Source organism: Engystomops pustulosus, chromosome 11, assembly GCF_040894005.1.
Source record: "Engystomops pustulosus chromosome 11, aEngPut4.maternal, whole genome shotgun sequence".
Classification (NCBI taxonomy): domain Eukaryota; kingdom Metazoa; phylum Chordata; class Amphibia; order Anura; family Leptodactylidae; genus Engystomops; species Engystomops pustulosus.
The window spans coordinates 54,349,024-54,591,051 of NC_092421.1; the positions used below are offsets into that span (position 1 = coordinate 54,349,024).

Consider the following 242,028-nt stretch of genomic DNA (forward strand, 5'->3'; position numbering starts at 1 on the left):
GTGCTGGGCGAATTGCACATACTAAGTGCAGAGCAGAGCAGGCTTGGGCTGGCCCATAGGTGAACAGGTGGATCCACCGGAGGGCCCCTGAGTTAGGTGGACCCCCAGGCCCTGCATTAGTAGTGCTGGACAAGGTACCCTCTCTCTGTAATTTATACATATATTTATCATACAGCATCCCAACTATGTGGGGGGACCAAGGTATCCCTGTCCGACACTAGAGCAGAGGACTCTGCGTAATCATTTGACTCCTTGTGTCATATATCACTCAGGGTCCTGTTCTTGGCACTGTGGTGCATTGGGACATCTGGCCACCGCACGCTATACACTGAACACCCAAGGTACACATAAGTGGGGTCTGACGGCTGACACCCCCAGTCTTTAGAATGGAGGCACATTGAGGCCGTGTTCACACAATGAATTGCGTTTTTTGTAGCGTTTCTGACACATTCCAAAGGCTTCAGCCTTGATCACTTTTGCTAAAACGCAATGTAAACTCAGCGTGCGATCATGGTGAAAGCCTTTGGAATGCGTCAAAAAGCAGCAAAAAACGTGATATAACGCAGCGTGTGAACGCAGCCTCACACTCCCAGCTGCTCAGCTGAGGGGTAAATTGTGGTGGTGGAGCATGTCTCATGCCCCTGTTAAATATTGTGTGTTGGGTATATAGGCCGCTTCTCTGCTTCAGTTTTAGATGTCTTTTATTAGTTTGCGCCGCTGAGGGGGCGGGGCCGGGGTTCGTGGCGCTGACGTATGGCTGTGACGTTACTGTTTGCATAGTATCTGTTTTCTGCGCTTTCGTCCGAGTTAGAACTTTGCCTCCGATCCCTGAGTGGAGGGCGCTACGCATGCGCACTGCGTATCTGGTTTCTGGTCGCTGTCTCTTGACAGGAAAGGAAGGTGAGTACCGGGGAGCGGGTGTCCGTGTACCGGGAGATATGCCTGGGCTGCGGGGAGGCACCGGGAGTCATGCGGGCCGCTCTGGGGTAGTTCAGGAGTAATCACTTTGGGTGACGTGTCTTATACTGAGGCACCATGATACACAGCATATGCCAACTGCAGCCCGAGCTTATACAAAGGATGGAAGACGCATACACAGCCGCCCGCAATGTGAACAGATGTATATAGAGTACAGCAACTCACATTATAAAGGGGGGTGCGCACAAAACTGGGCACCAGTATACAGGGGGGTGCGCACAGAACTGGGCACCAGTATACAGGAGGGTGCACACAGAACTGGGCACCAGTATACAGGAGGGTGCACACAGAACTGGGCACCAGTATACAGGGGGGTGCACACAGAACTGGGCACCAGTATACAGGAGGGTGCACACAGAACTGGGCACCAGTATACAGGGGGGTGCACACAGAACTGGGCACCAGTATACAGGAGGGTGCACACAGAACTGGGCACCAGTATACAGGAGGGTGCACACAGAACTGGGCACCAGTATACAGGAGGGTGCACACAGAACTGGGCACCAGTATACAGGAGGGTGCACACAGAACTGGGCACCAGTATACAGGGGGGTGCGCACAGAACTGGGCACCAGTATACAGGGGGGTGCGCACAGAACTGGGCACCAGTATACAGGGGGGTGCGCACAGAACTGGGCACCAGTATACAGGGGGGTGCGCACAGAACTGGGCACCAGTATACAGGGGGGTGCGCACAGAACTGGGCACCAGTATACAGGGGGGTGCGCACAGAACTGGGCACCAGTATACAGGGGGGTGCGCACAGAACTGGGCACCAGTATACAGGGGGGTGCGCACAGAACTGGGCACCAGTATACAGGGGGGTGCACACAGAACTGGGCACCAGTATACAGGGGGGTGCACACAGAACTGGGCACCAGTATACAGGGGGGTGCACACAGAACTGGGCACCAGTATACAGGGGGGTGCACACAGAACTGGGCACCAGTATACAGGGGGGTGCACACAGAACTGGGCACCAGTATACAGGGGGGTGCACACAGAACTGGGCACCAGTATACAGGGGGGTGCACACAGAACTGGGCACCAGTATACAGGGGGGTGCACACAGAACTGGGCACCAGTATACAGGGGGGTGCACACAGAACTGGGCACCAGTATACAGGGGGGTGCACACAGAACTGGGCACCAGTATACAGGGGGGTGCACACAGAACTGGGCACCAGTATACAGGGGGGTGCACACAGAACTGGGCACCAGTATACAGGGGGGTGCACACAGAACTGGGCATCAGTATACAGGGGGGTGCACACAGAACTGGGCACCAGTATACAGGGGGGTGCACACAGAACTGGGCACCAGTATACAGGGGGGTGCACACAGAACTGGGCACCAGTATACAGGGGGGTGCACACAGAACTGGGCGCCAGTATACAGGGGGGTGCACACAGAACTGGGCGCCAGTATACAGGGGGGTGCACACAGAACTGGGCGCCAGTATACAGGGGGGTGCACACAGAACTGGGCGCCAGTATACAGGGGGGTGCACACAGAATTGGGCACCAGTATACAGGGGGGTGCACACAGAACTGGGCGCCAGTATACAGGGGGGTGCACACAGAACTGGGCGCCAGTATACAGGGGGGTGCACACAGAACTGGGCGCCAGTATACAGGGGGGTGCACACAGAACTGGGCGCCAGTATACAGGGGGGTGCACACAGAACTGGGCGCCAGTATACAGGGGGGTGCACACAGAACTGGGCGCCAGTATACAGGGGGGTGCACACAGAACTGGGCGCCAGTATACAGGGGGGTGCACACAGAACTGGGCGCCAGTATACAGGGGGGTGCACACAGAACTGGGCGCCAGTATACAGGGGGGTGCACACAGAACTGGGCACCAGTATATAGGGGGGTGCACACAGAACTGGGCACCAGTATACAGGAGGGTGCGCACAGAACTGGGCACCAGTATATAGGGGGGTGCACACAGAACTGGGCACCAGTATACAGGGGGGTGCACACAGAACTGGGCACCAGTATACAGGGGGGTGCACACAGAACTGGGCACCAGTATATAGGGGGGTGCACACAGAACTGGGCACCAGTATACAGGAGGGTGCGCACAGAACTGGGCGCCAGTATACAGGGGGGTGCGCACAGAACTGGGCGCCAGTATACAGGGGGGTGCGCACAGAACTGGGCGCCAGTATACAGGGGGGTGCGCACAGAACTGGGCGCCAGTATACAGGGGGGTGCGCACAGAACTGGGCACCAGTATACAGGGGGGTGCGCACAGAACTGGGCACCAGTATACAGGGGGGTGCACACAGAACTGGGCACCAGTATACAGGGGGGTGCACACAGAACTGGGCACCAGTATACAGGGGGGTCCACACAGAACTGGGCACCAGTATACAGGGGGGTCCACACAGGACTGGGCGTCAGTATAAAACTGAATGTACACTGATTACCACTAGTATGTAGATTATTGTACTTGGCACAGGGCGTTGTTTGCAGAAGTTGCTCGGCATCAGTATAATAATAATCTTTATGTAGCGCCATCATATTCCATAGTGATTAGCATAGCTAGATGTACACAGGGCAATAGTATATGAATAAAGGTACATGTTGTGTGTATGCCAGAGTGGTCCTAACTAGAGGTGAGTGGACCCAACATTCAAGTGTCTGACCCAAACATCTTGCTGGATCGGCGGCAGAGCAACCAATCCAGCACTGAGGTCAGGGATTGCCTCCTGGAGTCATCTGGCTGTATGACAACCATGGGTCCATGAGATAGTGACCGGCTCCCTTTGGTCTGCGGATGAGTGATGAGGAATAAGATAAAAGTTTCATATGGAAAATGTTTTTTTTCTCTATATGAATGCAGAATATTTCTTACAATACTTCATGTATGGTGCTAGAATATACATGTACTCGCACCCTGGCAGGGTTATGTCTGCATATTCACATGTGCTAATACATTGTGGTGAGTAAACACTGAACAGTGTCTGTTCACCTCCTTCAGGGCTTTTATGGTGATGTTTACATACAAGAAACAATGTATACATGTAAGTGTGTTCACAAGGTGGAATTTGCTGTGGGGCTTCCTCTATGAAGACCCTGTGAATAGTCCCTTTAAAAGAATTTTGCAGCCCCCTCTACTACTAAATGAGTGCTGCAGGACGACTGACACGCTGCAGATGTAGCTGACTTCTTCCAGCCCTAGTGTGGTGTAAAGAGCTGAGCAATATGGGTGCTGGGTGTCCTACCTGCCACCCATCAACTACTTATGGACTGGTCATTAGTATGGGGGCCCATAAAACCCCTTTAATGGTCACTGACTTTTCTACAAACTTTGCATAAAGCAGGGACAGGGATTGTTATCACCCTACTCCATTAGGCCCTGTCATATGAGTGTGGCAGAGTCTCATCAGGGTTTGGTCAGCGAAAAAAAAGTGACATTCTCTTTCAGAGTTGAGTCAGTTTTCAATCGGTCAGGATTTGTTTAGTGTGTCAGTTTTTAACAATGTTTTCGATCAGTTTTTACAGTTTTTCATGCACCTATAACACGCATGGAAAGAAGACTGATGACTGTGGTCTATCTTTTTAGTGGGGATTGATCAGTGATAAATGCATCGCCCTTGCATGTGTCTCTGAGTGCAATGTGTTTTTTTGATGTGTCACCATAGACTTCTCGTGAAAAAAAAAAAAAAAGGGGCATGTCTGACAACCCACTGTCTCAGATTTATCAAAAGTAGTGCAATCTGTACTAAGTGAGTTTGCCTTTTGTGCAGGGTGCGGCAGATTATTGAATATTGGTCTCCGATTATCTGGCGCTCCCTGCACTTCTCTGGAAGTGTGCACCTTTTTATTTTTGGTGCACCTTTAACAGAACGCTTGCGGCACAATTCTCTTGAGCCCCTCTAATAAATGTGTTGCAAACTCTGACTAAGCAGTAACACACCCCATTAGGGGCACATTTTTTCTGTCCTGTCTGACACAGTGCGGTCCTGACGCACATCTGGCGCAAACTCTTCATAAATACATATGTAATCTCCAAAGACGTTTGGTCAAAGTCCAATACAAGCCTTGTACGTCCGAAACACGTACAGAGCACGTGCGTAAAATGGGCTCTAGTGATTTTGTTAAGTCTGTGAATCTTGAACCGCGCAGGGTCCTGTTTCACAGACCAATCACAGCGCTGGGGATGGGACTCCATGCGTCATATAAGATGCACAAAATATGACCTGCTAGAGGGACTGTGACTTACTGAGTCAGCAAATTATATAGAATTCTATGGTGAGAAGGGGCTGAAGGGAGGGGGGCAGAGGCTGAATGACTGAATTGACTCCCAAGCGCTTTATATACATCCATAAAGGTCAGTACTTCTCTATAATGTCCTACTTGATCCTGCAGATGCTTCTGGGAAAGTTATGGCACAGATTTTCCTCCATGTGAAGTGTATATTGGAGATTTTATAGCAGCTAGTCTTCACTCACTATTACTGGGACAACTTAGAATAAGCTACATTCACATCACATTCTAAGGATGTGTCGAGCCAATTCCTGGTGTAACCGTACAATGGAGGGCTTGGACGCGGATTACTGTATGCACATACAGTGGGATACATCGTCCTATTCCTCCCCCTTTCCCCTGAAAGCGAATCAGGGTGTTTCCACAGTGTTATAACTGGCCTTATATGGACAGAGACATAGCTTGGATCCTCGTAGAGCATACGCTCAGGGGAGGCTGCGGATGGATGCTATAACATTGCATCGCCCAAAGCTATTCTGGCCTCCGTTGAGTGTAAGCGTCGCTTAGCATGAGGGAGCAGGATGGAAAGACACAGCTTGTTACATCTTTCCTTCTTGTGTTTCCTACTATGTGATCTGCCGTATACTGTGCAGATGGAGGCAAAATTGTTGCCTCCGTCTACCAGTATAGTCTATGGATACGTTCAGCGTATACGCTGGAGCTTCCCTGAATGTGTCCTTTATTAAAGGAGACTGTAATGGCCTTGTGAGCCGCTGTTATCCAGTAATAAGTGCTGGCAGTGATAGTGTTACACAGATGTTGATGCATCGTATCCTCATTATGCTGATGGCCGTGTCCCGGAATAATTAGTCATTCCAGCTTGTTACATGCAGAATAATTGCAGATACTTCGGCTTTTTCTCTCTTTGCAGCCATTGTGACCCACTCCGGTTTTTACATAAGGACCATGGAGTTTTACGATGCCGTGGACCACCCGGTAAGGGTAACCAGCGCCATATAGATAATAACAGTGGTTTACATTTATAGTTGAACACAATTTCGGGTTTTGGCTGCCTCCTGTTTCTTATATAGGACAGAAGGTAGGGAGCTCTAGTGTTCCTGCTGTGACCAGCTGATAACTGCGGGAAATTACATTTTACATACATACTTAAGTGTAATTAAACCATGATCGTGTTTAGAAATCTGTCTTTGTCCTTTTAGCTCTTTGGCATTCGGATTTTCTTCTATCGCTACGTGTTCGCCATCAGTAGATGTTGATCGTGCTTGTGTCGCTGTAGTGGTGATTATGGCGGCTGGGGGTTGTAGATCCATAGACACAGATCTTGGTGATCTTAGATTGACTCATGTAGAGGTTGTATATGCCTACTGTATCACTATGACGGCTCATCATCAGGAGATTTTCCATTATGGCAGAAGTAAACACTCCAGTATCCTTTACATAACTCCTACCTACACCCGGAGGAAGAATTTTGTTTTTCTGAAGAATAGGATGACGGTCCATCTAGAAACCACTGACCTCCATGTTTAAAGAGCCTGAGGTGCGGCTGGTATCTGGAAGGTAATATTTACTTGTGTAATGAATGTGACCTTGTGACTGTAAGCCGTTCCTTACCAGCTCCCTGTGTTCAGATGACAAGTCCACTCACGTATGGATTTTATACTGCACAGATAAGATCTGCAGGAGGTGTTGTTATAGCACCCTGGCTGTAAAGCGTCGTTCAGCAGACTTTAATAAGACGGGCTACCTGAATATAAATTGAATCCGTGTATCCATATAAGATATACTTGTGAGAGGGCATAAGGTGGGCTTGTATCCATGTGTTTCGGCCACCATTAGTATCCTTTGAACTCTATAGAAACTATAGGAGCTGCAATCGGGGTTTGACAGATCTCCTGACAGATTGTAAAATGAGAACGCTCCGGTAACAATTTGAGCAGGGAACGTTGTGTAAGACCTGAACCTTAGGCCTATTGCCCATGAGGAGGTTTGATGCAACTAGCATCAACCTAGCATCAAACTCGCACTGTGTGCTTGCTGGAATATCAGAACTCAGAACTGAACTGACATGTTGAGTGTTTGGCCGGACGTTCCAGCCAGCACACATCAAACTCTCTCATGGACAATGGGCCTTAGGCTGCATTCACACGACCGCAAGGGGGGCGTATATACGGCCAACGTATATACGGCCGATATACGTCCCCCATAGACGGCAATGGGCGTGCGGCGGCCTACGGGAGCGTTAAGGTGCCGCACACGTGCGGCACCGTACTGCTCCGTGCCCCGTGAAAAAATAGGACATGTCCTATTTTTTCCGGGCATACGGCGCCGTGCGCCATATATCCCTATGGAGAGGGGCGGGGGTGAGCAGCGCTCTCCCCCTCCTCCTCTCCCCACGCGCTGCGGGTGATGCCACACATGGCGTTTTTGGTCCGTTTTTAAGCATCCGTTTTTGACCATTTTGTCCGTTTTTCTCAATCATCGTAATAGATAAACACATAAGCAGCCAAATGCTTGGTAAACGGACTGAAAACGTCATGTGTGGCATCACCCTCAGTGTAACATTTAACGTAAGAGAAAAAAAGTTACTTAATTATCGATACAGAAGGACCATCATATATCATGCAAGTTTGACAAGATTTAGGCCTTCTTGATGTACTGTAGAATGAGGGAAAGTAGCATCATAGATAACTGTAGATGTTTTCCATGAAAAAAGAAAAAAACAGCTCTCATTTATTAGAGCTTCTTATAAAAGTGATTGCTGTTTGAGCTTCCCCATTCTTCCACACTGCTTTTTTTTTTTTTTTTTTTTTCAGAGGAGTTCTGGTTGGTTAGTAATGGCATCATCTTCATTTAAAAAAAAAAAATCAAGTGTACTTGCCCTGCTAAGGATTATGCCCGAAGGGTTTTAAGAGAGCTAAAGGGGTTGTCCACAAATAATTGCTATTGTTTGTGTAATGAAAAGTTCTAAAATTTTCCAATATACTTTCTGCATCAATACTTCAGTGTTTTCTAGATCTCTGCTTGCTGTCATCTAACAGTTGTTTACTTCCTAAAAGTTCATTCACACATTTGGATGCGTCAAAACAATGCAGTAATGAAGAAAACCGCTTCCAGCCAAACATATTGTAACATTTAAAAACGCATGCGTTCTGACGCTAGAGTTTTGATGTATCCAAAACACCACTTGTGAACGGACCCTGAGGTTACAAAACCTGTCCTTGATCATGTGATGTCACACAGGTGCAAGGCTCATTATATCACAATAAGGCTACATTCAGACACTTGTGCCTTGTGTACCATAGCACGGCGGGCACACATCGACACAGGGGATAGGAGGAGGAGGTGAGCGCTACTCACACCCGCCCCTCTCTATAGGGATATTTGACGCACAGCGGCGTATGCCGAGAAAAGATAGGACATTCTCCCGTACGCCATTGTGCGCCCATTGCCAGCCTATGGGGGGGGGACGTATATACGTCGCCCTAAAAATATGTCATCATACGGTCGTGTGAATGTAGCCTAAGGGTGATGCTACAGGACCCGTTTTCAGTCCATTTTAACGCACGCTTTTTCAGTCCAGATGTGTTTAAAAAATCGGATGCCTTTTAAAAAACTGACGCACCTTTTTAACAGACTAAAACGCATGCGTTAAAACAAACTGAAAACGGGACGTGTGGCATCACCCTGACCAGAGCTGTGTAATATAACAATCCGTGCACCTGTGTGACATCACATGACCAGGGACTTTTTTTTTTTTTATATACAAGAAAGATAGAAGCTTCCTATAGAATGACAGCAAGGAGGGATCTATAAAATATTGAGGAATTGATATAGAAAGTATATTGGAAAATTGTATAACTTTTCATTACATAAACAATAGCATTTATTTGCTGAAAGTGGGAAGCCCCTTTAAGGAACTTTTCCTTTTGCCCCAGCCCCTCTATTTACACTGAGTTTATGGCACCGCCACATTTTGCATGCTACCACACTGGCAGCCCGATCTGCAATATGAGAGGGAACCAAAATGATAATTTCCCTGCTAAAATCCCCAATCTTGAGAACAGCGGTCCCATTCTCACAAATTGATGGAGCAGCAAGTCGATCCTAAAGCTTCAATCAATGCTATGGGAGTCTCAGAAATTGCTGAGCCCAGATATCTCCAGCATTCTCATTCCCTGCCTGTGTGTGCTCCTTGCATTGTGCTATGGTTAGTGAATGGAGCAGCAGGAAGCATACTCGGCCTGCCACTCTATTCCATAATTCATTGGCTCCCCTGTTCTTGTGATCCGACCCCTGTGACCTCCACTGATCATATTGTTAACGTCTATCCTGTATATAATATTTCCTCGCCATTTAGTGAGGAAGATGCAGTTGATACTAAAATAGAGTTTCTATTCTTGGTGGATTAGCTATGTCATATGTCATATTTCACACCTGTATGCGACAATTGGTTAATATTATTCATTGTACAGGACAATGGAACATTCACAGAAAAAAATCTGTAAAAGCTATGAACAAAATTGATCATTGTCTTTCTATAAAGAAAGACATTTAAAGAAATTAAGAACATTATGTATACAGGCGGTCCCCTAGTTACAAACGGACCTCTGGATATTGGTAATTTATTGTATTTTAGCCCTAGGCTACAATAATCAGCTGTAACAGTTATCACAGGTGTCTGTCATGAAGCTTTAGTGTTAATATTGATTCTTATGACAACCCAACATTTTTAAAATCCAATTGTCACAGAGACCAAAAAAGTTCTGGCTGGGATTACAATGATAAAATATACAGTTCCGACTTACATACAAATTCAACTTAAGAACAAACCTACAGACCCTATCTTGTATGTAACCCAGGGACTGTCTGTACTGCAAAATGCAGCATAAAGTTAGGCCCCAGGTACTGACCTTGGCTTAAAAGGATTTGCCCATGAAAGAAAGTTCTCAAATTTTAATCCCCTAGTGATGTTTACACAATAAAGATATTTTTTTAACCCTTTACTTTACAATTTTACTGGTCAGTGTAAGATTCCAGAGTGTGGGCAGGGACTCTCTAAGCAGACACTTTATGATACCTCTGTGCTATGAGATGCTGTGAGCTGACAATGTGCTTAGAATAGCAGGTTTATAGATACTTCGTTTAGGCTCTGAACATTCTACTAGCTCACATAGAAAAGAGAGATGAGACAGATCAGAGATATGAGATGGATATAACACAATGACACTCTCAGCGATAAGACACAGTCAGCTCTGCTATATATCTCCATACCTTTCCCCTGATTAAAGGCCTTATCTGTCTATAGCTTGTAGAGTCAGTCTCTGCACACTGCTACTTGCTGACAGGAAGTGCCTGTGACTGAGCTGGTCTTGTTATGTGGAGGGAGGGGCTGGAAGCAGACAACACTGCAGTGTGCAGACAGGAGAAGATATTCATAAGAAGAATCTGACCATAGTCAGAAGATTTACGGTAGTATCCACGGGCAACCAAAATTGTAAACACCAGCACTGATTGAGAAAGGTTGGAATTCTGTATGTGAAAAGCTGTATTTTTGTTAATGACAGTGTATTTGTTATCCTGAGTATATTTAAGAATCTTGTCTTCATGGAAATACCCCTTTTAATGAGGTGGAATTTGCATGCGTCAGTGGACTTGGTCACTTGCCTGTTTCTATAAATTTCTAAATATCTTCGGGACCATGAAGTTTAGAGTAAAGTTTAATCCCTTTAAAATAAGTTGTATATGACCTGTGTATCTGGAGTGTTTCTTTTTGGCAGGGATGGATCTATTTCACATATCTGAAACTTGTGACCCCAGCTTTCTTTCTTGTTTTGTGATTGGACTTTATCTGCAAACGTCCAAGTCATGGAAGTCCCAGATGGAAAGTCCCAGAGTATCTTAAATCTAAGAGATTATTCCCATGTATGTGGGAGCTAGCAGTTGTCACACGAGATATATTACCACGCCAGGATATAATTGTACCTCGGATATAGAGGAAGGATCGGTGTTGCAGTTTGTGGACCCACTATTGCTCTGTTATCACCCAGGACTTCTCACTGCCCCCATCCTATGTTTGTGTGAGATTTAAGAATCCCCCATTGTTATACGCATGACCTCTGGCAGCTGCAGTGTTGTCTGTGGATGTGCCTGGAATGTGATATGTGACCTTCATGTGTCCCATGATCCCACATTACTTCAGTCACCATTCTACCAATGATTTGGCAATTTCTTAGTAAATTGCCTTTTTATTCACCATGTGCAGACTTGTTCATTAACCTTTAACCCTAACTATTCCTGGTAAACAGGCAAACCTTCTCTCAAAGTAATTGCGCGTGTGAAATCTTAGTTTTAGGGAGGTAACTCGAGATGAAATATGGAGATAACAAAACAAGTATAAGTTATATTCCCAACCGTATTTATAGATACATATGTAATAAAATTCACGAGAACGTTTGTCAATTTCATCTCACTCCCTTCTGGAATAGAGCGGTGATCTGGGTGCTAAAAATTGCTGAGCCAGCAGTCTCGGCTGTATTCGGCTCTCCACTGACCTGAACAAAGCGTGCACATGTTTAATCAAATCAATGTTGTATCCATAAAGGGAGCGAGATGGAGGTTAATAGACTTTTGTGCTTGGAATGGTGCTGGTCACTCCTCTGGCATCAGGTATTTATGACATTTCACATATAAAACAGGCTCTGGTTTTCAATGTTTCTACTGCCATCTGTTCTGGTCCATTGTCAGAGCAGTGGCAGTGGTGATGACTTTCAGACAACTTTCCTGGAGACATCTCTTAACATACCTGAAAGTGGACGGTAAATACATAGCGGCAACTGGAGTAAAACCGTGAGAACCAGATTTGTAAAGCCTAATTTATGGTCAAATTTCTCTATTTGTGTGTGAAGGATCACTTTGAAAACTTAGGCCGCATTCACACAACCTCATGGGGGACGTATGTCATACGTCTCCCATAGATGACAATGGCCGCAAAGAGCGATACTGTGCCATACACGGCTGGCACCATACTGCTCCATACACGGGAAAAACATAGGACATGTCCTATCTTTCCCCATGTGTATGACCCGTACGCTGTGTGTGTGTATGGTCACCCCTCCTCCTCTTCATCGCGCCACAGTGTAAAATGCAATGTACCCTAAGGCCAAATTTACACGACCGTGTGCCCTCTGGGCCGTAGCCAGGTTGGTATATGTTTGTGTAAATTCAGCACTACATCTTTGTTTCCAAAGATTTATTCACATGTGGATACAAAGCAACATTTCAGCTAATGCAATGTACCGGTAGCTCAATGTGTGAGAATGGCACGGCTTGAGAATGTCTGTCTACATTGAGTTAGCTGAAACGTTGCTTTGTATCCACATGTGAATAAATCTTTGAAACTAAGACAGAGTGCTGCTTTTCTCCTTTGGATTTAGTGGACCTTTGGGGTCTTGGGCCAGACTCTTATAAGCTTGCACCCATACTGGATTTAATCCAACCTCTCACAGTGCCACTCTATCTCTTTGTTCTTCGGTTTACACAGTTTTTTCTGTTTGGGATATCTACTGTGTAAGGCAGCATGCACATCATGTTTTATGGATCCTTAGTGTATTCACCAGGTAAGTCCCCCCCCCCCCCCCCCTGTGTATATGCTGACCATATACAGGCAGGTGGATGCATCCTTTTTGGTTCTGACTGTCCAGTATACATGCCATCCAGCAGGAAAGAAAGATGCAGCAAGCTATATCTTTCCTGCTGTATATGCTTAGCGGAGGCAATTCGAGCTTATAATGGGATCAACGCAACATTATTGCATCCATCCTCCGCCTCTGCTGAGTGTACACTCTAGAACAGTCATGGCAAACCTTTTAGACACTGAGTGCCCAAACTACAAACAAAACCCACATATTTTTTGCAACGTGCCAGTGCGACAATTTAAGCAGTAACTTATGACTCCCTGCTCTTTCACAGGTTTAAATTGAATTGGCACCTGAAGACACCAATATAGTAGAAAGAAGGAGAGGAATCTTGGATTATAACTGTAGCTTCTTTCTAGGGTCCTGGGTTGCCTGCGACTGCAAGAGGCCTCGAGTCCTGTCTGCTGATTTCTGCACTGGGGTGATGGCGAGGGTGTCCATAGAGAGGGCTCTGAGTGCCACCTCTGGCACCCGTGCCATAGGTTCGCCACCACTGCTCTAGAAGATCCCCGATGTCACCGGGGGAAACACCCTGAACATTGGTAACAATCACTTGTTGCTGCCAATATTCACTCTTCCTCTCACTTTCAGGGGAGAAGAGGAACAGGACCACATATCCACAGTGAGATACATCCTAGCACTCTGTTGTAAGGACACATTGGTAATCCTCCGGATGTATCCTTACAAAAACATGAGATTGTAGCCTCATGCTGTAGCAGTTTAGCGAGTGAAGCTGCAATGCAGCAAAATCACTTCATAAGAAAACACATCAGAAAACAGGCAATTTTGGGTAATATTTAGTTACTTGTAGAATGGCTGTGGAATTCCCACTGTGGGGTAAATTCTGCAGTGATTCCGCTGCGTGTGCTGTACGTGTTATTCCCTTCTATTGCCTTGCAGATGAGTGGATAGCATGGGGTACAGCACACAGGTTACAGGATCTTCTGGGTGTATTATCCTGTGGCTCTTCTGTATATGTGACTCTCGTACATCCCTGTAGGTCAGTAGAGGTCAACCTTCACTTTTAACCATGTTTTTCCGATGCGCCGGCTGTCAGCTGTTAACGCGGGGAATGTAGCAGCTCTTTGGTTACTGCCTTGTTGAGGATTTAGTTCCAAGGCTTTGTCCTTCCCTCACACGCACTCAAGACCATGTGAGGGCATTATCTTTCCTGTGCAGATAGGGGGCGATGTAAATCTCTACCAAAGATCAATACATATTGTTCATTTATCACCTTCCAGGACTTTGTACCCAGTATCTGAGTGATGTCAAAAGAATTACTAAGCAGGTTCCTATTGTGATAAGTAGGTAAATAGTTCACGTATCTCCTATAGACTATAATGATGTGTAATTACTTCCACTATAAGGTTACGTGGGTGGTATTTGACGTGTTTTCCACTGGAAAAACCAGGTCAAGATTCAAAGCGGATCTTGACAATAATTCCCTATATCCTGAATGGCATCCAGCCTTAATTGACTTTAGATATATAGGACACATCATTTCTTGGCTGCCTGCCCTTCATTTTAATGGCAAAATACTCCCTTTTGAACTTGCCCTAAAAGTAATTTATCTAGTTCAGTAGGAGGAGGGGGGTGTAAACTATTTTCATAGAATTGCACGTTATATTTGGATTTCTTTTTTTTTTCTTCCTAAAGATATTCTTATTAACATGAAGAAAACACTACAGCGCTCCCTTAGAGTCGGCCATGAAGGTAGTGATAAGTTGTATCATTTTTATGTGCAGACACATTACAATGTAATGAAAATAATATAGTTTTCAGTATTTCTGTGTGTTCTGTGACACTGGAGTCCATTGTATTCATGAGCTGTGGCCCAAGAGGAGGTCCTATAGCCTTCTTTATTGGTATTCTTAAAGTAATTTTATATTAACCCTTTCCCCCCTGTAGGTACAAGGTATGTAATGACTGTACTCAGTAATTCCTAGTGGCAGAATAATTAGTAGGCTCTTGGTATTATATTTACCCTGACCTTGCTTTGATCCTGTAATAGATACTTGATAATGAGACTTGGCAGTGGCAAATGTCAAATCATTTCTCCTAATGAATTTCCGAGCAAAGGAAAAAAGCAGCCGCTCCCCCCTACAACGTGACTCATTGTCAGTAAATTGTCTGTTCAACGTAATTCCTCCTGTCAGTCAAGGACACCCTCCTCTTCATGGCGTCTAGAAAGTGGCAGATATCTTACTGGATTGGATGATGTCCGTGCTGCATAGGGGTGGTACAGGATCCTCCCGGTCATTGTTACATTCAGTTTCTATTCTTGTCCGGGTTAAAGAATAGTCCAACCTTCTTTAAAGGTGATGTGATTCATCCAAGTCCACGTGCTGCCTGTAGTTCAATACTTTTTATTACAAGTTTTAACTACTACTGCAGTGCACAATCCATAAGGACGGCTGTATATGACTCAAGCTTTATACTCAGGATCTGTTCATTTTTTGATGACCCATTAAAAAAGGAAATTTTTTTTTGTATCCTGGAAAAGTTGGTTTACAATTTTTTTTTTTTTAATTAATATTATCTACTCTTTACGCACCAGGTCATTGACTCAGCTTCTCAGAGTGTACTAAGTTTTATGGTGGGGAAAGTTTTCTGCCCTGTATCTTGGATGTTTTTTGGAGTGTCAGCTGTGTAGTCAGTCCTCTTCTTGGCGCTTGACAATTTCAGTCAGCTCCATTGAGATGTATGGACCAGAACGATCTATGCGTGGTGTCTCCTCCGTTACTCTCCGGGAGCGATGAGGGGTCCGATTGAGGTAACTGGGACCCCATCGGACTCCTCGTTTTCGGGTGAGCTGGTGCAGGAGCATATTTTGGTTATTTCCATAAACCGCTGTATTGCACTTTTTTTAATCTTTAGATTAACCCCTTCCCGCCCCCCTACATGTGCTGACAGCACATTGTAATGAATGGGTTAACTTGAAGTAGCTTCGTGAGACCCGAAGCTACCATGGCGACAGATCGCCGCTCCCGGATGACGTCACGGGGAGCGACGAGCCGGCGGCGATCAGCGGTAAAACACCCGCGTAAAACACCCATGTACCGGGACCCGACATGTGACGCACTATTACGTCACATGTCGGTAAGGGGTTAAGATCCGGCACTTCCTATTCAGGCGCACGTACAATTGTGCACATGGTGCGCCGAGCGCTTGCCACTGTATTCTGCTTTGAATATAAAGATTAAAAAAGTGTTTAAAAGCAATACAGCAGTTTATGGAAATAACGAAGATATGCTCCAGCTCACCCCGAGCTGGTTCTCGGTATGTGATGCTTAGAAGTACAATTTGAAAGTGGAAAGTTTGCTTTAAGCGGAAGAGATTTTGCATGCAAAAGATGGAGCTACTTGCAGATCTTCCCCACAGTCTTCACTGCTTTCTATGTGCTGGAGGAAATCTCTAATTTAAAGGACCATTCCAGTCAAAGCTAATTCAGTGAATAATACATGGTGCAGGGCCTGTAGGGAGGAGCAGGCTGCGCATCTCAGGGACTGACAAGGGGTCTAACAGAGGTACCTCAAACCCCCCGTTCTTGTGATCTGTGGGGTTCTCTCCAGTAAGACCCCCTCCGATCAGCAAGTTAGGCCCTGTAGTGTCCATGCTAAAGGCTCATGTGTACGCCTGTGCTTATTTTGGGAAACTCAGTAGTTGTATTGGCTGCATGCTTAACTATAACCATCATCTATGCTACTAAAGAAGTTGTCCAATTTTTAAAAAAGCTTTTTCGAAGTTCCAAATGTAATGCCAGACGCGTTTTACGTGTCATCCTCACATTTAGAGAGCAATGCGTTAGCATAGTAGCATATTGAGAAGCTATAGAAGTGATTACAGGACGCTCATCATGATGGACATTTAGAGGAATTTACTTCCAGCCACAGCGGTAAACAGATCTGCGGTCTGTGGATACAGAGTAACACAAAAGCTCTTAAACCTTACACAAATCTCCTGCCACAACCTAAAGTCATTTCCAGAGGCTTAAGCAGAACGCGCTTAGAAGACTGGAGCCAGTCCAGTGTCGATCTGTACTGATGGGAATTTACAGGGAGCTCTATGGAAAAGACTGCATTTCAAGCTTGAGAATTGATCTGCATGGGGATTGTGCTTTTCACTTCATGAGATGTCCCTGTACTGATACATAAACCATAAATAAACCATAGATCTAACATTCTGCTTTAAAGGGAAACTGCCACTAGATTTTACCCTACTAAACTACCAGCCGCTCTCTGGTAGGGTATGAAAAGTCCTTTATAGAAATCCCTCTTTTATGTGAACTTTCGTCTATTTAGATTCCTCCAAAGTCAGACTTGACTGAGAAGCAGAGAAGAGTCATATTTTGACTGAGATGAGTCAAATTTAGAGGTTGCAGGAGGAGAGTCACTTCAGATGTCCCCTTCTTTTATGTCAGCTAGAAATATGCTATATCGGTGTCATATAACAGATAGGATCAGGCTTTTGGTTACAGAACCTGAGGCTTTGAGTTACAGAACCTGATATACAGACCGTTAAAGACATACGGTAGATGGGAACTCGATCTTTATCTGCATCCTGCTTTTCCAACTATGTCTTTTGACTATCTATATTTCAGTTTCCATAGCTCACAGAACTACAAGCCTGATGCCTTCTGAAAGATGAGATTTTCATCTTTAATATGACGACAGGCATAGAACATGTGTCTAGGCATTGTAGAACAGTAGGTATGGTTGTCTGACGTGATTCAGCAGCTTCTAAACTTGACTCATCTCGGGTAAAATATGACTCTTCTCTGCTATTTTAAACTGGACTTTGGGGGATATTCTTTTTTTTTTATATATAGGTAAATGTGTGAGATTTCACATAAAAGAGGGAATTATAGGAAGGACATTTTATAGCTTACTTGAGGGGGCTAATAGTTATTGGTGTAAAAGATGGTGACAATCTTTAATAACTGGTTTTTACTAGTTGCCAGATTTACCTAACAGGTCGGAGCACTTGTGGATTGCAGTAGCTAATCAGGCTCCACCTTTTGTGCACTTAAAGGTTGATTTGTATATCAATAGAAAGATCTAAAGGACATCTACCACCAGGATGAAAGACAGTATGTAAATGAGCCTGAGGGGCTCCAGGCTCCATGGGTGTTACTGGAGCCCCTCAGGCTCATTTGCATACAGTCTTTCATCCTGGTGGTAGATGCCCTTTAAATAATCAGTGGGTTTTCTGAGATCTCTGTATAGCGACATAAGATCTCATGCAGTGCCTTTTTTTGCAATCCCTTTATAGTTTTATTCCAGTAGATAATGTGAACAAACTATAACCAAATAGTTAATCCTAAAAAAAAATGTTCAAGTCTGGAAAGAACGCTGCAAATCATCTGTGTTGGCATAGAGACTAAGAAGTTCAGTAAAAGATTATTGATTTACATCGTGCCTTCTATTGTGTTATGCCCGGGCGTAATTAATTTGGCTGCGGATAAATCTCCATAGTAAATGTCAGCCCTGCTGCTGGGCTGGTTTTCGGATGCAATTTACGTTGTTGAGCAGTTCTTCTTGGTGGCACAATTTGACATAATGTGGTACAATGTGATTGGTGTTACAGTGGACAGTCACCTGTTGATAGGACATGGCATTATGCCCCCCACCCCCTTTCATCCTGCACAAAGAAGCTTAAGGTTAACAGTGCTTTAGTTTCTTCATATGCCTTATTAAAGGGAACCTGTCAGCAACATTTACCCCATTAGGTCGGGTATGAAATGTCCTTTCTAGAATTCCCTCTTTTTTGTGAAATCTCACCCATTTACATATGAAAATCTCTCCCAAAGCAGTTATGCAAATGAGCAGAGAAGATTCCTATTTTGCTACTAAAACACGGTTCCAGCTACTATAGAGCCCAAGATGGCGATGTCTAAAAGGACTCTCCCCCTGCAGCCTCTAAATGTGACTCGTCTCAGGAAATACGGGACTCTTCTCTGCTCATTTTTATATACATTTTTTTAATATAGGTTAACGGGAGAGATTTCACATAAAGAGAATATAATAAAGGACATTTCATACCCTACCTGAGGGCCTTTGTATCTGTTTCAGTAACCCAAGAAAATCACACCGAGGCCTGAGGCTGGGTGGATGAGTTTGTAGAACTCTATTGCAAGCCACAGGTAGATGGAAATTGTTTAGTTTTTGGCCCTGGCCCACAACTGGAAAACCTCTATTACGGTACACCCACGTGGAAGAGTTTGCAAGTAATTTGTTTCAAGTAATTGGTTTTTTCCCGGTTGTTTGCGATCTCTAAGTTTATGTTAGGGCAGAAATATACAGGCAGGACTCATCATTGGCAGTGGATGTGATGTGCAGCTGTCAGGCATGGGGTACAAGGACTCTATGCTAAGTAGTCAGTGGTGGTGGCACTTCCTAATGTAGTCTAATCCCCCAATGATTTATGTAGGATATGTTTGTCTTTAGAGCGGCCTTGAATGTAACTCGGCCTTAGAATGTTCTATGTGTATGAATAACTAGAATGCTCTGAGTGCAGTAAATCACTGCATTATTATCATGGCTGGGTAACCTTCAGCACTTGGTTGCTCCTTATGTTGATCACTACAGTAGATGTTGCATTGAATTTGACTTTATATTACCTATCTATCATGTCCATGCATTTTTTGTTTTCTGAATTGTTTCTTATTCTTTCACTTCTAACTTGAAAAAGTTTGAAATTTTCTCTCTTGTTTTCTAAAAAGTGTATTGAGCTTATTCTATACATAAAAAAGTGTGGTCTAGGGCTTAAACCTAACACTGTTTGCACCTTAGTATGCGCAAAACTGTTAGAAGACTTGCATTAATGTCATTACTATGTCAGGAGAGCTGTCAGATCCTCTTTTAGGTGTCTCTATCTTAAAGGAAATACATCATCTTTTTTGACAATACAAAACTGCAGACAGTGTTTTGTATATTCCCTGGAGATCTGTGTTACCGCACGTTTTTATGTGTAGTAAGTAGCAGCAGATCTGTGGAAAGTAAACTGTTTTTAATCCAGATTTGCAGCTCCTACATGTGTTCTGGGCAGAGCTTTCCGCAGCCCCTCCTCTCTGCACTGCTCTGAGTAACTGCTGTAAGTATCCAAACATCCTGATGCAGTATCCTGATGCAGAAAGCTCTTCAGGCTGAAAGACCTGTCCAGAGCCCTTCAAGAAGCTGCAAGCCTGGATTATAACTTTAGTTATACAAAGGTATGATTAGGCAGCTCACAAGGGACAATGCCTAATGCTGTCTGCAGCTTTTGTATGGTCAATATGCTGGTTGACACCTTGAGCATTCAGGCAATGGAAAGCCACTCAAACAATGGGTGGTTAATTTTTTTTTCCTATGTCAGGGTCCAAGCTATTAACACCACTTCTATTTTTAATGGAATATTGATACGGTTACCAATGCTTCTATTTTAAGTGCCCGCGGGTCTCCCTGCCAGCTTCTAATTTAAACGGCTCATTTGCAGCCCGGGTGCCAGCCGGGCAATGACAGGTGCCCTTTATTTTTCATAAAGAGCCGCAACTCTCCCAACAACAACAACACTGCCAGTCGGACCATCAAGATGATGAGACGCAGCTATTCAGTGAGTGTACAGTAAGCTGTGGATACTCTCTAGTACATCCATTTATTAAGGCTCATAGAAAAACTAGATTGTCAATGAAGGAAGAAGCTTCAGATTACAAAACCTGAGGCTGTTCTCATTGACTCCTTGCCCAGTCTGCTAGGAAATGTCAGTGTTATTTATGTGCCGTTTCCTTCCCTTCTCTCCGGACCTGCGGGTAAACATGGTAACTCGTGTTACTTTTTATTATTGCTATGTTACATTTTTTGAAATGATATAATAATAAATGATTATTTTATTGAATTTGCATGAAGACATTAGTACAAGTGTCACATTGTAGTCAAATATTTGTACAGATTATTGTACAATTCAGTTCTTTACTTGTTTTTTTTGTAAGTTAGTTTTTTATCCTGTGCTGCATATTGGCTAAGACTAGTAATATGCCCACTTTAATTCACGTATGCCTCTTTATCATATAGAGGTTGGCAGCTCTTTGGGCAAGTGAATATTCTTGTATATACCTGTATTTCTGCAGTATGTAACTCTATGGTGTGTAGTTCCTCCGTTATTCTTATTAGAAATCTATAGAAATTGAATTTGAATTAGTATCCATTGTGTCCTAAACAGCCTGACATTGTCCGATTTATTGCTATCCGTATCAGGCAATCAGGTTTGTAACACCTAGTTGACCGTTTACAATACATTTCTAGGAGGATTAACAAAGGAACAAGAGTTTAAAATAAAAAATATATATATATATATATACACTATAGAATTTAGACCTGTAATAACTTCTTGAAGGAGAATCTTTCATCACTTCTGACCTCTTCCCATTAAATAATTCTGAAACCACTTTTCTTAGTCCTCAGCCGTTGTGCTTTACTCTATTAATTAAATTGACAACTTGGAGGGCGGGGGGTAGAGTTTATCAAACTTTTTTTTTTCCTTTCTTTCTTTTTTTTTTTTTTTTTTTTTTACAAAGTTCGCCATGTTTGTTTTTTTTTTTTTTTTAGTGTTTTGCCTGATTTGTCATTAGTTTCCAGGTGTTTGACATATGAAAATAATAATAATAATCTTTATTTATATAGCGCCATGAAATACCACAGTGCTTTACAAATCATAATGTCTCAATTTTGGTGAAAATCTGTTAAAAAGGCGCACAAAAAGTAGCAAAACCGCTCCAGCTCACTAATGGCGTCTTTCACCGCAAACAAGGTCAAGCATCACTTCCAGGGCTATTTTTTCGGTTGTTCAAAAAGTTACTAATAGATTTCTAAAAGCCTATTTTTTGGAGTTGGACTGATGATTCTATGCCTGACTGTATATTCAGAAACCTTCGGCAGTGCTGCTGCTGAATCTCTTGTATGATAACATTTCTTATGTGAATTTCCTTGGCCGGGCTACACATTATGTCAAGGTTTGTGTACTGAGCCTGGACTGTATGTAGCATTGTCATTTTATGTAGGGGTGCAGAATGATTGCTTAGTGTCTCACATCTGACTTGTGTTTTGATTTCTTTGCCCTTGCATTCCAGAGACGGCTTTGTAACATTTTGCAGTAGCTTGAGACATTTCTGCGACATTTGACAAAAAGTCCCCCCAAAAAAGGAATATGATTTACTGTAATACCAAAAGAAAAAAACAACTGATATGGGAAAAATACATATAGAGGTGCAAATAAGCACCAGACAAAAGAAAACTAAGATAAATGTCCCCCTGGGTGTTACAAATCCCTCTTGTCATGAGGCTGTGTCATACAAGAAGTGGAGCGCAGTTTTCTGCATTGGGTCCTCCAGTACCTGTTAGGGGAGAGTGTTATATAGATTTTCACTGCTCTGGGGATATGATATAGGGGTCACTTTTAGCTCAAACTTTCATGTCACCCCCCATTTATATGGGTTTGTTAATTTGCTGTTTTGTTGACCTCAATATACAGTATTAATAGGATGCTATCCCTGTAAATGGTGGGTATTGTATTACACTTACTGGTGCTTATGTCCATGACTGATAGTTTCTATGGTAGCCACATGATAAGGGTCAGTAGTCATGTGTGGCTCCCAAGTCACGTGTTGCAGACCTAGGTTTATAGTGTTATTGAAAGAAGACAGACGTTTCTACATTTCCATAAAGAAGGATTGCAGGATCTGGGGCAATTGTTAAAGTTTGCAAAAGCTCTTGTTTTTCTTGATGTTTAAGGAAGGAAGATGCAAAGAAGCAATAATAATGCTTCTCTGGATCCTCCAGTACTGGTCAGCTGAGAGAGTGTTATAATAAATATATATATATATCCAACCATCGCAGGTCAGGTATGAAATGTCCTTTCTAGAATTCTCTCTTTCATGTTAAAAAAAAGTCTCCAAGTGAAATGACAGGGAAAAGTCATATTTTGCTTGAGATGAGTCAAGTTTACAGGCTTCAGGAGAAGTCTTGCTTCCAGTTTTATGGTACCTAGAAACATGCTTTTGGTGTTGTATTCTCAGCTCATTTGCATATGACTTTGAAGGAGATTTGTATAGGTAAAAGGGTGAGATTTCACATAGGAGAGGGAATTTAGAGAGCACTTACCCCACTTGATGGTGCTGATAGCTTAATGGAGTAAAATCTGGTGACTGAGTCCCTTTTAAGTGTTTATGGCCAAGAATGGGATCTGATGTGTTAAAGTTTTCACTTATTAATCATATTCCATTTCCTTTTTGTCATTAAATAAACCACTTCTCTACAGTAGCAGAGACAGATACAGGCGGACCCCTACTTAAGAACACCTGACTTAGACGACCCCTAGTTACAAACGGACCTCTGGATGTTGGCAATTTACTGTACTTTAGCCTTAGACTACAATGATCAGCTATAACAGCTTTATTGTTAATCCTGGTTGTTATGACAATCCAACATTTTTAAAATCCAATTGTCACAGAGACCAAAAAATGTGTCTGGAGCTACAATTATAAAATATACAGTTCCGACTTACATACAAATTCAATTTAAGCGTAAACCTGCAGAACCTATAGGAGATGCTTTGCAAATTGCAGCATTGACTATAAAATTCCAAGACTTTGCATGAAGGACTTTCTTTATGACTGTAAAAGTGATCTTGGTCCCATCTGTATTTTTGGCCACCTCTTGGACCCGAGCACTCTTGCTCGTGGGAAAACATTCAGTCAAATTGCTAAGTCACCTCTCCAAATATTATTACAACGCATTATTTTATGGTTGTTCTGTGTAATGATGGATGGTTTGACTCAGTACGTCTTTCCTGAGTATAGCAGTGATATGTGCCAAGTAGAATGGCTGCCAATACGTTTGTTGGCTGAAGATATGTTTCTAGATGTGAGTAGAGACGTGTACTTTTACGACTGCTGTAGGACTACATATGTTGGTTGTGCAATACTATTACTTTCTGAGCCTTTTTTATAGGATCGTCACAGGTATGACAGGTTTGCTTCTCCACGAGTAGGGTCTGAGGGGTTAAATATCTAGAGTTCGAGATCTCCATTTGTCCAGATGATGATTATAAATGAAAACCCTGGAAATCAAAATGAGAGAACAATGTATGATCACTTGACTTTTCTAGAAATCTACATTGGTGTACATTTGAAGGATTTTTGTAAGGGGTACGTCATGCCGATAGAACAGTGCTTTACTAAATTACCAAACTATATCAACATGAAACATGTATTGTGCAAAAATGTGACGATCATAATTAGAGAACAGCAATGACGGTAACACAGAGAAAGGTTAAAAGTAAAAGTCGCCAATCAATAGGGAGGCTTTTTTTAACATGGCTTTAGCGGCCACAGGACATCACTGGTCTCTCACGCTGCTTTGGTGAGATTCTGCTCCTCTCTTCTTCCATTTTCTTCCATAGTTCTTTGAATATGGGTTGTGGGTTTTTTGTCCATAACTTTGTCACCAAGGATTTTCCAGAGGTTTAGATTAGGACTCTGGACTGGCCTTTTCATTGTTGCAATGGTTTTCTGTTTCAAGGAGTTGCTTTACCTGTTTTGTTGAATAAAGTTCTGAATTCTCTCTGCCGTATAGCTGCATGAGAGGTCCAAAATTTCTGCAGAAAACATTCCTCAAACCATGGCACTTCCTCCACCAACTTATACTGACTTCTTTACACACTTTGGGTTCAGTCTTTTCCCTAATTGTTAACAAACATAATGTTTCCTATCAGATCTATATAAATTGAACTTGCTTTTATCAGTAAATTGAACTGTAGACCACTTCTCCTCTGTCTACACAATATGCCCCTCGGCAATGGTGAATATAGCCTTTTGACTGGTGCTAATGAGAGGTTTGGTCACTACAGAGGGGACTTTCAGTCCAAATGCTCCTCAACATTGTGACACTGACAAGACAGATTACTACCCTTTGCAGTGCGGAATTGGCGAGCAATTCCAGCTGCATTGGTGAAAAGATTACCCATGGAGATTCTCCGTATTATTCTGTCCTCTTTTGAGGGAGACCAGCCTTCTTGGGAGACTTGAAATGAGTTTGTTATGTTGTAAAGATGCAATATTCTAGAAATCACAGCTTTGGAAAACCAACTTTTCTTGCTATGTCTGAAAAGCTTACACAGCCTTCATCAGGACAACCTACTCCCGGAGGGTTTGAGTCACTTTGGAACGGCACAGCATTTTTGATTAGTTGGACAAAACTGGAACGTTAGGCTTCTAGTTACATAGGGTTTGTGAGATGATAAAGGAAATTAGCAGCAGGTGCCAGATCAACACCAATAACTTGCAGATATCTGACAGTGTTCTCCATCAGTCTCTATCTTGATCAGTGTTCTTTTAAAATTATCTCATTTACATTTTTATTCTGCGCTTTATGACATGTACAATTTATGAAATAAACCTAAAATACTTCTCTTTAACTCATGCTATAATCTTCACATATTTCTACACATTTAGGAAATTGTTTGGTGGTCTCTAATTTTGATCTCCAGTGTAGTTTATCTACCACCAGAACGAAAGACTGTAGCCCATCCGGCTCATTTGCATACAATCTCCATTAACACCTATGGACCCTGGAGCCCCTCAGGTTCATTTGCATACAATCCTTCATCCTGGTGGTAGATGCCCTTTTAAGGTTTTTTTTTTTTTTTGTTTACCAAATATTTATTGTGTTTTCTCATACAGTGCCGTGGATCCGGTTTAAAGATGACCACATCATGGAGCGATCGTTTGCAGAATGCGGCAGATCTTCCTGCCAACATGGACGGTCATGCCTTAAAGAAGTATCGGAGGGAAGCTTATCACAGGTGAATAGGGGGAGCTTTGTGACATTTAATTATTTTTAACATTTTTTTTTTCTTTTTGTTTATCTACCACTATTCAGCCAGAAATATTTATCAGGTAAAGGAAGTTCATAGTCTGTTCTGATGATGCCACTAGATCCAATTCAAAAGAATATGTATTATTCTCATAGCTTTCTAGAAATCTGCTAAAACTCAAAGGAGTTTAAAGGGGTGGGCACAAATTTAATAAAGATTACCAGAGTAAGTACAATCCTCTTAAATGATTGTAGATCACAGGTCACTTGACCCACCCACAGTCACTTTTGGGCCTTCCTATGACATCCCATGTGTTACTGACTTTGTGTCCTGCTGTCTGGGGGTACTCTCATATTTAAATGTATGTCCCCTTCTTGAACACCACTCACATGCCCGTGCCTAGAGGGCATATAGATTTCCTTGGCATGGGCAGAAAGGGAAAGTTTAGCAAAGTAAGTGCAATAAGGATGACATTTTAGGGGATTGTACTTACCTTTTTAAACTTTGTTATTCGTACCCAACCCCTATAAAGCTTAAAGGGGTTTTCCCCTTTAAGCTTTATAGGGAGGCCCTATAGTTAGGCCCTATAAACCGGTTAGGGCCTAACTTGCTGATCGGTGGGGGTCTCAGTGGTGATGTACCCCGGTCAGACCCATCATTACTTCCCGAAATGAGCGTATTTTGCAATCTTCGTTAGCTCCATAGAAATGATCGGGCAGCCCAGCCATGCATGAGCGGCTGCTCTGCTCATCTTGGTGAGCAATAAGGGGTCCTAGGGGGGTACATCGGACCTCCTGTTCACGTGATCTGTGGGGGGTCTAGTCACTCAGACACTCACTGATCAGCAAGTTAGGCTATAGCCTGCGAATAGGGCCTAACTTGTTTTGTGGGGAAAACCCCTTTAAACACAAAACTCTAAAAATATTACATTACTTTACATATATGACTGTCTACATTTTATTCTGTGCTTGTATTATACTTATACTTATGGCTCTGGAAAAGCAGCTATAGTCACTATAGTCACTAAATAGGTGATTTCCAATAACTTATCTAAGGTGCTTCCCACTGGCTTATGGGGATTTACTCCATGGTTATAGACAGGAACTTTCTGTTTTTGTCTTTTATACAGTTTCTCTTTCTCTTGAGCAATCCTGAGATAGCGGAGTGGTGGCTACACAAACTTCAGAATAGATTTCTCCCTGGGCTTGTGTTACCTATCACCCTGGTACAGATGTGGTTTTACACATTTGATGCTTGAATAAACATGTTTTCATGTACATAGTTATACTAAAGTCTGTATTCACCTAAGCTGGAATTTCCCACCTGGATATGGCATAAACAGAAGTTCATATTATTCATTGTAATAATTTTAATACACAAAATCAGTAAAACTGCCTAAAGTTATAACTCTAACAATTCTCCATAAATCCTATTAGAGTGAATAGGATCATGTATGCGGGCTACAATAATCCTGTTTTTGGGGTCGGGGCTCATATACTGTGTATATCTCTTCTCATAAGTGGTTATAGTTGTTTACAGCCATATTGTTTATGGTCTTGAAGATTCTTGCGCCCTTATGTTACTAGGTAAAAAAAAAATCTTGTTTTGCGTTAGGAGTGACATAATCAACAAAACAAACACGTTATGGAAGTGTGAGTAATAGTGACGTATTAATAGTTGGAGACTGAAGTGTTCCACCCTCATATTGGGCATAGTTGTAAAAGTTATTCTGTCAGCCACTGGATTAGGAGCCGTCACAATATGGAAGAAGACAACGAAGGGATTTGTCCATTTTTGATTTGATGTCACCACGTCCTCCTTCTTTGAGTGCCATCGGTCTGGATAAGAAAGGATATCAGTAGATTATCCCTCTGAGAACTTGTGTATCGCCCAATATGGAGCTCTACCAGCCGCCTTCCGTGTATGTGGACTGTAAGGATCATGCGGCTCATAGGTATCATGTCCTATCCTTTTATTTATGTTTATTAATGTCTCTTATAGTATGTGAATTCTGTTTCTACATAGATCAGATGTTTGACTCTGGATCCTATGACATTTCTTAAGAGGAACCTGGTGGGAGGGATGGCTCCAGCGCTCCTTTTGGTCACCTTTTCATGGTTATTGATGCTGTTTCATTTTTGCTTTTCTCTGTCGTTGCTGGAGTTTGTATCTGTCCTTTTCCTATACGTTACGTAGGGAGGTTTGTGGTCTTCGAAGGCTTCATCAGAGCGTTGTGGAATAGGAACCAGTGACTTTCTTCACAGCTTCTTATGACAGATCTCATCCTGAGTATGTGGAAATTTTCTTCACGACAAGTTGTTCCACACAAGCTGCTATTCTAGTTTCTAATAAAAGGCTGAAATGAAATGCTGTTTGGCAAAATTGTTTGATACTTGTCCTAGTTTGGCTCTTACATTTTGCTTGAGGGACTTTGTTGGTCTGAGGCCAAATTTGCAGCTTTGCTCATAGAAATAACCCAGAGTCACTGATGGGTATCCCAGATAATTCATTACTAAAGTGGGCAAAAGAAAAATAGAATTTGTTTTAAAAGGTGGTGTTTTAATGTCGAAAACATCTTTTCGGTTTGAGTAGATTTAATAGATTATGATCCTCTGTTCAAGTATAATTGGAAAGGAGTTCTATGTTCAGGATTGTCATCACTTGGCCGGTGCGAGAAATTTTTCCCCCCCGAAAAATTCAGCTGAGTTGATTGTTGAGATCTTCTTGTGGTTAAGAGATTATTCTAACAACTATGCATTATGGATGACCCCTCTAACTGGTCCTATCCTAATTAAAAGTTAGTATATTGAGCCGCTAACCATGGCGTTTCTTATGTTCTTCCGAAATTCTGAAAGTCGGTCAAGCAGTAACTTGAGAACCTTGTCCTATAATGATGATGTGTCTGAGGACCGCTTGCGTCCTTGCCCTTTCGCAGTATCCAATTGGATGTCAAGTTTGAAATTTCTTTGCGATATTTTTAGCTTACTTGTAAAATCTGAAACCAGTGATTTGTTTTTGTCAGGATTGTTCAAGGATGTCTAATATGGGAAGAAAGAAGGCGTTACATCTATATTGTGGGATACACTTCTTTGGTAAATGAGGAAAGTAGTTAAAGGGAATCTGTCAGCGGTTTTGACTGTAGTTACGTATTCTTCCTTGAGATCTGTGTAGTCATAATTTTGTGTGTGTTAGCGACCGGACTGTGATTAATGCATTTATGATCCAGGATTGTAGCTGGATTCGAAGCTCTTTGAAGAATTGTTGTGTGAGATCGCATCACTGCACTGCTGCAAAGCCCCTCCCCTGAATAACTTCTGTAGGATTCAAACAAAAGTCGCTATATCAGGGGGGGGGCTGTGCAGCAGTGCAGCGAAGAGATCTCACAAAAGACCGATGAACTGAAAGACCCACATACATGCACTAAACTAGACTGACGGGTTCTTTAGTAAGAACCAGTAAAACTGAAATATACAAGGAAACCAATTACCAGGGTGTTTCCATCTTCTAGTAATCATCCCATAAAACTAAATGGCTCGTGTGTATATTACCATGGGCTGGAATGTGGCTGATGATGTCAGCATTTTTGCGATACATGCAGATGCTTACCGTGGGTCATGGAGTTACACGGTAGCATTACTGTAGCTTGAGTAATGGTAAGGAATGTGGTGCTGTCAGATCAGATGGGTCACGATGACAGCTGCAACATAATGGGTACAAATCTGAGTAATATTTGCAAGGCCGGGAGATTTAGAGTAATCCCTGTTTAGGTCGGGTTGAAACGTAAAATACGTTCTCTGGCAACTTGAGCAAATCATGAGATCATGTTTATGGGATTACATTTTGGAAGATCAGTTTGTTCTAAGGGTCAGTCCTACAGGGTTCTAGTTACCTGGGGGAATTTGGACATCTGAGATGTCATTTATGTATAATATTGAGCATTGAGTCTATTTGTGATTAAATGTTCAGCAAAATAATCCTTCCCCCCAGCACTGAGGTCCATGATGTATCATCTGATATGAGTTAGGGGCATAGGTATCCAAAACATGCAAATACAGGCAGTTTTTCTTCATATGAAAACTGATGAGTTGCTAATCTACTTTTTGCAGTAGATTAGAACTAGTTGGTTGCCTAGAAACATTTAAGAAGAAAAATGACAACATACAGATAATTTATTTTTTTCTTTATTGCCGATCCATTGACTTCTATGGAGGTCCGTTGTCCGATGTGAGAAAAAAAAATACATCAATTTTTTTCTCCGTGTCTGCACATCCGTGAAAAATGACTGACATGTGAGCATACCCGTAGAAATCAATGGGGCTGATGGCATAGAGACCTCAAAAACGCCATCTGAATAAACAGTTAAAGAAAAAAAATAATCAAGTATTATTCTATTCTGCTTTACAACACTGCTGGACATCAGAGAGACTATTCCTTGTGACAGGTTTATAATTTAAGACCTTTTTTTCTTTTCTTTTTCAATACCGTCCATCTGGTGTGTTATATTTGGATCAGATACACTTGCAATGTAACATTTCTTCTAAAAGTGCCTTGTCACCCTTATCATCCCCCATTAGCAAATGCTTGCAGTGTTTGGCTTGGATTAAAATGAAGGGCAGTGACGTTCTTGCATCACCCAGCACCTATTTAGAGCGTGTGCCAAGCGTCCTGCTGATATCTATTACAAATCCAATGGCTGCAACTCATGGAAAGATGTGTCCCCCTGGGTCATCTTCTAACTTGATGATAAACGTATCCTGTTCTAGAGATGAATTAAAATAATATTTTCTCTTCTGACTTGGACATTTAATATCATATATATGTTATAAAAATGTTCCCTCCCCTAGCTCAGAGCCATTGCTGTCAGCCGGCTCCCGGCATAGTCTTGTATGGCCGCACTGTATAATGAGAATCACAACAGCTGATACAGCCAGCTCCGGGCAAAGACTTGCATATGCGCGGTCTAGGTTCTCCTTGTGCATCTCCGGATGCGCAAAACTATGCCAAGAGCTGATGGCACCGCCTCTCGGCCTGTGTGAAGATCATTTTCCATAATTGTAATCATATGGTCCCTTAGATATAAGATTGTTGTCCTTTGATCCGCCGGCAGCCATTTTCCTCTATAACTCATCCACGACCACATGGCACGGACGTTGCATAGTCGCGATTATAATGACAAATTCTTGCAGTGTTTTGCCTTTTTTTTAAAGGGGCAGGGGGCTGGCTATGTACAGGGGCAGGGGGCTGGCTATGTACAGGGGCAGGGGGCTGGCTATGTACAGGGGCAGGGGGCTGGCTATGTACAGGGGCAGGGGGCTGGCTATGTACAGGGGCAGGGGGCTGGCTATGTACAGGGGCAGGGGAATGCTGGCTGGCTGCATACTGGGGGCAGTGGCTGGATGGCTTATATACTAGGGGGGAAGGGGGCTGACTAGCTATATACAGGCTGTGGCCAATGCATTTCCCACCCTAGGCTTATACTCGAGTCAATAGGTTTTCCCAGTTTTTGTGCCAAAATTTAGACGCTTTGGCTTATATTCGGGTTTGCTTATACTCGAGTATATACGGTATCTTCTCACCGGTACTTTATTTTTTATTAACATGCAACATGTTTCTCCTTCAATGGACACTGTTGGGGAATGTTGGACTTTGTGTTGGCCGGATGAATTAAATGTAATTGTTAAAAGCCTTCATATTCTTGTGAAATTGGTAATATATCATTAGAAAGGGGCACCACCAAAATGTTGATCTACTTTGAAAGAATGTGGTAGAGGTACATGGGATTGAAATCGGATTGCATTTATTCTGTCCGAGGTCTCCGGAATCTGAAAATGTAATTATGAAGGTTATTAGGAGAGGTAATGAGTTTTAGTTAATCATGAACCCATGGAACATAGTTGTGTCCTCTCTTGTATTCAGAGATGTACTATAATTTGCATTCTTAACACACTGATTAAGGCTGTGTTCACATGTTGCATTGACGTTGTGTTAGCCGATGTTTTATAGGGTTCATTGATTTGTACCTTGAGCAAAGCCTGAAGGGAGGAGCAGGACTCCAGGTTCTAGGAATACAATGAAAAGGAGTCCTGCTCCTCCCTTCAGACCCTGTACCATGTATTATTCAATGAATTAGCTTTGACAGGAGTGTTCCTTTAAAGGACACCACCAGGATGAAGTACTGTATGCAAATGAACCTGAGGGGCTCCAGGCTGCTTTAACACCTATGGAGCCTGGAGCCCCTCAGTCTAATTTGCATACAGTCCTTTATCCTGGTGGTAGATGACCTTTAATGTTGAGCTATCAGTGTGTGTTAATGTTGCGCTACCCTTGTGTTAGATATTCCAGGATCCAACTTTTGCAATAGCTGACGATCCCCTTAAGGGTTGGGTTTGTAACAAGGTCCGTGTCCCGGTCCTGGGGTATCTCTAGGTAAATGTGACCTCTGAAGGTAATAATATCTGCTCAGCCAGTTGCCTCTGCAGGCTTTCTTTAAGGTCATATTGCTGCCCCCAATCTCATGTGTAATTTTCTTTTCTTGTCCTTCAGGGTCTTTGTGAACAGAAGTCTCGCCATGGAAAAGATCAAGTGCTTTGGATTTGATATGGATTATACACTTGCTGGTGAGCATGGAAAGAATTCTCCAACCTTACTTACAAACCTGCTATTTATAACTTTTCTCTTTACTCGCGCAGTGTTGTCACTGTTTCTTAGAACTGCTTTTATAGATAATTATTTAGGTCGGCTAAGCCTGGGAAATCTTGTTCGAGGGAACGTCATATGCTGGAGAAGTGCACATCACAAAACTGAACCCGGGCTTATTATCCTTGATGGTTTACATGAATTCCACTTAGATCTGATTGGATATATGTGGGGGTTTGATAAGATTGTGTACACAGCATTCATCTGTTGTCAGTGGTGGGAGAGGGTGTGTATACGTGTTTCTCCTTCAGTGGACACTGTTGGGGAATGTTGTACTTTGTGTTGGCCAATCTGAAAATATGATTAGGCAAAGTTCTCTAGAATGATCATCTCTGGATCATCCCAGATGAAATTGCACATATATTCCATTACAAATAATAACCCCTGAATCCACACTTCCTTACCCAATAGAGAATATTGTGTTTGTGAGTAAATGGATGTAGCAGGGCTGTGTGTGTGTGTGAGTAAATGGATGTAGCAGGGCTGTGTGTGTGTGAGTAAATGGATGTAGCAGGGCTGTGTGTATGTGAGTAAATGGATGTAGCAGGGCTGTGTGTGTGAGTGAATGGATGTAGCAGGGCTGCGTGTGTGAGTGAATGGATGTAGCAGGGCTGGGTGTGTGAGTGAATGGATGTAGCAGGGCTGGGTGTGTGAGTGAATGGATGTAGCAGGGCTGCGTGTGTGTGTGTGAGTGAATGGATGTAGCAGGGCTGCGTGTGTGAGTGAATGGATGTAGCAGGACTCTGTGCGTGAGTGAATGGATGTAGCAGTGATGTGCTTCTGTGAATTTTTAATTGGTGTCTAAATATATTTTTCCTTTTTATGGTGCGACTTATAGTAGGGTTAGTCTGAAAAATACAGTTTATATCGCATGAGGAATGATGTAAATTAAAAATGTTTAAAAAAATCATGAAATGGTATAGGTAGTAGAGCACTTATAATATTGATTTATTCTATAATGTAAGGATAGGTCATGGACATCAACAGAAACCCTTTAGTTAAGAGATGCCTGGGTAGGCTTTGAATAGGAATATAGGGTAAGTGAAGTCATAATCAGCAAATCCCCCTACAGCTTGTCTATGTTTTCCATAGAGTCACTGAGGACATTCCTCTTCTCGGCAGGCGACAAGCTCCGGATGACTCTATTTTGATACTTGTGGATGAAGTTACTGGGATCCACTTAATCTTGTCCTGGTCCCTGCCTCCCCAGCATTCAGTACATTAGAGGGATAGTACAGTGGTTGCATTTCAGCAGGGGGTATTGAATGGCCGCTTATGGAAACATTAGAGTCTCAAGCCTGAAAACGAGCTGTCAATCAGGTGTGTTTACTAGTAAACAGGGTCGCCCGCACTCGTGACCATCAACAGCTAAGGCGCTGCCATGACCTTTGTTTCTGCAGTGTTTTTAGAGATCCTTCTATTTAATCCCACTGAATAGGGATTTTTGATAACCAGCAGTTTCTTTATCTTTTATTGACGCAGCCAGTGTTATTGGTTTTGGGTTAGCCGGGGGTCACAGCAGCCTTTTGTGAACACTTTTCATCTACTGTTCACGTGTTTTGCAAAAATACGGTACTTTAAATGAAGTTGCTGAACAGGTACAAAAATGTTCATTTTCAGCAGCTGGGAGGACCCTATCACCTTATCTGCCTTCATTTTTGCAGAATTATTTTTGGAAAGAAATGGCACTAGCTGATGGGATACATGAAAAGATTTCTTACCACTTCGGGACTGCATTACAAATGAACTAAGCTTAAACTGAGTATTATTGTCTCCTATACACAGAGTAGGGGGGATAGCAAACTAATTGGTAGGGTTACAATTGCTGGGACCCCCACCAATCCAGGTGTTCCTATTTGAATAAATTGGCAGGACACATACTATCAGAGTGTCAGAAATTGCTGAGCACATCTTGCTCATAAACAGTGAATTGGAGATACCCAAGTGCTGTGCTCAGCAATCTACGACTCTCCCGTTGAATGGCGCGTCTGGATGCCTCCATGTGTGAGTTGGGATTGGGAAGAGGGAGTCTCTTGCACCCCAGAGCTCTTCAGTGTGCATATGGATAACTGAGAAGAGATAGAATCAGATGCAGAATAAGTAAGTTTAGTAAAAACATGTACCGTATAAATTCTCGGAATTTTAATCCAGGATGTTCTTCTTGTTCCTTGACTTGAGGCTGAATGAAATCTATTAGTTACGTCTAGGATTACCTTTCTTTTCCATCCGGTGTCCATTTGGAAATTAACAGCTGCGGTCTTCGTGAAAGAAGAGTCTTTGTGGTTTTATTGATTTTTTTTTTTTTTTTTTAATTTTTATAAATTCTCTGTTCATTGAAGAAGAAGAACAGGATTTAACAGAGATGACATTGCTTTGAAAGACATGAAGAATTCAATTAAGTCTGCTATATTGTGTAGGATTCAATGACATTTAAAAGGCTACTCAAAGTGGTTTTCCCACGAAGCAAAGTTAGGCCCTATCCATCGGATAGAGCCTAACTTGCTGATCAGTGGGGGTCTCAGTGCTGAGACCCTTGCCGATCTGACTGACCCCTCGTCGTTCCATAAGAACACGCCCATCTGCTCCATAGTCTGAGGAGCGGCGAGTGGTCCGATGGAACCCTTGTTCTCGCGGTCTGTGGAGGTCTCGGCACTGATCCCATGGATAGGACCTAACTTTGCTGTGTGGGAAAACCCCTTGAAAATCCAGCATGATAAACCATGAACACTTACTCATAGATCCAGGCACCTTGACTGAGGTAATCTTCTTATATTTGTTATCCATGGAATCCCTCCTTTTAAAATCAACTTTTATAATTATACTAATGAGTCAGAAGGGCTACCTACTCTAACCCCTCTGATTTGGCTTTACAGACTGTTACACTTTCTCACTTTCCCCCTCCCCCCCCCCCCCCCCCTGCTTGATCAGCACTGACATTACAGAAGGAAGTGATGAGTAAGCAGGGTGGAGGGTGATACTGTGTAACAGCCTGTAAAGTCAGATCACAGAGGGGCTAGGTAGGCCCTCAGGCTCATTAGCATAATTGTTACAGTTTATTTTAGAAGTACGGAGGCCATGAATAAGAAATATCAGAAGATTACCACAGTCATGGTGCCTGGATCTATGATTAAGTGTCCCTGGTTTATTGTGATGGATTTTGATGGTAGATTTCCTTCAAAGTTTTCATTTTCGTTTCTTTTTGCTGTACAGTAAATTTTGGCTTTACAAGTCAAATTTTGTTCTCTAATTTTTTTTATTTTGCTACAAGACTGTATAAAAGGAAAACTCAGAATGGTGTCCAAATGCCCTCACTATATGACCTGCCTGCTCCACAGCTCTGGGGGTTTTAGAAGGTTTCCAGCTAACCAAAAATTTGTGAACCCTCCTGGTGAGGGTGGTCCTGTCTGTGCCTAGGGAGCCATACTCATTACAGCAATCTCAACTGAATGACTTTGCCATTACTGGATTTAGATGGGGATATCTTGACTTTCTACTTCAGAGAAGGGTCTAGCTGTTAGATTGCTGAATTCCTATTTCTCTCAGAGCCTATGCATTTTTAAAAAATATATATTCCTATTAAAGGGAAAGACACTGCTACTATGGGTTAGGGCAGTGTCCCTCAACCCTTTTGTGACCGGGAATCAGCTGCACACAAAGTGTATTTGCAGGGAATGGAAATGGGTTGCTGAAAATGTAAGTTCATATACCCCATACCGAAAATACCAACATCTTGTGTGCCCACAAAGTATAATATCCCCCTGACTAGTCCCCATGTCATATAATGCCTAATTTCCTGGAGAGGTTTCCCTTTTTAATCCCTTCTTTCCTGCAGCAGCCTTGCAAAAATCCTCCTTTCTTTTTTTTTGCTGTGAAAAATCTACCCTTTCCTCCTCTTCTGGCGCTTGGTGCGGCTCAGTAGCTAATATTTGCGATGATGTCATCACATAGCGTCTGCCAGCTTCAGAGCTGTGAAGAATTTTTAGGGTAAAAAGGCCAGGTACAACAGATGCGCTATTCAATGATGTCTTCTATTGAAGTAAAAGGTGGTGGACAATGCATTTCGGGAAAGCACCGATCCCTTAAAAAATAATAATTTTTTTATTTATATAACGCCTGCAGATTATGCAGCGCTGCACAGAGTTTGCCAAATCAGTCCCTGTCCCTGGTGGGGCTCGCAATCTAATCAGCCTACCAGTATGTTTTGGAGTTTGGGAGGAAACCGGAGGAAACCCACACAAACACAGAGAGAACATACAAACTCTTTGCATATGTTGACCTGGATGGGGCTTGAACCCAGGGCCCCAGCGCTGTAGTGCTACCCACTAAGCCACCGTGCTGCCCTTCTTCAGGTCCAAGTAACAACGCTTCAAAGTGGATCATCGGCAATGTTAAATGCATGTAACAAAAGTCGTCTGGGTGTGAATTCCAGTGTAGACAAACCCCAGTGAAGAAGGGGCTTAATGTTTAATTGTTCTGCTGGTGGCCCGAAATGGAGCGCTTCAGAGCTGCACACAGAGGAATACTACAGGGAAAGACCCACAACCAGATACTGCTGCCTGGTCCAGTCTTGTTCCACAGCCCGGTGATTGGGGACCACTGGGGTAGGGGGACCCTGTTCTCTTATGTAGATACCACATCTATGACCTGTATAGGTGCTAGCACTGGGATATACAAATGGAAATTAACATTTTTATTATATATACTCGAGTATAAGCCGAGGCCCCTAATTTTAGCACAAAAACCTGGTAAAACATATAATTTTTTTTACTCGAGTATAAGCCGAGTTTGTGTTTTTTCAGCACATTTTTTTGTGCTGAAAAACTAGGCTTATACTCAAGTATATATGGTAACTTGTTTTGGCCTTAAAGTGATGGGTGTCCTATAATCTTCCTGTACATGGTTTATTTGTCATATACAAGTTATATCTGCTGAACAATAGTTGTTTGAATCTGATTGGGGGGGGAGGGGTTCACGTGACACCTTGTTAATTTTAAGAATAGCGCAGACAATTATTGCTGTGTAAAACTTTTTGGAGCAAACACAAGGATCCTGGATGCCCCCAGGTCAATGCAATCTGTCAGGACTTAAAGGGCATCTATCATTGTAAACCAAACACACTGACATACTGGTGTGTACCCCCTCTGGCAGAATCTGGTGTTCTTTTAGCTTATTCTTATGCTCTTGTTTTTAAGACAAAGGGGCTTTAAAAATTATGCAAATGACCCTGAGGGGCTCCAGGCTCATTTGCGTAATTTTAAAAGCCAAAAATAATGATGTTTCAGGATGAGGAGGGACATCTATGTGCAAGCTAAGGACTGGGACACTATGGGACAGGTTCATGTGACTGGTTTTGTTTGCATCATCTTGTCCTGACTCGGTTTCTGTGCCTATTATCCCCATCATTGTGGCCGTGACTACTTTTTATTATTTTTTACTCTGGACTGTTCCTGTTTTCCAGCGCAGAGAACATCCTGTGCTGTGGCAGCAGCTGAAGTATTTGACTCTATAAAAGAGGAGGCCAACTAAAAATAATACACCTCTGTGTTTAGTGGACGGCCGCCAGATCCCATCCAGCATATAACTAGGTTAAGTCTGAGCGAAGTATGCTGAGTGGTTTCACAACAGCAGACGGCACGTGAATCCACCCGACAAACCTTGCGTGACTTCACGTCTTGTTAAGTGACAGCGCGTGGTTCACGGCCAATACACAGCAATTCATCAAGTGCTCCACTTCTGACTTATTACACAGGGTGTCTGGATGGAGCTACTTCAGCTTCTTGACTAATGTCCAGCATATTGTCTCACCCAGAATACTACACTGCCTAAGCCGAGACTGTAGTAGGAAGTCATTAACTCTCTCTTTCCCCTAATTTATTGTGTCAACTATTTTTATTACTCCAGAAATCACATGTTCATACACAGTGTTGCAAGTTGTATGTCTGTTGAGTAAATCTACTTTACAGGTTTGACTAATAGGAGCTTAGGATGATGAGATCTGTAGTGTTGTATAACCGGCTCCTCTGTACCACATGTTACATACATTTTCTATTTCTTGATATGGTACAGACTTTATTTTATTAGTCAGAGAAGGACATTTGCTGACGACAAGCTTATTCCTATATAAAACAACCTCCAAACCGGAGTGTGCATGGGCTGGAGTTTGTCCCCCCTGGATCCTCAGGGATGGGTCGTCATTGTTTGTACTTTTTTGCATTATACATTCTATTCTACATTTAGGGTATACATAGTCTGGTCATAATCGTATATATCTTATACCTGTCTTTTCTATTTTTGCAGTATATAAGTCTCCGGAGTATGAATCTCTTGGCTTTGACCTTACTGTTGAACGACTCGTGTCTATTGGTTATCCACAGGAGCTGTTGAGCTTTGTATATGACCCTACATTTCCGACCAGGTGAGGTTCTGCTATCTATATCCTTATCTTATCCATATGTATATCATATCAATCTCTCTAGCCATCCCAAAAGAAGTCCTCCTCCATGCAAAAATGCATCAATTTTTTGAACCCACAGCCATAAACGACAAATATTCTCAACCGCAATATTTTTCCTGTTGTGTTTTTCAAGTTTTACTTGTAGCACAGCCCTGTGTGCACCATATTTTTCCATCAGCCTTGCACCCTTATTATACTGTACCTTATCCCTGTATTCTGTGCCATGTAAACAGTGAGGAAGATCAGAGTTGAATGTGTCCTGTGACTATGGTGAGGGATTTCTTCTTGTATCGCCCAATTTTTTTTTTTTTTTTTTTATCAAATATTATTTATTGATTTTTAAGTTTTACATGTATACAAACAATCCCCTATTCCCTCCCCCCCTTTTCATAGACAAACTCCCTCCCCTCTACCCCTTAAACCTAAACCTATCGGACAACAAAGCATTTTACAATGAGTACAACAGAATTTTGGTGGTGTTACATGGGTGTACAATGGATAAGTCATTATAGAATTGTACCTTATATAGTTATACAAAGTTTTAACATACAGTTATAAGTATTACATAAAGGCGTAGAAAGGACTACGTCTCAAATGTGCAGATGTGAGACCCGGAGAATCCAGCCAACTCTGTATAGCCAATGGGGAGTGAGATAAACTCTATGTATTAAATATAATTGGGATAACCGGTGAGCCTCACAAAGTGATAATGAGGGGACAGCGGATAACACATCTGACCATTGTTCGTCCATTAACGGCCCTAAGTCTTCTTCCCACTTAGCACGGGCTGTCAGGGTGTATTTCTCTTGTTGGGAGTCTAGAAGCGTGTTATATATCCTAGATATATATCCTTTGGTGCTGTCTGCAATTGTAAGGTCTTCTATTAAGTCAATGGTAACCAAGGTTAGGGCTGCAGCCCTGTTCTGTACTTCCAGGGCATGTCTTAATTGCAAGTATTGATAAAAACAATCATGTGTAAGATGAAATTCCTCTTGCAGTTGTTCAAAACTTTTTAAAGTACCGCCCTCATACAGCTGTAGTAGACCATGTATACCCCTATCCTCCCATCTCCAAAAGCCCTCCAAGCCCATCACTTCATCTAACACGGGGGTTATTCCATAATGGGATGAATAGTTTAATTGTTTTTACCTTATTGTCTATACATTCACATACATAGAGAAACCTTCTCTTACAGCTGACATTGTATATCTTGTCAATGTGTTTGGAGTCTAATTATATGGAAAATATTCTCTGTCTCCCCAGGGGTTTGGTGTTTGATACTACATATGGAAATCTTCTGAAAGTGGACGCCTATGGCAATATTCTTGTTTGTGCTCATGGCTTCAATTTCATGAGAGGGTGAGTACAACCATACTAGATGATATACTGCAATGGTTCATCCTACTTGCGATCATATTACTTCATTGTTTAGAATGAATTGTCTGTTTCTAAGAGTTTTTAAGCAGAGAATAATCATGTGAGTCAGTCTAGGGTGAATGTAGGTGTTAAAGGAAACCTACCACCACGTATCTACCTATTAAGGTAGATCGGGTGGTAGGTGCCTCTATTGGACTTGAGGATAGACCTTTTAAGGGCTAATCCTCATGTCCCCGCAATCTTAAAGTGATGTTTTGCAGCCTGGCACAGTCTGTGGTGGTCTTTGATGGTGGGCACTACCCTGCTTCCCTGTTTTCACAGTACTTGTGCAGTGAGCACTTCTGCTGTAATCACAGTGTTGGGGGAGGGTAAGACAGTGTAACGGCTTGTAAAGCCAGATCACTGAGGGGCACTGTTCATTGAAGAAGAACAGGATTTTACAGGACAGGACAGAGATGTCATTGCTTTTAAAGACATGAAGAATCCAATTAAGAGGCTGAATCCTACACAACATAGTGATGACATTTAAAGGTTACTTAAAAGAAATCTACCATGAAAATCCATCATGATAAACCAGGTACCCTTACTCATAGATCCAGACATCGTGACTGTGGTAATCTCCTCCCTCCTTTTAAAATCGTTTTTATAATTGTGTTAATGAGCCTACCCTAGTCCCTCTGTGATCTAGCTTTACAGGCTGTTACACTTTCTCACTATTCCCCCGCAGCACTGAAATTACAGGAGTAAGTGATGAGGGAGCAGGGTGGAGGGTTAGACAGTGTAACAACCTGTAAAGCCAGATCACAGAAGGGCTAAGGTAGGCCCTCAGGCTCATTAACATTATTTTAGAAGGAAGAAGGCCATGGATAACAAATATAAGATTACCACATTATCACAGTGCCTGTATCTATGACTAAGTGCCCCTGGTTTATCATGATGGATTTGGTAGATTTCCTTTAAAGGGTTATTTTGTGTAGGGGGTAGGAATAATAAATGAACCATTAATATTCTCCTCCGTTCCAGCACTGCTGCTCCAGGCTGTGCTTGTCTAAGTGGCTGCAGCAATGAAGTCTCAGTCTAGTCATCTATGCCCTGCAGAGGCTCACAGGCCTCACTAGTACATGGCACTAGGACGCTGAGGCTAGTGATTGCAGGCAGTAGTCACACGATTAGATTGAGATGCCATTTCTGTGCTGGAGCAGCTGGGTGTTGAACAGGTAAGTACTGATCACGTTGTAATTTATTTAGCAATTTTGGATCATATGATTTGGATCATCTGGATACATATTATCCGCACAACAATAAAGAGCATCTCCCGTGTCACTTCGCCCCTGAGCCTGGTATGTAAGAAGAAGGCCGCCTTTGTAATTATAATTATTCCCAGAACAATGATGACTATTTTAAGATCAGTTACTGCTTTTTCACTGACTACTACACCCATAATCCCACGATGCGACTTGTTTGTCCTCACCCATGAGACGAAGGTGGCAAACAATGCTTTATGACAACGGTCGCTTTGCTGTACGTATCACTCACCACTTGGATACGTCACTCCACTTTCTGTTGTTTGTATTGCTAGCTGGCAGTGTGTGGTAGTGATTATAGTACAGTGGCCTTTACAGGGAGGGAAAATACTTAACGCCATTGTCATACAACAGCCACAAGCTGAGCCTCTCCATCCTCAGAATAACAGGGTTGTACAAAGTCAGATCTATGAGGTTCCGGAGAATGACGCACAAGCTATTCTGAAAACGGGGGTTCTGTTCCCACTAATGGGTAGAGTGGTAGGTAAAGCATGTGTCCTGCTGCCCAATTCGTTAGTATTGCAGAGCAAAGCTTGGCACCCTTTGGCATACATTGATTGGGAATACTGTGTACATAGCGCTGTACTCAGCAATTTGTGACATCCATTCAATTGAATGGACCAAAAGCTGAATCCATTATTGGTAATGGGATTATTCAGATTGCTGGGGGTCACTTTATTGTTATTAGTTGGGGGCCCAGCAGTCAGTAGCAGATCAGTGAGGATCTATCTGGGTGCTTTCTTTTTTGTTTTTTTCCCATCGGGGGGTTTCCATTTTATTTCCATCGTTCTAATCCTATAGTAGAACAACTGAAGTCCCGGGGTTAGTGTGAATGTAACCATATATTAGAATCACTTTTCTCTACAGAGGTAAGTGCTAGACAGGCAGTCCCCGGGTTATGTTCAAGATGGGTCTTTTTTTTTATGTTTGTTCAATTTATACTTTATAAGTTTGACTCCAAAATTTTTGGTCCCTGTGACAATTGGATTTTCAAAGCTTCATTACAGACACCTTACAGCTGATCACTGCAGCCTGGGACCGAAGTAACATCCAGAGAGGTCCATCTGTAACTAGGGGTCGTCCTTAAATCGGGGACTACCTGTAATACTAGATTGGATGCTACTCTGTGACCCTTTCAGGTATACTACAATGTGTAGTATGAGAGCAGCTTTACGATACAGTCTTTGGGGCGGCTGTATACAATGAATGAGAAGAATTAATAATGTCAACACTCGCCAGAGTGAAGCAAACAGATGTTGGCTTTGATGTGAGTGTCACACGTAGCATTTGTAAGTGCCCCATTGTTGGTAGTCAGAGGGGCGCTCTCTCTACCTGCCGAGGCTTTTGTTATTCTGAATGTAGAGATAGATCTGGCTGCGTCAGCATCACGGCGAGGCATAGGTTTTCACATTATCTCTTATTTCTAAGCAGTACATCAGTCTGGTCCTTCCTGTCATCATGCCCTTTATATAGATAGTCTGAGCAAAGGCAAAGCAGCTGCCACATCCAAGCACAATGCTTCATTGTTCACTTACCTAGGGAAATCTATGGCTGTTATTCTGTAATCCTCCTCTATTACCAGACGGGATTACATTAGAGGGAACATCGCCAGATTCTTTCTTTTTTCATTTTTGTCTTGGGCCCTACTCCTAAAATTACCCCAATAGCTGTATCCCAGGTTTTAGTTATTATATAAAATGGTTTCCATACGGTATCATTCAGCAAATGTGAGAAACCAAGGGAGATCAGACATGTAATATTAGAGGTAAATGTAAGTAGATTTTTAGAAATATGGTAACAAAGACCCTGGATGGGATTGAGATTGTCAACGAGTTAGTGAGTCCCATTTTAATCAATGGTATATTTTGGTCTCTGTTGATGTCATTTAAAGTGTCTGGTGATCTTATAATGGAGCAGAAGAAAGGTAAAGGGGTAGCACACAAGTGAACCTAGCCTTAGAGGGGGTGATCACATATGTGTTTTGTCTGGCCAGCAGTGTCGTGGCCTAGCTGGACACAGACAAGCTTATGGAGTGTATAGTGACTTCTGCATACACATAATATAGCCTTACATAGAACAGATCCCATGGAAGACTAGGGGATCCCTGCTGGTATCTGTTCCCCTCCGACATATCTCGACCACATCAGCAGATTTATTCAGCAAGCAAATTTGCTGGAAAAAATGAGCAGTTTTTGCAACACATTTTGTGATTATTATGAAGGTTGAGTTGATTTAGAGCCATGGGAAAAGCTTTTTATCCAGCGGAGGCAAGGAACATAAACAAGGCTCCCCAAGGGAGCAAGGCAAAGCTCGAAATGATCAGAAACGCCCTAAAAAAACACCGAGGAGGGACCAGATTGAATATATTCATGCAAAACATGTTTTTAGCTTTGAATTTCCTGAACTTGGATGACCCCTTTAAGTCTTGGAAGCAAATCTCTGCACTGCTGTTCATGACTCGGAGCAGAATATGTAAAGAAATGAAAGTAATAAATAAAAATCCTAAATCTTACAAGTGGATTGGAAAATATAACTAAAGATACAATGTGACAATGTTTCATTGTTTGATTTTATTTGGTTATGTTATATATCTAATAACATACAGTATGTAGGTTTAAAGAAACCAATTTGTCGTTTTCACAGGCCTGAAACAAGGGAGCAGTACCCAAACAAATTCATCCAGAGAGATGACACAGATCGCTTCTACATCCTCAACACGCTGTTTAATCTACCAGGTAACAAAATGCTGAGTTCTATGCAGAATGCAGAAATGACACAGTCCCATAGACTTGAATATACTGGGAGGGGCAAAGGGGTCACAGCTCTGTTCACACGGGGCACATGTTGAACTCAGTTCTTGTGATTGCAGACCCAATGATCAGACACTTACCTCATATCCTGTTTTTTGTATCACAAGAGCCCTTTATGCTACTAAATCGCTGGGACCTGCTCAGTTAGAGGGGTTTTTCTATAATTAACCTTATGCGGTGCAGTGTTGACTTCTAGCAGCCATTCAACATGTGAACTGTCCCAGAAGTCCCTTGGACTGCATTGGAGCATAGTATGTTTTCATCTTACGATTTATAGACCGCAGTTGGACTCGAAGGTTGAGCCACTGCTGGAAGTCAGCAACATGGAGCAGCTACAGGGACTGTTCCTGACACTCATATCTGTACCATTATCAGACATTTATTCCCTCTTCTGTGAAAAGGGGACAAGCAACAAATATTGATTCTTGGAAAAAAACTTTTAATGCTCTTAAAACGAAAATGTCGAGTTGGGGGTCAGGGTAGTTGTAGAATTAGGAATAATTGGTGCTGTTGGGTACTACGGTCCATGTGATGGAGAAAGAATGTAGGTGCTGGTGATATCAGGTGTCCCAACATGCATATGGCAACGTCTTTTTGTTTAGAACACTAAAATTTATGTCAGCATCTATGAAAACAAGGTGTTATGTAATGCAGAGCCTGTGACCCAGATCTGTATTTCTCCGGCACCTCAATTTAGAAGACCATGCACTGCACATCACTGTGAGCTATAACGGGAGAGCCTGCACTCTCAAATAGCGCTGAAGTACTGGGCCTTTGGTGTGGTTTCTCCCCCAAAATGACCTTTGTGTAGTGAGGAGAGACACAGAGGGGCCTGCAGAGGGGAAAATTGCTATATAATGCAGAATGGAAGTCATCTAGTCTCTTTATATACACACACTGTGCTTTTTGATTCAGAACCTCATTCTGTGTATATCCATTCCCTACAGAAACCTACCTGCTGGCCTGCCTGGTTGACTTCTTCACTAACTGTGACCGCTACACAAGGTAGGGGCTCATACATACAGATAAGTATTCCATATCAGTGTGTGAGATGACATTACAGATTCCTGACTCTTCCCTGTGACTTCTCCAGCACAGCATTTATACAATAATAGACATATATATATAATTTTTTTTGTACTTTCCTAGCTCATACAGTCTTCCTTTTCTTTTATACTATAGTTGCGAAAAGGGGTTTAAAGATGGAGACCTCTTCATGTCGTTCCGCAGCATGTTCCAGGATGTCAGGGATGCTGTGGACTGGGTTCATTACAAGGTAGATCTGACTTTATCTGCAGTGTATTTCAGGGGTTTCTGTCATGTGTAAGGATTATCCCTTATCCACTGGTTGGCGACTGTCGCATTGCTGGAAGACCCACTGGTCATGATAACTGGGATCCATTTCCCCCTAATTGATGGAGCTGGAGCATGTGGCCAGGCGCTCTATTTATTGTCTATAAAGAGCTGTGCCGTAGACCACAGGGCACATACCTGACCACTTGTAATAAATAAAGGAATTCTTATTTTGCTCCATACATTAGGTGGAATTGGACCTTCGTGATCAGTGGATCTCCCAGCCTTCAATCTACTCTGTGAATAGGGATAACAGTTTAACCTGGGGTAACCCCTTTAAAGATGGCCAAGTAAATTTCTTTTTAAAAAGCTAGTGTTTTTACCATTTCATTTGTTAATGAAATGGAACACGGCATCAAATAATTTGTGGACACACAAAGGATTTTCTTTTATCTAAAAGTTTGTCTAAATAATGTGACACATCCAGTGCACCGCCATGACCTTTTCCTAGAAGTTTTGCTATTGACCCCGGTATTGTGAAAGACATTACTAATTGCCTTCCGTACAATGTATTTGCTGTGAATGTCCAGCTGGCAGGACGTGTAATTGATGTGTTTTCCTTCTCAGGGATCACTTAAGGAAAAAACTGTGGAGAATTTGCCAAAATATGTTGTGAAAGATGTAAGTGCATTTTTCCCCCTTTACCTTGAAATAGCAATACTAAGTGAATTCTAGGTCATGTTATCTTCCACATTTACCCTTTTCCTGCTTGTTGTTGTATTTAGAAAGGGGGAATATAGGTAAATGGATAACTATTTTTGTTTTGATTTATTCTTCTTTTAACTACTCTTTTTCTGCTTCCAGCATAAGCTGCCTCTGCTGCTGAGCCGCATGAATGAGGTGGGGAAGGTCTTTCTCGTCACAAACAGTGACTATAAATATACCCACGTAAGTACTTGTTAAACATTCCCATCGCTTAATGTTGCCAGGACACTGGGAAGACATCCTCTCGCTGTGTCTAGAATGTGGTATTGTGAGAGAGAGTTACACAGTAGCATTAGTTCCGTTGCCAGGTAGTGATGGAAATGGTAAATGTATGTGGTCATTGGCTGAATTTAAGAGGTTAAGCAGTTTTCCGGTGATAACAAGTCACTTGCTGATTGGTGGAGGTCTCAGTGATGGGACCTCCACAGATAATGGGAAACCTTTGTTCCTCCATTGTACCCTAGATAAATGGAGCAGCCAGTTGCACACGCACCCAGCTTCTCTACTCATCTCTATGTCGATGATGGAGAAGGAACCAAGCACTGCGCTCAGCTATCTTTTTCAGTCCAATAAACTGTGAATGAAGTGGCATCGACTAGTCTCTCCAATCTTTCGGGGTACAATGACCCGCATTCGACCCCTCCAACACTGACCAAGGACATTGGAGCAGGAGGCTGGCAATCTGCGGTGACAGCACAGGGACAGCTGTGCCCACACAAGCACCCAAGTGTGGGAAATACTTGCTTAGCTGGGCATAGATATGTATCCACACATTGGGAGGGGACTTGTCACCAGAATAATCATGTCCCCCCTTTCCTTCCTAGTAGATGTATGTAAATGACATTGATGTGAGTCCCACACCCTGTCTCTAACATATTACACGTAGTTCATAGTCCTTAAATAGGTTGTACAGAAAAAAAAAATCTTCAAAATTCAGGGACACCTGTCCACATGTTGTGTTGTGATATTGCAGCTCCTTTCCCTATAATGGAGTTGTGCTACAGTACCAGACACACCCTGTGGATACACAAATCTTACACACAGTACAAAGAAATGACACCAACACATGTAATGAAATCTTTATTGTTACATACAATAGTGATACTTGCATCTGTAAACATACCCATGATGTGAGATTAACCACCATGTCGGACAAATACAATAATTATCAATGGAAAGTGATAATGCAGAAATAACCAGACAAGTAAGTGGGGACCTGAGCGAGGTACAAAGTGCCATTATACAACAAAAGACCTTCTAATACCTGGATTCAGATGGAATGGAGATGCATCCTGGTAAATTGTTATACATTGCTTATTTTGGGGATGTTAGCAAGTCCCCCTGATCATCCCCCTACAGAACAGGACTTTTGAGATTGGCCGATCTGTAGGAAGTTCCATAGAAGTCAGTAAAGCCTCAGTGATATCCTACAGATAGCAGATAAATGTCTTTAGTCACAAAATGTATTGCCTTAAATGCATCATGTTTAAACATATTGAACTAAACACTAAAAGTTTCCATTTTATTATCTTTCTAGAAAATTATGACTTACTTGTTTGATTTCCAACATGGGCCAAAGGTAGGTCACCGCCGTGTGGAGTTGTTTTCTCTATATCTATGTATTCAGCATCCAGCTGTGTCACGTTGAGAACTGGCTGTTTAGATCCATGTGCTGTTAGCTCCCTCTAGAGCAGTGGTGGCGAACCTATGGCACTGGTGCCAGAGGCGGCATTCAGAGCCCTTTCTGTGGGCACCCGGGCCAACGCCCCAGCACACCAGGCAGGACTCAAAGAAACTTCCTGCAGTTCCAAGCAACCTAAAAGATGCTGCTTTCAGTAATACTTTGATACTTACTTCACTTTTTGGGACTGTAGGGAGAGGGAGAATGAATAGACAGGGCCGAATTATCTTAGGAGGACCTCTTGCTGGTCCTGTTCACAGAGGGACCCTGGAAAGAAGCTAAAATGATGCAAATTTTCCATCTTTCTTCTGTGTTGCTGTCCTCAGGAGGCCAATCTGATTGAAAGTTGTTGAACAGGGAGCAATAAGTTACTGCTTTAATTTTTGGTTGGCACCTCGCGATAAATAAGGGGGGGTTTGGGTTGCTTTTTGGGCACTCGGCTGCTAAAAGGTTCGCCATCACTGCTCTAGAGGTTGTTGCATGATGCTAAAATTTATCATTATCAACAAGGCAAGATTATTTAGCAGTGTCTGGTATCAGAACAAAGTGAAGATTTTGACATTACTGCTACCACAGTCAGCTCAAGTTCTTAGAGAGTGACTTCTAGTAACATGTTACATACAATTAATGGTACATAATGCATTTAATGATGGGTTAGTGTTGGTATGAGAAGTTTTTATTCCACGGAAGTTCCATTCAGATTTCAAAATTTCTCCTTGTTTTCTTTTCATGCAGCCCGGGACCCAACATCGGCCTTGGCAGTCCTATTTTGATTTAATTTTAGTAGATGCAAGAAAGCCTCTATTTTTTGGGGAAGGAACTGTGCTGAGACAAGTCGATACTGTAAGTGCTTTTATGTTGTTTCCCTCTTTTTGTTTCTTATTATGTAAACCAAATCTGCTTATCTCTACAGAACCCCCTACCCGTGGGCAGCTGCCTCCCAAAGGAGAAGTTAAAAGCAAAGCTCTTAGGGTTGGGGTAGGTGGTAGAGGCTATGGAATGGGCTGTCTTTAAGAACACAGAAGATAATGAAGATGTTTTTCTCCCCAGTGATTACTCCATTTTCCCTGCCATAGATAAAGTGGACATGTGGCATCATGGGTCTATGCTAGCCGCGCTGAGTCTTCCACTAATATTCATGGTACATGGGGTACTATTGCCAAAGGCGTATAGTAGTTACAGAGCAGAGCCTTCCGTGTTGCTTTATAAGCCCATGTTCAGTGTATTCAAACAGTTTCCTGTACATTTCACATGACCACATTCTATGTAATGTGTTTTAATGAATGTTCTATTTCCTGTTATCTGCTTTACTTCTACAGAACACCGGCAAGCTGAAAATCGGCACCTACACAGGACCATTACAACATGGAATCGTCTATTCTGGAGGTATGAAGCACATGTAGATCTAGAGTAAATATTGTAAAATACCTAGTGCAGGGGGTGGTGTATCCCAGACCCTTGAACACTTACAAAAACATTTCTTTATAAAATAAGTGTTAGATGTAAGTTTTATCAAGTTTTTTCCCCTCCCTTTTTCCTGCACTGTGTCTATATACATTCTGTTTACCCCTGTACACACAAAGAGAAGACAGATAAGTCTGGTTCTAATGACTGACCTGAATAGATTTACCTCACGTGAAATATTAACCAGATCTGTAAGGAGTGAAGTATTTAGAAGCTTTTGCTTCCTTTCATTATCTGTTTCTTCTCTTTAGGGACCCAATAACAGTTTTTTGATTATCACTTAAGAAGAAGAGAAAATGAAAGGGAATCTAATAGCTTGGTTCCTTACAGACCTGGATGGAGTTACCTAATGTCAGAGCTGACTGGTACCTAGGTCTGTAAGGAGGGAAGTCCTTATCTGTTTCTCATTAGGTACTCAATATCTGCTTGTCTTTGATATAATTGTATACTTTGTATTACATTTTGTAGGATTTTTTTTATTTTTAAATCAGAATTTCCACCAACGGATTTTCGGTTTACAACACTGAAAACAAAACCCTAGTGAACACTCCACCACCGATGGAGCATTTTGGGATGCGGCGATACCTAATGTGTTTGTGATTTTGACTGTTTGTTATGTTTTATATCAGTTCTAGGGAAACGGTGGGGATTTGAATTTATAATATATATATATATATTTTTTTACTATTTCTTATACCCTCTAGGGTACATTAACCCTAGATGGTCAAATCGTTCCTACCATATACTGCAATGCAACTGTATATGGCAATTTTGCTTATGATTCATTACAATGAGCCACTGGCTCATTGTAACGAATCTGCAGTAACCATGCAGGTCTGACTAAGACCCGAGGCTGTCATGGCAACACCCTGATGACGTTTGGGGGAGCAACGATCAGAATAAAGATGGCGGTGCCCATGTGCCGTCATGCTTTAAGTGCCGGCGGCGGCAGGGAAGAGGTTGACACCCGCGATCGGTGCAAGCGAAGCCCATCTCTGTATGAAGAGGGCTCAGCCCGTGAGCGCTCTTCATACACCCTTCATAGCTCTGCGGCGGATATATCCGTTGCAGAGCGTGAAGGGGTTAAAGCTTGACAGGACTCCAATTTACATTAACTTCCTTTGCATCAAAACACATCAGTCTTGGTGGTATATATACTCACTCAGAATGTATTCTTCTCTTCAGGTTCCTCTGATATTGTTTGTGACCTGTTGGGAGCAAAAGGGAAAGATATACTGTATATTGGCGACCACATCTTTGGAGACATTCTGAAGTCCAAGAAGCGTCAGGGCTGGAGAACATTCCTAGTCATCCCCGAGCTGGCACAGGAGCTTCACGTCTGGACTGACAAAAGCTGTAAGATACCTCAAACCATAGTAACGTTAGTTATTGCTCACCCGCTGTCTATACTGACGTAGAGTGTAGGCTGCAGAGCTGACATTTACTTCTTAGCATCATTTAACTCTAGTAAATTTAGCAGCTAATGCTTTGATAATGTAATATGATTTACTGTTAGAAATGGAATATATGACATTATTATATACTAGACATTTGGGTGGTAACGTTTATTTAAGTCTAGAGGCTTCTACAGGTTTATGAGATAAGGGTGGAGTATACTTGTAATAAAATGCCTATGCTTAGTTGAGGGGTAGTATTACGTTACTGGAAGACTCTTGTTTAAAGGGGTTGTACGGAAGTTAAAAAACATGGCTGCTTTCTTCCAAAAAATGCTTCTCTCCTGACTGGGTGGTGCATAGTCAGCTCCATTCATCTCTGTACCACTAATCTGCAAAACCAGCACATACCCTGGTGTGGTGCTGATTTTGGAAGAAGTTATGATTTTCATCTTCTAGGCAAACCCTTTAATATAGTTTGATCATTTGGATACAAGCATTTTTGGGATAGTGGGCAGACTTATAAAATAGCCTCTGCATGTTGAACCTGTGCATAGGGTAACATGACCCCCTTATATACATGCAGTATATGGACATTATAAAGGAGGGGTCCCCTGTCCACCCATAAGAACATAGATTCATCATACAGAAACTTCCTTGTATCCCTTAGTGTAAGCCTAGATCACTTACAGTAATTGTATAGATGTTGTGTAGAGAGGGGGCAGGTCAGTAAATATATATCTGCATATTGGTTACAGTCAGAAGTTGACCCCTGCCAGAGAAGTGCAGGGTGAGGGTTAAAATCTTTATATTGTGCAGGACATGTTTTCATGTCACCCAGAGGAACTTTAACCCTACATCACATGTGCATGGGGTGCCTCGTCAAGAGACCACCATCTTTTTTGCTGAATGCCAAAAGTAAGATTTAATTTTTTCCCCCCTTTTAATCCTACTCGAGTGCTGCTTAAAATAAAATGTATCTATTACCAGTATATATTTATATACGCACATGTACGGTGTCTTTTCCTCTCGCTTTTTGATTCTCGAAAGCCACTTTCTACGCTCTATTTCTCCCCCTGCTCTGTTTCCTCCCCATCTTGGCTGTTACCCGACGTGTCCTTGGTCCCCACGTCATAAGTGTCACCTGATAGCGCTTCATGTGTTCACCGTCATCTTCTGAGCGGCATGTCCAGTCCAGCTTGTGCTATGGCGGAGCCATTTCTCTTTGGCTACTGGCCACATGTATTAGGCCCATGTAGCTGACTGGGGTAGATCCAGACAGTGCTTGTCATGAATCGGGCAGATTGTCTCCCTTCATAATGTCTTATGTTTAGATGTCCAGTGTCTCTACCTTTCTGTGCCCTAGAAAGCTCTGGCTTTGGTGTTTTTTTTTTTTTTTTTTTTTTTTTTTACTTTCCACCGCCTCTATTTGTGTTTTACTTATTATAGACACCATTATTTAGCTTCCTTTGGTAACCAATGTCTTGTGCCTCATCTTCTCCGATTATTTTATTCCGTTTAGCCCTGTTTGAAGAGCTCCAGAGCTTGGACATCTTTCTAGCAGAACTGTATAAGTAAGTTGATATGGATTGATAGCATAAAAGAAATGTCCCCTTCCATTACACATCTTATTGATAGCAGGGAAAAACAGACCCCGGTTGCTGTGCTAATTTTTCGGCTATTAGTAATGGAACGTGCAATAGACTGCAGCTATATCGCGACAACCATATACAATTGTGTACATGAGGCCTTAGTCCTGCAGACAAGGGAACATGCTTGGCTGCTGCTCGGTTCAAATGGATTCGCACTTGGATTCCGCACTAAGGAAAAATTGGGTTATAGTCTTGAGTGATAAATATACTTCAAAAGAAGAAGGTCTTTACAGCTACAAAATATTCTGCAGCAATGGTCAGAATGGCTGACAACAATGACACAATACACCCTAGTGCCTTCACCAGCCGGTCCCCCCCCCCCCCTCCCACTGATCATAATGTGATCACACACCTGAAAAAACTGAAGTGTGTGTATGGCCACTGGGAAACTTCAGTGATGTTTGCTGTTCTCATCAGGTCTTTTAGATTTCTACTCTTGCTAAATATTTATTCAATTTGCAGGCATTTGGACAGCAGCAGCAATGAGAGGCCTGACATCAGCTCCATCCAGAGGAGAATTAAGGTATTGCATGTTTCGGTTTGCTTCTGTGGTTTGCAGTGAATGTGATATCCGGCCCTTGCCCTACGTCTGCTAATCTGTGATAACCGCTGAGGCGTTAAGTAAAAACCGTCTTGTGGCTCCTACTATATCATGCACGTTGTCTCATGAAAGATAATAACCAGGTCCAGTGCTAATACCTCTCATTCACACACTACCATTACTTACTCGTTGTGAATGTAGATAGATAGAATAGAACTTTAATCAGAATTAACAGAATTTCTAATTATTATAATTATAATCTCAGTTACTGCATACACAAGTGGATGTCCTATGAACTCAACTTGGCTGACCAAAAGACTGAATTTTCCCCAGAGATAAAGTCCAAATTTACATGCAGCCGTTCCATAGGTATCAGAAACCAGCCTATGTAACCTGGTTTGTGATGCATGTTATGCCATGATCCTGTTGTTGCAGTAGAGGCAGAGCCTTTACATTGCACATAAATGACATGTCTCAGATCATAATTCTGCAGCAGAAACAGGGATTTATTTTTCTACTTTTGCTTCACACTGCTGTCGGAAATACTTTGACAGTAAATTGATAAATTCCTGTGTTACATAGTTTATATGGTTGAAAAAAAAAAAGACGTGTTCGTGTACATTAGGGAAGTGCAGCCAGGAGTTTCAAATTGGTTGAAATAATTGTAGTGGTTTGTCTAAAAATAACAAAAAGAACCCATAGTTGCATTTTGTCTCCGTATATATACGCAAATGTAGTTGTGGTGTTCTGGTGACGCCTGTAGGGATACATTCAAACCTTTTACATATATGTTCAGCATATACATCAGTATAGCTCCCAATTTATCCATAGACATATACTGGCAAGCGGAAACATCCTTTGTGCCTCTGTTTGACCAATAAACATCACATACTGTAGGAAACACAGGATAGAAAGATACAGGAAGATGCATCATTTTATCATGCACACTCAGTGGAGGCCATTGGAGCTTTTTGGGGATGGATTCAATATATTGCATCCATCCCCCGGCCTCCTTTGAGTGTACACTCAGAGATGCCCCTACCCATATAAAGACAGTGACATCTCTGGGGAAACTCTAGGAATGTAGGTAGCATCCAATCACTGGCTAAACCAGACACAGAGAGTGGTACAGTAGGGTATATCGCACTGTGTGCATCCTCCTGATGTATTAAAAAATGAGATGTTAAATGAGATGTTAAAATGAGGTGTACAATCAGAGACTAGCATTGTGCTGGACTGAGAAAGATAAGTGGGTTATTTATTTGCTGAAAGTGATTAACAAATGGGGAATAACAAAACAAATGTATAATGTAGAATACTATTAAAAAAGCCACAGAAGATTACACACGTCCTCTTTTAAATCATGCAATCCTGACTATACAATAGGTTCCTTGTCTAGCAGCTTGTGTCTTTGGATTGCAGGGCACAAGCAGTTTTGGAGTAGTTCCCTGAACAGAAGTTAATGTATATTCCCTGTATCCACTGCTCTCAGTGGCTCAAAAACTGGATGTGTGATATTCCTCTTCAAGGAAATCAACTACTAAACCCCCCCCCCCCCAAAGGCTACAAATACTCATCCCCCATCCCTCTTCACCTTGATCCTGTGTCTGTCAGTCACTCATCTTGACATGCTGGGATCACCTAGAAAAGAAAGTTATAATTAGCAGCCCGGAGTGTGGGACAAGATGTCCAGCGCTCCAGGCTGAGAATTATGCACCTCTCCCATGCTGGGAGCATGGGAGACCGAGGTGATGTCACCTTCCTCTTCCAGCATGGGAGATGGAGGTGCGTGGGCATGCATAATTCTCATCCATGGCCTCCTTCCTTATAAAAATAAAGTTTATAATTCTTTACTAATGAGCCTGCGAGGCTTCACTGGCTTTACAAATTGTTACACTGTCTCACTGTCCCGCTCCTTCCTCAGCACTTGTACAGTGAACACCTTCTGCTGTAATCTCGGTGCTGGAGGAGGATGGTAACATCCTGTAAAGCCAGATCATATAGGCTCATTAGCATAATTGTAAAAGTTGATTTTAGAAGGAAGGAGGCCATGGATAACAAATATAAGATTACCACCGTCACTGTATCTTTGAGTATGTCCAGCTGCACATGGAGCACAATATGTGGGTAATTATTTATGACTTATCCGCATTGATGTAGTGGATGGGAAGCCTCATATTCTATACAAAGGTTGCAATAAAAAATATACAATACTGAACACTGATTTCCCCGCTATGGGTTTAGGATTTCTGGCAGCAGAACTTCAACCATAGTAATGCAAAGGAAGAGCTGTGTCTCTCTGCCACAGAAAAACATGGCTTTTTGCTGTGGACAGAATTGCTGCAGGATTAACATGAAAGAAATTGTACAAATCTTAAAGGAAACCTACCACTTAGAATGGCAGGGGTAAGCTGTAAGTACCGAGCACCAGCTCAGGGTGAGCGGGTGCCGGTACTTACTTTCGTTAGTGTTATAAACCGCGGTATCGCGGTTTTAACACTTTTTAAACTTTAGAGCAGGAGAGGCTTCGGCGCTGCGCGCAACATCTCCGCTATTTCCTATGTAGGCGTGCGCACGCAGCGCCGAAGCCTGTTCTGGTCTACAGTTTAAAAAGTGTTAAAACCGCGGTTTATAACACTAACGAAAGTAAGTACCGGCACCAGCTCACCCTGAGCTGGTGCTCGGTACTTACAGCTTACCCCTACCATTCTAACTGGTAGGTTTCCTTTAAAGAACTTGTATGGTCCCAGCCTTAAAGGGATGGCAGCCTGGAGCTCCCATTGTCTTGCAGAACTGCTGAGTACTAAAATTTCACCCTGAACCATTTCTATGTAAAATGTTTGCAACTTGATGTTTTCTTGTTTCTCCTTGTTTAATGTGTGTCTTCTCCATTTCTGAGTTGAATGTGGCCCCCGAACGTTTCTCACAATTGACTTTGGCTTTCAAGGTAAAGAAGACTGGTGGATCTCTGCTCTAGTGTCTGATATCGGGAGCAGAATGTCAAAGAAAGAATCCAACCATTTACATATATTGTCACCTTGTGTCTCCTGCAGAAAGTCACCCATGACATGGACATGTGCTACGGGATGATGGGAAGCCTCTTCCGCAGCGGCTCGCGTCAAACTCTGTTTGCAAGTCAGGTGATGCGCTACGCAGACCTCTATGCCGCCTCATTCATCAATCTCTTGTATTACCCGTTCAGCTACCTCTTCAGAGCTGCTCATGTTTTGGTGAGTCACAACATTGTTCCAGCATCTGATACCTATCACTCACAAATAGTTGTATACACAAAACAGCCTTAGCCCAGGGGCACATGGGTGAGATTTGCAGACAAAGGGTTAATAAAACTGAATTACAGGTAGTCCCGGGTTACATACAGGATGAAGACTTTTTTTTTTGTCCCAGTGACAATTTCATTTTTCATTATAATTTTGTGCTGTCATGGGGATAAGGATTATCAATAAAGCTTCATTACAGACGCATTACAGCTGATCAGTGCAGCCTGGGACTATAGTAAAGCATCCAGAGGTCAGGGAGGTCCGTCTGTAACTAGGAGTTGTTTGTATGTCTGGTGTCCTTAAGTCAGGGACTGCCTGTGCTAGTATATAAAAAAAAAAAATAAAACTACAATATGTTTCTTAAAAAAGGCATTGGGGCACATTTACTTACCCGATCTTGTGCGATCCCCATCTGGAGTGTCTGCCGGACTGCACATCTGCCGCGATTCAAAAAGATTGTGCGCCCGATATCCTGCATGTGCCACTTCCCCGCTGAGGTCCACCGGAGTTCACCATCTTCTTCCTGGTGCTTGGCTTGCGTCAAAAATTTAAATGTTAAATTCTGCACTTAGTGTGAATCTGTCGGATCGTCCGACGGCCCGCCCCCCTATTTCTGTTGCGTGAAAGCCAGCGCCGATGCGACAAAATCCAATCGCGTGCGGCACAATCCCCGGCATGATCCCACAAAAAGTCAGGAAACCGGTGAAAATACGGCCGTTGGACCCTTAGTAAATACGCCCTATTGTGTAAGGTATTGATAATCAAAATTAAACCCTACAGACAAATTGCCTGTTCAATAAGGCCTAAAACAGGTGCTCCTAGTAAGAGGTTCAACTTTTTCATTATCATGACTGTGCATGTTAGGTACTGGGTGTGTTTGAGGCCATGAATGCCATTATCTTTAACTCTCGTTAAAGAAAAAGAGAAAAAAAAAAAAAAAGACAGTCTACACGTATCGATAAAGCTATCTGATATTGTGTCAGTCGAGACACAACATTACAGAGAGGGAAGGCAAATATTTACTAAAGAAGTCAGCAGATGCGTGGCAGAATCTTGCTTATAAGGCCAAATTCACACCTGCGTCTGAGCTTTGTTGCATTCTCCATTTAACTGGTTCACGACCACCCGCCGTGTATTCACGGCAGTGGTCAGGCCCCGCTGCATGGAGATGGCTCACGGGCTGCGCCCTCTCCATAGCCGGTAAGTCTTTGCTGCATATTGCAACAAAGACTAACTGGTAACACCTGCGATTGGTTCTAGCACCGATCGCGGCAGTTATCACAGCGATCGCTGCCGGCAGCCTCAAAGATGGGCGCCTCCACCTTACCTAGGATCGTTGCTCCCCATGACGTCATCGGGGAGCGGCGATCCGTCTCCATGGTAGCCTCAGGTCTTCTGAAGACCCGAGGCTATTTCGTTTTAACCCCTTCATTACAATGTGCTGATAGCACATTGTAATTAATGAGGAGGAAAATTCCCATACACTGCCATACTGTAGTATGGCAGTATATGATAGGATCGATCAGACAACCTAGGGTTAAAGTACCCTTGGAAGTCTGAAAAATAGTAAAAAAAAAAAAAAAAAATTATAATTAAACCTAAAAATTGAAATCACCCCCCTTTCCCTAGAACTGACATAAATATAAATAAACAGTAAAAATCATAAACACATTAGATATCGACGCGTCCAAAAATGCCCGATCTATCAAAATATATTAACGTTTCAGTGCGTTTAACCCCGTAGCGGAAAATAGCGCCCAAAGGCGAAAATGGCACTTTTTTGCCATTTCGAAAAATATAAAAAAAATCTATAAAAAGTGATCAAAAGGTCGTACAGTCCTAAAAATTATATAATTGAAAATGTTATCAAATGTCGCAAAAATGACACCACCCACAGCTCTGTACACCAAAGTATAAAAAAGTTATTAGCGCCAGAAGATGGCAAAATAAAAAATAAAAAAATTTGTACAGGAGGTTTTAATTTTTGTAAATGTATGAAAACATTATAAAACTTATTCAAATGTGGTATCCCCATAATCGTACCGACCCAAAGAATAAAGTAGACATGTGATTTGAGGTGCTCAGTGAAAGCCGTAAAATCCAAGCCAACAAGAAAATGGCGCAAATGCTGTTTTTCACCATTTTCACTGCATGTGGAATTTTTTTTCCCTCTTCCCAGTACACGGCATGGAATAATACTAAATACCAGAACTATGAAGTGCAATTTGTTACGCAGAAAACAAGCCGTCAGAGAGCTCTTTACGTGTAAAAATAAAAAAGTTATTTTTGAAGGTGGGGAGTGCAAAATGGAAATGAAAAAACAGGAAAGGGCCCGGTTAATGGAAATCTACCATCTGATTCATACCTAAAGCAGCATCACTGACATCATGATCTGGGCCCTTCAAATCCTTTTTCTTATAGTCTTCTTTTCCCAAAGATGGGCCCCTCCAGGGTTTGACTGCACATGCACTGATACTCCCCAGAGCATTTGCAGCTCATTAGCATATGATTAAAACTTAATTTTTAGTAAAGGGGACCATAAGAAGTAGAAAGGTGTGAATCTAATTAGCTTTAACCACTTACCTACATGTGACGTAATATTGCATCATGTGTTGGCTGAGCCCTCTTCCTACAAGGTGGGCGTTTTCTGCATGCTGCAGTAAATACCCACTGGTAACACCTGCGGTTGGTGCTGGCACCGATCATGGGTATTAACTGGCAAAGCTGGGTGCCACCATCTTGGATTCAATTGCCGCCCCCTGTGATCAGTTGCCATGACAGCCTCAGGTCTTAAGACTGATTTTAACCCATTCACTACATTGTGCAATTTGAGCATGGTAATAAATGATGTAGTAAATCCCCATATACTGCCATACTGTAGTATGGCAATATATGGTAGGATCAATCAGACAACCTAGGGTTAAAGGGGTAATCCGGGTTTAAAAATTTTTTTAGGGCCAGGCTGGGGAGGGCTAGTTAAACATAATAAACCTGTACTTACCTCCTCCGGCGCCACCGATGTCCCGCGCCGCGGTCAGGGAGCTTCCAGTCCGTGATGTGGACGGCTCCTCCCATCCGTCCCGATCTCTCAGCGTTGTAAGCGCTGGGAGATGGTGTCGCATGGGAGCATCCGGCCGGCCGGAAGCTCCCTGTGTGCCCCTGTAATGAAACCAACGCACAGAGAAGACGGGCCGCGGCGCGGGACATCGGCAGCACCGGAGGAGGTAAGTACATGTTTATTGTGTTTAAATAGCCCTCCCCAGCCCGGCCAGAAGAAATTTTTTTTAAACCCGGATAACCCCTTTAAACCTAGGGGGTCTGAAAAATATAAAAAATAATACATAAAAAAAATTATTAAATCCTAAATATTCAACTACTTCTCCCTAGAACTCAAATGTAAATAAACAGTAAAAATCATAAACGTTATTTATTGCTGCGTCCCATAATTTCTGATCAAAATATAACAACACTTATTCCCAGTGTTTATCCCTATACCAGAAAACTGCGCACAAAGTCGAAAATTTATATTTTTTTAAATGGAAAAAAATTTAAAAAATTCAGTCAACAGTGATCAAAAGGCAGCGCTTTCCTCAAAATGCTAGCATTGAAAAGTCATCAAAAGTCGCAAAAGATGACACCACACACAACACTGAAGTATGAAAAAGTTATTAGTGCCAGAAGATGGCAAAATTAAGAATTTTTTTTGTACAGGAGGTTTAATTTTTGGAAATGTCTGAAAACCTTTATTCTTTGGGTTGGTGTGCTAATGGATATATCAAATTTATAAAGTAGAGATATAATTTGGGGCGCACAGTGACAGACGTAAAACCCAAGCCCACAAGAAAACGACGCAAATGCATTTTTTCCCCATTTTCACTGCATTTGAAATGTTACCAGGACACGGCCTGGAATATATAAATTCATAAATACAATTTGTTTCACAGAAAACAAACCGTCAAACAGCTCTGTACATGGAAAAATAATAAAGTTATACATTTTTGAAGGTCGGTAGCAAAAAATGGAAACGAAAAAAGGGCTTTGGGGTTAAAAGCCGGGAATGAGTTGCCCCTCACCAACACAGGGTGTGTGGAGGGGCAGATTTTACAAGCCACAGCGGCTGTGAGGAAACTGGGGGAGCCTGACTGGATCTAAGAAGTTTGGGATGACATGGGCACAATTACACTCACCTATAAGTTAATGGTCATGTGGTGACAGATTCTCTTTAAAGGAAACATCCCACTACCTTAAGCTAGATCCGGTAGTAGGTGCATCTAATGTGTGTAAGGATAAGGCTAATCCTTTTTAGGACTAATCCTTTACTCCCCTCTATCTTTTCTAATCTTTAATCAGGGTAATATGCACATTTTCTAAAGAGGCTACTGGAGCGTGGAGTAGCTGGAGCTGAGGATACATGGAGCGGCTTCTCCACGCCACAGTAGCCCGTTTGATCCTTCTACCAGCTATCTTCAGTGCACAGCTACAAGGTGCTGCATGTCCTCGTCCGCGAACCTGGGGTTCTGCACATGCAGAACACAGGCCAGCAGCTGCACAATTTCGGCTCCAAAGCTGGACCCTACTGCGCATGCGCAGAACTCCGGCTTTGCGGACGAGGACATGCAGCATCTGGTAGGTGCGTGCTGAAGATATCTGGTAGGAGGATCAAACAGGCTACTGTGGCGTGGAGAAGCCGCTCCATGTATCCTCAGCTCCGGCTACTCCACGCTCCAGTAGCCTCTTTAGAAAATGTGCATAGTACCCTGATTAAAGATTAGAAAAGAGAGGGGAGTAAAGGATTAGTCCTAAAAAGTACTATCCTTACATACCTTAGATGCACCTACCACCAGATCTACCGTAATAGGTAGATCCATAGTGGTAGGTTTCCTTTAAGGAGAGTGTGATAGATAAAAACTTCTGTTCACCTTCAGTTTTTATTTTCTTCTATTACGGATTCATTAATAATAGCAGGTATAAAAGACATGGGTTTCTGCGCTTTATTTCCTGCTATTATTATTGGAATGTGTAACAGAACCTGCATGTGTGAAATGGGCCTTAAAACAATATATAAAAATTAAAATTATAATATAAATGTTGCCTTAAAATTTGAAAACCAGAAAACCAGTACTTTGCTAAGTAGCCCTGACAGTCAGTGTCCTGGATCACTGCAGTGAATCACAGGCTGCATGTGTGACCTCAACAGAACGGGACCCAAATGAGACTCAAGACACGAATTGGACGAAAGTTGCCACATGATCGGGGGGACATTTCATAGACATGTATTGTTTCTGTTTTGTAGTACACCCCCTTTTTCAATGTGAGCTTAGCTTAGTTATGCAGTTTCTGTTGTTCTCCTATTAATTTTTTCCAAATCTTCCTTTTACCCCTAGATGCCTCACGAATCGACAGTGGAACACATTCATGTGGATATTAACGAATCCGAGTCCCCAATGGCGACACGAAACCGCTCCTCGTTGGACTTCAAAGATTCAGACTTCAAGAAGCATCAACTAACTCGCTCCATCAGTGAAATCAAACCCCCCAACCTGTTTCCCCAAGCACCACAAGAAATCACACACTGCCATGACGAGGATGACGACGAAGAGGAGGAAGAGGAAGAAGAGGAGGAGGAATAAGTATTATCCTGAGGGGATATTAAGGAGCTCCGAGAAAGGAAACTATTGTTCTTTTAGAACAAATTTCCATGAACACAGAAGATATCTTTTTTTTTTTCCCCTTGATCCCGTCCAACAGTTTATGAATGCGAGTCACCCGATGACTTCACGTCGTACATTTCTGTCGGAGGGTACGGATACTGATCAGACATGGCACAGTATTCACCACATTGTAGTGTTTTTACATCCAACGCCATCCTGCTAAACGTCATCCGTGAATTACAAGGCACAAACCTCGCACGTCCTGAATGCACAACAGCGGCTCTTATCATATCTAGCACTGGAGGCAGAGATCCGACCCTCGTGATGATCCTGTCATCTACTCGCAGTACTCGACCCATGCAATGACCAAATGACGTTGGATAAGGCACACAATACTACTTTGCTATTGGATAACCATCAGCCTGACACTGGGAGCCTTTTTCTAGAAGCAAGTAGCCAATGAATCTGAACACTTCTCTGCAGTGTCCTATAGGAAGGGCACAGGTTCTTACAAAAAAAAAAATGATGCAAATTGCATTAATTGTATGACACTGGGATATTCCCTTATTTGGGAGTGATGGCATGTCACTAGAAATCCCACCACTTTATCATTACTAGGGGTCAGGTCCCAATTTAGGGTATAGGGTCAAACTGTGAGCAGGCAATAATGATAAACCAGCCCTTCAGTGTGAAGCTTCTGGATATGCCATCACTTTTCCTTTACAATATCATCTATAATGTTCATAATAGGGCAGTACTTGGCCCATGTCTCTTTTGCGCCATTTTCTAAATCCTCTACAATGTGATAATATACATATATATATAATATATATATGTGCCCCCACTATAATCTATGACACCGCAGAGGGGCGGCTACTACTCGATGTGTGCTGGTCCCACTCCTAAAACGGCTCCCTCTGCAGGACCTGGTTCTGTCGCTGACATAGGGAAAATTCTGTATCGTAGAGCAAACCTTTTTTTTTTTTTTTAAGCTGTGACTTTTGCTTTAATGTACAGAAAGCAGCTATTTTGATAAGTTGTGGAAAAGAGAGTTTTGCTAACCTTTTACTATTTGAGTTACTGTAAGGTTTTGCGTTGATGAATATATACAGTATATAACGTCTTGGATTGTTTTACAGCAAAGTTCAGGAATACTTTAGTACTTCTTGGTGGAGCAGCTCTGTACATGGCAGCCTGACACTATACACATGTACCAGACACGTAGGCACCCGTCAGGCTACTTAGGTACTTGCAAGGACACCCTAATCAATGGATAACCTGTCTGTTTTAACTCATTGTCATTATTATACTGAAGGGTTAAATACCTGTGCTTATTTTTTTTTTCTTAATATACAATATGTCTACAAGAACTCAACATTCACCAGCCGAGCCAAGAGCTATCATATAACCTCTGGCAGCCAGACGCTTCCACTAGAGGGAGCTCCAAATTGCCTAATGAAGATAAGAGCTAAAATGTTACTTCTGGCTACCAGATGTCACCACTAGAGGGAGCTTATTCTTTTGATTTCAAAGGGGTTTTGTGAGTCAAAAAAATATTGACGATCAACCTTTTAGAATAAGAAATCAATATCAGATTGTGATTAGTTTGGTCAGTCGGTTGATCACAGCTCAGCTTCATCATGATGGGCGATGAGCTGCTCTAAACCTGCTGGAAAAACCTACTTCTTGCTTGGCTATATGATAAGCGGTAAAGAACCAGTCTGATATTGATTATCTATCTTACTTTCCCCAGAGAACACCCTTAACTAAAAAAAGCTTATGATATTAACAGTATGGTGCTTACTCCCTCAAATTATGGAGTCAATTTAGACCTTGGGATAGAAATTCACCATAACATAAGTTTTACGGTTCTTGGTTGTACCGGCTGTGTATCTGCACAGTGTTTGACTAGTCACTCCCTGCTTCCGGTGCACACCTGGCTTTGCCTATTGCAGGGCTGCGCACTTCTAATCAGGTCTTTTTTTTCCCCTCTCCTGTTCAGGGGCCAATTACAAGTGTTTTCCTGAGCTTGGAGACCATCCTGGTGGGTGATGCTTTCTATTATAACTCATCTGAGCTCAGTTATCAAGGTAGTGACCATGGAGCCCGTCACGGGTACGAGTTTTGTTGTGGACATTGTTTTCCCGAGAAGTTTCAGGGAAATCTCAGCAAAACAGTCACCTTGTGCGTCAGTCACCCTGGGGCATTTGGATGCGGCATCACAACCCACTGTCCTTGTATTCATGTAGATAGAAGCTGTTTATTTTGAATATTTAGTTTATTTTAAGCTTTTGTGTGTTTTAGTGATTGCAGATACATGCTCTGCCCTCTAGGGTGTCCTGAGTATTTTACATTATGCTTATCCGGGTTTGCTGCATTATCTTTTTTACCAAAAGTGACCAATATAGTGGATTATTTTTTAGCGTTCTCCTTTAGTCTAAATGGTCTGTGGCCTGTGAGACTACAACTCTCAGCATGCCTTGCCACAACAGGTGGCAGATGGTGGATTTAGAGCTACGACTGTCTGGTGCTTATCCCTATGGTATCTTAATACCAATTTGATTTGTGTTAAGTAGATGAGAGACCGGAAATTATAGTACTGCAAAAATCTTATTTTGCATAGTCTCCTAGGACTCGTGTAGCGTTCACTGGTGCCTCCCATTACCTTATACCATGTGATGAGTATTACATGGATACTAAATAATCACTAATAAATACATTTCAGGGAAACTTGTCATTAGTTTTAACTCTATAAAGCCAGGATGATCTATGGCCCGTCAGTGCTCTGTGTTGAGCTGCTTTCACCCCAATCAAAGAAGGGGCTGTGGAACACCTCACAGGCAACCCTGTCAAAATACTAAGTTTTTACATACATTCTGCTACCAACATATTCCAGTATATAATCAAACCCTTACCGAGCCCTGCCAACACTTCTGCAGGTTCAAATCGAGCACCAGATTCTCTTAAAGAAATTAGTCTTTCCTAGGCCACCACTAGAGGGAGCCTTGAGCATATAACGTATACACAGAGCACAGTAATAAACCAGCATGCAGTAAGCGCCATCTAGTGGTGACTGCAGAGATAAGTTATGTAATAGTTATGATGATGCAGAAAATTTGGGGTTCGATATATAAAAAAAAAAGTTAAGGTACCTGTATAAATAATATTATATTACTAAAATATGGACCTAAAATTGACAATGTTTTACTAGATTAAGAGAGAGATTCACTTTAATGGGCTTTGGCTCAAGATCTCTATGGGAGAGCCGGTTTCCATAGTAGAGTAGAATCTCACAATCACATCATCATGAACCCCGGTCCTGTTCTCCATCATCTTACACCCAGACATAGATGACAGACAGTCCATGCTCTCTACTACACACAAGCACATGCTTGTGACGTCAGCACAATGTACACTTACATTTTGTGATGAAGGAAGACGAGACGACCATCCATGGTGAGCGCAAGTTCTTCTGCTTCTGAAATAGAACACCGCTTTTTATTTTCGGATAGTGATAATAGTTTTGTTAATTTCCCTTTTATTTTTGATATTTTAATCTGGAATTGGTTTCTTTTCTTTACTGGTTTGTAAATCACACTATACTGTATAATCAATAAAACTTTAAGAAATTAAACTTTTGTGATTTTGCCTTCTCTTAAGAACCAAATGTTATGATTTTTAAAGGAAATCTCCCATCAAAATCCATCATGATAAACCACGGACAGTACTCATAGATCCAGGCACCGGGACTGTGGTAATCGCCTTATATTTGTTATCCACGGCCTCCTTCCTTCTTATATCAATTTTTATAATTATGCTAATAAGCCTGCAGGGCTACAGGGGCAGTTCTCAGAGCCCCTCAATGCTGCCACTTTACAGGCTGTTACATTGTCTTCCTCTCCTCCCTCAGCAGTTTCCCTCCCTCTGCCAATGTCTGCAGTGGTAGATAGGAGAGAGGTGAGGCCGCATATGAGCTGAGTCGGATCCCGGCTTTAAATAGTAACGGTGCGTCAGGCGGATAGAAGGGCGCATGACCGGAAGTGACGTAGGGGGTAGTCATGGCAATGTGTGTTAGCAGATTAGTGAGGTACATTGTGGCACCGGAAGTAGTATGTGTCGCAATGTGTCGCGGTCAGGCCCCCTGGAGGTTGCTTCCCCTTCCTCTGTAGGGACAGGAAATTGAGAGTATTAAAAGGCCCTCCCACAACCTCCCACCAGTGTATACCAAATCACTACACCGGTATAGGCTTCAACTCAATTTTATTTAGTACGTTATATTCACATACAGTATTTACAAGAAGAAACCAATAAAAATAACAAGGGGGGGAAATAATAGGGCCGTCATGGTGGACTTATGGAAAACGAATTACCGGTGAGGGCCAATTCCTTTTTTCCATTTCGGCCCCCATGACGGCCCCCTGGAGACATACCAAATTATTCCCAGTTAGGGAGGGACCACGGCTTGTAGGACTTTACGGCCGAAGGCCAGATCTTTTGCTATGGCTATATTCAGTCGGTAATGGTTAACAAAGGTGGAATTTGAACTCCAAGTGGCTGCTCTGCAAATTTCATCAAGATGTGGAGACTGCTCGGGTAGAGTGAGCCCTTAACTTCATAGGAACAGGAACACCTTTAAGACTGTAGCATTCCCTGTAGCATCCACCAGCCAATAGTTGACTTAGAGGCCTTTCTTCCCTTATTTTTCCTGCAAATTGAACAAAAAGGTTTGAGTCCTTCCTCCAGGGATTTGAGACCTCTAAGTATCTAAGTACTGAGCGCCTTACGTCTAGGAGATGCCACTTCTCCTCCGTAGCATTCTTAGGCTGATGACAGAAAGATGGCAATATGATCTCCTGACACCTGAGTGAAGTTGGCCCCCCCACCTTGTTCAAATCAAACAAAATTGGTGTCAAACGTTTATGCTACGTTTGTGCTGGTTTGTGAGGCAGAAATTTTCGTTTGTGCCGCTATTGTTTTTAAGATTTTAACCCCTTAAGGACGGAGGGTTTTCCGGCTCATTTCTCGCTCTCCAACTTCAAAAATCCATAACTTTTTCATTTTTACGTGTACAGACCTGTGTGAGGGCTTATTTTGTGCGTAACAAATTTTACTTTCCCGTAATGTTATTTATTTTAACATGCCGTGTACTGCGAAGCTGAAAAAAAATTCCAAATGTGGAAAAATTGAAAAAAAACCGCACGTGCGTCACGTTCTTGTGGGCTCAGTTTTTACGACTTTCACTCTTCGCTCCAAATAACACGCCTACTTTATTCTTTGGTTCGGTGCGATCGCGGTGATACCAAATTTATATAGGTTTTATTGTGTTTTAATACATTTTCAAAAATTAAACGAATGTGTACAAAAAAGAAAAAACATTTTTTGCCATCTTCTGACGCTAATAACTTTTTCATACTTTGGCGCACGGAAATGTGTGAGGGGTCATTTTTTGCGAAATGAGGCGACGTTTTCATTGCTACCATTTTGAGGTCTGTGCGACATTTTGATCATTTTTTATTTCATTTTTTATGTTATGTAAAAAGGTGTAAAAGTCGCATTTCGGACATTTGGGCGCCATTTCCCGCCTCGGAGGTCACCGCCGGCCGTAACCGTTTTTATATTTTGATAGATCGGGCATTTTGGGACGCGGCGTTACCTAATATGTCTGTGATTTTTACTGTTTGTTATGTTTTATATCCGTTCTAGGGAAAGGGGGGTGATTTGAACTTTTAATATTTTATTAATTTTTTTTATTTTTTAAACTTTTTTTTTTCTTTTTTTTTTCACTATTTTTTAGACCATCTAGGGTACAATAACCCTAGATGATCAGATCGCTCCTACCATATACTGCAATACTACAGTATTGCAATATATTGCGTTTTTGCAGGTCTTACATTACAATGAGCCACTGGCTCATTGTAACGAACCTGCATAAACCACGTAGCCTCGTGTCAAGAGAAGACCCGAGGCTACCATGGTAACCGATCGCCGCCCCCCGATGACGTTCGGGGGCGTGGCGATCGAAAAAAAGATGGCGGCGCCCGCGCGCCGCCGTCTTTTAAACGCCGCCCGCGACTTTGCGGGCGGCGTTTAGAGGGTTATTAGCGGTGGGGGTTTTGTGCAAAATGCAAAAACCCCCACCTCTGTATGAAGAGGACTCAGCCCGTGAGCCCTCTTCATACTTCCCTTATACCTCTGCGCCGTAGAGCTACGGCGCAGAGCGTTAAGGGGTTAATGAAAGTTTCCAGAGGTCATCAGAGGTCAATCAGCCTCCCCACGTTGCCCAAATCAAACAAAACTGGGACCGAACAATTCTGCTACGTATGTGCTGGTTTGTGCTGCTCAAATTTTTGTTTGTGCTGCTATTGTTTTGAATATATGAACAAAAAATTTAAGTTCAAAAGTTCAGCCAACCCCCCCACATTAACCGAATCAAACAAAACTGGTGTCAAACGTTAGTGCTACGTTTGTGCAGCAAAAATTTTCGTTTGTGCCGCTATCATTTTTAATACATTCATACTTTTTTGCAGAGGTAATCAGAGTTCATTTCTTCCAAGGTACAATGTGTTTGCTAGCTCCCCCTGGTGATCAAATCAGGGAAGTTTCACTAGGTTTGTTTTTTACCAGTTCATCCTACACACCTCAAACACCTGAACATACCTTAAAAATGATAGCGGCACAAACAAAAAATTTTTGCTGCACAAACGTAGCACTAACGTTTGACACCAGTTTTGTTTGATTCGGTTAATGTGGGGGGGGCTGCTTGAACTTTTGAACTTTCATTTTTTGTTCATATATTCAAAACAAAAGCAGCACAAACAAAAATTTGCGCAGCACAAACGTAGCAGAATTGTTGGGCACCAGTTTTGTTTGATTTGGGCAATGTGGGGGGCTGGTTGACCTCTGATGACCTCTGGAAACTTTCATTAAAATCTCGAAAAGGATGGTGGCACAAACAAAAATTTCTGCTGCACAAACCAGCACAAACGTAGCACAAACGTTTGACACCAATTTTGTTTGATTTGAACAAGGTAGGGGGGCCAACTTCACTCAGGTTCTCCTGACTCCTGTGAAAGTTTGAAACAACTTTAGGAAGAAAATTTCTATCAAGTCTGAGAGTAATTCTATCCTCAGAAACTGACAGGTAAGGTTCACAAATCGACAAGGCCTGGAGCTCCCCTATCCTTCTAGCGGATGTGATGGAAACTAGAAATGCTGTTTTAAGCGTTAAAAAACGTAAATTATTTGACTCATTGGGTTCAAAGGGGTCTGAGGTTAACGGATCTAAGACCAAGGAAAGGTCCCACTGAGGGGAAGATTCCTTTACAGTAGGTCTTAAGCGGGTACAGGCCTGAAAGAATCTCTTTACCCACCTGTGTTCCGCAAGCGCTGTATCAAAATATGCGCTTAAAGCTGACACCTGGACTTTCAGGGTACTAGGCCGTAATCCCTTGTCGAAACCCTCCTGCAGGAAATCAAGAACCTGGCAAATATTGGGAGAATCTTGGTTAGGATGATCTTTACACCAGGCACAAAATTTCTTTCCATATCTTAAGATAGATAGCATGGGTCACAGGCTTCCTACTATTCCTCAAAGTCTTTATTACCTTAAAGGAGAGTCCTTTTGTGTTCAGGAAGGCGCTTTCAGGATCCAGGCTGATAGATTCAGGAACCCTGGGTTCTGGTGTAAGACTGGTCCCTGGTGCAAGAGGTCTGGAATCTTGGGAAGGATGAAGGGAAGGTCTAGAGCCAGCTTTTTCAGAAGCGGAAACCAGCCTTCCTTTGGCCAAAACGGAACAACTAGAATCAGCTTGGCCGGACTGGATACTAATTTCTGGAGAACTCTGTTGATCAGAGGAACTGGAGGGAATGCGTAGAGGAGGTCCTGATCCCAAAGCTGGGAGAAGGCATCCAGACCCCAAGGAACTTCCTTTGGATTTGGGGAATAGAATTTCTCCTTTTCTCCATTTGTCCTGGATGCAAAGAGATCGATGGAAGGATTTCCCCATCTGAGGACAATCTTCCGGAAGACTTCGGATTTCAGGCTCCATTCGTGAGGAAGAATAGGTGTCCTGCTGAGGTAGTCTGCTACCTTATTCTCTGAGCCTCTCAGATGGACTGCTGAAATTGAAAGAGCATTCTCTTCTGCCCAAGAAAATATTTTCTGGGAGATGGTCTGAAGTTTCTTCGACCTTGTTCCGCCCTGTCTCTTTAAATATGCAACCGTAGTTGTATTGTCGGAGAATATTTTTAGGTGCTTCCCTTTTAGATTCCTTGGTACAGGCTTCCAGGGTTTTTAGGACGGCTTTCAGTTCCCTTTCGTTTGAGGATGCACAAGACATTGAATGGGACCAGAGGCCCTGAACGTACTTCCCTGGAAGAAGAGCTCCCCAACCTGAGGTGCTGGCATCTGTCTGGACCTGGATTATTGGCCAGAGAACCCAGTTCACACCTCTTTGAAGGTGATCGAGATCCTTCCACCAGTTTAAGGATTTTTTTTTACTGCTGAAGGAATCTTTAATCGGAAATTCAGGTGATGGTAGTCTTTGTCCCATTTTGACAGGATCCAGGACTGGAGAGGTCTTGTATGGTTCTGGCACCAGGCTACACATTGGATGCAGGAGGTCATGGACCCCAGAAGACTCATCGCTGCTCGTATCGAGATGTATTTCCTCTTCTGGAAGTCCTTGATTTTCAGAAGTAATCTGCCTACTTTCTCCTGTGGAAGATAAGAAGTCTGGGTTAATGAATTTAAGGATACTCCCAAAAATTATTTTATAGGATTGGGAGTCAGATCGGATTTTTCCAAATTTATAATCCAGCCCAATTCCTGAAGAACTTCTTTTGTCACCTTCTTTTGTTTTTCTAGATGGCTTACCGAGTCTCCCACAAGTAAGAAATCGTCCAGGTATGGGACCACTAGGACTTCTTCGATCCTCAAGTATTTGACCACTTCCGCCATGAAAGACCAAATGGTAAGGCTGTAAATTGGAAATGAGACTCTTCCCCTGAAGGAGAAACCACTGCAAAACGCAAAAACTTTTGAGAATCTGCATGAATGGGAATATTATAGTATGCATCTTTGAGATCCAGAGTACACAAAAATGCATTGCGGTTTATTAAGGGAGTGGTAGATTTTATAGACTCCATTTTGAACTTGACATATGTCACCCATTTGTTCAAGAATTTTAAATTTATGATTAACCTGTAAGACCCATTTGGCTTCTTTATTAGGAAAAGGGGAGTAATGACTCCAGATTCTGCAGGGTAGACACTTGCTCCCAAAAATGATGTGTCAGACTTCCTGAGGATTGCCTGGACAGAAAAAAACGATGAGGAGGAGAAGACATAAATTCTATACGGTAACCATCTTGGATAATGGAAGTCACCCACCTGTTGTTTGTTATGTTCTTCCACTGGGGGAGAAAGTTCTTTAACCTTCCCCCCACCCTGGCGTCATTGCTTCTTTTCTGGTTTGTTTGAGGAACTGAACAGGAATGGCTTATTCTTTCCTCCCCTGGAACTATTCCAGAAGCCCTGTCTCCAGGAAGATCTCCCCTTATTCTTTGGTTGGTCCTTGTTTGCTCTAAAGCCACGAAAAAAACTTTTTTGGTGTAGGTTTAGTGTCACGGCGAGGACGCCGCCGCCTCGTCACGTGACGTGGGGTGCAACTGTACGGGTTAATTTAGCCGACTCAAACTTGCGCTCACCTTTCACTCAGGACACAAATTGAGCATAAATAACACCTCATACAGATCCAGCACCAGAACCGCTGCCACCACTTATTGCATTTATACTGGGACCAATAAGTATCCCACTCTACAACAACTCTTGCTCTCAAGCAGTCACTTTGTCACACCACTACACATGCACACTCAGCACTCCAGCAGTTACACAGCTAATCACACTTCACAAGGCTATGAGTTCGCAGAGCATACAGGGACCAAAATTAAAGTGAAAAGCTTTAATCACGAAAAGTTGGTCAGTGCATAAAAAAGATATTAAAAACAAAAGAATTACAGAATAAAATGACACACAACACGGCAAACAGTTATAAAATAAAAAGGGAGAAAAATAACAGAAACTTACAACTTATAGTAAATCCTGATCCCTGGAGGTGGGAGAAATGAGGGACACACTCAGCTTGTCAAGCAGCCCCCAAAATGTGAACACCAATTCTTGGATTTCATATTGTTTTATAACTTCTCAGTTTGGTTCAGATTTCAGAACCTCCCATTCATTAATTAGTCCAGAGGGTCATTCACGATTGGGCAAAGTGTTAATGAGGGGGGAGAGTCCAGGAATATTTAAACAGTTCTTTGTTTCCAAATCCTGATGCAGAAGGGGGGGGGGTAGGGAGACCAAATGTCCTTTGGGGTCTGAACAGACCAGTCTTCAGGTCAGAGGTTATCAGGCTGTTAAAGCTCCAGGATGTCATAAAAGCTGCCTGGACGCTTCAATAGATGCCAAATATTTAAACAAAGTTTGTAATTACCCCGTTGTTAAACCCATCTTATACATTCACAATTAATATCTCCTTGACACCTCCCCCTTTCAAGATTGGGCAAATTTGAAAAGACCCACGCCATTTTAAATTTTCCCAAGCCAATTACCAATAATACATAGCAGAAGTTCAGTACCATAAAAATCATTGCCATAAGATGTGACTACCTGGGCACATCAACCATCTGGTCCTTTGTCCCGTGTATAAGGCCAAGTACTATCTCCCCTGGTCACTTGTACACTTATGTGCTGGGACCCCCTGCTGACTTTATGGCTTTGTGCTGCAGAAACACTAAGTTCTGTGTCCCCTCTCCCAAGTGTGAAATGGTTAACCCTCTCACTGCTGGATGAAATGCCAATGGAGTTAAGTGTAGGACTACTGTACCCAGTTACATTGTGTTTTGGTTTTCCCGCTGTACAGCTATTAGAGTCCCCCTCTTTATCATTTATACTACAGGGCTTAGGTTGGACCACTGACTGAACGCTCTCCTGAGAGTCCCTATGCCCCTGCTCCCCTTTCTGATCGCTCCCCAAAACTGCACTGGCAACACTCATCACTGGGAACCCGACCTCACTGTGGACCCCAATCTCCTCTCTCAGCACTGGTTCTAGTGTGCACGCGGTCTTTGGCTCATAGACACACTGCATCTCCCCAGTCTGAGTAGAGGCATCTTTGTGGCTCATGCTCTGAGCCTTACTCATCTTGACACCTCTTGTCTGCTCTAGGACCTCTCCTTGAGTAATGGCCTCCACCAGATCCACACTCAGGACCTTAGAGCTTTGATGTGCAGATTCAGAGACTCCATCTTGGCAGCCTCTCACACCCTGCACCATATCTGCTGACTGCAGGGTTATCTCTGGGGGCCCGTTCACCACCCCCTCCCCCGTAGCTTCCTCATACTGGGACACCTCTGGTTCTGGAGCAGGCATAGCCTTGCTCTTGCTATCCTGTCCTCCTTCCCAAACCAGTCCCCTTGGGCTTCTGCCCATTTTCTCATATGATTGTTGTACATCAGGCACATACACAGTTGTCATTTTTCCCAAATCATTTCCCAACAATACATCCACAGGCAATTCTTGTGACACTCCCACTTGTCTGATACCTCTACCAGAACCCCAGTCCATAAAAACCTTGGCAACGGGCACTCCTGGATGGCACCCAGTTATCCCCTTCACAGGCAAAGTCTTTTCTGGAATGATGTCCTCAGGGTTTATAACCTCAGGGCGAACTAAAGAATAACTTGCCCCTGAGTCTCTTAATCCCTGGATGACTCTATCACCCACTATCACAGTCTGCATGTGGTGCTGTAACTTCTTCATATCACCAGAAAGCAGCATGACTACTGGAACTGTAGAGTAGACAGTTGCCCCTCTCTCTGGGCACGCAGACCTCAGATGACCCACTTTGTTACAAATAAAACATTTGCGCATATCCCCCTGATTTATAGACTCCCTCAGTGTAATGTTCTCACCCACTTTGGAGACAGAAGGCTGTGATGTTGTCCTGGCTTGTTTCTCCTTCCAGCTGGAGGACCTTTGGGGGGATGTTTCCCTCTTGGCTTCAGGCATCCGGTTGGCAGTATAGGAGTCTGCAATCTGCGCAGCTTCATCCGCAGTTTTAGGCTCCCTGTCACAAACAAACTGTCGTACATCCACAGGACAAATGTGCAGAAACTGATCTTTTATCATGAGATCCTCCAGGTCCTCACGGCTGTTGACAGAAAGTCCTCGGGTCCACTGTAGAAAGGTAGTCCTTAAGTTGCCTACTGTATCAGCGTAGCTCGCAGTTGTTTCTCGCTTTACACTCCGGAATTTCTTGCGATACAACTCTGGAGTTAAGTTGTACTTTTTAATCAAAGCAGCTTTTATAGCATCATAGTCCTCATCAAGCTCAAGAGGAAGGTCAGCAAATACTTGCAGGGCTTTGCCTCTTAGCCCTGGGCTTAAATACTGTGCCCACTGCTCACGGGGCAGATGGTATTGTCTGCAGGTCTTCTCAAAAGATCGCAGAAAAATGTCCAAGTCCCCATCCTTGTCCAGTACTGGAAAACGTTCTTGACGAGGTCTTTTGGGGTCTACATCCTGGGATTGGGGTTGCACAGAATTGATACCCCTGTCAATACGCGCCATTTCCAGCCTGAATTCTCTATCAGCCTGGCGCTCACGCTCTGCAGCTGCTCTCTCCTCTCTCTCTGCGGCCGCTCTCTCCTTCTCTCTCTCTGCGGCCGCTCTCTCCTTAACTCGCTCTGCGGCCGCCTGATTAAATTGAAGGATAAGCTGCAGTCGCAGGCTAGGATCACATTCACCTAGCTGCTGTAGGGCCATTTGTAGAGACACATCCATGCCTTCCTGAGGGCTCCTGCTGTGGGTAGCCTCAGGGGAAACTCTTCCAGGATTAATGTCCATATCTTGGCTCCCTTGAGCCATGCCAGATCCTTGCTCTGCATCTTGCTCCATCAGAGCACAAACCAGCAGCTCTTTGGACTTGTCAGCCGGGTCGATACCTCTCTGCTCACAGAGGTGGACTAGAGCTTCCTTGCTCTGTCTCTTGTAGATGGTTGCCATCACTGAGTGCAACCTTTGCCAAATAAAAGATAGAAAAGAAAAACGGGGAAGGGAAACTGTTTGCACGTGTGTCTTACAACAGCACTGATTTGGTCCGTGTAAAACTAGGGTACTCCTCGCAAGGATTCCACTAGACCTTAAGTGCAGGGGTTAGTTGCTTAATCCCAACACTTAATGCTCTGACAAAAAATGTATTTATCCCACCGCTGCCACCAATTTGTCACGGCGAGGACGCCGCCGCCTCGTCACGTGACGTGGGGTGCAACTGTACGGGTTAATTTAGCCGACTCAAACTTGCGCTCACCTTTCACTCAGGACACAAATTGAGCATAAATAACACCTCATACAGATCCAGCACCAGAACCGCTGCCACCACTTATTGCATTTATACTGGGACCAATAAGTATCCCACTCTACAACAACTCTTGCTCTCAAGCAGTCACTTTGTCACACCACTACACATGCACACTCAGCACTCCAGCAGTTACACAGCTAATCACACTTCACAAGGCTATGAGTTCGCAGAGCATACAGGGACCAAAATTAAAGTGAAAAGCTTTAATCACGAAAAGTTGGTCAGTGCATAAAAAAGATATTAAAAACAAAAGAATTACAGAATAAAATGACACACAACACGGCAAACAGTTATAAAATAAAAAGGGAGAAAAATAACAGAAACTTACAACTTATAGTAAATCCTGATCCCTGGAGGTGGGAGAAATGAGGGACACACTCAGCTTGTCAAGCAGCCCCCAAAATGTGAACACCAATTCTTGGATTTCATATTGTTTTATAACTTCTCAGTTTGGTTCAGATTTCAGAACCTCCCATTCATTAATTAGTCCAGAGGGTCATTCACGATTGGGCAAAGTGTTAATGAGGGGGGAGAGTCCAGGAATATTTAAACAGTTCTTTGTTTCCAAATCCTGATGCAGAAGGGGGGGGGGTAGGGAGACCAAATGTCCTTTGGGGTCTGAACAGACCAGTCTTCAGGTCAGAGGTTATCAGGCTGTTAAAGCTCCAGGATGTCATAAAAGCTGCCTGGACGCTTCAATAGATGCCAAATATTTAAACAAAGTTTGTAATTACCCCGTTGTTAAACCCATCTTATACATTCACAATTAATATCTCCTTGACAGGAAAAAAACTTTTTTGGTGTAGGTTTAGGTTCAGGAAAACCTTTCTTCTTATCCGCAGCTTTGTCAAGAATCTTTGTCAGCATCTTTAAGTTGCGTGGAATCCTCAAACGGTAAATCCGTCTTTTTTACAACCTTGGTAATAGGAATGTCTACTTTGGGTACGTTCTCCCACAATTTGGTCTCTACTGGGTAAAACAGTAAGCGATTTTTTAAGTCTTTAGGGACATTTAACCGTTTCTCTGGTTCTCTTCACTCGTCCACCATGAGACCCTTTAAATTTTCTATAACCGGAAACACCCTCGTTTTCTTCTGTCTCAGTCCCCCAAATAATTCATCTGCCATGGATTTTTCTTCTATTTTATCCTCAATTATTAGGGTATCCCTTAGGGCCTTTATTAAGTTATCCAAGTCTTCATTGCCAAATAAAAATTTTGGGTCATTAACCACCTGAGGTTGTGAAAAAACATCCTGGTCTTCTGACTCTATCTCGTATGAGCATGAAGGTTGTTTATCATCCTCTACATATTCAGGACTAATTCGGAGTTTTTTCCAGGGGGGGGCCTTTAGAGGCCTTAATTTCTTCCCTCATAATGGTCCTTAACTCATCCAAAAATGAGGGTTTCTCTTCCTTAAGGATCCTGTCTAAGCATTCTTTACACAGGCTTTTCTTACATGAGACTTCTAATTTCGCATTACAAATTTGGCAACGCTTAGAAGGAGCCTTTTTAGGCCTATCCTTATCTGGCTCCTTCTCTTTGGGTTTGTCTCTCTCTTTCTTTTGGGAGATCTTTCTCCTGTTAATTAAGAAGGTAGGGAGTGCTACATCAGTAAAGACCCCTATAAGAGACCCCAAACAATGGCAATAGACAGGGAAATAATCCCCATACATTCCAAAAAGCGTTTACTCACGGAAACCAGGGTTAGGGATCGCGTCTCAGCCACATCCGCCATGTTGTCCAGCTCCATGGAGACCTAAGCAGAAGTGAAACTACACTGCAGGGTCTAAAATACTCACCTTCCGGCATCTGACGTCATCAGTGGCAGCCCGTCTCCCAGGATCATGTGCCGGCCGCTGCGGACCCCAGCAGGAGCCGTATGGCCACCAGCACGCCACAAAGGGCAGCCCAGCACTGGAGACCCCAAGTAGAGCCAGGAGCTCGGACGAGGGAGCGCTGGGGAGGACGAGCACCCCGAGAGGTATGAGATCCATAACCCCCCCCCCCCCCCCCAGAGGAGAGAGAGAGGATTTACTCTCAACCCTATCCCCTGTAGGGACAGGAAAAACACTGGTGGGAGGTTGGGGGAGGGCCTTTTAATACTCTCAATTTCCTGTCCCTACAGAGGAAGGGGAAGCATGGGGGACGAAATGGAAACAGCAGGAGGTTGTGTAGCAGTGTAGCAGCCGATGAATCTTCAGCACTGAGGGGCTCTGGGAATTTTCCTAGTAGCCTTCAGAGGCATTAGCATAGTCGTAAAAGTTGCTTTTAGAAGGAAGGAGGATTTGTTTAACAAATATAGACCCAGGCACTGTGACTGGTAATCCTCTCCTGAGTAATGCCCCTGGTTTATAATGATGTATTCTGATGATTTCCTATAATCTATATAGATGGAACAATCACACTGAAAAATCACACAAATAACCACACAAGGAAAGGCATAACGGAGACATGTGGACACACGTGGGCATTTCTGGGGGCCTATGAATGGAAGGCTATCATCAGCATGTACACATGTACACAGCATCAACACAACTAGCTGTATAATCCAGAGCTGCAGTCACTATTCTATCCTTGGTATATGTGTGCACGCCGCTTCCTTTACAGGTTGACACTTTTGAAAACGTGTTCTGTCACGTTATGTAGGAAGCTGCTGCAGTACTGACATATACTACCATATGCCACCAACACTGTGACTGTAGCTCTTAAGTTGTAGTTTATCCGAACCTTCTAGAGGAGACAGAGTTCCCTGCACCATCTCCTAGTCACACATATCTAGTGCATAGACCCATAACACAATCTACACAGTATTGGTATGTACGGGACATTGCAATACCAAACTAATGCACTAGAGGGCATTGCAACAAAAAAAGTGACAGATTTTGTCTTGTATCTATTGGATTGTTATATCTTACAGAGAAGTATCTGCATTCGTCCATTATACCAATCACAGCTCTGATGTCAACCTCCAGGCCCCAAAAGTCTTCCATACTAGCCAAAATACCCTCATAAAACAACACTCCGCCCACAAGACAAATGACATTTTTACAAATTTTAGTATTAATGGGGCAAAGATCCACAATGCCATCCAAACCATTTATAAGTAAGACCATCACCACAATGTACCCATCTGACAGTCCTAAAGTCTGTGCTGTAAAAAGCATTATACGTAGTATAACAATCTGTAAACCACACAAGGTCCTTCATGAATCAGCGAATTCCAATATTGTATCCACGAAGACCATAGTGGCCATTACAGCGCCGCTATGACAAACGCATATAGTGTAATATGTGGCACCATGTTTGTACCGCAGTACAGGCCACTGGACACCCATCCAGATATTCATCAGCACATCCCATAACCAGCCTGAGAATGATCTGTAATAATAATCCCATCCGCTCATCTCTTTATTACCACTGGCTGAGAATCTCCCACGTCTCCACTAGGAAATAGCCACCTGAAGAAGAGCAGAGAGATGTGATATAATACCGTCCTGTAGAAGCCATAGACCAGTGTATGACCCACAACTCCCAATGACCACAATGACAGCCACAACAAAGGCTTGTTCCCCATTATCCGTGCCAGTTATATCATCTGGCTACATCATCCTCCCTTATGCCAACCACAATGGGGCTTATTTACTAAGGGTCACGGATCGCACTTTCATCGGACTGTTTGCTGTTTTGGGATTTGGGCTTTAAAATATCGCTGAGCATGGCGCGTCCTGGGATGTACTGGACCGCAGGAGGAAGCTTAGAGTCCCATCACCCACAGACACACCCTAAATGTTCGCCCACCAGCGGGGATACAATTCACTATCCAGTTAGTGAACTTCTATATATTAGGTCCTTACACTCCAGGTGCTAGCGCCTTGTTAAAAAAAAACTTGGTCCATTGCGGCTTCCGTAGCCTGTTAGACAGGGCCGGTTTTAGACAAAGTGAGGCCCCAAAATAAAACTATTTTATGAACCATCACATTCAGTATTTATGGTATTTAACGATTTAAAGGAAACCTACCACTTGAAGTGGCAGGTTTCAGATGGAAATACCGAGCACCAGCTCAGGGTGAGCTGGTGCTGGAGCTTATTTTTGTTAGTGTTTTAAACCGCTGTATTGCGGTTTAAAACACTTTTTAAACTTTATAGCCGGCGCAGGGAGGTACGCGCTCGGCGCTTACCATGCGCGCGGCTACATAGGAAGTGAAGGAGAGCCGCGCGCATGGTAAGCGCCGAGCGCGTACCTCCCTGCACCGGCTATAAAGTTTAAAAAGTGTTTTAAACCGCGATACCGCGGTTTAAAACACTAACAAAGATAAGCAGGGTGAGCTGTTGCTCGGTATTTCCATCTGAAACCTCCCACTTCAAGTGGTAGGTTTCCTTTAAGGAGAATTTGATAGGAGATGGATGATGACTTGGGTGCAGCACTACAGTCTAGGTATCAGATGAAATAGGCTGCAACGTTTTAAAGGCAATCCACCATTTGATTCTATGCATTATGAACCAAACATACCATGAGAATGCTGTAGTTCCACTGATGCAGAAACCTATCTTGCTTAATCCCGGGGGTTGAGTGGTTTTGCTGAAAAAACGAATTAAAAAATTCAGGACCTTGGGAAATCTGGGTGCCTACATAAACACCATTACACATGGGAAATCCCGAACTGTCCAGAAAGGATCAACCTGAGCTGGATGACAGCTGGGGGATGGTGCAACGATTGATTACTTCTGCCTGTCAGGCACAACCCAGTAATTATGTATTCTCTGGACCAGTGCATAACTAATGTAAGAAGGAAAGTGCCGAGCCCCAGCACAGAAGCGACAGAGCTTCATTATCATAATTTATCATTTTTTTCCACAAAACCACTCAGCCCAGGTATTAAACAAGACGTGTTTATGCATCAATCTAGATACAGCATTCTCAAGGTGTGTTTGGTTCATGATGCATTAAAACAAATGGTAGATTTCCTTTAAGCATGAAAAAGTTTACTCAGCAGAAATGTTACAGCTTGAAATAACGTGGACTACTGCATTTTTTTTCTACATAGACAGATATAGATAGGAGACATGGCTTATGGTCATGGTTTATCACTGTTGATACTACTGCCAGAGGTCTTCAGCTCTGCCCAGCACACTGCGCCCCTAAAAATACCAGTCACCTGGATAACAATACTTACATACAGGAATCAATAGTTTTTAATTATTCATGCATTGTGTTTTGAAACCAAATGTGAACACACACTGCAATACAAATCACCAGAAGGGATATTCTATTGATTGACAAATAGGTCGACTTATAAAACAGGAGGCCAAGTCCAGTTTTGATTCTGATGTACTTCCCTCCATGAGAAGGAGGCTATGTTTGTAACAACAAAAAGCTAACCATCATGTTGTTTTTTAATGTTTTTAACCTGATGAAGGGGAAACGTGTTGTTTTATACCATTTAATAAACAACAAGTACTTGAGGATGAGCTGCGCCTGTGGTGCTCCGGCCAATGAGCTGTTTCTATGGACGCTGATCCTGTTGCGATCCCCACTGATGAGAAAGTTTCCTCCATGCTGTCACGCTCAAATCTAGCTACTTGTGTGACTGATCCAAATCCCATCTCACCCCCAACCTCACCAATGTGCCGATCCCAGCTACAAAACATCTGTAACCTTTCACTATCCACTGGTATCGTTTCATATTCCTTTAACCCCTTCACACGATATATCCGCCACAGAGCTATGAAGGGTGTATAAAGAGCGCTCACGGACTGTGCCCTCTTCATACAGAGATGGGCTTTGGTGCATATTGCAGCAAAGACCTATCGCTATCACCTGCGGTCAGTGCTTGCAGGTGTTAACCTTTTCTCTGCCGCCGGCAAAGTCGCGGTCAGTTGCCATGACAGCCTCGGGTCTTCATTTGACCCGAGGCTACATGGTTTATGCAGATTCGTTACAATGAGCCAGTGGCTCATTGTAATGAATCATATGGAAAAACGCCATATACTTGAATATAGTAGCATTCAAGTATACGATAGGAACGATCGGACCATGTAGGGTTAATGTACCCTAGAGGGTCTAAGAAATAGTGAAAAAAAAACGTTATTGGTGGCGCTGACCTCAAAACTGGGAAATGGCACCCAAATGCGACTTTTACACCTTTATCCATGACATAAAAAATGTAATAAAAAGTGAACAAAATGTCGCACAGTCCTCAAAATGGTAGCAATGAAAACGTCGGCTCATTTTGCAAAAAATGACAGTTCACACATCTACGTACACCAAAGTATGAAAAAGTTATTAGTGTCAGAAGATGGCAACATTTTTAAAAAAATTTTCGTACACATTTGTTTAAGTTTTGAAAATGTATTAAAACGCAACAAAACCTGTATAAATTTGGTATCACCGCAATCGTATCGAACCAAAGAACAAAGTAGAGGTGTTATTTGGAGCGAAGACTGAAAGTCGTAAAAACTGAGCCCAGAAGAACGTTACGCATGTGCTTTTTTTTTTTAATTTTTCCACATTTGGAATTTTTTTCCTGCTTCCCAGTATACAGCATGGAACAATAAATAACATCATGGGAAATTAAAATTTGTTATGCACAAAATAAGCCCTCACACAGGTCTGTACACATAAAAATGAAAAAGTTATGGATTTTTGAAGATGGAGAGCGAGAAATGAGCGAAAAAACCCTGCGTCCTTAAGGAGTTAAACATGCAACTGTCACACCCATCCTAAAGAACACATCTCTGGACCCATCTTCTCTGCAGAGCTATCAAACTACTTCCATTTGCATGAAAACTTCTGGAACAACATGTCCATCTAGAACTATCCATCAACTTGTTTCTGACCCGCTCTACTGAGACTGCACGGACCAAAGTCTCCAATCATCTAATATCTGCCAAAGCAAATCCCCACTACTCTTCTCTTTTTCTTCTTGATGTGTCCTCTGCTATGACACTGTTGACCACTCTCTTCTGCAGTAGACGCTATGACCTGGCCCTTTCATGGATCTCCTCATACCTTTCCAACTGGACATTCAGTGTCTATCACTCTCGCACCACCTCTTCACCTTCAACCTCATGGTTCTGTACTGAGACCCCTATTCCTCTCCATCCACGCCTCTGACCTAGGACAACTCAATAAGTTTCAATTTCAATACCACTCCTATCCAGATGACACACATTTTTGTGGCCCAGACACCACCATCCTGTTAGCCAGAATTCCAGATTGTCCATCATCCATATCCTTCTTCTCTTCTCGTTTTCTAAAACTCAACATAGACAAAGCCAAACTAATAATCTTTCCACCATCCCTCCAACCACAGCCACAGCTAACTGTCACAATTCATGGTTCTATTGCTCCAATGCCTCTAGTCTGATCTTATAGACTGAACGTCAACCACAGAGCCCATAGGGTCGGTCCCTACATTGAGCACAATTGCAAACGTCAAATTCTAGTGACAACGACACACTATATTTTCATAATACTTGAATGGTCCCTTTTTTGGTCCACCAGACCGTGCTCTCTTTTTCAGTGTTAGTAAAAAAAAAAAGTCTAAAAGCCTTGATAAATGTGGCCCAAGGCATTTTAGACGCTAGTAAGATGTGATAATACACCCCTGGTATGACAGACCTAAATATGACTCCTATAATAAAAGGTATTAGGATTTATTATGAGTTGGTGACCAATATATACACCATGAAAGAAGTTGTTGCACAGAGGAAATGATGCAGAATTGTGAGCTTATGGGTAATACAAGCATTTTATGGAAATCTGGCGACTTACTCATTAAATCTTTGCCCAGAGGAGTTTCTTATTTTCTTCTTCTATCTGGTGTCATGTCACCTTCTTCCAGCCACTACTGGTCTCTGCAGATTCAGCAACACAAAAATTTTAGCACCTTCTTAGCAAAAAGCTTAATAATGTTCTGCTGCTCCCATAGAGAACACTAATATGCCCACAACAGTAGCCAATATAGTCACAGGGCCCCCACAGTGGCCAAAATAGTCACAGGGCTCCCACAATTACAATGATCCCACAGTGGCTAATATACTGCCAGATATAATTAATGTTCTAACATCCCCTTCAAAAATGATTACATGTCTGGAGAATAAAGGGCCCCACTACAAAATTTGCCTGGGTCCCGTTAGTCTAAAACAGGAAGTGTTCAAAGTACCCCACCACAGTAGCCAAAAAAAAAAATTTAGACAAGTAAAGAAACAGTGATGGAGCTCTAAGAACTAAAATATATCAGTTAGGATAAATACCTTTGTATTGCACCTTCAGTTTCCCCAGCCAGGTGATCCAAAATGTCACTGCTTTTGTTAAGATGAAAATCCTTGGTGGAACCTAACTGTCAAGTTTTTACCAAAAGTAATGTTGTTCATTATGGCCAAACATCTCCACTTTGGTCTTGTCTGTCCACATAAAAAAATCCACAGAAATCATGCGCTTTGTACAGATGCAATTTTGCAAACTTTCTAAATGTAAGAACCCTTCCTCACTAGCCATACATGTTCACTCTTTTGCTAATCATGAACTTGAGCATTTAACATTCAAACTGAAGAATGTAGAGCCTCTTATGCAATTTCTTTGAGTGTTGTACAATCTAAACTTGTAGTGAGTTTGTTGGGACATCCACTTCTTGGATGAAGAACGGTCTTTCCCAATTGTGAATATTCTTTCTCACTCTGCTGTTGTGGATTACAAATTATTCGTAAATGGCCTAATGACCTTTCACAGATTGATGGACAACGATGGTTTCTCTGTGGTCAATGCTGTTGACTTTCCTAAAAGATATAGATATTTGGCTGATATTTTTCAATAAAGACCTCAATCGGGCAAGCTTCTCTGAACAGTAGATGGTTGAACCTGTCAGGGCAATATGGGACAATAAACCAACTACAAGAACTGTAAAGTATAAAAACTTTTGCCTAACTTTGCACTAAGAAAAAATAAGCAATCCTCAAATTGACTCTGTCTGCAGGTGTTTAGCTGCTAGAAGTAGTTTTATCTTGTCCCCCTGGCTGCTATTAACATTTGCCATGTTTTCTGGTAACCATGGGAAACCGTATAGAAAAGCTAGAGATGACAGGTGGCTTGTTGGGAGGGGCTGTAAAAGTGCTAGAAAATAGGACCTTGAGTGATGTCAAACGCATGTGATTCATCACATGCTTCAGGTCATCCAATTACAAACACGCTGCCCTGATTCATGTGAAAGGCTGTAGTGTTCTGGCCTTAGTGCCCTAAGCTGATGTCACAACCAGGAAGTGCCGCCTACTTCTGGAATAGTTAAATATGATGATAAATATACCAGGCTATATCTAAAGGTTAGGAATTAGCCAGCAGCATGATACAGGTATCGTTGGAACGGTTGTCAAAGTCTCTCTCCAGATGTGGCAAAATTATTTTTTGTCATTAACTTTACAAAAGGAAGCATGATAGATCTTAAAAGTTTCCTTGACTGACTGCTACATTTGAGGACCTCTTAAAAATAGCTTGGCTAATACATCTTGAACCCCGAGCTGGCTTTAAATAATAAAAGTAAAAGAAAATAAAGTAAAAATAAAACCCATCAGAGTATGGAAAACTGTGTTTTGTTTATTCTTTAGCTAATTCTACCACGTTTTCCACCTTCCCAGTACATGGCACAAAATATAAATGGTGCCACTGGAAAATACAATTTGTCGCACAGATAACACGCCCCCACTAAAAAACATTTCTTGGGGGGCTGCTGCAGGACATTTAATTACAAGGGGAGTGCATGGAGCATTTCTTTATTGACAATGCATTTCCCACCCTGGGCTTATACTCCAGTCTCTAGGTTTTCTCAGTAATTAATAAAATTACAGGTCTTGGCTCATACTGGTGTCGGTTTACAATCAAGTATATACATTCATTTATAACTGTTAACTTGCTCAGTAATATTGCATAGATTATCATCATCAGCAAAGAGTTTGTAAGTTCTCTCCGTGTTTGCGTTTCCTCCGGGTCCTCCGGTTTCCTCTCACACCCCAAAACATACTGGTAGGTTGATTAGATAGTGAGCCCCATTGGGGACAGGGACTGATTTGGCAATTATTATTATTGCCTCTTCAGAACAATGTGCCTGCTAGGGAGCAGTACAGAGGTGTTTTTACTGCTTCTAGAGTATATCGCATGTCAGCTTTTTCACAATTATAGGGCAACCAGTATAAAAATCTTTTAAAAATTTAATGTTTATTGCATAAAATGTTATAGGTAACCAGTTACATATAAATTGCAGTCCAGTCTGCAGGCAGATGATAAGGAGCTGAGCAGACCGGCCTAAACATGGGCCCTGCTGCACTAGTCACTTCTATAGAACCAACATCATTTTGCAATAGACCGTGAATGCAGCAGCAGCCCCATATGCATCTCCATTCATATGGAATACAATGGAACCCCCCATTCTCTTGATCCACAAGGGTCCCAAACCGATCATTAAGTTATTTCATTGTCTCTCAGTACTAAATAATGCTAAATAATTGTGTTACATGTCACCATTACAACACTTTCATACACCTGACTCAACTTGGTAAAGACCTTGAATGGAAACAGTACAGGGGTTATAGGCAGAGATGAGTAGACCTGACGTTCAAGTTAAGGTTCAGCCAAATGACCTGGACATATTGCCGAATTAACAATATGCCAATAATAGCCATGACTAGTTTTTATGGGCATCCATTTGCCAGATTGACTGTTCAGCTGCCAATTGGGCAATATGTCTGGGTCAAGTATCTGAACCCAAACGCTCATCTCTAGTTATAAGATACTTACTCTGAATTCTCCTATAATCCAGAGAACGGAGATCGGTCAGAGAGACTCCCTACATTCAGAAGATATATCAGAATCATTGCCCGTAGTGATAATTGAAAGCCAAAAGGTATTTCCTGAAAGCAAAGACCGACAGAGATTGGATGACTCTTCCAAGGTCAAATAGAGCTAATAGAAAAGCATATTTTAGGAAGTCTCTAATGATAGTCCATTACCGGGCATTTCAGTAGTTGGGGTCTGGCAATAGAGATGAATATAAATGAAAATCTCCCATAATGGAAAGCTTTTTGCAGTTTTCGGATGAAACACAATCCTAAATCCTCTTTGCTTCTAGTGTAAAGTCCCTTGCCCACAAATGAGCATCTTGTACGAGTGCTTCCTCGTACATTGGACAGCAATCACACAGAACTCTTACTCATTGATAGTTCATTATTCTATATGCACACTAGATATTTTCATTGTCCGAAAATCATGTTGTGCATGAAAAAAATAAAATCCATTTAATGACATCCTAGTGTGTCAGTCCTTCAAGCAAGTTTCAAGAAAGTAGCTCAGGGCTGTATAAATTGGATGTGAAAATCTAACAACACAGATGACAAAACACATTGGGGCAGATTTACTTACCAGTCCCTGCGCATTCCCAGAGGTGCATTCCCTGACAAGACTGCAAAGCTACCGCAATTCACTAAGAGCGTGCGGCCAATATCCTGCATGTGTTGCTTCCCTGCTCTCGTCCACCAGAGTTCATCTTCTTCGTCCCGGTGTATGTAAGTGCATTACATGTGACACAATTTAGATGTTAGATCCCACGGTTTGTCTGAATCCGTCGGATTGTCCGATGGCCTGTCCCCCAATTTGTGTTGCATGAAAGCCAGCGCGATTACGACACAATCCGATCGTGTGCAACACAATACCCTTTTTAATCCCTGTCCCGGTGGCGCAATCCCTGAAAAAGTCGAAAAACCCCACGGAAATGCGGCCATGGGACCCCCTTAGTAAATAAGCCCCATGGTCGATAAGCCCTAGAAACCGAACTTGGGTCAAACTCATACAATTTTCACCAACTAGAAATCATACGATTTGTTACCCTGTTTGTGAGCAACTGGCTACCTGGTCTCACCCTCTCATCTATAGTGGCCATTGCTGTCAAAAAAATGGAGCAGCCTCCCACTGAAACGACTGGTAGGCAGACATTGGTTCGATCATATTGGTCAGATTATCCCTCTTCAAAATGATTTGTGTTAACTAGACCTTAAGAAATTAGCACAGCATTATATTATTTTCAACAGTACGGAATTTGTTGCTTAAGAACATTTAGGAGAGATTATAACAAAGAAGTCAACAGATGGAAATACTGGCTTCAGCTTCGGAGACTCATGAACCCAACGAGAGACTATACATTATAGATTGGGGACTATAGGTATTTAGTCTTGATTCAGGCTCCAATCTCTGATCTAGTTGATATCTACTCAGGAGACGAGATACACAGCAAAATATAGGACGTTTCAAGTTATTTCCTAAAGAGAAGGGTCTCTTGGACCTTGTCTAACAAGTTCTATTGCTCATTCCAAGCTCCAACTTTGCTCCCAATAAGATATTGATAGAAATCTTGCAGCTTTAAGAAAATAGGATTCGACATCTGCACAAGGAGATCCTATTTGAAACTCAAGAGAGCTGAACCCACTATCAATTTCCATGAAGTACTGGCTGGAAAACCTAGTACTCGAAGGAAATCTATTTTGACAGAATGCTTTGAAGATGATGAGAGTGAGCCCGAGATAATTCCACAGCCACAGAAGAAAATTGGTGTCAAACGTTTGTGCAGCAGAAATTTTCATGGGTGCCACTATTGTTTTTAAGATTTTAATGAAAGTTTTCAGAAGTCATCAGAGGTCAACCAGCCCCCCTCCCCTCCCATTGCCCAAATCAAACAGCCTGGGTTTGCAGCCAGATCTTGTTGCAGTGAGCTCAGCAGATTTTTGTGGCACATAATCTTTAAAAAAAAGCATCAGAAAAGCGAGTGTGGGAGCTTGGTGGCGAGTGTGCATTGATCCGAAGTGTGTTCAGTGTCTTAAGTGTGACTTACGTTTAAGGGACTTAAGTTTGAGGGACTTTAGCAGGTAACCATTGTATTTTGTGTTACTTTGACTATAAATTCTTCTTTCTGTGCATATTTCTCTTGTAATCCCCATTAGAACAATGGACTCCATAAGTGGCATTGCTACACAGTGCACATCCTGTGCCATGTATGCTTTCCTTGAACAGCCGTTCGAGGGGGAATACTGCTGTGTGGGATGTGTGAAAATTGCTCATCTGGAAGCCCAGATTCTGGATCTAAATGAGCAAGTTTCAAGGCTGCGGGCAATTGACAATATGGAGCGAAGTTTGCTGCTCCTGGAGCACAAACTCTCTGGGGAAGATGGTTGTGGGGAGGGAAGTATGGAGGTGCAGAGTGAGGGGGCAGCTAGTTGGGTAACATGTAGAAGGCGGGGTAGAGGGAAGAGTTGTAGGGAGTCTAGTCCTGATCTGGTGCACCCCAATAAGTTTGCCAGGCTGGCGGATGAGGGGGATATCAGCTCTGGGGTAGCAATGCTGCATGCAGCAAGACGTGGCCTCTAGCAACCAGGGGACTGTCTGCTCCAGTAAGAAGGGTAATGGGAGCACAGGCAAGGTCAGACAGGTGCTGGTAGTGGGAGATTCCATTATTAGGGGAACACACAGGGCAATCTGTCACAAAGACCGTGCATACCGAACAGTGTGTTGTTTGCCGGGTGCTCGGGTTCGACATGTTGCGGATCGGGTTGACAGATTACTGGGAGGGGCTGGTGAGGAATCAGCGATCATGGTCCACATTGGCACTAATGACAAAGTAAGAGGTAGGTGGAAGGTCCTTAAAAATGATTTCAGGGATTTAGGCCATAAGCTCAGGGCAAGGACCTCAAAGGTAGTTTTCTCCGAAATACTGCCTGTACCATGTGCCACACCAGAAAGTCAGCGGGAGATCAGGGAGGTAAATAAGTGGCTCAAAAGTTGGTGTAGGAAGGAGGGGTTTGGGTTCATGGAGAACTGGGCTGACTTTTCTGTGGGCTACAGGCTCTACAGTAGGGATGGGATGCCCCACAATGGGGAGAGTGCAGCTGTTTTGGGGGAAAAATGGCTAGAAGGTTGGAGGAGTGTTTAAACTAGAGACCTGGGGGGAGGGCAACTACACTTGTGCAGGGCAAATAGACAGTGTAGATAGAGAGCTGGGAAGAGTCTTGGTCCATGGGGGAGGAAGGGGGGCTGGAATAAGAACAAAAGGAATACGGACAGGGAAAACCATATAAAGTGTATGTACACAAATGCCAGAAGCCTCACAAACAAAATGGAGGAACTGGAACTCTTGATGTTGGAGCGGAAATATGATATAGTGGGTATCAGCGAGACATGGCTGGACAGTAGCTATGACTGGGCTGTTACTATAGATGGCTATAGTCTTTTTAGAAAGGATCGTATAAATAAAAAAGGGGGAGGGGTTTGTTTATATGTGAATTCTTGCCTCAGGCCCGTCTTGCGAGATAAGAGGAGGGAAAAAGAATAATAAAATATTACTAGGGGTTTGTTATAAGGCTCCAAATATAATGGAGGCAGCAGAGGAAATGCTGATAAGTGAAATGGATGCGGCTTCAAAGCATGGTGAAGTACTTATCATAGGGGACTTCAATTACCCAGATATTGACTGGGGGGCAGAAACCTGCAGGTCCTTCAAAGGTAGCAGGTTCTTGTCAACAACAAAAGACAATTACCTGTTGCAGCTAGTCCTGGAGCCAACCAGAGGGGGGGGGGGGGGGGCACTGCTGGACCTTATCCTGACCAACAGACCTGATAGGGTATCAAAACTACAGGTTGGGGGGAACCTGGGGAATAGTAATCATAATTGATTTTGTATTACACTTTACTAAGAGCGTTAGTGAAGGGGCAACCAACACTCTAAACTTCAGGAGGGCAAATTTTCAGCAACTAAGGGAAGACCTTAAAGGCATAGACTGGGATAATGTTCTCAAAGACAAAAGCACCACCCCAAAAAAAGTCCTGTGAGAAACACATACCTTATGGGAAAAAGCATAAAAGGAACAAGAAAAACCCTATGTGGCTAACTAGTCTTGTAAGGAAAGCAATAAGCGAGAAAGATAAAGCGTTTAAGGTGCTAAAACGTGAAGGTAGCGATGAGGCATTACAGGATTATAGAGAGAAAAATAAATCCTGTAAAAAGCAGATAAAGGCCGCAAAAAAAGAGACAGAAATATTGCCAGGGAGAGCAAAAATAATCCCAAATTATTTTTCACGTATATAAATGATAAGAAACTAAAAACAGAGTGTGGGTCCCCTTAGAAATAACATGGGGGTCATGGTAGAAGGAGATGAGGAAAGGGCCAATTTACTGAATGTCGCCTTCTCAACTGTCTTTACCCAGGAAAATCCCCTGGTGGAAGACACAATGAGGAATAATGTAAATTCTTTTTGGAATGTCAACAGTTTAACCCAGGAAGAGGTACGGCGCCGCCTCGCAACCACTAAGATAGATAAATCACTGGGGCCAGATGGCATACACCCCCAGGTGCTGAATGAACTATGTAGGATGATAGACAGACCGTTATATTTAATATTTGAAGATTCACTGAGGACTGGTTATGTTCCACAGGACTGGCGCATAGCAAATGTGGTACCAATATACAAAAAAGGATCAAATAGCGATCCTGTAAACTACATACCTGTGAGTCTAACTTCTGTGGTGGGGAAAATATTTGAGGGGTTTGTTAGGGATGCTATCCTGGAGTATCTCACTGTGCACAACCTTATAACCCAGCGTCAGCATGGGTTTATGAGAGATCGGTCCTGTCCGACTAATCTGATTGGTTTCTACGAGGAGGTAAGTTCAAGACTGGATCTGGGGGACGCTGTGGATGTTGTATATCTGGACTTTTCAAAGGCATTTGACACTGTGCCACATAAAAGGTTGGTATATAAAATGACACTGCTGGGAATAGGAGAAAATCTGTGTATTTGGGCAAGTAATTGGCTTAGTGATAGAAAACAGAGGGTGGTCATGAATGGCACATTCTCAGTTTGTGTTGACGTTACCAGTGGAGTGCCACAGGAGTCAGTATTGGGGACACTTTAATATTTTTATTAATGACCTTGTAGTGGGTTTACACAGTCAAGTTTCGATATTTGCAGATGATACTAAGCTGTGTAAAGTAATAAATACTGAGGTCGATAGTCTAGCATTATAGAGGGATTTGTGGAAGCTTGAGGAGTGGGCAGCGAAATGGTTGATGAGGTTTAATGTAGATAAATGTAAAGTTATGCACTTGAGCCATGGAAACAAAAAGTATAATTATGTTCTAAACGGTCAATTACTTAGTAAAACTGGAGCTGAAAAGGACTTGGGGGTATTGGTGGATGGTAAACTTAATTTTAGTGACCAGAGCCAGGTGGCTGCTGCTAAAGCAAATAAAATTATTGGATGTATCAAGAGATATATAGATTCTCATGATAAAGACATAGTTTTGCCCTTATACAAATCCCTGGTCAGACCACACATGGAATATTGTGTACAGTTTTGGGCACCAGTGTATAAAAAGGATATAGTAGAGCTGGAACAGGTGCAGAGGAGAGCAACCAGGATTATTAGGGGAATGGGGGGATTAGAATACACTGACAGATTACAAAATTTGGGATTATTCAGTTTAGAAAAAAAGACGACTGAGGGGTGACCTCATTACAATGTACAAATACCTGAACGGACAGTACAAGGATCTCTCCAAAGATCTTTTTATACCTAGGCCTGTGACCAGGACAAGGGGTTATCCTCTACGCCTAGAGGAGAGGCGATTTTACCATCAACATAGACAAAGGTTCTTTACTGTAAGAGCAGTGAGACTGTGGAACTCTCTGCCGCAGGAGGCTGTTATGGGGGACTCTATGTACATGTTCAAGAGAGGCCTGGATACCTTTCTGGAGAGAAAAAATATCACGGGTTATGGGGATAAAACATTTATTTAATTCTTAAAGGTTGGACTTGATGGACTTGCGTCTTTTTCCAGCCTGATTTACTATGAAGATACTATGATGATGAAACAAAACTGGGACCGAACAATTCTGCTACGTTTGTGCTGCTCAAATTTTGGTTTGTTCTGCTTTTGTTTTGAATATATGAACAAAAAATTAAAGGTCAAAAGTTCAACCAGCCCCCCCACATTATACAAATCAAACAAAACTGGTGTCAAACAGTGCTACGTTTGTGCCGCTATCATTTTTTCCAAAGTACAATGTGTTTGCAAGCTCCCCTTGGTGATCAAGCCAGGGAAGTGTCACTAGGTTTATTTTTTACCAGTTCACCCTAAACCACCTGAACATACCTTAAAAATGATAGCGGCACAAACGTAGCACTAGTGTTTGACACCAGTTTTGTTTGATTTGGTTAATGTGGGGGGGGGGGGCTGGTTGAACTTTAAACTTTTGTTCATATATTCAAAACAAAAGCAGCACAAACAAAACTTTGAGCAGCACAAATGTAGCATAATTGTATGGTCCCAGTTTGATTTGGGTAATGTGGGGGGGCTGGTTGACCTCTGGAAACTTTCATTAAAATCTTAAAAACGATAACGGGACAAACCAGCACAAACTTTTGACACCAATTTCGTTTGATTTGAACAAGGTGGGGGGCCCACTTCACTCAGGTGTTTATGGTTGATTAACCCCTTAAAGAGGGCCTGTCACCTATAAAAACAGCACTAGGAGCAGCTTACTAAAGCAAGACAGACGCAGCAGTGTTACATGAGGGGGCAGGTTTAGGGGCGGCAGTCACCACTGGCCTATGGAGTGGGCCGACTCAAGAATACGCCGGTCCGCTTTCAGCGCGGTAGTGTTTGTTAGTATTATCAGAGGTTTCTGATAACGCTAGCAGTGTAACACTGCAGGGACTGTTGTAGCACTAGGAGCTGCTTACTTTAATAAGCAGCTCCTAGTGCCACTTTTATAGGTGACAGGTGCTCTTTAAACTGACTCTGTTTTGGAGTTTTTTGTTTTTCACTCCCCACCCTCCAACAGGCAAAACTATTTTTATGTATGAGGTCTTGATTTTTGCAGGCCAAATTTCTTTCTAGTGTCAGTAAAGAATATTACATGCAATGTACCCTGAAGCTGGAAAATAAAATCCAAATACAGTATAATAGACATATTAATTTCTTAGTACAGGCAGTCCCCGGGTTACATACAAGATAGAGTCCAGAGGTTTGTTCTTAAGTTGAATTTGTATGTAAGTCGAAACTGTATATTTTATAATTGACGTTCTAGACAATTGGAGTTTCCAAATTTTTGCTGTAATTGGACCAAGGATTATCAATAAAGCTTCATTACAGACACCTTACATCTGATTATTGCAGACTGGGACTATAGTAACATCCAGAGACCTTCACCAGAGGTCACAGTGGGCAGAGGGGTCTGTCTGTAACTATGGGTTGTCTGTAAGTCGGGTGTCCTTAAGTAGGGGACCGCCTGTATTCGCAGCTTCGTATTTTAGGGCTTTCACTACACATGCCCTTTAATCTTTGGGGCACTACGATCATAGATATTCCAAATTTACATAGTTTTAATTCAACCTATATAATGTGGGGTATTACCTCAAACATAATAAAAAAAATTCATAGTTCTAGTTTATTAAAATATCAGTACATTTTTCAGTTGTGAAGTTTTAAATAATATTTGAGGGTATACCCTGCATCATATAGGTTGAATATTTGTTTTGGGGCATCCCTCTGGTCTACTCTAGTGGATGCTCTTTTGTTGGTTGATTAATAGGTTTATGTTTTAATGCATCTAAATAAAAAAAAAACAACATTTCTTTGTTCTGCCATATCGTGGCGCCAATAACTTCCTCACTTCAGTGTACGGGCTTGAGTGAAGCATGAAAGTGCTAACTTTTTCATTGCTATCATTTTGGGGCTGACTTTTTGATCAAATTTTATTCAGCATATTGTGGAACGGCAAAAAGAGAAGGTAGGCTACAGCCTCAGTTATGATTGGTGGGGGTTCTAGCAGCTTACCTGTGAATAAACAATAAAAATATAACTTGGTGCAACCCATTTAAAGAGACTTGGTAGTATTAGATGCAATATATATTAGCTTTATGCCAAGGATACTTGTGAGTAGATATATAAAAGTCAATAGCATTGATATATTTAGTGGCCCCCCCCCCAAAAAAGGAAAAGAAAATAAAGAAATAGTAAATGAAAAAAGCAAACACAAAAAGGATACCAATCATTGTTTATCTAAAAAGAATAAAAGAATACCAAAACCAAAAAAACAAACAAAAAAAAAAAAACATTAAAAATCACAACATATACAAATGATACAAAATAAATAGGATAGATTGCAAATCTACAACACAATTTGATAAATTATAATCTTCATTTTGGAGAACGATCAGCCCATGAAAATTTATACACTTCATTTTGTAAATTTTTTTTTTTTTTTGTGCTTAAATTATAATATGTATATACAACACAGTTTTTGGATACCACAGTGAGCATATATGCAACGGTTTGATAGGAAATATTGTACATTATACTACATGATACTGTAACACATAACACTTTAATAATACATAACGTATTATAGGTAAATCACAGCTTCAGATTAGCGCACATTCCGGATATTTTGAGAAAAATATTCTGAAACCAAAATTTGCAGGTTGACCGATTTGAGCAGATTTTTTATTTTTATTTTTTTTTTTACTTATTTCCAAGCACATTTTCTTAACCCAAAAAGAGTGGAAAATTATTATGGTGGATTTTTTTTATATAGACTTTCATTTTCTAGGATACATAAATAAAACTCAAATTTTTCAACACATCAATGAAAAAAATATATATATATATGACTCTCTTTTATAAAGTTTTCTATGTGATTATACCTTTATATTGCATACTTGTTTTTAAATATATAGTAGATGGAAAAAAAAAAAAAAAAAAAGTTTCATAACTCCCTCATCTACCTCAGTGGAGTTTGACACAATATTGCATATTAAATTGCTATCAAGCTAGAGAAGCTCTTAAAAGGCACATACATTCACGGTAGTTGGAATTGAAGTGGAAAAACTAGAATTTTTTTCCCTGGAGATAACATCTGTTAACAAGCAAGTAGAAGAAACAGCAGACACTATGAGAAATAGTCAACTTCCCCAGTAATTCCCAATTATATTTGTATTCAAAATAAAAAATTATGACCCAATAACTCGCCATATTGGGGAGATGAACAATGGTTTCTGAGAACGGTTTGATATAATCGAGGCCTAATCAGAGCTCAGCTTTAATTTTTTTTCCCAATGCAATTAAAAAAAAAGCTGATCCCTGATTGGTTCAGACTGTTTAGACAGTTTGACTTCTTACAGTTCTGATAAATCAGGCCCAAATAATTATTTAAGAAAACATTAACCAATTAAATCACAATGGCTTGGTGATAAAAAAAAAAAAAAAACCCTCCACACATTTTTTTGTCAAACATAACTTTTTATCAAAGTAGGTGTCTGGGGCTTGAGAAACATGGCTGCTAACTTTAAAAAACACAGCTCCTCTCTTGACCATGGGTAGTTCCTTTTTAGTTTTTACAGCTGAACTGCAATACCAGTGTAAACCATGGTCAGGTGAGGTGCTCTTTTTGGAACAAAGCTGCCATGTTTTTTTAGACCTCTGTACAACTCCTTTAATACAGTATATCCCTCTTATATGGACGAGGCCATCCATCTTCTTTTACAAAAATCAAATATGCCTCAACCAATTCCCAAAAATAAATTACCCAGAACTACTAAATATCTTAAACGCCCCATTAAAAAAAAAAAAAAAAAAAAAAAAAAATGTGGAGAGTTTTTGGCATCTCCTTATATATATATATTTTATGACACCCTTATTGGCAGCACTTTCCATTTAGAAATTAAATGACTCCACAATGATAATGAAGTAAACAAAGGCTGTGGAAATGAAAGTGGATAGACAAGAGGATAGACAATCCCACTTCTACACCTCAATCTACAGTTGAGGCGCAAATCATTTTACTTCACAAATTTACACACCCCTAGCTGAATTTTCACAGAGTCACAGAGACTTGTAATATTTTTCTTCTTTACTGGAGGAATAATTTAAAGTCCATTACCTATAAAGACAAGTGATCTGACAAAATTGTTCAAAATGGCCGACAACTATTTCTCTTTCAATGCAGCAATCATAGCAATACCCGATTAGTAAAAGAAGCAGATATGAGAAAGTCAACTTTTGTAGTAATGCTTATAATACAAAGGTAGCTTTATTAAAATGACACTCCATTATTTATAATATTACAATATTTCATTCAGAAGCCAAAAAAACAAACAAGAAAATAGAAACCTTTGCATAATAAAATTAGATTCTGCTACATATAATATATACTGTTTGCCCAACAAACAAGGATTTTGATTGTTAGATTGCGGTAAACGAACATCCAAAAAAATGAGAGGGTTAAAGCAACAAGTCCCACTCAGATTTTCCATTCACTCTTATGATGGACCTCCAGATAGGTCCGTCCTGATTGGTCAGTCACAGAGGCTTAGATCTTAGTTTGTTTGCTCTTTGTATCTGGACAAATAAGCCATCATATACTGGAATGCCGCTTTCATACAGTTGCTTAAAAATACTTTGGCAATGCCCAAATTGTCATGGAGACCAAGGAACAGCGTTAGATGGTCTTCATAGAGGTCACTAAGACATTATCTAGAAATATTCTGTGCAAATAACGTAAGGAAATAAAAATAAAAACCACCACTGCTCAGTTAGTAGACCAATGACATCTCAATGAAGAAGCTCTGTACCATACAATAGCTTATCCCAAGGTTTAACACTCATATAATTTTGTATATCGAACCAATGAGTCAAGCAGAGTACCCAGTCAGACAAGACCATAGAGCTGTCTACTAAGATATAACCACCACTAAAGCTACCAATCACATCTCTCAAATAAGACTTTCGAGTAGACCGCCATCTTGAAATGATACTGTCCACCAACGTTTATGGCAACCTGAAGTTCCACTAAAGACTTGGGTTCCTTTAAGACTAGTTTAGGGTTCTTTTAAGGATGGGGTAGTTTTAAAAGAGTAATATTACACTTCCTACGCTGTACTGAGGAGACCCAACCAGGTAAAAACAGAGTTGTCTACAGTTGGGAGTCTGTTCTTTCTGGAATAGATATACTGGATTGGCTCAATCCTACATCATGTTTCTTGTAGCTCATAATTGGTGGTAAGGGGGCTGCCTTTCAAGGTAGCAAAAGGAAGCATCGTTTTCCATTTAACATACGTAAAACGTATTTGTATACTTCCCAGAATTCCCTAGTGGAGAATGTATGGCTTTAAGTCTCCATACACTTTTAAGGTTGCACTAATTGGCAAACTCTCCATAAGGAGAACATCAACTTTCTGACCCCAATATTAAACTTGTCAGAGGTTGTCCAGTTGGAGGACATTTTGCCATGACAGCACCCAGGACAAAGTGTCCTCTATCTGGATAGCCTCTTTCACAGTACAAAAGTTGAAAACTACCTCTTTATGAGATCAGACACTACTCCTTATGCACATGCTATGATGTCCTGTATTTTACATTGAAGAAATAAAGATCTACAGAATTTTATCCAAGACCCGCTAGTGCCGAGCCGTTTCTTCACATGTTCCACTATAGTCTCTTATCTCTGGACTGGGCTCCGTGTACATGGAGACTCAAGAGAGCGGAGCAACTTTTTATTTGTGTTTGGCTTTATGAAATTACTTACATATTCTACTTGCATTAATATTAATCACTAAAACTAACCCAAGAAACCCGACCCAAATGAATTGTCCTGCTGACACCTCATTGCATAATCCTACTTCTTGTGTATACAAGTCATTTAAGGAGGTAGAGTAAGAGTCTTGTAAGTCTAGGTGATCCGATCACCAGATTACTTTTGTAATGGAGTATTTTAGGAACTAAGTGTACAATGTAGAATTGCACTATTTATGTGATTCCATCAAAGAGCTACATGATAAATTTTGAACCATTACGGTTTAAGGGCCAGTAACTATTTTTAACAATATTTGGTGGTCCATGAGCCAGGCCTTCCCCTTTAGGCCTTGTACTTGACAAAAGAAATATTTCTTTTTAGGGGGCACTTTAGATCTAAGGACCATAACCAGGATATCTGTAACTAATCTTGCTCACACATGTTTATTCAGCTACTACACCCATAGCACCAAATAAGATACAGAAATAACTCCATAATGTTTGTAACTAGATGTATAGATATCTTTAATACTCATTTCAATTTCTAACTTCCCACAGTTCAGATTCTATTATTAAAAGAAAAAAAAAAAAAAAAAAGCGGTAAGAGACTAAATCACAATTAACAGATCGGTTCATTGCAATAACTAAATGAACTGGGTCAAGATTTTTATCTTTGTGTTAAAGTTCATTAACTTTATTTATTTTTTTTTTTTTCATTTTGGTGCAAAATTGGGAAGAATAAATGGCAAGTAAAATGGGGGTAAGGGTCCCCCATGAAAGACAATAGAGGTTTCATTTCCCAGCTTATGAATGATAATTTTACACATATTACAGTATTTTCCGGACTAGTTTCAAAAGGTGCGCCTTATATGTGAACCGTACTTACAGACAACCGCTGCTTTGAATGGTGCACAGATCTGCCACCTGCTGGTCATTCATCCTTATAATCAGGTGCGCCTTAGATATGAACCTAGATATTTTAACAGACATTTATTGATGGTGCGCCTTATAGTCCGAAAAATACGGTAAGTTAAGCAAAGTCCTGACAAATTTTTCACGCATAAATTAAGCAAAGGAGGAGTCCAAATAAAAAAATTTGTTTACTCAAAACTGCTGTGTATCTAAGAAAAGTTCTAAAATATTCGTTTGTACCCATTTCCCCTCCTTTCGTTATTTAATTGGAATTTCTTATGTATTCATAATGGATATAGACAATTTCAGCTATTAAACATCTAGTAACAACCTGTTAAAGTGTGGAGTACCTTGGCCATGCACAAAGTCTTGTTTTTGTCTTACTGCTGCACGAATGGAGAGCTGTATGTCCGATATTTAAATTTCTGTCCAATATTTATAAGCCCGCCTTTCTTGAAACCCCCCCCCCCCAATCTGTCGTTGGTTAATAATTTGTCAACTTGGCCAAACCCCTTTGTACCATGACAGATCCTCATGAACTACGGTCTATGCACATCAGTTAAAACAAATGTGACTTGGATAAGCTCTTTTGGTTGTACGGTCAGTTAAAATAACGGCTGTGGACACTGATCGATTTTAAAGTATTGCATTTAGTTGAGCCGTAGGGCCACTCCCTTTTTACAGTTCAAGTTATTCTTGGGACTATGTACTTTTCAATTAACTTTGTCTTTAGGTCTAAAAAAAAAATCTTAAGGCATGCAATTTTTCACAAAAAAAAATTATCTATTTTGCAAGGTTATACCAAAATCATTTTCCAAAAACTAGGCAGGACTTTTATAGAGAGAAGGAACATGCAGTGTTTAAAAAACCAAAACAAAATTCCCCACAAACCTGAAACAAAAACCTCTTTGTATGAAGTGTAGACTTTAAAGCAGAACTCACCTCTCAAACTTTGCAGAGATCAGTAGTCCTGTGTCACTAAATGTGGAGTTACTAGATTGTGACCTACAGTCCTCGCTGCTGCAACTCGCTGTTCCCCTTCCCCTTACACAGACCTAGCTGCTGCAACTCACTGCTCCCGCCCCCTTACACAGACCTAGCAGCTGCGAGTCACTGCTCCCCCTCCCGCTACACAGACCTCACAGCTCCCCCTCACCTCTGCATAGAGCTTCAATCCATCCTGCTAACAGAACCTTCAGAGTAAAAAGAAGAATAGGTCGGAAAGATGAGAGCAGTGTCTTAACTAGAAGCTGATGGGCCCCAGTGCAAAGTCTGTGCCAGGCCCCGACTATAATGTATGGTTTATAGTAATAGTCTTCTCATATGGGAAAGTGACACCATAAAGGCCCCCTAAAGCTCTTGGGCCCTGGTGCGACCGCAACCTCTGCACCCCCTCAAGTTCCGCCCCTGGATAAGATCCAAAGTAAGTGGACAAGTAAATCCCTTTTCTCCGATGAGATAGATTCAAGCTTTTTAAAGACACTTGTAAAACTGATTTATGCAAAGTTTGGTGGAAGGTTACAACCCATTTAAAGGAACACCCAGCTGCAACTTTTTTGACGGAAACCAAAAAGGTCATGATCAAAAACTGCAAATTCTATACATGAATATAGGCTAACACAGCATCGGTACAAGATGAGCAATGCCATGTATCACACAGTTAGTTCATTCTGTAAAAAGTTATACATTTATATAATCAGCGGATTAAAAAAAAAAAATAATGAACATATGTCTAAACAATTAGTGAAAACATGGTATCGGGGATGGTCTATGCAAACATTGCTTTCAGGGAAGGGTGGTCCGTTCAATGGACAAGAGTATAAAAATAGCTATCTAGGCACACATATGCTTTACCTCTTACATAGCAGCATGGCTTCCCTGGTAGAACACAATTCAGTGGTATCTAGGAGGAAAATATACAGCAAATCTACAATAATTAGCATTTTCTTATTGTAAGCAGCAAGCATTTTAGAGTTTTTTTTTTTTTTAAAGGCAAAAATGCATAAAAACAGTCCTACAAATCCATGGTCCTTGCTTATATCAATGATCTTAAAATGTTGCATGGGTTTTTCTTAGGTAAATTCTAAAAAAAATATCAATTCTAAGGTTTTTCTTTTTTCTAACAATATTTATATGTAATTCTCCAAAAATTCATGCAAGATACAAACCCTGGGGAGTTGCATAACATTTGTCTTGCATTAACAGCCAATTTTATATTGTTTAGATGCAGCAAAAAAAAAAAAAAAGTGGTACTCAAGATACAAGAGGCCATTTTGAATGAAGCATCAATATCCAGTGGGAAGAAGTTAATCATTTACCAGCAACCAAAACCTGAGTGAAGTTTCCCCCCACCTTGCTTAAAATAGATGTCAAACGTTTGCGCTACGTTTGTGCTGCAGAAATTTCAGTTTGTGCCGCTATTGTTTTTAAGATATTAATACGTTTCCAGAGGTCATCAGCGGTCAACCAGCCCCCCCACTTTGCCCAAATCAAACAAAATTGGTGGCAATCAATTGTGCTACGTTTGTGCTGCTCAAATGTTTGTTTGTGCTACTTTTGTTTTGAATATATTAACACATCTTTAAAGGTCTAAAAGGTCAAGCTACAGCCCCACATTAACCGAATAAAACAAAAATGGTATACAACAAAACTGGTGTCAAACGTGCTACGTTTGTGCAGCAAAAAATTTTGTTTGTGCTATCATTTTTAATATATTCAGAATTTTATCCAGAGGTCAGCAGAGTACAATCTGTTTGCTAGCTCCACTGGATGATTAAACAAGAGAAGTGTCACTAGGTTTGTTTTTTTTACCAGTTCATCCCAAACACTTAAACCTATGTAAACACTTAAACATATCTTAAAAATTATAGCACCACAAAAATTTTTGCAGCACAAACTAGCACAAAGGTAGCAATAACATTTGACATCAGTTTTATTTGATTCGGTGTGTGTGTATTTTGACCTTAAAAGTTATTAATATTTTCAAAACAAAAGCAGCAAAAACTTGAGCAGCACAAACGTAGCAAAAACGTTTGACACCAATTTTGTTTGTTTTGAACAAGGTGGGGGGGGGGGGGGGTGTAACTTCACTCAAGTGCAACCAAATGTATAAGTCCTCTTACCACCAGCCTCTCCAGTAGTTAGATTCAATGGAATTCATCCTTTTTTTGGTTCAAGTAGCAAAGATATACAAAAACCAGTTAAGAATAATGTGATACATAATGTGACTACATCCAGTGTCCTTAAAATGACTCCTGACCACAATAAATGTAGTTAATATCTCAAAATGGTAATATTTTAAGACCCAGTAAGCTGGACAATGGCCTTAAAGGATAGACCCGTAGTCTGGTTACTTCGAGGTTTCCCCTATCCACTTGATAGTAGATAAGCTGCCCAATTTGTGAGGTTCCCAGTTGTGGAACCCCCTGGTAACTGTAAATGAACAGAGGAGCTGGTCACTCATGCACTTACCGCTCCATTCATTTGGGGTACAGTGGACCCCATCCCCAATGATCAGCAAATACCAGGGCAAATTTGGGAAAGCCAGGCAACAGTATAGAGCTAATACAGGTGAATGGCTGCAGCGGTCGCATGTCGATGTAAACCAGTAAAGATATCATAACAAATGGGTAGGGGAATCAAAAAAAAAAATACTATCTTAACAAAAAAAAAAAAAAAAGAAAACCACAGTCACTGGATTGTGAAGCAATACCATCCATTCCCCATTCCATCTGTTCCGCATGGTCAAGCATATATTGAGCTATGGTAATACATGTACTCTAGTAGTAACATTCACATTTAAGGGCTAAAGCGGCAAAGTTTTGGAAAATCTATTAATCCAAACATGTAGAACAGTGCAAAACAATAACATTTTTGGGTACCTATACATTTTAACTTATTGTATTTAGACAATGATAAAAAGAAAAATATTTAGCAATTCAGTCTATTCGATCATCTAGGATTTACATGGACATCACATGATACACAGTAGGTTCTTAAGAGACTTAGGGACCATTTTTTGTGTTATTACAATGATAGCTGCTTCCTCCCGGCCAATAAAATCCGTCAGGGTCTGGGACAACCCTGTTTTTGGCTCAGAGTTTAGCCCAGTAAATGCAGTCAATGATTGAAAGTCAATGGAAGCCGACCAAATCCATGAAACACTTTGCAATGGAAAAAAAAAAGTTCAAGTGACAGGAACGCCGTCGGACGTGACAAAAGACAATATCTTTGGGAAATTTCTTAAAGCATTTTTGGCCCAGCATTTGTTCACAGAAAATCATTCATTTTTGGACTAAACCAATATTCATGAGAATGCATGCCACATGCCTATGCCACAATGCTGTCCCAAGCAATGGAAAGATACTTGGTCAAGAATGTAGAGCAGTGATGGACTAGAACGTGTGGACTTTGAGCCCTAGCAAAACGGCTGCTTGTCAATAGTCAGAGATCCCCAAAGTATTCATCTGCTAGAACCCATAGAAAGATCTGTAGAGCGGGTGCTAAACTCTAATCTAATAAATTTGGATGAATGGACTATGTTCTCTTGAAAACTAGTTTAGCCCATAACTTGCTTATAAAGTAACATATATACCGATATGCTGGCATAAATCTTCAAACCCAAGAGATTGTTAACAAATGGAGTCAACATAAGCAGACAATCGATCATTAGCTTATGGTTTAGTGTTGGCTCGGGTTACGGCAACCAGTGAATACTTCCACAGATCAATTTTAGAAAAATTATCCCCAAAAATTATATTGGCTTTTAAGTCTTGGAATTAGCAATACTCTTATCCAATGGCTGTCGGTGGCACCGGTTGCTTAATAGGGTTTTCCACGGACATGTTAAGCCCATGGAAATATGATGCGGGAACTTCCTGTCCACCAGCCGAACTACGGCGTACACTTCACTGTGTTCGGTTGGTTGGATCGGACCAGCATGTAAGTGATTGATGACCTATCCTCAAGATCAAGTTTATGCACCAATCAGATATTTTGCCTGAGGACAAGTTACCAATGCTGATCCCTAAAAAAACCCCTTAAAAGGAAGATTAGTACCAATACCAGACACAGCCAATGCGCAAGTGGTTTATCATACCATATTTTATGTTCCTTGATAATGTTGCATTTTACTTAATATACAGTATGAGATGAAAAGTATATTAGAATTTGCACAACTATGAGTATTGTTTGGCAAGTTTAGGACGACAACTTACAGGCTACAAATCCGGCCACTTAGCGGCACATTGGACGAGGCGGCTCGGTTGAAAAGAATTTACATTTTATTTCATTTATCCATAATCCACACTTATTTAGGGAAATTCTGCTTTTACATCAGCACCACCCTCAGAACTCTTCATCGTCTGGACTACATTAGGTCATCTGGAACCCCAGTTTCTAAGAAGTGGCAAATGTTGCCTTATTCAATAGAAAAAAATAATTATATATTATCTAAAAATATATATATATATTGCTGTTGAGCACTTTCATGTATTGTATTGTTCGACTTGCTCATTGGTAAATTTTACTTCCAATGTCATTTTGAGAGTCATCACAATGGTAATAGCTTTCTAGTTAGAAACTTCTCCCCAAACATGCAAAATTTTCTAAAATTTGCTATAAGGTGGGAACCTCTGCTCATGGCCCGAGGGGAATCACCTTGAGAAGTTCAGGCCAGGTATTAATAACATAAATTTTTCTTTAAAATAATATAGGACATTAAAATAATAAAAATAAAATGCATTAAAACTGGAGTGAATGTCAAAATGGGGCGAGGAGGAATTTTTCCATATTCATCACTTATCGCAAGAATTATCACTTTTGGTCTCATACATCAGTCCCTATCGTATTGTGAAGCGAATCTTCCCATGATTGAATGGTCAGCTCATCAGGTCCTGCCGCAGCGGGGCTCAAAATCTTTGGTCTCAGGATGCTGGATGACGATACGTGAAAAGGAGCACGTATTCAGAATGAGTTTTTTTTTTTTCGGTCGCCGGATCCAGGAATGAAGCTGGAGTATGGAGAGGAGATAGTCCTGAATTTTAGCAAGCTGCATGATGCCGGCTCAGATGGGCCCTTCGTTGTGCATACTGTGGTTGGACTTGTTGTGTGAAACACAGTTTTGTTCGTTTAGCAGGTTTGCCGTTTCGTCAGCTAACCCGTCGTGTAGCTCTGTAAGAGTCATTTCAATTTTAGTATTTTCACTGTCTGAGGATTGTGGGGTTTTGTCCATTCGTGAAGCCATTAGGGCGTTTTGGTACTGCTGTCTCGTAATCTGTTGAACGGTTTAAAAAAGATAAAAAAAAACAGACACAAGGAAAAAGAAAAAAAAAAGAAGATCAATAAAATGGAACAGCAAAAATGATATCTTGCCATAAGACATATCCCAACCAGTCTCACCACCAATACTTGACCCATTACTGTTTTCACTTATCTCTCGACCCATTTCCAACCCACAAAATACTGATAGTTTTACCCAATTTATATAGTCACGGTAATGTGGTAATCAAGATGACCACACCCATTGTTTTCCTCTTGCGATTTCCCCACCCAACTTCTTCCGTCAGTCTACCCTTGCCATAAATGCCACTCTTCGCGATCCTCTAACCATTCGCCCACCCTTCTAACCAAACTCCTTTCCCACAAGAAGCCTCTCGACCCACTTCCCCACCCATTAGTGTCATTACCAATCTCCCATCCCAGAACACACTACCCAATGTGACACAGACTTTCACATGGCCACCCTTAGCAGGCACCATCAATATCAGATCCCAATTCTGGACAACCTGATATGTGAATGCGGAAACTGTAAAAAGTTGTATTACCTTGACAAACTGCACATCTGTTACGGCTCTCACAGAATAATCGGGAATATATACTTGCAGAAACGAAGAATTTAGCTGATTGTTACTGCTCCCGAGTGTTGGTGTGACGGCGTCGATTCGATCACTTCTATTTAGAGAGTCCGAATGATTTAGCCCACAAGGTCGGGGTGGGGATTTATTTTCCGCTAGAAAAAAGAGAAGAGATGTCAACTTATATATTTATTATTTTTTAGTGTTTTAGCAATATTTGTCAATGTACTCCGACCGTTGACAAAGAAAAATCTTGGACACAGACTTCTCTTCTTGCTCAAAATCAAGTGTTCAAGAATCAGAACAGGTTTCGGGTTATATCTAAGCCTTTATCAGTTAAATGACAACTTCAGCTAGGGCCACCAGGTCCAGCTGTACGAGCTTCTAGATAACTAAAGGGTGAAAAAAATGGTAACAAAAAGTTGAAGTCTGCAGAACGGAGCATCAGGCTCCGCAACAGACAGTACGTTAAAGGGGGATGTCCAAAGTTTGTGAGAACTGCAGCTTTAATCAATTCAATGTGGAAATCAAGCACAGCACTCACTGTGCTCACCAATTCTCTACAATCCCATACTATTGAATGAATTGGGACACATAGTTGACCTGCCACTTATGAGAAAAGAACCTCTGTTCTCCTCTTGTTCCCAGTAACGTTCCCATAAGTTGCCCTCCCCGCCGAAGATTGTTACCAACAGGATAAGCAGTAATAAAGTGGTTCCCTTAATGGGAACTGGTTACCACATTCTCAAAAACGCAGCTAGTGACAGGTTCACGAAGAGCCTGATTAACAACTTTTAGCTAACAATTGTTTCTCTCACGTCCCCATAAGTCGAATTTATCTTTTATTACCTGGAATCACAGGGGGTGTGTCCTGCTCGACCAGAACCTCCCATTTGTTCCTCCCCATGTCATGTGAGCAGGGTGATCTGATGGAACATTGAGAAAGAGCTCTGTTACATCATTGGGCACTTTGTGTCATGTTACATTTGAAACGTCTACCCCATGTATGTATCTGATCACATGATATCAAATTTCATGTGATCAGATACATACATGGGGTAGATGTTTCAAATGTAACAGGACCTTAAATGACACCCTGTTCACATGACATAAAGTGCTCAATGATGTAACAGAGCCCTCTCTCAATGTTCCACACAGCAGCACATCCTAGCAGTGCGACCTGTCAATCAGGAACAAGAAGGCAGGGCAATGCAGTGAAAACTCCATATACCTGTCCCCATTTCTATCATTGTACTCACATCAGGTGAGTTGCATATAAGTTTACAAACTGATTTTTTTTAACGTTGCAGCCACTAAATTATTTATTTTGGGTGGGTTAATTAAAAGGGAATGTTCTCTTTAAACTGGTAAAAGATCATTTTAGGGGGCCTATGCACAGAATTGAGCTGGCCACAAACGTTATGTAATCCACCGTGACCCTTTTTTTTTTTTTTTTTAAACTACATTTCATTTTACACTTTAACAGTTTTCCTCAGACAGCCCTGTTAAAAGAACCATTATCTACAGTGTAAGAATCTACCCCTTTTAGCGGTGTATTCTTTAAAGGTCAGCAATGTAGAAAGGCACGTCGCTAGGTCATTAATTTTAAATAATGTGTGATCACCGCAATGTAAACCGAAAACTACTGCAGATTATTCCTTCATTTTTAATTAAAGTGAGATTACTGCTGGTTAAAAAAAAATAATCTGGCAAATTGTCAAAATCCTCGGAGGCCAAAACTTATTGTACTTGAAACGTGACAATTGTGAGACAGCTTGGAGACCAGCAATGCCACCCATGTCATTATATGCCTAATGTGTAATCCCTTCTGTGGTTTAAGTCTCATATTTTGAACCAAAATTTGAGTTATTTTTAGGTTTTTGAGCCAAAATTGATGTTTGTTCTATTATTTAATAACAATTGCTACTGCTCTAATGAAGAAAAGGACATGGCAGTGGGCATAGACACTGAGCTGTCTGTAATGTGAAGGTTTATAGGATATTGAGTAGGATTTCTAACAGTAAAAAGAGGAAACAGGACTCATAAGTGTGACACTAGGAGTCCTGTTTACTCCCACCACATAGAATAAGTTACATTCTTCTACAATGTAGCAGATTCATTTCTTAAAAGGGGTTGTCCACTTCCAGAAAATTATTTATATTGTTTGTGTAATGAAAAGTTATACAAATCTCCAATATATTTTCTGTATCAATTCCTCACAGTTTTCTAGATCTATGCTTGCAGTCATTTAACAGGAAGCTTCATTCTTTACTTCACGTGGATAAAAACCTGACCCATGGTCATGTGATGTCACACATGTGCATGGCTTGTTAGAAGTATTGCACAGTAAGCAGAGCTGTGAGCCTGTGTGACATTGCATGAACATGGATCCATTTTCATCCACACTAAAGGGGTTTCCCATGAAGAAAAGTCAGACCCTATCCACGAGTTAGGGCCTAACTTTCTGCTCAGTGGGTGCCTCAGTGCCGAGACCCCCACAGATCACGAAAACGAAGGACCCCTCGCGCAGCCGTCTGCTCCATTAATCTGATGGAGTGTCGAGGTGTCCGACGGAGGTACGTGGAACCCCATCGGACCCCTCGTTTTCGTGATCTGTGAGGATTTCACCACGGAGACCCCCACTGATCGGCAAGTTAGGCCCTACCCTGTGGATAGGGTCTAACTTTTCTTCATGGGAAAACTACTTTAAGTAAACAATGACGCTTCCTGTTGAATGACAGCAAGTAGAGATTTAGAAAATGAGGAATTGATGCAGAAAATATATTTTAAAATCATATACGACTTACTACACAAAAGATATGAATTCTTTGCTGAAAGTGGAAAACCCTTTAAAATATTTAGCAGTTTTTAAAGCAAGCCTGTTCCCAGGAATGTAATTTTTAAGTGGTGACAGGTTCCAATAGCCTACGCTATGCCCATTTAAAAATGCCTTGATCCGCATTCCGAATAATTTCATTACTTTATATAAAAGTTTAATTCACATTACCTGGCTCCCTGTCAGCAGCATGTGGCAAGTCCTGGGGAATTGAGTGTTAATGGGCAGCTGCAGCCTGCATCTCATGCATTCTTCTTCTCCTCCACACCATCTCCCTCACTTAGATGCGTGTAGAGGAGAGGAGACTGACACAGGCTACAGCTCCCCTCTCCCCGGGACTAACCACATACTGCTGGAAGGGAGCCAGGTAATGCGAATTAAACTGATATAAAAGGAATGAAATTATTCAGAATGGCGACAAAGGCATTTTAAAAATCAGAATAGGCAGATCAGGCCATTGGAACCAGACACCAGCTAAAAATTACATTCCTGGTGCCAAATGCGCTTTACCTGTACCAGCCTGAACCTGTCACCAGCGACCCCCACCCACAAACCACACACAGTACCTTAAGAGGTCTTTTATATGTTCCACTGATGCCTCTATGCATAAGGATTAGAGCCACCAGTACACAGTCAAGCTACCCTACTCCCATTACTGACCGGTTCTTTTTATATTTACATATTTATGCATGTAGGGATCAATATAGCGATGAAATAGCAGTGGTGCCAGTCATGTACTGTTGGAACACTGTCTTATAGCCCCGGTAAATGAAATATTACAGGTTATGGCATTGAATATTCCTGAGGCTTCACTTTGAACAGGAATTAGATAGAGTCCACAGGACATTGGATCAGGGGGTGAATAGACAAAATGGTATAAGAATAAGTGAATAGATAAGTGCAGGGTTTACCTGGAGAACCAGCTAAGGATTCTGTTCTGCTGACAACAAAGGTACGAGACAGGGACAAGGGAACTGTAATCAAGGAAAGAAGAGATAAGGAACCAAACCAAGAGCACAGAGGGAAACTGTCTACACCAGAACCTCCCCAAGTCATAACATCCCAAGGAGAAGATATGAAGGAAGTGCTGGCAGAGGTCACAACATCTAATAGGGGAACAACTCTATTTTATGAAATCCCATAAAATATAAAACAAACAATGTTTTACAGTGCAACTGGTGCAGAAGGCTCCACATAGGAGGGAAATGTTATCAAATTACAAAAAAACCCTATCATTTCAATGAGATACCGACCATACATTTAGCCATTACATTATCATTACACATCTGTACAGTTTGTAAGTTGAATTGCCCAGGCGAAGCAGGATGCACTTTGTAAATGAAAACAAAGCCGAATTCAAAAGAAATTTGTAGGTATCAGCACGGGCGCAACTAGGAGAGACCAGGACCCATAGCAGACTTCTGATTGGGGGACCCTAGTCCCTCAGAAAATATGCACATCCTCTATTCTGTAGTGTGTCAGGTTGGATACAAAGGCCCCCTGACACTGCGGGCCCCATAACAGCTGCTACCACTATAGTTACGCCCCTGGATACCAGTAATTTACATAAAGGCAAGGTCTGAGGGTTGCTTAAAATAGTTATGATAGTTAAGAATATGTGTCTGATCAATGGGTAGAAAGGGGAAGCCATGGTCCCCTGGAGTATATCATACGGAATCAAGTGTTCATGCTTCACCTGTGATATACACATTTAGGGAAGTTCAGCAATGTTCTAGCAGAAAGGAGTCCCCTGTTCTTCAATTAATGGTCAGTCATCCAGAAATTAGTTCCGAATTATTTTTGCTTTCATACATCTATACAGAATCCCTCCCGAAGGAGTCTTCTCAGCTACACTGCCCCTTAAAGCAGCAAACTATGAATGGGGCCCAGCATGCAGGGAGTTTTAGTTGGAGGGCCACTTCACTTCCTTTAAAGGAACTCTACTCACAGCTAATTCATGGAATAATGCATGTTCTGAAGGGAGGTGCAGGACTCCAGGGATACAGTGAAAACTAGTCCCGCTCCTTCCTTCAGGTCCTGCACTATGAACTATTCAATAAATGAGCTTTGACTGGATGGTTCCATTATAAAAGAATTTGGTTAACAAGCATAATAAAGCCTCTATTCCAAACTGAGAGGTGGTCCTGCATGCATAGTGCTCTCGGTTTAGCTCTATGGGAATGATGATGATGACAGGCGGATGCATTTTCTAGCTTTTGTTCCACAACCGAATTTAAAAAAGGGAGGAACGCACATCCAAAGCCCCCTATCAATCCAGTCTGGCTATAGGATGTTGTGTCAACAGCAACTACTGCAGCCTATTACCGTCTACTGCAGTTGGTTGCTGACTATGTAACTGACTGAAGGAAGACGACACAGGAAATATCGGTTCCCATTTTTCCCTTACATTAGACCCTGTCACTAATAGAAACACAATGCTGGATGTTCCCGTTAAAAAAAAATCTACCATCAAAATCTTCTTCTTTGCGTTATCCACGGCCTCCTTCCTCCTATAGTCAAATTTTGCTATCAGAGTGCTTCCGTGCTGCAGATATTACACAGGAGCCACAGGGGGAGGGGACACAGACTAGCTGTTGCCGTCTAACAGCCTGTGAAGCTACAGCACAGAGGGCTTCTTTAACATCCCCAGGTGCCCTCTGGGCTCGTTAGCATAATATTAATAGTTGATATGAGAAGGAAGGAGGCCATGGATAAGAAATATAAGAAGATTACCAGTGTCATGGTGCCAGGATCCATGAGTAAGTGTCCCTGGTTTATCATGATGGATTTTGATGGTAGATTCCCTTTAATAACAGTTTTTCATCTCCTGTGATATTTCAATAAATACTTTACGAGAACTTTATGTTCAAGACTTGACATTTCAAGTCAATATAAGAATTGGCTAAAAATGTGCCAGGAGAAGTGATTGGCCCTCTCTAAATCATTTGTTTTATCTTTTCTTATTCTTCTCTCCCATCTGTATATTGGACAATAACAGGATAAATAGTGTTGTAACTGTATATTTATCCATCACACAAAATTCACCACAAGATGGCAGTGCACCGCTGCTGCCAACAACCTCCAGGCACAGAATATAACCCTGTAATCAGCGCATTGTTCCAGGGAAATGATGTGTGGATGATCGGCCTGAAATGACGTGTAACTTGCTTTTATGCATTAAGAGTTTTATGACTGTGAGATGTGTGCCCGCAGGCCTTTCCACCGCTCCAGTCCAGGAAACAGCATTGTGGGGAGTTCAGCTCCATTAAGAGGATCGGTGCCTTACTTACCTTGTTCCAAAGCATCAGGAAATACTTGATGGAGAGAATGTTACATTAACTTTTATAATAGTCGGCCATCATACTTTGTTACTAAAGTGTGTATGTTTCCACAACTAGCTGTGAGAATGGAATACCTGGGGAAGCTGTGAGTGCCATCACTCCATAGTATGAAAAGGCACCGGCTTCAAATTTCATCCCTTCCTTCCCGGCTTCAACTTCCACTTTCCCCTGCAGATAGACAAGGATTGTGGTTTTCAACAGGTCAATTCGCAAGGCAAATATATAGGATGAATTGTGCCGAGTGGTCCCTGCATGCTGTCAGGAGAAAGGACACTGTACAATCTGGTCCGCTCCTCCTGCTCTATAACATGCTACCTGCAGAAAGGACACTGGGGGAGATTTATCAAGCTGTCTGAAAGTCATAATATTTCCAGTTGCCCATGGAAACCAATCACAACTCCCCTTTAAAATATTCATGAGCACTGGTGAAATGAAAGCCAAGCTGTGATTGGTTGCCATGGGCAACTAGAAATATTCCGACTTTCGGACAGCTTGATAAATCTGCCCCTACATGTACAATCTTCTCCTCCTGCTCTATACCAAAGCTGACTGCACCCAGGACATTATGTACAATCTGCTCAGATCCTCCTGCTCTATACCATGCTGCCTGCAGATCTGAAACCATGTACAATCTGCTCTGCTCCTCCTGCTCTATACCATGCTGCTTGCACCCAGGACACTATGTACATTCTGCTCAGTATTTTCGGCACAATAACATGCCGTCCACAGACTGGATAGTACAGCAGATTTCAAGTTGACAGATTCCCTTAAATTGACCAAAAGTATGACTTAGGATGTTGTTTTTCAGGTTTTGAATGTTTTTTTCTTACACCCAGTAATCTTTTGACAGTAGTGCAATGACCCTTGTCTAAAAGCAGCCGAATAACTCTGTAGTGAAGTGTCCTACAAGTAAAAAAAATCTTATATTAGACCCCTGTCCATATTGTGCTTATAGGGTATATGGATATAACACAGAGGGGGGGGGGGGTGTCTTAAATCCTTTAACCTTACTATTAGCAATACTAGGCATGCGCTGTAGTAGAGGGCTAAGTGCAACTACACAAAACCACTAAAATGTAAGTAAGGCCATGAGAGTATAGTGGTCCATGGCTGACCCTCAACCTTCATGGCACAGATATTCCGTAAGAGTCACAATGTCTTTAGCTGTCTGACCAATAGGGTTTTTTTTTGTTTTTTTAAAAGACTGTAAGCAAATTTCACAAAAACCAAAAATTGACAAAATTTGCTGGAAGGCACAGAGTTTCCAAATTAGTTTACAGTACACGTGGATCAAAGCGACAAGACTGACCTGTAAAACCAGCACAAAGTAGTCCACCGGCTTATTCCGCTGGTAGAGGTAGTATTCAGGAGACTTCTTATTCCTGTCATCGAACTTGAGCTCCTGGATGACGTTAGGATGTTTCAGCAGCCGCAGGAGAATCTTCTCTGACATTTGAGATGGGCTGAAGGCGTCCACTTCTGCAGGAGGGGGGACAATAGGTGATAAATTACTGCACGCTGGACAACATCCACACAGAGGAACCAGTTTATCATGACTGTCAGCTCTCCTGGCAAGTCGTCTCTAATATACTGCTTTCTACCACATGCTTGTCTAATGCATGAAACTTTTTTACATTTAATAATAATTCTTTATTTATATAGCGCACACAGATTACACAGTGCTGCACAAAGCATGACAAATGGGTCCCAATGGGGAACACAATCTAAACAACCTAACAGTATGCTTTTGGAGTGTGGGAGGAAACCTGAGGACCCAGAGGAAACCCACGCAAACACGGAGAGAACATACAAACTCTTTGCAGGATGTTGACCTGGGTGGAATTTGAACCCAGGACCCCAGCGCTGCAAGACAGAAGTGCTACTCACTCAGCCACCGTGCCGCCCTACATTTACTGTTGCTCAGTTATTCTTCCTGAAAATGTATTAAAAGACCAAAACAACACGATGTTATTACTCTCCTTGCAAGTAAGACTTCTATGAGAATGTATCAGATCACAGTCATGGAAGTGAAAGGTGTGCTAATCACATGTGTACACTGGCAATCTATTCTTACAAAGTGCTTAAAAGGTGTCGTCCCAAATATTTTAAGGAAATCTACCCGGATAATCAAGCATGATAAATCAGGGGCACTTCGTCATTAATGTATGAACCGTGAATGTCGTAATCCTCTTATATTTCTCATTCATGGCCTCCTTCCTTCTAATATCAACTTTTACATTTATGCTTATGAGCCGGAAGGTCTCCAGGGGTGTGTTACCAGAGCCTCTCCGTGCTGTAGGTTCATAATCCGTTACACTGTGGGGGAGGGAGAGATGGTGTAACAGCTTGTGAAGCTGAATCAATGATAGAGGAGGAATAGTAAAGAGTTGTACTAAAAGGTGATTTTACATAGTTAATTCTAAGGGAAACTTGACATAAATGGTAGTTTTAGTGGCTTGAAGCTTCCATTCATGTCACATATACTGCTGCTGCTGTCCCACCACTATAACTCATAACCGGCCATCTGAGACGATGGATGTGTGACACTATACAATGCCATCTCCATAAAACCAATAGGGATTGAATAAAGAGGAATCACACAGCAACAACCAATTCTCCTGACAAACTTTTTCATGATGGGTTCAGGTAGACAGTGAACAGATATATAGAGCAGTGCTGAGTGGGTGTGTGCAAATATATAGAACAGTGCTGAGCGGGTGTGTGCAAATATATAGAACAGTGCTGAGCGGGTGTGTGCAAATATATGGAACAGTGCTGAGTGAGTGTGTGTAAATATAAAGAGCAGTGCTGAGTGAGTGTGTGTAAATATATAGAGCAGTGCTGAGTGAGTGTGTGTAAATATATAGAGCAGTGCTGAGAGTGTGTGTAAATATAAAGAGCAGTGCTGAGTGAGTGTGTGTAAATATAAAGAGCAGTGCTGAGTGAGTGTGTGTAAATATAAAGAGCAGTGCTGAGTGAGTGTGTGTAAATATATAGAACAGTGCTGAGCGGGTGTGTGCAAATATATAGAACAGTGCTGAGCGGGTGTGTGCAAATATATAGAACAGTGCTGAGCGGGTGTGTGCAAATATATGGAACAGTGCTGAGTGAGTGTGTGTAAATATAAAGAGCAGTGCTGAGTGAGTGTGTGTAAATATATAGAGCAGTGCTGAGTGAGTGTGTGTAAATATATAGAGCAGTGCTGAGTGAGTGTGTGTAAATATAAAGAGCAGTGCTGAGTGAGTGTGTGTAAATATAAAGAGCAGTGCTGAGTGAGTGTGTGTAAATATAAAGAGCAGTGCTGAGTGAGTGTGTGTAAATATAAAGAGCAGTGCTGAGTGAGTGTGTGTAAATATAAAGAGCAGTGCTGAGTGAGTGTGTGTAAATATAAAGAGCAGTGCTGAGTGAGTGTGTGTAAATATAAAGAGCAGTGCTGAGTGAGCGTGTGTAAATATATAGAGCAGTGCTGAGTGAGTGTGTGTAAATATAAAGCGCAGTGCTGAGTGAGCGTGTGTAAATATATAGAGCAGTGCTGAGTGAGCGTGTGTAAATATATAGAGCAGTGCTGAGTGAGTGTGTGTAAATATATAGAGCAGTGCTGAGTGAGTGTGTGTAAATATAAAGAGCAGTGCTGAGTGAGTGTGTGTAAATATATAGAGCAGTGCTGAGTGAGTGTGTGTAAATATATAGAGCAGTGCTGAGTGAGTGTGTGTAAATATATAGAGCAGAGCCGAGTGGTTGTGTGCAAGTATATAGAGCAGTGCTGAGTGAGTGTGTGTAAATATATAGAGCAGTGCTGAGTGAGTGTGTGTAAATATATAGAGCAGTGCTGAGTGGGTGTGTGCAAGTATATAGAGCAGTGCTGAGTGAGTGTGTGTAAATATAAAGAGCAGTGCTGAGTGAGTGTGTGTAAATATAAAGAGCAGTGCTGAGTGAGTGTGTGTAAATATAAAGAGCAGTGCTGAGTGAGTGTGTGTAAATATATAGAGCAGTGCTGAGTGAGTGTGTGTGAATATAAAGCGCAGTGCTGAGTGAGTGTGTGTAAATATAAAGCGTAGTGCTGAGTGAGCGTGTGTAAATATATAGAGCAGTGCTGAGTGAGCGTGTGTAAATATATAGAGCAGTGCTGAGTGTGTGTAAATATATAGAGCAGTGCTGAGTGAGTGTGTAAATATATAGAGCAGTGCTGAGTGAGTGTGTGTAAATATATAGAGCAGAGCTGAGTGGTTGTGTGCAAGTATATAGAGCAGTGCTGAGTGAGTGTGTGTAAATATATAGAGCAGTGCTGAGTGAGTGTGTGTAAATATATAGAGCAGTGCTGAGTGGGTGTGTGCAAGTATATAGAGCAGTGCTGAGCGAGTGTGTGTAAATATATAGAGCAGTGCTGAGTGAGTGTGTGTAAATATATAGAGCAGTGCTGAGTGGGTGTGTGCAAGTATATAGAGCAGTGCTGAGCGAGTGTGTGCAAGTATATAGAGCAGTGCTGAGCGAGTGTGTGCAAGTATATAGAGCAGTGATGAGTGGGTGTGTGCAAGTATATAGAGCAGTGATGAGTGGGTGTGTGCAAGTATATAGAGCAGTGCTGAGCGAGTGTGTGCAAATGTATAGAGCAGTGCTGAGTGGGTCACTTTGTGTAAATATATAGAGCAGTGCTGAGCGAGTGTGTGCAAATATAGAGAGCAGTGCTGTGTATATTTATATATTATATAGCAGTAATGTGTGTATATTTATATATCAGTGCCGAGTTTGTGTGTGCATGTGTGTTCAGTATTCATGTATGTAGCAGGGCTGGAAAATACAATGTATATGTGCATACACGTGCTCAAAACACCCCTAGAAGAGCACTTTTCCTTCGTCATTATGGCATGGATTCAGTAACCCGCTCTTTATTAGGGAAAAGACTGACCCTGTGCCCCGCTCTACCTTGGCAGAGAAGAACGGCCACTATAGCACAGAGGAATTGAGAACACGTGTGCACAGAGGAGACATTAGTAGCGCCTCCAAGCCTCGCTGCCCCGTCAGAAGCCGGCGTGGAGATTGTTAGTGATCTCACGCTGTGATAAGCCCAACTTGCCTGTTGCTAGGAAACGGTGCATAGCCAGGAGAAGTTGTGGTGATATTTTAACCTTCATCTCATTGTCGGTTTGCTTAAAAGCGGAGAAATCTTGTTTTCTCTCTCGATGTGTTATTTTCTTCTTTGTTCTGTTATCCGCTAATGGAATTAATAGAAAACAGAAATGCTAATTATTCATACAGGAAATACAGAAGCAATGTCATGTGGTCAATATAACAACAAATAACTAAACAATCATATAACAGCCTAAGCAAGAAACAAATGTATCAACACGAGACCGAAAAAATACACTATACAGAAAGGGAGATTGTTCAAGGCGGGCAATGTAGTGATGGTACCGGAGACTGGTGTCCAAATACATGGGTTACTTTATAGGCCAATCTGGCCAGAATAGTCAGTAGTGCTCTCCATTTGTTACACATGAACAAAACTGAGGTTAAAGAATCCTCTATCCCACCAGGACATCCACTATGAACCCTCCTTCAAGAGAACCGGTCACCAGTAAATATCCTTTCTAGAATTTTCTCTTATGTGAAATGTTGCCTGTTTACTTATAGAAAAATCTTATTCAAAGTCATATGAATATGAGTCATATTTATCTTCAGATGAGTCAAGTTCAGAGGCTGCAGGGGAAGTTTCTGACAACCCTATATTCTGTTCTATAGCACCTAGAGACCATAAGCATCTCATCTTTAAGACTACATCAGGTTTATGGTTCAGGGAGCTACAGAACAAGAGAAACAGATTTTTATCGGCCTCTATTTCCAACTGCATGTAGATCACAAACCCTCCCGCCTGATGTAATCTGGAAGATGAGATGTTCATCATGAACACGACAGCAATATTTTTCTTGGTGCTATAGAACATTATAGATATAAAACCTACCTGAGGGAGCTGGTAGTTTAATGGAGTAAAATCTGTTTACAGTGTCCCTTTAAGTTCCCCCCAATCACCGTAGAGCAGTGATTTTCAACCTTTTTTGAGCCGCGGCACACTTTTTATACTTAGAAAATCCTGGGGCACACCACCAGCCAAAATAGCACAAAATGACACTAAAACAGTCATAAAAGGCCTCCCTTTACTAATAAAAAACCTCTAGCGGCCCCCCTTTACTAATTAAAAGGCCCTAGCGGCCCCCCTTTGCTAATTAAAAGGCCCTAGAGGCCCCCCTTTGCTAATTAAAAGGCCCTAGAGGCCCCCCTTTGCTAATTAAAAGGCCCTAGAGGCCCCCCTTTGCTAATTAAAAGGCCCTAGAGGCCCCCCTTTGCTAATTAAAAGGCCCTAGAGGCCCCCCTTTGCTAATTAAAAGGCCCTAGAGGCCCCCCTTTGCTAATTAAAAGGCCCTAGAGGCCCCCCTTTACTCATTAAAAGGCCCTAGAGGCCCCCCTTTACTCATTAAAAGGCCCTAGAGGCCCCCCTTTACTCATTAAAAGGCCCTAGAGGCCCCCCTTTACTCATTAAAAGGCCCTAGAGGCCCCCCTTTACTCATTAAAAGGCCCTAGAGGCCCCCCTTTACTCATTAAAAGGCCCTAGAGGCCCCCCTTTACTCATTAAAAGGCCCTAGAGGCCCCCCTTTACTCATTAAAAGGCCCTAGAGGCCCCCCTTTACTCATTAAAAGGCCCTAGAGGCCCCCCTTTACTCATTAAAAGGCCCTAGAGGCCCCCCTTTACTCATTAAAAGGCCCTAGAGGCCCCCCTTTACTCATTAAAAGGCCCTAGAGGCCCCCCTTTACTCATTAAAAGGCCCTAGAGGCCCCCCTTTACTCATTAAAAGGCCCTAGAGGCCCCCCTTTACTCATTAAAAGGCCCTAGAGGCCCCCCTTTACTCATTAAAAGGCCCTAGAGGCCCCCCTTTACTCATTAAAAGGCCCTAGAGGCCCCCCTTTACTCATTAAAAGGCCCTAGAGGCCCCCCTTTACTAATTAAAAGGCCCTAGAGGCCCCCCTTTACTAATTAAAAGGCCCTAGAGGCCCCCCTTTACTAATTAAAAGGCCCTAGAGGCCCCCCTTTACTAATTAAAAGGCCCTAGAGGCCCCCCTTTACTAATTAAAAGGCCCTAGAGGCCCCCCTTTACTAATTAAAAGGCCCTAGAGGCCCCCCTTTACTAATTAAAAGGCCCTAGAGGCCCCCCTTTACTAATTAAAAGGCCCTAGAGGCCCCCCTTTACTAATTAAAAGGCCCTAGAGGCCCCCCTTTACTAATTAAAAGGCCCTAGAGGCCCCCCTTTACTAATTAAAAGGCCCTAGAGGCCCCCCTTTACTAATTAAAAGGCCCTAGAGGCCCCCCTTTACTAATTAAAAGGCCCTAGAGGCCCCCCTTTACTAATTAAAAGGCCCTAGAGGCCCCCCTTTACTAATTAAAAGGCCCTAGAGGCCCCCCTTTACTAATTAAAAGGCCCTAGAGGCCCCCCTTTACTAATTAAAAGGCCCTAGAGGCCCCCCTTTACTAATTAAAAGGCCCTAGAGGCCCCCCTTTACTAATTAAAAGGCCCAGCCTCCCTTTACTAATAAAAAAAAAAGACCCTAGCTTCCTTCCTTATATAAATAATAACCTTATATACTTACCCTTGATGTCTTCTTCCGCGTAACTTCTCTCCTAATGGCGATCCGCCCATCTTCTGTAGCTCCTGCACCGCGCGGCCCATGTCACGTGACTTACGCGACCTGACGTCAGGTCGCGCAAGTCACGTGACATGGGCCGCGCGGTGCAGGAGCTACAGAAGATGGGCGGATCGCCGACGCGGGGCTTGGAGGTAAGTATGGGGGGCAGAAACACGGGGGCGCGGCGGCAGCGATACATAGGGGCTCCCCGCGGCACACAGGTTGAAAATCACTGCCCTAGATGTATACAGAAACCCTTCAGTTTGACCATCAGGAAAACATTGGATTACCTCCTTCCCCCACCCTCTGTGACCATGACCAACCTTAAAAGCAAACATAAACCTGTCCACTCGGAAAGTAGATATGAAGTCGTGTATCATTGGTTTATTTATGAAATGGTTAATATCGTCATTGTCAACAAGGACAAACATGGTTAAAAACACTCAATTAAAAACAGTAAATGGACAGCGTGTGACAAAAGAAGGGAAGGAACCAAGAAAATCTTAAATATATAAAATTAGTTAGAGGGGTTGTACCAGCTTTGATTGTTATCCCCTATCCACAGCAAAGGGATAAGAATGTGATCAGTGAGGGTCCAACTGCTGGGACCTTCTGCAATCACATGCAGTCCTGCCGCTCAATGCAATAGCGCAGAAAATTGCTGAGCACAGTGCTCTGGTATCTGCAGCATTCCCATTCACGGTCTATGTGAGTGCTGGAGATAGTGCCGTGCTTTGCAATTTCCAACACTATTCCCCATAATATTGATTGAATTAAAATTACATTTATCTTACACCACAATCAGCATTTCCGCCTCAAATTGAAAAGTCTCCATTGGATGAAATGTGACTGGAGCGTAGAATGTAGGGGACAGTCCAGACTTGTTTGGCAATTTAAAGATGACATCATCATCATCATCATCATGTCCAAGACCATCAGAAGACCACACATTGCTTTCCTGGACAAACATTGAATCATCCCAAATCGGTGTCCATTTTGTCTAAAATTTTTTATGGAGACATCAGTATCTCTTATATTCCGCTAAATAAAGCCTACATGTAAACGCAAGGTTTCTACTCACTGTATAAATCTGTTTCATCAAGGATTTCAGATTTGATGATTTCTTCTATGACATCTTCCAAGGTAACAATCCCCAGGACTTCATAAAATGGATCTCCTTCTCCTTCATTGTTCACCCGCTGGACTATTGCCAGGTGAGATTTGCCTAGAGAAACAGAAATAGGTGTTAGGATGTGTCTGTACCTCAGACCTATAGATGTAAGTGGGGGAGAGCTGTAGGATGAGGCACAGCTGCTAAGAAGGTACTTTAAACTTTTCAGGCTGCACAATATTGAGGATCTATCCATTGCAAATATTAATGATAAGATTTTGAGGGGTTTCCCCCATTTGGACCCTTGTCCACTGTATAGCAGCGGTACAATCTTGTCTCCCACTAAACTGAATGAGAGCGGCTCTTTCTACTGTATTGGGTGATACTGGCAGAAGAGGATGAGCAACACATATAAAACTGATGAATGATTTAGTTAAGCTCCCAGTTCCCACAGGAAGGAAATGAATGGTCCTTTATACGATTTCATCTTTTGTGCGAAATCTTACACATTCCCCTATAGAAGAAAAAAAATCTTTACCAAGATGAAGATGAACAGAGAAGAGTCATATTTTGCCTGAGATGAGCCAAGTTTAGAGGCTACCGAAAGGCTGTTATTTCTGCCACCCCAGTCTGCTGTTCTAGGACCTAGAAACACGACTTGGGGGTCATATTTAAATAGCATCTTTCAGATTGATAGAAAAAAGGCTTGTGGTTATGAGATCCAAAGAACTGGAGATACAGGCAGCTGAAAGCATAGTTGGAAATGTGAGCTGCAGATAATGATCCAATAGCTTTAAAGCCTTAATAAAAAAAAAAAAAAATCTGTAATCTCCTGCTCTGTAGCCTGTAGGTGATCTGAAAGATGAGATTTATATCTTTATTTTGACACCAGTAGCATGTTTCTAGATACTATAGAACCGAAGATAGGGGTGCCTGTAGTGTTGCCTCTTGACTCCTATTAGGCAAAATAAGACTCTTCTCTTTTTCTCCATTACTTCAGTAGAGATTTTATACAGGTAAATGGGAGTATTTAACTTCAAATTGTCAAATCAACGTTTAATCCGGAGATGAGGAACTTTTAAAAAGATTTAAAAAAAAAAAAACAAATAATAGCAAATAGAATGATTTCACCAAGTAGCTAAAACTTTAACAATCCCAATATTTACCAAAAATAACAATCACAGACACTTTGCATCGACATATCCCCATAGAAGTAACATATTCAACAGGTGAAACCAAACATGTTTCTGCATCACGTCTAAATTGTTGATGAAAAATCCTTGGCTATCAATTCTACATCTTCTATAACCACATTAACAATTGACAAGTGATCCCCGCCTCATAAATACTGCACAGAGAGACTTTCCCTAGCTCCACGCCAAGTAAAGGCTTACATTCAGTCTCAGAAGGGTCGCCATGTATGGCATTCAACCAAAATAACAGGAATTTTCCAACATGTAAATCAAAACCAAAATAAAAGGAGTGCAAAAATAATGACAAAAATATACTGTACACGTCTTAAATAGCTCGAGAACAAAACCAGCCCGGGACCAGAGATATCGCCTTCCTTCCAGCTGATATCAACAATGAGAGTCGCCCAATAAATACCATTTTCCCATGGTCTGTCGTAAGTGGTTAAAAATTCTTGGTGAACGCTGTTTGCTGAAAGTTGAAATTCTTTAGCTATTCTCAGCTTGTGATCATTTAAAAGGAATTTTCCAAAGCAGGGTCTAATATTAGACTTAAAATGAAGTTTCCATGTCGCTCCAGTTATATTCTCACCAAAGTAACTGCTATATAATCTGATTGTCTTGGAGCCACTCATTTAAATGCAGATAGACATACTTTACATACCAGCCGCACGCCAAAAGACGAGAAATTAGAGGGGCCGGCGCGTAATCATCAATGCGATATATCCAACTGCATAACAAGTCTATTGGAAATCTATACAAGGCCCCACAACAACAAAAATTACTCTGCTCCGCTCCAATGGAACCAAACCCAAAGTACTGACATCGCACTCGCAGTTGTTCAACTCCTTATAATGAAATCACTGTTGTAGTAGACACTCCCTACCGCAATCTTCCATCCATCAGGGAATAAGACTGGATCACGCAAGTGAGAACATTTCAAACAAAATGAACCAATTTGCTCAGAATTTCAGTAGTGAGTACATAAAAATGTAATTCTCTTAAATTAAGGTAAAGAAAGGAGGGTAAAGGAAGGAAAGGAGGGGGGATAAAGAAGGGAAAGGGAAGGAGGGGGCAAGGGAAGAAAAGAAGGGGGGGGGTAAGGAGAGGAAAGAAGGGGGGGTAAGGAGAGGAAAGGAGGGGGGGTGTAAGGAGAGGAAAGGAGGGGGGGGGAGGAGAGGAAAGGAGGGGGGATAAAGAAGGGAAAGGGAAGGAGGGGGCAAGGGAAGAAAAGAAGGGGGGGGGGGTAAGGAGAGGAAAGGAGGGGGGGTGTAAGGAGAGGAAAGGAGGGGGGGGGGAGGAGAGGAAAGGAGGGGGTTGTAAGAGGAGTTAAAAAAAAAAATCCTTGAATGGCAATAAATTTAGCAGGAGGTACTATAGGAAACTTACTACCCATACTACCCAGAGTACAAGTCTGAAATATCTGCTGAATTTCATCTTGCTAATAAGATGAGCAGAATTACTAAAGGTGTCAGACTACCTAGAAGCTCTATGTAAAGGGATGGGGATGGAGGAGTCACAGCAGCCAGGCATGCACAAAGTAATACATACTCGGTTTAAAGTTGGAAGAACCTGGTTTCAGCATTTGTAAAGATGCACATGAATGTATTTGGCGTGTGGTAACAGGGCTGCCCCCTGGTCTGAACCCACAGACTGAGCACAATTAAGTGGACGGGAGACCCAGTCTGTAAAACAGCAGTGCCAATATGGTTACAGTTCGGTGTTGCTGTTCAGCTTATGGCCAGGGAGTCTTTGCACCATTTATTACTCATGATGCAAGGTCTCCCATCCCTGGCACTGTTCTCGGACCGTGGGATCAGACCAGGATGCAGTCCCATTTCCACGTACCAAGCACATTCATGTGAGCGAGCCTTAGTGTAATAGGTGATGAGTGGGAGTGGTGGGCGACACACACCCATCAACTACTAATGGGTTATCCTATTGACCATCTACAACCCATAATGAAGAAGAGACCAGAAAGTCCCTTTAGGGCTTGGTAATTTTACTTACTCTATTTATGGTCTATGGTCAGTCCACAATGGTTGTAGTGTGTGGTTCCAAAGTCAACCAAGTTCATGTGCCATGAAGCAAATTGAAATTTTAAGCCGTATAAAACACGGTTCATTTTGGCAGTGCAATGGCTCAATATTTTTTTCCAATCGCTTGAGTAAAATGAAACGTTCCCAAAAGAGGGATTGGAATAGACGACTTCTTCCCTCCCAACATCCGTTGTCAAATAATGTTACAATGCAAATTGTGAGAGAACTGAAAAATCAACCTTCCCAAGGCAAGTATAACAAGCTGTGGAATGTCAGGGTGTGAATCTCTGTATCATTTGATGGTATTACAAGTTATCTGCAGAGACCAAGTCATAATAAGATTCTCGCATTCAAATTGAAAATCTGCCATGTTGCTAAATCAAATTATGTGCCAAAGTATTAGGTTACCAGCAAAACCCTGAACATCAGATGAAACTTCTAGTCTGTATAAGCATTTAATAAAGCAACAGAAATGTGTACAACAAATGATTGTCGTTTCTCGTCTATGTCTTCTATTAAACACATTTCAATTTCCCATCATTTCTAAGGCTTTTTGATGGAGCAAAGAAAAAGAAAAGTCGAAGAGAAGAACCAGGGACCTCATTTTTACTAAAGACAGGCTGCAGAAGCCCATTACAGCGGCAGTGCAAATATGTCTTTCTGCTTTCTCTAAGCATTTGCATTACAATATAATTGTGGTATAACTTGCCTTGCACTCAGACAGAATCCTCTGTGTAGTCCCAGGGGTCGGACTTTGGTTTGGATGCATTTCAAAGAACATGTGATTTGTCTGTGCTACAGACTGTACAGCTCTTAGCCCCCACCTTTGTGCTCCTGTAAAGCTCCTCCCTCTCCTAATGTCAGATCACCGGGATGTGAACTCTGTGAAGGAGGGAGGAGCTGTAAAGTAGCAAAAAGGTGGGGGCTGAGAGCTGAGGAGTCTGAATCATAGAAAAATCACATTTTTGAAATGCATCCAAACCAAAGCCCAACCCCTGGGACTACACAGAGGAATCTGTCAGGGTGCAATGTAAGTTATAACACACAATTTTATTGTAATGCATTTACATTGCAGATTTGTTTTTCTGCTTTCTCTAATCATTTGCAATGGGCTTTTGCAACCTTTCTTTAGTGAAAATTAGGTCCCTGCTAACAGGTTCCCTCTAAAGGGTCCAATGGATGACCAATAGATGCGCAGGGTTGAAGGAAAATTTGAAGCACAAGTTCAAAGATCATGGGGATAGGCGTGGCTCAGGGGAGAGGAGAAGAGAAATCAAATTTGGGGAGAAAAGGAGTAGAGAAAAGGAGAAGAGAAAGCAAATTCGGGAAGAGGAGGAGAGCAATGAAATTCGGGGACAAGAGGAGAAGAGAAAGCAAATTCGGGGAGAAAAGAAGAGCAATGAAATTCAGGGAGAAAAGGAGAAGAGAAAGCAAATTCGGGGAGAGGAGAAAGAAGTTGCTCTAATGCAACTGAGTCCACACCTACCCCCATGATCTTTGAACCTAGACAGGGCATCAGACAGACCAGCTGCCACAATGTGTAGCCATAGAAACCCTTTAAGAATGCACACTGCTTTGAATAGTTCCTTTAAGCCAATATAAACATGGGTGTACTAGGACTCTCTAGACAAGTTATGAGTTATGAGTGGTGTTATGAGTGGTGTACCCCAGGGTTCTGTGCTTGGCCCACTACTATTTAATATATTTATTAATGATATAGAGGTAGGAATTAATAGCACTGTGTCTATTTTTGCAGATGACACCAAACTGTGTAGTATAATACAGTCTATGGAGGATGTTCATAGGCTGCAGGGTGACTTGGACAAACTGAATGTTTGGTCATCAACTTGGCAAATGAGGTTTAATGTGGATAAATGTAAGGTTATGCACCTGGGGGCCAATAATCCAAAGGCAAAATATGTCCTTGGGGGAGTAAATCTGGGAGAGTCCCTTGAGAAGGACCTGGGGGTACTAGTAGATCATAAATTGAGCAACAGCATGCAATGTCAAGCAGCTGCCTCGAAAGCCAGTAGGATCTTGTCATGTATCAAAAGTGGTATGGACTCTCGTGATAGGGATGTAATATTACCACTATACAAGGCATTGGTTCGGCCTCACCTGGAATATGCTGTCCAGTTCTGGGCACCGGTCCATAAAAAGGATGCCCTGGAGCTGGAGAGGGTTCAACGTAGAGCCACAAAAATGATAAGGGGTATGGAGGGTCTTAGTTATGAGGAAAGATTAAAACAACTAGATTTATTTAGTCTGGAAAAGAGACGACTACGAGGGGACATGATTCCAACCTAGAACTGCAAAACTTAGCGGTCATGCTTCATTTAGATAAATCTAACAGACAAGAGGACAGAGTTTGTCGGACCAAAATAACCAAAGTCTTGATTAACTACTTTCACGGCTTACAAATGCTACAGGGGAAGCTTTGGTCAGGTCTTCGGTCATAATATGCAAGTAGGAGCCAGTAAGCAACACAGTGGTGGTTCCGGAGTGGGGAATCACCCGTTATTAAGTCCACAATACTTAAGAGATCACTGAAGAATCAAATGCATAAAAAATATATATTATTTTGTACCCATGTCGCATTAATAAAAAAAAATGTGTCAGTATAAACATTTGGTATACATCTCCTATAGGTGGTATAAGGGCTACCATGGGGTGGACCAAATACTGTAAAGTTGTAGAGTTAAGCCATTCTAGAAAACAGATAAAAAGTCCCCCAAAACCTTGGAATCTGGATGCTAAAAGTGTGTAAAGCGGTGACCGGGGCTTGCTTCTCCTGTGACAAATATTGGCTCTACAACCACTACGGTGACATGGGCAATGACTAGTACGATTAATAACCCTTTATCACTTTTTTTTTTTTCGTATTACGTTTTTATTGGAAATTTTTCATTTATAAACAAAACAAAACAAATAAAAATTGAAAATTTTCTCTACAAACAGCGCTCTTAAGGAGCGACTAGGTGATGAAGACAATTAAACATTCACTGAAATTATCTAATAAGCCACGAACATCCGTCTATAATATCAAACGGTAAGGCACAATAATAGCAACCAATTTATAGATGAAAGAGGAAACACAGGAGTGAAGGGAAGGATCAGAAAGGAAAGAGGGAGGAGGGGAGGGGAAAGGGGAATTGAAGAGGTCAGGGGGGGAAGGGGTAGATTCCCCCCCCCCCCCCCTCTCCAAGCCAGCGACACCTCCAAGCTCAGATCTCCTCCGTCTCCTCCGGGGCGTCTCGTAACAGGGCATTATATGCCGATGATGACTTAAAGATGATCCAATGTTGCCAGGTCTTTTGGAAACGGGCCGCACTTCTAGGGTCCGAGCTCAATAGACTCTCCATCCGACTAACCTCCTCTACCCTCCCCAACCACTGAAATACAGTGGGTGGTTCAGTAGCGAGCCAACAGGCTGGTATGCAAGATTTAGCCGTGTTCAGTAAGTGTCGGACCAGGGAGCGCCGGTATGTGGGAAGGGAAATCTCGTTATGGTGTAACAGTACCCAGGCCAGGTCGTTTTGCAAAGCTTTGCCTGTCACCTCGCGAACCACCTCCAAAACGGTATCCCAAAAAGGGGCCAGCTTGGGACACCCCCAAAATATATGTAAGATTGTCCCCTCCTCCATTCCACACCTCCAGCAACATGCGGGGGTCTCCGGGAACATTTTGTGTAGGACATGAGGAACTCTGTACCATCTAGTGAGTATCTTATAGTTAGTTTCTTGGTAGAGAGAACTAATGGTTGTTTTGTGGGCCATGAGAAATATTTTTTCACGCTGCTCTTCAGTGAGGTTAATGTCCAGGTCTCTCTCCCACTTTAGGATATATGGTGGAACGTAGTCTTGTGGCGGGGCTGTCAGCAGTTTATAAGAGAGTGAAAGTGCACCCCTAACCTGAGTCTTTCGCATACAAAGTCCCTCAAATCCAGTCCGCTGTCTTGCGAATAGAGAAGAGGATGGTAGGGAGGTCAGAAAGTGTGTCAGTTGGGCGCCCTGCCAAGAGGATGCCTGAGGGAGGTCTGCTGGAGACGTTAGAGTCTCCCCTTTGCACCATTCACCATCCACAATGAAGTGGCCCGCCCTAAAGTGATCGGAGGCCATCCATTGTTTAAAAACCGGAGAGGAGAGCCCCGGGGGAAATTCAGGGTTACCCAGAATTGGCATGAGGGGAGAGTGTCCCGGTGAGATATCCCAGGTCTGTCTACATTTATCAAACAGCAGTAGGGTAGCATGGACTGTGGGATGTCGGGTAAGGTCCCTCCACCACTTCCTCCCTAGCCACGGGAGGCAGGGCAGGGGGATCCGAGTAGCATGTTGTTCCAAATGAACCCATGCTTTCGAGCTCGGATGGTGTAGCCAGTCAATTATTCTGCAAAGATGGGAAGCCTGATAGTACCGGGTCACGTCTGGCATTGCCAGGCCGCCCTCTGTTTTAGCTGTAAATAAAATAGATCTTTTTAACCGAGCAGGTTTATTGGCCCAGACAAAGGAAGAGAAAAGGCGTTGAGTCTCCATGAGATAACTGGCTGGGACCCTGATAGGCAGTGCCTGGAAGAGGTAAAGTAGGCGAGGTAGGGCATTCATTTTGATTGCTCCAATCCTGCCAAACCATGATAGGTAGCCCACAGACCATCTTTTCAGATCAAGTTTGAGAGATTGTAGTAATGGGAGAAAGTTCAGGCGGAATGCATCTTCTATGTCAGCTGGAAGGTGAACACCCAGATATTTAAGTGATGAAGGTGCCCATCTGAAGTTAAATTGTTCCCTTAAATGATCTCCCATGTCCCGTGGGGTATTTAATATCATAGCCTCAGATTTCTGCATGTTTATTTTAAAATTGGAGAGACTACTGAATTTAACCCTTTATCACTTTGTCAGGTTACCATTTGTGCAGCCATTCTACATTTGGATCAAGACAGAAAATTAAGGAAATTGCCTTTAGTCTATCAAATCATCAATTCTGCTGTGATTTTTCAAGGGGTCATGGCACATCAGACTTTTTCACACTAGTCCACCCACCCGTGTGCCCTCTTGGTAGCAGTGGTAGCGCAGGGTACGACAGCTTTGGCCAATTCCGATGAATTGGACAAATGACATGACTGAAGAGAAAAAAAAAAAGTTTACCAACCAATCAGTGTTCTGCAAATTATTGTTTAGAATTTTGATTTGAGTTTAGAACAAAATCGATTGAGTAAAAGTTTAGAACAGACAAGTGTGTATATCCCAGGCTTGTAGAACTAGACGAGAGCTTAGTACTGAGCATTTTGTAAATAGCATAGTAAAATCATTAGGCACAAAGCTTTCCAAGAGAGGCGAATTAATATACACAGCTTAGAGGAGATGAAGGAGGGGGGTTGTGATGGAAACATTTAAGTACATTAAGGGTTTCAGGTGTTCCGAAGAAGAAGTATTTTACCAAGTAAAGGACATTAAAGTGGACATGGTTTTATTTTCCAAGCACTTCACTGTCGGGCACCATGTACATTTGGTCTTCTAGGACGAATATCTAAAGACATAAGGAACGCTGACTACCTTCTATGTTACCACTTTTCAACATTTTCAGTACTTCTCCAACATATTTACAACCAATATGACGTGGAGATGAAATATCTAGGGGTGATATGACATAGCCCCCTCCAATAGGATGCTGTACCATCGACCAACTTGTTCCGATCTGTAAAATCTCCCATAGAAGGTATTTACATAGAATGTAATATACCAGATGAAGTAGTCAATAGCAAAACCTTCAAGTAGAATATTCAGGTGGGACAGACAGAAGACCTCTTACCACTTCCAACAACTACAACTCTTTCCGTCTCCAAGTCACATCATTCATTCTAGCTCATTTGGGTTTTTTTTTACCTCCAGAATTCTGAGTGATGGGTGCCATTATTTTTGCCAGCCAATATGCTAATAAGTTTCTCTTCTGTCAAGTGGGAGGTAAAAGAACCAAATTAGCATATTGGATGCCGATAATAGTGACACGGATTATTTGAGAACAGTGGGGGCTACAGACTCCAACTGCATCGAAACTAGTGGAGAAGCCTACTAAGAGATGCCGAGAGATAGAACAGGTAAAAAGTTAATATAAAATACCGTAACAAGAAAATTTTACACATTTAAGGTTTTCCTCACCAGAACAGATCTTTATAGCCACTTATCAACTTAAAAGTAATTTTTCCAATAGTACCTAGTAAAATCATAAATCTACACATTGGGGTACACTAACTTACCTGTTTGACGGAGTCTACTAAAAGTGCATTGTCAGTCTATAATGCACTATGCCGTGATTCACCAAGATCGTGCGCCCAATATCCTGCATGTGTTGCTTCCCCACTCAGGTCCGACGGAGCTCACCTTCTTTTAAGTGGTGCATATAAGTGCATTGCGACCATTAGACTACACGCTTGCTTTTAGTTTTTTTCAAAGCGATGTCTTAATGAAAAGGAATTGGTTGGTAATGTAACGGCATAATTATTGAACAAAAGCTTTTTTGGCTGACAGTAGCAGTAGTTTCACCTACTAGAAATATAAAGATTTAGCCAATTATGGTTCATGGTTCTGGCGACTTATCTAACGTATTTGATCAGAGTTTACCAAGTAATAGAATAATAAAAAAAAGAAGTTTGGACCTTTTAGAATTCATGTTATATCACATTTCATTCCATCAGTGGAAAGGAGCGCCCCTGTCCTCCCCCTTACAATGCCCCACTTTCCTGCACCCTCTCCCCTGCACCTTGTCCCCTTACAATGCCCCTCTCTCCTGCACCTTGTCCCCTTACAATGCCCCTCTTTACCGCAACTTCTCTTATAACACCCCTCTTTCCTGCAACCTCCCTCTTACAATGATCCCTTTCCTATAGCCAACTCCCTTAAAAAGCCTCTTTCATTTACCGCAGCCACCCTCCTTTCCTTTGTGCCGTGAAAATAATCAGATAGATCAGTGGTGGTGAACCTTTTAGCGACCAAGTGCCCAAACTGCAGCCCGAAGCCCCCCTTATTTATCCCAAGGTGCCAAGCAAAAATTAAAGTAGTAACTTATTGCTCCCTGTTCTTCAACAACTTTCAATCATACTGGCCTCCTGAGGATAGCAACACAGTAGAAAGATGGAAAATTTCCATCAATGTAGCTTCTATCCAGAGTTGTACTGTACATGGAGAATCGTGTGGCCAGCAGGAGGACCTCTTAAGATAATTCGGCCCTGGCTACACATTCTCCCTCTTTAAAATATCACTGAAAGCAGCATATTTTAAGTTGCTTGACACCTGCCTGGTGTGCTGGGGTGATGGCCCAGGTGCCCACAGAAAGGGCTCTGAGTGCCACCTCTGGCACCCGTGCCATAGGTTCGCCCCCCACTGAGATAGATGCTCTCATCCTCCTGTTCTCCCACAGCAGTCTTCCCCTCTGCTCTACTGCGGCTGTGATTGGCTGTGAAGGAGATCCCCTTCAAATTTGTATCAATGGCCCAGGACCAGGTGTGGCAAGGTTCGGTCTTGGGCCACCAGCACCTGAGCACCACAGATTTTTAAAAATATTAACCTGCTCCTAGTCACATAAAACAAATAAAAAACACAATACTGCTCAAATAACTCAAAAGTTGCCAACTTTTGGTAAATACTGATCACTGTGAAGTATGGGAAGATAGGACGTGAAAAACAAAGTTGCCAAAAAGAGTGATGGCTTTACTTTAATAGTTACATTTTATGTCAACGCTCTTACACTACAAAAACTTTTTATGGTGTACTGTAATATATAGCAATTCAGAGGTGTCATCTGACTGCAAACCATCAGATTCCTGAGTGATGTAAGCATTTGAGAGAAACTATTCAATAAAAACATTTTCAGTGAGACACATGGGAAAACTTTCAGAATTAAATTGACATAAATACTTAAATATGATGAGGAGGATTCCAAAGTAATGACTCAAGAGAGCAATTCCTTCACAGACAAAAAACAGAATACCGGTAACTAAGAGTCTAATTCTCATTTTCCTCTAGTGGTCCATTATCAAAAAAATTCAAAGATAAAAAAAGAGGGAAAAGTATAGGAAATCTATAAAATTAAAGCTCATGTGAAGGTTGTCCTGTAATGTTAAAATTAAAAGTATAATTATTAGTCGCTGCCCGACATCTATTGAAAGGACTCCCCAACCACACACATTTATTTAAAAGGGAGACTGTCAGCAGAAATTGGCCTAATTTACCACTACCAGTATGTTGTCAAGCAGCTTAAAGATCATGTTTCTTTCATGGCATCATCCAGAAAATCAACTTTCAAGTAAGACGTTAATTGTTGTATCAAGTCAGGGAGGCAGAGAGTTTAACACTGAAGTCAAGCTCTCCCTGCCTCTGAACACCTCGTCCCATGCGATTGACATCATGCACCAGACTTCTGGTCAATGATGTCCCTGGACGCAGGACCATCAATTACCATGAAGGGGGCGTCCTAAGGCAGGGAAAGCTTAAACTCTCCAACTCCATGACTTCATAAAAAATCTCACTTTAAAGTGGATTTTCGGGATGATACCACCACACACTGTGTCATGGAACAAACATGATCTAAAAGCTGCTATACAACATACTGGTAGTGGTTTATTAGGTTCGTTGCTGATGACAGGTTCCCTTTAAAGGATTCCCTGCCCAATGTCTCCTGAGGATTCCCCTGCAGACAGCTTCTAGGAGTCTGTAGAACAGCACAAGTCATTCAGTACCAAAAATGACAGAAACCCAGTATTGAACCGTTCCGGGTTTGAGAGTATAGAACAAGTACTGATGTATGGAGTATACTCGAGTACTGTATATATGATAACTTCTCAAAATTTACAGTGAAAAACTACAATTACAAAAAAATGCACCCAGTTTGGATCTCCATCAGTAAAGGCTACCAAGAAGTATTCATTTTATTGGGAAGGCGAATGCAGAGATCCAAACCGGACATACAAAAAACAGTTGTCTCGTATTTGTTATGGCTTGTTGCAGAAATTCTTCATTTCTTCATGTTTTATAGATTATATGAAGCCATAAAGTAAAAGGATCTGAACTTTGTTTTACCTGTCAATGTGAGACCCAATGTCCAAATACACAACATTGATAGGGAAGTTTAAGGTTTAGATCACCTCTGCTGGAACAGGTAAGCCTGGCTCAAATTCCAGTGTCGGATCTCATGGTGATCTCTCTCGAGTAATTTTATCTACCGTACCTCATCGCTGTGTTTCAATGGGTTATATCACTGAGCGACCAAAACTGGAAAGTAACAGCTTAATGTTTTTTTCTAAGAATATTTAAGTACAATAATTGGTACAAATAAGTGTTTTTTTTTTTTTAGAAAAAGACCAATCCTGAGAATGACAGGGCTTAATATCTAAATGTTCGAGTGGGTTCAAATAAGACAACATGAAAAAATGTGGTTTAGGAGTAAAGGATCAATTTAAAATTAATATAATTTTAAATTTAAAAGGTGTAAATATAAAAATTAAAAAAAAAAAACAACACATGGGGGGATTTATGAACGCAGCCAAAAACAGTCTAAAATGCCTTGCACCACAGTTATAAAGGCTTTTAGACCTTTTTTGGCACTTTCCTGACTTATCCATTTAAGGGGGCGTGACCTTCGGAAGATGGGCGAAGTCTCGTGACTTCATGACTTTTGGGAAATCGTCCGTGTGCCCAAAATTCTGGTGCACAGTTTAGACCAACTAAAATTAGGTCTAAAGTAGGAACAGACAGTCTTTTATACTGCACCAGAATCACAGTGATAAATCTGGTACAGCAAAAAACTAGTGTTTTCCAGCCAGAGACTGGTGGAACCTGACACATTGTTATATCCCCCCCCCCCCCCCATAGTTTCAATTGTTACCGCTCTAATTTTTTAACACTTGGACCCAATACACATGGTTTTATTTTATTTTTTTTTTATATCAGCCCTCAACTTTCTAAGGGCTTGTGTCTGAGGCTGGGGAATCTATTGCTATGGTCACTGGTGGTGTAAGTGGTGCACAATGTCGATGACAGATTGACCACAATCAAAGGATCACGTTTCCTTGTTTGCCGCTTACAAAAAACACATTCATGGGCACATGGCCTGAAACACTTCCCACATCATAAAAATTATATATAGTGATATTCCACAGTGTAGGTCACATGCAGGGGCAGAACAGCCATAGTAGTTCCTATATGGCCTACAGTCCCAATGGGGCCCCGGCTGCTTGTGTATAAATGCTAATTGTTGCGCTGATTCACTCTCAACTAGACTACTGTAACTTCCTACTAATTGGTCTTCCACTCAACTCTCTCCTTTCTTAATGCAGCAGCCTGGCTCATCTATTAGACCAAATATTACACAGATGCCTTCAGTTTGTGCCAGTCACTGCACTGGTTGCACATCTCCTTCCGGATTCAGATTAAAAAAAAATAACCCTCATCAACAAAGCTCTGCATAGTGCTGCCCCTCTTTATCTCTCCTCTCTCATCTCAGTCCATCGCTCAACCCCTGCTCTTCGATCTGCCAGTGATCTCTAATCTAATTCGAACCACTCAGGCACGAACTCAAGAACTTCTCCCGAGCTGCACCAATTTTCTGGATTTACCTTCCCCAATCTATCAGACTAATACCAAATCTCCGAAGTTTCAAACATACGCTTAAATTCCATCACTTTAAGCAAGCCTATGACACTCGCTAACTGCATTAAATTTCTCTTTACCAACCCATCTTGTGTCCTCCTCCAGTCTGTTACCCAGCAAACATCAGATAGATACCAAGCTTCAAGCTTCTCTGCAGTTTAATTCACCTTGGACTTTATATATAAGAAGTCTGCTATGGGGCCCTGACTCTCCTAGTTACCCCACTGGTCAAATGTAGCTGGTGGGTGAGGGCATGATAGACAATATATCCAAAATTAAATTAACTAAATTGGAGCTGCACCTGGAAGAGCTCCCCGCTTCTAGTGTTGTAGATGGATGGCATCAATGCCTGAAGATGATCAGCGCCACTGGAAACAACTTATTTCTTACACCCAACGTCTCACATTATGGTCAATGTAATTTCTCTTGGTGCCCATCATTACAGCAAATTAGTTTTAGTTCTTCTATGGACCATAAAAACTAAAATCAAGTCAACCAAGAAGAACGTTACACATAAGCATCTGAATATGGACAAATGGTCTGTCTTCATCTAAGACCCTTCTACTAAACCCACCCCAACGTCTTAAGTATCAAGTTAAAGTTATGTGGTGCTTCCAATGTAACACGTAAGGATTTAGAAAACTGGGTGTACCGAAATCCAAACTCAATGGTATGACCCAAGAATGTGAACGACATCATGAGAAAAGTGAAAGCAGAGGACAATGAGAAAAGTCCTATTTTCCATTAGTGTAGGATTATTTTGAGACAACGTTGTGGTATGTCTGTTCCCATAATTAGCACTGAATGTTCCCTGGGCATCTCTTCATATTTTGGGTGGTCTGTCAAGAATGGGATGTTTGCATAAGGAATAAGCAGTGGAAACTGTCATAACCCAAGACATGAAGAACATTGAAGAGATAAAACAAATGGAAAACTGTTCTCTCCCATGAGACAGGTACCAGGGAAAATTATTAGACACTGTTCACAGACAGTCACTTCATCCTAAATAAAGTTCAGCTCCAGCTTGTGCTCTCCGAAGGTCAACGTGCCCATTCTTTCCATTCAAACATGATGATACTGAAAAAGTTTTCTATATACTTATTCATGTACATTCTGTGTTCTATTAAAGGACCAAGCCTTAAAAGGACATATGGACCGAAGTGCCTGAAATAAAATGAAATTATAGAGTAATAGGGGTCACCAAAAAAGAAGAAAAAATAAATGGGCTTTTTGGACATATTCTCTGTTATTCTGAAATACTAACAAAAAACACTTGATTAATATATTCATAAAACCTTAGGTAAGGTCCAGTTCCCTTCCGTTGCTAAAACACAAGTCTAACGGATCAACAATAATGTCAATTGATTTTAATGCAATTGCTTCCTTTAGTGTCTGATTTTACCAATTCTATTAGGCTTCCGTAATTTGAGACAAAACTAATTTCTTTACAGCTTCCATCCAATTTTCCGGTAAAATAATGGAAGCACTAATGCAAAAGGCACAAACGGACATAAACTAAAACTATTGAGATCCACTGATATACTGAGCATACATTTTAACAGATCCAGTACACTTCAGTTTTTATGGTGACAGGTGTGAAGTGGCCCTAATTTGCAAACTGTAGCGCGTCAAGATTGAACTGAGAATTAAAGGGTCTTTCCAAACTTGTCCAACAACTAGCCTTCAGTGATCCAATGAGATTTGATGCCAAATTTTTGGCGGTAATGGGAACCAGGATTATCAATAAAGCTTCATTACAGACACCTTACAGCTGATCATTGCAGTCTGGATCTAGAGTAAAGTATCCAGAGAGCTTCACCAGAGGTCACAGTGGGCAGAGAGTTCCGTCTAATTTGGGGTCGTCCTTAAGTAGGGAACAGCCTGTACTTCCAATTATTTAGCATTTTACAGTGGATATACCAAGAAGTAAAAACTACATTATTGGCCCATTTAAAAAAATTACCCCTTAGGTTATAAATAAACATTGCCTGTAATACCCCACACCACCAGCATAAGACCAATGATAGGCCAACTCCTGGCACCACAACCAATCAGCTGAACCTCGCTGCCTCTGGTGGCCCGGTACAGGACTGCATTTCTGTCTCTCTTCTTTGTGTTGCTTCCGGTGCTGTGGGCAGCCATGGGGGTGCGGGCCACTCACCAATCTACAACTGATGCAATTATCCCATAAAATAGTCTTGTTTCCAGTTCTGTGCCCCATGTAAACCATGGGCATGACAGCTGACCACTGTGCGGATAGCCAATCAATACAAGTTCTTTCAAAGGCTTTTGACTTCAAATAATTCCTACTTTTTTGTAGGAGGTGGCTATTTTAATACCATTTCGCGATAATAACCTGGTCTATAAATAAGACTTTAATTAATAACATAAATGATATTTCTATAAATAATGTTTCCGAGCCATTTCTCGGCAATAAAGGATTAAAGTGTTTTTGCAATGTCAGTTTAAAAATGAAATTCACATAATGTTGGAAGAATTTCATAATTACAGGATGCTTTTTTTTTTAAGTAAACGTAATCCTCTCGGTAGCCTTGATTTAGCTAATGAGATTTACCAGTTATACTTAAGGAATGCCAACACCTTAGCTGCCACCAAAAGTAAACTGGGCTCCTTAGAGGCATCTATGTACCTGGGATGCAATAACCAGGTGCCAGAGAATAGTAAGCACACTTTTTGGCATCCCTTCCCAAAAAAGCCCCTTTAATGTCCAGAGTCCTTAGTTTTTCTACATGGGACAAAGGGTGGTATGGGTGACACCACAGACACTACAATGATGGACAAAAACAATTAAAAAGAGGATCTGTCACCATATTTTGACCACCCTGACTACCAATGCCTGCTGATAAAGGGTTAAAAGGATAAAGTTGTTTATCTGATATGCAAATAAGCTTTTGTGACTCTTCTCTCAGGCTAGCAGTGACCCACACCCCATTATTCTGACTGACAGCTCTTTGTCTCTTCTAACCCCTGCTCTGCCTTCTTGTACTACAGACATATAAAGCTTTATGTACATATGGGAAATATTGTGTCAATTTTTTTTACACGGTGCCTAACGTTACATTCATGAATGACATGTGACGAGTGACATCACTGCAGGTCCTCTAGCCTTCTACAAATAGCAAACTGTACACCATGTATGTATTTACATGAAATCACAGCAGCCTCCATGGAGGATGGAAGGAGTAGAAGTCCATGGAGTCTGTCACTTCATGTGGTCAGAATGGGTACAGTTTGCTATTATTAAGAGGCTAAAGGACCCGAGAAGATGTCTCTCTGGTCACATGACATGCCTCCCTACTGGTTACAGTTCATAAGGCATGGGGAGGAGTAAATAGGAGGGGCAGACCGAGCAGGACATGCCCCCCCCCCTCATGCCAGGTAATAAGAGATAAAAAGTGATTTATGTGTAAGCGAAACAATTTTTAGCTAAAATAAAGGTGTCAATTAATAGGGCTCTATAGGCTGTATATGGGCAAATGTGGTGACAGGTTCGCTTTAAGGGAACCAAGAGCGCTGCATGCACCCACTGTTTTGGCTTCACCCTCTTAGTATATCCAATGGAGGGCCCTATGGCAGAACCTGGTGTAGAAATGCACTATGGTGAGTGGATCAATGCAGGATCTGGATTGGCAGACTCTACAGCCACTTGGTTTGAGGGTGGCAAAAGGAGGGAAATAGTTGTATTTCCTGAGCTTGTGACACCAGTACAAGCCTTGATAGATCCACACTCCTTGGTCATAGATAACCCAGCTGGGGGAAGTTGTGGATGTTGTATATCTGGACTTTTCCAAGGCATTTCATGCAGTGCCATATAAAAGGTTGGTACATAAAATGAAACTGCTGTAGCTAGGGGAAAATCTGTGCATTTGGGTAAGTAATTGACTTTGTGATAGAAAACAGAGACTCGTCAGTAATGACACTTTGTCAGATTGGGTTGATGTTACCAGTTGAGGGCCACAGGGGTCAGTAATGGTGCTACTTTTTAATGTTTTTGTCAATGACCTTACACAGTCAAGTTTCAATGTTGCAGATGATACTAAGCTGTGTAAAGTAATTAATACAGAGGCCGATAGTATAACATTACATAGGGATTTTTGAAAGCTGGAAGAATGGGGCGGAGAAATGGTTGATTAAGTTTAATGTAGATAAATGTAAAGTTATGCACTTGGGCCATGAAAACAAGAAGTATAATTATGTTTTAAGCAGTCAATTACTTGGTAAAATTGTAGCAGAAAAAGACTGTTGGTGGATGCTAAACTTTGTTTTAGTGACCATAGTAGAACTGGAAAAGGTGCAGAGGAGAGCAACCAAGATTATTAGGGGACCAGACAATTAGAATACAATGACAGAAACAAAATTTGAGTTTAAGTTTAGAGAAAAAAAAAAAAGACAGCCGGGGGGAGAACTCATTACAATGTACAAATACCTTAACAGGTAAGTACTAGGACCTATCTGAAGATCTTTTTAAACCTAGGGCAAGAGGGTTATCCACTCGAGGAGAGGCAATTCTACCATCACCATAGTCAAGGAATCTTTACTGTAAGAACAGAGACTATGAAAGTCTCTGCCGCAGGAGGCTGTTATAGCGGATTCTATGTACATGTTCAAGAGAGGCCTGGAGGCTTTCTGGAGGGCAAAAATATCACGGATTATGGGGAAAAAAAACATTTGTTTAATTCTTAAAAGGTTGGACCTGATGGACTTGCGTCTTTTTCCAGCCTTATATACTATGATATATTTTGGTTGCCCCGGGATCAGACCTTAAATCTTCTGATTATGGTTGGACAGTGCAGATGCCTCTCCTGTCTGCGATGTGATCTCTGCCCCTCCCCCCTACATTACAAAGACCCGCTCATGGACAGACACTTCCTGCCGGCAAGCAGCATCCTGCACATACTTTCTCTACAAGCTACAGATAAGATAAGGTCTTTATAAATGGTGGAGGCACTTCTCTGTGATATAGGTCATATGTATTAGAGCTGACAGGGTGTCATTGCATGTTATACCCATCTCATGGATCTCATCATCTCTGATCTGTCTTAGCTCTTTTTCTATATGTCAGATACTAGTACAATGTCCAATAGCTAAATAAAAGAGTAAATAAACCCTGACCCTGATAATCTAAGCACATTGTCAGCACACAACATCTCACAGAACAGAGGGATCATGAAGTATCTGCTTAAAGAGTCCCCAAGAGCTAAATCAGCAATAAAACTGAGTAAAATTCTTAAGTAATGGGTTAAAATATTTATTGTGTAAACATCACTAGGGGATTTACATATGAGAACTTTCTTTCATGGGAAAACCCCTTTAAGAACACAGTGCAAGGCTGGATTCACATAGCCATGTGCTCGCCTGGACCAATTCCCGGAGGAGCATAGTACCGGGAGGAAGGAGTGCTCCTCACCCCCTCCTCCTGCCGAAATATACAAAGTTTTCTATATTTTGCGATGCGGCCGCCCTACTCGGTCCGGATACGGTGACATACAAGTCTATGGGGGGCCGTGATCTGAATGGAAATTATGCTAGGGCTAGAGTCGGGCCTACATTTGTCGATAATGCTACTTTGCTCTAAGAAGAATCTTTTTGGTTTTATTTGGGTTGTAGAAAAGTTTCTCATGACCTGCACAATTTAAGATTCCAAGTCTAATAAACTTTATAGCTCCAGACCATGAAAAAGAGCTGTAACTTCCTTCTTCTGAAGGACACACCTTTACCTTCTCCATGTGTTCTAGGACCACAGCACCATTACCACAGTATTATGTGTTCCTTCCAGCTCTGGGGATTAAAGCTAATCCTTTCACTATTAGAAAATGACATTAACCATTCCCTGACTAGGACCTGATTTCAGAAAGCGATAATGTATAACTTTTTTGCAGTGCCCCCCCCCCCGCCATTATTTTGTAGCCTGTCAACTAATAACTGTTTAAAGTCCTTATCAGTCACTTCTTTTGCCATTAAAATTTCTATGGCAGAAAAAACCCCACATGACTATAACGTAAAAGAATGTGGACTTTCTAAGTCGCAATCCATCTTAAGTAGGCTAGACTGGGGTGAGGAGTTGAAGGAATTTGGTTTCTCACCCTTAACCCTGGAAAGAAATATGGGCCGTGATGAAATGGGATTCTAATGATGTGGTCCCCAGAATATTTATGGCTTGCAACAGTAGTGCCATAGAGTGGTCACCATGTGCAAAACCAATGTTACAGAAGATAAGAAAAAAAGTCAAGAGCGGCAGAGGCACAAGGCGGCATGTTTCTACATACTATAGAACCAAGGATCGTTAAGTCTGAAGCGATGCTTCACCTACAGATTCTAAACATGACTCATTTAAGGCAAATAAGACTCTTTCCTGTTGATTTAAAAATAAATAGGGGTGTTTTTTCATTTTTTTTTTTTTTTTTATAGGTAACCTGGTAAGATTTCACATAAAAGGGGGAATTCTTGAAAGTATATTTCGTACCCTACCTGAGGGTGCTGGTAGTTTAATGAGCTACAGCCTGGTGACAGGTTCCCCTTAACAGATACATCAATAGAAGGCAATGGAGTGGGCAATGAATCTGTACAGGCAACACCCATGTGTCAACACAAGGAAATATCTTTGTTTTCATTGAACCATTGGTGAGCTGGGTTTAGTTACGTTTAAATATAAGACAGAATAGGGCCACTCAGCCGCTTAAACCCTTTTTTAGCTCTTTAAAATTTTACTTTTAATTCTCATGCATTTAAAAATATAGAGTGAAAAGACAAAAAATGTGTGAGTGAACGAGGTTTCTGACCCGATTTGGTTGTCTAAAATTATCAGAGATCTGGAGGTTAACCTGTTTTGGCACCTGACTCTCTATTCAATTAGGTTCCTCTCTGTCTCTGTGCTAAAACCTATTGTCGCCCCCCCCCCCCCCCCCAACATGTTTCACCACCTAAGGTGGTGTTCTCATGGGTTTGGGGCAAGAGCTTTTCCCTTACCCTACTAATACCCTCTGTTTGAAAGCTGACCAGAATGAAAGACTAATACTAATCAAAGCATCCCGAAAGGAATGTGATAGATCAACAACAACAAGGATCTCTGATCATTTTAGACAACCAAATCGGGTCAGAAACATCGTTCATTCACACATTTGTCTTTTCACTATAACTTTTAATTCTCATGCATTTAAAAATATAAATTTTAAAGAGCAAAAAAAGGGTTTAAGCGGCCGAGTGGCCCTATTCTGTCTTATAACACAAGGAAATGTACCTTCAAAATGTATCATGATAAACTTACTCATCCAGGCACCGTGACTGTGGTAATCTTCTTATATTTGTTACCCGTGGCCTCCTTCCAAGGAGTTTTTAAAATTATCCTAATGAGCTTGAAGGGCTATGGTGGTTGTTTGCAGAGCCCCTCTGTGCTGTAGTTTCCCAGGTAGTTACTGGCTCCCACCTGCTCCCTCAGCATTTCCCTCCTCCCTCTACGTGCTGTAAATCTGCAGCAAGTGGTTCTCAGGTCACAACCGCTAGAGACCTTGTGGCTCAGAATAATTTAAAAAGTTGGATTTTAGAAGGCAGTAGGCCATGGATAACAAATATAAGATTACCAGTCATGCTGTCCCTGGTTTATGCATAATAAAAAAAAAAAAAAAAAAAAAAAAAATTATATATATATATATATATATATATATATATATATATATATATATATATATATATATATATATATATATATATATATATATATATATATATATATATATCCCTCCTTTACCAGTTTAGGTCTACTATCGGGACATGGTAGTCGCGTCACCCCCACGTGGAGTAAATGGCTTCAGTGCAGGTGACAGATATCAGGAAAAGCGCAAGAGGTGAAATATTACATGTGACTCTCATAGTACAGCAGAAGTCCTCTCCATGCATCACGGTAAAATCCACAGTTAATATATACGTCTGGTTTAATTCTGTCATTGAACTAATTTTACATTCTTGATCGCCTTGCTGACCTATATTGTGAGTAAATCTCCCAAAATTAAAACTGTTGGCATTAATATTGAACAACTGCCTTGATTGTTTGCAGCGATTAAGGAGGCTTTAGGTTGCCTGAGGGATTGCTACTAAAACTGTCTTGCTCGCTAGAAATTAATCCTCCGTCCCAGAACCCTATTGAAATGTGATCCGTGGCTGTGTCCAAAGTAAAGAGGATAGACGTGGCATCCCAAGTACTCACTACACTCTGGACATATGTCAAGAAGGGCACGTTTAGGTTCCTCACCTAGCCAAGTAGTAGCCTACTCCGCACTGATGGGGGCCAAAAACCAAAACTGTCTGCAAATAAGCGCCTTTTATCCTTAGTCGCAGTGCTCCCCTCACCCAATGAAATGTCCCTAGCAGAGTCTCCCACCAAATGAAAAGTCCCCAAAAGAGCCCCACACACCCAGTGCCCCTAGCAGTTCTTCCCCCATTAAAGAAGTGCCCCCGCCATGAAATGTCCACAGCGGAAGCCCCATTTTAATGTTACTGGCAGTGCCCTGCCCCAATTAAATTCACTGAGCAGTGCTGCCCCTTAATGAAATGCCCCCCAGTAGTGCTCCCCCCAATGGAATGCCCAGAGCAATGCTACCCCATGAATGAAATCCCCCGCATAAGTGCTCCCCCATAATGAAATGTCCACACTGGTGGCCCCATCAAATGACACGTCACTTGTCTGGCAGCGCACACCCGCTATGATGTAATCAGCTGGCGGCGCGGCTGCATCATAGCGGTTGCACACCGGCAGACGGCAAAGACGTGCCTCTGCCTGGAAACTGAGGAGAGATTAAGTCAGAGCCACGTGGTGAAGAAGAGCACTGGATGCAAGTACCGATTTCCTTTCAAGTTTAAGTTTTTGGCCACGGCCTGGGACCGAGTGATCCACGGCCCTGTCGATGCCCAGCGGTAAGAGACCACCGCTCTAAAGTACTTATACCACCAGGATGAAAGGTTGTAAACCAAGAACAATTACATACTGTCTAGGGTCGAAAAGAACACCAGTAAATTAAAAAAAATTAAAACAAAATTAAAATTGCAATCCAAAATGCAAAGTATCAATATATATATATATATATATATATATATATATATATAAAAAAATTCCCTGAGGTGAACCCCGAATGCCACTTTTATGCCATTTTACATCACATAAAAAATGTTAATAAAAAGTGATCAATAGGTTGCAAGGTCCCCAAATGGTAGCAATGAAAACGTCAGCTCATCTTGCAAAAAATGCCACCTTTTACATACTAATTTGCATGTAGATGTAGAAGTTATTATCGTCAGAACATGGCGAAACAACACTTTTTTCGTGCACAATATTTAGCATTTTTAAAATTATATTGAAAACAAAACCTATATAAAATTGCTATCACCGTGATTCTACTGAACCAAAGAATAAATAAGCCCTCACACAGCTCTACACATGGAAAAATTAGAAAGTTAGATTTTTTTTTTTTGAAGGTGGAGAGCAAAAAAACAAAAACAAAAAAAGGCTGCAACATGAAGGCGTTAAAACTAGTTCTAAAGAATTTGCCGCATTTCTATTATTACCGTAGTAAATAAAATTACATTGAGTCAAGGCAGAATTTGTCACTGCTTTAGTCTTTAGCTAGTAATACTAGATATAGCATGCAACAGGTAATATATTATTGTGGCACGGTGGCTCCAGTGGTCAGCACTACAGCCTTGCAGCGCTGAGGTCCTGGGTTCAAATCCCATCCAGGTCAACCTGCAAAGAGTTTGCATGTTCTCTCCGTGTTTGCGTGGGTTTCCTCTGGGTCCTCCCACACTGCAAAAAACATTGCCCCATGGGGACTGATTAGCGTAATCTGTATTGCAAGAACCTTATTACAAGAAGTGTAAAATGGGAGGTAGGTAACAGAAGGAGCAATTCTATCAGATCACAAGGCTAAAAAGAGATGAGCAAGAGATGCAGAACATCACATGTTCCACGTTTAGTATTACACAAGGAGAAAACCGAGTGTCTCAGAGTCGCCAGCTGCCAACATACACCACTGCTAATCTCACACAGATCCGTTATGCGGCAGGAGATTGGCAAAGAACATCCTGCGTCTGGTCAGACAAGAAAAGATGGAATTAGTCTTACCGGTAATTCGGTTTCCACTAGTGACCATGACGGCCCCCACCTGGAGGTTGCTCCTTATATCCTGTAGGGACAGGAAGTCACAAAAGTTTAAAAGGCTCCTCCCTAGCACCCCACACCAGTGTCTACCAAAGTACCACCTGGAAGGATGTAAGTGCATACACCTTTGGACCCGTTACCAAGAAGGAAGGAAGGGAGGGAAATAATGGGGGGCCGTCATGGTCACTAGTGGAAACCGAATTACCGGTAAGACTAATTCCATCTTTTCCACCACGTTCCCATGACGGCCCCCACCTGGAGACTTACCAGATCACCCATTATTTGGGAGGGACCACTGCCTGGAGAATCTTTCTGCCAAACAATAGATCGCTCTGAGAGGCAATGTCCAGGCGGTAGTGCTTTGCGAATGTAGAGGAGCTTGACCACGTGGCTGCGCGGCAGATCTGGTCTAAGGATGCGCCTCTTTTTTCTGCCCATAAGGTTGCTATGGCTCTAGTAGAATGAGCTTTAATACATTCTGGTAGGGAAGTGTTAGCTGATTTATAACAAAGTATGATGGTAGATTTAATCCACCTGGCTAGTGTTGCTTTAGAGGCTTTACAGCCTTTGTTTTTACCCCCAAAATTTATTAATAGGTTAGAATCTTTCCTCCAACTTTGTGTAGCTTCTAGATACAGAAGCACAGTCCTCCTAACATCTAAGGTCTGCCATTTCTTTTCACCGTCTGTTTTAGGGTTAGGATAGAAAGAGGGAAGAATAATTTCTTGTTTGCGATGGAAGTTAGATACCACTTTTGGGAGAAATAAGGGATCTAGTTTAAGGACTATTCTATCCTCTAGGACTCTTAAGAAGGGATCTTTACATGAAAGGGCCTGAATTTCTCCTAATCTACGAGCTGTAGTGATGGCTATAAGAAAGGCTGTTTTTAGTGTAAGGCTTTTTATGTTTTTTGCCTCTAGAGGTTCAAAGGAAGGCCCTGTAAGATGGTCTAACACCAAGGAAAGATCCCAAGGGGGAGTTTGGTTTTTAATGTAAGGTCTAATACGGGAACACCCCTTGATAAATCTTTTGACCCACTGATGGTTGGCCAGGGGAAAAATCAAGAAAAACACTAAGTGCAGAAATCTGGACCTTGAGTGTGCTTGGCCTAAGACCCAAGGAAAACCCTGACTGTAGGAAGTCTAACACTTGAGCTAGGTTTGGGGTTCCCAGAGAGGGAGGACGGTCTCCGCACCAGGAGCAGAATTTCTTCCAGATCTTTTGATAGATGGCATTTGTTACTGGTTTCCTGCTTGCTTTTATGGTGCTGATAACTTCACTAGAGAGTCCTCTGGCTGTTAAGAACGACCTCTCAGGATCCAGGCTGTCAGATTCAATTGTTTTAGGTTTTGATGATATAATGGCCCCTGTGTGAGAAGGTCCTGACGGTAGGGAAGATGATATGGATTGTCTATTGACAGTCTTTGAACAGCCGGGAACCAGCTTCTTTTCGGCCAAAATGGAGCAATGAGTATTAGAAAAATCTTTTCGGATCTCAGTTTCTGCAGCACTTTTGGAATCAAAGATATAGGGGGAAAGGCATAGACTAGACCTGTTCCCCATGACTGGCTGAGAGCATCTAGGCCTGATGGAGAGCCCCTGGGATCCAGAGAGAAAAATAGGGTCGTCTTTTTGTTTTGGAAGGTGGCAAACAGATCCAGAGTTGGAGTTCCCCACAGGTGGCAAATCTCCAAAAAGCTTCTATGGATTTGTGTGCAGCTTTTAGCGTTTCTAAGACCGCTTTCAGCTCTCTGAAGTTTGAGGACATGGATCGGGATTGATTGTCCCACTGTCCTTGAAGATGTAGGTCTGGGAGAACTGCCCCCCAACCTTGCAGGCTTGCGTCTGTCTGTATTGTGAGAACCGGGGAGGGATTCCACCAGACCCCCTTCCTTAAATTTTGGGGATTTTTCCACCAATTTAACGAGTGTTTTACTAGATAAGGGATTTTTACCTTGTGATCTAGATGTAGTGGATTTTTGTCCCAGATCCGGATCGTCCAGGCCTTCATGATTCTCGTATGACTTTGTGCCCAGGCCACGCACTGGATACAGGAGGTCAGGAGTCCTAGTAGACTTAGAGCTGCTCGGATGCTGCAAAAGATTTTCTCCTGAAAGAGACTTACAGATTGTTTTAATTTTTTGCACTTCTCTTGTGGCAAGAAGGAACTCGGTTTCATTGAGTCCAGTACTACCCCTAGAAATATCTTTGTTTTTTCTGGAGAGAAATTGGATTTCTCCTGGTTTATTACCCAGCCTAAATCCTGAAGGAGAAGTAGAGATGTCTGTAGGTGACTTTTTAATTCTACTTCTGTTCTGGCCACTAAGAGCAGGTCGTCTAAGTAGGGTACTATTACAATATTTTTCCTTCTCAGGTAGGCTACTACTTCTACCATTATCTTGGTGAATATGCGTGGAGCTGATGAAATTCCAAACGGTAGTGCCCTGAACTGGAAATGAAGGATTTTCCCCTGAGGTGATTGAACCACAAACCTCAGATATTTCTGATGGTTTTGGAAAATTGGGACGTGATAGTACGCGTCTTTGAGATCCACTGTACATAGAAAATAATTTTGACCTATGAGAGGTACTGTAGATCTTATTGACTCCATCTTGAAATGTTTGGTTACTATAAATTTGTTCAATTTTTTTAGATTTATAATTAAACGGTACGTGCCGTTCGGTTTTTTTACTAAAAATAGAGGGGAGTAGAATCCTTTCCCTTCTTCTGACTTCTGTACTGGGACAATCACATTCATGTGACACAGCTGCTGAATGTTGGCCCATAACTGAAGATTTTGAGTCTTGGTAAATTTGGGAGAAATCTGGAAGTTTTGAGGGGGGGAATGGAGAAATTCTATCCTGTAACCTGATTTTATAATCTGCCGAATCCAAGGACTCGGAGAAATTTCCTCCCATTTTGTTACAAAATAAGAAAGCCTCCCCCCCACCTGTAAGTCATTGTCTTTTTTGTTTTTGGTCAGGGTTAAAGAGGTACCCGCGACCTGCTCCGCCTTTTGCGTAGCTCCACCTGCCAGTCTTTCCCTTTCCTCTATATTGGGTTTTATTTTCCCTAGAGGGGCGAAAGGAAAAAGAGGGTCTTTTAGGGGAAGGTTTGTTAACTGGAAACCCCTTTTTTCTGTCCGCAGCTTTTTCCAGGATAGAATCCAGTTCGCTGCCAAATACGAATTCTCCCTGAAATGGAATTCCACATAACATGGTCTTTGATTTAACATCACCGCCCCACTGTTTTACCCATAATGACCTACGGACTGAGTTAGTCAGGGCCGCTTCTTTAGCCGAGAATCTTAAGGCTTCAGCAGATGCATCGGCAAGGAATGCGGTAGCGGATTTTAAGAGGGGCATGGACTCTATGATGGATTCTCTAGGGGTTTTATTTATAAGGTGGTTTTCTAATTCTGAGAGCCACAAAAAGAGGGTTCTAGCTACAGAAGTGGACGCAATGTTTGTTTTTATGTTTAGGGAGGATGCTTCCCACGCTTTTTTCAAAAGGGCATCAGCCTTCCTATCTAAAGGGTCTTTAAGCTGTGCAATATCCTCAAAGGGAAGGTCAGTTTTTTTAACCACTTTGGTGACCTGAACATCTATTTTAGGTATAGAGTCCCATAAAGCATTATCTTCAAACAGTAGTCTATTTCGAAATTCTTTAGAAACTGATATTCTTTTCTCTGGGGCTTTCCACTCCTCTAGAACTAGATCTTTTAATGTGTCTACCACTGGAAAGACCCGTTTATTTTTATATTTTAGTCCTCCGAAGAGTTCAGACTGAACCGAGGATGGTTCAACCACGTCCTCGATATCTAGAGTATTTTTTAATGCTTTCAATAGATTATCCAGTTCCTCTGAGGAAAATAGATATTTTGCCTGATTTAGATCTCTAGGTTGAGTCTCTTCAAAGTCATCCTCCACTTTCTCACTAAGGGATCCTGAGGGAAAATCCGAATCCTCTTCAGAAGAGGATGTTTGGATATATTTAGTTTTTTTCTTAGGGGGTTCAGGTAAGTGGGCCGCAATAGATGAGGATACTTCCTCTTTAATCACTGATCTTAATTCATCTATTAAAGAAGATCTTTCCTCTTTGAGGATTTTATTTAAGCAGTCTGGACATAAACTCTTTTTATAATCCTCTGCCATTTTTGCATTACACAGCCCACAACGTTTGGAAGGCTTTTTAACTGGTTTTTCCCTCTCTCTTGGCTCCTTTTCTCTGGGCTCTTTCTGATCCTTGCCCTGAGAAGGTACACATAATAACAGCCATTAATACATAGAAAAGCTGAAATGTGACAGAGAGGTAGCCCAGGGCTTGTACTTACAGGTACCAGGACCTGGAACACGTTAATCGCTTCATCTGCCATGTGGGAGACGCCAACTTAGTGTTTGTCTGAGACCAACGCCATATGCCTGAGGCTTGGCGGTTTTATGTCTGGGCTCCTCCCCCACCCCCTCCGGAGAGACCCGGAAGTGTTACCTGATTGGATGTCCGGACCGGAAGTTCCTCGTGATGCGCCAGAATTTCGCGCCACGACTCGATGCCGGAGCGTGCGACAGATTTTCCCCGAGGTATGCCGCTTCCAATTTTCCTCTTCCCCGGAGCGGAGAACCAACTTTTGGCCGCCGGCCCGGCAGGTAACTTTTCTGCCCCTGTACTCTATTCTTCTTTCCCCTTGCTGAACCCAGCATTAGCCGCGCGGGACCGTTGGATAGGTTCTAGCAGGGGAGAGTACAGGGGACGGGGGTGTCTTTAGGTCTTTTCCCAGCACTTAGGAAAGTGTGGGAGCGGACTGGTTCCTAAGAACCTTACCATTTGTGTTCCTCAGATAGGAAACTCTTGCGACTTGTATCCCCTAGGGACAGGAAGACACTGGTGTGGGGTGCTAGGGAGGAGCCTTTTAAACTTTTGTGACTTCCTGTCCCTACAGGATATAAGGAGCAACCTCCAGGTGGGGGCCGTCATGGGAACGTGGTGGAAACGCTGCATATTAGGACACATTTGGTGATGCCCTCTAAACTGACAAAGGGGTATAATACAGGAGTCCTCAGCGGCACGCTGGGAGCATTGCAGCTTTTATAGCAAAATCATCAGATGATACGTCATCGCCCCCCAGACATTAGGGCAGTGGGTCAATGACAAGAGTACGGTATACACTCTGTCCGCGTGCACTAGGGCCGATAACAGATACATACTTTGGACTGATAGTTAATGCAATATATTGGTTACAATGTACTGTAAATGCTGTCTACGTGTTAAATATTACCGTTGTATTTTTTCATTTTTCCTTTAAAAAAAAAAAATCTAAAGTTTTGCAAAAAAAAAAACCAAAAAACAAACAAAAAAAAAAAAAAACCTCTGCAAATGCTCCAGTATAAATCTCCCTCTGGGCATCAAGTGTGGATTAAGAAAGACCACCACGTATAATGTGCTTGGCTACTCTTGCTCTATAACATTCTACTTGCATATAAGACACTAGGTATCATGTACTCTTGCACTGGTCCCATTTAAGTGAGTGGGAAGTAGATGCAATACCAAGCAGAGTTGTTGAGACTATCCCCTTTGAAGCAGACCTGTAACCAGGAATGTCAGGATTCACTGGTGACCGATTTTTAAAAATTGAATTATTTCAGTACTTTATAAAGTAACTCTGGGGACTCGCCACACACTGCTGGCAGAGATCCAGATAATGTGAAATAATAGAGTGCTGACATAGGCATTTCTAAAATCTGCACAGCATAAGGTATTGGAACTGGTCGCCAGCTAAAAAAAACCATAGTGATCATATTTGATGATGACTATAAATATAAATACACCAATATATTATAGCCATTTTATAAAGTGGACATGATTAAACCAGATTTACAAGTAGTTGCCATCCCATTTCATTTTCTCTAATTTGGTTGATGCAATGTGAAAACCCGTTGAAATCGTACTCCCAAGCATGAACAACTTATTCCGCTGACCTTCACTTCTGCATGGTGCAAATGAAGTGTTAATTGCTCCGGGGTCCCTGTCTATTTTTAGCTACAGTTTGTTATCCATTGAAATAAAAATTTGAATGTCTTCTGAAAAAAAAAAAAAGATGGATTTTCCCTTTGATTGAGCGGAGTTTGTCCTTTAAATGGCAAATTGCAGCCAATAATGATACATGGGGTCATGCCTTCCCCTGTGGTTCCTGACAAAGCAGCCACGTGAAGGTTCAAGCCTAGCGGGAGATGTTACCAAGGAAAGAGAGGGACCCACCATGGCATTGAGGTGGTAAAGTGAGGTCCCTTCTCTTGCCAACCTGAGGTTTTCGGAAATACATGGTCATTGAACACAACACAACTATTTTGATTTGAGAAGTTACAGACTGCACTATAGAGCCATCACAGAACTCTTATATCTAGTCCACAACAACAATAATATATCTATAGAACATTTAGAATGGGTAAAAACAATGACTGTGGCCTTCACAGCTCTAAATGGATTGGTTCAACATCCGTAGATATGACAACATTTAAGAAGCGTTGAACTTTAAGAGTTAAAGTATTAGTGCGCTGTTAACAAGCATCCTAGAAGGAAATGTAATTACTACTCTATAATTGTGTTTTGGAAGATTTTGCAACATAACATTTTCCAGAATTACGGGAACGTTCTGGAGTTCAGAGCTGAACACTTCATTAAAAGATTTTCAAATTAACTAAATTGCTCACAAAGTAGAAAAATCAAATGTTCACCTTGGGGTGTATAACCAAAAACACATTCTCGCAGGTTACCGGCAATCGAAACTCTGGATTGAACCAGACTTTCCCACTGTAATTATTCATTGGGGAATCTTTCGGACTCCATAATGAATGATTTTCTAGCCTTGATGTTTTCACTGTAGAAGACTTTATATAGGTGGAATTTAGGTTACTACAATATTTTTATTCACAAATCAATAGCTCTTTGCTAATAACAATTTTGCCCATTATCTTGATGTGACTAATGTGCAGCTTTTCTTTGCTATCCTCCTCAGTTTAGTCCGTCTCTACAGTAGCTGCGGCTCCTGGCTGTACCGATTTCTCATGCGATTCAAGAGTTGTTTAGCAATACAGACGGAAGAGAGGAGGGGCTACTTCTCCCTGGCCACAGTGGAGGAAGGAGGGGGAGGTCATGTGAAAGTGCTCTGTATGTACCTGAGAGTGTTCAGATCTGTGGATGCACAAACTCCTACACAGAATAGTGAGGTAAAATGTCTCCCCTCTTCAGTACAAGTCCCTTCATCACAGTCAGTGGGGCTCATTTACTAAGGGTCCGCAGAGCACATTTTCGTCGGGTTTCCATGTTTCCATTTTGCGCCGCATCGCCCCAATCAGGGATCGCGACAGGACCAGGTAAGTAAATTTGCCCCCAGTGAGTCTGTCTCATGCCTTGTCATATTTCTATGGACCCCCCCCCCAAACCTTCTGTTCTCTCACTAGTGCTTAGTGTTCTCACAGCGCAGACTATACACTTTATGTAACAGTTTCAATGCTGATTTTTACTACTGTACTTATTACATTCTCCATACTCCTCCATGTGATAAAAAAGGTGCCCCCCCCTCTCACACCTGCTGCAATATTCTATAGGAATTGTTCTGTTATAAAAAGGGGGACTCACATATAATTATTTTTTATGATATTGTCATTTAAGGGGGGATAAGAAAAAAAAAATGTAATACCCTAAGAATGCTCCGAAATCTTTGCTGAAAATACTGGAAACCGGTTCCCTTTAAAATGGTAAAAAAAATAAAATTATCCGCTGCGCAAACTATTCTTCTAAAATATTAATTAAAATATATATATCAGGGTTGCCCATACGATCCCATATCTAAAAGACCTTAAGATCAAGTAAGTGCTTTGCTTCTCCAATCCCTGTGCAGTGCCATAAAGAAAAATTATTCGAAAAAGGACATTGCTTGACCTGTGGGGTCCTTGTTCCCATAATGCATTGGTGTGCCAGTGATTGGAGGACACCCTGAAACACTAACCATTGCTAGCACCCAGCAGCAGCATGAAGGACATTATAAAGTAGGACTGAGAAGTTTAGTGAATCTATCCACCTCTGAGGATTACAGATCATTTATTTATTCTCTTCCATGTCCATTGTACTAAAAACTTTTTTATAGTTAAAAAAAAAAAAAAACACATACGACTATTATTATTATTTTTAGTGCAGAACAGCAACTTTCCTTAAAATAACCACACGCCTCTATTCTACTTATTTTTAGCCATTACTAGATTCTCTTTTAGTAAGGTTTTCGGTAAACTTGATAATAATAATAACAGTGTAGCTGTACGGCGGATGTCCCGATAGCTCCATGACTCCCACACCGGGCTCTCAGAGGCTTTACTGTGTGCTATCAGGAACATATTTCTGATAGCAGAACTAGACTGCCGGTAAAATAATGGTGTTATGTCTTAGCTCTTATCGAGAATAGAAATTCAGACTCTGCCTCCCAGAGCAATCTTCACCGTTGTCTGCCACAAGTTTGGCTGCCTCGTCCATGCCACAACATCATATGACAACTATCGTTACTGGACCTGAATCCGTTTCAAAGATTTTATATTTGTTTAGAAAGAAAAATGATTATTTTTATCTTTTTAGAACATTACTATAATATAATTCTATGTTTATTGTATTTATTCCTGCTATTATTAATTATAATTGTTATAATTAAATTATATTAATAATTTTATTTGATTGTTTCATCTTTTTGTCCCAAGTAGCCAGGCAAAATAGCGGTACACATCGGAACAAAATGATAATATAATATAATATAATATATATATATATATATATATATATATATATATATATATAGTTTTTAAATCTATCCATTGACATCAATCCCCTGAGGGTAGGGAAACTTTAAAATCTTAAATGGGAAGCCCAATTTTTTTTTAATTTGCGGATTTGGATTCCCCAGGTGAAGATAAAATGGACTTCACACAGAAGTCTACAAGAACGTAAAAAAATATTCCGTCAATTTGGGACATGCTAGTGATGTCAATTTGGCAGACACATACTGAAACACCACGCTCAATTTTTGGGAATTTTTTTTCATAAAATCTTCTCTTGAATTTGTAGGTTTAATTTGATATATGCAAATATCTTATAGTGAATTAAATAATTACCCGGGGTTTTTTTCTGCAAAATGACAAGACCTTGGATATTCAACTGAATTTTACTACTATATAAAAGAAATAAGATCACAACGTTTGCCCCCATCTCTGTAGTCCCAGAGAGCCCCCATGATACAATGGGTTAACGTTCAGGCACATTTTGCCCACATAAAAACCTTATTCTCCTCACGTCCCAGGAATTTGTATAAACTTGGAGGGAAAATATCCAGTAAGAAGCGATATGAAGAAAAAACATTTACCGAAAACATTACTACATCCAAAAAAACTGCCAAAATAAAAACACACCCTGCCCACAGAATGAGAATAAAAACATGTTTTTCCACACTTTGTGTGAAATAACAATGAGGCAGTGTCCGCGCTGCCCAGAGCTGTAAGATCTGCAGACGTGCACATTCTAAGCGCCTCTTGTTTACAAGTGTGAATCGTAATTAATACCTCAATGAAAACAATTGCGAAAGCCCTAAAGCTACAGCGAGTCAATGACTAACACCAGCTCCATGGCCAATCCGAGAAATGTGGGAAGGAAAAGCAACATATCTGCTGCCCAGTGCAATAGACCAGACTGCAACGAGACAAAACTGAAGAAGATGCTTTTACAAGGACAAATTTAAAGGGGCTGTCCACTTACACAAACTGTATCAATTATTTGCCGAAAGGAAAAGTTCATATATTTTCCAATATACTTTCTGTATCAAATCATCCCTGTTTTCTAGATCTCTGCTTGCTGTCCTGCTATAGAAAGCTCCCATGTCTACTTCCAGTGGACAGAAATCTGACCATGGTCACACAGGTGCACGGCTCGTTATATCACACAGCTCTGATTACTCTGTGATATAACGAGCCGCGCACCTGTGTGACCATGGTCAGATTTCTGTCCACTGGAAGTAAACATGGGAGCTTTCTATAGCAGGACAGCAAGCAGAGATGTAGAAAACCATGAGAAATTGATACAGAGAGTATATAGGAAAATTGTATAACCTTTCAATTATTTTCTGAAAGTGGACAACCCCTTTAAGGTCATTTGAGCCATTTTTGTAAAAGAGCCAACCATTATTTATCTTTTTGTTCAGAAAGACATAAGGGTCCTTGTAGGACCAAAATCAGCCTTGCTTGCTCCTTGCAATGAATCTCCCACCCTAGGCTCATAATCGAGGCAATAGGTTTTCCCAGTTTTTGGTTAAATTAAATTAGGTACCTCAGCTTATGTTTAAAAAAGGGGTAGTACAGCTCACCCATCCATTACGGCAAAGATCTGCTGCATCCAGTGTGAACGGTGCCCAGGATCCAGAGAGGAAAATTCCTGTGTCGGCTCAGGTAAACTTGAAATTGCAGGTGGAGAAATCCAGCACTCATTCATGAAAGGTTAAAAAATCCATTTTCTTTATTATAGCTTCATTAAAAAGTAGAGAAATATGCAATGTAGAAAAAATGTAGTAAGCTTACATACGGAATAAAAAAACATACCTCAGCTTATACTCGGGTCGGCTTATACTTATAAAATATACGATATATCAATCAATGACATTCCAAATGAAAGGCACCAATAGCATGCTCTGGACAAACTGTGCCCAATTTACTAATCCAGACTAATCCAGGGGTTTTCCCAGGATAATGATATTGATGACCTATTTATTAGCGGACACCGGCTCTTTGGAAAAAAAAAAAAAACAACAACAGGCAACTGATCTGGAATTCCGGTGTCTAGAAGCTTCAGGTCTGATGGCGGCCACGATACAGGAAGGATTTGGACTATCATTCCGGACTGGATAACGATGCAGACCTATCCTACGGTTCATTATAATGGAGAACCACTTTAAGCCAAGCAGATAAATAAAAATTTCACACATTTTAAAGGAAACCTACCATTTGATGTGATGCATTATGAACCAAACTTACCGTGAGAATGCTGTAGCTACACTGATGCAGAAACATATCTCGTTTAATCCCCGAGTCGAGTGGTTTTGCTGAAAAAATAATTATAAAATTCAGGGTAATGAGGCTCTGTCACTCCTTTGCCTGGTTCAGCGCTTCTCTTACACTGCTCAGGAGAAAGGACAATCACTGCACAATCCACCAGCGGCTGTGCACAAATCATCCAGCTCAGGTTGGTCAGTCCTGTCTGGACAGTGCAGACAGCTTGTGTAATGTGCTTATGTACAGCAAGAAGCATCCAACTCAGCTTTCCCAAGGTCCTGAATGTCAATTGTTTTTCAGCAAAACCACTCAACTCAGGGATTAAACAAGACATGTTTCTGCATCAATGTTGCTACAGCATTCTCAAGGTATGTTTGGTTCATAATGCAATTTGACATATCTGTGTGCGCTATATAAATAAAGAATTATTATTATTATGAAATCAAAAGGTAGATTTACTTTAAAAGGGCGATATGGGCACATAACCAAGCACAAGCTTCTGCAGTTTTAAGTCCATTTTGACTCGATATCATCTCTGGGCCAACAATCTTCCACAATCTTGGTCAGCATATACACACTGAAGAAATGTACAGGTGCCAGGAGCACCAGAGATGGGTCAGATGTGGCTTATGGACCCTCCTCTAGATATGTAAAAGTGTTCCTGTGGGTGGATTCGAGTCTCAAATTACACCAAAAGGTCCACTTAAGACTTCCCCATGTTGGCTTAGTTTGTATCCTATATCGAACCCCAAACTGCAATGAGGCACATATAGTTGTATTATAAACTACCCAGCTATTTCACTCAAGTCTCTCACACTTGTCTGCACAGAATTAGATACTCATAGAGAATGCAGGGTACAGTAGGTGAACGTCAGCCTTCTTATGGGGCTGAACTGCGACTTATAATTTTATCTTGCCCATCTAAAGCCCTGTACTGTGATAGGGGGCTGATATAATCGGTCCTCGGTTACGGTGCTGTGCGCACTAATTCCAGGGCATCCACTGAGGACATTATCAGGGTATACAACAGTGCGTTCACACGTGGTAGTAACGTGTGCATTCTCTAACGCATCAGAACAGCTGAGAAGAGGAGATTTGCTTGATTACATAGCGATTAACAGTGTTTACAAAGTGTTAATATTGAGTTGATTCACGAAATGCAATGGTAACAGCTATATTATCAGGCAAATCTCTTCTCAACCGTCTCATGTGTGTGTCTACAGATAACTGGTAACAGTCATTGAAGGCTGATACCATTAGATCACTGCTACATGAATATAAATGTGCTCCCAGCTAACTTCTGCCCCAGGTAAAAAGTTATGAATAACAAAAGTAAAAATGGGGAAAAAAAAAATTCTAGTAAAAAAAATAAAAATCCTGGGCTGTGGTCCTATAGAAATGATCATTTTAAATGCCTATGGGGTATTTCTATTACTGACAATATCATACACCTCCTTGGCTAAAAATACTCCCCAAAAATGGAAAGAGGAGTATTGTTACTCTCCTGCAAAAAAAATAAATAAAAAAAAAAAAAAAAAAAAAAAATTAGTGCCACCTCTGTGCGAAGTGTATACATATAGACCTATAGAGGCAGACGGAGGCATAGCTTTTGAGGACGGAATAGAAGCCTATAGGGAGCAGATGCAACATATTGCTTCTCTCCTGCAGCCTTGCTCAGCGGATACATCGTGTATGGCAAATAATATAATGTGAATCCAGCCCAATGTCTACAAATCATCTTGCGCTTACATTGAATGGGCAAGTGCATAAAGGGAACCAGTCATCAGCAGTTGACCTAATAAACCACTAGCAAAAAAAAAATATATATATATATATATTTATATATATATTTTTTTTTTTCCATGACCCAATGTGATGGCATCTAAAAAATCTACTTTGAAATGAGATGTAAATTGAACTAAAGTCAAGTAGGAGGAGAGTAACACTGAAATCAAGGTGGGGAGCTCTGATCGCCACCTCCTCTGTGATTGACATCATGCATCAAATTTCAGGAGATCTGAATCTAGTTCAGGAGATCTGGTTAGCAATGTCTCTGGGTTCAGGACCATCAGAGCGAAGGAGGCTTTCTAAGGAAGAGAGCTTGACTTCGGTGTTAACATCTCTGCCTCCTTGACTTTTTGCAACCACTTTACATCTTACTTGAAAGTAGATTTTCTGGATGAGCCCACCACACTGGGTCATGAAATATATGATCAGAAAGGTGTTCAGCTGCTTGGCAACATACTGGTAGTGGTTTATTACATCAATTTCTGCTGACAGGTTCCTTATATTTTGAATTGGCATAGCCAATACATGCACAATGAGGTTAGCAGGGCATATGCATCTGTTTGTCACCGACAAGAATCTGTAACTAGCACAAGAATCAGTCATAAGATGTGACCACAATTGTATACACAGCAGAAGACAAGATTTAGCTTGCTTTAAAAAAAATTAAAAAACCTCAATGAGAACCCACCAAGAAGAATGTGCACAAATAGAGTAAAGTGAACCATAGTCTTTCAAGGACACAGATTAGGTTGTTTTTTTTTGTCAGTCTGGCAAATAAGACCCGGTCAATGGTCATTGTGCGAGGTCCTTCAGTGAAACTACAATTTTTACCCAAACACTAACCCTGGTCACATACAAAGAGTCCGACCTTGCAATGGCTAAAAATCCACTGTAAAGAATAGTAAAGGTGAATGTAGACCGTAAGTATTTTCTGCTGTAGAAGTAGAAACTTCATCACTGCAGATTGATATACGGAAACAAGTAGCGGGCGACCATCAAAGTATATACTGGAGCGGCAGAGCTTTGGTAAAGAGTATGAACTTTTACAGTTATACCAATTTTATACCAATAGGGGTCAGAAAACTCCATTTGTAGCCGGAATCCAGGAAGACACAACCGGCACTATTCAGAATTTCATTCTTGAGTCTACCATCGTCTGGTATAGACTGAAGGAAAAAACGCAAGGCCAAATGATTGTCAACCAGTGTCTACAAGAGTGAGTTCCTACAAATTATACATGTATTAGAAGATTGAAAGGGGTCAAGAGTAGGACATGGCAGGAATAGTTCTTAAAAATGACAACACAATGGATTGTAAATGTATCAATATGGATACAAAAAGAAAGGCTATGACGGCCGTGTACCATCATTGGCGCAATATGTGAAATACAGAAGGTTGGTACGCCTATGCATCCCACATACACCGGGGGTTCAATATAAAATATTAAAGGCTTCATTTATAATGAATGTGACTCTACCGTGTCAGCGTTTCCTCCATTAGTAAGATACGTTCAGTTAGTTACAAAGCATCTGTGTCAGTCGCAGGATAAACTAGAAATTGGCAGAAAAGTTCTCCGAAATTTTGCACCTTGTGCTACTTTTGGTCTCGGCAGAGACCATCTCTCGGCATCTCACTTTGGCTTGGGGGTAGAAGTCTGGTTGATTTGACCTCATGGATGTAGCCCAACTAGGTCTCCTAATAGGACAGCAGTTTTCTGTGAACCTGCCCCCAGGAAAATGGAGTCTAATCTAACTTGAATTGCTACAGCTTTGCTAGAATCAGCATTACTGTAAATTTTTCATTATCTATACGACGTTTTTTACAGTTTGCGTAATACAAAGACTTTTGCCCCGGAAAGTTACTCCATTTTCATCTACATCTAGACTGACACAATTAAAAATAATTGTTTGTTAAATTCAGGATACAGAGAGCTAAGCAGTCTAACCACACGCACATTCCCACTCTTTTCACTAATGGATAAAGAAGGGATGCCAAAGGTTCCAAATGTTTAGTTTAAATGAACCCAAAAAGTCGATCAGGTTTTGTAACTTTTGGGTAATAGTGATTGGTTTTAACAACCCTCCCCAATTGTGTGTTATTGTTCCAGAGCTATGGAGTCAGGTGAGCCAGACTCCTCCAAAATGATCACCGTCTACACAGTCCTACTGTAACTAACTTCTGGCTATTATTTACACCAACTTTAACAGATTTCACACACTTGTTTCTGACAAAAGAGGTCAACATACTATCCTGAACTCTGGTACTATGCCAACAAAATGACGAGCTCAGCAACTTTATAAGACACTGTCCCATCTCTGTGTAGGTGCACGTAGGTCATGTCAGAAAGTTTTATGTTAGTTCAATAAAAATACATGGAAGCCACAAAGATAATATCTTACATGTTTTTAATCGGAAAGGACAGGCAAATCCACCGCAGATTGATATCCATCTACCTACTTACAAGCAGTAAAAGACAATCACTGTAGGCACATGAGAGAGGCTAGATTATCAGTCCTATCCTGGAGATAAGAATAAGTGATGTGTGCAAATATAGTATAATATGCAGTAAATAAAGGCATTTCAGTAAATCTATAGTTCTGCAACTCAATAGCCATGTAGTACAAAAGAAAGTATGCAATATGCATTAAAATTGGAATGTATTCACTATGTAGAATAAGGCAGTGAAGATGGGTCATTACACCTCTAAGATTACAGGATATCTGACTTTTTATAAAGTTGCAGACACCGAAAAGGTATGTTACATACATTTAACGGAAATCTATTAACAAAATCCATCATGATAAACCCTGGACACCTTCTAATACATCCAGGAACTGGGACTGTGGTAATCTTCTTAAATTTGTTATCCATGGCCTCCGTCTATTGAAAATTTTAAATGATGCTAATAAGCAATAAGGGATGAAAAGGGGTTACCAGAGCCCCTCTTTGCTGTAGCTTCACAAGCTTTTCCAGTCTCCTCTCATCCCTGCCCCCTCCGCACTCCCTCCTTTCACTGTGTGCTGAAACTTCCTGAGCTGCCATAAGATTAAAGCAAGCAGAGGGAGGGGGAAGTGCAGAAGGAGCAGCAGAGAAACAGTGTACCAGCCTGTGAAGCTACACCATGTAACACCCATCAGGAGCTGATCAGCAACATTTTAAAAGTTGATTGAAGAAGGAAGGAGGCAATGGATAATAAATATAAGGAGATTCCCACAGTCACAGTGTCTGAATCTGTGAGTAAGTGTCCCTGGTTTGTCATGATGGATTTTGATGGTAGATTTCCTATAAGAAGCAGGGAATTATGGGCATACACCAAACATTTACTTCTTCCCCAAGGTAAGCGGCTTCAATGCCAGGACACCATAGCCATAGTATGTGTATTCTTTACTATGTGCCAAACCTCGGCAGCCGATGCCCTTTGTGTCCATTACTCTCCATAATGCAATATCCCCCAGCAATGAAGGAGGTCTGAAGCACGAGGGTGGTCAATATGTTAAAATGCCTGAAGCGCTGCACTTTACTTACACTCCTGTACTACAGGTTCTGAAAACAGGTCGCTTCTATCCCTACAGTATTTGAGAACAAGCTGCCCCGGTCTTCCAAAACTAGTATAATCAGGCTAGGAAGTAGAGGAACATAAAAAATATTGAGGCTGGGGCTTCACTGTGAAAAGCAGCATGCAAGATGCAAATATGCTATAAGAAAACAGGGATCCTGTTCTCACTATTCTGAGGAGAGGCAGGGAAAGCATGCACCCTGCTGCTCTATTCAACAGTATGGGGGTGCTGGAGACAGCCAAGCACTGCGCTTCACCATCTCCAGTAGTCCTAATGAGTTGGATGGAGCAGAAGGGTGCAGGCTCGTCCACTAGTGGAGTGGGGGGGGGGTTCCAGCAGTCACACTCCACCAATCAGCTTATTATTGCCTTTTCTGTGGCTAGAGAGTGACTTCATAAAGTTGGGATAACCCCTCTAAGAGTTGACTTGGTAAAGGACAGGACAACTCGGCCACAACCCGATTAAACAGGATGCATTCGGAACATGGCCATCAAATATCCTTAGATGACTTTTACAATGTGATGATGCAACTTTTATTAAACCACTATAAGTGCTTGATATAAAGACAAAAGTGTTCCCACATTAGAAGTTCACAAATTAGTGAAATACTCAGCGGAGAACATCATATAGCACCGTCTGCCAAGTAGCTCAACATGATTTATTAAGCAACAATCTCAAAGTCTGAGGCCAGAAAGATTATTTCCCATTCGGCCTATTACACAGATTCCATTCCCCAACGCTGCCCTTTAATGGCCGAATGTCACTAGGAAAATGTATGAAGTCCTCCTGTCAACCAGAAGGACTAAATATCACAGAATTATTTTTTTCCACTTAAAAATTCCAACTTTTGCCAAATCTTAAAGGGGTAATTTAGCCAGTATAAACAAATGATGTAATTACAAGCAATAAAAACACTTTAAGATGTTCCAAACCCTAGATACCATCTGCTACTCAGATTTAACATCAGAAAGTCATGGATTGTCAGCCTTGTGGCCACACAAATGACAATATCCAAACCCCCTGTGGAGGGGATGAAAAGAGATGCAATGGCCCAATGACTTATATTATTATGTCCAGAAAGAAAAAGAATAGTCTGCTAGGATTTGTAGTTTTTCAGTGGCAACCTCCATAGAAAATAGTAGATGACCATTATACTGGAGAGCCACACATCAGACCACATCTCTTCTCAGATAGGACACCATGTACAATCTGCTCAGCTCCTTCTGCTCTATAACATGCTGCCTGCAAATAATACACCATGTACAATCTGCTCAGCTCCTCCTGTTCTATAACATGCTGCCTGCAAATAATACACCATGTACAATCTGCTCAGCTCCTCCTGTTCTATGTACCTTAAACATGTAACATGTTTCCTGCAGATACCACACCATGTAGAAGAGAAGAATTCACATCACTCCCAGGTAAGCTCAGGTAAATTGAATAGGGTACCAAGCCGAAAAGAATTGATCATAGAAACTCGACACTGTTTTCCGTATATACTCGTGTATGAGCCGAGACTTTCAGCACAAAAAATGTGCTGAAAAACCTCGCCTCGGCTTATACACGAGTCAATGATAAACATAAATACATTAATACTCACCCTCCGGTGTCCCCGATGTTCCTCGCGGCTGCCGGCGGCTTCTTCACTCTTCTCTGGCCGGGAGATCGCGCTGGCCGTCGCACACTGTGATGCAGATGACGTCATCAGCGGCGACAGAGCGGCATCACAGTGTGCGACGGCCAGCACGATCTCCCGGACAGAGAAGAGTGAAGAAGCCGCCGGGAGCCGCGACGAACATCGGGACAACGGAGGGTGAGTATTAAGTTTATTTCTTTATCTGTATAGGGGCGGCTGCATACTACATGGGGGCTGGCTGGCGGCATACTACATGGGGGCTGGCTGGCGGCATACTACATGGGGGCTGGCTGGCGGCATACTACATGGGGGCTGGCTGGCGGCATACTACATCCTCGGCTTATACTCGAGTCAATAGGTTTTCCCAGTTTTCGGTGGTAAAATTAGGGGTCTCGGCTTATACTCGGGTCGGCTTATACTCGAGTATATACGGTAGTAGAAAATTTATCTTTATATGTGATAAACAGGCAATCCAATGTAATAGTGTGCAACGTTTCGATCTGTAGTCAGATCTTCCACTGACACAGAATATGAGGGGAATTGCAGAGAATAAGGTAAACAAGCGGATATACCGCTGTAGCACAGGCAGAGTAAAAGGAGACACGGATCAACAACAGTGGAGATGGCGTTGCAGTGCCGAATTTCTATGATCAACACCCCGTGTATAATCTACTCAGCTCCTCCTGTTCTATAACATGATGCCTTCAAATAGGACACTATGCATACCGTTAATCTGTTCAGTTTCTCCTGCTCTATATAACATGCTGCCTGCATTATGTAAATCTGTTCAACAGTTTATACTGTATTTATTCGGGTCGGGAAGTAAGAGTTCTCCATACAGATGCTGCCAATTAAGGACACCATGTAGTCGCGTGGAGTCTTATATCCATGGATGCTCCCCTAGAGGGATTCTGGGAAAATATGCCATGTTTTCCAGGATGGGATAAGGAAAACCATGCCTCTTTAAGCTACCTTGTAAGGCAGCTCCCTTGACATGAAGCATGACCTACAAGAGGCCTTATAACATGATGCAGGATTAAAACCAAACCAGTGCATCTATTCCAGAAGTAACAGAAGGTAGCAAAAAGAGGCATGGTTTTCTCTATCGCATCCTGGAAAACTTTGCAAACACTGTACTTATTTAGATGGTTATAGGTTCTTTTTTTAAGAAGTATCAGGTAATACATTTACTCCCTATCCAAAGCATTGGCAGTCGAGCCCTCAGCGGAGCCGCCATCTCCCGCACCATCAATCCACAGAACAGGAGATAGATTGCAAGTCCACCGATAGACCAATACAGGACAATACAAGTCAATGATTTGCAGGCCATGGGACTCCATTGACTTCTAACAGACTTCACAAGTCCCGCTGGCGTGATCGTGTAGATCCTGAAGGATCCCTGCGGTCAGACTGCCCGTGATCCTAAATTTAGCGCCTATCCTGCAGATACATGGATGAGTATAAAACTTGATACAACCACTTTAAGTAGAATAGTAACTATCATGGCCGCAGGTTTTTATTTAATGCAAATATTCATTCTTACAAAGCCAGAAACAGAAAATGATTAGCAGTAAATTAATTCTGCGTAATAATTTGAGTAACAGGATGTTTGTTTTTAATGCGATTCCCCAAATAAAAGGATTTCTGTAGGAAGTGTCACGCTCGTTACAGATGGGGACCGCTTGTAAAATGTCACACATTAAATATTGATCGCGTTAATCTGAGAGCTGTCATTTTTAGTCTGTAAACTCATTAAAAATGTATAATGGGGTAAGAGATTCCATAAAGTTCACACCTCGCCTGTAATTACTGGCATTTTATACAGCATAATGTAGACAAAGTAGAAAAAAAAAAAGTTTAAATATATTCAACAGTTCCGGCTAAAACTGCAAAAGATGAAGAAGTTACATTTGTTCAGTGAAAAACTTATTGCATAAAATACAATCAAATTAATAATTTCTGCTACTACTTTACGCTTAAAACTATGCAAAAAAGACAAATCAAAAATAGCAATGACTCCAGCAATGCTATAAATATACAAGGACATGTAATTACTCCTTTGTTACCCGGCATGCTGTCACTAGAAGATCTGAGCTCACGTGTAACAAGTATCTGTCAGTCACGGCTTGGAATTTACTCCTGTCGCTAACCTATGATCACTTCTTCACTTTAGACCGTTCTTATCTGTATCAGAGACTAAAAGGAGTACAAAACATGCCTCGGAGAAATGCTTGCAGAATGTGAAAATCAGTTCACTAAATACAAAAATGATTGAACAAAAGTTGCATCCAAAAAAAATTATATTTGGCACAAATTGCACCTACGTTTTGCCCTTAAAAAAAAAAAAAAAAAATACATCCCAAATACTCAAAAGCATTGTGTGGGTCATTTTAGAAAAAAAGTTGTCTTGGAAGGGGTTGATTACTTTACCAAATGTTTTCTTTTTTTTGTAACGTGTGTGTGTAAAAGTGGGTGCAGGATACTAGGTCATTTACTATTACGAGTCTATCAAAAGTTTTGCACCGCTTCCCTGATATGTAAAGTCAAGCCCCCGGGCCAGAAATGTCTTTTACATCATCGGCTGCCATTCCTGCCCATCTGTGTCCACCTGTGAGCTCCAACTGTCCATGATCAATCTACCTTCCAGGACCTTATGATAAGTATTCTCAAATATCAGTGTAAGGGGACATACCGCCATGTGCTGGAGGTGAGGAGGAGGTGACCCCTCCTCCCTCCATAGGAAATAGCGGCACACGGCCGCACATCCGCCGAAAGATAGAGCTTGCTCTAATCTTTTTGCGGTGTGCGGCCAGGATCGGTGCCACACGTGTGGCACCGGATCCCCGCCGTGCCGCTAATGCCGTCTATGGGGACGTACATGCAGCCGCAAATTTGCAGCCGCATATATGGCCCCGCAGACGGCAGTGTGAATGAGCCCTAAGGTCTGGGAAGGTAGATAGAAGGTCTATCTCCAGACATTGTATGAACAGGAATGTCAACTGATAAGGTTGAAGACATTTCTGAACCAGTTTTTTTTACACCAATATCAAGAATGCGAAGCAGGGCTGTTAATAGATGTACAGGCGGCCCCCTACTTAAGAACACCCGACTTACATACAACCCCTAGTTACAAACAGACCACTAGATTTTGGTAATTTATTGTACTTTAGCCCTAGGCTACAATAAACAGCTGTAACAGTTATCACAGGTGTCTGTAATGAAGCTTTATTGTTACTTCTGGTTCTTATGACAACCCAACATTTTTAAAATCCAATTGTCACAGAGACAAAAAAATTTTTGACTGGGGGTACAATAATAAAGTATACAGTTCCGTCTTCCATACAAACTCAACTTAAGAACAAACCTACAGAACCTATCTTGTATGTAACCCGGGGACTGACTGTATATTGCCAAGTATACTGTGTATACTTGAGTAGAAGCAGAGTTTTTCTTCACAAAAAAAAGGTGCTGAAAACCCTAATTAGGCTTATACTCGAGTCTATGAAAAAAACCCTCTGTGCTCACCTTTCCGCCGCCCCTTTCCGCCCGCTCCTTCTTCAGTTCCCCACGTCTGTGTCAAACACACCATGAAGTCAGCCGCTTGCTGACAACAGTGTGTGCGCTGCCATCAGGATCTCGCGGAGAGCCAAAGACGGAGCTGGAGATGAAGACAGAAGAGGACCTGCGGAGGCGTCAGAAAGCTGGGCGGGGGCCTGGTTCTATAACTAGGGGGCATAGGTGGCTGGCTACATCTTACATAGTAGACTATTTCAATGTTAAACGTTGCTATAACTTTCCTTAAAGTGTAACCTACATTATTTGTACAGAATAGTTTTAGCACAGTAGGAGAGTGCCTTTAACAACAATTCCAACAATGCCGGTATCATACTTCTGGTTTCTTCCTAGCCAGAAATACAGCCACATATATTCATCAGCCCCATCTGTAAAAATCCCCTCAGCTACTCCTGAAGTGGGTGGGAACTTCCTGGCTGTGACATCATCTTAGGTCAGTGAGTCCAGAGAACTGAGGGCATTCCTTAGAGGACCCCTCCGTAAAAGGCCGTTTTTATATTCAATGTCTGATTATTTTTTTGTCATTTGTCATTATATTCTAAGGAAGTTGCCCCCCATCTGCAGACCACCCCTTTTCTGTGCAAAGAAGTGTATATTTACAGGCAGTCCCCGGGTTACATACAAGATAGGGTCTGTAGGCTTGTTCTTAAGTTGAATTTGTATGCAAGTCGGAACTGTATACTTTATCATTGTAACCCTCAGCCAAATTTTTTTTTTGTCTCTGTGACAATTGGATTTTAAAAATGTTGGATTGTCATAAGAACCAAGATTAACAATAAAGCTTCATTGTAGACACCAGTGATAACTGTTATAGCTGTTTCTTGTAGCCTAAGACTAAAGTACAGTAAATTGCCAACATCCAGAGGTCCGTTTGTAACTAGGGGTCGTATGTAAGTCAGGTGTTCTTAAGTAGGGGACCACCTGTACTGTGTTTTGTGTGCAGGATCTGAAAGTCATTCATTAGAACTGATGGGGAGTCTGCGTGGTGGGCAGTATTCTATGCAGTCTTCCATCCAGACTGCAACGTTTGTAATCGGATGACCTGAAGCATGTGATCAGTTCATGACATCACTCGAGGTCCTGCAGTTTTTACATGCTGCCACAATAATGAGGACTGATATTCAACTGCACCCAACAGCTAGTCTGCTAGTGTCCCTCCCAACAAAATCCACCCACCCTCTACAGCTACGGATTTCCATAGTAACCAAAATAAACAAAGCAAGAGAGACTCTCCGCCAGTAACTCCAGTGGTTACCTGTGGCACAACAATTTCTGTATCAAATACTAACCGTGACTTAGACATTCAAAACATGTCCCTTCATATAGCACTGGCCTAATCAGCCAATACCTTTCCCACATGTAATTTGCACATATCATTATAGAGCAAGAGGAGTGAAGTAGATTGTGCATACCGTCTTATCTGCAGGCAGCATGTTATAGAGCAAGAGATGAGCGGACGGGACATAAATGATGTTCAATCTCCTCAGTGACTTCAGCTCAAGAACATGCGTCCTGCAAAGTACACAGCCTTGTCCTAGAGTCCTGATGGCTACAATTTAAAGGGAACCTGTCTCTAAGATCAGTGCAAACCTAATAACCTAAGAGGAAAATTACTTTTAAAGTGTCTTTTCCTCTGGTAAAAACCGCCATCATCGAAAGTGCATGTCCGAACCACAAATATTAATGCCATACTTAAGCAGAAAGACAAATTAATCCGTGTTTAATGTTCACTTGTCTACCCCCTAGCACACAGATGGCTTATAAGGTACTTAAAGGGATAGTCTTTACAATGTAACCCCTTTGGTTATCCATTTAAACCCATCACCAGCTTTTTCCCCAATAAAATACCAGCACCCTCAGGTAGGGATGAAATACCTTTTGTTTTTTTGCATTCCCTCTTAAAAGATATCTACCACCAGATGACTAGTGGTAGATGGTCCTTACAAGCCTGCCTGTTACCTCTAGGGTAGAAGTAGTGGCGAACCTAGGGCACTGGTGCCAGAGGTGGCACTTTGAGCACTCTCTGTGGGCACCCAGGCCATCACCACAGCACAGAGTTTCCAGACAGGACTCAAAACCTCCTCCTGCAGTCCCTGGCCACCCAGGTTGTGCTGTGATCAGCGCCATTTTAAAGCTACAAATCCTTATCTGTCTGGGACTACAGGAGGAGCTAGGAGGTGCATGCAAAGCTGCATTATTACTGGAGCTCTTCCTCTTCAGGGGCCCCTGGAAGGAAGCTACAATGGTAAAAGAAAGGAGAAATTCAGATTAACTGTATTGGTGTCATCATGTTGCCATTTTGCATTTAAATAAGTGGGTTGTAGTTTGGGCACCATCTCTAAAAAGGTTCACCATCACTGCTCTAAGGGATGATGGCACTGCTTTTGGCTGCAAAGAAAAGAACTCTATAAAAATATGTAAATCTTGCGGACACAGCCCATCTGATGTCACCTGCTGTGGGCGGGACAAACGGGTGAATAATGAGCGGCGGGGAAATGTGCAGAATTAGTGAACAGCGGAGCCGTGGTGCGCTCAGGTGAGCAGTATTCTTGTGGTAGATGTCCTTCAAGTTAAACATAACCTATTTACCCAATTAAATTGCCTCTAAAGACATATACAAATTAGCTTAAAAAGGAGTAATTATTTAGCAGTAGAGTCGTCAAAGTCTGGAGGTGGACTTTCTAGTTGCCACATTTTTGGGCTATACTGCACCTAGAATCAGAAATGTGAGATTTCACATAAAAAGAGGGAATTCTAGAAAAGGGCATTTCTTATACTACTAGTTTCACGGGGTAAAATCAGGGGCAAGGTCCCTTTTGTGGGGTATGCTACAAATCTGTCATGTATGAACTGACCCTTCTACAATCTGCTGGAGCTCCCAGAGTATGACGAATTTTGTGAATAACAGAGGTGAGGTCTCAAATGCTTTTGAAAACCTTACATGACCTGAAGTTTTTTTATCCAAGCTTAGTTTTTAACTAAACTTGCAACAAAATTGCAAATCAGTAGTGCAGATAGTAAATTTTATAATAATATACTTTATTAAAGAAATATGTTCCTATGTCCTTTTCACTGTCTTCCATATTCAAGTAGTATATCAGCTGAGAGAAAGAAATCTGATAAATTATCTAGTGACTTAACTCTTAACAGACCCCGGATAGTCTTATCTCAGAGAGATGCATCAAGGGAAATATTCTCCAGGTGCTTAAAGCGCAACTGAGAAGTTAAAGGGGTATTCCCACTTTGGCAATCTAATGTTATTGTTAGTATGATGAAAAATAATACAATTTTCTAATATACTTTCTGTATCAATTCCTCACAGTTTCCTAGATCTCTGTTTTCTGTCCTTCTATAGAAATCTTCATTGTTTACTTCCAGTAGATAGAAATCTGACCGTGGTCACACAGGTGCACAGCTCGTTAGTATCATAGAGAGTAATCAGGACTGTGATATAACGAGCCGTGCACCTGTGTGACCATGGTCAGATTTCTGTCCACTGGAAGTAAAAGTAGAAGCTTTCTATAGAATGACAGCAAGCCTTTTCATTATTCAAACAATAGCAATTAATTGTTGAAATGGGAATATCCCTTCCACTGGCCACAAATAGTTTTAGCACAGCAGGGGAGAGCCTTTGACCATTTCATGCTTCTGGCTTTTTTCGCAGCCAGATATCCAGCCTGGTACATCGGTCAGTCCTCTTATAAATGCATATTCAGCTTCTCCAGAAGTGGGCGGTCAATAAGCTAAGGGAACGGAGGCCAGAGCAGCTTCCCTCACATCCCATAATGCCGGGCTTTTTTCTCTAGCACACAGATTATTACACAAATATATAGTGTTACACAGATAGCCTCCTTTCCTTATCTCTATCCTGTGTATGGGACTTCAGATACTGCGCTTACTATAAAAGGAGGAAGGGGCAGCTGCCATCAAGAGTGACAGTAAGGTTCAACCACACACGTAGTATATAACCTGGAAAATCTGCAGCATAACACAGAATTGTGGTTTATAGCATTCATGACCGTGCCACACACTCATTGTGGAAAAAAGACCTTCAATGGACGCCTTTCCACAGTTTTGGTCCACAGCACAAAAAGGGACATGCACTTGAATGCTGTGGATCCCGGGTTGGAAATCAACCTTTGCAATACAAAAGTTTAGCTCCAACTCCCTCTGGCTGCTGCAAAGTTTTTTTTAGGTTGTTTCTGATGTTTGTGCAATGGCTATGGGATTATCTATAGGTCAAATGGTGCAATCATTCTGTGAATCTGTTAATATAGAGTAGTGGACCCTAACTTTCAGTTGGGATGCCGCCATTCGGCTGCTTCTAACCCAGACAAGTTACCAGGTGTCCACCTGGCCAATCATATGCATGCCTAGTGGCATAAAGCTGTCCAATTGGCTGCTGTGCAACCAATAAAGCAACATGTCCAGATTAGGTGGAGCTGTCAATCGCAAGACGCTGAACCCAAAGTTCAGATCCGCTCATCTCTAGTTGTTAACCCAATTCAGGCTAAACCATTGTACCCATGGGAGATGCAAAATGTGCTGGGAAAAAACCCACTCTGCTTATACACACGGAGCATGTAGGTTTATTTTTTATGCACCGAGGGGTGGCAGCGCATTTCTTTACTGGGGAAGGCCTGCATGCAGCATTTCTTTACTCAGAGGCTGTGACCAATGCATTTCCCACCCTAGGCTTATACTAGAGTCAATAAGTTTTACAAGTTATTTGTAGTAATACTAGGGGCTTCTGCTTATACTCAAATACAATTATCTAAATGCATTTATAACAAAAGAAAGGTCGGCTTTTGTCAAATGCTTAAAGCTGCTGTAAGACGTGACCCACAAATCTACATGGCCGTGTTCACTCCCAGCTAAGGCGGGATGGATGGAGTCGGGGAACAGTGCGGAGGAATGTGGCCTCCTGCTTTCACGACATGCAATAACACTGAGGGTAGTGGGACTGGAAGAACTTTGATCGGACAAATGCTGGAGCTCGATGCTTTGTAGATTAGAATAGCTGAGTTTGCTATGGAAAGTCTATTTTTTTTATGCTCCTGATAACTTTCTCAACTCAGCATTTGACCAGAATTATCAGCGGAGTAGACAGATGCATAGAACGTCTTTGTTTCTCCAACATTTCCTTATGTATTTTTAAAAGCCGAGTTTTAAGTATCTAGAACGAATTAATGTAATTGACCGAGCCAGTATTTATCCCACTGCTGCTCAGACAGGAATATCATTAAGACCTGGCACACGGCTTGAGTGTTCCCATTATATGTATACAGCATAGGCTGGTATGCGAATATGGAGCAGAGCCGAGCAGTGCAAGCAGTCTGCATCCACACAATCATTCGGACAGTCCTTCTTGCATTAGCATCCTACAGGTTTTTCTACCCCTGAAAATTGCATAATGTGACAATATCAATCTAATGAGCATAGATGCTTTTAAGAACATACACTCAATGGCAAAATTAGGAAACACTATTAGGAACAGAACAACCCAATGGTGATGGTTGTTTCAAGTATTTGAAACATTGTTACTGCTCAGTATATGTTGCATCCAGCAGGAAACAATGGAAGAAAAGGAGGAGCAGACTGCACTATATCCTCCTACTTGAGCTTAGTGGAAGATATTGGAGGCTATGGGAGACTGATGCTATTGTATGGCATCCCTCTCCAGCCTCCGCTGAGCATAGCCTGTGGGCATTTTCCTGGTGACACCACGAAAATCAGCAGCAGCAAATCAATGGAATACATTATTAGCCGTCCATTGCAAGGATACAATAGAAACCTCCTGACATACCCTTACATCAGAGGGAATAAAAGAAGATGTGAATTGAGCCCAAAGGGTTTTCCATAGCATCACATAACATCAGTGTTTCTTCTCCACACTACATGAAAATAGCATTCCCTACACTGGAAAACATCTAAGCATCAGACAGCGAAACTATTTGCCCCACATTTGCAACTGTGCTACAACCCAACAGGCATGTAAGCCTCTTAATTACATAACCAGCAAAACCATGCAGGCTTTGTTTGTGCTTTTCTTACGAAAATCCCCCCCTTTTGTGCCAGCTCTATTACAGAGAATCACGGCCTTATTGCTGAGTCCAGGGATAGGCAGAACATTCCTTATCACAAACTGATATAAACTAGTACAAAGGGAAGCAGGCGGAGGTCTGCACAACCTACATCGCGATCAAAGATGAGCACATGCGTAAACTTTGGACACTCGCATTCCCCTGGATCTCTGGTAACACATGATTAGCAAGTGCCAAGCGTGAGGAGATTAAAAATAAATAAATAAAAAGCGTGCCAGAAATTGATACCGGTTCAAGTATCGTCCATCAAAGTTACAGTTTTATCAATGTGATCGATCACCCATCGGTGTTTACTTCATAAAGGTTTTCTGCTCCACGAACAAACACAGGCTGAATTGACAGATTTGTGGATTTGGGATCATGTCAACAAAAGCCTTCAGATAGGTCTCCTGTATGCTAGGCAAATGTTCCTGTGAAGGGTTCTGTACACGCAGGGCTCCAATCAGATCTGTGCTGGAGGCTATATCACATATTAGGCTGCACTCAATTGTGCATTAATCTGTAAAATGATGGACACCGTGTTGGGACCTCATCACTATCTAGTTCATTTTAGAGGAGGGATCTGAACCGTAGTAGTCGACAGATAAGGAAATCTACCATTTTAAAAAAGGACAAAAACATCTACAAATACTTACCTATGCTCCGCTTCATCATGATCCTGGTGCTTGTATTCTCTAAGCTTGACACACTGGGATCATCTAGAAAAGAGCTCTAAAAAGCAGCCCGGAGCACAAGGACACGACATCTGGCACTCCGGGCTGCTAATTATGCACAACCCCTTTGTAACATCTCCTCCCTCTCCAACATGGTAGAGGGAGGTATGGGGGTGTGCATAATTAGAAGTCGGAGTGCCGAATATCATCTCCCCACGTTCCGTGCTGCTTTTGTAACTCTTTTCTAGATGATCCTGGACTGTCAAGCTTATAGAAGACAAACGCCTGGATCAAGATGAAGAGGAGCATAGGTAAGTATTTATAGAAGTTTTTTTACTTTTTGAAAATTCTAGATTTCCTTTAAGGTCCCCTGCCCACACAGAAATATTTTCTTACAAGGGCTTTTTTAGTCTACACCTGAACAGAACTCGGACTCATTGCTAGTCTATTGTGCTATGCACATGTCAGATGTCTTTCACAGGCCTTTTAATACAAACCTTTAAAGGGAAAAAAAACACTTCACTGTACCGGTTTGAGCCATATGTGAAACTCACGTATTGAAGTTAATGGGTGAGAGAATAAAAAATAAAAAAAAAATTAAAAAGCCAGCCATCCCAGTGCACACAAGTACATGTTTCAATGAAGTCGCTGTGAAAATAATTAAATATTAGGCCTACAAAAAGGATGGCACAAAATCATATAGCACCAAGACCAAAATCTTACTGGACTGATCAAAACCGCTCAACTTGACAGTCCATTCACGTGCAACTGGCCTAACAGCGATCACGTGAGAAATAACTAGGTAAGTCAATAAGGTCCAATTACCTTCCATATTTTAATACAGGAAGTCTACGGGTTATGTACAAGATAGATTTCCTTTAAGAACAAACCTAAAGAACCTAACACTTTTTTAAACAAAACACCTACAACTTGCTCCCGACGCTGGTGTTTGCTAATCTTGACACACTGGGATCAACTAGAAAAAAAAAAAAAAAGGTTACATAAAGCAGCCCGGAGTGTGGGGATGAGATGTCCAGCACTCCAAGCTGTCAATTATGTACACCTCTCACACCTCCCTCTCCCATGCTGGAAGGAGGAGGGGATGTCAGGTGAGAGGCGCAAATTAGTTTTTTCTAGGTGATCTCGGCGTGTCAAGCTTAGAGAAGACTAGCGTACATTCACAGGTAGCAGTTAAAGCTGCTTCATAAGGTCTTTCACCTATTAACAAAACTATGCCTAAAATCAACTCAAAACTGATTGCAATGCAGTTTTAGGTTTCAGCCTCGCATTCAGTTTTACAGATGCAGTTTTTGAACCCAAAAGCAGGTGTGGATCATAATGGGTGAGGATTTATCATTACTCAGTGCTAACTGCAATACTAAAGACCAAGGTCCACCAGGAACATGTCCACGTACGGAGAAATTAGAAAAAAATTTCACATTCAGTAAATTTGAATGACGCCGTCTTCTATGTGACATGCAGAGTTCAGTCCAGTGATGTAAGGTTTGGGCCAGGAAATCAAGTGTTTTTCTCTTTTCATTTATCTCATTTACATTTTTAAGCTTCAGAATATATGAAATAAGCGTAAAATACTGCTCATTTATTCATGTCAGGAAATATTCACATAGGACTAAACAATGACCTTGACAAAATTGCATATTCTCTATTTTTGATCTCCAGTATTATATGTAATGTGTATGACCATAACAGAGACTATACTTCTCACCCCAGACAAGTATATAGCAGGACTTCTATATACACCTGAGAGTGACCTCTCCCCTGCACATTGTGGACAAACCAGTCTGTGCAAGCACACTCCATTTACACTTTCACTACAGCAGATCGTCCCGAGTCGGGAGTCCAAAATTCTATAGGGTTCTGCAACTATGCAGACCTGCCGAAGCTCAAAATATTGTATACAAATAGGAAATCTGGCCAGATACATTGCTGTACACTATAACTCTGCCTTGCTTTTTGCCTGTGGCTACATAAGCTAAATTAGACCAATATAAAAATTAAAAACCGCCACATTAGTTCTCCGTAGAAGTCATCTTACAAACTGCTGATGCTGGACGAAGTAATTAATATTCCCAACTTGTGAAGATTTATCGTGTCCTTGTCTCTATACCTGTCAAGCACAAAATAGAAGATTAAATTGGCACGAGAAGTGCACTGGCTGCTTAATGTATGCATCTCAATGCTGCGGAAGTCCCACTGCTGACCATCTCTTGTATTTTGATACCATTGTATTGCCCTGGCACAATTTTTTGCTATGTTATTTATTTTAAAGGGACACCCAATTTTACCCTATTGAACCACTAGCCCCCTCAGGTAAGGTATTAAAAGATCCTTAATACAATCTCCTCTTGTATGTGAAAAAAAAATCTCCTTCAAAGTCATAAAAAAAAAAAAAAAACACACACCTTTTGCCAAATCACCTTTTAAAGGCTGAAGGGGAGCATAATTTTGGACACCATCTTCAACTCTAACAATGCCTTTTAATCATGTTTGTGGGTAAGAAACTTGTCTTTCCGATCTTATCAGGTTCTGTGAGCTAGAGACTGTGCACGGACCTTGGTGCGTTTTTAAATGCATGGGTTTCTGCACGTTTACCGTGCTTTTGGCTGGTTTGTATCTGTTTTACAGCTGTTTACACTTCCAGAAATGAAGACACATGCATTTTCAGCGCTTTAAAAAACGCACCAAGAACGGTCCAAGAATGCAACGTGTGACAGCACCCTCAAAGGCATACCGGTAGTTGGAAATATGAGCTGCAGATAAGGATCCAGTTCCCGCCTATTTCCGAAACAATCTCTGGTTCTATAGCTCACAGAACCTCAAGCCTGATGTAATCCGAAAGATTAGATTCTTATACAGGCGGGTCCCCTACTTAAGGATAGCCGAATTACAGACGGACCCCTCTGCCCAGCGTGACCTCTGGTGAAGCTCTCTGGATGTTACTATAGTCCCAGGCTGCAATGATCAGCTGTAAGGTGTCTGTAATGAAGCTTTATTGATAATCCTTGGTCCCATTACAGCAAAAAATTTTGAAACCAATTGTCTCTGGGGCAAAAATTTTTTTTGTCTGGATCTACAATTATAAAATATACAGTTTCGAATTACATACTAATTCAAGTTAAGAACAAACCTATGGAACCTATCTTGTACGTAACCCGGGGACTGCCTGTATTTAATTTGATAACAAAAGCACGGTTGTCTGAAGTGACTCTTCCACTTCAGCTTTTAAAACTGTCTGACTTCTGGCAAAATTGGACTCTTCTCTGCTCAATGACTTTGGAGGAGATTTTTGGGAGAGATTTTACAAAAAAGAGGGACTTCTAGAAAGGACATTTCAGTCGCTTTAAAGAAACTTGTTAAATCTGTGGAACTCTGTAAATGGACGCCATATGATGAAGCAGCCTGCGTGTCCGGCACCTATACTCCATGGACGTCCTTTGCATTCATCACAGCTCAAATCCCAGTTGTCACCCAGCTTTATCAGAACTTCCTCACATGACAGTAATAGAAGTGCCATAAGTCGCAACACACAAATTTTTCACATATTTTATTAAATGAAAGCCTCGGCGATTCGTCGATGAGAGAAAATTCTCATCCTGAGGTAAAAATGATCTTTGATTTTAAACTGCAAATCTTTTGTAAAGTCAGGAGTGTCAAATTCACTAAAACCTTCAGAAATTTCAATTACTTTTGCCTATTATTACCAGCGTTTCATCTCTGCAGACAGCGCAGTGTGAGGGAGTCTTGTCTGTGGTTCACAGACCATAGAAATGTGAGCGCCATGTCCGCCGGTCTCACTACTATCATGTGACTGGATGTGTATTTGGTTACCAGCGGCCTGCACACATTCTCACCCTTCATGTCTCTGGTGAGCACATGTCTGCATACACAGAGCTGACCACACGTGTCATGACTATTAGTGCCAATAGTTTACAACATACAATACTTACAAAATATCCTATTTTCAGGTCCACAACAACCAAATAGAGCACCCGTTTCATTCCTCACACTAAAGACAGTCTATCCTAAGGTCCGGCTTCTGCTGTACAGTTACATGTCATCAATTGCTCCCTGTTATCAGCCACTCCCAGGCAGCGGAAAGCGAAGCCGTGATAACTTCAATATACATCAGGCCACCTACACGTGGCTTAGCTCCATTTTGTCATTTTACCAGACAAAATAGCGTAGCACACAATGCAGACATTTACAGACATGTACCCCTGCCATAAAGAATAGTTCAGCGTCACCAAAATTTCAAACTTAAAGGGATTGCTTCAAGTTATTTTCGTTTAACCCCTATCCATAGGACCCGGGTACAACAGTCTGATAGGTGGGGGGTCCAACCGATCACAAGAATTGTCTCCAACAGGTCGAGCGTACATCCTGCACAACATTCAATTCTTTGGGAGCATAGGGCTTTGACGAATACAGTGCTCGGTTATCTCCCAAATGCCATGTCAATGTCTATGAGAGGACAGAGATATCAGAACGCAGTACTCTGCAATTTCCACTGCTAAAACAGTATTGGATGAAGTGTCAGGGTGCGTGCTTAACCTGCCGCTCCACCATTAGTGAGAAGAGGGCCTCCATTCTCCTGATTACTTGCCCCAGGAAGAAGCTACAACGCAAAACCTTGGGTCAGACATTTTATGGCTATTTAACACATGCAAAGTTTTAGATATGCACATTTTGAAGTGAGAATTGTACTACAATAATGAATATTTAATTGATCCTACAGGCTACGCTATATGTTCACACTATTGTTGCGTTGACCTAATGAAGTGTTGCAGGGACGAAATTGCACTGTGTGAACGGTGACCTTTTTACTGCATCTGATATTTGACACCAACATAAATACCTATATTGCTGTTCCCGGACATTCCTATACGGTACTGTGGTGAAGCTATAGCTATAGTGGTTTATTGTATTGCACATTGAATGTTAATACTAAACACAACTGGAGAGGAGTGTTTATCTTTCTATTCTGTATACGGACAAAGGGTCTGTGGTGGCCCAATAATTCTTTATCTATCCGCTTCCCTTATCAGCCTACAAAACATTATTAATAAGTTATCATATTGTGGTTGTCCAAATTCTACAATCCCCTCATGACTTCCCCAGAGAACTGCTTTAAAACAGATTAAAAAATGCACCCCATAAGGTGGTAGACACCCAGGGCCAGCTGTAACTATGAAGAACTTATCATCTACTAGAAGTGAAAAGCTTTAACAGTTATGTAAATAAATGGAATCTACTAAAGGAAGCCATTAACTATGAAAAATCAATATACACACACGTTATATGTCAATATGCTGATAACACAAAATGATTGCTAACATGCACAATTATAGCTGGAACTGGTAATCAGTCTCAGGATAGGGTGGTCTCCTTAAAGGGGTGGTCTTCTCAAAGGGGTGGTCCTTTGGAAAAGCTTTACTTTGCAATGTGCTACTTACAGATACAATTATGTGACACGTGTAGCAAAAAGTACAGTAAAGCTGGGAAGGGACAGTAGATTGCTGCTGGACAGCGCTTCCACTACAGGAACCTCAAGTCAACGTTCCAGATAAATCAATGGGAGTCTATTCACACTACACATGAGGCACTTGTATACAAATAAATACTGAGTTACTTTTTTTTAAAATCTAAGATGCACCTAAAGTCTTTTTTAGGCCATCAAGACTCATCGAACCAGTAGGCACAACATACCAGACAGTGCATAGCCCTAAAGGCTTCTTTCTAGGAGTCATCATAAAACCTAGAAAGCTCACTACATGCAATTTCCTTTAAAAAGTTAGGTCTACATTTACAGCTAACGTGCCAGCATGTTCTTCCCAACCAGGCGGGCATACTACTTGGTCAGAAAGGTCCACCTTGACCTCTACTGAGTTTCCTTTAGGAGCTAGCAATTGAATACCGTGTAGAAGAAGTTTACTACACAAGTAATGGAGACCTAAACAGATCAACAAACATATAAGCATCATCTAACATCGCCTTATCACACCCACCACACCAGGAGTTCCCACCTTTTTTGAATTCTTCCAGCATGGCATCGAGCTTGGTGTCATTGAAGACAAAGTGTAGAGGGTGATTGTAGAACTTGGTGATAGTCTTTAAGGGTGTGCTGTCATCAGGGTCTACAAAAGCCAAGTCTTTGACAAAGAGGAGGTCCACAATGTTTGACCGTTCCCCTTCAAAGACTGGGATACGGGTATATCCGCTTTCCATGATCTCGGACATGGTGTTAAAGTCCAGGATAGCATCTCCAGCCATCATAAAGCAATCTCTCAATGGGGTCATTACGTCTTCCACCGTTTTGGTCCTGAGCTCTAATGCCCCTTGTATAATATTGAGCTCCTCTTTGACCAGGTCGTTATACGGGTCAGTCACCCTCAACATCTCCAGCAATTTCTCCCTATTATAGACCGTCCCTATCTCCTGTCCTAGGACACAGTCCAATAATTTGCTGACTGGATAGGATGCCGGGAAGGTCATCATCATGAAGAACTTGGTTAAGAAGATGGTGTTGGCTCCTACGGCCAAGCCATGCCTAGAACAGATGGCTTGGGGGACTATCTCACCGAAGATGACTATGCCAATGGTGGAGACCACTACGGCCACCAGACCGGAACCGGCAATGTCATCCAACAGGATGGTCAGGGTGGTGTTGACCAGGACGTTGCCCAGAAGTAGAGAGCAGAGTAGGTAGTTGCCCTGGCGGCGCACCGGCTCTATCCTTTTGGCGTAGTTCTTCTCACGGTCCGTTCCACAGTTTTGGACGATCCTTAACTCCATGGGGTCCAGGGCCATGAGCCCCAGGTTGAGGCCACTGAACATGCCGGATAGGCACAATAACATGGCGATGAAGATGACCTGAAGCCAAAAGGGCAAGAGAAACTTCTTCTCCTCCACCACAATGACCCTGGTGTCATCGCCGGCATGGTAGACCCAGGTGGTCTCGGTCCAGGGCTGGTGGGCTCCGGGGCTGGGAGGGGGGCTGGACACGGACGTGCACAGGTAATAAGCCTTGCTCTTCTCAGTCTTCCGCAGGGGTTTGATCTCGATCTCCACGATGCCGGAGCTGCTGCGGCTCAGCTCGATGTGCGGCTGGATGAGGATGTCAGACGTGCGGATCCCGCAGGGGTGGAAGTCCTCCAGCGCCGGCTCCGGCCCGGGCACCCAGGGCGGCGGGTGCTCGGTGAACGCGATCTTGGACCACGTCTCGTTGTTGATGTCCAGCCCGTACACCCGCAGCTTGACCCGCGTCCTCTCGCTCACCCGCAGCGCCCCGTTGTCCATGAACATGACATCGTTGGTGTCCTCCAGCCGCAGCCCGATAATCACAGTCTCTGCGTCCTCCTCTTCCGCGGCCAGGCAACTGCTCAGCGCCAGCAACATCATCATCACCAGACATAGGACCCGGCCGTGACTGCGCGCCGCCATGTTGACAGTGGGCAGTGTGATGGAGCCGCCCGCCATCTTTGGTCCGGGAGGGAGGAGGAGGGGGGAGAGACAGCGGGGAACAGGGGCTTACATCCACTCTACTATTGACTTCATTCCCGGAGCGGCAGCGTACCCCCCTGCCCAGTCCGACACCCGCCCGGGTTCTGACAGAAGGCAGCAAGTGCGTCCCGAAGTGAACTAGTCTATTCTGAGCGGCGTGCACGCCGGCCAATCGAGCAGCTACTTTACATGTGAGAGGCGGAGAGTACTGACAGGTAAGGGGGCGGGGAGGTTTTTACTAGAGCGCATTGGACACTGGGGGCGTGGTTATATCATGGGGGCGTGTACGGCGTGCTTTAGTGAGACAGTTATTTTGCGGTACCGCATCAGTTCGCTGCTCGTCTTATCATTCATTTACAAACTTTAGTGGGGAAGACACTGGCGTGGTCGACGTTGAGTCAATACACACACGCCCTACATATAGATATATACATTCAAAGATCAGCCCAAACATCACAATAGCTGATGTGAAAAACATTCTTACAATAACACACTACAGTACAGGGATAAAACACATAGTAATGTCACAGTACAGGGATAATGCACCCAGTGATGTCACAGTACAGGGGTAACACACAGTGATGTCACAGTACAGGGATAATACACTGAGTGATGTCACAGTACTGGGATAATACACAGAGTCATGACACAGTACTGGGATAATACACACAGTGATGTCAGAGTACAGGGATAATACACTGAGTGATGTCACAGTACTGGGATAATACACAGAGTCATGTCACAGTACTGGGATAATACACACAGTGATGTCACAGTACAGGGATAATACACACAGTGATGGCACAGTACAGAGATAATACACACAGTGATGTCACAGTACAGGGATAATACACACAGTGATGTCACAGTACAGGGATAATACACACAGTGATGGCACAGTACAGAGATAATACACACAGTGATGTCACAGTACAGGGATAATGTACACAGTGATGTCACAATACAGGGGATAATACACACAGTGATGCCACAGTACAGGGATAATACACACAGTGATGTCACAGTACAGGGATTATACACACAGTGATGTCACAGTACAGGGATAATGTACACCATGCACACACTTGCCAGTGTGTCTGGCTTCCTCAGGGAGGAAAAGTAAATTAATAGTAAACAATTTCCTGTAATAAAGCTGTGATGGTAAAAGGAGACATTTCTAGTTTTACAGATTACTCCCAGCAGAGGGCACCATATCACTGCTGCAGATGGAGGAGATGGGAGAAAGCAGAGGAAATTAGTGGCTGCTCCATGTAGACACCTCTACACTGCTGGTAGGTAGAGGGAAAAGAGAATGTCCATTCAGTTCAGTGATTCAAGATTTGGTATGGGAAACCCTACCAGGATTTGTTTGTGGCAGGACATCAGCTCTGTCAGCATCCTCCGGACACTCACAGAACTGATTACAATGATAGTGGCCAGGGCCAGACATCTCTGCTACATACAGCAGAAGCAGAGCTCTCCGGCCCAATGTCATGATGTCATCCGCCTGCCGGATTCACTGCTACATACATCAGAAGGAGAGAAGAGAGGATCTGCTGCAAGGAACGGGGAAAGTTGAGTATATGGGGGAGACTTATCATACGCCGATAATCCTTCCCCGAATTCCCGCAACTCCGCACTCCTCTTCTCGGGTCTGTCATGCACAGTAGGCATTGAAATCCACTCCGTCCACTCACTGTGCATGCGCAGGTTCCTGCACTGCGTTGTTAAAGCGCGGGATTTTGTCCAGCCGGATAAACCCCAGAGAAGAGAATACTACTGGAGACCCCCTAAGCAGATAATAATACTGGAGACCCCCTAAGCAGATAATAATACTGGAGACCCCCTAAGCAGATAATAATACTGGAGACTCCGAGAGCAGACAAATATTGACACTGAACTCCCCTAGAGAAGACTATAGTACTGGAGACCACATATACTGGAACCCCCCAGGCATAAAGCCCCCAGTGCAGACAAATATTGGAGACCCCAGAGCACACAATAATAATGAATACACCTTTGAAGACAATAATAATAGAGACCCCCAGAGCATAAAATAATATTGGAGACCCCCAAAGCAGACAATAATACTAGAAACCTCCACAGCATAAAACTAATAATACTACTAGAGCAGACAAAAAATAAATAAATCCTTTCCTGGTTCTTCTTCTTCCTGCGGGTTCTTCTCTTGTCATTGTGCCGTTCTGCTCCTTGTCCCGTGCTGTATGTGGCGGCATCAGGACCCAGAGCACCCGGGAGCAGTACAGTACAGCTGACGAATACTTATCACTCCTGCATCTGCTCTGGGTTCTGACCTTGACACACACAACCAGTGTCAGGAGTCAGAATACAGACTGGACCAGCAGGGAGGACCTGGGAACAGCGAGAACTTCTCAGCTGTACTCACCACTACCCGGCCTCCTGCACCAATGAAAGCTTCCATCAGTTATGTTACATCAAGGGTTGTCCGCTTTTGGTAAATAATTGATATCATTCGTGTAATGAAAAGTTATCAATTCCTTACCGTTTTCTACATCTCTGTTCTATGTTACTTCCAGTGAATAGAATCTGTCCATGGTCATGTGATAGACATGCAGGTGCTTGAGCCGTTATTATCACACAACTCATATTACTCGCAGTGATACTAACAGCTTGTGCATCTGCATGTCCATCACATCACCATGGATAGATTCTATCCACTGGAAGTAAATAGAGAAGTACAGCAAGCAGAGATCTAGAAAACCACAAGGAATTGATTCAGAAAGTCTATTGAAAAATTGTATAACTTTTCATTACACAAATAATAGCAATTATTTCATAAAAGTGGCCAACCCCTTTAAGGACCCTGATCCTTCCATCAGTAGGATACAGTTCTAAAACTGTATATACACTAGCCAAATAGGGATACTTGGCTTGTGGGTGAAATTTCAGGATGAACCTAAAACGTACTCTAACCTTTATAGGGGAACGTGATCTACCATTCGCACAACGTGCTATTCTCCAACAAGAGCTAAATGGCAAAATGCACCGCAGGTCTTTGATCCATGAATAACCCACTAAATTTCTAATTTAATAAAATTAGAATTCAAACAATCCTCCTCATCATGCTGTTCACATTTTGACATCATAACACTAAGGTGACACATAACAATTGATCAGAAGTACCTTGCCATTACACGGCTTCAAGCTGCATGTTTACAGACGGAAGTGGCCACTGAGCTTAGAGTGTCACAGAGTGTCATCTGCAATTTGCAACTGCGACACAGAGAGAGTGGAAGAGTCGCAGAAAGGTGTAATAGGAGATGCCTTTTGGAAATATCTCACACTAGTGTCTGCTTCATTGTGAGCAGTGTCCCACTAGCTGAATTCCATGCAACTCATAGCACATTTAAGGGAAGTGAGATGCACATAAGACCACTCAAAACCATTTAGATGAAAGTGGCCTGTGTTAGAAGTGCTGATTCGTCATTCATTGTCATGTTGGGCCAGGAAGCATCTACGCTGGACAAGGGACTAGTGGGCTTTTATTCTGTTCACTGATGAATTTCAATTCACTGTGGGCAAAAATGAAGCGCTATGGAGTGCAGTCGGATACATCAGGAGGCTTTGGCCTAGTGACTGCAGGCACAACCAGTGACTTCACGCGTGAAAAATCAGCTGTAGCGAGTGCACCAGTGCAGGGACACAAGTGCCCCACGCTGGACCACTCCCCAGCCGGACATGCTGCCTGGTGTGGACCTGGTGTGAAGATGAAAATAATCATAAATGCTTGTGATTATTCTACGCCAGTGTTCAGTGCAGAAGTCCTGATAAATAATAATTTGCATACAAAATAGGACCAAAATATCACTTTACAATGTTATGGCTCCAAAAGTATTCAGGTAATAATAATAATGCTAACAACATTGCTATTCAGTGTATAATCCGATTTCCATTCAAAGGAGTAACTTGAAGCTGCCCCAATGCAAACTCTATACCAAACCACCAACTATTACAGTATGTTTTGTCTATAGAACTGGACTGGACTTCTGATATTGGATATATCAGCCCCTTAATGTATGCCCCTGGTCCCATGCTTTCCAATTCAAAGCTTTTACATACAGCCATATATATTTAAAATTAAACCTGTGACATAGTTGGATATATGGCACTTACTGTAGTTTATCCCAGTGTATGTTACACTTGTGGGGACAAGTGTAGGGAAAGTCTCTATGGGAAGAGTCTGTGGACCCTCTGGGCCACCGCAGGGGTTGGTATGAGACTCACGGTGGCAGCTAAGGTAACCAATGCAGGAAACAGTCACAACCTAAGATGACAGCAGGAACGCAGAGGAGCACTGGTAACGCTGGTAAGGAGTGAAGACACCGCTGGGCTGGAACCCTGGAAGGCACTGCAAAAGCACAGGAATGCAGGAGGTCACCACTGGGCCGGAACCCTGGACGGCACAGCAGGAGCATAGTCTTATGGGAACAGACCACAGGATATGGACCAGAGGAGATGGACCACAGGATACGGACCACGAGACACGGACCACCGGACACAGACCACAGGATACGGACCACAGGACACGGACCACCGGACACGGCCACAGGAGGCGTCTGGAAACTAACAGGAAACGGGACCTTGGGAACATACGGGAGGCTATCACTTCAGTGGGAAGACTTGAAGATCCGGCAGGGAGTGAAGGGAGCCGCCGTGTTATATAGGAAACCCAGAAGTGACCAGTGCCAATGGGAAGGACACTGGCCCTTTAAGTTCATAGAAGTCAGATGCGCAGTGGGACCGCGTGGCCTGGATGGCAGGAGGCGTACGCCCTGCACGCCGGGACCCGCAGAACAACCAGGAACCAGGATAGGTAAGTCCGACAGGGGAACGGGGACACAGCAAGGCACGGGTGAACCCGCATGGATCACCCATGACAGTGTAGTTGTATTGAGGCAAATTTGGATTGCATCACTACCAGTATGTTGTCAGCTTAAAGGAACCTAATATTTGATTAGATGCATTATGAAGCAAACATACCTTGAGAATGCTGTAGCTACACTGATGCAGGATAATATCTTGTTCAATCCCTGAGCTGATTGAACATTCAGGACCTTGGGAAAGCTTGAATCAGCATGGCTTCCTTGATCAACACTGATCTTGTTATTACGAATGGAGGTTAGTCAAACATGACTAATCAACTTGAGCTGGATCACTCATACACAGCAGCTGGGGGATGGTGCAGCAATTAATTATTGTGTCTGGCGTGGGGGGAACAGTGATTGCATCATCTTCTCCTGCAGAGAAAAACTCAGGAGTATAGAAGAGTCTGTTACTGTATCCACTGACTTGTAGGTCCTGCACACTCCTGGATGGAGGCTTAGAACTTAAAGACTGATCTTGTGGACGCTATCATTTTTAGGAGCCCAAATATCCCTTTCACACAACCATCAAGACTTTCTGAAGTTCAATTGAATGTTTCGAAAATCCTTTGCTTTTCGCTCCTGAATGGATGTAACAATATAGCAAGAGTTGCTTGGAAACATAATCTGTCCAGTGGTTGAGTTTACTGGCGCCTTGCCATGTCCAATAGCCGGCAGCTGGCTTTATAACAGTCCTGCACAAGCATTGGCTGTCATGTGGACACTCATGTTTGTGTTTTGCAACATTTTGTTCGCTTATCTCCAAAGGTACAATGCTTTCAGGCAGCTATTGAGTTCATTTGCAGGGGTTGATATTAGAATGACAGTTAGTGTTAACAAAAAAACACTGGGTCACGAAAGGAACATGATCTGGAAGCCATTTAGATGTTAGCAATATACTGGTAGTGGTTTATGAGGTCAATATCTCATGATAGGTTCCTTCTAAGCATAGCCCAAGTTTTAAGTGCATGAGCACCAAACAGTTGATGGAATGTTCTCTGCCTTACGCTCTTACGACCTTTGCTTGTACTCGAGAATTTTATAGCTGGCCAGTGGCACATTCAGGGTTACCTCCCTGCAATAAGGCTTTGACTACTTTTCAATTAGAACAAGAGTGAGGTTAAACACTGCTAGGTCATCCTCAATGTGAGGCCAAGTGATGATCTGTAAGATTAAACCGATAAACAACTCATGTAATAATGAAACCAAATACCCTTGATGGCATCTAAAGGATTTTACCCATAGCAAACAGTATATATAAATATACAGCGCGAGCGCGATTACACCATCAAGGCGCTCCACACCTGATATTCCAGATTACATCAACTCAGGTATATTTACAGGCACATCTATCTACACCAGTTACCCCTGAGGAAGCCACCGTGTGTGGCGATACGCGTGGGGCTCTCCCAGCCCCTCCCCTATCTGTCCGGCCTGCTTGGTAACTATGATGGTTATATACATTGCACTATCATTCGCTGCAGGGCTGTATGATTGATGGTATTCATTTCAGTTATATTGTTTTCATCTTTTGCTGGACAAGTTCAGGGTGTGGGGCTGGGTAGGGAGGTGTTCTTTTCTAGGGGCCTTATCATGGGCCGAAACCTCCCTTGGGTTTCAGATATAGGATTCTTTTTTCCTTTTTAACTGTTTTTATTGGTTTTTTTGTCTGGTGTATATACATAAATTGTTGTTTATATTTAATAAAGATTGTTATTTTGGCATAGCACATGGCCATTTTGTATTTTTGCTCAGTTTTGCCTTTTTCATGTGCCCAATCTTTCACTACATGTGTAGTTCTTCCTTATGATGTTTATATAAATATACATATCATACATTTCCTGTGGATGAGGGTCCTACCTGAAATCATCTAAAAAAGGAGGTAGAGGAAGTGGCCTTGTATAGTTCTTGAGTTCTATGAGTGTTGCAAACAGAGCAGTTTTAAGATAAGTTTATAAATGAATTATTATCTCTTGTCATTAGGATGACTAAAGAAAAAAAAGGTTTTAAAAAATTACATATTACAAAAAAGAATTAGAAACTTTAAATATCTTTGCATTCACCCACTTAGGACACAGGTTTCTTTAAAAAAAAAAACTTAGTTTTGCTCTTGCTTTTATGCACCATACGATTAATAAGCATTTAGATTATGGACTGTGTTTCAGTTGGGAAAATGTGTGATACTTCATTGGGTTTTTTTTTAATTTGTAAACAAGCCCCACTGTATGTGAGTATATATATATATTGTATGTTTATATATGGCACTGTATGTGTGTGTATATGCTGTGCGCGTGCATAAATGAATAAATGTGTGATTGTATACAAATATGTACATTTTTTAAATGGGAAGGGGGCCCCATGCAGAAGCCTGCTATGGGGCCCTGCCTCTTATAGTTATACCACTGAATAAAGAGCTCCACCCCTGAAATCCTCTTCCATAACAATAATAATAAGAAGAATAAAGAGCTCCACCCCTGAAATCCTCTTCCTGAAATCCTCCGGAAATCCTCTTCCATGTGTGTCTGCTCTTGATACATATGTATATAAGAGCCCTTTCAGGACCTTTGACTCAGACAAGTCATTGTGGCTAGCTCGTGGTCACCATTGACTTCTATTGGTCACGGTGCAGTGAGTCACGGTGCACACCAGGCACTTTTAATGGAAATCAGCGGTGTAAGCAACACTCACCCACTGATGTCAAATGGGCCGCAAACAGCATCCGGCCCACACGCACACACACGCTCATAAGCATGAGAACTTTATGTCAAACCCAGAAAATTAGACTTGTGGGGCCCACATTTTTTACACAGCCCAAGGCCCATGGCAGCCTTCATCTGCTCTTCACCAATATCCATGATACTGATATAAAATATTGTAGTAAACTTTATCACTTAGAAGTAAGGAACTATGAGAAATACAGGAAACTCTCTAACAGTAAGTACCCCAGGTCTAATTACAGTACCAGATTTTGTTAAACATTAAATAGATAATAAGCTGAAAGGAATAAGACTCGAGTATCTGAGCCAAACTGTTATCTAAACTCAATCTGGAATGTACCAGAGATGAATAACCGGGAACAGGTTGAAGACACCAGGATCCATTTATCAGTTATGTACGCCATAAACATTTATTTATGTCCTGCAATGCTGGGACATGGGTCAACAATACAACAATATCAATTATGTAACTGGTAAAGGCTTTGCTTAAAAACTTGTCACCAACGTGTACCACTCCAAATCCACAAACACTACCTTGTCCAGCAGGTTGGATGTCCTAAGAACATGTTTTTCAAAAAGACTTCTAGCTTAAGTCTTAAAAGAATTGTAGCCCAAGATGAAGTAAATTAAGTGGGGTAGCTAGACTATGCAGTCAAGGAATCCCGCCTTCTTCCAGGCCCTTTCCACTGTCCACCTGCCTCGACCTTGGCTTTGGCCCTGTGCACACCTAGCCGAACAGGGTCAGCGTTAGGGGGCGGCAAACTGGGCATTTGCCAGGGCCGCTTATCCTATAGGGGCCCCCTGTATGTGGATCCTTGTGGGCAGAGGATGTATTTCTCTTTTAATAACCCATGGTTGAGTGCCCGGGTAATGATGCTTATCTTCTATCTCCTGTTTTTATATTATCATCTGTCTAGTTATCTATATCCCATCATTTGTCTTTTTCCTATTTATATATTTGTCTATCTAATCATTTATCTATCTAGCTTTTTGCCTATTTATTTATCTATGAATCTTCTACCTACCTAAATATCTCCTATCTATTCTATTATCTAGATCTACTATCTACACTCACCGGCCACTGTATTAGGTAAACCTGTCCAACTGCTTGTTAACACTCAATTTCTAATCAGCCAATCACATGGCGACAACTCAGTGCATTTAGGCATGTAGACATGGTCAAGAAAATCTCCTGCAGTTCAAACCAAACATCAGTATGGGGAAGAAAGGTGATTTGAGTGCCTTTGAACGTGGCATGGTTGTTGGTGCCAGAAGGGCTGGTCTGAGTATTTCAGAACCTGCTGATCTACTGGGATTTTCACGCACAACCATCTCTAGGGTTTACAGAGAATGGTCCGAAAAAGAAAAAGCATCCAGTGAGCGGCAGTTCTGTGGGCGGAAATGCCCTGTTGATGCCAGAGGTCAGAGGAGAATGGGCAGACTGGTTCGAGCTGATAGAAAGGCAACAGTGACTCAAATCGCCACCCGTTACAACCAAGGTAGGCAGAAGAGCATCTCTGAACGCACAGTACGTCGAACTTTGAGGCAGATGGGCTACAGCAGCAGAAGACCACACCGGGTGCCACTCCTTTCAGCTAAGAACAGGAAACTGAGGCTACAATTTGCACAAGCTCATCAAAATTGGACAGTAGAAGATTGGAAAAACGTTGCCTGGTCTGATGAGTCTCGATTTCTGCTGCAACATTCGGATGGTAGGGTCAGAATTTGGCGTCAACAACATGAAAGCATGGATCCATCCTGCCTTGTATCAACGGTTCAGGCTGGTGGTGGTGGTGTCATGGTGTGGGGAATATTTTCTTGGCACTCTTTGGGCCCCTTGGTACCAATTGAGCATCGTTGCCACGCCACAGCCTACCTGAGTATTGTTGCTGACCATGTCCATCCCTTTATGACCAACATCTGATGGCTACTTTTAGCAGGATAATGCGCCATGTCATAAAGCTGGAATCATCTCAGACTGGTTTCTTGAACATGACAATGAGGTCACTGCACTCAAATGGCCTCCACAGTCACCAGATCTCAATCCAATAGAGCATCTTTGGGATGTGGTGGAACGGGAGATTCGCATCATGGATGTGCAGCCGACAAATCTGCGGCAACTGTGTGATGCCATCATGTCAATATGGACCAAAATCTCTGAGGAATGCTTCCAGCACCTTGTTGAATCTATGCCACGAAGAATTGAGGTAGTTCTGTAGGCAAAAGGGGGTCCAACCCGTTGTTAGCATGGTGTACCTAATAAAGTGGCCAGTGAGTGTATATATCTATCTATCTATTATGTATCTATCTATCAATCAATCTCTCTTCTACTATATCTATCTATCTCTCATACTCTACCTATCTTCAATCATCTATCTAGCTATAATCTACTTTACATTTATGTATCTAGAAATCTATCATCTATCTATAAATCTATGGTTCAATTACTTTATTGAGACAACATAACAAACAACGAGGGAGCAGGAAGTCCACAAGACGGGCAGGTGTTTAGGACTCAGCACCATGTTGAATTATGAAAAAGGAGTAAGTATTTTCAAGTAGGCATCTGGCTCTAGAAAAACACTGAAAAAAATCCTCAAAATACAGAAAAGTTAGGGGAGAGGAGCAAGGAAAGAAGGGAAGGGGAATGTGTGTGTGTGTGTGGGGGGGGGGGGGGGTAAGTGCACCCCACAATAGCATATAAGTGCAGACCAAAACCTATCATTGTTGATTTATAAGTCATAAGCTATCTATAAATCTATATAATCTTTCATATTTATCTTCTATCATCAATCTCCCTATGGTCTGTCTCCTATTAAAATCCTATAAAATTCCCTACACTCCCATAATACAAAATGCCTTACCATACTACTGTTTGTAAACTACAAAGTGTACAAATCCAAAGAGAGGCATAGAGTCTCTGCACTGCTCAACTTACTGCAGACCCGCACAAGTGTCCTTTTTAGGAAATGGGATCTTTGAGGCACTGTACTGTCTCTGTGAGGTTCCGACAGCTGTGTTGCTCAGCCCGAACAAAACAGTCCAAAGTAAGCATACGTGAAAGAAGAATGCAGCACTCACCGAGCATGTGAAACTACTTCTTTTATTCAGAGGACGGTGCAATACAGGGGAAACACTGGAGCCAGACGGTGATGGGCCATTTCGCGCTCACTAGCGCATCTTCAAGCCGTTGACCCAACAGCACGGCGATGCAGGAGGGTGTCCAGCCAGGCTGACCCCTCCAGGGCCACACGCTGAAGCATCTGATCCTCCAAAGAAGCCATGACAAAGGGTAGGTGTAGAGCACCGGGGTGGGGTCTCAGAGGTCCTGAGGGCAGCAGGAAAGATGCCCCCCCTCCCCCCATGTGCTCCTGAACCTTATAAAGATTCCAGGCGGGTCCTCACCAGCCCAAAACTGCTCCCTGGTGACCTCACTTAGGGAGGGGGCAACGTGCCAATCGCCAAGAGCCTCCCAAAGGCCCCCAAAGACCTCCCCCCACAGTCCTCCGCCCCTTTGCTACTTGCTTTGGGGCTTATTAGGTATATAACCAAAAACAACAAACCATTATAACTTCTAACCATAACCTTTCATTTAACCCTATACACATAGCTGTTTATGCTTGTGTGCTAGCGGAGTGTGATTGTAAATGTGGGTCAGAGAGGTGAGTAAACGATTACAGTGACATATTTAGCCCTTCTTATTTTATAGTTCCGGTTGCAAGGCAGTTGTAAAAGGATATTGTAACAGAGATCACATGTAACTCAACCCCTCTCCAGTAAAGTGTCCTGTGTGTAAACTCTTATACTAAAAATGCAAGACTAAAAACTGATCTATTTATGGACTGTTGGGGAGGAAAACTTAGAAGTTACATAATAAAGCATCACAGAGTATCCATGTTTTTCCATGTAGGGATTACTAAAGGGATGGATGAAGTTACACAAATACAGTGGTTAGGGGATGGGGCGACCTTTCCTTGTTGATAAAGTGCTATACATCTAAGCAGATTTATTTTTCATGAAATGCACCATGAGAAAAGCATGCAAAATAGCTCATACCATCCAAACTGGAGATACTATTTTTTCCCCCTCACCAGTATAAAATCCAGCTTTTGCTGGGTTGCAAGAGGTTAGCTGGATTAAAGAACTCTTTAGCTTTATTATAGCTTCACTTAAAACCATAGTCAAACAAATTAGAAACAATTAAAGGACATCTACCACAAGGTTTAAGGATTGTAAACAAAGCACATTGACATCCTGGTGCCATATTTGGCTGGATCTGCTTTTCTTTTAGCTTCTTATGCCCTTGTTAAAAAAAAAACATTTAAAATTATGCAAATGAACCTAGGGGCTCCAGGCTTCATAGATGTTACTGGAGCCCCTTAGACATAGACTCATTTGCATAATTTTAACGCCTTTTTTTCTTAAAAACAAGGGTATAGAAAGCATAAAGAAGAGCAGATCCTGTCAGAGGGGGCACAACACAGTATGTCACTGTGCTTGGTTTACAATCCTTCATCCTGTCCTTTAAAAACTGATCATATTTTTTATTTTTAAAGGGGACCAGCCATTATAAAAATGCAGTGTAAACTGCAGACATCATGTAATGCAGCAGGAGAAACAAAGTTGCTTGATACTTTCCCTATGGATTGTAAGCTCTTGCATGCAGGACCACTTCGTATGGAAGGACCATGAAGAGACCATATACTACAACAGAGCTGTGGTTCCTTTCCTCTGAAGATCGGTGAGTGTTCAAAGGTTGGCTCCCCATGATCATAAGGTGATAGTAAATTCTAGTAATAGTCTTTATAAGATGGCAATACCCCTATAAGACCTCTTGGTTTTATTTTATTAAAGGGGTTTTCCATTATTCCAGACATTTATTCCATATCAGAACATATCAGAATCAACAAGTCTCACTTACTGCCATGCAATGCCGACTTCCATACTCCTTCAAGTCATTGGAGCTCAGAATAGGTTTTCATCTTGTTCCCCATAGAAAGCTTTGGGACTTCCACAGACTTCCTATGCCTTGTTCTGCCAATTGCAGGTGGTCCTGGCCGTCAAACTTCACAATCAGACATTTATCTAGTATCCTGTGGATAGTCCAATGAAAGTCCAAAAATAGGATTTGGGTTTATTGGACAACATCTTTTTACTCACAGCTAGAAGGGGATTATTTTAAACACATTAAATATGTGTTACTCAATGGAAAGTTTTCATTTAACTAACAAATAAAATGAAACGGAACAGTATCAAGTTTGAGAAGATGACATTTAACCATCTTACATTATGGTCACATAAAGAAAGAGCGTTGGAGCAAACAGCGGGACAGGAAAGAGAGCTTTGCTTAAGTGAACTCATTAAAACTGGAGATACAGTAAGGTAATAATTAGAGGCTGCACCTGCACCCGCTGTGCTTAGATTCACAGTTGCTATTTGACATTTTGCCTTCCTTTTCAGCAGATGTATTAATGTAATATTAATAGACTATTCTTAGTATACGGCCTTGCAGGGTGTCTTTGTGTATCAGCGTATAAATATCATTCCAAACTGGCCTGATGAGAAAATAAATGACTGCAGTCTGCTGAAGAAAGGAAAAAAATCACAGCAAGAATGAAATACATTTATAGAATTATCTTCTGTAGTTTTTCGTACAGTGGCTACAGTAAATATCAAATATATTTGTAAAAATATAATTCAGAGGGTTTATGGCATAATTTTATTACATATATTATATAATGACTTTTTGTAAGTGATTGTTAGACATCATGAAGCATGTTTTGCATCCCTGACCAGGTCCGACAGAGTTCACCTTCTTCTTCCTGGTGCATGTAAGTGCTTGGTCTTGCGACACAATTTGAAAGTTAAATCCTGCGCTCAGTCTGAATCCGTCGGATTGTCCAATGGCCTGCCCCTGATTTTCTGTTGCATGTAAGCCAGCGCAGCTGCAACACAATCCCAGTGCAGTGTGTAAATCCTGGACATTTGGGCAGATTTAAAGGACTGAACACTAAGGTGGGGATGGGACTCCAAGCATCATAGTGATTTATGATACAAGGAATCCCTGCTTCCATGCATTACACTAGTGCTGAACTGTAATCATGATTTCAGTACGACGCTGTTGTCCAGAAACTCTTGAATCAATTGTTATAACTATGACGCTTAAACTACTATCCTGGTACAGGATTTGGGTCCTTAAAATTTGACCATCAAATTCTTTGGGAGTAACAGAGCTGTGTTTTAACCCTGAGGCCATATTCACACAAATTTGAAATGCAATTAAAAGGCAGCAACCACCTTCCTACTTTGTGTTTACATAAATTCAATGTAAATATTCTGTAAATTCAATGTGAACATTATATAAACAGATCAAAATGCCAAATGCGTCCTTAAAAAAGGTGATCAGAATTAGATATGAGTGCCCGGGTCCAGTGCTGCTAGGGGAACCCACTTAAGGTGGTACATAAGGAATCCATGGGTGAGGGGGGCTGTATCTAATGAATCTATAGGAGGTGAGAGGGGCTGTATGTATGATAATGTAATTTGCTGATGCTAATTTACTGATTCAGTTTTTTAAATAAAAAAAAAACAGGTATGAGGGGCACTGTTCATTGGCATAAATCCGAAGTTCCCCATAAGGTAATTCATTGGGAGACGAGGTGTGGGGTATGGATCCTTAGATACATGGGGCTGCTCTAGCTCAGGAGTCTATGGAGTCGGCATAACATTCATATAGAAGAGAAGAAAAGAAGAAAAAGCTGGCACTTGCCACAGTTTTTATTCCATCATCACATATAAACTTTAGCTGTGGGAGGGAAGTATAAAGAAGAAGACCACTGAAGGCCTCCAGTGGGCTCCTGCTTTGGACTATCCCTCTCGCTGCTAATGTTATGAATGTCAGTTTTTTTAATGTTTTTCATCTGCATCCAAATTTTAAAAAAATGGTATCATTTATTATATCGTGTGCTCCAGAAAATATGCCAATATCTGATCCTATATAGAAACGATCAACAAAGTCAAGCCATTACCAAGTGCAACTCCTACAAGCATAATTCCTCTTTAATATATTTAAGTTACATTCTTATCATAATGTCAGTATTATCCATGAATTTAAATTTTAGTATGTCCGATATCAGTGTGGGACTGGCCCACCAGAGCACCAAAAGATTCTCCGGTGTGTCCTAGCTTGAACCCATTACTGGACCCTAAAATAAAGGAAAAGATATACTCATTTGGAGACTAATGAGGTCTATTTACCAGGGGTTTATGGGCTCCCCAGAATAATTTTATCTGATGGGCTTTAGGATTCAAGTCCAACACCACCTGATAAGATGTCTACCAGTACCCAGCATAAATTAAACTCGCAAAATGAGAACCGTTCCCAAATAAGTGTTTGCTAATACATGGTAATAAATGTATGGGTCACAGATAGAGTCAATGAATAATTGTATTTTAAAATTGAAGGTGGATGCACAAGATGTAAAGTTTGGTTGCTTATTATTTGTCGATCGGTTCTCAAAGGTAATTTTCTTCTTCATAGTTTTATTTAGCTGCTTTTTCGTAGTATTTTATGTTCCCGTTGTACTTGCTCTCCATGATTTCTTAGGGACATGCCTTTGTTTTCGATGATTTGCAAGAAATAGTCTCATTATTGCCATCTGCAAACTGGAATGGATCACTGATAATATCCTACAAGTAAAAAAAGAACATCAATATTTGCCACAATAATTTTCTAAGAATAATTTATAATGATAACCGAATAATAAAACAAATAAATGAACCAAAAAACAATATTGTGGGTGAGGTATATAAGCAGTTACATAGCTATAGATTACGCAGGGGCAGTCAATCCTGGTCTCAGGCATTCATTAACAATCTGGAGAGGGAGTTTGTAAAGGAGTTTTCATTAGAACCCTGGAGTTTGTAGCAAGACCTAAGTTATAGTGAAGTGAATAAGTGAAGAATAATCTCCCGGAATCTTGGAATTTAGTGTGCTTTTGTAAAATCAAACATGGTCCTCCACCTGTTATAATGATAACATGGACACTGTAGCCAACCAGTGGCCTCAGTGGGAGTAAAATATGTCAGAAGACCCCAGATTAGCCAGTGATTGGCCGCAGTAGTCAGGTTGGTATAAAGGACTCATCGCTGCAAAGTCAATAAAGACTGGCAAGGACAACCAGTGCCGAGGTACAGAGCAATGATGAGTTTTTTTAATTAATTCTAGGCAACCCCTTTAATTGTTCCCTACTATAGGCATATTAGCACTAGCCTTTAGAGGGTTTTTTCGTTCCCCTGGATCAACACTGTAGGATTTTAGTCTTTTTCAACTCTGATCTTAAAGAGAACCTACCTACCATTTAAATGAACCCACCCAAAATAAAAAAAAAATCATTTTTTTGGCTGAAAAGCTTTGTCCTCACCCCTAAATGGTTCCTTTCCATGGCTGCAATGTTAAAAAATCAGTTTGTAACCTGAGGTAAGTCCAATCAAACACTAAGTAAGTCCTGCATATTGAATGTTACCTGTATTGCCCTACCTCCCACTTCCTGATTGACAGGTATCACTAGGACATGCTGCTCTGTGGAACATTGGGGCTCATTTACTAAGGGCTCCGCGGCTGCACTTTCATCGGGTTTCGCGAATTTTTCCCTTTTGTGCCGAATTCCACCGGGATTTTGGCGCAATCGCACTGGCTTTCACACGACAGAAATGGGGGGGCGTGGCCTTCGGACAACCCGACGGATTCTGAAAAACTGCGGAATTGAAAAAATGAAATGTGTCGCAAGATACACATATATCCACCGAGAAGCAGCAGCGACACCTACTGGACCTTAGTGAATCCCGGCAGAACCCAAATCCACGTCGGACAATGCGGCGCGGGATCACGACAGGAGCAGGTAAGTAAATGAGCCCCATTGACTGAGAGCTCTGTAACATCATTCAGCTCTTCGTGTCATGTGACCAAGGTGATGTCATCTAAGGTCTTTTTACCCAGTTACATTTGCAACATCTATCCCATGTATGTATCTGATCATATGAAATCACATCAGCCTCCATAGAGGATAAAGAAGACAAGAAGTCCAAGGAGGCATGCTGTGATTTCACGTGATCATATACAAATATGTTGCATATGTAACTGGGTAAAGGATCTTAGCTGACATCACCCTAGTCACATGACATTAAGTGCTATATGCTGAGAAGAGGCATGGGACATGGGGAGGAGTAGGGGCTGGCCGGGCAGGTAAGATCACAAAGTTGATTTTATGGGGATGTGACAATTTTTAGCTAAACGAAGGGTGTTGATTAGTTAACAAGGTTCTATGGGGACCTGTCACTAGCTGTATTTCTGAAAATGTGGTGACAGGTTGCCTTTTAATATTATATTTTAAGGGGTTTTAGCACCACAGATACGTATCACTATCCACAGGAGGTCTCTAACGGTTTCTAATCGTTAATGGGACCCCCAGTAACGAGGCTGACCGGGACCAAAATGATAAAGTGCCAGTACGCTTACTGGCTCCAATCCTCCAATACTTTTTTGTACAGTTTCCAGAGATCACATTGACGATGGTCTTACAGACGTGAATGGAGGCCACGTCATATAAGTGTATTAATTCTCTATATACAGGAAAGAATCATGTAGACTAATGCTAATATATCTCTACGGATCTGACAAACTCTTGATAATAATTTCACATATTAATACTATGACCATCTGAAGCCTTGATCAATGTCATCCTGTGACCTTATAAATGACAAGTATTTATTAACCTGCTGCAAATTAAAATGCAGGCTTCCACCAAAGTCAGGAGGTGCCATGGCCAGAATTGTTACCACCTAATTGTTTAAAATGACATTCTTCTGCTTTACAGGTGCAAAAAACTAATAGATTTTCTTATCAATTACCTGAAATGTTTAACAAACCTGATTCGGTCTCTGGTTTAAACTAGTACTTCTACTAGTAAATAGCTGGGGGTTGTAGGTAAACTAGTGAACTTTTGACATAGCCCTGTATGTGAGACTCTACAGGGATTAGGAATCGGGATAACATCTGACATTCTCTAATAGCGTGGTACGCCAGGTTGCACCTGATCCATTTCCTTCTACAGGGAACATTTTACAGAGGGGGAACTGCTACACCCTTGTGTGAATACTACATCTGGGTCCTCTACCCCAAAAGCCCTAAAGGTGTAGTTAATTGCTGGTAAATTTTCAGAATTGATTTTTCTAGCTGTAAACTAATATTTGGAGAATCGGTAGTGGAGGTTATTTCTGTTAAATTCGAAAATATACTGCTCAGCAAGGTGGACTGCAGAAAATGAGTACAACAGCGAACAGCATAGGAACAGCTGAGTCATTCTTTTTGATGTACGAGTATTAAGTGGTGTAGACATTTTTTCTTGCTGATAGGAAGAAACCAACAATATTGTCACAATTTGTCAAAGCTGAAAAAATTATATTTTAAGAGCTTGACCTATGATTAAATGTTATCCTCTGTCCGCAGGAGTGTGTATGTAGTAGTATCTGTAGTACTTGCTGCTACTTACTTCTTATTTCATTTAATTTTGCTCATCTTGTGTTAATGCACTTCACTGATAATAGTATTGTTTTATCTTTATGTAGTACAGTTTATGTAAAATTATTATTAGTAGAAGTATCATATTCTAATTATATTGTATATTAACTATATTATTTGTCATCTTTTATATTGGCTGGTTGTGTTTTTTTTTATTATGGGTAATTTTTATGGGAGACCTTTACTTTTTAAAGGACATCTACCATCAGATTTATTGATGGTAGATGCCCTCAATAAATGCTTGTTACCTTGTCCAGTGGAAGATCTTGTTTTTCTTTAAATTTTGTAGTCCTTTATTAAAGTAAAAAGCCTGAGAAGGACTGGTTTCGAGTAACATAAAGATGAGGCAGCATAAATACCATACATCTACACAGTGATACTAGCACAGCAAAGCTTGTGCCAACTGGGTGCCTATAGGGAGACAATTGAGGCAATAAAAACCAGTCCTTACCAGGTATAAATTGTAGTGTTTCAAATGTCCGGAGACGACTGCCACCCAACGCGCGTTTTGGCTTGTACTGAGCCTTCGTCTGGGGTGAAGGCTCGCAATCATACTATTCAACCGGCTGTGCTGGATCACGAGTGAGGGTGTGTGCATAAATTATAATGCAATGGAGCCAAGAGGTGCTCCGGTGACGTTGACCGGAGTGACTCTGGCTTATTTACATATTTTATAAAGTTCTTTTTTTACCGTAATAATGGACTGACAGATTTTTTTAAAAAAAAAATGCTCATCCCCTGGACAAGGTAACGAGCATTTCGTTGAGAGCATCTACCAGTGTCAGAATCAGTAGAAGTGGATCCTCTGTACCACTGTGGACGATGGTGGTACCCGGTTTTCACCAGAGCCTGGGGCAAAGCTGCTTGGGCTTGTTGCGGCGTGGTACCACCAGGTCGTTCCACAGGCACAACTTTGTCCACGGTGGCGGGCAAGGCGAAGTACAAAACCGTCAGGCAAACTCGTGGTTGGGGACAGGCAGGGGGTTGAGACAGGCAGAACAGGATCAGAGTCAGGGAGGTAGCAATAGGTCAAGGCAGGCAGCGGAGGAGCGTAGTCAGGAACGGAACCAGGGTCACAACGGGAAATCACAATATCAGCACAGAACATGGAACACAGCTTTCTCTAAGGCACAAGACATGAAGATCCGGCAGGGTGTGCAGGGATTCAGATTTATATAGAATTCTCAGAAAATGGCCAGCACCAATTAATGGTGCGCTGGCCCTTTATATTTTCTAAAGCCGCTTCAGTACTTCAAATGGACCCAGGAACCGAGGAAGAAGTTTATAGCTCGGAATCTAGAAGACAGCCATACTTTGTCACCTGGGGAGAATACTGGAGGAGACCTGCGTTTCTTGTCCGCCTGGATTTTGGTGCGGGTGGATGCCCGGAGTAAAGACATGTTTTTTCTCTCAGATGGATCTGAGATCTCGGACCAATTTATCCGAGGCAGGAACATCAGAGCTCACAGCAAAAGGGAGAGATTGACAAAAATGTTGTCCAAACACTATAAAAAATGGGGCAGAGCTGGCAGATTCAGAGTCCAGAGGATTATAGGAGAACTCTGGCCATGGTAGCAGGGTGGACCAGTCATCCTGTCAGGCGGAGACAAAATGGCGGAGATAGCAGCCTAGTGTCTGATTATTCTCTCAACTTGTCCATTGGACTAAGGATGGTAAGTGGATGAAAAATCCAACTTCACTTGAAGTTGACCACACAGGGATCGCCAGAAATGGGAAACAAACTGAAGCCCACGTTCCTAGACAATGTGCAGGGAAAGTCCATGAAGCCGGAAGATGTGCAGGAAGAACAGGCTGCCAAGGCGTGGAGCCGACAGCAGACCAGGCAGAGGAACAAAGTGGGACATCCTAGAGAAGTGGTCAGTTACCACCCAGATGACAGTATTACCCGAGTAAGATGGAAGATCGCGGATAGAGTCCACGGGCAGTTGTTTATCGGTAACGGCAGAAGACGACCAGCAGGTTTAAGACGAGAAGGCTTGTTTCGGACACAAGAAATGCAGAAGCCCCCAAAATCCGGTACATACTTGACCAGGTCTGGCCACCAGTAGAATTGGGAAATAAAGGCAAAAGAGCGCAGCACCCCAGGGTGCCCAGTCACACGAGAGCTATGTCCCCAAGTCAGTATGCTTTTATAAGGGCAGGTCAGACATACGTCTTGCCAGGAGGAAGTTGCCGAAGGTCCACAGGAGCAGCAAGAACCAGCCGTTAAGGAGGAACAATAAGTCTGGGAGCAGGATCTTTCCCAACAACATCTGAGGCACGAGAGTGAGCATTGGCCTTAACATTCTTCTCTGCAGGGTGGAAATGTATCAGAAAGTTGAAATGGGAGAAGAAGAGAGACAAACATGCCTGTCTTGGATTGAGACTGCGCCGTCTGAAGATACAGGAGGTTTTTGTGATCAGTATAGATCAGTGATGGCAAACGTTTTAGGCGCTAAGTGCCCAAACAACCAAAACCAACATAATTTTTTGCAAAGTGCTGATGCGACAATTTAAGCAGTAACTTATTACTCCCTGCTCTGTCACATGTTTAAATTGTATAGGCACCCGAGGACACCAATACAGTAGAAGTTAGTAGTAGAAGTTTGGATTATCATTGTAGCTTCCTTCTAGGGTCCTGGGCTGCCTGGGACTGCAAGAGGCCTTGAGTCCATTCTGGCAAACTCCGCGCTGGGGTGATGGTGCCATACGTTCGCCACCACTGGTATAGATACTGACTGGATGATGAGCACCCTCCAGAAGATAACGCCATTCTTTCAAAGCAAGTTTAATAGCCAGAAGCACCCAATCACCAATATAGTAGTTCCATTCTGCAGCTTAAAAGGTCTTGGAGAAGAGCCCACAGGTGAGAGTTTGGCCCTTGGGCCTCTTCTGGGTGAGAACATCTCCAGCACCAACGGATGAGGCGTTAACCTCTAGCTGAAACGGTTTCTCAGTGCCAGGCCGGGTGAGAACGTGAGCAGATGAAAAGGCAGATTTTAGCTTTGTGAAAGCGTCTTCAGCCACTGGTGGCCAGAGCTTAGGGTTGGCGTTCTTGGTCAGCGCCACAATGGGAGATACCAGGGAGGAGAAATGTGGGATAAACTGCCGGTAGTAATTGGTGAAGCGCAGGAATCTCTGGATAGCTTGTGGTCCTACTAGACCCGGCCACTGAAGTACTGCAGACAACTTGGCAGGATCCATCTGTAGTCCCTTGTCCGATAATATATCCAAGGAATGGGAGACATTTCTGATGGAATTGGCACTTCTCAAGTTTGGCATATATGCAATTGGCCCTGAGGCGCCTGAGAACTTGCCGTACGCGGGCCCGATGAGACTCAATGTCCACAGAGAACACCAGGATATCGTCTAGATAGACCATGACACAGGTATAAAGTAAGTCCTTGAATATGTTGTTGACAAACTCTTGGAACGCTGCTGGTGCATTACAGAGTCCAAAAGGCATAATAAGGTTATCGAAGTGCCCATCTTGAGTATTGAAGGCGGTTTTCCATTTATCACCTTCACATTTATCACCTTCACATATGCAGATGAGGTTATATGCCCCCCGCAGGTCCAACTTGGTAAAAACCTTTGCACCACGTAAACGATCAAACAGTTCCGTGATCGGGGTAGTGGGTAGTTGTTTTTCACTATGACCTTATTAAGACCGCGGTAGTCGATGCACGGACGGAGAGAACCATCCTTCTTGGCCACAAAGAAGAATCCCGCACTAGCAGGGGATGAAGACTTGCGTATGAAGCCCTTTTGCAGGTTCTACTTTATGTAGGCCGACATGGCTGCGGTTTCAGGAACATATAGGTGGTACACTCGACCCCGTGCAGGAGATGCGCCTGGCATCAAGTCTATTGGACAGTCATGGTGTCAATGTGGCAGCAGAGTCTCTGCTTGCTTCTCTGAAAAAACGTCAGCATAGTCCGCATAAGAAGCAGGGAGACCTACCAGAGGCGTGGAGGACTTGGAAAGTGAAACGGCGGAGATGGGACAAGACAGTTCCAGACAACATGCCTGGCATTCCGGTCTCCAGCGGAGAACCTCACCCGTCTTCCAGTCGAGCACCAGTTTGTGGTGCTGCAACCATGGAAGGCCAAGCAGAACTGAAGATGTGCACTGGGTTAGCACATAAAAGGAAAGTCTCTCCTAGTGCAAGACCTCCACTTGTAGGCATAGGGGTTTGGTGCGGTACCGGATCGGATCTTGGAGGATCTGCCCACTGACTGACGAGATAACCAGCGGCTTCTCGAGACAGACAACAGGAAGATGGTGCTGAGAGACCAAGGCAGCATCCACAAAGTTTCTTGCCGAACCGGAATCCAGGAAGGCAGAGGCTGGAAACAGATTTCCCATCTCGGAGCTAAGTAGGACAGGTATGTTCAGACGTGGAGAAGCTTTGTTCTTACCTAGGGGCGCTTCTCCCAAGAACCCTAGCTGCGTGTGTTTCCCGGACAATGAGGACGGAGTGGACAAGTCTGAAGGAAATGTTCCGGGCTGGCACAGTAGGGACAGAGATACTACTAAAGTCGCCTGGATCATTCCTGGGAAGACAGTTGAGCTCTGTCCACCTGCATAAGGTACGGCCGGAGGCAGGAGCGGCCTTTGGAAAGCAGGAGCCAAGCAAGGTAAACGTTGTGGACAGACTTGGGGTTGCTCGTGACATAACTCTTCGGCACGCTCCATAAACCGCACCTCAATCCAAGTGGCTAAGATGATAAGACCACTCAGGGTATACAGCAGATCACGAGCGGCCAACGCATCATTAACTTGAGAGGAGAGTCCCTTTTTGAATGTCGGGGACAGGACTGCATCGTTCCAGGAAAGTTCAGAGGCCAGGGTACGAAACTGGACAGCATATTCTCCCATGGACTTGTTCCCCAGGCATAGATTCAGCAGCGCAGCCTCAGCAGAGGAGGCCAGTGCAGGTTCTTCGAACATGGACTGGAATTCTACCAGCAATGCCATGTGAGTAGCCGTGACCAGATCATCTCTGTCCCAAAGAAGGCCAGGGCTTCCCGTGACAAATTGAAACGGCATGAGTTCAATGTACAGGGAGCACTGGGTAATAAAGCCCCTGCACAGCTTGGGGTCCCCATCATACTTATTGGGCATAGACAGTCTTAGCCTAGGTTCTGCAGTAGGCAGGCTAACCGGAGCAGCAGGAGGATCCGCAGGAGGAGCCACAGGAACTTGACACTGTGGCTGGCTTGCCAACAATTGCTGCAACATGGCGGTGACTTGTCCTAACTGTTCACCTTGCATGGCAATCTGCCAGGACTGCTGAACCACGATGTTGGAAAGATCGGACCGAAAGGGTAGCGGAACCTCGGCAGGATCCATGGCTGGATCTTACTGTCAGGATCAGTGGTAGTGGATCCTCTGTACCACCGCGATAATGAAGTAAGCCAACACCTGGGACCGGCGTCTAAGAGGTACTCGGTTTTCACTCAAGCCTGCCGCAAAGCAGGTTGGACTTGTTGTGCTGTGGTACCACCAGGTCGTTCCAACTTTGCAGTGGCGGCCAAGGTGAAGTACAAAATCGTCAGGCAAACTCGTGGTTGGAGACTGACAGGAGGTCAAGACAGGCAGCACAGGAGCAGATTCAGGAATGTAGCAATAGGTCAAGGCAGGCAGCGGAGGAGCAAAGTCAGGAACAGAACCAGGGTTACAACGGGAAATCACAATATCAGCACAGACCATGGAACACAACTTTCTCTAGGGCACAAGGCACAGAGATCTGGCAGGGTGTGCAGGGAGAGGCAGATTTATATAGAATTCAGGGAAAATGGCTAGCACCAATCAACAGTGCGCTGGCCCTTTAAATTTTCTGAAGCCAGCATGCACGCCCTAGGAGACGGGTACACGCGTGCACGGCCCAAGGTCCGGAATCAGGTGCGGGAAGCGGTAAGAAGCGCGAGCGCCGGCTCACACAGAGGGGCACGGGTGAGCCCGCGACCCATATCTGCACCTGTGACACCCAGCAGTAAATCTGATTGTAGATGCTCCGTTAAGTTGTGGTAAAGTGGGAAATAGGTGCAGCCCCTGACCTTCACAGAAGGCATGATTTTTTCACACCAGGAAACCTACAAAATGACTTAAAAATACACCAGCCCCAAGAATACAATGACTAAATGTGGAGCCCTATATAGTTTGGGGCACTATAAATGGGGTCATATTATAAATGGTGCTACCGGGCATAAATCAGGGGACTACAGAAAGGCATTATGAGGGGGATTTATAAAAAAAGGAGGGAAGTATAAGTGGAGGCCAACAGAAAAGAGGGCATTATAAGTTGGGGGGCATTATAAGTGCTGAAAGGAAGACGCAACTTGTATTCTTCTTCCGGAATCCCAAAAGTTAGAAGGTATGTTTGTACCTGCCCCACTCTGTGATGGGTTTTGCTGTGGTCAGATGTTCATTTGTCATGAAGAACATGTCATTATATGCTGCAGAAATTTAGTTAGATGGATAAGATGTGTTCTAAACTTTTCTACTATGCTGCTGCTGTAGATCTGAGTGGGTTAGTCGCTGGTAACTTTGCAGTGATTGATGACATAGATTGCTGTCACATTTCCCATAGCTATAAATGGGAGCCATGGTCGTGCTGCGCCTTGATCTACTCCTGGCTCCATTGTTTGTGTTAATGACCTGTGTAACAGCTGACATGTGCCTGCTGCCCTTTAACTTTCACTAAACACATCTGGGCAGTCTGAACCAGCATAGAGTACATTGTATTCCACAACAAAAGTACACACCTGTTGAGAAACACAATCTACTGGACAACACCAGTTTGTACCTGATGATGGACATCATGACTTTTCTAAGAAATGATTCAAGACTCTATTTCAGGTTTTTTTTAATTGTTCAGCATATAAAAAATAAGACTACACTTTATTAAACATTCTTTTTTCTGTGTTTTTTTTTGTAGACTAAGAGATGATATAGATGGAAGAATTACAACAAGCTCAGACTTCACATGGTTTGTGTCACGGGTGCCCCCGCAATCCATGTCCACGGGTGCCCCCAGTCCTCACTTACCTCACCACGAGCCTTCTTCCCGTCAGACTGGGCCGTGCGCGCATTCCTGCTCTCTAGGGCGTGCGCGCCAACTCTCTAGGATTTAAAGGATTTAAAGGACCAACGTTCTGATGATTGGTGCTGGTCACTTCCAGTTTGCTATATAATCTGGCGGCTCCCATCATTCCCCGCTGGATCTTTAGCCATTCCTTGGGAAGTGAAAGCCCTCCTGTGTTCCTGCATTTCCAGTATTTCTCTGTGTTCCTGTGTTTCCAGTGTTCCTGTTCCTGTGTTCCTGTTCCAGCATTCCTCCTCCCGTGTTCCAGGGTTCCTTACAGCGCTGTACTCCCTCTGTCATCCTCGGCATGGACTGTATTCTGCATTACTACCTTGGCTGCCACCGTGGGCTAGTCGCACCTGTGGAACGACCTGGTGGCACCCCACCGCAGCAAGACCTTCTCGCTTTACAGGATGCAGAAACACAGGAGCAGGATCACGGGAACACAGGAACAAGAACACAGGAGCAGGATCACAGAAACAAAGGAGCGGGAACTGGAACACAGGGGGCTTTCACTTCACTGGGAATGGCTTGAAGATTAAATAGAAGACCCGGAAGTGGCCAGCGCCAATCACCCATGTAGTGGCCCTTTAAATCTTCGAGTGCCGGCGTGGCGCCCTATGGAGCAGGAACGCGTGCGGGGCCTAGGCTGGACGGCGGTGGGAGCGTGGAGAGGTAAGTTAGGAGAGGGAGCCAGGGGAGCACCACGGAGAGGGGGGCAGGGCACCCGTGGCAGTGATCAAATGTGAATATATATTTAGTTTCTTTGATTTTTTTTTTTTTTAATTGACTAAAGCCCACATGCTCATCATCCAGACATTTCAAAAATTATGAAAATGAAGGTTAGAGGAACCTGCCACTGGATCTACCTTAATAGGTAGATCTGTGGAGATAGGTTTCCTTTAACACCTTTTCAGGAACATCTCTGGAGCAAGGGGATCAAAGTCTGAAAACTTTATGTGCCTCTTTCCTTCCAGAAAACACACAAAAGGAAATAATATTGGTCCCATAACTTGGACATAATTCATGATTTTGAGTCCTCCTTTACAGTAGAGGTTAAATGGCATTTTTGTACATTCATAACCTGAGTTTCAAGATCCTAGCTTGGTAGGAACCCAGTCCAATCCCGGAACACCCCTAATTTTAAGCTTTACCACCCAAAGTTTGGTATGGAGTTAAGTTGGGAGCAATGGCACAGCTGTGTCATCTTCCAATCAAAAGTTATGGGGTTTTAATAAAAATCAGATGCAGAAAGTATCATCCTGGAAGGAGGGGGTAAGATGGACCTCCCCCTCTCAGTGATGTCACGGTCAGGGAATGGGGGCAAAAACCCACTGGATTTAAATTTGTGAATCCAGGGGAAGCCTATGTCAGTCCTTTGAGAAATTCATTGCACATGGATAGGCTGCCCGAAACGTCTGATGAACCCCAACAGTGCGCATAACTGAAGCCATTCCTGTAGTAAGGTTATTCGTTTTTATTCCCTTTTTATTTTAGTAACTGTTTGTATGTATTGTATATTTTTTTTAAAGTTTTTGTTTTTATGAGTGTACAGTACCTTCAAGTATATTAAAGAGTTAACCTTACAAAGCTTGTAGCCTTAGAGAATCTAAATTTTTTAAGGGATTTATGTTACCAGGTCCTATATCTATATGTGATTTTTAGTGATTGCATGTACTGTGTGAATTACCACTGTGCATTGTCTGCATGGATTAGGTGCCTACAACCTTCTTAGTATAAGTATTTCATGGGTAATACCAGCTTTTTGTGTGGGTGCTGAGTAGATTTAGCTTAAAGACGTAATTTTGCATAATTTTGCTTAAGGGCTCCCTAGTGTAAGTGTACTCAGTGATTGGGCTCGAAAGTGAGGGTTCATCACAGTCTTTATTTGAGGGGGGATTTTTTTATTACGGCTTGTACAAGTCGCACAAGGGTACAAGTCGTGATTTAGTCAGATTTCCCAGTGCAGATTCGGGAATTAAGACTACTCTGCCCTCTACGCTGATTGGACAGTGAGTGGGCAGTGCAGGGCCATGCAGTGGGCCGGTGCCGGGAGTTCCTGCTCCTTCCTACGCACTGACTATAACTTCAGCTGTTCACCTGGGTAAGACATGGCGTAGAAATGCCCCGCCATTGCAGTGCGTCGCAGCTGCCCACCTGATTCATCCGGAGAACGGTGAACGCCGGTAGGCGAGAGCACCATCATACGGTGGCGCATTTAGCGCCAGTGTATGATAGATGTGCCCCATAATTTACGAGTAATCAGACTTTAAGTATCAATACAGAAATTTACCCATAGGAAGGCTGCAAACTTCATGGCTTCTATAAGAATCATGGGTGTCTCAGTGCAGTACTGTGAATTCATTAAATTCATCTACATTCTGTGGCCAAAAATGGAGCAACAAGAGAAAAGATGTATTATCTCATTGGTGAATTTATCACTTTCCAGTTTGCGGGACTGAGGCAAATCAGCTTCATGTGCAGAACCCAGAGAAAGTGCATCAAGGAAGAGGATCTCAGAGCCAGAGCATGGGTCAGTGCCCTCTAACATCTCATCCGAATCACAATATGACGTGACCAAATGTCAGCTAGATCCACAATTTCTGCTCTCTCCTTATTCCAGTCTCTTTGCTCTGCTTGTCTACAGTGCTCAATGTAATCACAGATTCTGACATTCAGCCTGTCAGCAAGGCACAGTAGAAATGTTTCCAAAAGAAATATCAACAAATCATTATCTAACCTAAGAGATGTGTTTATCATCTTGTGATTATGAACATATAATGCTATATCAAACTCCTATTTTCTTGTGTGTATTTAATATGACTACATATGCTATATGTGACAATTCTGGATTGGATAGATGTATCAATTGGACGGTTAGTTTTAAATACACTATAAATAGACTATTCTATCTCTGTGAGGACACTGTTTGGTTTGATTCTCTCACAGTGAGACCCGTGAGGAGCCGTCATACCCTAACGGCAAAAGGCATAGGGTTAGTGGGTCTGTATGTTATATATTTTTTTTCTCACAATGTTTATATGAATAGTGTATTTGTGTAGTGTTTGTGGAGTAAATAGGTTGAGAGGCCTTAAAGTATATACCAGGACACTGCCCAATATATCTTGTTATTTCTAAGATTAGACAATGCGGCTTACTTACTAAGGGTAGCGGATCGCACTTTCGTCGGAATGTTCACGGTTTTTAACAGGTGTCTGCGCTGGGATTGTGTCGCACGAAATCGAATTGTGGCGCAGCGGCACTGGCTTCCATGCCACTGAAATCGGGGGGAGTGCCATCAGACGATCCGACGGATTCGGACAGGATTTAACTTTCAAATTGTGTCGCAAGACAATGCACTTACATGCACCAGGAAGAAGAAGGTGAACTCCGGCGGACCTGAGCGGGGGAGCGACACATGCAGGATATCGGGCGCACGATCTTAGTGAATCGCACAGTGCATGATGTCGGACACTCCGTAGTTCATGAACTCCAGCGGCCGGGTAAGTAAATGTGCCCCAATGCGTCTCTCTTTTTAAAGGGATTTAATAAGAGCTATCTTTTAGATGTTTCTATTTCATCTGTGATTTATAGAGCTCAGTGGCCAGCCTGTGGCTTTCGGAAAGCCGCTCCTTATACTTTTTGTGTTCAAGGTTAAATGATACTTTCTCCTTATTTGGGTTCAAATCTGAGCATGAACATCTCTGAATGAGGATCATAAATATATAACAATAACTGTGACATAGAACAACGAGCACTGGAAAAAAACTCAGAGTGATGTCACTGTATTGTTAGTCTAAGCACTGATGCTGTATTGATGTCACCAACCAGGAATCAGAAATCAGTAACACTATAATACATGAAATATAAATACAGAGCAAAGCCTAAAGTGATGTTACACTACAGTACAATAAATAGTGAGATACATAGAATAATGGATTTCTTTATGTTGCACAGGATTTGGGGCCAGGAGACCACTGATGGGTCGCATTTACTAACCCCAACTCTTTGCACTCAAAAATAGGTGCCTCTTTACTAGTTGGAATGTATGAGCAATCAATGCTATTGTATTAGGATCTTTATTGTTAAATGGGCAGGACCACCATCTGACAGTGGGATAGATCTGCATGGGGTGGTTGAGTCGCTTTATGCTGAGTATCAGTATGAAGTGGTCGGGAGGGCCAGCCCGAACCAGCAAGTGGCTCATACCTGATTATAAATCTGTGTGCCTCTGGTGCATACAAGTGAATGGGAGTTTCCAAAACAGCAGAACAAGGAATTTAGCTGTTTCATCTATTTAGGACATATCCAGGGGACTTGCAGGTATCTCTTACACCTATTGGAGTGAGCACTGTTCTCAGCAATTTTCACAGCCAATCCCAGCCATTGTCGATGAGATTGGGAGATACCCAAGTGTTGTGCTCAGTTTTTTCCGATACACCCAGGGCACTGAATGGAGCAGCAGCAGGACTGACACTCAACCTGCAGCTTTACCAATTAGTGAGAATGGGACCCCCTACCCTGTGACTAGGAAATACCACTCAAACTTTAAACAACACTTTTTAACTATGAACAAGACAAACCCTACCTTATTAGATACTGATCCATTTGCCAAAGGGAAAAATGAGAAGTATTCTGCAAATCTAGAGTCTCCCAGGATTCCGCACAGCTCCTCATCCACCTCCAAAGCTTGTCCTTCCTAAGAAAATATAAAATACCAGAGCATGAAAAATAAAGTTACCATTATCTATAACATGATTGAAAGTCAATGGTCATCAGACAAATACCTTGAATGAGAAATTTGCATCAAACGCTAGTTCATTTTCATAACCTGTGACACCCCCTTTATAAATGGCCAGACACTTCTCCTTTTTAGCATCTTTTGGGAGTTTGAACAGTCGGTATGTAGCAGAGACAAGTTTGTAGTCACCTGGAATAAGCAGATTGTCAGATGATCTGCAAGTTTCAGCAATACTGTGATATAGGGGCACATTTATTAAGGGTCCGCGGTCCGCACTAACGTCGGAATATCCAACGATTTCCCATGTGCGCCGCATCTAGAAGGGTTTTTTGGCACACGCAAACGGATTGTGTCGCAATTGTGCCGGCTTTCACAATGCAGGATCGTCGCACAGTCCGGATCAGGGATAGCGTGCAGGACGGGTAAGTAAACGTGCCCCATTGTGTGTACTGTTACAGCTACACCTAGTGGGCAATAGATGGTATTACAGTACTATAGCTAGAAACCGCCTATTCTGTTCATTCCCCTGCTTGGTGATAGACTTCAGAGATGAACAAATAACTCAATGGGGCACATTTACTTACCTGTCCGAGGCGCGATCCCCAAGGTGCGTTCCCCAAAGATAATGCATTGTGCCGCGATCCACGTAGATCCTGCGCCCAATATCCTGTCACTCCTTGCTCAGTTCTGCCGGAGTTCAACTTCTTCTTCCCGGTGTATGTAAGTGCATTGTCTTGCGACACATATTTAAATGGTAAATCCCGTGCTTAGTCCGAATCTGTTGGATCGTCTGACGCCCTAACCCCCCCCCCGATTTGGGTCGCGTTAAAGCAACACAATCCGATCGCGTGCAACACAATCCCCAGCGCAATCCCCAAAAAGTCGGGAAACGAAACGAAAATGTGGCCACGAGACCCTTAGTAAATAAGCCCCAATATTTTGTATAAGGGGTAGCTTGAAATTAAAGAGAGGATCCGTCATGTAGACAATTCCAAAGATGTTGCTATACAAAAAATGTTTCTGGCCAACACGCATTCTGTCGCGATCCTCGAGGTGTGTTGTCCGACGAGGATTCGGATCTTCTGTGATTCATAAGCTTGTGCGCCCGATTTCCTTCATCCGTCGCTTCACCGCTGAGGTCCGCCGGAGTTCACCTTCTTCTTCCCGATGCATGCGAGTGCTGATTTTGTGACACAATTTGTGTTTTAAATTCTGTGGTTTGTCAGAATCAGTCGGGTTGTACGACAGCCACGTCCCCCGATTTGTGTCGCATGAAAGCCAGTGCCGATGCGCCACAATCCGATCATGTGCGTCAAGAACCCGGGGAAAATCAGTGCAAAAAGGAAAAATTCGGGAAACCCAATAGAATCGCGGTCCGGGGACCCTTAGTAGATGTGCCCCAATGACTCTTTTTTGTGCTGTGTCGCTTCCTACTTTTCCCCAATATTTACAATACCTTGATGATTAAAATGAATCTGCTCTTTCTAGCCTTAGGAGTCAAGTTATACCTAATCTTAAATTGTTTAACTTATCCTGCTATATACTATGCTTCCTACAAATAGAACACTATGTACAATCTTCCCAGCTCTTCCTGTTCTATAACATGCTGCCTGGAGATAGAACACTAAGTACATTCTGTTCAGCTCTTCCTGCTCTATAACATGCTGCCTGCAGATAGGACACTGGGGCTTATTTACTAAGGGTCTGCGGATCGGGATTTGCGCCACTTTGACAGGTATTTAGAAGGGGATGTTGTCGCATGTGATCGGATTTTGGTGCAGCTGTGTTGGCTTTCATACAACAGAAATCGGGGGGTTGGCCATCGGACGATCATACTGATTCGGACTGAGCGCAGGATTTCAGATTAAAATTGTGTCGCAAGACTATGCACTTACATGCACCAAAGGAAGAAGAAGGTGAACTCTATCGGACCTGAGCAGGGAAGCGACGCATGCAGGAAATCGGGCAAACGATCTTAGTGAATCGAGGCACCGTGCATTGTCGGCTGAGAATGGACTTTCGAGTACTCCTCCGGACGGGTAAGTAAATGTACCTCACTATTTACAATCTGCTCAGCTCCTACAGCCTGATTTGTGTCGCATGAAAGCCGGTGCCGATGCGCCAAAATCCGATCGCGTGCGTCAAGAACCCCTTTTAAATCCATGTCCAGCGGCGCAAAACGGAAATCGTCAGGATGTCCGATGAAAGTGCTGTCCACGGGGCCCTTAGTAATTGAGCCCCTATGTATAATCTGCTCAGTTCCCCCTGCTCTGTGTCTGTGGACATGACACTATGTACAAACTCTTGCTTTTTATACTGCTACCAACAGGCTGGAGGTTCCCTTTTGGCAAATTAAATATTTTTTCTAATTCTCAGACACTTGCTTAATAGTGTTTCCATCAACTTACTGTCAAGGCAGTTTCTAGGTAATTTACTAAACAGGGCGATCCTTAAAACAGCCCCCTCCCCCCCAGATACATTGTAATATATAGATCACCTTTTAAATTTATTATAACAATTATAGCAAACAATGAAACAATTCCCCCGCCCTTTAACGCAAATATGTACAGTGTCTCTCAAATAATGATAGGTGCTTGCTATGAATTATTCTAAAAGAGCAAGATAAGATAATCCTTTATTAGTCCAGAGCGGGGAAATTCACAACAGAGAGAATACAGAGAGTACAGTACAAACAATGACAGAACAATAATATTAGGGGTAAATGAACAAAAAGAAAAAAGGTATAAAAAGAGAAGAAGAAGACGAGCAATGATTGGCAGTGTGATATTCAGTGTGTGGATGGGACCCGCAGTGACTGGTTAGGTGCTGAGCACAGGTTACTTCTGTTTGGGCCTAGTTTGTTGAACAGCCTGATGGGCAGCAGGGAGGAATGACTTCCGATATCGCTCCCTCTCACACTTGGGGTGAAGGTGCTCCCCAATGCTATGCATGAGATGGGAGCTATTCTCCAGAACAGATTTCACCTTACACAGTGTCCTCCTCTCATCCACCACCTGCACTGTGTCACGAGGACCCCCTGGACAGAGCTGTTTTCCTAATCAGTTTGTCCAGTCTGCACCTCTCCTTAGCTGAGATGCTGCTTCCCCAACAGACTATGCCAAAGAAGATGGCTGATGCCTCTACAGAGCTGAAGAAGAGCCCCCGCACTCATAATGCCCTAAGCCTCCTCAGCAGATATAGCCGGCTCTGACCCCTTCTGTGAAGAGAATTTATGTTCTCTGCCCACCCCAGTTTATTGTTGAGGAGGACACCAAAGTATTTATAGGACTTCACTGCCTCAATGTCTGTCCCCTGGATAACCACTGGTTGAGAAGGAAGACTGTGCCTACGGAAGTCCACCACCATTTCCTTGGTCTTCCCAGCATTAATCTTAAAGTGGTTTTGCTGTCACCAGTAGAGATGAGCGAGCACTAAAATGCTCTGGTACTCGTTATTCGAGACAAACTTTTCCCGATGCTCGAGTGCTCGTCTCGAATAACGAGCCCCATTGAAGTCAATGGGAGACTCGAGCATTTTTCAAGGGGACCAAGGCTTTGCACAGGGAAGCTTGGCCAAACACCTGGGAACCTCAGAAAAGGATGGAAACACCACGGAAATGGACAGGAAACAGCAGGGGCAGCATGCATGGATGCCACTGAGGCTGCTTAAATGCACCATTATGCCAAAATTATGGGCAACAGCATGGCCATGACAGAGTGACCGAATGAGGCTAGATAGCATCTAAAACATGCAATAATTGACCCTGACACTATAGGGGACGGCATGCAGAGGCAGATGCAGAGAGTGTCATGGCGACATACCCTAAATGGACTCAGGCTTCAAACCAATGGGTGGCAGAGAGGAACCAAAGGAGGTGAGCAAGAAGCGCTGAAATGATTTCCTATGTGAACAAAAGGTTGACGGTATATTTAGTCGATAACACAGCATGGTGGCAACATAGTGACCAAGTTCCATAACGTATCTGGTGAAACACCCCCTTTTGATAAGGGGACGACATGTGGAGGCAGCCATGGAGACGACTTCCATGATTAAGAGCGACAGTATGGGGCATTCATATTGCGCTGCTATGATTGCAACTTCAGGTCTCCAGCATGGCGGCGACAGATGGGCCGAGTTCCACTATGTGTCTGGTGAAACACCTGAAAATTCTACCTGACACAGCTCGTTTGATAAGGGGATCATGTGCTGCATATCCTCTTGTGCTCCTGCGTCTGGGGTATAGACAGTTGAAAGTTGCGCATGGAGACATTGGTGGACGCTGTGGAGGATCGTGGAGGCAAAATGGACAGGAAACAGCAGGGGCAGCATGCATGGATGCCTCTTAGGCTGCCTAATCTTGGGATGGAGCTGGCGGTCCACTGCCAGGCGAGCTTTCGCCTGTCCAAGCCCCTGTCTCTCGGCTCCTCCCCACCCAAAATGGGCCTGGGGGCCAGAAGCGTTTACTTTGAAAAAATTATAATTTTCAAAGCAGGCCAGGTCGTTTGAATATTTCACCTAGGAATAATGGAATAGCATAGTGGTTCTATTTTTAATTGTTTTTTCGGAAATGGTTCCATGATTAAGAGCGACAGTATGGGGCATCCATATTGCGCTGCTATGATTGCAACTTCAGGTCTCCAGCATGGCGGCGACAGATGGGCCGAGTTCCACTATGTATCTGGTGAAACACCTGAAAATTCTGCCTGACACAGCTCGTTTGATAAGGGGACGATGTATGGAGGCAGTGAACTAGTAGTAGATTAAAGGTGCTGCAGTTAAAACTATGTTAGTTGGATCTTGGGATGGAGCTGGCGCTCCGCTGCCAGGCGAGCTTTCGCCAATCCAAGCCCCTGTCTCTAGGCTACTCCCCAAACAGCACTTCTAAGAACCTTTTGTATAAGATCAAGTGTAGTAGTGTTCTTATAAGTTTGGGTTATGGCGGGTGAGGGGAATGTAAACAGATGCGCAAGAAGCGCTGAAATAATATCGGTAAATGATAAAAGTTTGCCAGTATATTTTGTGGATTACACAGCAGGGTGGCGACAAAGTTAACAAGTTTGATGTGGAAGCCATGAAAACAACCCAAAATTCTGCCTGACACAGTTCTGCCTGATGTGTGGAGGTACCAATGGAGACAACGTGTGGAGGCAGCTAAAAAGACGACGTGTGGAGGCTGCTATGGAGACAATTTAATTTGGATAGTGCCTATATGTGGCAGTCCAAAAAAGTTTTCAAACCAGAGGAGCAGGTAGGTGGTCCTCCAGAAAAATTAAATAGATTGAGTGCCTGTATGTGGCAGCCCAAAAAAGTTTTCAAACCAGAGGAGCAGGTAGGTGGTCCTCCAGAAAAATTTAATAAATTGAGTGCCTGTATGTGGCAGTCCAAAAAAGTTTTTAAACCAGAGGAGCAGGTAGGTGGTCCTCCAGAAAAATTTAATAGATTGAGTGCCTGTATGTGGCACTCCCAAAAATTGTTTAAAACAGAGGACCGGGTAGGTGGCCCTCCAGAAAAATTAAATACATAGAGTACTATAGCTAGAGCCAGTTGTCCCTGGCAAAAAATAGCAAGTTTCCTCTGCTTTAGTGTACAGTCTGCTTTAGGAGGAGAAGGAGGACAATGAGGAGGAGGAGTGCATACATTATTCAGGTTGAGCTTCTTTCACCTGGTGGAGAATGGAAATCCTGAGAAATCCAGGTTTTATTCATCTTGATAAGCGTCAGCCTGTCAGCGTTGTCAGTCGACAGGCGTGTACGCTTATCGGTGATGATGCCACCAGCTGCACTGAAAACCCGCTCGGACAACACGCTAGCGGCAGGGCAGGCAAGAACCTCTAAGGCATACAGCGCCAGTTCGTGCCACATGTCCAGCTTTGAAACCCAGTAGTTGTAGGGAGCTGTGTGATCATTTAGGACGATGGTATGGTCAGCTACGTACTCCCTCACCATCTTTCTGTAAAGATCAGCCCTACTCTGCCGAGACTGGGGACAGGTGACAGTGTCTTGCTGGGGTGACATAAAACTGGCAAAGGCCTTGTAAAGCGTACCCTTGCCAGTGCTGGACAAGCTGCCTGCTTGCCTTCTCTCCCTCGCTACTTGTCCCGCAGAAGTACGCCCAAGATTTTGCTTGTACCGTGGGTTCAGGAGAGTGAATACCCAGTAATCGGTGCTGGAATAAATTCTTTGAACGCGAGGGTCACGGGATAGGCAGCCTAGCATGAATCTGCCATATGCGCCAGAGTCCCAACGCGCAAGAATTCACTCCCCTCACTGGCCTGACTCTCCATTTCCTCCTCCTCCAACTCCTCTTCTTCTGCCCATACACGCTGAACAGTGAAGGACTGAACAATGGTCCCCTCTTCTGTCTCGCCAACATTCTCCTCCTCTTCCACCTCATCCTCCTCCACCTCCTCCGATATGCGCTGAGAAACAGACCTAAGGGTGCTTTGGCTATCAACAAGGGAATCTTCTTCCCCCGTCTCTTGTGACGAGCGCAAAGCTTCCGACTTCATGCTGACCAGAGAGGTTTTCAACAGGCCAAGCAGCGGGATGGTGAGGCTGATGATGGCGGCATTGCCACTGACCATCTGTATTGACTCCTCAAAGTTACTCAGCACCTGACAGATATCAGACATCCACGTCCACTCCTCATTGTAGACTTGAGGAAGCTGACTGACCTGACTACCAGTTCTGGTGGAAGTTGACATCTGGCAGTCTACAATCGCTCTGCGCTGCTGATAAACTCTGGAGAACATGGTTAATGTTGAATTCCACCTCGTGGGCACGTCGCACAAAAGTCGGTGAGCGGGCAGTAGGAGACAGCGCTGCGCTGCCCTGAGAGTGGCAGCATCTGTGCTGGACTTCCTGAAATGCGCACCTTCGTGAGCAAATCAGACAGATTGGGGTATGTCTTGAGGAAACGCTGAACTATGAGATTTAACACATGGGCCAGGCATGGCACATGTGTCAGTCTGCCGAGTTGCAGAGCCGCCACCAGGTTACGGCCGTTGTCACACACAACCATGCCTGGCTTCAGGTTCAGCGGTGCCAGCCACAGATCAGTCTGCACCGTGATGCCCTGTAATAGCTCTTGGGCGGTGTGCCTTTTATCGCCTAGGCTCAGCAGTTTGAGCACCGCCTGCTTTCGCTTAGCGATGGCACTGTGCCTAGAGCTACTGACTGATGGCGCTGTGCCTAGAGCTACTGACTGATGGCGCCATGCCCACAGATGGTAATTCGGAGGAGGAGGTGGAGGAGGGGTGGGAGGAGGAGGAGGCATAGTAGGCCTTTGAGACCTGGACCGAGGTAGGCCCCGCAATCCTCGGCGTCGGCAGTATATGAGCAGCCCCAGGGTCAGACTCGGTCCCAGCCTCCACCAAGTTAACCCAATGTGCCGTCAGCGATATATAGTGGCCCTGCCCGGCAGCACTCGTCCACGTGTCCGTGGTCAGGTGGACCGTGTCAGAAACGGCGTTGGTCAGGGCACGGATGATGTTCTCTGACACATGCTTGTGCAGGGCTGGGACGGCACATCGGGAAAAGTAGTGGCGGCTGGGGACCGAATACCGAAGGGCGGCCACCGCCATGAGGTTTCGAAAGGCCTCGGTCTCTACCAGCCTATAGGGCAGCATCCCCAGGCTAAGCAGTTTGGAGATATGGACGTTGAGGGCTTGGGCGTGTGGGTGGGTTGCACTATACTTCCTTTTGCGCTCCAGCGTCTGGGGTATGGAGAGCTGAATGCTGGTGGATGCTGTGGAGGATCGTGGAGGCGAAGATGGGGTTTTCGCACGGGAGGTGTTTGGGCCGGGGTCCTGGGCAGGGGGCTGACTAGCAGATGACACAGGGGAAGGAGCAGTGGTGTGCCCGGCCGGAGGTGAACGGGCTTGGTGCCGTTGAGTGGGGTGTTTAGCATTCATATGCCTGCGCATACTGGTGGTAGTTAAGCTGGTAGTGGTGGAACCCCTGCTGATCCTGGTTTGGCACAGGTTGCACAACATAGTCCGTCGGTCATCCGGTGTTTCTTTAAAGAACCTCCAGACTTCTGAAAATCTAGCCCTCGCCACGGGAGCTTGACTACGGGAAACATTTGGCGCTGATGCACCAGCTCTGGCCCTGCCTCTCCATCTGGCCCCACCACTGCCTCTTCCAATCTGTTCTGCTATAGGACTTTCCTCCGTCTCAGAAGCACTGTGTTCATCCGGCCTATCAACCCAGCTTGGGTCTGTCACCTCATTATCCTCTGATCCCTCAGTCTGATCCCCCCTCGGACTTCCTGCCCTGACAACAACTTCACCACTGTCTGACAACCGTGTCTCCTCATCGTCCGACACCTCTTTACACACTTCTTCTACTACGTCAATAATGTCATCATGACCCATAGACTGCGACCGGTGGAAAACCTGGGCATCGGAAAATAGCTCAGCAGCAACCGGACAAGTGGTTTGTGACTGTGGGAAGGGTCCAGAAAACAGTTCCTCAGAGTATGCCGGTTCAAATGCCAAATTTTGCTGGGAGGGGGCAGACTGGGGGGAAGGAGGCTGAGGTGGAGGAGTGCTGATTTCGGTGACATGGGTGGACTGCGTGGAAGACTGACTGGTGGACAAATGGCTAGAAGCATTGTCCGCAATCCACGACATCACCTCTTCGCACTGTTCTGGCCTCAACAGTGCTCTACCACGAGTCCCAGTAACTTGAGACATGATGAACCTAGGGAGTGTAGCTCTGCGGCGTTTCCCTTCTCCCTCATCAGCAGGTGGTGTCTCATCCCGCCCAGGACCACGGCCTCTGACCCCTGCAGTAGTTGGACGCCCACGTCCACGCCCTCGTCCTCTACCCCTAGCCCTTGGGTTAAACATTTTCCAAATTAAAGTGTAAACTTAAATTTTTTTTTTTTTTTTTAAACAAAACGATGCTATCCTATTGCTATGGCTAGTTTCTAACCTACACTAACAGCACACAACTGGATTTTGTGCTGTGCATGATGACTTTGAGTTATAAAAAGAAATAAACGTAAAAAAAAATAAATCAGCAGACTCTGCCTAATTCAAATCAAACCCCTAATAAATTGTCCCACTTCGGTGTTTGAGGTGGATATGTGTGTCACTAAGAGCTAAACACAACGGTCGCAAGTCTCCCTGCAAATTACTCACAATATGGTACTAGCTGCACTACTAATGGCAGCAAGCCCAGCCACAAGCAAACCAAAAAAAAGGAAAATATAACACTATTGTAGGCCTAAATAAGCCGTTGGGGTTCTCCTTTGGCTATTTTCTAGCCTACACTGAAAGCACACTGCTTTGCTTGAGGACTTTGAGTTATAAAAAGAAATAAACGTAAAAAAAAATAAATCAGCAGACTCTGCCTAATTCTAATCAAACCCCTAATAAATTGTCCCACTTCGGTGTTTAAGGTGGATATGTGTGTCACTAAGAGCTAAGAGTATATGGTACTAGCTGCACTACTAATGCCAGCAAGCCCAGCCACAGGCAAACCAAAAAAAAGTAAAATAAAACGTTATTGTAGCCCTAAGAAGGGCTGTTGGGTTATTGTAGACTCACCCCTGCCTAACACTATTCTAATAGAACAGCCTAACGCTTTCCCTGACCAGCAGCAGCTCTCTCCCTAGCGGCATCCAGACACAGAATGATCCGAGCAGCGCGGGCAGGGGCTAGTCTATTCCAGGGTCACCTGATCTGGCCAGCCAACCACTGCTATCGACGTGTAAGGGTACCACGTCATGCTGGGTGGAGTGCAGAGTCTCCTGGCTTGTGATTGGCTCTGTTTCTGGCCGCCAAAAATCACAACGGCGGGAGATGCCATTTTCTCAAGCGGGCGAAGTATTCGTCCGAGCAACGAGCAGTTTTGAGTACGCTAATGCTCGAACGAGCATCAAGCTTGGACGAGTATGTTCGCTCATCTCTAGTCACCAGTCCACACATTTCCAGATCAGTTCTCTTTACTTCCTGTTCTTCTCACCTGTAATGAGGCACTACTGCTCAATGCATACATACAGCATCAGGACCAAGTTTTCTACATAAATAAAGCACCAAACACAATATATGAACTGAGCGCTGTACATAAATACTGCACCAGAACCAAGCTCTGTGCAGATATAGCACCACAATTGAGCTTCATATAGAAAAACAGAACCAGAACCCAGCTAAGCACACAGATACAGAACCAAATAGAGTAAAATCAGAACCAAACTCTGTACAAAAATACAGCACCCGTATCGGAGCACCATACATAAATGCAGCACCAGATTGAGATTGAGGGTCCATTAATCATACAGCCAGTGCCACTTACCTCTGCAGCACTTTTACGGCATGTGCATTCTCCTCCTTTTGCCGCCCGACTCTAGCAGTGCGATGATAGCAGCATGATGGCATCATCATGTTTCTAGTGAGTCCTGTGCAGCAATCTAATTATCAATAGTATCCATGTCTTAAAGACATGGATACTATTGATTCTAGTATAACCTGTAGAAGTTGGAAAATGGAGTCTGGTGCCCCTGGTCATTGGCACCACAGGTAAGTTGCACGCCAGCCTGGTAGTATAAACGGTTCTGCTTACCAACAACATCTTCTAGCTCCTTGTTAAAGGTAATGTACCGTGAAGTGACAAGGCGAGGGGGACTGAATCCTATTTCTTCAGCAAACTGAAACAGGTCCTTCCACAGCAATGCACCACCAATGCCTTCACCTATGTCAAGGAGAATCAGTATAATAAAGTGTTTCAGGTGTAGTACACATAGAACTGTAAAATATCATATTTCTATCAATCTAAAGGGAGAGAACATAATGAATGTTGTGCACAACTGTGCAATCCTGTCATTGTTCAGGAAGGGGGAGGAGATAATCTGTGACATCATGTATTGTCAGTAGTGATGTAATGATGGGTCAGTGTTATGTATATAGAGATCATTGTACAGGGAGGGGGAGGAGAAAATCTGTGACATCATGTATTGTCAGTAGTGATGTAATGATGGGTCAGTGTTATCTATAAAGAGGTCATTGTACAGGGAGGGGGAGGAGATAAGCTGTGATATCATCCATTGTCAGTAGTGATGTAATGATGGGTCAGTGTTATCTATAAAGAGGTCATTGTACAGGGAGGGGAGGGGATAAGCTGTGACATCATCTATTGTCAGTAGTGATGTAATGATGGGTCAGTGTTATGTATATAGAGATCATTGTACAGGGAGGGGGAGGAGAAAATCTGTGACATCATGTATTGTCAGTAGTGATGTAATGATGGGTCAGTGTTATCTATAAAGAGGTTATTGTACATGGAGGAGGAGATAAGCTGTGACATCATCTATTGTCAGTAGTGATGTAATGATGTTCACTGTTAGCTATATAGAGGTCATTGTACAGGAAGGGGGAGGAGATAAGTTGTGACATCATCTTTTGTCAGTAGTGATGTAATAATGGGTCAGTGTTATCTATATAGAGGACATTGTACAGGGAGGGGGAGGAGATAAGCTGTGACATCATCTATTGTCAGTAGTGATGTAATGATGGGTCATTGTTATCTATATAGAGGTCATTGTACAGGGAGGGGGAGGAGATAAGCTGTGACATCATCTGTTGTCAGTAGTGATGTAATGATGGGTCAGTGTTATCTATATAGAGGTCATTATACAGGGAGGGGAGGAGATAAGATGTGACATCATCTATTGTCAGTAGTGATGTAATGTTGGGTCAGTGTTATCTATATAGAGGTCATTGTACAGGGAGGGGGAGAAGATAAGCTATGACATCATCTATTGTCAGTAGTGATGTAATGATGGGTCAGTGTTATCTATATAGAGGTCATTGTACAGGGAGGAGGAGGAGATAAGCTGTGACATCATCTATTGTCAGTAGTGATGTAATGATGGGTCAGTGTTATCTATATATAGGTCATTATACAGGGAGGGGAGGGGATAAGCTTTGACATCATCTTTTGTCAGTAGTGATGTAATGATGTGTCAGTGTTATCTATATAGAGGTCATTGTACAGGGAGGGGGAGGAGATAAGCTGTGACATCATCTATTATCAGTAGTGATGTAATGATGGGTCAGTGTTATCTATAGAGGTCATTATACAGGGAGTGGAGGAGATAAGATGTGACATCATCTATTGTCAGTAGTGATGTAATGATGGGTCAGTGTTATCTATATAGAGGTCATTGTACAGGGAGGGGGAGGAGATAAGCTGTGACATCATCTATTGTCAGTAGTGATGTAATGATGGGTCAGTGTTATCTATATAGAGGTGATTATACAGGGAGGGGAGGAGATAAGCTGTGACATCATCTATTGTCAGCAGTGATGTAATGATGGGTCAGTGTTATCTATATAGAGGTCATTGTACAGGGAGGGGGAGGAGATAAGCTGCGACATCATCTATTGTCAGTAGTGATGTAATGATGGGTCAGTGTTATCTATATAGAGGTCATTGTACAGGGAGGAGGAGGACATAAGCTGTGACATCATCTTTTGTCAGTAGTGATGTAATGATGGGTCAGTGTTATCTATATAGAGGTCATTGTACAGGGAGGGGGAGGAGATAAGCTGCGACATCATCTATTGTCAGTAGTGATGTAATGATGGGTCAGTGTTATCTATATAGAGGTCATATTACAGGGAGGGGGAGGGGATAAGCTGTGACATCATCTATTGTCAGCAGTGATGCAATGATGGGTCAGTGTTATCTATATAGAGGTCATTGTACAGGGAGGGGGAGGAGATAAGCTGTGACATCATCTATTGTCAGCAGTGATGCAATGATGGGTCAGTGTTATCTATATAGAGGTCATTGTACAGGGAGGTGGAGGAGATAAGCTGTGACATCATCTTTTGTCAGTAGTGATGTAATGATGGGTCAATGTTATCTATACAGAGGTCATTCTGCAGGGAGAAGATGGGCTAGAATTTTAAAATGTGCTTACCCCAAACCATTTTGTTTTTCTTCAGTTCTTCAGAAAGTGTCTTGTTAATATACATGTCACTGAAGTACATTTCACCCCCATTCTGGTGTAGAAAACATGCAACAAATATCAATATCATTGATTGAGCAATCTGATATAATATATATCAGATTCTATGTATATACACATACATAGAACAAGCAAAAGATAGGCGGCACTCCAAATTAGTGGAATAAATCAAGTGATTTTATTCACAAGATGCTACGTTTCAACTTTGTCCAAAGCCTTTCTCAAGCCATGTGCAGGGGCTACCTATCTACTGGGGGCATGAGATGTAGCTACCTATCTCTTGAGGGTCATGTGCTAAGACTACCTATCTCTTGGGGGGCATGTGCTGTGGCTTCCTATATACTGGAGGGCATGTGATGTAGCTTCCTATCTACTGAGGGGCATGTGCTGTAGCTACCCATCTACTGATTGGCATATGCATATTGCACAGCTTTCAAGGAATTACATTTTAAAACATGTGGAGTTCATGGCTCTCTCAGCCAAAAAGGTTCCTGACCCCTGATTTAGAAGAACACAAGAGGCCAAGAGTTATCTATTTATATAATTCACAATGCATTCAGTAAATGAGATATTTAATCAAAATGTAAATATTAATCAAATCATCTTTTGATCTAAGACTGTCACCTATTGCTGATATTTTATTGCAGGGTTATTTACCCTGATAAACCAAGAGTAATAGAAAATGAATATACTGGTATCTACAGAACTAATGGTAATATACTGACATCTAGTGGCCAAATAAGAAACTGCACCGCATTTAACAGGGGGATCAAATTTTGGCCGATCAGATTTTGCGACTAAAGTGCAGCGCGACCCTTAGTAAATAAGCCCCAATAGGTATAAAAATAGAAAAGAAAATTCTCTAACTTTTAAATCGAATATTTTCCGACACAGAGACAGCTCTGTATACAATTATAGATTCTACTTCTTATCATGATATTGGAGCTGGAGCACAATGCACAGGTAATACCAAAGCTGTAGTTTTCTTTTTCAGGGGTAAAGATTTAATTCCCAACTCCTTTTATGTATTACAATACAAAAAAATTGGCTTGCTGACTACTCCATGGCACCCAGCACTAAAGCACATGCGCTGTTTGCTTCCCCCTGGCACTATGGTGGCAAGAAACAGCTGGTGAGTATATAAGTACGAGTGTCTTGTATATACTATAACATGCACTGCTGCTATTCCCAATATAGAACAAAATGCATTGAACAATTTCTGACGTCATATTTAAAGATTAAGGTGTGGAAAACGGGTATTTATTGCAGTATTTACCTTTAATACTCTGTAGACTTCACGGAGCACAGCCTTTTTATCCGGACAAAGGTTTATCACACAATTGGATCTGAAGGAAATGGATAAATAACTAAAAAAATTGCATAACCCATTCTGAGATATCACTCCAGATAACTGCAGTTATATGTGTGCACTTTTTTTTAGGAGGACAGTACAGTACTCATTCTTCTTTATCCCACTATCCCAAAAATCTCCCAAATCCACATAAAATATTTAGGGGTGAGCTGGGCTCTGACTTCGAAAAATGTAACATTTTATTCTATTATCTGTTGTAAAATGGCTTATTTTTTGTGGGGTTGTTTGTACTTCTAATGGCGCCACTAAAATGCTTGCAATGTACTGGGAAGATGGAAAATAAATTCTAAATAACACAAATGAACACACACTAAGATGGAAAAGGAAAGGACAGACATGGACAGTGAGGCCTAAAGCTAAACCCACCCTACTGTCCCTACCTATTAGATGAAACTAGCCTACATGGTAGGTAACAACTGGTCAACATTCCTTTTCTGTGTCAATGTAAAAGGCAAAGACAAAAAAACAGTCAAAACTGTCATTGTCAAAACTAAGAGGACAATGCACTACAGAATCAAGAGACAAATGGATGGTCGGAAGATCAAAAAAATGGAAATTCAGAAAACTCTAGCAAACTCCAGAGAAGGCTGATCGCCAGCACTCAGAAGTGAGCAGAGAATACTATTAAGTGATATCACAGTCTTTGCATACTTTAACATCCACTTTAACATTGGCATAATTGTAAAAGGTGATTTTAGAAGGAAGGAGGCCATAGATAATAAACATAAGAACATTACGACAGTTACGGTGCCTGGATCTATGAGTGTCCCTGGTTTATCATGATGGATTTTGATAGTAGATCTCTTTTAACAGAAGAAAGACATTTATGGTGGAAATCAACTAATGCTAGCAGTAGTGAAATAAGGCAGAGTTCAGACTAGTTACAGGCAGAAGATGGCACTGAAGCCAGAACAGGCACATGTGTCACATGTTTTCTCCCACTATGACATACACCATATATGAAAAATATTTTTTATAGAGATTGGTCAATTTTAGATATATGTTTGTTTAGGTATAAAATATATTTTCATTAGATTTACATCTATATATTTGTGTGATTTACATCTATTTACATTTACATCTATATATTTGTGTGATTTTTAATATTTAATGTTTTTATTTCTTTACATGCTTTGTTATCTATGATATCATGATCCCTTGTTATGTGCATAGCATTGTGTATTTAAGCATAAGGTTGCAAACATTGATGTCTAAGACAGGCTAAATATTCCCTCCACTATATACAGTATTAAGAAATTATATCTTGTCTGTGTAATAGGTGGGGGCAATGGCAAACATTTTGCATACATGCCAGTAGCATATAGTGGGGCACATTTACTTACCCATCCAGAGGAGTTCACCAAAAGTGCATTGTCCAATGAGAATGCACTAAGAGTGTGCGCCCAATATCCTGCATGTGTTGCTTCCCCACTCAGGTCCATCGGAGTTCACCTTCTTCTTCCTGGTGCATGTAAGTGCTTGATCTTGCGACACAATTTTAAAGTTAAATCCCGAATCAGTCGGATCGTCTGACGGCCCTCCCCCCCGATTTCTGACACATAAAAGCCAGCGCTGCTGCACCAAAAAACGATCGCGTGCAACACAATCCCTGTTAAATACCTGTCACAGCCGTGCAAAACCAGAAAACGTCGAAAAATCCGACGAAAGTGTGGCCGCGGACCCTTAGTAAATAAGCCCCATAGTGTTGTCATCACTTTCAAATGTATTGTGCCAACAATGCAGTAAGATGATTTATGTTCCATTAAACAGCAGTTTATATTCTATTAAAGTGTCCAGCACGAAACCCCAGAGATTTGACATTTCATATAGACTTCTAATACCCAATTATAATGTGAAATAAGCATTGGCTATTTATCCCATTCTGTGTTGTATTATACTACAGTAGCTTTATTACTTACACAACAACATCAAAAGTCTCATCCTGTACGTTTGCTTCTTTCAAGTTTTCAATGTAACCTTTAATGAAATGCACATTAGGTTGATGGAATCCAAACTTCTGCGTGTGATAATCAATATATTTTCTTGAAATCTCCAACTGGGAGAAAAAAATGCCAATAATCACAATGATGGAAATAGAAGATAGCTATTGAAATGGGGTGGATTTATTACAGTGAAACTCATTTAAAACTATTCAAAGTTTTGCTCATTTAGCTCAAAGGTTCCCCATAACACTTGATGAGCCATTCACTACACAGCAGATGGAGCCAGAGGAAGATATTTCTATCCGCTGTGTAGTGGCCATTCCTGTGTTCTGCAGGGCATTTCCCATGCACTTGTAAAAGGGAATTGTATAGAATTTGGAGTGCCCACAGTCTTTTGACTGCAACATATTTTGGCATTGTTGTAGTTCCTAGTGATGAGTGGATCCCAACCGCAATATACAGATTCGTACAGAACATCACGGTTCGAGAACACAAGCCCAAACATCCGTCAGAAGTCTAGGTTTACCCACCCCCTCCCCCCCACCGGTAACACCCGTTATCAGTGCAACCACTAAAAGCAGGTGTTATCCTTTACGTGCCACTCCTTGATCACGGGTGTTCGTATTTGGGTCCAAGTCCACAAACTCGCCAGACCCAAATACTGATGGGTCCACTATTCCTTACTTATTAGCAATGAACATGTTACCAGACTTGTGTATGTATAATATATGATCTGAATTCTCACCAGTATCAAAGCAATACCTGCTCATCAGTCATGTCTACTCCAGTGACGTCTCCCTTGGGTCCCACCAGTTTGCTCAGAATATAACAGTCCCTTCCGCTTCCACTGCCCAGATCCAGAATCCTGCAGTTCTCCAAGCACTGGGGAACTGTGAGGCCACAGCCATAATATCTGCAAAAGAAGAGTAGCTACATTGAGTTTCCTTAATGTTTATATTATTATTGGGGCACCCTGTGCACAGTGGGGCTCATTTACTTACCCAGTCCAAGGAGATCACAGAAAGTGCATTGTCTGACGATAATGCCCATCTGCCGCAATTCACTACGATCGTGCGCCCGATATCCTGCATGTGTTGCTTCCCCGCTCAGGTCTGACAGAGTTCACCTTCTTCTTCGTGGTGCATGTAAGTGCATTGGATTGCGACACAATTTGAATGTTAAATCCCACGCTCAATCGGAATCAGTCGGATCTTCCGATGGCCCGTCCCCCAATTTCTGTTGCATGAAAGCCAGCGCAGCTGTGCCAAAATCCTATCGCGTGTGTGCTAAATACTTGTCACAGCCGTGCAATCCCCGAAAATGACGGAAAATCCAACAAAAGTGCACAGCGCTACCCTTAGTAAATAAGCCACAGTATCTTCTACACAACATTGGAAGAAGTACAGGAGATCTTATATGTGCCAGGGATCTTATAGTCCTGTTGTGTGTCAGTGATGATAAGATATGGGAAGTCTCCCATTTTTAGATGTTGCAAGAAAAACTGCATTGTTGTTGGTGAGGAGGGACTTCTGAACATGATGGGGCACATTTACTAAGGGACCGTTGGACGCATTTCCGCCGGGTTTCCCGAATTTTTCCGTTTTGCGACGAATTCCTCCAGGTTTTTGGCGCACGCGATCGGATTGTGACGCATCGGCGCTGGCTTTTATGCAACCGTCTGCCGTCGGACAACCCTACTGATTCGGACAAACCGTGGAATTTAAAAATCAAATTGTGTCGCAAGATCAGCACTCACATGCACCGGGGAGAAGAAGGTGAACTCAGGCGGACCTCAGCGGGGAAGCGACACATGCAGGAAATTGGACTCACGATCTTAGTGAATCGCGGCAGCTCTGAATCCTCGTCGGACATTCCGGACCGGCGTCGTCAACGGGACAAGTAAGTAAATGTGCCCCGATATTTCTTATATTTGCTGTCTGTTTGCGTGCAAGGAGTGGGTAAATCCGGGAATATTTTCCTTTGGTCTATTGCCTTTGTGAAGAATGGCTTGGAGATTAGCACCAACTTTTCCTTTTGGGGCTATACATGACCACTAGGGGGAATCTGCACTTGTCCTCTTTTTGCTTCTAACACGGGAGAATTTTTCTCCCATTCAATAGGACTATCAAATCCCTCCTGTACATCTTCTAATGTAGTGATACAATAGAATTATTGTTGTAGGAGTACAGTGACATCAGGAGCACTCTTAATTAGAAGTACTTTAGGGTATTAGTTAAATAGGATTATCATAGAAGGACAGGAGCAGAACATTTGGGCAGGAGTATTATCAGCTAAGAATAAAAACCTTCAATTAATAGTAGTAAAATGGGAGTATTATAGGGAAAGACAATACAGTACAAGATGTGGGTCCTGCATTAACGTTCATTTCTACAAACAAAAAAAGTTTCGAAAATATATAACCATTTTAGATAATGACTGGTATCATGACACCCAGTACCCCTGCTCTGATGTTATACACTGTGGACAGAGCCAGAAGCATTAAAGTGAAGGATATCTGCATCATGTTGGGTGTCATTAATATTTGAGGCCGGAAAACCCCTTTAAGAAATGACCCATAATGACATTAAAGCCATGCAGCTTTCTATTCACTATGTATGAATTTTGAAAACATATTTTTATAATGTATGATGTGTTTTCTTATGGTTTATAATTCTATGGTTTCTACTTTGTTAGTTTAGTTTTACCTTTTCTAACTTTATGACTGTAACTGTGACGTACCGTGATTTAATATCTTCATGAACTTGGCTTAGCGCATCCCTTATGTGTTTTGGTGATGGTTTCGCCGGAGCAGCACAAGCTGAGGTTTTAAGATCTTTTGTGTTACTTAGTTGCTTCCCATAATAATTCTGAAAATAATTGTATGACTAATAGAATCATTATACATAACAGAGGAGGAATGTTAAACATCAATTAAAGAAGTTGTTTCACCAGCTCCAACAGAACCTTTACTGGGTGTCACTTCAGTCATTTTGGCGCAGTTTGATTTTTATGTCTAGCAAAATACCAATATTCCTATTAACATATCTTCTGTAATCTAGACCCACCCGTCAAACCAGTAGTACTGACTATGCGGTGCCTATATAGATGATTAGCAGTAATTAGCGCTGGGGACCTGGGTTCAAGTCCCAAGTATGTTCTCTCTGTGTTTGCATGGGTTTCCTCTGGGTCCTCCGCTTTCCTCCCACACTCCAAAAATTTACTGGTCAGTTGATTAGAATGTAAGCCCCATTGGGGACAGGGACCGATTTGCCAAACTCTGTGCAGCGCTGCGTTATCTATGTGTGCCATATAAAGGAATTATTATTATAATTTGCTGTGTGCATATATTTGCAGGATGGGAGAGGTAGAACTGCATAGTGACCATATGTACAGGATAAGAGTAGTAGTGCTGTGCAGTGGACACACATAAAGAAGAGTAGTTTTAATTTGCTGTGCTCATATATGCAGGATGGGAGTAGTAGTAGTATGTAGTGACCATATGTATAGATTACAAATGGTAGTACTACGCAGTGGACATGCACACATAAGAGTAGTTGCAATTTGCTGTGTTTGGTTATGGAGGATAGGTGTACCGATACAGAGAAGTGTAGGATGCTTTTCAACAAAATCAGTATTATACCAGTTCCAGTGGTTTTAGTGGTCATGGTCTCACTTGCATCCACCACAATACCCGTATTATGATCGTCTAGATGCACTTGGACAGCACACGTCATACTACTTATAGTTCATGTGGAAAAGTATCAGCACACACTATGTTAGTTCCAGTATAATTATAATAATAATTCCTTCATTTATATAGTGCACACAGATTACACAGTGCTGCCCCCTGTCCCCATGGGTCTCACAGTCTAATCTACGTACCAGTATGTTTTGGAGTGTGGGAGGAAACCGGAGGACCTGGAGGAAACCCACGCAAACACGGAGAGAACATACAAACTCTTTGTAGATGTTGACCGTATGACAGCCTAAGAGATGATAGGAGAGAGCCTCTGGGACCATCTCCTCTGTAGACATCCCGACTGTAACTTTTAGATTTCAAAGTAACAGTATAAATGAGGGCAACTTCCATCAATTTTATCTGTTAACAGTGAGTTGTGCTTCCCACAGCCATGACATGTGGTGTATTTGTGGCCTTTGTTATCCATTCTCATAAAGACAGACTGAACGACGCTTTGTATTACCTTTACATCATCATGAGTTTGGCCACAGTTCGATTCCGTCAGGCTAGACATAAAAAACAATAAAAATAAAAAAATTATTTTCCATAATCCTTGCTCTGTTCACATTATGTTTGCTGCTTTCTTTTGAGGTATACTACCAGCAGATGATAAAAGGACATTTTCAGGTTAGTATACCTGTTTCATGGCATTGGTTATTGAATACAACCCTAAGGATACAATTAACGTACAAGAGAGAAGTAGGTCTCTGATATGACTTATAGGACAGACAGGAAGATATTTGCAATTTTAGAATAACTTGATTGATTAACCAGAACTGTTGTAGACCATTAAAAAGGCCACCATCTTGAAAGCCACCAAGCTGGATTAAGAGCTTGTTTCATCAAAGGGAAGGTGGTGACTAGAGATGAGCGAGCACTAAAATGCCCGGGTGCTCGTTATTCGAGACAAACTTTTCCTGATGCTCGAGTGCTCGTCTCGAATAACGAGCCCCATTGAAGTCAATGGGAGACCCGAGCATTTTTCAAAGGGACCATGGTTCAGGAATAAAATGTGTTATTTAATTGAAAAAGAATGTCTTCTGATAAGTGATCAGATGTATGCAAACATCTGCAATCTATTCTTCACTGTTCCGCGCTTATATTATCTCCCGACAAGTTAGCAGATGTGAAGAACAGTGAAGAATAGAATAAAAACAGTGAACACAGGATCATTTAAGTGAAAAACGCAGTGAAAAATACAGTGAAGAATAGATTGCAGATGTTCGGCACATCTGCTTACTTGTCGGGGTGATACGCTGTCCCAGGATCCGCTCCTCTTCTTCCACTGAAGTCTCCCCGATCTCTCTGCCCTTCCCGATGTCTCTGTGCCCGCCGCTGCCCAGGTGTCTCCGTGCCTGCCCCTCCCCCGCTGTCTCCGTGCCCGCCGCTGCCCCGGTGTCTCCGTGCCTGCCGCTCCCCCGCTGTCTCCGTGCCTGCCGCTGCCCCGGTGTCTCCGTGCCGGCCGCTGCCCCGGTGTCTTCGTGCCTGCCGCTGCCCCGGTGTCTCCGTGCCTGCCGCTGCCCCGCTGTCTCCGTGCCTGCCGCTGCCCCGCTGTCTCCGTCCCTGCTGCTGCCTGTGCTGCTCCCCGGTGTCTCTGTGCTGCTCCCTGTTGTCTCTGTCCTGCTCACCGTGTTCGTCAATGTGTTATTCACATACTATTTTGTTCGCACCGTTCCGCCGTATCTTCCGACAAGTAAGCAGATGTGCCGAACATCTGCAATCTATTCTTCACTTTGTTTTTCACTGTGTTTTTCACTTAAATGATCCTGTGTTCACTGTTTTTATTCTATTCTTCATTGTTCTTCACTGTTTTTTTTAAATTAAATGCTCGATCTCGAGCAGGGGAAATACTCGTCCGAGCAACGAGCCGTTTCGAGTACCTTAATACTCGAACGAGCATCAAGCTCGGACGAGTATACTCGCTCATCTCTAGTGGTGACATACAAAAGAAGACTTGTGTCAGAATTGTCTCAGAAATTGATTACTGCAATCAGATTAGCAATTTCTCTTGTGGTTAAAAATTTATCAGCACATTGGGGCACATGTATTATTGCATCTGCGGCAAAAAAATGCTGTGATTTTAATGGGTTTTTTTTGGCGCAGAACTGTTGCGGGTCATTTATAATGAGTTTGTACCAGAGAGAACAGATGTTTCCGACTACCCCGACACCTCCGTCTTTTTTTGGCGCAAGTGGGCGTGGCCTCACGTTTCCACATTATCCTCCACATTTATGTGTATTTTGTCTGCATTTTTAGGCGCAATTTTTGGCTTACGATAGACCAGGTAAAAATTGGTCTGAGAGCAAACTTAAGGCGCAGTGCATGTAACATTTGGGCGCACACTGTCGGCATTTTTCTGGCGCACGACTGATTAATTTCGTCTACCCAGTAATCACTAATAGCCGTGCACCACTTTAATACATCGGGCTGTGCTTTGCGGAGACTGATCTCCGATGCCGACAGTCGTCCTTGCGGCACAATTAGTAAATCCCCCCCATTGATTCTCCATTGATTTTTCTGTGGGTGAATTGAAAAAACTTGACCTTGTTCCATAACATGTACAAGGTGGTGGACATATTCCTTACATACCCTACTCCTCTTCACCTGTTATTTGCTGGGGTGTTCAGGTATGAAATTTTCCCTTTGGTTTTGGAAATAAAGGGGTGTATTAGGACCAGGCCCTGCGTCAGCACCTGAAGAACTCGGGCAAGTGCCGGCTACATCTCGGTGCTCAACAGCTTGGCAGTGACGGGTGCACAGCAGGACCCTGCGTCTCTTCACTGTGCGGCTGCCGGCAGGAGGAGGAAGACCAAAGAGCGGAAGCCCTAGACCTAAGCAGAGGACTAAGGTGAATATTACTTTTTTATTTTTACTGGTCACATTTACTAGTCCATGGGGGGTGAGGAGTAGCTGCATATAATGAATAGGGATGAGGATGGGCTAAATATAATGAATAGGGGTGAAGAGGGGGCAGCATATAATGAATGGGGGTGAGGAGGGGCTGCATATAATGAATGGGGGTGAGGAGGGGCTCAATATAATAAATAGGGGTTAATAGGGGGCTGCATATAATGAATGGGGGTGAGGAGGCGCTGCATATAATGAATGGGGGTGAGGAGGGGCTGCATATAATGGAGAGGGGTGAGGAGGGGCTGCATATACTGAATGGGGGTGAGGAGGGGGCTGCATATAATGAATGGGGGTGAAGAGGGGCTGCATATAATGAATGAGGGTGAGGAGTAGCTGCATATAATGAATGGGGGTGAAGAGGGGCTGCATATAATGAATGAGGGTGAGGAGTAGCTGCATATAATGAATGGGGGTGAAGAGGGGCTGCATATAATGAATGAGGGTGAGGAGTAGCTGCATATAATGAATGGGGGTGAGGAGGGGCTGCATATACTGAATGGGGGTGAGGAGGGGCTGCATATAATGAATGGGGGTGAGGAGGGGCTGCATATACTGAATGGGGGTGAGGAGGGGCTGCATATAATGAATGGGGGTGAGGAGTAGCTGCATATAATGAATGGGGGTGAGGAGGGGCTGCATATAATGAATGGGGGTGAGGAGGGGCTGCATATAATGAATGGGGGTCAGGAGTAGCTGCATATAATGAATGGGGGTGACGAGGGGCTGTATATAATAATTGGGGCATGAAGAGAGGCTGCATATTATGAATGGGGGTGAGGAGTAGCTGCATATAATGAAGAGGGGTGAGGAGGGGCTAAATATAATGAATGGGGGTGAGGAGGGGCTGCATATAATGAATGGGGGTGAGGAGGGAGCTGCATATAATGAATGGGGGTGAGGAGGGGGCTGCATATAATGAATGGAGGTGAGGAGGGAGCTGCATATAATGAATGGGGGTGAGGAGTAGCTGCATATAATGAATGGGGTTGAGGAGTAGCTGCATATAATGAATGGGGGTGAGGAGGGGCTGCATATAATGAATGGGAGTGAGGAGGGGCTGTATATAAGAAATAGGGATGAACAGGGGCTGCATATAATGAATGGGGGTATGGAGGGGACTGCATATAATGAATGGGGGTGAAGAGGGGCTGCATATAATGAATGGGGGTGAGGAGTAGCTGCATATACTGAATGGGGGTGAGGAGGGGCTGCATATAATAAATGGGGGTGAGGAGGGGCTGCATATAATAAATGGGGGTGAGGAGGGGCTGCATATAATGAATGGGGGTGAAGAGGGGGCTGCATATAATGAATGGGGGTGAGGAGTAGCTGCATATACTGAATGGGGGTGAGGAGGGGCTGCATATAATGAATGGGGGTGAGGAGGGGCTGCATATAATGAATGGGGGTGAAGAGGGGCTGCATATAATGAATGGGGGTGAGGAGGGGGCTGCATATAATGAATGGGGGATGAAGAGGGGGCTGCATATAATAAATGGGGTTGAGAAGTAGCTGCATATAATGAATGGAGGATGAAGAGGGAGCTGCATATAATGAATGGGGGTAAGGAGGGGCTGTATATTATGAATGGGGGTGAGGAGTAGCTGCATATAATGAATGGGGGTGAGGAAGGCTGCATATGATGAATGGGGGTAAGTTGGGGCTGCATATTATGAATGGGGGTGAGGAGTAGCTGCATATCCTTGGGGGGGGGGGGCTGCATATTATTATTCAATAGGGGTGAGGAGGCTGTATATAATGATTCCATGCAGCTATGTGAGTTTACTGCAAAAGGGTCCACTGAGGCACTGTCACCCAAGGGTCTACTGAAACATGGAGCCGGTCCTGCTTCAGACTCTTAACCTGTCACACAGTAGTCATGAACTAGTCGAAATGTAGGCTCAGGACCACCGACTGGTCTACAAAATGGGAGACTTGAGGGCAACAAACCTTTCTTCTATTTTATATTGTTTGTGAGATACATAAATATGCTATTTTTTCTATAGAATTTTACAGCATAAATCTCTATGGTGACTTCAAATTGTGATCGTGATCTACCTGCTTTTGTGGTTTACTAGACCTATAGCTATAATCATAAATGGACTTTGTCCAGATATTCCATTACCGTTTAAAAATTAACCTAGCATATATTTAACATAGATATTAACCCGTTTAGGTCTGTGCATGAGTTTCTCTGATACATTGCATACAGAATAATATTTGATACAGTTCTTGCTAAATCCTGTCTATTCGTCCACAGATCCTAAACATAAAGCTATTGGGGCACATTTATTAATGGTCGTGTGCCAGTTTTCTGTTGGACTTTGCATGTTTTTCTAGTGCAAACTACTTGCACAGGTATTTAAGAAGTGTTGCACGTGTGTTGCACTTGACCCTTTTGTGGCACTAGGCATAATGAGCGCAAATTATGTGGCGTTCCACTGCTCAATTGAAACATGCGCCAGATTTATCATGCAATGTCCAACAACACCTTTTATTTGGTGCCTATATTAAAGGTGCACCAAAAAAAGTTGCACTATGTCGAGGAAGTGCAGGGAGCGCCAGATACATAAAGAACGGGCACCAGAAATTCTGAATCTAGCGCCCCTTGCACTATACACAGGAAAACTGCATTTTTATAAAAAGTTATAGGCCCAATATAATGAACATGGGAGTATCAATGAAATCTTTCAATATTAGGTTAGGAAGGAATACTTTATCTTCAGAGAATAATGAAGGCAATCACCACTTGTTCAACGAAGATGACAACGAAGAACTTGACGGAGTAATAATGCATATGAGGATCACTTGTTTGGCAGAAAGTGCACTTAATCTTAGATAATTTAGATAAAGATTTATAGAAAGATTATCTAAATAAATTTGGGGTGCAAGCGTCTATTGACTATGCACCCAGGACTAAAGATCTCTTACCTGCTGTTTGACATCTCTAACAGTTTGATGTTTGTACCAGGTACAGTCTTCAGCTCCGTACAGGTCCCGTATGTAACTTCACAAAGTCACAACCTGCAGTGGAAAAACACTGAATACCTTCATTCCAATAGGTTTACATTTACTACAGTCCAATAGGATTATATTTACTCATATTCTCGTAGGTCACATGGATTAATCAGTGAGCCTTCCCCATACACTACAGTAAGATAAAAACTATAAAACACACCGGGGTGATTTCACAAAAGGTGTCCTAAGGTTAGACAGTGCAGAGTCTTATTCTGTACCAGATTTATATAAGTGTCTAATGCTGGATGATAAATCTGTCCTAGTAGTATAAGACTGTCACCCATTGTATAGTTTATGACCAGGGCTGGCGATAGCACTCAGCATACCTGGGAAAGTGGCAGGGCCCATAGCTACTGGGGGGGGGGGGGGCACATAAGGTTTTACGTAAGGAATCCATGGGAGTGGGGGAAGCTTTATCTAATGAATTCATAGGGTTTGAGGGGGGCTTACATAAAATGACATGAGGGGGCTGTTTAATATGATAAACCAGGAAACAGAAGACTGTTCAGTTTCTGAATTTTTTAATACAACCATGTAAGTTCACAGTAAAGGGGCCCACTGAGGCTCTGTCACACGGGGGCCTACTCAAACCTGGAGCCAACACTGTTTACCTATACAATTATACAGCAGGGCACATTTACTTAAAACTGCAAACTGCGCTATGTGCAGTTTGCCTGACTAGTGTGTAGTGGGCGCCAGATTCAGGATTTCTGGCGCACGTTCTTTATGTCTCTCCCTGAACTGCTCCAACAGAGTGCACCAACTTTTCTTTGGTGCACCTTTAACAATGGGCGTGGGATACACTTCTGTCGGACTTTGCATGATAAATGTGGCACACAGTCCGACTGTGCACCGGAATGTCCATATAAGTGACAAAATTTGTGTTGCGTGAAGAATAGTGCAGCCGTGACACAAAAGGGTCACGTGTGACAGATATGTGGCACAGTCACTTCTTAAATACCTGTGCAAGCAGTTTGCAGATAAAAGAACGCGCAAAGTCTGGAAGAAAACTGGCACTTGGTAGTTCATATGAGACAGATTCTTCCAGCATTAACAGCACTGAAGTGGTGGGGAACAGCAAACCACAGCATAAAATGCCCAGATTATGATTTCTTCCATGACACAGAATAACAACATATTCTAGAGAGAATATAATTAAGTACCAAAAACTATTCAAGGGGTGTTCCCATGTCAACAAGTAATGGATATTGTTTGAATAATGAAAAGTTATACAATATACTTTCTGTATCAATTCTAGATCTCTGCTTGTTGTCATTCTATAGAAAGCTTACGGTAATTGTTTATTTCCAGTAGACAGAAATCTGACCATGGTCACACAGCTCTGATTACTCTCCGATATAACGAGCCATGCACCTGTGTGACCATTGTCCGATTTCTGTCTACTGGAAATAAACAATTAAGCTTTCTATAGAATGACAGCAAGCAGAGATCTAGAAAACCATGATGAATTCATACAGTAAGTATATTGGAAAATTGTATTATTTTTATTATACAAACAAAAACATTACATTTGCAGAAGTGGGAATACCCCTTTAAGGGCTCCAAATCATCTACCATTTATAGGAAGGTACACAAGCTGACTCCAAAAATTCCCATTTAAAACAAAAACATTCCCATTTATGGAAAAATGAGGATTCTAAGAATGTAAGAATGAATTCAGCAAACAGAAGATACATTATCCTGTAAGACAAAAAGGAACCAACATCTTGGGTCCGTGTGTTACATATTTGTGTAGAGAAACTCTACATTGCCTGTAACCAGAAACAACCTCATCCTTCCTTTCCATTTTTATTAGAATAATTGACAAGACAATAACATTAACATGTCATAGGTAGAAAAAACATAGTACAGAGCCAAACATTTCAATAATGACAAGATGGATATGACATACAGTGGCGTAACTAGGAGAGGCAGGGCCCCCTAGCAGGCTACTGCTTGGGGCCCCCCTTCCCACTTAAAAAATATACATATTATTATACAGTACTCACACATGCGAGTTACAATCACATATAAATACACTCATGTGCACACACATACATAAAGTGCTATATACAACATAGTCACATACAGTGTATACAGACACCATATACACATCACAGATCCTGCATATATACATCACAGTGGTGCACATCCTCCATTCTTTAATGTGTCAGGTCGATTGACGGGGCCCCCTGACACTGCGGGCCCCATAGCGGCTGCTACCGCTATAGTTACACCCCTGATGAAATATAATAACAAGCATGCAAACATATATTAAATATGATGTGTGATCAGAGGCCTGAGGTGTGCTCATGCTATTAATTGTTTTGTAGAAAATCAGTGTTATAGGTATAAGATTGAAAACCCTCCACCAATCCTTTTGTAGGAAAATCAAAAAACTTTCAGATGTTTCTTGTTAAACTAGAATGTAAGACACAGAAAAAGGAAAATAGGGAAGAGGCTGTATTATTATAGTATGGGGGATTACCAAACCCCAAATATAGAAATATTGAAAGTGAAACACGGCTAAAGTGAGTGACAGTACGCAAAGATATCAAAAATACCAATCTTTATTAAATAGTATAGAGATAAAAATGCATAAAAGGCAGTACACAATAGAAACTCACCAATGGGATTACCACATCCAGAGTATCCCTTTAAGAGTACAGATATCGTGCAATAAAAAAGTAAAATGCAATACAAGGAACCCAATTGGGACCTTGTAAGTACGTACAATGACGGCTAACAGACTTTTTTAAATTATGCTAATGCATCTGAAGGACTATGGGGGCAATACCCCATAGCCCTGTAGCTTCACAGGTTGTCTCACTATCCCCTTCTCCCTTGGCACTTCTCTCCTCCCTCTGCTTGCTGTGAACAGCTCGTGAACAGTTTATGCTACAGCATGAAGGGGCTCTGGTAACCTCCCCAGAGCCCTTGTGGCTCATAAGTGTAATATTAAAAGTTGATCCTAGAGCAAAGGAGGCCATAGATAACAAATAAAAGTAGATTATCACAGTCACGGTGCCTAGATCGATGAGTAAGTATTATGCTTAATTTTGATGGTAGATTTATTTTACCAAATGGTAACTCCAAACATAAAATAAAGGGAATACAGACTTCTAGATACAAATACAGAAAGGCAATCACAAAATAAACAATCTGCAGTCAGTCCCCGGGTTACATACAAGATGGGTTCCATAGGTTTGTTCTTAAGTTGAATTTGTATGCAAGTCGAAACTATATATTTTAAAATTGTAGTTCCAGACCAAAAAAATTTTTGCCCCGGTGACAATTGGAGTTCAAAAATTTTCTGCTGTAATGACACCAAGGATTATCAATAAAGTTTCATTACAGACACTTTACAGCTGGTCATTACATCTTGGGACTATAGTAAAGCATCCAGAGAGCTTCACCAGAGGTCACAGGGAGCAGAGGGGTCCGTACTTAACTAGGGGTCATCTGTAAGTTGGGTGTCCTTAAGTAGGGGACTGCCTGTATCTAAACAAAAACAACCCTAGCCCCTGTTGCTTCTGCTATTATTGATTGACAAAGCAGCACAAATCGGGTCTTCACCTTTGGCTTCCACTTAGATGTTGTTATGCCAAATATAGCAGTTTGTACCTGCGAGTGGCGGCGTCATTTTCCTCCGCTTGTGTATCTGTTTGCTATTGGCGTATTAGCACCCTAGTCTCTTATATACCGCTACTCCCCTACGCTTATACCCCACCATTCTGAATATATAATCCTTATTTTGTGCAGTGCCGCGCTGTTACTTGCTATGTTCACTGTGGCTAGAATTGATTGTATAGTTTTTGTATGCCTTGTAATGCTTTAATAAAGTGTGACATTCAATGTTCCTTATATGTAACTGGCAAATTTTTTTAGGATTATTTATAGCAAAAAATACAAGTAAGGATTTTCTGCAGTTGCCTAAACTAAACTTTATTGTGTCTTTTTCAGGTTGTTGTTGTTTTGTTTTGTTTTTTTTAAAGTTATTCTAACTTCCAAACACGCATCTTTAATATGATCATAATCCCAGAGGTCCTCCTCCAGATTTGGCAGAATGCAGAAGAATGCCCAAAACTTTTCTTATCAACTAATAGGAGATTTATTAGAAGTGTCTGAGGTAAAACTGTTTGAGTTGCCCATGGCAACTAATCACAGCTCAGCTTTAATTTTATAAACAGCTGTTGAAAAATGAAAGCTGAGCTCTGATTGGTTGCAATGGGCAACTAGAACAGTTCTGCTCTCAGACACTTCTGATAAACCTCCCCTACTGAATCTTACACCCTGGTGACGCGAGACGACCATATTTCCTTGTTATTGATGCGGACATTACTATCGTCTTCTATTCAGTTTCTATGTGTGCAGCTTTGTGTGCATTGCAGTCTTAGTTTAGACATAACAAGAACCACATATATTAGACATGACTATTCTTTAAATGCTGTGGGCAAGGTCAGTGATATCATTTGGCTAGCCGACTAGTCCTTCACCCTTAATGTAATTAAACTTTGATTTTCACCATCTCCCCCATACCCTGTTCTTGGTCTGGAATCATCCCTAGACTTTATATATTCTTCCTAATGGAATGTTTATTTGGAATTTCATTAACCTTTTGAATTGTTTTTGTGCCTTAAAGGAAACCTACTGTCAGGCTTGAGGGTTGTGGATCCTCTGGACCACTGCAGACGATGACACAAGCCAAAGCGCGTTAGACAAGTTGCGGCATGGTACCACCAGGTCATTCCTCAGGCGTGACTTGTCTGCAGTGGCAGACAATCTCGTGGTCAGGTCCAAGCACTGGGTCAGGGCAGGCGGCAGAGATGCAACGTCAGAGTCCAATCCGGGGTCAGCAACAGGAGGTCCAAGCAGATGGGTACGGAAACACGGCACACAGGGCAGCATCATGGAGGAACACTGGCACACAGGAACAGCAGCGCTGAGGAACACTGGTACACTGGAACACGGAGGGACTCAGGTAGACACAGGAACACGGAGGGACTCAGAAATGCAGGAGACACAGGAATGTAGGAGTCACTGGAACGCAGGAGACACTGGGGTCCAATCTGGGCTCAGCAACATGAGGTCCAAGCAGATGGGTACGGGAACACAGGACAGCAGCACTGAGGAACACTGGTACACAGGAACGGAAGCACGGAGGAACACTGGTACACAGGAACACGGAGGGACTCAGCTAGACAAAGGAACATGGAAGGACTCA

General features: G+C 42.4%; 3 protein-coding genes across 10 annotated transcripts; 1 reads left to right on the forward strand and 2 right to left on the reverse strand.

Moving 5' to 3' along the window:
* Positions 1–783: 783 nt before the first annotated feature.
* NT5C2 (5'-nucleotidase, cytosolic II) lies at positions 784–65,753 on the forward strand. 7 transcript variants are annotated; one of them, XM_072129304.1, is made up of 19 exons: positions 784–900; positions 25,626–25,747; positions 32,303–32,376; positions 38,753–38,870; positions 40,173–40,268; positions 44,234–44,325; positions 45,348–45,405; positions 45,583–45,676; positions 46,321–46,374; positions 46,558–46,641; positions 47,996–48,037; positions 48,875–49,117; positions 49,459–49,525; positions 50,789–50,959; positions 52,520–52,571; positions 53,112–53,172; positions 56,090–56,137; positions 56,244–56,420; positions 61,853–65,753. In XM_072129304.1, exons 2-19 carry the CDS (start codon positions 25,647–25,649, stop codon positions 62,096–62,098), a joined length of 1,878 nt encoding a protein of 625 aa, XP_071985405.1. In that variant the 5' UTR covers positions 784–900; positions 25,626–25,646; the 3' UTR covers positions 62,099–65,753. The 7 variants fall into 7 exon arrangements, with proteins under 7 accessions (XP_071985405.1, XP_071985401.1, XP_071985404.1 ...); XM_072129300.1 differs by lacking the exon at positions 784–900 and adding an exon at positions 6,130–6,194; XM_072129303.1 differs by lacking the exon at positions 784–900 and adding an exon at positions 6,130–6,194 and having other exon boundaries at positions 48,875–48,982.
* Positions 65,754–95,032: 29,279 nt separating this feature from the next.
* Positions 95,033–180,802, reverse strand: CNNM2 (cyclin and CBS domain divalent metal cation transport mediator 2). Of its 2 annotated transcripts, XM_072130779.1 has the most exons (8): positions 179,337–180,802; positions 120,843–120,986; positions 117,162–117,299; positions 113,397–113,566; positions 112,162–112,255; positions 109,658–109,720; positions 105,881–106,065; positions 95,033–105,330 (listed from the first exon to the last, which is right to left on the reverse strand). In XM_072130779.1, the coding sequence occupies exons 1-8, from the start codon at positions 180,787–180,789 to the stop codon at positions 105,121–105,123; spliced, it is 2,457 nt and encodes an 818-aa protein (XP_071986880.1). In that variant the 5' UTR covers positions 180,790–180,802; the 3' UTR covers positions 95,033–105,120. The 2 variants fall into 2 exon arrangements, with proteins under 2 accessions (XP_071986880.1, XP_071986881.1); XM_072130780.1 differs by lacking the exon at positions 109,658–109,720.
* Positions 180,803–195,302: 14,500 nt separating this feature from the next.
* LOC140105564 (arsenite methyltransferase-like) lies at positions 195,303–236,798 on the reverse strand. The gene is made up of 11 exons (XM_072129531.1): positions 236,718–236,798; positions 231,340–231,382; positions 229,877–230,004; positions 227,900–228,050; positions 227,114–227,250; positions 225,099–225,168; positions 223,775–223,856; positions 221,413–221,541; positions 210,891–211,033; positions 210,692–210,802; positions 195,303–196,123 (listed from the first exon to the last, which is right to left on the reverse strand). Exons 1-11 carry the CDS (start codon positions 236,729–236,731, stop codon positions 196,037–196,039), a joined length of 1,095 nt encoding a protein of 364 aa, XP_071985632.1. The 5' UTR covers positions 236,732–236,798; the 3' UTR covers positions 195,303–196,036.
* Between the last annotated feature and the right edge of the window lie 5,230 nt (positions 236,799–242,028).

Excerpts from the sequence above, each read along its gene's own strand:
- NT5C2 (XM_072129300.1), top strand. The coding sequence starts at position 6,165 with ATGGAGTTTTACGATGCCGTGGACCACCCG. Across the intron at positions 38,871-40,172 it reads GACCCTACATTTCCGACCAG|GGGTTTGGTGTTTGATACTA; the intron begins GTGAGGTTCTGC and ends CTGTCTCCCCAG. Across the intron at positions 53,173-56,089 it reads CCATCCAGAGGAGAATTAAG|TTGAATGTGGCCCCCGAACG; the intron begins GTATTGCATGTT and ends TCCATTTCTGAG.
- CNNM2 (XM_072130779.1), bottom strand. The coding sequence starts at position 180,789 with ATGGCGGGCGGCTCCATCACACTGCCCACTGTCAACATGGCGGCGCGC. Across the intron at positions 120,987-179,336 it reads GCTGGAAGAATTCAAAAAAG|GCAAATCTCACCTGGCAATA; the intron begins GTGGGAACTCCT and ends CTGTTTCTCTAG. Across the intron at positions 105,331-105,880 it reads CAGATGTGCAGTTTGTCAAG|ATTACGAGACAGCAGTACCA; the intron begins GTAATACAACTT and ends ACCGTTCAACAG.
- LOC140105564 (XM_072129531.1), bottom strand. Across the intron at positions 230,005-231,339 it reads AAACTCATGATGATGTAAAG|AATTATTATGGGAAGCAACT; the intron begins GTAATACAAAGC and ends AATTATTTTCAG. Across the intron at positions 210,803-210,890 it reads ATGCAAATTTCTCATTCAAG|GAAGGACAAGCTTTGGAGGT; the intron begins GTATTTGTCTGA and ends ATATTTTCTTAG.